The sequence below is a fragment of the Cyprinus carpio genome, chromosome A6 (assembly GCF_018340385.1).
Source record: "Cyprinus carpio isolate SPL01 chromosome A6, ASM1834038v1, whole genome shotgun sequence".
NCBI lineage: Eukaryota > Metazoa > Chordata > Actinopteri > Cypriniformes > Cyprinidae > Cyprinus > Cyprinus carpio.
The window spans coordinates 21,732,374-22,020,731 of NC_056577.1; the positions used below are offsets into that span (position 1 = coordinate 21,732,374).

Below are 288,358 nucleotides of genomic sequence, written 5' to 3' on the forward strand. Positions count from 1 at the left end.
CAGCTAATATTCCTTCAAATTTTGAGCAATAAAGATGAACAATATTTCAGTTAAACTGTTTATAGATTGTTCTCTAATTTTGATCTCCACTGTGCTTGTATTTTGTGTGTGTGTGTGTGTGTGTGTGTGTGTGTGTATAGCATTTTTTAAGGTACCGCAAATGGTTATTAATATTCCAGAAAATTACTGAAATCAGTACAGTCTCAGAAATTGTGTCCAGTGTGATTTAAAATCCAATGCTGATTTCTGTCTTCATGTATCACTTGTATATAAATTCAGACTAAGAAACTGTCTCCACTCCCTTGGCAGTGTGATCTATTACAGTGGATTTTTGAGTATATAATGGGTGTGACACAAAGTCAAAAGCACAGTTTAGCCAACAGCGGGTCACTGCGGTTAATTGCTTGTTAGAAACTCTGTCAGTCACTGTATTTCTCACACCACTCTGCTCCGCCTCTGTCTGGGAAACACTTAATAGATTCCATTTGTGCCACACAGTCGCCTGCAGCCGCTGGACCGTGAACCGACCAATCCGGCAAAGTCTTTTAATGTCACATGACTAAGTGGCTGGTGATGATATACTATGCATCACGATTGAGTGGCCAGGGCTGTCTAATAAGCTCATCTCTTGCTCTGTGAGCCTTATTAGTAATTGAGAGACAGCTGTAATAACACGGTGTCGCCATCATTCCTCTTACTCCATTATTCTTGCTGGATTCTAGAGGTTAATGTGACGGTTCGTGAGAGAGATGAGTGAGAAATGGTTGGAGGATGATGCAGGTATAAAACGAACTAAACTAAGTTTGACAGCTCCTACAAAAACACATGCATGATTGTATGCTGCTAAAAATGCCCATAAGGACTGGCACAGGACATGTTTATCTCTAAATGTCATATTGAAACATGCAAAATGCCCATAAGAGGTTTCACATTCTTAATGAGTGTAATGTGAAACACGTTAGCCTGCTATGTTCATGACAAGCTCCTCCTTTATTGCCTCACAGACAAATTCAAATCTTGCAGTGTGAACACACAGCCAGAAAGCCTCTGTGGGCAAACATATTTCAGAGAGTTGATGTTGATGTGTTTTTCATCAGCCAGTCCCTGAAGGGCCTTGACACAGAGAATTGGATTTAGAAACATTTGCTGACTGAAATGGTGTTACCAGTTGGACCCCATCGCACTAACCTAGCACTTTGAGAGCCTAAGGGAATAGAAGCATAAAATGATTGCCCAGGCTACCATGTGTATGATACATGTCCATAACCTTGAGTGCTTAGACTTGAGGTTTTGGATCAACACTTTAAGAGATTAAACTGTACTTTGTTGGTTTGAAAGCAGTGCAGATATATGTGGTTTTATACGTTTATAAAACTGTGCATTAAAACATGTTGACCTTCGAATTGGTGGTAGTGTGCAAGTCGGATTACATCAGTTTCTTGTGGCAACGAAAGAATCATATGATTCACCATCCTTCAAAGTGAAAAGTGCTTCAGGAGCTGTTGGTATGGTGTTGGCAACATGAATCTGACACTTTTGCAGGCCTGAGAGGCTTGATGACTCCATCAGAGTAAAAAGGTTGAACATTCCACAATACAAAAGTGCCCTCCAACACCTACCAGCCTGTGTGTCCTCAGAAAATGCCAGGGAAGTGGGGCAGAACAATCTGCCCACTGGCAGAGGTGCACAATTGTCTGTCTGAAGTTAAACGTCTATCAAAAGATGCACTCTCACTTCCATAAAAATGGATTTGTTGGTCTTCAAGAAGATATTAGAAAGCTGCTCTGTACTTTCTTTCGATTTTTGGAATTGAAAATCTCCTCTTCCGCCTCATTAAATGGGTCTATTGTGCTGTTGCCTGCAACATCATTTCATGTTCTTTGACATCTCATCCCCGAAAGTAATAAAAAAGCTGCCCAATAAAAGCTTGAGTTTTTGAAAGGGCTAGAGGTGTAGAACTATCAAAGTTTCTATGAGATATGACTTGATGGAAAAGTTAAGGTGATTCCTTTGAAGTGAAAAATTGGGAGGAACTGGTAATAAATGTCCCCAAGCCTATCACATCCCGCTATGACAAAATCATTGACTTGCACCTATTGATCACAGTCAAAAGTAATCTAATGCAGACGCCTGAAATGATGGCTTTCTTTGAGGGAAACCATCCTTCACTGTGATAGTAATTGAAGCTCCCTCTTTATTTGTTTTTAAAAAGTGTCGTCAATGCCAAAGACATCAGGGGTTGTATTTTCCAGCTGCTGAGAAGGTGTGATTTTTAATACAACGTCTATCATCTAAATTACATTTTTCAAAAGTAAATGGCATTTTTGTTTAAAAAATTAAACAAAAAAACTACAGTTCGAAAGATTGGGGCTGGTAATATATATTATATATATATATATATATATATATATATATATATATATATATATATATATATATATATATATATATATATATTATGTTTTTAAAATAAAAGTAGTCTGCAATGCTAACCAAGGCTGCATTTAATTGACCAAAAGTATAGTTAAAAACATAATATTGTGAAATATTTTCAGTTTAAAATAACTGTTTTCTACTTATTTATTATTATTTATTACTATTTATTTCTGTGATGTCAAGGCTTGAATTTTCAGCAGCCATTGCAGTCTTCAGTGTCATATGATGCTTCGGAAATGTATTTACTGCCACTTTTAAACAATTTAATGTATCCTTGCTGAATAGAAGTATGAATTTCTTTAAAAAAAAATCTTACTGACCTCAAACTTTTAAATGGTAGTGTATATATTTACAATTGTGTGTGTTTATTATATATATATATGTATGTGTGTGTGTGTGTGTGTGTGTGTGATAACTATAAATAAATAAATGTGCTATAGATTGAAATCTTAGATTGTTGCAATGCATCTTTCTCAAGAGAGCTGCATTTTTAAGATCCTGCAGTCCAAATTTCATAATGAGATGACTGCATTTTGGATGTTATGTTGACATTCCATGTGCAATGCATTCAATGTGATGCAAAAATGTCTAACATCAAAGATAAGGCACAAGAAAGTGTTTTGAGTGAATATCTCCTACTGTATGTCAGCATCAGAATTTGATTGAAAAATGGGACTGCAGGCCAGTTATTATGTTCAGTGAAATGGAAATAATCAACATACTGACTTCAGGAGCCACTTTTGCAAGTGTTTGTCTCAGTAGTATAAAGTAACTTTGAAGTGTCTTTATTGGGTGCTTTTCTCAGTAAATACTTGATGTGTTTAATGACAATTTAGTTGATTTATTAAACAGTATATCAAGTAAATAATTCTGCTGATCTGGAGTCTTACTTATTCACTCTACCCTTTTTTTCTTTATCACACAATCAGAATCAGATACTGACCACTTTTTCTTCTTACTTAAGCTTTTTCACTGCAGCATCTGCGGCTGCATTCTGCTCTTGCTCTCTCCTTCACTCTGATTCAAGTGCCAGCAGGGCAGATGGTGAGGGCAGCTTACAGATTGAGTTGGGGTTGATAATGGTTACTGGTTTATTTGATGGTTTCCTGATTGGTATTGAAGAGTTTTTGATGTCAGAATGAAAATATTATTCTGCAAAGACTGAAATAATGACCTGCTTCTCATTAACATTATTTAATGAGTCTGTCCAAATACTTTATTTTAAAACTATTAAAGTGATATTAAACTGACCCAAAAATTAAAATTCTGTCACAATTTACTCACCCTCATGTCGTTCCAAACCCATAAGACTTTGGTTAATCATTGGTTAATCACAAATTAAGATATTTCTAATGAAACCTGAGAGGTTTCTGTCCCTCAATTGAAAGTCCAAGTAACCAAAACCTGGTGTTGTAAAACAAATCCATATAATCTGAGTGTTTAAATGTGAATTAAAAACCTCAATTAGATCAGTTCCTCTTTTCCTCTCTCTTTATGTCTTCGCAAGACTTGGATTGAACTGCTTGATTCATATGGATCCGTTTTATTATGCCTTTATTATATTTTTGGATCTTCTATATGTTTCTTTTACCTGGACCTTCAGTGGAGGGACAAAAACCTCTCAGATTTGACTAAAATATCCTAATTTCCGTTTTGAAGATTAATCAAAGTCTTATGGGTTTTTGAATGGCATGTGGGTGAGTAAATGATGACAGAAATTTCATTTTGGGGTGAACTATGGCTTTAATACACAGTTGTGACTAGAATAAATTGGTCATATCTAACCACAATGTCATCATTGGCCCTTGAATTTTTTTCCAAGCTGTGCACCTCACCCATAATAAAAATAATAATTTGCATTAATAATGTTCATCAGAAAACAGTGGTGCTTTGATTATGGATGCAAAGCCTTAAACTGAACTTTATTTACATGTAAATGAAAGCATATAATGGAAAGATAAGTGCACACAGAAGAGGATGTCTCCGTTTATTATGAGATTTTTGTCTTCTGTTGTTTTCAGACTAGAACGAATGCTTATAGAAGTTGTTCATTGATTTTAAATGCCTAAAGCACCTGTATTGAAGAAACCGGGCAGACACCTGATGTTTATTACATTTGACAAGAGTAACAAATTATTCTGTAAGTCTGTTTGAGTTAAATGGTTTTGTGTCTTGCACTATTTTTTTTTTTTGCTCCATTCCAGTCTACTCATTTTTCAAACCAAATCCTTTTATATTTTGCCATGATATGATTTATTTCCTGCCTGTCATTCATCATAGATTTATTGTAGAATGTCTGAATAAATAATTTCTTCATTATATAATGTTCTCACTTTAATACACTTTCCCCTGAGAGACTGAACTTCATTTCAGGTTTTATTTGTTTATTTTTCACAAATGGAAATGCCACATCCTGTTTGTTTTCTCCAGGCATGAAATCATATTTCTAAAACTTTCTGTGTGAAAACTGAAAAAGTTAACCTTTTATAGCCATACCAGAGGGGAATGGTGGCGTTTGTAGCCTGTAACACAAAGCAAATCACTGTCACACAAGTGCTGCTGGAGGTAGGCCAGCTTCTATTTGTGGTAAGGCATTTGTGTGTGTGATTTGCATAAATGTCTGAAGGCAGATAAATGTCATAAGTTATGACATTCAGTGACATATCTTGTGTGACTTGCAAGTCAAAGTGACACAAGTTCTTCTTGTTTGCGTATAGTACTAACCAGAGTCCATTTGTGTGTGTGTGTACAGTTTTGGCTATACCTGTGAGGGCCACATTCTTAAATATGTCATCATAAATATAGTGAGACATGTCAAAAACTGGCTTCTGGGGACATTTGAATTTGCCTTTACCATTTGAAAGATTCTTAATTCAGCCAAATCCTGTTTAAGTCCACTTGTATATCAACAGGTTGTGAGCCAAATCCTGTTTAAGTATATATATATATATAGATATATATATATATATATATATATATATCTATATATATATATATATATATATACATATAAATTTAGATGTTTTAATTTATTATACCCCACATATGAAGTCTGTAAAACCCATCAAATACAATGTTGAATCTAGACAAACCACAGCAGGGGGAACTTTTTTTGTCAGTATCTTGCCTGTTTGCCACCCTCCTTCCTACAGGAATCAGTTATCTCCAACTGCCTCACATTTCCTACACCTGCAGGCTGAGCAGGCACAAATGTATGCAAATCAACAGTAAATGTTTCTAATTTTTCCTCATATGCTTTTATTTATATATATGCTGTCTAAAAACAAGATTTAACACTTAGTTCAGTTAGATTCACAATTTGACCGTTTTAATCAAATAAATGCATTTATGTTTTAGACAGAAATTCTTTGGAGGCTGTAATCATATTGGCCATAAAAATTTTGACTGCCAACCAAATACCGGTTAGACTACACTAATAAATCTTCATTGAACAGGGAACCTGGCCCGTCACCAAGCTGATTTGAATTTGGCCCCGGACAAGAAGTTGCCTATGGCTGTTTACCTCCCCACCTCACACACAGACAGACACACTGATGACCCACCAGCTACACACAGCGACTGTTTACTGGAGCCTGGCCAAACACATATGTCACATTTGTTTTCATTTGCAGTGACACTGACAGTCTAGGCAGTCTCTCTCCCTGACTTTTTTAATCCATCAAACCTATTATAGAGCGAGTTAAGCCAATGTATGAGTTTGACCTACTGATTATGACCTTCCGTAACAGGAAAATGGCACATTTCTAATTCATCTTGGTATTGCTGTTTCACTGCTGATAATAGCTTTCACCACAGAGATATCTATCATGATGCACTGTGATTTACTGAACTTTAGCTGCTTTTAGACTGTGCATGAAGTTGCACTGTTTAAAGAGGGAAAAAAATAGAAAAAGTACCTAATGAAAACTTTTTTTATTGAACTTGGCCTGTAACCTCATGCCTAGCCAAATGAACTTTAGCTGCTTTTAGAGGTTATTATAGCTTTCCTTGATGAAAACTTTTTTTATTGAACTTGGCCTGTAACCTCATGCCTAGCCATTGTTAGTATTTTTTTTTTCTAGGCATTTTCATGTATGATGTTTTATTAACAAGGTTTCGGGAGGAGCACGTCAGATACTAAGCGTAATCAACACCGGTGGAGCACAATCAAGTTAATCAACACCATAGTACAAATACATCTGACTTACCTCTATCCATTGACGCTTTATCAGCATCCCTCCTCCACCCCATCTTCTCACTTCAAGTTCATTTTACAATTATACGGGGAGGGGGGGGTACTCAGTTTGGGCCATTCCCGAGCTCGGAGCCTTCCCCGGACAGCACGCCAAATACGCATTATCATACTTCAGCTAATTATATGTAAGAGTGAACTCAGGAATTCTATAGGTTCGGGCCATTCCCGAGCTCGGCGCCCTCCCCAGACAGATGCAAATATATAGGTTCGGGCATTTTATTTATTTATTTATAAATGTAATGTTATTTATTTATTTTTATTTTAGTTTAGTTTATTTTGGGGTCATGAAATTAATTTTCTCCACTAAAAAAAAAAAATAAATTATTTCATTTGATGAGAATCTGATTTGTTACAACAGCATTCTTTATTTTGCACTATCCCGAAGGCCAGATCTCACTGACTGAAGAATTTCTAAACATTCTTTACATAGGAACAGCAGCATTTTATGTTTGCCAGAACAGACCAAAGTGTTGTGATGTATTCATCTGGCTATATTCACAACTATGTTGCACTACTCAAATTCTGTCTGTGTTCCACAGAAAAGCCGTAGAGAGATCACAGCTTTGCCGTTTGAAATGGAAATCGGGCCTTTTAAAAATGCACAGCAGATGTGGAGACGGACACCGGTCAGGTCAGCTCATCTGATGGAGGAACGGTTGCTAAATTTGGGGAATGTCAGGTTTACGTGTATAGAGAAGAAAGTCAGAAATGAGAACGTTGACCTTAATTAAGCCTGTAGTCTTTTTGGCCACAAATATTTGCTGCCTCTAATGTTGGCATTCATATTGAATGTGTATGTTGTGCTATTCAAATGAAAGGCTTTGGCACCTCTGCAAATTAATGCAAGGGAATGCATGGACAGATGGATCAAATCTGAAACCGTGGCCATGTGGTAGCTCCTGATGTTCAGAACAAGAACAGAGAGAGACAAGTGTTTAAACTGCTCCCTCTGAAGGTTTTTATTCAATTACATCGTAAATATGTGCATTTTTAAAAGTGTAAATCAGGTTAGTGCAAGGAGAGAACTGTCAGTCCATTCACTGTATAGAAAACAAGCAATTTATGTGAAGATGTATTCAGTAGTTGCAGTATATATATATGTACCCTGTTGCTCACAGATGGGAAAATCAGGAGCAACATCAAACAGAAAATGCACAAAAACAAAATATGCTCAGACATTGCAGTTACAGGAGATAGTAAACAAAACTGTCTGTGAACAATTTTGTTACTTCTAGCTAGAGCTGGAGTTGCTGTAGTTTCTCAAGGCAACTGGCAGAAATGATTCCCCACTTTCCAGTTTTAAGAGCAGTTTCTTTGTTGTTTTTTTATGGGTTTCTTAGTTGGAGTTTTGTGTGAGATTTTAATGAAATTCTTTGAAACAAAAATATTGCATCACCTCTACTTTCACTAGTTTATTATAGTTTTTTTTTTTTTTTTACACTCAGTGGTTCACCACCAGATCCATGTTTTTTTTTTTTTATGCTCAATAAGACTATATTTATTTGATCAGTAAATTCAATCAGTTTCTCTATTTTTTAAGATGAAGTTTTTTCTGTGATGGCAAAGCTGAATTTTTAGCAATTTTGATTTGGTTAAACATTTCTTATTATCATCAGTGTTAAAAACATGTTTATTATTTTTTTTGTGGATACTGGGTTTTTTTTTGGGTTTTTTTTTGTGTATAAAGAGAAAAAGAGAAGAGTTTTTTTAAAACAGAATTCTCTCATTTAACGTGTCTTTGCTGATCAAAAAATTTTTGTTTTTTTTGGCCTTGGATTAATGAGTTTTAAAATATTTTACCAATAAAAACATTTATTATTTGATATGCTATGAATTCCTCAAAAACCTGACCCTCTGTGTCATTTTTTTTTAATGAATAGGGCACCTGGAATATATAATATAATATAATATAATATAATATAATATAATATAATATAATATAATATAATATAATATAATATAATATAATATAATAATAAAACAAAATATTTGTGTCTCACTGAACAGCAAGTTGAGATAGCATGGTTACCCCTTTGTTGTTCATCACTGACAAGGTGAGGTCTTCCTCCAGGCAGATGCGTCAGGGTGTCTGCACTTCTCTTCTGAGTTCACGTTTCACTGCTAGGGAGCTTACTCACAAATAAACGTTAATTATAGCACAAAATATAATTTTGGGCAGAATCAGGTCACCTCAAATTCCCCAGCAGAGCATGTGAGGTTACTCTGATTTATGTAACGCAAACTCTAGGCTAAACTGCTGTTTAATAGGAGGATTACTGATGTCTTCGGAAGATTTAACAGCTACAATACTTCACATGAATGTTTACTCAGAATTAACTTGTAATTAATTTAGGTTAAATTAAGAATTCACAGGCATTCACAGCCTGAAAATGAGTGTTTTAAATAAAATAAAGGTACATTTATTTAATTTAAGGAATAACTAACATTACAATGCATACATTTACAAACCTACAGTAGTTAATCAAATCTTTTTAAATTAAATATTTGTGAAATGAAGGATACCTGTCACTCAAAACTAAAATGTGTTTGTGGTCTGTGACTGATGTCGGAAGTGTCAAGTGTCAAAACTTAATTTAACTTTGTATTTCCCTGCTTTGACATCCTCAAATCTACAAAACTGTCAATTCCCTTTTAAATAACTGTTTGTGAGTTTAACTGACACAGTTTGACAAGATTAGACATTCAATATTCTATTTGAAATCATTCAGAACCACATACAGTATATTTTCTCCCAATTAATGTTCTGCACATTTAAACTCTTGCATTAAGTGTGGGTCAAAGCATAATTCAGTATTATTTGTTTTGGTGAATTAAACATTACAGCCCTTGTGTTAACATACAGAGTGCTCAGTCGGTTTTAATAAGAACTTGGTGACAAACTAAGAACATGATTGTGTAAAATCATGCTAAGGTTATGCTGAAGCAAATTCTTTAAATGCTTGTTTTGTCAGTATTTTTGTTCTCCAGTGCAATATTTAAACATCCTGAAAACAACAAAAAATTTTTTATCTTTATTTTTTTCTCAGACACTACAGGCAAAAAATAAAAATAAAATAAAAGATAATAAGATAAAATAAAATAAAATGATAATAATATTTTTTTTTCAAGCACTGGCCAGTTTTGAGATTTTAGTCTACATTTTGCTTCCATAACTTGACTTACAGACTAGGGGAAAGAAGACATCCAACACATTTAAATGTTTATTTTATTATGTTATCTATTTGCACCAGTGGATTTTAAATGTGATTTTAATTTAATATTTTTAAAAGCCATTTTCTCATAATGAGAATGCACTGATCTTCTGAATGTTTTACAGAAGAGTTTCTTACCTTAAAACAATAAAAAATCTAAGATATTTTCTCTTAAAGTATCACTATTTAGTATACTATTTATTTTTATTGTTCTTATTGTTTTAAGAACAGTTTGTGCTTTAAAAAAACAGTGGCCTAAAGAATTATATAAGAATAATAAACTCAATATTCTATATAATTCAAAACGTAAGCCTTAAAATTATATGCAATTTTATTGTTGTTGTATTGGAACAAAAAGATACATTATTATTATTATTATTTTAAAAGCCATTTTCTCATAATGAGAATGCACTGATCTTCTGAATGTTTTACAGAAGAGTTTCTTAGCTATTACTATTACCATTTTCAGTTAAATGTACAGACAATGCAATGTGTAAGTGTGAAAAATTGTTTCATATTAGCACATTACATTGTGCATTATTTATATGGACTTTTCTTAAAGTGTAGCTAATAATCGGGCACTTCCGTCTCATTTGCTGTTTTTCTCATTCATAGAGTAATCTATGTGCTCTCTGTTGGCCTGTGTTTTACTCTTTTTCCTTCTCTCAGCACATGTTCACAGCTCCCCTCTTGAATGGGACTGTCGTGTCTGATCTGAGTGCTGATGGGGGAGGACGCTCTCTGTATCCCGGTGCAGCGTGGTGTCAGATGAGTTATTGATGACATCTCTCCGGTTGCGAGATGAACGAACCTCAGAGATCCTTTTCACTCATCCATTACTGTCAGCCCACCCCATCATCTGTCCTTTCTCTCTCCCTCTTTTCTTTTGAGTTATACCTCTTGATTGTACTTTCACTGGTCAAAGGTACAAAGGGTCCGGCCCCCTCCCTCAGCCCCTGCGCAGAAATCCCCCATAGAAATATGCTTTATAGCCATGTGGATGAGGATGACTTGTCAAATGACTGACAGTGAGAGAGTCTCAAAGGAGTATGGATCATATCTGAAGCCTCTCTCTTTGACAGCTCTTTTGGTCAGTGGATTTCATAAACTTGTAATTGTTGTCAAAAGTGTTGTGAGAAAATGTCAATGTTTGGTTGCCATTTATGAGTAATGTTTGAGCAGAATATTAAAAAGTAATAAAAACTTGGCCTGTTGTATGAGTTTTCTGCAAAAATCAATATTTTGTCTTGATTTCTATCTAAACGTCCTTACAACAAAATGTATTTACTTGAGAAGCAAAACTTCATACAAATATTAAGGCTGGTATATTATATCTTGAAAGTTTATTTTCTTACCACTTTGGACCTTTTTTTTATTAAAGCTTTTTATATTGAATTATATTTTGAATTGTTTAATTTTCTTACCACTTTTTAAAATTAAAGATTATATTTTGAATTATCACTTGAATTAAGTTTTTTTCTCATCCCATTCATCTCTATGAGTTTTTTTTTCCTGTTTTAAGCAAAATGTATCTTAAGCATTCTAAGTATCTTAAGCTTTTTTTCTCTCAAGTCAGTGTGGATATTAAAGTGGAAAACTAGACAAAATATGATTTATCATTTGCAGCATAGGATCTCTCACAAGACTCTTATAAAAGCCAAATTCATTGTAGATTGCTCATATGCAAATAGAATTTGTTTGACCAAGAGTACATTTATTTAGTTTAAGAAAGACATCTGACTCTGAGCACATATCTAGTGTTGCAGCTGCATTTCTGATTATTTATTTTCTCTGTTTCTCTCTTTTCCCATTAGTATTAAATTGGCTTGCCCTCTTAATGCTACAGGAAGAGTCTTATTCAGTTTTCTATTTCCATAATGCTGGTTAAGTGGTCTCCCGCTGACCTCTGAGCTCCAGTGGTGTTCACCTGTTTGAGAGTCTGTCTCCATTCAGTGGCCTCCACCTGACCTTGCATGCAGCAATGCATGTTTATGAATGAGAGAAGGTAAGATGCTGAAGCACATGTATCAATAAGTGCTCAGCTTGTCAGTGTGGGGGAAACTTTTATTTAGAACTTCATTTGTGGTTTTCATGCCAAGACTTTGTTTACATTTAGATACATAATGATTTTAGTATGGTGCAGGCACTTAATTATTCCAACACTGTGGAAATGTTCCCTTAATGTTTAATTAGCAGTTTTGATTGATATCTTCCCTGGTTTTACCTTATTGGTTCATAATAATTATAGCTTGCGTTTATACTAAAAGTTGTGTTTTGGATTGCAAGAACAGGAACTTATGTATGTGTGCTTTAAAAATCATAAAAATGGACTTTTTCTTGAATATAAACATACTACACTAGACGTAAGAACAATTTTTAGACCTACATAGCTAACTATCTGAAGCGGTAATCTAACTTTACATATACTATAAATAATTGACTATACAAACACATAACCTAAGACAGACTATACAAGTACTTTACATAATAACTGAGCATGATATTGTGCAAAAGAGGTATTAAAGGTTAAGAAGCAAGTAGTGCAGTATGATTCGTGGTGCATTCACAAGTAAACATTTGTGTTATCTAATTAAGTCCTTGTAACACGTAGTGTTTATAAGAAAGTGTCTGGTGCATATAGAGAGGAAAGAGTGTGTTTATCTACAGGTGGTTTGTTCAGCCCACTCACCTGTGTGTAGCACATTCAGAATTGCACAATGTTCTTGAGGTTTTCAACAGGTTTCATATGGTGTATGTGGTGTGGTGTGGTGGGATGGGGATGGGGGGAGAGAGGGCCCTGGTTCCGGGAGCTAGGTTTTTTTCATGAGGTTTCATGTCCAGAATGGAGAGGAGAGGGACAACGATGATCTTTGCAGCTGTGTTCACTGTCCGCTGTAGGGTCTTGCGGTCTGCTGTACTACAGTTTGGTTAGCAGTCAGTTTTGTTTTTTGTTGGGAGTACATTTTATTTTATGATTGTTGGAAGAGCTGGTTTTGTGGAGTTAGCCTTTCGACTAGCTCGTATGCTTCCATGCTTGCCGCGTTTGCATCCCCTCTCACACCGCTTGTGGTACCTCCTTGTGCGGGTAGCAGCAGTAGGCGAGTCCGCAGTCTCAGGGTCTGGCTTCTGCAGTAAACAAAGGCCTCTTAGTTTCTCAGTAGTCACTGGTGAAGGGTGACAGCTACATGCACTACCGATTTCCAGAAGATGCTGGTGATCGTAGACATGTTGCAGTTTAGTTTTCTGTTGTTTCTGTTGTTTTTCCTCTGGTTTTGAGGATGAGGAGACAAGACTAACTGACATTAAAACGCTGTTTTTAGGACCCGGAGCAGCCGCTGCGTCTGACCGAGCATGCCATCTTGGATCTTGGAGTCCAATTTCCTTTCCAGGGGGTACCAGGGGAATGGCAGAGCTTGGAGACGATGGAGCACTGTAGCTGAGGAGAATTGGGAGCAGATCACTGGACCAAACTGGCAGGTAGAAAAAAAAGATTGGGAGAATTGGGAGCAGAACACTGGACCAGACCAGACAATGGCCAATTACATGCAACCAAATAATCCATATGTAATCAGATTGACAGCTCAATCGGACTGAAAAGCCTTCATGTAAACACTTTAATCGATGCAACAGCTCGATCGGAATGAAATTTCCATTGGATTGAAGGGGGTGGTTTGTTCCTTTTCTAATACGATTGAGATTGCATGTAAACACTTGATCGGTTTGAACCCCAAAACTGAAAGGACTGCGCATGTGCAATAACGCAGAAATAGCATAATTACCTATGACATGCAGAATGCGTGGCTCTTCCTTTTGAATAATGTGTTGTATAAATGCATGTGCTGTCATAATAAAACTCTCCTTTCATTTGGCAACCGTGAAGTGGAGCAGGACGACCTCCCACTAGTCCTTGTTTTGGATTCTCATCCACAGGAGAAGGGCTTTTTGGCTTTGGTATTTTTTTTGGATTGTTATATACTATATGTTTTTTTTTTGTGGGAGTGTCGGGAGTTTTTACTGTGTGAAAATCCGATTTGAAGCTTGTGACATAAACATGCACATCAAACAGATCACTTTATTTAGCGTTCATGTAAACACTAGATTCAGATTCATCAGTCGGAATAAATTTAGTCCGATTGAACCAAAAATTGTGCATGTAAACATAGAGTGCAAGGATGTATGTAGGGTGAATGATTAGCGGTGGCAGAGTTTTTGTCTAGGTGTTGTTGTTATTGTACTGTGATGAGGTGGGAGGCTAATGAGGATAAAAGGAACACAGGTGAAAGGAATGACAATCAAACATGAGGGAAAACTAGGTCATGGAGCACATGGGGAAGGAAAACACAACAAAACAGGAACATAGAAGTCCATGGGCATGACAATTCACCCCCCTCCTTGAAGGCGCATCCTCACACAAACATATAAATCAACAAAAGGAGGTGGGAGGGTGGGTGTCTTGGAGGCCTCTCAGGGCAGGTTGGGAGGACTCCAGGGCGGTACTGGTTCCGGGGACCATGACGTAGCAGGCAGCTCGGGGAGCCATGGCGGGATGGCCTCCGTGGCCTTGGCCTCAGAACTCAGCCTGGTCCCTGCGACCTGAGTTTTTTGTTTTTTTTTTTTGAATAATCTAAAGTAACATTTTAATATCATCATATTTTTGTAAAACTGTAGCTCTGAAAATGAAAATAATAAAATTCACACTGGCATGCACTCAGGTAAGAGGAAACTACAAATAAAATGATAGAATATTTTAACTAAAATATTAACTGTGTACTGTGTAAAAAAAAATGTAATTTCACACAATTCAGGTTGGGAAAAGTTGTTGCATTTTTATTGGCGCAAATACCGGTTTTAATTGCCAAGAAATTATATTTGACATTACATTTCACATTTTGCTGTTTCATTAATTGTTATATAATTGTTGTACAGTTTAAAATTTTCTATAAAGCCTATAATAGACTGTTTAATGCAGGTTCTATTGTGATAACACGTCCCTATTTTCTCCTGGGGAATAACAGCAGAAATATTTAATATCTTTGTCTTTTTATATAATTTACCTATGCTTTCAAACATAAATCTAACCTGAGAAATATTTGCTTTTGTAAAAATTGTGACAGCTAGCCCTAGTCTCCCTTATTTATCATATTTTGATATTACTAGCTAGAAAAATGCCCCTATATTGCAGGAATAAAAGCATACTTGATGCTTACACTCCAACAAGTGTTGTAGGGCCTTCCATGTGGGGAATATTCTGATTGAAGAGCTCCTTCACTCCAGATCTTTGTCACCATGACAGCACTGTCCCATTCCAATTGGATTATTCCCCTCTGTGCCCAGCAAGTGGAATGAGTGCGGGTATGTCTTACCACTGATTGGCGCTTCGCTGTGTGTGTGTGGGCATGTGTGCCACGGTTTTAAGTCCACCTGAGCCTCTCTTCTAGTCTGTCTGAATTTGGAGGGTTCATTCTGTCTGCGCCATCTCATTCTGAACAATGCACTGCACAACACCTGAGAGGACTGATGCGTGATCTCTAAAGGCATAAAAGCACTTATTTACTTTCTCCCTCAGTTCATCTCTCCTGTCTACCTCTCTCTGACTCTTGGCAGAGTTTGTGTGTTTACCATATGCATGACGGATTGGCCATGCATCTAAAGAGAAAGAGGGAAGATAAACAAAGTCTTTGGGTTCTCAGCCTCTGGAGAAGTGAGAAACAAAAGCACACCAACCACATCCAAAAGCATCAGCAAATGAACCAAGGATTTCTTACTCCAAAATGTGTCATTGAATAATCATTGGGAGGTGTGGGCAGCCATTTCAAATAGTCAACAGCAGACAGACAGTTTTTATGTTTAGACAAGACAAAGGTAGGGCGACCCTCGAGTGTGCCTGCACTGTCAACAAGCTCTCAGCAGCATCGGGGGGACATCCAGCAATGTGCCAACTAGGAGAATGGTGTGTTGGGTCATCCATACAGACTCTTCCAATATGCAAATGTGGATGCATGTCAAAAGGCTACTTGTTAGTTGGACTTAAGCTACTGAGCTACAGTTAACCAATGGCAGTTTAATATTAAATATAGGGAGATATATGTGCCTGTGGCGACATTTTTGCAAAATGATACAACAGTGGTTCTTGCATATTTTGTGACAATTTCAAAGTGAAATGTCCAGCGAGTGTTGCTAAAACATATTCAGTTTTATCGGAAACAGATGAACATGAATCTGGCAGCATTTTTATCATGCTGGTTGTTAGCAACATATCATGGCAGTTTGGAAATAAAATGTTTGGTGAGTGGTACTAAAAGGTTAATGCTCTATTTTGTTTGAAAATGACATACCACCTACACTGAACCCTACCCTAAACATAACCAGTAGTGTTAACAAAAGCAAGGGTAAAAAAAATAAATGCTTTTGCTAAATCAATTTTGACATTTTAGCTTGCATCTATAAGTCTTTGAGCTTTTTACTGTAACTCTCTCTGATTTGCAAATAAATGCTTTTGCTAAATCAAGTTTACTGTGTCTGATGAAGCTGTTTATATGATGCAAATGTCAAAATATAGTAGTTTACACATCATGCACTATGGTAAAGTCTTTATTAATGGATGATCTGCCACTGTAATCATAATTTGTGTGGAAAGGAGTAAAAGTTGTGTTTTACTGCCATTAGTGATTAAATCAGCTGGAAACTGCAGGAAAATCTATCAATAAGCAAGACATTTTTAGGCTCAATAAAGGGAGTTCTTTCATCTGTTTTTGATCATTCAATGAAAATAGTTCCAAAGAAAGCAAAAGCTGAATACACTGTGTCTTCAAGCACCATGCAGTATTTTACAGGATGAATCTATGTTTATAAATGGATCGCATGACTGAATAATTCAATAACTCGATCATATGAGTGAGTGTTTTGTATAATTTGATGACTCATTTTGTTCCTCAATGAATCTGTATTTTTGATTTAATTGTGGAAAATGTTTAAATGATTCCATTGAATAGTCAAGGACTCATTTAGACAGTCATTTGTTTCTTTTCTGAAAGGGACCATGTTTTTAAATGAGTTGAATGAATGAATTTCTCTTAACTTATTGCCGTAATAGTGTAACCTGCAGAATGAGTTGCTGCAAAATCTCCACTAATGCATGGACTGCTGCTCATGTGTGAGCTGTCTCTGAACCGCATCGTAACATTTTCAGTTACAGCAGAACTTGGATCCAACATAAAGCCCATCATCTTTAAGCTGTTTATTGTAATCCTTTTTCCGTGCTTCCCCGGTAGATTTTTACTTTGTATCACCTTCCCGTCCTGCCCTTGGCCCCTGTCTAATCTTCTTTGTTTGTGTGCTATGCTCCCTCTCTCTCTTGAGAAGACCATTCTATCCACACACCAGAAACCTTTTTATGTTTGCTTGATGAAATCTCCTTAAATTTACCCAGAAACCTCACTTTCTTCAACCCTGCAGGTAGTGCTTATCCTCCTAATTCTTCTCCTTTTCCTTCTCTGCATTTCATGTGATTTTTGCAAACAATAACTTGTTCTTGAGGGGTGAGTGAGAGCATGGGAAAACTACGGTGATCACATACATGGTATGGAATAACGAAAGCTACGTTTTATTGTACAGTTGGACATTTTTGCCTAGTCACATTCCATTTCTAACCTTTGATATGTCAAAATCTGAACTATACGAGAGCATTATTTTTTCATCTGCCAACTGCAGCCTGCTGGTTTTATCCAAGTTCACTGGAGAGATTTCTCAGTAATTTCCTCCCCTCCATGTCATGTCTTTCCTATTAAGATGTTGCTTTTACAAATAGAGTGAAATAAGTTCTTCTTTGGAAATGCACTGTGAAGTCAGAGAGCTAGAAACATCTACTTTCAAATGTCTATCAACAAGTAGATGAGGATGGAGAGAGAAATTATGCATTCAAGAGTCAGATACTTGTGTCCTCATTTCTTAAATATGACCTGGAACTAAACACTTCAAATCTCATTTCCGCTGAATGTAAAACCGTGTTACAAAGCAAATTTGCAAGTACTATTATTTCTGCTAATGAAAGCTAATGGGAGATATTAGTGTGCATTGGAAAGATTTTGCTGTGTACAGTTGTACTGAATCTTAAATGTCTTTCCAAGTCTCTAGAGTTTCTTGGGATTGAAATGATTATGAATAAGTAATTATTTGTTCTACCATAGCCCATTAGCATTTTCCCATATTTTGTCCAGTCTTTTGATGTTAAATCTCTATTTGTTTGGCAGAAATGTCTTTGCACTTGAAACACGTTGAAATAATAGTTCATCAGTGCCTTTTTTGACATTTTTTCCTGTTGGTATGTAATGACCTGACATTATTAGAAGCATAATCCATTTGTTTTATGCACTGCTTCGAGTGTGATCCCCTTACACCAGCCCTTTGAATGGGGTTTAGACTGCAGGAAAACTCAATTCTTAATCAATATCTGTCTTGTTTTCCAATAAAAATATCTAACCATCCTTAAAACAAGATAAATTTAAGAAAACAAATTAAAAAACTGTATGAAATATTAACCTATTTTCAGAGAATGTGTCTTGAATAAGTTTATTTTGTCTTGTTCAGACTTGTTCTGGCAGATTGTGTACATGTTTTATTCATTAACCTGACAAAACGTATTTTTGCAAGCAAAGAAGACAAAGATACTGATTAAGAATAGAATTTTACACTGTGTATGTTGCACAGAAACTGTTGGGAGATCTGCTATTGTGATGTCTTGTTTGGATTTGGTAACGAGCAAAATGAGGACAATGACTGTATGAAACAAAAAACTTTATAAATTCTCTAAATTCCAAGTCAACAAAAGGATGTTGTTAGTTATCGCATATTTGCATTGCAGGGCAGGGAATTACTGAAGAAATAATATTAATTTTAGTAGCTCAAATGAGGGGGAAAACATTCCAATAATCAGAATGTAATGGTCAGATTTTTTTATTTTTAAAGGTCTAAAAACAAACTTACACAGAATATTCTCATGTATACACAGAATTAGTAATGTTTACAATGTTTTATCTCAAAGGATTTCATTTTTTGGCAAGCAGTTGTAGGCCTGAAATTAAGAGCAAATCAAAGGTTAGGATTATGGACTGGATGATAAATCCACACGTTGTAAGTTTATCCAGTGATCAGCCTGATGGCATTTATCTCCTGCTAGTGTAGAGTCAAATAGAGTTAATGTGAAACATCCATGCTATGTTTATAGGCTGTGTCAGCATTCTGAATGTTTGAATTCATTCACAGTAGCTCGTGCAGTTCAGGGGATATTGTTACACTCTTTATTATCTGACACACACACACACCTAAATTGAAAACAATTCCTCTCTGTCAGTATTTAATCTCCATTCCCTCATCAAGTCCTGCTCTTCTGCTCCTTGCTGGGCTTTCTGTTGATAATTCATGTGTAGGCTATAATTTCAGCTCTGCAGGATACTGTTTTCCTCTCACCGTTACGAGATGCTCTGCTATCATACTAGCACTTGGTTGTTTTCCCACTGAAATCTGAAGCCTGCATGTCCTCTCATCACACTAAGTCACAATTAAATGTCAAATCCAAACAATCTCAAATCTTATTTTTTTATTTTTTTTTATAGAGAGAATAATGTGAGGATGTTATACGCTGAGGAGATTAAGAAGTTTCTTTACATTATATAGCGACATAATGCTTTGCCAGCTGTTAGATCAAAACTCTAAAGTATGTGTACTTTCCTCCTCTATATATAGGGGGGGGGGAGAGGAGAGGGGATAGAATAGATGAGTTTAGTGTTTGTTTTTTAGATTTATTTTGTTGTGCAGCCAATGACACACTTTACGACACTGACAGTTTAATGAGAGATTATCCTACATTTGGAGGAAGAGGAACAGGATATCCTTTTTCCGTAGCCAGTCGTTACTCACCTGGTATCTAATCTACTAAATTGTTTCTTATTTTTGTTTGTCTAAATGATTCTAAGTGTGTTGCCATCTATTCATTTATCAAGCAATGAGTGAAAAATAGAGGAAGGCAGAACATATTCAGGTCACTTTCCTGTACTTACAGTCTCACAAGTTAACATAGAGCAATCCATCATATTTTTTGGTCATACAGTATGTAAAGTAACTTTTCTATTTTAATACATTCTTAATTTTGATTGATTGATTCAGTCACATGATTGTTCAGAAATCATTCTAATATGTTGATTTGGTGCTCAAGTAATATTTATCATTGTTATTACAATGATGAAGAACTTATGCATTTCTCATCACATTTTTCTAATATAGATTTTTTTCATAAATGATAATAATAATAATAAATAATATTGTTATAATCACACACACATACAGTATGTATGTGTGTGTGTGTGTGTGTGTGTGTTTATTTTTTTTATATATATATATATATATCTATATCTATAGACATATCCATATATATATATATTATATATATGTTTTTTTTTTTTTTTTTTTTTTTTTTTTTTTTTTTTTTTTTTCAAAATCTTATATTTTTTAGGTTTTTTTGTATTCTTTATTTTTTTGTATATTTTTTTTTTTTTTTTTATATTTTTCTGATGGTTGTCGCCCGTGACAGAAAGGTAAGCAGCTACTTGATGATACAAAGAGACAGTGTTGAGGCTCACTGGGATATGTAAAGCAAATAAAATCTTGTGGTTAGCATCAAGAAATACTCATAGGTCCTTTCTCATATCTGTGGTTACTGTCTCATTTTATCCCCTATGCAAGAGAGTGCTAAAGTGATGATGTATTTTTGTAGGCCAACCCAGAAGTTAGCATCACCCTGGTTCCATCAATTAAAAAAAAACAATTGGATTTTTCCATTGGGTTTTGGATTACTGCAGAAAATAGGCTCTGTGACCAACAACAGTGTATGATCCCTACACATTCTGTTCGTCATGATAATTATCACAAATTAACTTGGATTTTATTCATATTGAAGCCTAAATTAAGTCGATAGATTAGGTTAGTTTACCTGTTCGGCATGATGACATTTAATCTCCCCAACAACCTCTGTAGTCCCATTTAGCCAATTGTTAGCAACTGCCTGTTTCAAGACAATTAAAAGCTTTTAAAATCACAGGGAGTATTAATGATGTAATTTTATGTTGTGTTTTAATGATTTGTTATATCTTGAACATGCGTTAACAGGCATTCGGGCAAAAAAAAAAAAAAAAAAACATTGAAATGAATTAGCATTTTAACACTTCCGGGGCCCTCGTCCGGAAGTGCTAAAATGCTAACTCTTTTCCGAGTTTTGGCCTACAAAACTACATCTACAACTACAGTTTTTTTACAACATGACACGTGTGTTTTAAATCACTAGCGCATGCTGTTTCCAGGCTCTCAAGCTAGCCATGTTGTCACAGCAGGAGAAGCTAAAGCTTAGTTTACTATCAATTACTGATATGTTACACGGCATATGACTGTCTAAGGAAAGTGAAGGAGGGCAATCACTCACAGCATGGATGCGAACTCACACGAGTATATTTCATCACAGTCTTGGTTCAAGGCTATTAATACAGTAAGATACTGGCTTACCAGCATTTAGACATAAGCAGGAACTCGGTTATGTCTGTTTAAGATTGGTTTCAACAGATGTTTAAACATGGACTGAAAGAAATGTTTTAAACCTGGGCTGCATCTGAAAGCTCTAAAATGCTGCCTTTGGAGGACACATCCCTAGGTAGGAAGGCAATTCAAGGCATCAAGGCACATCCGAATCCAAAGTTAGCTTCACTGTCTCATGAGATTCCTTCATCTGATCGATTTTTGAATGCAGCATAGATGTATCCTTCGCTGCCTTTAATATCCCACAATCCTGTGCATTCCATTCCGTGATGGTTGGGATAAAAAAAATTAAGATTGCGTTTGGTGGTCAGTTTGTGTGTAAATGTATATTTCTGACTAACTTTTTGCACTTTTGATGTTAGTTCTAGTGAGAAATCAGTATTATATTAATTAAATATTTGTTTAGTTGTTACCAAAACTCGTTCTATTTTGTTTTAGATCATTAAACTTTTAGTTTTATTTTGTTTTAGATCATTAAACTTTTAGTTTTACATAGTTTTTTTTTAAACGCCTGCCTGCAAAGTCATTGCCTGATAGACACCTGATATATTGCCTGGTACACTGTAAAACAATATCCTGTTAAATTTATCTTATTAAAAAAACTGAACTGTGGTTGCTTCACTGTTTAGTTAAAAAAAAAACAACGTGACAGTGTTGGAGGTATAACAGGATGATATTTAGTGCCTCTATATTTTATATTTTATAACTTATAACTATACAGTATATTTCATTAGGTGATATAATCTCAATTTATCAGTCTACTTGAAACTACTTAATGGGTAACCCACAATGCAATAATAATAATAATAATGATGATGATGATGATGATGATGATGATGATGATGCAATAAACATTAACTAAGTAACAGAAAATGTAACACCAATTACTCTAATGTTAATCACTGATAACAAATGGAAGAAACAAAGTTATTTATTTAGAAATCATATGATTTTATCATTGTAAATTGTGAAAAAGCATAGTTTTTTTTTTTTAAACTATAAACTACATATAATGTATTTTTAGACCAGTTCATTTTTCTCAATGTATATGGTAATACATTAATAACAGGACATACATAAGACAAATCATGTAGCACAACAACAGAATTTATTAATGTTAGTAGCCTATGATAATGTAGCACAACAACAGAATTTATTAATGTTAGTAATAACCATAAATAACAATGTATCAAATCATGCCCTGTTGCAATAAATTTATGTCATACAGGAAGCTAAATATGTGAATTCTGGGAAACTCTTAATGTTAGTAGCCTATTATACTTTTCTTTTGATTTGAAATGTAATCTAAATATATGTGGGATTGTTTATAGTATTATATTTATAGTGGGATTTTTGAGGTTTACTTTATTTTTGTCTTGTTTTTGTAGGTTTATGATTGGGTTTCTATTAACTTGTCATTGTGAGATGTGAAGGCACACAAAGAAATTTTCTCTTGTAAACAACCGCTCTCATCTTGCTAAAGGTCTCTTTTAATACTCTTACATGTTGTTTACAAGCCTTGAGAAGTAATATCAGTGACAAGCCTCTCTTGACCCCAATTTCAGCATCTTGATCCCCATTTTGCACCACGTGTTAGCCATCTTAACATGGACATAAGGAGAAGCGCAGTGTGTAATTGACCCCATCTTTCACTTTCTACGCTGCGGTTTAATCCTTTCTGTTTGTGTGCATTACTACAGAATAGCTCTTAAAGATGGACTTGTGTGCATTACTACAGAATAGCTCTTAAAGATGTTCCTTCATTTGCTTTTTAGTGGAGTTTGGTGTGACAAGTATCAATAGTGTTGCTAATTTGAGCTAGTGATTTGAACAAACCCATAAGAAACATTACTACAGAATAGCTCTTAAAGATGGCCGTTTATGTTAGAGACATAATTTATTCCAAAAATAGTGTACCTATATTACATTTATGAATTTTGCCCGATGAATGATAAAACTAGTAAAACGTGTCCTGAGCCATATCTAGGAACTAGCTGGGGCCAAATTCACAAAAATCTTAAAGTTTGTCAGAATGAGTTCTTTAAAAACTCTAATATTTTCTCAGTAACTCAGAGACCATTTTTTTCACATTGTCTGTAGATTACCACAATAATAACAATCTTTTTGTCGCAACTGGCTTGATAGCTAGATCATGAACAGTGGGTACTGAGCCATTCTTGAATTTTAACTTTTTAGCAAAACATGCCTTGAATAGTCTCTCGTTCAGAAAGCAGTCTGGAGTAAAATGATTTGTGCAGACATAAACTAATTTAGGTGTATTTGGTGGCACATTACCATTAAAAAAAAAAAAAAAAAAATACCTAATGCACTGTGTCCTCAGTGGCTCTGATGTTGGGAAAAAAATACAACATCACTCTTATGTTCCCTTTTACATCCAACTACAAAACACCTACATTGCTGTTGTCACTACAGCTTCTCAAGCGTGGAGAAAATGTCAGACAGCGTACAACTGGCTGAGGGTGAAGATATGCTAATATGGAACAGTCCGCCTGCAGTCGTGGCTTGGCCTTGAACAATATGACATCATATTGCTCAGAAAATCAAAATGACGTGACATTGAAAAGTGATTTGCAGGGAGGGATCTTTTGTTTTCTTAGCTAGCTACCTTTTAGAATGTTTCTTGAATTAGGCCCCAGTAGACTTTTGGGGACAAGCTATTTGGGTGAGAAAACAATCACGTAGCAACACCCTGGCAACCATCCAGAACACAAAAGCAACTAAAAATACCTTTGAGAACACCTCACATGTCTGTGGAGTATAATTATTCAGCTTTTCTCTTTGTAGTCTCCTTTGTGAGCTTTTGTTTTACATTTGAGTCACCTTTCTGCCTGTGACTCTGAGTACATGGTGTGATGTCCACTAAACTGCCATTTCACCACCAAACATCCACCCATAACCTCTATTTCTTTCTCCACCTCTCCGTTCTAGACCTTCCTTTGCAGTTCAGATGTAATTTCAGTGAGACATCATTCATTCTTACAGAGAGTCAGCTCCTTTTTTTCCCGTTCTCTCTCTGTCCATTTTTTCACTGTTTGCCTTCTCATTCTTTCTCCTTTGTCAAGTTAGATTACTTCTCTTGGTGAAATTGTAAATGCATCATTACACATGAGTGAATATCTGGAGTCAGACAGGCCTCTTTGGCTCTATTACTTTGATTTCACATACTGTAAACCAAAATGACCATGCTTAAAAAAAAAAAAAAAAAAAAAAAAAAAAAAAACAAGATATGCAGTGCGGGGGGATTATTGATGTTTTTTTTTGGGGTGGTTGTTCAAAAAATGACTGTTCCATGTTGTTCAAAACCTGTATTATTTTGTTTCTTCAGCAGAACATAAATGAAGATATTTTGGAGAATGTTTCTACTTTTTTTCCCCATGCAATAATTGTCAGTAGGGACCAAAACAACATCAGACCCCATTGGCTTTCATTGTATGGACAATAAATGAAATATTTCACAAAATGTGAAAAGCAAACAATCAAATTTTAAAATCCTCCTAGTTTTAATGCCTTTGTTTCTCCTTACTAGTTTTGTAAAACTCCCACTTTGTTATAGAGGAACTGGTTGTAAATATTTTCTCTGGATGTTTTTTTTTTTCTTAAGATGAAAATACTCAGGTCTTGTCTCCTAAACAGTTAAACCTTGGGCAGTCAGAAGTATGATGGGGAATTATATCCCGTATGCTTCAAACATCATCAAAATATGTCTTATGATTTGCATTTAGACGAGGTGATTATTATTATGCACCCTTGTGATGTCAGAGCAGATATTGTAGAAAAAAAAGACAGCATACTCATGTTAAACAGTGTATGAAGAAGTGCATGTGTGAAAAAGATAACATGAATATGATATTTACTTTAGAAAAGAAGTGTCACATTGTGTCAGATTCAAGGAAATGAAAATGATGACAATGATTAATTGTTGATTTCATCTAAATCATTAATTTGGTTGAGATTTAAATTTAAATGTTTTTTTATCATTAAGTGAGGATGCAGATGTGATATAAAACCAACATCAGATTTCAACGTTGGTTTAAATTACATGTTAACGTTGACTGAACACTGTTGCACTGCTTGTTTGCTAGTTGGGATGAAAGTGTACACTGTTTTGACATAAAATGATTAATTATATAAGTTATGTACTACACTAATACAATACTGATGTATATCCATGTACTGTAAATATTTGCTCTGGCAAAGAATGTACTTGAACTTCGAACCTGAACTTGAATTCTGCCTTCTTGTTCTGCCAACCTTGATTTCTTGTCATTTCCTTACATGACTTTTAATATCAAAATTTCTGATGGGAATCTAACAAAACTCAGGTCTCATGAAAACCTGAGAACCATAAATCCTGGTTATACGTAACAGTCCATGGACGGCAACAGATACTATAAATGATTTAACTCAATAAACCAGCAGTAGAAAATAAAAGTCCTGTATGACTTGCCAATATCAGGGATTCAGCCACACCGCCTGTCACATTAACCAGGTCACTCTCACCTGCTTACTAATCACTGCCACCTGTCTCTGCCAATCAAGTTCCCTTTACCTCTGCATTCTCCCTCTTTGTCTCTGTCTGGTCTCGTAGCTTCTTTGCTGACTTTCCGGACTGCCTGTATGTTTACTAACCAGCAAGCTCCTACCAGGATCGCATCTCCTTTACCCAATGCTTTGAAGTTCTGTGGTTTCCCGTGGCTCATCAGAAGGAGGAAACTGGACATTATCCGATAAGCTAAGCCATTGAACTTACCTGCTACCATACACCTCCAGTGGGAATTGTTGACCAGATCTCTCCTGACTCCTTCATTAATAAACCTGTTGTTTGTCACGCATCCTTGTGTCTCCAGAGTGTTTGCTGACAGCCAACAGGCAACAAAGGTGTTTTTTTTTTTTTTGTGCAGTGTGGAAAGCAAGAGATTATCAGTATTGTAAGAACAAACCTTTAAAATGCCAGCACCCATCACAATTAATCTTGTGATGGGCATAGTAATACAGAAAAAGTATAGCTGCGTTTATCACTTGGGCACGGATAGAAAATGTGCAAGAAGTTTAATAAATCATAAAGGCCTTGTAATAGATTATTTTTATATTTAGATGGGTTATACTTAATTTTTAGGTCATGTAATTCTTTATATTTGTGCAGACCTGTCTTTTTTTTTCAGATTTTCTTTTGAGCCAAACACTTGTGACTAATTACTTTGGCTGATGGCACCACAAGAATGTTCACAGTTCCAAAACATTCATTAGCAACTACACTAATCTGTGACATCAAAGGCAGCAAATAGGAGAAAATTCAATTTCAAGGTTTTTAAAACCTCTACTATAATATACGGAAATATTACCAGATGGTGCAGTTCCAACATCTGCCAGAAGGGGTTAATGGTGTCATGTGAACCAGTTAAACTTTAAATGTTATTATTCCAGTTTCAATACAATATCAAATCTATTTGAAACCTGTGATAATGGACAGATGCAGTTGATTACCACAAAGCATTATATTGACTCATCGCTGAGGTTGAAAAAAAAAAACGCATTATATGCAGGTGTTCTCATATTGTTTCATACCTGTTTGATGTTCTTTCTTCTGTGGAAAACAACTGCAAATAATTATGAAGAACAGTACTCATTGTTTTCCATGCATTACAATAAATGGAGACTTCCAAACTTCAAAAAGTACTCAATGTGATGAAATCCATAAAAGGATCATAAAAATGCTCCATATGATGTGCTATTTTGGATATATTCCATATACAGTACATCTGTAAGTAACAGTATTTTCAGGGAATAACAAATAACTAATACATTTCAGTCTGTTCCTCACACAATTAAAACATATGGACCACATTTATGGTGCTATTATGTGTTCTTTAGTTCTTTACAGTTTCATCTGTTCTGTCCACACAGAAGAAAGAAGGTCTTGTGGATTTGGAATAACTATATCCCTTTACTTCTTACTTAGAATATCCCTTTAGGTTCTAAAGACTCACTATGATTCACTATGTCAGAAATAGCCATCCAGGGGCTTAAATTTCATCTAACAGTGCAACAAACATAAAATTTCTCAAGACCAATTTTTGAAGGGGGCACAAATAATACAGCTAAAATTGTACTACTACTAAAGCCTACTATTAGTGCAGCAAGGAAACGGTACCAAATTAGACAACTTCAAGCTTTTGTGGTCATGCAGTGACAGTGCTTGTGTCCGTTGTAGACATTACACAGTATTGCCAAGTCCGCGTTTTTTGTGTGGAATTGGGCTACTTTATCACTGTTGCCTATTATTGCTAACATAGCGGACTCATCAAAAAATCAGCCAGCAGCTTGGTAGGAAGGGGTTTCTGGCAGTTTAGGCAAGTTCTTCTACTGAAAGAGAGAATAAATGCTGATCAGCTGACCTCAGCTATTATGTTCTGATTCCCTCACATGATTTTTCTGTTTTGAATTCATCTTCCTCTTTTCTAGAAATGAATGTCAAAATGTCACTGACACCAAAAATTCAAATTCTGATGTTGGCAAAGATTTTTTTTATTATTACATTTAGAGTAAGACACTACAAATTAATAGGACAGATATCATCATTCATCATACTTCCTAAGTTCATTAATCACTGCATCAACACAATTGGCTTTTATTATTTATAAGTTTTCTGATATGGTTAAATATATAAATATTGCATTTTCTAATTAAATATGTTAACTTGCATACATTTAAAGAACAGAAATTTGAACACTGGATAAAGCTAGTTTTAAAATTCATGTTTCATTTTGTTGACCTATTGGAGTTTTTGCCAGAGGCAATTTTGCATATCACTATTTATTACTTTATAAATAAAAAAATACTTTCATCAACCAGAGAAAAAATAGAATGTATTTTGAATTAATTTTTTTTAGATATAATATTTCATAAACCAGGTGAATGATAAGTGAACAAAACATTTTGTTAAAATCATCAGAATATAAATAGGAATAAAAAAAAGTTTGGTGCATGTAAGTGCAATGTGGAAATTTCTGGCTCAGTGCATGAGAAAAACCTAATTTTGACAAAATAGCTTTTAAATACACAGAATGTATTTTAAGTGGAATCTACAGATGGAAATAGAGAAAAAGCAATAACATAAACATTTAAAAGTGTATTTGGATGTTTTCTTTCTGCTATTCTGAAACAACACATTACGAATCAAACTTTCCAGTTTTATTCCTATCTTGATTTTTATTTTTATTTTTTTTTATTGCTTAATGTACATAAGACAGGGAACAACCAACAATGTAAGACACTTCCATTGAGACAAACACAGAGTTTACATTAAAGAAGAAGAAATAAATAAATAAATAAACAAATAAATAAATACAAGGAGCAAGGATGAAAACAAAGATGTAGTCAAATGTAGACATTATAAAGAAAAAAAATACTAAAGTAATAAATATTTTGACAAAGAGAAGCATAACTTTTCAGATTTTCTATTATGTATTTTGAAGCATTTAAAGCTCTGAAACATTTTAGCAAACTCACATAAAAATATATTGAAGGAGGGCTTACATTTTTTTTTTTTCCATTTACAAGTATGGATATGATATTTACCCATCAACAAAACAAAATTTACAGCATCAGAGAATTCTATGTCTTCATAGGTTTTCACAGAGGCGTTTGTTCCTTATGTCATTTGACTGATTTTATTCCTAACATGGTATTTTTAATTTTTTTTCCTGGATGTTGACAGAAGTTTCTGATATATTTGATAATATGTAATATTTTTGTTAGTCACCCAACAGTTTGCGTAAATACGTAAGTAAATATTGAAGATTGGTCCTTGGTTTAAAAACTTGATCCCATGCACTTGGACCCTTCATTTACAGGAAATAAACCAGATTTGTGGAAGGAGTCAGTTTCATTCAGATAATCAGCTCGTTAGAGGTGAGCTCTGTGTATGAACTGTGTTCCGATTGACATGGTCACTACACAGTGTTCGTTGCTCCCTACTCCGTGAGCAGGGGAAATCTGTTGATGTTTACCTAGGGTGACCAAATGTGCCATTTTCCCAGGACATGTCCTGGCCAGGTCACCCTAGTTTACCTCACTTCGGAACATTCTTTCAGGGCTCTGTGCTGCACATCATCTTCACACACAGAAAAAGTGTGACATCATATACCTCTGTAAATAAATACAATTTAAATTCATGTCTCGCACACTTCAATGCACTTTGAATGGAACATATACGTTCGCTTCGAACTGGAATCATGGCGGAATATCCTGTGATGTCAACTTCGCGAGGCGCCTACGTTCGAATAGAACAAATGTCTGAAGCGATAAGAAAAAATGTGCAGAGCAGGGGGCGCGAGGACTGGAATTGAAAACTTTTTACTTATACTGTCTTTTTACATGTTGCGTTGCATCGCGCTGCATAAACATAAAACCATGTCTGCATTTGTGATTGGAGAAACGACAAACAACAAGCACTACACTACACTGCTTAAAATTCACGTTTGAATCGTCAGTGGCAAATCCTTTAAATATGTAAACGTACTTACAGACTGTGAGTCAGAACAGCCAGCATTATAGTCTTCTCTCCCAGAATCAGGAAACAGTCCTCCATAAAATGCACTGCACACATCTGAATATTTGGGTTGAACTGTTCTGGAACAGTTTTGTAAATACAACTTAACCACTGATTTCTAGTTGTATCCTCTTTTGGAAGACCAAACAAAGTAGTTTCGCTTTCACAAGGAAACACAGTGTCTCCACAACATGGCAGCGGCGGTGGCAGCAACAGTGAGAATAAAAGTTAGTCTTCTTTCTTTGCATGAACATTTCGTTATGCAAATCTTCCCATATCATGATGTAGACATGTTGACTCTTAACTTTTATAAAGAATATCTCTTGGGATTTGAAACTTTACTCTTTGCAACTTTACAGATCTTCTTTATGCACCAAGAGCTTGTAACACTCCAAGGAGAAAGGAAAAATTTAAATCGCATCATATGACCCCTTTAAGGAGTATCTTTCAACTTTGACTCCGCCCATACATACAAGTCATCAGACATGGCCCCGCCCAACATAGTTGGCGTCATCAATTCAAACTGGTATCGAAAGCAGAGTGGAGCTTGTGGCGAGTCAGAGCGCAGGCTGCACGGAGAAAGGAGGCACAGACTGTATTGCACGGCCTTTTTATATTTCGTATGAGCACAACAACACCTTGATTTGTGAAGATGTGGACGGCTATAGGGAAACTGCTGCTTTTACATATGATACTCGTGGGGTTTCTGCTGGTAAACGGTAAGTGTCTGTTTTACGCTGTCTTTCCGCTGTTATGTAAATGATGCTGTAAGAAACGTGCGTTTGCTTTCATTGACGAGACATTAATAGAGCGTATGTCATGTAAATCTCTTTAGGCAGCTTGTATTGTAAAGAATTGCAATCTGATCAAGTACATGTTGTTCTTGCCTTGCCGTTTTCATTGCGGGGTTTACAATAAGAAACCGATTTTTAATGTAATTACAGTAATTTGTTATTCAAGGTCTACGATAGTAGTACACAACTGAAAGTATGCACATATGCAATAGCGCAACTTTACTCTTACTGAATGTGTCTTGTGCATCATTCAGATCATTAATTGTTTGGGTATATGTGAAATTTCTCATAGACAACAGTTATAGTTTGTGACATCATTCTACAACCTGTCATTGCACACGTGCAATTCGATTTTACTGTGATAGTTAACAAAAATAGATGTTAACAAAACTATGTACGCAGTGACTTGTAAAACTGTCAACAATTGCTAAGAATGTGCTCAAATGTTTTTAGAATGTCTTTACATGACCCTTATTTTCAAACCTCTTTGAAGGTTTAAGTTTTTTAAGATTTCAACAGCTTTTATTGATGTACAATATGTGAATCTAAAATAAAATTATATGTAATATTGTGCTTTGTAAGTCACCAAACACTTTGCTTTGACATCCTTTGGGGATGTTAGGTTAAAAGTAACCAAATATTGAAGATTTGGTTTTGGTTTAAAAGTTTGATCCTCCCAAAATTTGGACACTGCATTTAACCAAAACATCTTGTATGACAGGAAAAAACCCGGACTGTGAAAGCGGTCAGTTTCAATGCAGGAATGGCAGGTGTATCCCGACTCCATGGAGATGTGATGATGATGATGATTGCTCAGACAACAGCGATGAGGAGGATTGCAGTGAGTAATCTGAACCTCTTTTTAACAGATGACTTATGTAGCCATGCTGGATTTACTTCCCATTTTCATATATTGTGAAGTATCATGTATTGGACTATGCACTTAATGTTTATCTTTTGCAAAGCTGCTTGTAATCACACATTATCATTGTAATTAAAGTCACATGTATAAAATGGACATTGTCATTTAAAGGGTGAGTGTGATCGTGCTCTGAGTTTGCATGGCATTTTAAGTGGGCATATTTTGAGCATATTATTAGACAGACATCCAGTTATAAGCTGTAAATGGAAGTAGGACTTTGCAGGAAGGTTGACAGTCAGGAATGATTTTTTTCAGTACCTGCTAATGAAAGACAAACATAAAAAATCATAATCAGCTAGTCAAAAGACTTAATTGAGATGTAGGCTACAGCAAGGGGGGGGGGGAAGGCGCAACTGGTACAAAATGTAATTATCCCGAAGTATTGGTCACAGTATTAACTGCAATGCAGTAATTATCATGGTTAGTTGATTAATATGGTAAAGTGGAGACACAGTGGAGAGAATGTTTTTTACTTTCAAAACTGATGGAATTAAAAGTCTTGAAGTTACATACGGTCATGCTATAAAGTAACAATCGCTCATATTGATCAATATGAAACCACCTGATCCGACTTAAGTTATTTTAATTTGTTCCAGTTTGATTTGACAAAAATAAATAAAACAATTATTACGCTCAGAATCTTCTGTGTCATTGCCAACTTTCATTCCCCCAGGTTCAGGTTTTTGTTGCATGCACCTGGTGTTTTCTTGGAGTCGGTTTTGCTTGTTTAAATGGATTCATGCTAAGGTCCCCAATTACACATGGTATCTCCAGCAGGCAGGGTATCTGTGGGGTTTCTCCCCAGGTAGAAGCACTCTCTTGGGCTGTCAGTTGGCTAAATGCTCCTCTCTCTCCTCTGGATGTTTTCCTGCGGACTTGGACAGACATTGAATTAGAATAACCTTAAGGATTGTGCTTTGCACTCCCCTCCCAGACACAACCTACTCACAGAATTGGCAGGATTCCTCTTTAGTTACCCATGGAGACGGTAATAGCAACACTTCACGACACATACTGCTCCCTCTCCCTCTCTTTCTGTGTCCCTTTTTTTCAGTACCAAATTCTAATCACAGAGCTTTGTGTCTGAAGATGAAGTGTGGTCTTCGGTAGAGACTGGCTTAGTGGCTATTTACGTGTGTCAGGATGGCCTTCAGTCTTAGATGAACGTCACATGGACGTTTATTGTTACAGCACAAATCAGCGTTTATGAAATGTGATAATACTTTTCAAAACAGCGGTAACTCAACAAAAATCCTAAACTGTGAAGTGTGTTTAGCAGTTTAAAAAAGAAAGATTGTTTTATAATTTGCTTGTGCACTACTTTTCAAAAGTTTTGTGTTTTAAATAACTTTAAAAGAAACCTCTTACGCTTATCAATGCTGCATTTATATAATTAAAGAAATATATTCTAGTATTATTCTGAAATATTATTACAATCAAAAAGAACAGTTTTCTGTTTTAATTTATTTTAAAACATAATTTATCCCTTTGATGGCAAAGCTGAATTTTCAGCAGCTATTTCTCCAGTCTTCAATGGCACACTTTCCTTTAGAAATCATTCTTTTGTAACATTATAAATGCCTTTGTTGTCACTTTTGATCAATTTAATGCATCTTTGCTGAATAAAAGATTTTTTTTTTTTTTTTTGACCCCAAGCTTTTGAACGGTAGTGTATTCTGTTCAGTAGATGTTTTGTGAAGCAGAAATGTGCCAAAGATATGTAATTTTGGAGTTTGTTATTTTAAAGAGAGAGAGAGAGAAAAAGATTCTGAATAGTGTTGACTTGGGTGTTTTTTTCTTGTTACCATTCCTTATTGTATATATTGTTTCACAGTGACTTTATTTTCTTTGAAGAAAGACATTATCACTAAAATAAACTGACAGAAGGGGACAGAGCTATTTTCCTCCTTTTTTTTTCTTTTTGGCTCAGATGCACGTATTATGTTGGAGTTGCCACTCTCAGACATCACAACAGATTCCATGGCTGTTTTTCAATAACCCATGTTTCACATACCTTTACCTCAAATATAATGAGGCGCCATCTCACTTGCACATACACAAATACACAAAATCATTTATTTTTCTCTCAGTCTCTTAAAAAGAAGTCAAAGAGGGCATATCATACGAGGTCACTGGTCAGAGACATAATCAGGTATCCCGTCGAATCTGTTGAGATAATGAACCTAACCTCCTGTATCACAGGCATGGGGTGTTTCAGAGACATGAGAGATGCCTGTAGAAATAATATCTCGTTTTTATATTAAATGACTGTGCAAGGTTACAACTAACAAATCTGGTCCGTGTTAGAAGGGTTATGTATTATGTGCAGCTATTAGACTGAGCTCTTGTATTATAAATGCACTTCTTTTTTATACAATGCACACACACATAGTACACACAGAGTGAAGCGGAGCCAAATGAGAGAGCAAACACTGCTTCTAGTATAATCATTTACTGGTACTGCTCTCCAGGTATTGCAGCACCTTGTGAGGAGGATCACATATGTTTACTTAGAGGCAGGAAGTCTTCCTTATATGGTAATATAAATGTTAACTATAAATGCAGGTTTTATCATGTCTGATAAAAATGAAACAAAAGTGCCTGTTAACAGGAAGAAAGGAGAGTTTTAGCAAAAAATCAATATTTTTATCATGTGTACATTCATGCTGTCATACTGAGTGATTCTCTATGTTCTGACCTGTGCAATTGCAGTGAAGATATCACTGTGCTGCACACTTTGTATCACTTTGATTTTCTTTTATTGCACCTTTTTTATATTTTTACTGTTATGTTCCTTTTCTGATGAATTGGTCATTTCTGGGAAAAAGGAAGCAAACTACAAGTTTTTAGGATATGTGTTTTCAAACAGGATCAGCAATTTATACTTCTTGCATTACCGCATTAAACAAACATTTGGTCATTTGGTCAGTGTTTACTCACTCTCATGTCATTTCATGACTTTCTTTCATTCGAAAACAGACTGAGAAATCTTCACGCAGTTACAATGAATGATTACTGAAGACTTCAGGCTTCCAAACAGATGCAAAAGCATCATAAAAAGTGTCATAAATTCATAATAAAATATCATAAAAGTTTTTTGAAGCCATATGATATCTCTGAAAGCTAACCAGACAGTTTGTGTCTGTGGGCTGTTAACTGTTGCACACTGGATCAGCTAAATTCCTGAATGAATCCTTCAGACGTTCTTTTTTTTAATTTATTTTTTATTCAAAAGATCAGAATGATTCATTCTCAAATTGGTGAGTGCTACTTGTACTTTTCTCATGAACTCTCAAATGCACCAATAGTGCAGATATTAAGATTTTAAGTGAATAACGATTTATAGCAAATTTGTCAAATAGACCATTTCTACCATTTTGTCATTTTGGACCCTGAGAGCCAAGTTCTAAGTATACTCTTTGTAAATTTGTCCCACAAACAAAAGAAAAAGCAAGTCATGAGTGAGAATGAATGAATTTTCATTCTTAGGTGGCCTTCTCTAGTGAACAATGTCACAATGCTCTTCCAAATTGCACTGGCAGAGAAATCTTGAGTGACTTTTTTTGTTTTAAATTGTAAAGCATATGTTGCATATTAAGGTGAGTTGTAAGCATGTGTGGGAACCAGTTACTGCTGTGAAAATTATTGCTGGCTTTTGTTATTGCCCAAGGGCTTTGGTTGTTCAGTTAATATGATCAGAAAACATGCATTAGTGCATTTGAGAGGCTGAGCATGTGTTTGTGATGGTGGGAGTGAAGTTATTGTGAAACAAAGACCCACGTGAACATGAACTGTCCATGTGCATACTATAAATCCAATTGGTGTCTCTCCACGTGCGGAGTGTGTGTGTGTGTGTGTGTGTGTAATAGAGAGTTCAAGGGAAAGAAGGTCCTGCTTGTGCAAAAACACAAACTCTTCAAAATACTAAAACAGACTCTGTTTTTTTTTTACCCAAGTAGCACTTCTGTCCAATTGATGTTGTCTTCTTTGAATGTGCGAACATTCATTAGCATGAAGCTTTCAGTCTGTGTCCTCTGAAAAACTGTCACGCTTTCAACACTCACTCACTCACTCACTCACTCACTCACTCACTCACACTCACACACACACACACACACACACACATATATATTATATATATCTATATATATATATATATATATATATATATATATATATATATTTCCTCTGTAATGCTGATATATTGTGAAAATGTATTAATTAAGGAAGTGTAATAGAGCCGAGGTGAGCGAGAGAGATGGAAACAAAGAGAGGTGACGTACGTGTTTCCGCCTGCATATTGTGGATACTGTGGATAAGCTTTTTGGGTGAGTTTCATCAGCTACTTACTGATATGAAATCTTGGGTGAGTGGGGGTGGGGAATGTGACAGACACATAAGGGGAGACAGAAACCGAATAAAGGGAGAGGTGAACAAAGACACTGCCTCCAGCACACTCCGTAGCTGTTGGTGAAGGGCAGCTGAAGTGGTAATAACACGCTTTTTGTTTCATTTATCTGTTTTTTTTTTTTTCCACATTGTATTCTTGTGGTTGATATGTTTCAGGTGGTTTCTGCTCATCAAGGTGTGCGATACAATCAGCCACAGGCCAGTGATTCGTTTGGCAGGCTGGTAGAAACGAAGAGAGGATGTAGAAAGAGTATAGAATTGCTGCTTCTCACACATGGTTCTTATTTTGGATTTTGGTTTTGCAGTGGGTGGCACTGAATAGGGTGCTGCAGTGATGACAGATTTTTGTAGGACAACCCACTAGTTAGCATCACCCTGGTGAAAAAAACCCAATAGGGATTATTGCAGGAAATAAACTAAGTGACCAACAAAATGTTAATTTCTGCAAGTTTTGTTCATCACGATAATTCTTACAAATTACAAATTTTGAACATTTTCCCAAAAATCTGAGTTAGAACAGTTTAATAGTTTTGAAAGACTGAGCCTGTCCCCCGAATGTTAGTGATCAACCTTAGCAGCTGCTGCTGTCTGCCACTTTTCTCAGACAAGCTTTAGCTCTTTCCTAATGTAACTGTATGTAGCTGTGCGTTTGGATCATTTTAAACCCCATTTTATGGAAAAATGCCTATTGTTACAAATAGATCTTGAGATTAATGCTGTGGATCAAACTATTGTCAGCACACATTCTCAAATAAACATATAACATAATGTATTTAAACATTCATTCAGGTCATTGTAGTGCTGATAATAAATACAGAGTTCCCAGTACCACTGTGAATGCATTGTAGAAACGTTGGGAACAGTTCTGTTCACTCATGTTATCACTTGTAAGGCTTTTTTCTTTTCAGGCAATGTGATAAGCGTTTCCTTTACAGTTTCAATCACATTACGTCAGATAAAAATGCTTTGCAATGTCACTGCCCATATATTAATGATATCCTTTCCATTTTACCCTTTTTTTTTTAGCACATTTGTCTTAAGATAACATAGAAACCTGAGTGTGATCAAGCAACAGTTAACCAGGGAAAGTGGAGCTTAGTGAATGGTCAGTATGTTCCTAGAATGATAAATTGCCATTTTTTAACACACATAACATGACAGTTCTTAAATTAGTGACGAGTGAATAATCTAAAATTATTCTATGAAGAATTGTCTGCCCAATTCAGTCTGTTGACCTCAGTGTTCTTTTCAGACTGATTTGCTCAATTGAAATGGTTCTTTTTAATGAATCATTTGAATCAATTGGCAAATTGTTTGTGAAGTGGACAGCATGTTGTGCTCTGTGTGTTTTAGCGAATAGTGGCAACACAACAGAAAGCATTCAGTCTTTATTTTTTTTCACATATAATGAGTGTGTGTATATTATGTATATATTATTTGTCATGGTGCTACAAACTCCCAAAATCCCAGGTCCTGTTTGATCGGTCCGTGTGTCTGACAGCATACTTAAGACCATCTAATTCCTGCCAAGATTAGTAGAATATTTCACCATGACTCGGCTTTATTTACATTTCTGTTATTCATGCTCTCGCTCGCTTGTCACTTTTCCAATTTTGGCCTGTAATGGAATCCAAAGAATATTTCAATACCTGTTATTCATGAATAAATCATTTGGCTAATACCCATCTGCGCAGTGACTGACGTTCTCCCAATGTGTGTAAGCCGTTCTCAGTGTTTGTGTGTGTGGTTTTGTGTCACACAGCTTCAGAGATTTATTATTCTTCTACAACTTGGCCAGAGTTTTCTCCTTAGTGTTTCCTGTACTGTGTCAGCTGTGGAAATCGAGCTGAAAAGTGTCCTAAATCACAGCAGTGCAGCAGGGAATGATATCTGCTCTAAGTAGCTATGATACTCCGTTGAGATGAGGATGTTAAATGACTTCCACAGTTGTATTTACGACATGGAGAGTTGGTATATTTTATGGCACTCTCCTAATTATTTTCATGTTATGACATGCCTAAAAATTAAAATCAGTCTTTTTAAATGCTACAAGTGAATTTAGGCATTACAACATTATAGTATAAACAATGTTAAGTAATAAAGATTTACTTTAAGTGAGATAATTTAAATGTAAAAATAGGTTAATATCGACTGATAACCAATATGGTACTAATATATGGTGTACCGCTATTTGTTTCTGTCAGTGATTTGAGTTTTACGAGGATGTTGCAATTTTCACTAGCTGTGTGTAGATTTCTGTCACTCGGTGAGATTTGTTTGTTTGTGTGCATGCATGTTTTATTCTGCCTTGTGTGGCACAGCGTGGAATCTTCTTTAATGGTGTTTCCTGATTGTCATTCAGTCGTAGGGGAGCAATTCAGCTTTCTCACACACCGACCACCTGGTCAGAAAATGTGGCAAAAGTTGCAGTGGTTTAAAGGAGATAAGATGGTGAACTGAGAAAGTCATGATGAAAGTGAAAAGGGATTGTAGTGAACTGAGGAAAAGGAAGATGTTGATGTTTTTATTCTTTTTTTGTAAATAAAACAAAACGTTTTTATTGCTACTTTTTAAATAATTAAAATGTTAAATTAAAATATTATAATTTAATGTGATATGACTAACATAGAATCTTATAATCAATGAAATAACTATTGTGTAAAGGAAGATTTTGCTGTAGGATAATTTATTTGTTTACTAAACAATATTTATTTAATCAGTTTCACTTATAAACATATATATATAACATCATTTTGCAATATTTATGCACACATAGACATAATATACTTTTTCAAAACATTTTAATATACTGTATGAAAATGTCACACAAATCATTGGATCAGATTTTAATCAATTCACAAATTGATTCACAAAACAGTCTAAGAGAAACTTGGGCAAATATAAAATACATAAAAACTTTGCAGTATTCACAGTGTTGGTTGTTTTATATAACTAGCTTTATTTTAATATAAGACTGTTCAAAGTCTCTTCGCCCTTTTTTTTTCTCCTCCTGTATCTTTCTCTCTTTACCCATCGTTCCATTTTCAAAGCCCTCAGTAGTTCCTCAATGTCTCTTTATCTCCTTGACTTGCCAGCACTTCCAGGAGTCTGTGCTCAATGCTTCCTATTCTTCCCACCTCTCTCTCCCTCTCTCTCTCTCTCACTCTCTCTCTCTCACTCTTCTTGCCAGTTGGTCTGTGGGACCCATCACCTCCTTTCCGCCTTTTCTTTATTTTCATGCCCGTGTAAGCGTTCCTTCTGTTTGCAAGCACCCTGACACTTCCCCAATAGGCCTGTCTCCATGCAAGATTAGTGTGAGGCCCCAAGTCTCCGGCACAGGGCACACCAGTAATAATGCTTATTTGGAGGGTGTTTTTTGTGTGTGTGTTTGCATGCTTAACACTGTTTATACTGTGTTACGTTTTCTGTTTAGTTTTGAATAATGTACCCACAAAGTGCGGGTGAATTTATTTTTTTATGGTGGAATATGCTTTCAAAAGCGAAGTGAAAGACTTACATAGTTGTTGATCAGATTAAACCGCAAAGTTATTTTCTTAAGATTCTTAAGCTAAGCATCCTGCTACAGTTTGACCAGGAACCGATTTTACAGAAGGATTTCAAACAGCATAAGTAGAGCTGAGCGATTACATTGAATGTTCATAGTAAATTTTTGATGATTTTATTCACAATGGTGGAAAAAAAAACTTAAGCAACAGTGAATATTGCAGTGATTTTAATGCACTTTTTATTTGGCCATTTAGTTTTCTGAAAACTCAATTTTCCTGTAGACTTGTAGACTCAACCTTTAGACTTTCAACTTAATCAACTTCTGTCAGTGTGAAATTTTTAACATGTTAAAATGTATTAGTATAATTGTGTGGAATGTATAAGTGTGCGTGTGTGTGTGTGTGTGTGTGTGTGTGTGTGTGTGTGTGTGTGTGTGTGTGTTTTAAATATAACCATAATGTAATATAACAATAAACAGGACTGTTTTTTAATATATTGGTGCATATTAGTGATGGTTCCTCTGATCATGTCAGGATACGTTAAATATTGTCCAAAAAACCGAAAACAATATTAAATAAAAGATAATAATAGTATAATATTTTTATTTAGCAATTTCCCCCATTTCCCATTCAGTATGGAAAAAAACAGCTCAGACATTCTGCAAAATAACACATACAGGATTGGAACAACATGAAGGTAAAAATTAACACTTTAATTGCATGTCCAGTCTAGTGAGCTTTGAGAGCAGAGCCCAGGTGGTGCTTAGCTGCTTTAATGAGTGCAGAGCAGGTCTGTCCACTCCAGCCGGACCTCTAAGCATGACTGCAAAACAAACTTCACAGCTACATAAAGTCAGTAATGTAGGCTGCACTGCTTCAGGCTGCTAGGTGGGTTTAAAGTTTAGAGAACAAACCATGTCTGTCAATTGATTAAACCTTTTTTTTAAAGAATTAATTACATGATATGCCTGTTAATTCATCAAATTAATTTCAATGAATTAGTGCATCAATGAATCACAAATATCTATTTTTGCTGAGAAAAGCCTGCAAATGCAACACATTTCATGTTATGTGTTGCTGTTTTTCGGTCTCGCACCACTTTTTTTTAAAATGCGGCAAATAAAAAAAAAAAAAACCTAAAGTCAGTCCAACGAAATATTAGAGTGTGAGACTTTTTTTTTGGACGGGCAGTGTATCAATATATCATTCATATAATATATATATATATATATATATATATATATATATATATATATATATATATATATATATATATATATATATAAAACTACCCGGTGTTTTGCTGAGTTTTTACTTCCAACTTTCCTCAACACACCTGCCTGTAAGTTTCAAGTATACCTTGTAAGACCTTGATTAGCTGGTTCACGTGTGTTTGATTTGGGTTGGAACGAAACTCTACAGAACACCGGCCCTCCAGGACTGAGTTTGGTGACCCCTGACATATACGGTGGGTATAGAAAGAATCAGAATAATCAAATTATTTGCTTTGAAGCCTGAAATGAAGATGGACAGCTTTTTATCCAGCTGTATTTACTCTCTCTCTTTCTTTCTCTCTCTTTCTCTCTCTCTCTCTCTCTCTCTCTGTTAATTTCTGTAAGAAATTGCTAAATTGACACCCCTAATATTAACAAATAAAAGCAGGCGGTGATATTAAGTGTTTGTCTTTTCCTCAGTGTAGCATATGCTGCATACCGGAGCATATAAACTAATCTTAGAGCACTTACTGTATTTCAGACCCTGCAGTGATGTGAATGTTAACAGAGATGGTTACATGCTGAGGTCTTGACTAATTGTCATTTTATTCACCATTTACATTTTTGTTCTTCCGTTTGGCAGAGATATGAACTTGAGCAAGAGATTCTGCTGTAATTAACATTCATCTCCATTACCCTGATTAATTATTTTCACTTTTACTTCCTCTGGCACTCATAAATATTAACCATTGCACAATATCTTCCTGTCAGTTACTGAAATGTTTAAGAATGAATTTTGTAAGGACCTGTGTTTCTGTTCTTTCTTGATTTGTAAGTTGCTGGTAACTTTCCCTAGAACTTGTATTGCCCTTTTGACAGTTATACTCACCTGCTATACTTTATATCATTTTCACAAATATCTCAGCAGCTTACTTTGTAGTTTCAGAAACGGGAGCGAGCAAAAGAAAAGAGCTTGAAGCTTAGGGCATGAAAAGAGAGCAAGGATGGTGTTTGGAAAGCAAATGGAATGGACAGAGGCAAGGCCTTCGTCTCTCTGCAGAAATGTGCCAAACGTCTGCTCTGTCTTCTTTGCAAAGTAACACTTATTTCAGAAAATGAGCTTAACTACCCTTCTAAAAGATTCTCTTTCATCTGTCCAGCAGAGGAGTCTATAATTGCAGGTTTATCATCCAGACTGTTTCACTTCGTTCCCCAGTGAATTTTGTACTGGTTTGGAGGGTGATGAAGCAAATGACAGATGAAACTGGCTGCAAATTGGCGCAAACGAGGTAAAATCTTGATTCGGTGTCATGGACTTTCAATTTGTATGTGTAATTGGGAAGTTATTGGGCTGGATTGGATGAAACCCAATTTATACAGAGGAGTGGAAAATAATGGGTAATTGTGGGAAGTGAGATTTAAATGAGAAATAAAGGCACACTGTGAGAGCTAAGTCACAGTTATGAGAAATAAAGTTGCAGTTGCGAGATAGAAAGTCACATGGGATACAAAGTAGCAGACAAAAAGTTGCAGTTGTGGGATATAAAGTCACATCACAAGATTTAGTCATGTTATGAGATATGAAGCAATTATTACATGAAACAAAGTAACTGTTATGCACAATATGAATTTGCATCTGTGCTCCTGTGGCTCAGTGGTAGAGCATTGTGTTAGCATCGCAAAAGGTTGTTGGTTCGATTCCCAGGGAACAAATTTTAGGTAAAAAATGTTAGCCTGAATGCACTGTAAGTCGCTTTGGAAAAAAGCGTCTGCTAAATGCATAAATGTAAATGTAAATGCATCGCAAGGTATAAAGTTACATCATAATGTAGCAGTCATAACACAGCAGTAACAACAAACAAAATTGCACTTGCACAGTATGAAGTCATATTTTGAGAGTAGCAAGTGCAAAAAGCAAAGCTGCAAAGTATCGCTGAATAGCTCAACACATATTCCCGTAGATACTTTAACCAGATGTTTCACTCAGATTTATTGTAGTATTGACCTACTGCTCAATACAGTTGTTTTAGTCATGGATCAGTGGCTTCCGCATCATAAAGAGATGCAGCGGAGCCAAAGCAATGGTTGATGGGTAATCCTTTCTCCCTGCAAAACAGGAGCAGAGATACCAAGAGACAAAATTGCCTAATTGAATTAAATTAATGCAGGGGCTTACAAACCACTTACTGAATTACTAACCGGAGAAGCCATACTCATGATGGCAGCTCTGCTGTCTCTGCCGTCAATGCTTTTCTAATGAGATTGATCTTGTTTACTATCTCCACCCAGATGGTAAACACTGGGACGGCTGAATGTGTGTTTAAGTGAACGTAAGCATTTATTTTCATGCGTCAAAGCAAATAGGATGTCAGTGAAACACTGGAATGAGTGATGGTTATAAAGATGGTAAATGATAATCTAGTTCACAAGTGCCACTGCTGATCAGCTGACATTCAACATTCAAATCATTAAATTGTTGCAGAAGGTACGTTTTTGGACATTGGAACAATGTTTTGGTTAAAAGAACTGTCAGATCACATGATTACTTTTTGTAATCATTTTTTTCAGGACATTTGGAAAAATAGTGAGAGAGAGGAAGGCTAAGAATTGTGGGAATAGCATTTTTTCAGGACACGAGAGTTTGAATGAATTTGCTTTGTGAGAAATCATGGTCGCAGGTCAGGTATGGCTCCTTCTTCTGACATATTAAAGTGTCAAAATGTGCCATTGGGTACAGGAGGCAGGGGCTTGTGCATTTGTGTGTGATTCATTTGTGTGTGTGCCGTGTGATTTAACAACCGAGTGAGTCAAATCTTCAGAGAGAAGAAAAGCCTAAAGTGTTCGAGAGCGAGACAAAGCACATCAGCGGCAGTAGCCGTGAGACAAAGTAAATTAGTGAGCGGCCTTTTAAGTGAAGAATACGATTCGGTTAACAACTTCTCAATTGTTCTCAGTGGCATTCTTAAAGGCAGTGACCTTCTGGACATAAACCCAGAGAGCCCTTTATTTCACAGCACTGCTTCAACACATCATTGATTACAGACTGTGGAAAGTCAGTCTGTAAGGGCTGTGATTGAGACTGTCACATATAGACTGACACAAAGCATGGCAGACTGAATGTCCTGTTCATTATCTCAGACCACCTGCCATGTGTAAACTCAACTCTTCCCCATACTGAGCTAGTAGCTAAAGGGTTTCGGCTGTGGTGATAATAGTGGCATTATTTGTGTTGCATGTTAGGGACCATCCCAAGAGTTCCTGCCTATGCAGAGCCTTTCAGTTCAGTCAAGATACCATTTAATTGCTATAAATCACTGCACTGTTTGATGCTATTCCTTCTCAGCTGAAGTATACAACTACATAATGCAGTACATAAACTGTGCTACATTGCTGTATCACACTAGCAGTTGCTGTCTCTTGAATTATTGCTGTGCATTTGCATATATCTTAACTCAGCTCAGCAGTTTCTGTTGCTCATTTCGCCTCTGATCACCAAAAAAAAGACATTTAGTTGCTTTATCTACAAATTTCTGTCAGTAGGCCTTTTGAAACTCATTATGCAATCACCTGCAATTATTTAAAATAACTGTAAATACTGTGCAATAAATTCCATCTAAATAAAGGAATTCTAGGTAAATATAAAAATAGCATGTTTTTTTTCTTCTAATACAAATCAGCAATTATGTGCTTCTTTGTTAGAGTGTGTGCTGTATGTCGGGTGTGTGTTTGTCTACTGTAACACTATATTTACGCTGTAAACTCAATGTTGATAAGCCCTGTGAGACACACCTCACTGGGGATAGATGGACCGAGGAAGAGATTTGAGAGGTTGTTAAAACAGGAGTCTTAAATGGAGGAGTAATGTGAAAATAATTTGATTCACTTTGCTAGATAGCAGTGTCAATATTCAAAGGATGAATAATACAGTGATATTTTGTGCTTACTCCTTTTGTCTGTACTTTCTGTCTTTCGCTCATCATAGTCATTTTCCCACAGACAAATCAGTGGCTTTAAAGAAATGAGAGGGACTGAAAAAAGAACAGAGAGTGAGAAGGAGCAAATGTGCAGGAGGAGGGTTGAGAGTGGAAATACATCAGGGCCGCTCGTGGGAGGTGCAGGTGCGTTTTTAAAGGAGAATGTTTTAAGTATGTTCATGTTTTCCAGCCAGAGCTATTTTAAATGTAGAGAGCTCTCAGGGCCTGTATGATGCATACTCACGCATCAACATAACACACTGCTACAGGCAGAGATGAAAGGAGAGGGATGTGAAGAGAGAATCGTGAAAGAAAGTGACAAGCAGAAGAAGATCTCTCTCTTCTTGGTTACCCTAATGTGTTTTTCCAGCCTGTTTCCTCCATGAATTTTTCTTCTTTTTCTCTCTCTTCATCACTTCCTCTCACTCCACCTGCCGTGCACGTCTGTCTCGTTCTTTGGTAACAGCTTACGCTGCATTCTGAGGGTAAGGGGCCAACATTCCGATGCTCCCGTCAAGAAAGGGAGTGTGTGAGAAAAAAACGACAGATTAAAGAAAGAGAGGGAAAAAGAAAAGGAACTCTTTTCTCTTTGCTGGTGGCAGACTTGGGATGCATGGCTTCTAGTGACCCAGATACACTCTCCCCATGCCACTATCCACCTGCCAAACACTGCAAGCTTTAGCCAATCAAAACAGAGGAAAAGATAGGATTTGAGTACTAGAAACAATAGTGTGCACAAATTAGTTTTTTTTTTTCTTGATTATTCCAACAGCTTTTAAACGTGTCATTGAAACTGTCAATTAAAATATTTTATAAATAACAAATATGATGCATACATTACCATTCAAGTTTGGGGCCGGTAAGATTATTATTATTTTTTTTAAGTGATTTGAAATAAATCTCTTATGCTCGCCAAGGCTGTATTTATTGGATAAAAAAAAAAAAAACTGTAATATTGTGAAATATTATAACAATTTGAATGATGTGTTATCTAGTATTTTAATATATCTTAAATTTGTAATTTATTCCTGTGATGACAAAGCTGAATTTTCAGCAGCCATTACTCCAGTCTTCAGTGTCACATGATCCTTCAGTAATCATTCTAATATGCTCATGTTGCTGCTTAATATTTTTGTGGGAACCGTAATACATTTTTTCAAGGTTTGATCAGGAGGAAGTTTAAAAGAACAGCATTGAACCTACTGTATCTCTGAGTGGAAATGACTAACCTTAGAAAAGTTTACGTGGTATTTTCTTTTCATCTTCCCTCTGAACGATGCATATTAAAGTAGTGTTTATAAGCACAGCTTTGCTTTGTTTACAGCAGTAACCCAGGAAACACTGTATCCTTGCTGTTCATAAGCACCACCTGCTGTCAGAGAGTGAATCTGCATCTCATTCAGCTCGTCTGCCATTTCGTTCAGATATGTTTTATGTAGTATAGTTTCACAAAACTAAAGTCAGACCATTCTGTTTTTGATTCTTTGATGAAATTATACAGTCTAATTTAGATTAAAATCTACTCATGTTGCATGTATGCTGCACCTTTGTTTGGATCATGATTAAAATCCAGTGGTTGCCTCTGTTTTAAATAGAAAGAGCACAGACAAAGCCTTAGTTGCATCATATTAAGAGATTTCTTTTATTTGTGTAACTTAGGCTACTTGTTTAAAATTTCTATATAGTTTTGTAATATTTCAATTTCACAAACAAACGTGCAGCAGTAGCCTAATTAAACAACACCTTTTCATTTACTGTATAATGTCTTTTAATCTTATTTTGTACAAAAAAAAAAGAAAAACGTGAGAAAATTGAATCGTGAAATCGTTACTACATCCCTAATTCTTACTGAATAAAAGTGTTAATTTCTTTATTCATTTCTTCTTTGGAAAAAAAACAAAAACAAAAAAACAAAACTTACACTACCGTTTAAAAGTTTACCCTTAACAGAAAATAAGCTTCAGCCTCTCATACATCTAGCTTCTAATAAACAGTGCATGAATAAATACATAAACTCTTTATTTCACATGTACTTATTCTGAAAAAGAAGTGGTCTGTTAGCAGAAGTGCCTGCTGTTGAGAGAATGCACTCTGCCAGCACAGCACAAAGGTCACAGGGACACAGATACTGGTTTGATATGTGACCAAGTTACCCTTCTAGGGAACTCGCACTGTGTCCTCTATCGGAAACTATGGGGACTGCCGCCAGCAGGACCGGTGTCTGAAGCATGTGTGAAACAACTCCAATCCTATTGGCCCATGTAGCCCGTGATGTCACAGGCAGGAGCCCGGAAGTATAAGAGGGTCTCTGCTTTCATGTCAATGGCTTGTGCCGCGTGAGGATGGTTTGTTGCAGTGTTGACCAAAGCACACGTGCACCGGAGTGCACAATTGGATGAGCTAGTTCGCACGCCATTGCCAAAGTTCAGAATAGTTAAACTTTCGCTGCTGCGCTCTGTGACAATTACCCGAGCGGCTCCGCCTACTTTGCTCTGGACAGCGTAGCGCAAATCACTTTGTGTCGGAAGGACTACGCTGAACCCAGCAGCTAGCACAGTGCAGCTGATTCAGCATCTTGTCTGAAAGGGCCGTAGCACTTAATGATTCACATGTGTTTCAGACATCAGTCCTGCTGGCAGCAGTCCCCATAGTGTTCGCTAGAGGATGCATCATCTCGTTCCTTCTCAGGGAACCGTGGCTACATGCGTAAACCGAGATATTCCTTGCAGTGCATCACATTTTCTTTCTACATTAAAAGCAGGTTCTCATCTTGGTGGGATTCATGACTAACAAGAATAAATATGTCAGTAAAAATTAAAAATCGCTGCATGTGACTGCACCTTCCATCACCTCAATGTCGCAGATCCACAGCACTGTCCAATGAATTCATTTCAGAGATCAACGTGGAAAGCCTTTCATTGTTGCCTTTGGTAGGCAAAGCTTGCAAAGGAAAATCAATATGCAATATTAGTGTTTTACTAGTCAACTAATTAGGTGCAGAACGAGCACTCATTTATTACTCAAGAATTTCCCTAGTGTATGTGCTTGTATGAAGCTCTGGACCAGACAAGAGGAAATTATTATTTTTTTTTCTGTACTTTGTGTGTGTGTGTGTGTGAGTGTGTCTGCTCATGCACAGCCACTTGCAAATGCTTGGAACATGGAAAAGCCTACTCTCATCCGTACCTTCTGTCTTTCCATCTGTTTGATTTCTGATGTGTGTGTGTGTAAGTATTTATCTTGGCTGTAAGTTTGTGTGTGTGTGTGTGTTGGAGCCAACATCAAGTATTTTACTTCTTTTCAGTTAATTATTTAAAATTATAGGCATTCCAATCACACATGTTCATAACTGATTATGTATGTTAATCTTGATATCTCACTAATTCAGAAACATTACCTAAATTGAAAATAATAGTTTGTTGTTGTTGTTAGCTAGACAAGTATTTTATTTCTTTCAGTTGATTATATGCAATATGTGTTATTTATTGATTGGTTTATGTTTGATAGCATACTTATTCATCAACATTACTTGACTGCTGTCACTGGAGTCATTATTATTTATAGGCTATTGTTATTATTATTATTATTAATTTGTCATTGGTAGGACTGCCTGTATTGTTTTCTCACATGGGTTCATCCATTCTGCTGTTTTATTCAGATCCCTAAGTCAATTAAGATAAAAGTATCTGCAAAATGAATAAATATAAATGTAAGTATAAATGATAGTGAGCTTACATGAAGACTGCTAACTGTAACCATTTAGGCTCCTTCTTTAGTTTTTTCTTTTTTTTAATGAAACAAAACTAAATAAAAGGAACATAATTCAGATACTGAAAGCACACTGTATTGGGATATTGGCTGATATAGTGTGTTTTTGGCAAGCTGTACTGAGACTTTTTCTCATGCACTGCCCACATCATATCCTCTTCCTTCTTTCCTCACTTGCCCATCTGTCATACTGTGAAGAAGAGGCAGAAACATTCCGATTCAGCACACAGTTGGTTTAATCAGCTATTTACCCATCTCAAGAGACTTGTGTTTGTGTGTGTGTGTGTGAGAGAGAGAGAGAGAGAGAGAGAGAGAGAGAGAGAGAGAGAGTGTGATTATGTGCGTTTGGCATCCTGTGTGATTAGAAAGCGTAGAGTTGCACTCATACATCTCAGGCCTGATGTCCTGCTGCTTTCAGTTGAGAGGTGCTGCACCGCTGACCACAGCAGAGAAATGTAGCATAGAATTACTGTTCAGGCTCATACTATTTGTTTTACCTTCACAAGCAAGGGCTGTAAGCATTAGGAAAGTAGAAAAAAAACAAGAGTTATTTAACAGTAGTTCTATTCTTTATAGTCATCATAGTGATGCAGGTGTATTTGGCTTTGTGGATTTCTGTGTACATCCATAACACACATACTAAGCAAAGGCTTGTGTCCAACACGTAATGCCTAGTAATCCTGGTTCCATAGTGATTAGTGGCCAATTACCCATTTATACCCTATGTCTCGTCTCTCTTGGATGATTGAGAGTATTAGCCGATCATTTAGCTGCTGTTTTCTGCTCTGGGTGGAGTCTGTAGACGAGTTAAAGGACAAGACTCTGGGTAGGTGCCCAGGGTTTAATTATTCATAAAGGAGGAGAATGCAAGTGATTAGTCTTCATTCCAATTTAATAGACATCCACTGACACTGATGGATCAGTGACTTGATTGATTCTCATTTTTTTGTCCTGTCTGTATATATATTTTTAAAATACAATTACAGTATAAAAATACAATAACTATCCTGGTATCACAATTTTTTTGGGGGGGTGGGGTACCTTTAGTATAAACATAATCTTCTATTATTATTTCTTAAAAATTATATTATATTAACCAAGCTGTGTCACTATTTATTAATATTATATTTTATGTATATTTTATTTATATCTAGTTAATATAGTTATATATAGTTAATATTATATATTATATCCATCCATCCATTCTTCAAACCAGTTGTCACGGGGTCACAGGAATTATTTTTATTTTATTTATTTTAAAATGTCATCACTGTTTATTCATGTTTTGAAAACTGCGAAATCACAGTCATTTGTAGAGCTGTGCTGTTAAATTGTCATTGTTTGTGCTGGACTGTCAGAAGGTGTGGTTGCCACATTTGCATGGGGCTCCTGTGCTCACCAGGGTCTTGATTTAATTTGCCTCACTAAAAGTTTTTCCCCACATTGCCAACTCTATAAATGTCAGTCTTATTGCCAGATCAGTTCCAATGGGTCTCTGTGGTCCAGTTTGCATTCAGACTCATACTCTCTCTACTCACTCATCCTCTCACCCTCTCGTTCCAGTACTTGGCAGATATAGGTGTGAACACTGCCAGACAAAACGGAGGCTGAACCTGTGGCTTTGTCGCTTAGAAGATTGTGTTTGACTCATCCATGCATGTCACCATAACCAGACAAGACAAACAGCCAACCTCCTGAACCACCTCGCCTGTTATCCTCCCTGGTCTGACTTTCCTTCCCTCTTTGTCTCTCTCAGTATGATCACTCACTCATTACGTTGTAATCTTGCAGAGGCTCCTTTGTGCCGTCCTTGCCTCATTCTGCTGGATCGATGTGTCACGAACGGCCTTATTATGTCTCCTCAGCCCCCATGTCATCAGCTGAATGAATCCTGAGTTAATGAACGTCCCAAGTCTTTAAGGTTAATTTATTTATACTGTGTGTCTGCATGTGATCAGTGTGACATTGAGGATTTGAGTTTAGTTTTAAATTGGCAAAGTCATTTCTTTGCTGCCTGTCTGTCTATCTTTGTATTGCTTGCTACTTTGTTTGTTCTGTCTTTCATTCTCTTTGTTGTTATTTCTTGCTGTCTGTTGTTTGATCAACCAATTGTTCACTGTCATTTTCATCTGTCTGTCATTCATTCTGTTGTTCTATCTACCTGTATACAGTCATGGGTAATGTTTTTAATTGTTATATTAATTTTGGAATTTGTATTAGTTTTTTTTTTTGTTTTTGTAATAGCAATTTGCATATACTCCAGAATGTTATGAAGAGTGATCAGATGAATTGCATAGTCCTTCTTTGCCATGAAAATTACCTTAATCCCAAAAAAAACCTTTCCACTGCATTTCATTGCTGTCATTAAAGGACCTGCTGAGATCATTTCAGTAATCATCTTGTTAACTCAGGTGAGAATGTTGACGAGCACAAGGCTGGAGATCATCATGTCAGGCTGATTGGGTTAGAATGGCAGACTTGACATGTTAAAAGGAGGGTGATGCTTGAAATCATTGTTGTTCTTCCATTGTTAACCATGGTGACCTGCAAAGAAACGCGTCCAGCCATCATTGCGTATAAAAATGGCTTCACAGGCAAGGATATTGTGGCTACTGAGATTGCACCTAAATCAACAATTTATAGGTTCATCAAGAACTTCAAGGAAAGAGGTTAAATTCTTGTAAAGAAGGCTTCAGGGCGTCCAAGAAAGTCCAGCAAGCACCAGGATCGTCTCCTAAAGAGGATTCAGCTGCGGGATCGGAGTGCCACCAGTGCAGAGCTTGCTCAGGAATGGCAGCAGGCAGGTGTGAGCGCGTCTGCACGCACAGTGAGGCGAAGACTTTTGGAAGATGGGCTGGTGTCAAGAAGGGCAGCAAAGAAGCCACTTCTCTCCAAAAAAAACATCAGGGACAGATTGATCTTCTGCAGAAAGTATAGTGAATGGACTGCAAAGTCATATTCTCCGATGAAGCCCCTTTCCGATTGTTTGGGGCATCTGGAAAAAGGCTTGTCCGGAGAAGAAAAGGTGAGCGCTACCATCAGTCCTGTGTCATGCCAACAGTAAAGCATCCTGACACCATTCATGTGTGGGGTTGCTTCTCATCCAAGGGAGTGGGCTCACTCACAATTCTGCCCAAAAACACAGCCATGAATAAAGAATGGTACCAAAACACCCTCCAACAGCAACTTCTTCCAACAACCCCAACAACAGTTTGGTGAAGAACAATGCATTTTCCAGCACGATGGAGCACCGTGCCATAAGGCAAAAGTGATAACTAACTAAGTGGCTCGGGGACCAGAATGTTGAAATTTTGGGTCCATGGCCTGGAAACTCCCCAGATCTTAATCCCATTGTGAACTTGTGGTCAATCCTCAAGAGGCGGGTGGACAAACAAAAACCCACTAATTCTGACAAACTCCAAGAAGTTATTATGAAAGAATGGGTTGCTATCAGTCAGGATTTTTGCCCAGAAGTTGATTGAGAGCATGCCCAGTCGGATTGCAGAGGTCCTGAAAAAGAAGGGCCAACACTGCAAATACTGACTCTTTGCATAAATGTCATGTAATTGTTGATAAAAGCCTTTGAAACTTATGAAGTGCTTGTAATTATATTTCAGTACATCACAGAAACAACTGAAAACAAAGATCTAAAAGCAGTTTAGCAGCAAACTTTTTGAAAACTAATATTTATGTAATTCTCAAAACTTTTGGCCACGACTGTATCTGTAATTCCATCATTTTTTCAGTCTGTCTTCCTTTCACTTTTTCATTTGTGGTTTGTCTGTTGTTTGTTTCACAGATTGTTCACTCTCATTTTGTATTTTCGTTGTTCTATCCTTTATTCTATAATTCATTGAATCTGTCTGTCTTTCAATTGTTTGTTCTGTCTGTCCACTGTTTGTTCGCTCTCTGTTATTGTCTGACATTTGTTTGTTTTTTCTATCTGTCTACTGTTTGTTCACTTTGTCTCTTGTCTCTGTTGTTTGTTCACTCTGTCTGTCTGTCTGGCTGTCTGTCTACCATTCATTTGTTTGGTCTGTCTGTTTATGTTTGCCTGTCTATCTGTTTATCTGCTGTTCCCTGTTTGGCGCTTTTCCACTGCATGGTACAGCTCGGTACGGTTGTTTTTTGGGGGTTTTCCACTGGGTACAGTATGTGGTACCTGGTACTTTTTTTAGTACCATCTCTGTTGAGGTTCCAAGTGAACCGTACCATTACCAAAATGTGATGTGTAAACCCTGCAGATCATGGATTGGCCGGAGAGAGAATCGTCGCTACCTGCGTCACTGAACTTGCAACACAAACAAAAGAACTGCTAGATGTAAATCAGCATAGCCAGCGTAGGATCGAACGCAACTATTCTGAATGAGCGCACCTTTTTTTAACAACCAAAAAATTTTATTTGTCTGTTGCGGAAGTACAGACATTCCTCTTGTTGATAGCAGAGAAGCGAATCCATTGAGAGCTTGACGGGGCGACGCGGAATGACAAAGTTTTTTTTCGACATGTGTATAATCCTACCCACTCTAAAGCGATACTAAACTGCAGTGGAAACGTGAGCCATGCCGAGCCGAGTCGTACCATGCAGTGAAAAAACGCCATTTTTTTTAGTCATTCTGTTTGTTTTGTCTCTCTGTCTGTGTTGTTTGTTTGTTTGTTTGTTTGTTTGCTTTGTCTATCTGTCTGTCTGTTCGTTCTCTGTGACTGTCTTAAGTATGTTTGTTCTGTCTGTTTGTTCTTACCATATGTTTTTTTGTTTTTGATTGTTTTCTGTTTTTTTTATGATCTGACTGTCCTGTCTGCTTTTCATTTGTGAGGTCTGTTATTTTGTCTACTTATCTTTCCATGTATCTGTCATAGCTGTGTTGTGTCATAGCTGCATACAGTAGGTGTGTGAGAGTTTTTCTGTTTGTTTGTGTGCATAGTGAAACATCATGTGAGGAAGGCTGGAATAATTAACTCTGCATTGCTTGAGGAGCACATTTAAACTGCGTCTTGAAAGTAAGCAGTGGCAGATCGGATGTGTTTTTGGCTCTGAGATGCCTGTATAGAACAGAACAGAAGGTGATGCTGTGTTCTCCCTCCAGTGCACATCCTGGTAAATGTTTCTCATGAGACATGTCCTGTACAGCCCCCCAAATTCCCAAAGTCAGGATGTCCTCATTCATAATGGATACTCAATGACTCTCTCTGCACTGACTGGTGCCACTGAGGTTCAAGCCTCTGGTTAAAAGTTTGTTGCAGATCATTAACAGACATTAATAAAGTCCATGCCTTCGGCTAGATCAGAGAAGTGTTAGCATGGTTAGCAAAGCACAGTTTTTATGCCAGTTGCGATAGAGGAGCTTTTTAGCACCGTTTAGCCCTCACCATTTACTCCCGAGGGCAGCAACTTTCAATTTCATGTTCTGTTATGGCACATTAATAAAGTACAGCAACTCTGCAATATATTTTTTTTGCATGACTAAGCCGAGAAAGGATAATGATAATGAAAAAAAAAAAAAACTAATGATACACCAGAGGATGACTTGGGGGTGAGGAATAATTTTTGTAACATTGTTTCACTTAAGATGTCTAACTAAAATACCTTTATTTGGAGAGCAGTGAATCTGTAAAGGCATTAAGGACTATCAGACTTATTTCTACATATTTTGTATTTCATTATTTGAATGTTTTCTCCAATGGTGTGGTCAGCACTTTTGTTACTATGTGGATAATTGTGAAATTATGTGATAAACCATTCTCTCTCATAAAGTTCTCATGATGATCAAACAGTAATTGTATTGGAAAATAGCACATTTTTAACATTTTGTCCTAAAAAAAATTAGACCATTGGGAAAGACAAAATTATGCTTTGTTATGTGTAATAGAGGTCAATTTTAGACATTCTTCTTTAAGTGTTTAAACTATGAAACAGGATGCCAGAATATTGCTAGCTTTCTGTTCACCACAAAGTTATTTTCATTTGAATTCTCAAAAAAAAAAAAAAAAAAAAAGCTTGTATAGAAAAGTGGGATTGGAAAAGTCTAAATAACTAGCAAATGACTGTTGTGAGCTGATTCTTTTAATGAAATAATTACTTTGGATAGCATACTATTTCTGCCATATTTTTATAGCCATTCAGTGTAGTTTGTTTCATGAACAGATAACTTTGATTTGATTCTTTTGAATGAATTATTCACAAAGAATCACAAATGAACACATCATTATGGACTGTCATAGCATTACAATAAGTTGATAGAACATTGATAATGATATCAGTATGGATCATCAAGATCATCAAGTTCATCTGAATCTTCAGTAGAAAATGAGGGGTATCCTGATTCAACACTAGAACCGCCAGTGGGTAAAGTTTACCCTTGCACATGACTACTGTTTTGATATGGCTAAAATAACATATTATTTCACTGTATTATTCCACTGTCTTCACAAAGAAGTCTCTAGAGTCATGAAATGATTATGTCTAGTCATAAACTATATTTTTGTCCTGTTGTTTTATGTTCAAGGCTTTTTTTATTTTTGTGCTGTTGTTTTATTTTTTAGTATTTTTTATTATGAGTTAAATTTTCATGAACTGACAATGATAATTAGAAGGAAGTAACATATTTGGGTGGTGAAAAATTATAATAAAATGTCATTTAATCAATATATTAAGATAACTAATGTTATTTAAATTACTAAAATAGCCTATAGACAATAATGAGCAATTATGATTCAGCTTCACCTAATTAATTAATAGTTTGTTTAGTTATGTAATTTATAATTTGAATAAGAGAACAACACCGATAAGCTTCAGGTAATATATATATATATATATAATTTTTTTTTTTTTTTTTTTTTTTTTTTTTTACATAATAGAAAACGGGCAGACTAGAATAAATAGCAACAGCAGTGAACAATAAACAATCGAAATGGCAAAACAAAAATAAAAATAGCCTAATGAATCCAAAGTTTGAACATCTTAGTAGGCTAAAACATCTAAATATGATATCTGGATCTCTGTCAGAAGAGCCATCAGATGCTGAGTCCCAGGACGCATAACTTATCATTCAGTGCTTCTAATACCTCTTCGGCATCCATAAATCGCCTTCTTTTACTCATTGTGACTTTATTTATGAAACTGATAACCGCTAATTCAGTGAGTGAAAGGCGTTGTCTATCAATGTACAATGTTAAAACTAAAGTGCCGCAAAAATGACAGAACGAAAATACAGGCATTATATAGTAGGTAAATTTGACCTGACCATTTTTTTTGATCTGGTTTTATCAAAATTTTTAACACCAGGGGATTGTAAATCACACAGTTTTATTAAAAGTCAATGACTGGGAGACTTGAATGTTTTATTGAAAATCTGTTATGTACATTTGAAAAACAGCCGGGGATGGGGGGACTATGATGTGCAGTATGCTTGGTTCTCTATCTGTGTATCACCCACTGAGTTTCCATTGTTGCACCACTGCACACCAATTTAGCCTGTGAAGCCCTAGATTTATGGCCAGGCTTTCTCATTATAGATAACTGATATCTGTAGCTTTGGGTGCTTGTGGAAAAAGGTCACAATCGTTTGAGCCAGTTTAACTCTTATGTGAGGCTGCAACCGTCTTATAAATTAGCAGGCTTTTTGTGCATCAGTTCTTTTTGAAACCCAAATAAAAACTTTTATTTTCTCCTTAAAAAGCATTTTCTACTCAAAGTGCTTGTGACCCAACATGAACAGATTTCTGAGTCTGAGATTAATACTTGCCAATGACTTCAGCTAAGCAGGCTTTATGAGGCATTGCATATTCTTTCCTTATCCTTTGACAATTTATCTATTCACATTACCCCGTGCCTTAGAAGTTTTCTGTGTGGTTTTTGATGAGCCCTATTTGTTTTTCCAGAAGAGTTACAGCCTTTTGTTGCTCCACTGAGGGTGATTATTCAAAGACCGAAGCGGTGCAGTTCCTCCTGCATCCTAATACACACACACACACACACAGACACAACAACATTAGGTCTCATTAGCCGTGGGCAACAGGACAGCAAATTATTAGAATCCATGAGGAATGAGTTGCAAATGAGAGACAGTGTTATTTCAGTGAGTACTTTAGTCTGTATGGGGAGTATATTCTCAAAAGCCGGAGTAAGAAGAATGACAAGAAAACAACTGCAGTTATACACTGAACAGACTCAGAGCGGTGGATCTTTTAATTAAGTCTGGATCATGTTTAAAGAAGTCTCTACATTAAAGGTTGAGTGTTTCTCTTTATGAAAGGTCTAGTACAAAGAAGCTACAGCAAAGAAAGACCAGCTCTAAAGCCTCTTACCTTTGTTGCTAATTTACATGCCAGTGTACACACGGTCAAGTGGAGGCCTTTATACACATTTGGCCAAAGTTCTCTGGGATTCGTACCGTAATCCTGGAAAATATGTGGTGCCTTTTTGAGGTAGTTTGATTAAACCTAATCACCTTAGGTGATTAGCTGAATTGTGAATTGTGTTGTAAACAATACATTTCATTACTGTTTCATATTGAAGTAATTCTGTGCACCAAGTCCGTCAAAAGCAAGTAAGTTTACTTGGTGGTCATCTTTGTAATGCCTCTGGCAGCTACTTACAATGTGGGTAATAGGTATGTAAGCACAGTTTCAGTGTACTTTAATGTCATACAGCTCAATTTAAAACACCTCAAAAAAAATTTTACAATAAAATGGTATCATAAATTTAGCTTCTTTCGCTCATAATATTGCTAAAATAAAAAGATTTTCCAGGCTAGTCCAGTTAAATTGGTAGTTCATCCAAAAATGAAAATTATTATCCTCATGTTAAGTCATCTTTATTTATAACAGTTCTATATAGTGGAAAATAACTGTTATTTTCAACCTGGTCTCATAAAAATACGTACCTCTGTGCACTTTTTGTGCAACACCATTTTTACATACCTTACTGTACGTTTCGCCATAGTTTCAAAGAGAAATGTCCACTGAGTGGCGCTAAAACAGTGGTTCAATTTGTGAACCCGGCACGTTTTTATTTAGTTGAAATAGGTACATATTGCTGTGTTTTTATTATGTTGCTTCTGGTATGTATTGTGGCGGTCCAGAATTCAAATATCCGGGGACTGTCGCTAAAAGTTAATGCTCTATCATGTTGGAAATATGCACTACACCAAACCCAACCCTAAACCGACCCGATAGTGTTAACGAATGCAAAACTGATATAAAAATGCATTTGTTGATGCAACCGTGCTATTTGAACTTCCTTATATGCAGATTTGAACTACTTTGTTGAACTATGGTTACACAGGATTCGAACCGGACGTACGTCTTCGTACTCCATGAGCTACCGAACAAACCTACCGCATATGAAAACCCAAAGATATGAAGCTGGATATGTGCGATGCTAACATTCAAAAGCATCAATTTTCAAATCTCCCAGCATATTAATATTGTTTTGAAGTCATACCATGATATTCCTCAAGTAATTGTGCGAAAATTAAGCTTTATTAATTGAAACTCTGTAAATTTGTGTGAAAAGGAATAAAAGGTGTCTGAGTTTTACTACCTCAATTATTTTTGAAACTGCAGTGATATATAGGCCTTCTTATTGGTACGTATTTTTGCGTCTCGCTAAAAAGTGCACCCATGAGACCAGGTAGGTTTTATTTTGTAAAATTAATCAATTATGAAAAACATTCAATTTCAGATGTAAAGCAGTTCTAAAGAATATATTAATATCATTATTCAGCTCAGCTTAGTTCAATGTTATTTTAGGTCGGTTCAATACTTGTCAATGTTGCTAAGTTAATCAATTTATGAAAGAAGTTAATTTTAGCTATGATCACCTTTAAAGAAGACAATAGTGTAATTTATTCAGCTCAAGTAATTTAAATGTTGATAAAATTCAGTTAAATAACAGTGTCAATATTTCAAACTTAGTGTCATTATTGAGCCCATTTTTTATAATAATAATAGTTGTTATTATTATTATTATTATTAATTATTTTATTTTTTTAATGTCTTCTTTTAGTGTTCCAAAGAAGATAGAAAGAACAGGTACAAATTGCCGCATAAATTTAAATTGTAGTTTTTGGTTGAACTATCCCTGATGATTTGATTTAGAGTATTTGAGCTTGGTGAATATTTCTGTCCCAGTTTGTAAATTATAAACAACACTTCAGATGTCTTGGTCAAAATGTAAATCTTTGTCTGGCTGTAGTTAGTGCAGTCTGGTGTAAAGAGAATGTAGTAGAGCTATGTGTCTTGGATTAGGTTGGCAGTCTTCTCTCTAGGGTCATATTGTGTGCTGAGCAGATTGTTGCATGTGGATGAGGTTGGCAGCCTGATAGCTTCCTATGTGCCTCCCAAGCTTCCTTGTGACCTCAGCATCTCACTTTCTATGGTGTCACTGCTGTCAAAATTTTATGAGATATGTGGGGGTTTTTAGAGGTGGATGGAGATGTGAAGGGTTTTGTGGGATGAGTAGACAGCCATTACAGCTTGTGGGGCTCACAGGAACATGCTGGAGTGACATTTGTCTCACTGTGGAAATGCCATTACATGGGACTTCACAAGCTGTCTCAATGTTATACCCCCCAACCAACCAACAGCCAACTGCAGCTGGCATACAACTGGCACTGCCAGCAGAAAATACACTAACTTTGACGTTTCACTCTTTTTGTGTTCATTTTGTGCAGATTTTTTTCTGTGTGTGTGTGTGTGTTTTTTGGACTTTGCTTTGCTTTTGTTTAAAGGCACAATATGTAAGTTTTCGCTGCTAGAGGGCGCGTATTCAAAACAAAGGCGTAGTTCGATGACACCGTGACTGAGTGTGGAATCATGGGAGTTGTCATCTTCATCGCAATCCGACGGTACTCGGGCAGAAATCATGTTCATGGTTGAGCTAATGATTTATTAACGTAGTAGAATGAAGCAGGGTGAGCCTGAAAGCCGTCGAAGCGAAACGAGGCCGCTGAACAAGTGCGACATACAGCTCGGAAGCAGTGGAGCTTTTATTATGCCACAGTCGACCGCTCCTTCCGGTCATGAGTATGTGTAAAGCAGAACTGTTTTATCATACTGGTCGTCACCTGTCTAATAAAACACATAACATTTTAAAGCGTCTTTGGTGTTTCCATATGTTTTCTACAAAACAAAACTGGAAATCAAGGGTGTGTGATGTCATTTGGCAGGCGACACAATGAAACTATGGACACGGTCCGTGTCACTAGTTATAATTGCTTATTTCTCTGGATTTAAACATTCTTCTAAACATTTGGGATAATGTAAGTACACAAGTCAGCAAAATATATAACACTTTTTTTGCCTATTTTAATAAAAAAAAATCGTACATATTGTGCCTTTACTGTAGTTGCTTTGTTGCCGACAACTGATTGCTGAATGGCTGATAGTTGTATACTAAGTTTTTTTGTCTTTGCTTAGTTTTATTGTGTTTTGTTTTTAAGTTCCCTTTTTGCTCTTGTACACTACTTAAAATTTAAAGTTCACTTGATTAGTTGTTCACATTAGTTTACAACCACGCTGTACAGATGGTAACAAAACTTGTAATATTAACTAGTGCAGTACATCAATGGTAGACCTCTGTGCAATTTACAAACAGTGATTTTGGGTAATTAAAGTCTAATGTATAAATGAGGCCAAAAACTAAACACATCACTTATTGGAGGCATGTTGTCCATTACCACTTGGCCAATTATCGCAATGAAGGAAGTCAAATGCAGGATGTTGGGTGGTTCAAGAACACTGTCCTTGAATAAAATCCCCAGTGGCACATCAAGAAAGTCAATGAAAACATCAATGAAAATTCTAAGAATAAACAATGTTGATCAAATGCTAGCAAAATACACCTAAACCAGAAAAATAAATGTATCTGGATTTAATTGACAATTATAAACATACTGGAAGGTAGATCAACTACATCTAGTTAATAATAGCTAGTTCTCGCTGTTATGATGAGTGAAAAGATGGTAATGTTCACAGACTGGGAAACATAGCTAACTGGTCTCAGCAATAGCAGCCATATTTATTTTTGTAACATGATTAACTTATGGTTAAGATTAAAGCAAATATGTTTACAGTTTAAGTCTCAAATAAAATAAGAAATAGCTAGGTTTCACCAGGAAATGGAGTTTTAGAAGATTATTTTTAGATCTTACAAATGAAATGTAAAAAAATAAGTCAATATCGCAATTATTATACCACAGGAAAATGTTTTTAATTAATTGTTATATTGGGAAACATTGGTAGCCTAGCGTGAGCACTGGCTGCGATTATCTTAATAAATAAGCAAACCGTTAAGAACAAACATATTCCATTCTTAAAAATCAAATAAATCAGCACCATGAAGAGAGACTCGTCTTTTGTTATTATCTACCAATCAGTCATTAGTTCCCTTTGTTGCCAGGTATAATTGCGGGCTCAGCCAATCACATCAAATAAAGACCAGAGTGAGCCGTCTTAATAAATTAGGATTTTGAGTTCACAACACTTGAAATTTTAAATTTACGTATTTTTTTTTTTTTAGGTAAATAAGTTAAATGAATTTTAGGTTTTTGATTTATGGGTCCAGTTGGCAAACTGACACAGGCAGAGACTGGATTTTTTCGATAAGGTAGGGTGCAAGTGATTTCAAAACATTTCAGCCGGTTTATATCGTGGATATATTATTTACCTGATAGGCCTATAAGGTGCATTTGGTTGAGTCAAGTGCTTCATTGTAGTACTACGGTGATTATCTCTTCAGGACAAACGATAATGCAGAATATTAATAACTATGACTGTCATACACATACCATTATAATGAGAACACCATTATAAGAAAATGCTGGGAATTTTTAGAGTTAAGCTGCAGTGTTTCTGCACATTGTTGCGTGAAGAACGCGTCCACAAAATGAGTTTAATCAGAGGCGCGTATATACGTTCATGTGCATTCGGGCCCTTTTTGCAGATAGCCTATAAGTCCTAATATTAACCTTATATTGTATAGATAACAAAGCGTATTCTATATGAAATGATGAGTTTAATCCCATTGATTAAAAATTTGCTATCAAATGCATCACTCTACTGGTCATCTTCAGTGCGCTTAGCTCAAAATAGAAATGCAGAACATTAATAACTACTGTCATAAAGGCTAACTGTCAGGGTTTTGCACTGTCACTGGGTTTTGTGTCTTGTTTCTTGTTTGTCTTGTGTCAGCACATGGCCTTGTTAATTTGTTTTCTCGGCCATGTGCTCCCTTAGTCCCTCCTCCTTGTTTCCTTTCTACGTCACCCTCTTGTTAGCCTTGTTAGTCTAATTGTTCTCACCTGTTCCTCATGTGTTTTCCTCCCTATTTATAGTGCTCCTTACCCTTTTGTGTTTGCTGGTTCGTGGTCATTTTCACACCCTGTGTCACCGTCTTTGTAGCTGTCTGTGGAGGTGGCTGAATATGTGCCCGTGTCTCCCTGTCTGGTTGGTCTTGTGCACTTGTTTTGTCTAGTCCTTGTAGTTCCATGTTCTTGTCTTGCTCCTTAGGTTAGTAATCTGTTTGTTCTTGCTTTTACTTGTAATATTTATTTAGTTTTTCTAGTCCTGATTCTTGGTTTTGTTTGATATTTTTTAAGTTTGTTAAATTTGTAATTATTTCTTATTGTTACTTTACTCTTTATTAGTTCATTGGTTTATATTTTCCCTTATCTTGGGTTTAATTTGTTTCTGTGGAGCTTTGTCCTGTCTGGTCTTTGGAGTTCCTGACCTGTTCCCGTGTGTCCTGCCCTGGTTCTACCTGCCTGGCACTTGGTCAGCTTCAGAGTCGGCGGTCACCAAATGTATGAGCTCTGCTCTGTGGTGCCTTGTGTGGTCTTCTCCATCAGCCTGGTCTTGCCGCCCCCTCTGTTGCCAATGTATTCTGTGAATTTCCTGAAGCTGACCCAGTGGCCTTCCCTAGCTGTTCCTGTTTACTGTGTTCCTGTTGTGGTATTTGTGCACTTCACTACCCTCTTGTATCAGTCTGTTTTGTCAATAAACCATTGTAAAACTCACTAACTCACTGCAATTGGGTCCTCCTTCTTAGAACCCTGACACTAACATTATAATGAAAGCACTACTACTAGCTTCGCTGATGTTTAGTGTTAACTATCTTTTAATCAAAACATAAAACATTATTTACCCCGTTTGTATCTGCGAGGTGTTTGTTACACATTTTCCGTGTTTACGTCAGAACAATGAGTGCGCACACCAGAAAATGCTCCTAGCAATTTAATGATAGCTCACCACGTGTAACGTTGTAATTATGACTGTCGAATGTCTGTCTTGACTCAATGTATTTTGCCCTGCCCCCAAACATATGATTCGACTATCAGTCAAAAAATCGAAAATTCCGGTTCGACTATGAAAATCCTTAGTCGGGGACACCCCTGTTTAGTCATGATTACTTAAATAATTAGGTAAAGGCAGTATTTGGTTTTACAGTGAGATTTTACATCCCTGATTTTTCCATTATGTTTCTCTTTCTATTGTGTTTAATGGATTGAAAATCAAGAATTATCTATGTTTATCTGTTTTTGTGACCACTGCCATTGTTGTAATTTCCTGTTATAATGTGTTCCATCACTAGTGGCGACCCAATGACTCTGTGACTGACCTGCATGAGCAGAAAAAAGCTCTTCTAGATGAGGGGTCTTGACAGAGCTAGTTTGGTAGAGCCAGCACTGTGAGTTTCAGCTTAAAAATATATCCATGAAACCCAGAATTAACTAGACATCCAGCTAGTGAGTGAACATGCTCCAAAGGATATATAGGTATACAGTAGCATTCTCTCAGTGTTGGTCACCTTAACTGGCAGCTCGCGAGCCGTGATGATCTCATCTACAAGCCCTGAATAGATCCATAATGAAAGCTATGCAGATTCTGACGATATGAGGGAAATACAAAACAGGTCAAATTAAGTGTCAAACTCCTATTCCTTCTCTTTCCGCTCCAATTATGGATGCACAGCCTGTCGTAATGTGTTATCGCCTATGAAATAAGGAGAAAGGGAAGGTGGGGGAGGGTTGAGGCGGTGAAGTGTGAATAAAAAGTGTTGTAGAGACCCCCCTCTGCTCCGTAATATTTGCTTTCTGTTAGATATCTCAAGTGGACCGCAGAACAAAAGAAAAGGCGAAATGTCGACACGTGACAGATGTTTGTCTGTCGCTCCAGTTTACCAGACATGGTTTCCCTGATCTGATCCAATTGCTGACTGCCTGGCTGCATTGGCCAATCCTGTTTGCCTTACTATCCTTGGCCCACAGGTCCTTGAACCCATCTTCAAGATGTGATCTCCTTAGCTGTCTCAGCTGAGCCCAATACGCCAACTTTGGCCTTCTGATCTGTGCTCAGGCACTTTAAACAGGCTTTCCAATCTATGTCATGCATCCTTAAACATCGGATGTTGTTGAAGCAGACAACCTAAGCCAGTTTCCACAACCACAGAATTAACCCAAGAGCTGCATAAACATCAAGGATTGGTGTTTAATTGAAATGTGAAAAGTTTCTTTTATAAGGAGCTGTAGATGTTTATTTTAGAATTCACTTTTTCGTCTGTCCTTTAAGGCCCTTGTCATCATTTTTAATGATCTCCTCTGGTTCATCAGGGACATATGGGCTGAGCAGCTCTTTGGGTTTATCATAATTCAATGAGGGATAATTAATCAAGGGGAATGCTTTATCTTTAGAGATAACAGGATTAGTTGTGTAGAGACTGCCAATTTACCTTAATGCTTGACCACCACGGAGTAAGTAACTAGGGTTTTGGGAATATTTGAGATGGAGGATCCAATTTTGAGGCATCTGAGCTCTTGAGTTTTAGTTTGACAGGTTGTTCATGTTAGTAGAAAGGATTGTAAGTGTAATAGTGTAGTCATTCCCAGTTTGTCAGTGTGATGGTCATTGTTTTTATATGTGTCTTATTATTAGCTATTTATGGTTTGCCTTAAGCTGTTGTACAGACAGTTTAATGCAACATATTAAAAGCATTTAAAAAAAAAAAAAAAAAAAAAAAAAAAAAAAACAGTTATAGAAAATCAAGAGACACAATTCTACAAATACTGTAGGAGTAGAATGGATGTAAAAAGTAAAAATAACTTTATATTCATCAAAGAACCCTAAAAAATGATCACCATTTCCACCAAAAAATTTTAAGCATCATAGGTTTTTTTGACATTGATAATATTTTTTCTTGAGTGCCAAATTAGCATATTAGAATGATTTCTTAAAGATCATGTGATACTGATGCTGAGTAATGCCTGCTAAAAAATCAGCTTTGCAGGAATAAATTCAATTTTAAAATATATTAAAATAGAAAAGTTATTTTAAATTGTAATAATATTTCACAATACTAATGTATGTAATAGCACAAGCTATTGTTCCTATAAAGCTAGAATGAACCTTTTTTCTTTAAAATAATCCTAGGGGATAAAAGAATGAAACCATTTGTGTGTATGGATGTAAAGAAATGAAGTGAAATAATAATCAACGAGTCAGTGACAAACATGCCTGTGCTGTTGTAATCTCCTCCTCACGTGGAATGTGGTGACAGTAACATTTCTTTCTCTCCGTTATATTGAAGGATTAGTTTAAGTTAGGTGAGCTTGATCTGCTTACCAGCATAATGTAATCCCAAATATTTCTCTCTTTTTTTTTTTAACGTCTATCATCATCTATCCAGATGGCATTTCTCTTGCAGTTTCTGGGTTGCACAGTATGCAAGAGACGTGTAGTTTATCTACAAATGCAAATCTATAACGTTTACCTAATACTTCAAGCAAAAGGAAACTTTAGTTATTTTAGTGGGATGCTGAAGTTGCTACCAAAGTTAATACTAAAGTTTCTCATCCACACTGAAACGTTGGAAAACATTAAATTCACCTTACTGTGCATGTGTAAAACCTCATAAAAGCTCACTGAGATTATGCAGACAGGACAGAACAGACATAATAAGTTTTTATGCAATTCTTCTGGCAGGATCATTTTATTTACGGAAATATCTCATCATTGTTTTGCTGCAGAACAGCAATTGTGAGTATTTTTTCTGTCATCTTTTTAGGACTGTAAAATGAAGAGTGTCCAAACTAAATATCTTTAGCAACAGTGTGAAAGTGAACAGCACATACTGTAACAGGCACAATACATAGATGTCTATTGGTACAATATGCATCACATGACTAAACCATCCTGCACTTTCACATGTCTGGTTTTTGAGACAGCTGGGGACAGTGTGACCTTCTGTGAACTCAAGATATCTTTGTGTAATTTTTAATAGAAGTTGCATAATCTAGTAATATTTGCTTGTAGAGATCTAATGCTGCATAAACCTGCTGATTGCAGAATCACTGTTGTTCTCTAATATTCTGATGACACTCCGGTTTTCGCTTTTGTTTTTCAAAGTAAAGGGTTTTATTTTGGTTAAATAGCCTAGAGAGGTTGAGGAAGGGTTTGTGTGTTCTTTTTGGAGATGGTCTTTTTTTTTTTTAGCTGGAGTGGTGAGTATGAGGTTGGCTCTGTGAAATTCTGTCAAATGGGGTTCACAGACTGCAGTGCGCTTCCTCTGAGCCTCCCCCTATCAGATGTTTGCCGTCTCCAAGGTTCCCAGACTACAGTGATGAAAGTTTGCTTTTAGGTTGGCTGCTGTGTGTTTGTGTGTGTGTGTGAGTGTGTGTGTGTGTGTGTGAAAGTGGGTTACTGAATAAGAAAGAAAAAGAATGAGAGTTGGATGGAATGGATGGATGGATATATTAGATTAGATTATATTGTATGACATGCTTATCAATTAATAACAGTATTTGCTGAGAAAATGACATTCAAAACTGTTTACATAACATATATACTAAATATACATATGTATATAGTACACATTTAATATTACAGGATTATATCTTTTTTTTTTTTTTGTGACACTCAGGGAACTGGAACAATGAGACACAGCTGATAAATTTCTATACGACTACAAAAAAATAAATAGAGATGGTTCACTGGAAAAATGCCCGCTTTTGCAATCTTCAGTTTGAATTCAGAAGATGTATATGAAAATGTGTAAAGAGCTGACAACTGTTACATCAAGGATTTACATAATTGGACAGAGGAATAATTTATTAATTTAAAATTATAATAGAGGAAATTTCTTGATGGGATGGTTGTCAGGGATGATGACATGTCTGTCTACAAGTGGTATGTGATATACATATTGTACAGAAGCAGTACTGGAATAAACTCAAAACTTTGACTGCTTAAAACTTTATTGACATGTATTAATACTGACAGAAGTGCAGTCCTACGTGGTGTAATGAGGAAATTATGTCTAGCATGTTAACAATTCCAGAATATGTGCCCAGTATATCATAATATCAGTTTCCATCATAATACTCCTTATGTTATTTTGAAATTGCTTTTTAGCAAGAAGAAGAAATTAATTTTTGTATTATGTGAAATAGAAAGTGAAAGCTGGCTTTATTCCAAGTCTAAGTGCCACAAGGGATATTGCATATATATATATTTCAAGAGTAACGTTGTCTGGAGAATTCCATAATTAATATCACAGTTATTACTGGTTCAGGAGCTGCAGGCCTAAGGATACAAATTCTAAACTTGCAATGAAATAAAAATACTAGCGCTACCTGATCACCGTCTTTCTTTCTGACTGACACAAACTACCTTTGTTTCTTCATCAGAAGAGATTTGGAGAAATGTAGCAGCATCACATCACTTGCTCACCCATGGATCCTCTGCAGTGAATGGGTGCCGTCAGAATGAGGGTTCTGCTGATAAAAACATCACAATAATCCATACAACTCCAGTCCATCAATTAACGTCTTGTAAAGTGAAAAGCTGCCTGATTGAAAGAAACAAATCCATCAAGACGTTTTAATTCAAACTGTTGCCTCTGGCCAAAATACCAGTCCATAATAATAAAAAAAAAGTCTGTTCAGTGTTGTCCTCTCACACCAAAAACCACAGACATATTTGTTTAAAACCATTTTAGACAGTTTTTTGTCTGTAAACAGAACCTGATCTTTGGGTATTTCTGTCCTGATTCAGATGAGGTAGCTGGGATTAACCAGGAAATTTTGACCTTTGCGACTTTCTGTGCTGTCAGACCTCCTTGGACTGATGGGCTTTTCTGTACTGTCAGACTAGGATAAACAAGAAGACTGTCCTTTGCCAGAAGGCCTTTATAGTACAAAGATCAGTCTTGGCTGAACAGCCTGGCTGGGCCACTCGGCTCCCTGCAGTTGTGTTTGCAGTTCTGACATTGCACATGTGGCCAGGCAGGAGACATGCTGCTAGCCAGGAGCATGAGGAGGCCAGCTGGAGCAAGTGCCAGGCTGGTGGAATGAAGCTGTGACGCAAGTAAGTCTCAACAAGTCTAAGAAATCTCAAATCTGTACAGCCAAACCATTGCAAAATTCTGCACTAAAGTGCACAGTGCTTCTTGGAATAAGCATAATAAAGTATTGTGGTAGTGAAGACAGTTGCATAATTCCAGTTTTGGAGCAGGATAATGGGTGGAATCTTTTCCCATTCCTGCCATTTGTATCATGTGCTGTGGCTTTATCCTCCATCAAATCCTTACCATCTTTCCTGCTACTTTCAATCAGCACCACATGACTCTGACTGCACTTAAAGGGTCCCATTAGTTTCCACCAGACCACCAACCATGTGCTCCTGAAGTCTGTGTCCTCAAAGCCCAGCTCAGTCATTGTTGCTTAGTTACTTTGGCTTAACTACTGGATCCAGCTTGGTTTAAATAAATTACCCACTATTCATACATCAGAGGCGGGGGGATTAACAGCCCACTGGAATACAGGAGCTTAGTGGGGCAATGCAATCCTCAAATATGGACAATCCGAGAGACTCATGGATGCAGATTAATGTCAGCCTGAATTTAGATGGAAAATATCCTCTGATATAAAACATCTACAATATCTGTCTGTCTACGATATCTAGAATATCTACACTCACCGGCCACTTTATTAAGTACACCTATTAGGCCTGGGACGGTATAGAATTTTTCTTACCGCTGTTGAAAAGCAATAAATTCCCGCGGTATTGCGGTAAACCGCATCCCGCATACCCCCCCCTCCCAACCAACCACCGTGATCGATGGACTTTCACTTTCGCGCACACACGGGAGGCAAACGAATATAAGGAACAGGTTTATTTCACTTTTTTTTTTAATTTAGAACATGAACATTTAGAACAGAAATGGAATGATGTCTGAAATAAAAATTCTGCAAAACGAAATAATAGGCGAGGTTACCCTAGCCTACATATATTTTTTGGGGGCGATATCAGATCTGATCGCAATTCATTTGAAGATCTGAAGATAGAGCATCATAAAGACAAACAAACACATTTTTATTTATCGTATTGATCAGTAATAGATATTAAATTTGCATGTTTATTTTCCATATTTTTACCTTCAGATTAGGCTACAGTCGTCGTCATCAAACAATCACTAAAACTATAACGACTTTTGCGCGCACAGAGGCTAAGCAATTGAGCATAAGGAACACGTTTATTTAACATTTATTATTTCACATTTAGAATAAGAACATTCATATTTTTTGCTAGAAAAACTAACAAGTTCACTTTGTCAGGTTTAAGGGAGGCCCTGAAAGACGTAACGACGTTACCTGCAGCACTGAACACACGTTCTGAGGGAATGCTTGTAGCGCAAATGGTCATATATTTTCGGGCTACTTTGGAAAGCAGAGGGAATCGGACACTATTGTCCCGCCACCAGACAAGAGGGTCTGCGTGGGAATCCAGGGCTTCCTCCTGCAAATACCTTCTGATCTCTGTGTCTACACGAATTCTATTGGGGGTCGGAGTAGATGTTTTTTCTTTTTTTTTCCCAAGTAAGTCAGCCAGATTCGTTTTTTTTATTACTTATATAATATATGAATTATATTTAATATGATTCATATTTTATATTACATATTTGTACATGTTTAGCTATATTAATATTTATATAGATATGTGCGCTTTTTTGTCTCAGGGGTTAATGAAGGCTATTTAACGAAGGCATATAGCCTAGAGTAATATAAATATGTAGACATATAGGCTAAATTAATATAAATATTTAAAAATCTATAATATATATAAATATTATTTATATTATATATTTTTACATAGGCTATTTATATTAACTTAGCCTATATCTCGTGTGCGCTTTGGTCTCAGTGTGGTTCAAGGCTATAATTTAACGAATGCTATTTAATTTAACAAAGTGTCGCTGCTCACAATATTGTGGTTGTTTTTACTTATAAATAAGATAAATATAAATAATATTTATAAATAAGATAAATATAAATAATATTTATAAGTTAAAAAAACAATGACGGTATTGTGAGCAGCGGCACTTTGTTAAATTAAATAGCATTCGTTAAATTATAGCCTTGAACCACACTGAGACCAAAGCGCACACGAGATATAGGCTAAGTTAATATAAATATGTAAAAATATATAATATAAATAATATTTATAGATTTTTAAATATTTATATTAATTTAGCCTATATGTCTACATATTTATATATTATACATATAAATGCCATGTTTCGATGAAATAGTAGCTTAAATGCGCAATTGTCGGCTGCGCAACCACGTGAGAGAATTGTGTTAAGCAGAATAAGCACGTGCAATTAAAAACTGAGGTCCTGCTTTTTTGGCTTTCTCATGAGTCATCCGCCTGTATTTTATGCTTTAGTAAAATGAAATGAAATTCAATATATAGGCTACAAGACATTACACAGGTACTCTAGGCCTAATAGTCAATACAAATTGAATGCTATTAGCCTATTAGAGGTGCAAAGATACATTTTTTAATCTAGATTAATCTCACTGTAATCTTGGAATTAATCTAGATTAAAATGGCTCATTTGAATTCTGCCGAAGGCAATCAGATGCGCAGGCGAATGTTTTTTTTTTTTTTTTTTTTTTTTTTTTTTTTTTTTTTTTGTGCGGTGATGACGGTTACAGGTTTAGACCCGCGGTAGGCGTCACGTGACCGCGGTATTGCGGTAATGCGGTAACCGTCCCAGGCCTAACACCTATTCAATTGCTTGGTAACACAAATTGCTAATCAGTCAATCACATGGCAGCAACTCAGTGCATTTAGGCATCTAGATGTGGTGAAGACGACTTGCTGAAGTTCAAACCGAGCATCAGAATGGGGAAGAAAGGGGAATTAAGTGACTTTGAGTGTGGAATGGTTATTGGTGCCAGAGGGGCTGGTCTGAGTATTTCAAAAACTGCTGATCTACTGGGATTTTCACGCGCAACCATCTCTAGGGTTTACAGAGAATGGTCCAAAAAAGAGAAAATATCCAGTGAGCGGCAGTTGCGTTGACGAAAATGCCTTGTTGATGTCAGAGGACAATGGGCAGACTGGTTGGAGATGATAGAAAGGCAACAGTAACTCAAATAACCACTCGTTACAACCAGGGTATGCAGAATACCATCTCTGAACGCACAACACGTTGAACCCTGAAGCAGATGGGCTACAGCAGCAGAAAACCACACCGGGTGTCACTCCTGTCAAGCTAAGAACAGGAAACGGAGGCTACAATTCACACAGGCTCACCAAAATTTGACAATAGAAGATTGGGAAAACGTTGCCTGCCCTGATGAGTCTCGATTTCTGCTGCGACATTCAGATGGTAGGGTCAGAATTTGGCATAAAGAAAATGAAAGCATGGATCCATCCTGCCTTGTCTCAACGGTTCAGGCTGGTGTTGGTGGTGTAATGGTGTGGGGGATATTTTCTTGGCACACTTTGGGCCCCTTAGTACCAATTGAGCATTGTTTAAATGCCTACCTGAGTATTGTTGCTGACCATGTCCAATCCCTACTGTGTACCGATCTTCTGATGGCTACTGTACTTCCAGCAGGATAATGCACCATGTCACAAAGCTCAAATCATCTCAGACTGGTTTCTTGAACATGACAATGAGTTCACTTTACTCAAATGGCCCTCACAGTCACCAGATCTCAATCCAATAGAGCAGCTTTGGGATGTGGTGGAATGGGAAATTTGCATCATGGATGTGCAGCCGACAAATCTGCAGCAACTCCGTTATGCTATCATGTCAGTATGGACCAAAATCTCTGAGGAATGTTTCCAGTACCATGTTGAATCTATGCCACAAAGAATTAAGGCAGTTCTGAAGGCAAAAGGGGGTCCAACCCGGTACTAGTGAGGTGTTCCTAATAAAGTGGCCACTGGCCAGTGAGTGTATATCATTCTGCCTGTCTATGATATCTAGAATACCTATATATTTCGGTCTGTCTACGATATCTAGAACACTTATATTTTTCTGTCTGTTTACGATATCTAGAAAATCTGTCATTCTGTCTTTCTACGTTATCTAAAATATATATAGTGTTCTGTCTATGTATGATATCTCAAATATCTGTATCGTTCTCTCTGTCTATGATATCTAGAATATCTATATCATTCTATCTATCCTTTTGTCTGTATGGTATATTGAATATCTATTGCTTTGTCTGTCTGTACAATATCTGGAATTTCTATTGTTCTGTCTGTTTTTTTTTTACCATATCCATAATGTCTGTCTATTGTTGTGTGTATCCATTTATCTATGTTCTTTCTATCGTTTTATTTTTCATTCTATATATAAGTCTATATAAAGCCTTTTACCTAGACTATGTTTGTTCTGTATATCCATACATGATATATCTATCTGTCATTTTATGTACAATAAAATTATTTTTCTTGTTTTATACATCATTCTATTTTATATCTATATATCATTCAAAATGTAATTCCTTATTCTGCATATTCTGTCATGTCTTTATTCTGTCATTCTGTCTATTTCTGTTGTTCTACATATCATTCTGTATACCATTTTTTCCTGTTGTTTACTCCAGTGAAAATGTTTTGTCATTTATAGGTGTTCGTTAATTGCAATCTTTATACCTTTCAAGTGAAACAAGGTGTATGTAATGCTTCATCTTTGATTTAGAACATGCAGAGCCCCATTGATGACATTAGTCTCTGAGCGTTGTTGCCAGAGATGTCCACCTGCCACCTGCTGAGTATGATGGGAGATGATAAGAGACGGATGGGCACGTGAATAGACTTAATTCCACCGGTGTCTTGTTTTTTGGCAGTGCCGAGATTTGTGCACAGATTGTTGTTCTCCACCTACCCTCCCCCACCAATGTAATCAGTGAGCAAATGGTAGACACCAGGAAGCCCACTCTCGTGGGGCACGCCTCGCCCACCTTTGCCACAAATATGGAGAGAAAAAATAAAATGTGTGCACAAGCAATTTGTTATTGGAAGGAGACACTCGATAACATCTTGCCTGTTCATTTCCTCCTGCCTCCCATAGCCACAATATGGCACTTATTGTGTGCTCTTTACATTCATGGAATAACTCATCTGCTAAATGAATAAATGTAAATTTGTGTTGAGGTACTATTGTCAAAGGCCAAAATTTCACAAGAACTCTCTGCAGATGAGTGGCACAGTTTTTGTTTGGCGAGGCAGTATGCATAATATCCTCATTAAAAAAAGAGAAATTAATTACTTTAGAGTGCCTTTGCTGTGCGTCTTAATGAGGTGATTAAATGGTTGCACACACCTATCATTTTCTTCAAAATTTGCAATGCATTTCTTCAGTATTGAAAATGCCCCAGATATTTGAAATATAGGGGCATACAATTATTTTCAGCTATTTTTGTTTATTGGTAACATTATTTTTCAGAGAATATATTACATATAATTAATGAAGAATTTTTGAATAAGTGGACACTGTGTGTGTGTGTGTGTTTTTCTTTTAGCTCATCAAGCCTGCATTTATTCAATCAAAAATACAGTAAAAAATCTAATATTGTTTAAATATTATTACAATTTAAAATAAAATAATTAGTTTTCTGTTTGGATATTTTTTAAAATGTACCTTATTCCTGTAATGTCAAAATTGTTAGCAGCAAAAATCATTCTAATATGATGAATTGGTGCTCAAAGCATGTATTTGTGAAAACCGTGATTTACAGTGACAGTAAAGACATTTATAATAATACAAAAAATAAATTTCAAATAAATGCTGTTCATTGAAAGAATCAAAGAATCCTGAAGACTGGAGTAATGGCTAATTAAAAGTTTGCTTTGCCATCACAGGTATAAATTACAAAAAAATAAAAAATAAAAATAAATACTTATATTAATGTATTGATTGATTACAAATACAGCCTTCGTGAGCGTAGAATGTTATGAGAATTGTATTGAAAAAAATGCACTTTATTTATTTTAAGGACCAATTCTCATTATTAACTAATAATTCATATTACTAGAATTGCCTGTTTATTAGTACTTATAAAGCAGTTATTAATGTCTTATTCTGCATGACCATATTTTAGATCCCTTTATTCCCCCGTGAACTTAACAACTACCTTACTAACTATTAATAAGCAACAAATTAGGAGTTTATTGAGGCAAAAGTTGTTAATAGTTAGTTAATAGTGAGAATTGGAACTTAAAATAAAGTTTGACCAAAAAAATTCTTATAAGCAAATATTGCCCCTTAATAAAATATTAATTTCTGACACTGATACATAAAGCATGGAGAAGGGCACAATACAAGCGTGCTAGGCATGAGCACAACCCCAGTGAGCTCACAAGAGAAGGTAAAACAAAGACATCGAAGGCACAATTACAAAGACCATTTCATGGCCATTAATAATATGAATGAGCTGTGTTAAAATGAAATCCACTGACAAGAGACTTGGTAAATCAACACACCACCACAAATGGCTTTCTGTCAATATGATTTTTGCCTGGCGGGCGATACAGTTCTGATGATGTAATGAGCAATTATTTTTTGAGTAATAGTGCCAGTTGTTCCTCCATCTAATTTAGCGACGCAGTTTTGTATTAGCGGCACTACGGGACTGAGAAGTTGAGACCCATTAATCTCCTTGCTGCTACTGTTGCTACTAAGGCTTATATTTATGCTGTAAGTTTAACTGAATAATGTAGTTAGGAAGCATCCTTGATGTATGCCTATTTTAAGAGGAAACAATAGAGTTGCAGCACAAATGGACAGAATAACCTGTTTGCTTTTTGATGCAGATGTTTAAGTCTCTCTTAAAACCCCTCTAGTCTGACTTTGCCTTAGCTAAAACTCACTTTGAACAACCCAGACTTTAAAGAGAGTGCCGTTTTTGTCTGGTTCCTTAAAGGCTCTCAAAGTAATCCCAAAATAAGATCTATGAGTGTTTTAAAGCAGTTTAAGGAGCCATATTGATCGACATCCTACAAAATGGACTGGAAGGAACAACTGTGTCTGCAGAGAGTTGCAGAAGTCCAGCTTGCCTGCCTCTCCGCTTAGCATAAAAGTGAAAAGTGTTTACGCAAGTATGCTCTCCGCTTAGCATCAGGGTTTACGCATCAATAAGCCATGTAGCACCCCGGAGCATGAGCACCATTTTATGCAGGCGGCGGCCGGGGGGAAGCTTGAGCACCCCAGTGTAGTGTGACCTTACAATTTCCCCCCGGTCGTCAACCCTTTGTTGGGAGTCCGATCTCTTATCATTAGGCCCCGCCTTTTAACGTCACCCTGGACAACCTTGCATAGGGTCTCAAAATTCTTATTCTCCTCCCTCTTATCTCCCCGCCTTTTAACGTCCACCTGGACAACCTGCATGGGTCTCAAAAGCCAAACCGCTCCCTGGAATGCATCATTGCCTTAGGCTTTGCTGCTTGGCCTAAAAATGGCATCTTTCCCCAGTGTCTTCATTCACCGTTTCTAACAATCAGAGGGACAGATCAATGAGGTAGAGCTGGGAGTGTTGTAAAGCACAGCTACAGGAGAAATGATGCAATTAAAACACGCCTCTGAAGACACGAAACAGGCGATGATTTAACTAAGTGACGCAAAGAGCGATTAGCTCAGCTAAACTGAGTTTACATGCGTTTGCAGCAAAGCCTTTGATCTGTAAAGTGCTCTGAAGTAGAACAACCCATAAGAATGAATTCATTTTTACCCTGTGGAAATCATTCTTGGGGTGGTCTGGGTTAAGACTTCCTTTGATTTGACAGTGCAGACAAATCTTTATCTGAGATATCAGGGTCGTTTTTAGTCCTTGAGCACTGATTTTGCTTTTGTAAACCGAATATAAAAGACTGTAATTTAATACTGTAGGTCTGGAACTGATTCTATTGTTGGTGATTTAAATGAGTTAATAATTCTTTTTGATTCCATTATTACAATGAGAAAGTTGTTTACAAGCGATTTGAGTCTACATATTTAAATATTCAGCTTAGTAACTGGAGCTATGAACCATCAAAGTCATGCTTTGTCTATATTCATAAATTATATAATGAAGCACAGCATTTTTAATTATGATGGCCAAATGACCGTGCTGATTTGACAAGTGACCAAAATCCTTTGAAAAATATTTCCAGCAAAAGATGAAGAAAAAAAAGTGTGTTTATCTTTATTTCTTTTTTTTTTTTTTTTTTTTTTTTTTTTTTTTACATTGAATGATATGATACATAGCTGGGCTTCGCCATAGGCCATGTTTGACTTCAAAGACCCAGTTGCCTCTTTTGAAAAGCCCTGTTGATATGTGACTGGAAGCATAGATTTGTAGATTTGAGTGCTCTTCATCAAAGCACCATGTTTCATCAGAAAAGGCTGAAAAAGCCCTAAAAACATGGTCAGTCAACTAATACATTTGGTCAAGCAATTCTTGTTATTTAAGTTTTTTTTTGTCCATGTAATTGCCTGACAGCACCCGATACCATGTGATTATCTTTGGATTGGGCTCATGTTTCATGGTCTGTTAGAAAAGATTTGTGTGTTTACAACTGTTACCTTTATTTCCCATTGGACATTTCAGTACTTTAGGTCTTGGTTCAGCCATGTAGCTCTTTCCTTCCCCACTGTTTGTCCTTTCCTTGCTTCCACAGTAAATCAGTATCATGTATTTAGAGGGCACCAGTGAGAGAGCAGTGTCCCGCTGCTTTTGTGGGGCTTAGATCCAGGTTGCCGGATCTGCCACCCTGCTTTTTGTCTCACCCAGCTGCCCCTTCACTGCTCTCATCCCCAGAACGATGATAATGAGACTCATGGAGATAACAGAGCATAATCACACTCATATTCTGGCAAAATTATGTTCTTGCATATTTATGTTTTAAAGGGTTACGGCTAAACTGCCATTAACACAGCAGAACAACATGTTGCAAATAATCTGCATGTTTAAATATGCTTGACGCATAGCAGCTTTTTGAGGCAGTCTACTGACCCATATAAAATTTGCCTTTCATGCTGCAAATTTTCGCACTTGTGTCCAGGGGAAGAATTAATTCATTTTTATATATTTCCATTGCATTTCAATAAATATTAAGGGAAAGTTTATCCAGAAATAAAAATTCTGTCTTCTTGTAGATCTTTTTTATATAACAACAATTCATAATGACCATGTCTATATCCAAAAATATATAATTGTATAACGATACATTAATTTCTTTGAGTATATGTTGTCTCTTTCATATTGTACATTTTAACATATACATCTAAATGTACTGAAATGCGTGTGTAAACATTACATAGAAATAGTTTATGAAATCAGGTTGATATATCAAGGTCTTTTGAAGTCATATGATTTCTTTGTGTGAGAAACAGACTGTGAAGTCTTAAAAGAATGATTTGTGCTCCGATTGAAAGGATCCTTCTGGAGTTCTCACTGACTCAGTGATCCAGTCACAGTGTATTTTGAGTTAATAACTGTAGTGAAATATATATTAGCTCACACAGCTATCACACTGATCCAGAAGATTACATTAGAGCACGAGTCAAATGACCAATATCATAATATTGTTATGGTGCCTTATTTTCTAAAATGGTCACTATAAACAGCTTGTGGAAAAGAACTGCACTTTCGACGTGATGTGACGTGTAGCCAAGTATGGTGTCCCATACTTGGAATTTCTGCTCTGCATTTAACCCATCCAAGTGCACACAGACAACAGTGAGTAGTGAAGATGCACCGTGAACACACAGTGGGCAGCCATTTTTGCTGCGGTGTCCGGAGAGCAGTTGGGTTACAAGTCCGACTCTCAGCATTTGGGTTTCCGGCAACCTTTGGGTTACAAGTCTGACTCTTTAACCATTAGTGATGCTTTTCACTCAGGGTGGGGTCTATGCTAAAAGGGCAGAGATCATCACAAATGGGCAGGACTTTTCCCTAGTATGACACCAGTTTAGGGAGAAATCTGTAACCACTTGTTGGAGAGACTGTTTATGATTTATTGGGATTATAAAAAAGTGAGTGGGTGGATTTTTACCATTATAGGCTGGTTGTTTTCATACACTGTGGCCACACAACTGTGTTCAAACACCTTATAAAAGTGATTTTTGCATAATAGGTCACCTTTAATTTCATGATAATTTCTCTATCTATTCTCTTTGAAAGTTGGTTGGCAAGTGTGAATTAGTCCATATGGACCAGTCCATAGAGAAGCCCATCTTAGCCTCAAGGAGAGCTCACTAATGAGCGAAGAGATTGGCAAACCATCAATAAATATTTATACCACTGTGAACAAGCATCAAACACTCACTCCAAAGACCAAAACCGGACTGGCATGAATTATACAACAGAAACACCTTTTCAAGAACAACATCTTCAAACGCATCCCCCTTGGGCTATTGTCTCTTTCATATGGGAGATGCTTTGAGGGTGAATGTTTATTCTTTGGTCCATGTTTACTTTTGACAATAGCTAAAGAAGTTCAAAGAACTCTTGTTTTCAGCACTGTTTTAAACTGTAATTATTTAAGCGAAGGCGTTTACATCAGAATTCGGAGGTTATAGTATGTAATTAAGTTTTTGTAGAAAGTTAAGCTCAACACACTCATCTAAGCACTTGATGTGATATTGACAGTGACTTTTGGAAAGATGCCCTTGTGTAGCTTGAGGAGAATCAGTAGCTGGGCTTCCATCACCCTGTTTTTATGTGCATTTTGAAGTATCGCATCAGAATCGAGTGAAGGAAATGCTGAATTTCGAATAAAAATGGCTTAATTCACAAAACCGATTTTTGCGCTCGCTTGAGGTGGTTTTTGACTTGTGTGAAAAAGGGTTAATGCGAATAATGGGAGATGGAAATGTAGTTTGTGAATAAATTCCTCCAAGCGCATCAAAAAAGTAATGTGACTTTGCGCTATGGGACGGTAAATCCTGACTAACCAGCGGACCAATCTTCCACAGCATCTGAAATGTTGTTATATGGTCATTCGGAAATGCCTGGGCAAAGTCTGTCATCAAAGTATTTCTGTATAATTGCCTCCCAGAACTGTTAAACGACTGCATTCCCAAACAGCAGCATCCACCTCCAAAAGCAATAACTGCATATATTCAGAACTTTTTAATGGTTTTGTTAGTGGTGTTTTTTGTGTTTTTTTTGGTAGGTGAATTATTTTGTTCTCTTTGACCCCTTGGATGGAAACGGTGCTTGTTCGCAAATGTTTTGTGTGTTATTCCAACTTTGCGCACAAGTTAAATTCGTAACTTCTGATGGAAACCCAGCTAGTGACTTTAATATCTATTGGGTGAATTTGGGGTGAAAGCGATGAAAGTCAGAGCTGTTTGGCAAAGGAAATATTGTATCCTTGGGCAACCGGCAGTCTGCTTCTTCAACCCTTATGTCACTGGAGCTCCACTGGTATTCCCCGAATTAAAATGCCTTCCCTAAACTAGCCACCCCCATCTGGCCCCTGCAATCTGCGTGTACAATAATCTCCAAATGCCTGCTTGAAAGAATTTGCTAGAAGCCTTTCGTCTCAGTTTGTTGTCACCTCGAAACTCACATAGTATTGTTATAATGAGCTTTACATTTAGGATCATTGCATAGAGTTGTTTCGTTGATGATGATAATCTACAAGGAAAGGAGAGTTCTCTTGGGGAATGGGAAGCCAATCACTGCTTGATTTCCCTTCAGGAGACATATATTTGTTGCAAATAAGATTCATTTCACAGGCTTATTGAGAGCTAATGAGACAATCTGTCTTGTGGTACAAGGGAAAGCTCTTTTTACTGGTCTTACCACCTTATCAATGAGTGAGGACTGCATTGTCATTAATATCTTTCCAAAGTACAAAAGTGCCCACTGACACTTTGTAAACTCTGTGTAAATAGAATTGTGTGTGTGTGCTTTGAAAATGATCTAGAAGTGAAGAGAGATTTCAGTTGGAATTTGAGTCTTGGTGTGAGTTTTTTTTGTTTGTTTGTTTGTTTGTTTTCTCACACCTACAGGCACCTTTCACATCTACAGGTGCATATTAGCTATGGAACTTATTTAACTGTTAACTGTTTTTTTTTTTTCATTTCCTTTTTTTTATGTTTTTTCAAAAAGTATTTTATGTTCACCAATGCTGCATTTATTTGATCAGTAAATAAAACAGTAATGTTTGGATATTTTACTTATTTATTTATTTTTATTGATGATGGCAAAGCTGATTTTTCAGGCACATGATCCTTCAAAAATCATTCTAATATGCTGATTTGGTGCTCAAGAAGCATTTCTTATAATCAATTTTGAAAACGGTAAATAACATTTTTTCAGGATTCTTTGATAAATAGTAAGTTCAGAAGAACAGCATTTATTTGACAGTAATCTTTTGTAACATAAATGCCTTTACTGTCACTTTTGATCAAACTATCAATCTTTTCTAAATAAAAGTACTCATTTCTTAAGTCTCTGTGACCTCAAAGTTTTGACAGTAGTGCATATTTAAAATGTATTTGGTATATATATTTGATATCTAATATAATTTATTATTTTTAATTTATCTAATTTTGCGTTGGTGATATCAGATGGTTAAACTGTATACCATGGTAAAGGATAATTACCATGGTATTCATATGGCACTGCAAAGTGTTTCAATTTTTTTTATACTGGAATAAAATAATTTGTTAAATAAAGTTAGTTAAAATTTGGTACACCCTACTTGTAACTATGCTTAATACTGTATCTTAGATATTTTTATTGAAGCGTAAACAACAATTATTTTTATGGTGAAATAAGATAGGAACTCACAGGTAAAATAATGGCATATTCTATGGTACATGCTGCACTACTCTGCTGTTGGCTCTTCTTGTGTACTCATCACCACAGACACCGAGTGCTGAACAGGGTTACTGCCTTTAGCACATTGGTGGAGTTGCCCATAGCCTGAGTAATGAGTGAATGCCATGCCAAAAACAAGAGAGGGAGGAAAGGCTGTTAGTTAAGTGAAGGGGAGGTCTTTATGGAGTGTGGGTTTGGTATTTAGACACTTGGAAGCATTAATCTTAGTTTTCGAGCCTATAGTTGTCACCTCTTTCCCTAAAAAGGCCAAAGGAGTCTTACACAACGGTCCCTTGCACAATGTGAAAGTGTTTCAATGGGGTGAGCAAGTTCACAATTGAGCCATGGTTAGTTAATGGAAGGGTTTACTTTTGTCCAGCATGCTAAATTCCTGTTCAAGTATTTCAGTTCATATATTTTGTCTGTTCACCTTCTCCTCTCTACTATTCCCCTTAAACACCATCTTGAGTTTTTTTTTTTTTTTTGTATCTGTTTTTTAATTTCTTAATTTACTGCTCTTCTGCTTAAGTTTTTCTCAACTTTCCTTAAATTAAAAAATGGCTTTATCAAATACATTTAATTCTTGTTTAATTCGAGTTAGATATGACTAGTTTACAAATCACAATGTATAGGTAAGTTAGTCAGATGTTCATTTAATAGTTGACTCAGAACATTCATCAAAGGATTTCTCAAACTGATTCAAAGGGAAAACTTGTGAGTTTTGAGTCTTTTGAATAATTCAAAGAACCAGTTCAAAAGCTAATTTGTTCATTTCAGACATCAAATTCACATAATAAAATATGATTTTTAATAAATTTTAAAGTACAGTTTATTCCTGTGATGGCAAAATATGAATTTTCTCCAGCCATTACCCTAATTCAAAGAACCAGCTCAAAAGAATGATTTGTTCAATTCAATTTCAAGCTCACATAATAAAGCATGATTTTTTTTTTCTTCTATGACTGTAGGTGTAGCAGTCTGTTGTCTACTTAAAGTAAGTCTTTAGGTTATCATTCACACCACCATTCATCACCAGGACCTTTTGTTTGCATTCACTTCTGTTTCATTCTTCAAGGTTCACGGGCTTAACGGACCAAGGGTAGATTCTCTAAGCTCAGAAATTATTTTAAAAAATAGAGAAAGGCAACATTGTTCAGTGTCCAGTGCACAGATTTTTCCCCCAGGTATTTAACTTTGGCCAGCGCTGATAAATTTCTCTGTAGTAGAAACGACATCAATTTTGTGACATTGATCTAGACTGGCCACAAAATTCAATCGAACTTGTCTTGTTTATTTAAAATGGTTCTATTGCTGGTTAGTTAAAACATATTTTGTCTCTTCTTTAACTCTCTTTTATTAATCTGCTTCAGACATTGGGCTTTCAGCAAGAGTATTTGACTGCATTAAAATGCATGCGTATATGTACCTAAGACTCATTATGATTAAACCAATCAAAATTCCATTCAGAGGTAGTCAGAAACGCATGTATATAATGTGCCCCGAACAGCGGCGAAGGACAAACACTGCACTAAAACATGGGTTTTAAACTTCATTTGTTATATGCTGATTTAAAGGCGGAGGATTATTGTTTATTTTTTAATAAGAAAATTATTGAACCACTACATAAAAATACATTTTAAAATGTATATTTTTTCACACCTATTGTATTTTTTTATTTAATCATTATTATTATTATTATTTAAAATATTTATTCATGTATTATTATTATTATTAATAATTTAAGTTCCCTCTCCATCATAACTGACCTTTTCCCTCTCTCCTCTCTGCGTAACAGGCATGATCCTCTTACCCACGCACTGGAATAATGTTCACTCTTAAAGCAAATTATCTCCAGAGAGCTTTGGGATTACAGTCTTTCATTAAATCTAAATTCCATTTCTATTCTGTTTTTTTCACCCCTCCTCTACACTCCCGCCATACGGATAAGAGTAATACAATTAAGATCCATAAATTTCAGCCCCAAATAAGGGGTGAGACAGGAAGGAATTGTTCCACGCCTCCCTAAGGGAGGGAAAGCCGTCTGCTCTTTGTTCCAAATTGGACATTGGGGGAATGTCAATGCACCAGACCCCTCGCCGTCCTCCAGTAAGCATTTACTGCATGCCTGGGTGCAGTTGGGAAGAAAGAGAGTGGCCACTTAAGGCCACACCTGTTATTCCTCAATAGGCTGAGTGTTTAACTGCAGTGTATGGTTTCTTTAAGTGATACTTAATATTCATTCCTTGGGAGCCAACTGGATATTAGTGAATTGGTTCAAAAACTTTGGTTGTTGTTTGTTATGCAGGCCTTGTTTCTATCCGTTTAGTTGTCACAATGAGCTCCCCCAACTGTGATAGCAGCATGAGGAGTGTGCATACAATAGCTCAAAGAACATGGCAAACATTTGAGCTATTAGAGAGCAAAGGTTTGTGTAATTGAAAAGAAATTAGGCTACTGTGAAGCCATGTTCATGAGACGGAGAGAGAAAGAAAAAACAGAGATGTGGAGGCCCTCAAAGCACCTGCCTCATTTGCATTGTAGCTCATTTTAAGGTCAGCAGAAACATGTTTCGGCCGCACCTCTTTATTTCCACTGAGAAAAAGAGTGATGAATCATAATAGCTCTAATCTTATACCACTGTAACGAAGCCCAGACTGAATGTTTTCCCCCCATAATAACTTAATTTGAATCGTATGGGAGTGTATCTTGAACCACCTGAAAGTCTAAAAAGAAAACATTTCATTTTTAGTGTAAATATGCATTTGGCTGATCAAAGTATAACAGCCATATAATTCTGTTTTTTATATTTTGCACATATTTTGGTTAATTTCTAGATATCATCCATCCTCTGTAATGATAGACATGAGGCCCTTATCACTGCACACAAACAAACAAACAAAAAATATTATTATTTGAGAAGCAAAAGTGCTCAAGATATTAATATTGCATAAGATTTAATCTTGGTTTCAGAGAATGGATACTGAATTACTGTTTTGTGAGGTTTATGCTTAAAGCAAGAACATATTTGTGTTTGGGTTATTAAAAAGTCTACTTCATTCAAAATAAATTCTCTGCAAACAAGTCTGAAAACAAGTTTTCTTGGAAAATAAAGAAGTAATTTAGTTAATCAGTATTTAGTTTTATTTCTCTATGTATTTATTTGCCTTAAGATAACAAATACATACATAACTCTTATTATTTGCAACAGCTCTTTTAGAACGATTTCACTGGTCTTCCATTTTAAATTTGCTTTCTATATAATTTAGATTCAGTGAACTTATTTGTGATGAAAATGTCTTATCTCTCTCTCTCTCTTGTTCTCCTTAATGTTCATCTCACAGATAATTGCTCCATGTGCTCATTTCCTTCTATTATTCATGTAAAGCTTTTATTTCCAATTTAATTATCTCTATTTTTCTTGCCCAATGCATAATCACTCTTTTCTTCTCTTTCCCTCTTTTCTTTGTCATGCTTTTGATTTCTCTAACAGATTAACTTTCTTCAGTGTTGAGTGGCTCAAAATATTTTATTTTCAGTTACATAATTTGGTCATTGAAACTGGGTTAGTAGTTTATTTGGCCAGGTACAACATTCATAGATTAAAATAAACCTAAGCCTAATATCAGCTCTGAACAGGCTATATTAAAGGCAATATTAAAGAAGAAATACCCTCACATCATAAAGAGAATTCATACATGGTCTGTTAATAAATGACTGAAAACCTTTTTAGTAAAATAAAAAAGAACTAAAACTAAATAAAATAAAATATTACTGAATTAGCTTTATCAAGGTTACATCAATTTTTCAGAGCAGGTAAAATCGTTTTCAGACCACAATTATTTTTCATGTTTTCTTATGCATTTGTTGTGCTTCTTACAATATAAATTATTTTTAATGAGTATCAAATCAGTGGGAAACATTATCCATCAGTTAAGGAAAAGAAAAACTGTGATAAACCGGCTGAACATTTAGCAAATGTGCCATTAACATCTTGCTCCACAATCCTTGTTCTTATTCAAAGAGTGTTGGAGCCAAGCACAGACACACTGTGTTCCCATGTAGAGGCTGGGACCGAGGCCCAGACTGACAGCATTGTTCAAGAGGGGTCTGCTCATCTCTGCTGTCTAATTTTCTCTCCTCTTCCCTTTAATTTTCTCCTTTCTTCCGTGGAGCTTCTCTGTTTCTCTTAATTTCCCTTTTTGGTACCTGTTGTTATCACTCAGTGGGACATCACTAACTACTCAGAGTATTTACTTCCAAAAATGAGGTTTAAGGAGATTTAGGCACATCTTTTTGCATACAACATTCAATTCACTCTGATCAAATATAAAAGGAATTAGCTTTCTTAAATGTAACTCTAAAGATCTTAAAGGTGTAAAGACAAAATGCTATGCTAAGCACTGATTTAATGAAGCAGTGGTACATTCATATCACAAGTGGAAGGTTTTGTGTACGCTCTTCTGAATGCCTCTAACCTTGCTCTGTAGGGCCCTCAGAGGGGAAACAGCATTAGCTCCAAGGAATACTAATGACACCAATATATGCTTTTAGATTTCCACATGAAACAATGAGAACTGTTAGGCTGAATGTGACGCTGCTGCATGTGTTGAGTGGGATGCTGCAGGTCATAGATTAGCATAGGAACCATGATTAGCGGTCACAGTGCTCACCTTACTGTGTTCAAGGAGGATATTAAATATTCCTCCCATCAACCTTAAATATATGATTAATGGCCAAAAATTAAGTGCATTTACCTGCACAACTAAACTAAATATTGAGAGTCAAAAATCAGCTCATGTTTTGACTGAAACCGTTTTATTTGATGCAAATCAATAACCAAAGCAAGTTTTTTTTTTTTTTTTTTTTGCCACCGTTTTCTTAATCATGTTTTGATTAAACAGTTTATAGCCTTCCTTGATAATAGAAAATGATCTTTCATTGCTGATTTATCAAACGTTCAATTAGTTTATTGGTATTAACAGAATATTGACAGAATCTTGAAAATGTTGACATTAGGTATGCAATATTATTACAGTTTAAAATAACTTTTCTATTTTGATTTATATATATAAAAAAAAATTCAGCAATAAGTTTCAGCAGTCATTACTCCAGTCTTCAGTGTCACATGATCCTTCAGAAATCATTCTAATGTGCTGATTTGGGCTCAGGAAACATTTCAATGTTGAAAACGGTTGTGCTTCTTAATATTTTTTTAGAAACCATGATACACTTGTTTTTTTTTCCAAGATTCTTTGATGAATAGTAAGTTCAAAAGAATCTTCTGTAACATTATAAATGCCTTTTAATGTCACTTTTGATTTTGATTTAATGCATCCTTGTTGAAAAAAGTATGAATTTCTATAAACAATAAAAAACTAAAAAAGCGCACTAACCGGACTTTTGAATGGTAGTGTACCTGTATTGGTTGCATCAAGGTGTGTACGTGGGAAATCGAAAACTTTGTTCTAGATAAAATCTTAAAAATATATCTGTTAAGGTATTTTATCTAATCAGAATATATACTGTATATCTGTAGCCTGCAGGTAGTCTGTTAACCTTAACTGCGATAGACTGTATGCATTCCGTGGGTTACTGGATTGCAGACACATCTGGCCTCTGCTAAGCAATCTCAACATAGTTGAGAGGATTAGACCGTTTAAATATTAAAGATGGCTCACCAGCCAGGGGCAGCCATTGATTAGAGAAGTTCCCTCCCCTTGCTGGACACCTTTGATATATCCTCAGTCCAATTGGGCAGGACTCATGCTGGTCCACAACATCAAAACACTCTCATACTCTCTGTCAGAAGATCAAAAGCCTGTGGGTTTGTGGATGCGCATTAATACATTTTTCGTTATTTACCCCAAATAGGATAGATTGGCCATTATTGAGCACTATACACATTTAATGTCTGTTTCATTCATACTGGAAGCCAAGGGTGCCCTTGCGCAGAAACTCCAAATATGCATCAGAGAATTAATAGAACTGATAATGTTCCAGGAAATCCCTGATATGGACAAAGGCACCCGGCTATCACTGTAACTGAGTAAAAACAAGTTTAGAAACATTCTGAATGATGAAACATGAAGACAATAAACACTTGACTGAGGGAATGTATAGTTTATCTGTGCCCTTCAAGCCATCTCTTGTATTTTTGTATTGCTATTCAACATACTTTTTTTTTTTTTTTTTTGAAGTATATAATATATTTTCTGCCTCATTCTGCAATAAAAAGACAAATCAGATCACAAAAGGAAGGATTTGATGTTTATAAGTAAAAACGTTATAAAGTTCTCTTTTGTTGGACAGCAGGTTTAGAAATGCTTAGCATTGCATGTCATGAATCTAAGTACATTTAATGTAGCTAGCTAACGGTAGGCTAAGTGTAATTGTTAAATTCATGCACTCCTCTGATTATCTCATTTCACGAGTAGTCTTTTTTAGTCGGAATGTGAAAACAACATGGACACCAGTGTTACTACAAAGATGTGTTGGATTTGTATTATCAGAGCTTTCCGACTTGGGTTCACGTGAATTTTTCTCAGTCTGGAAATTATTTTTCCAGTTATTCTGACCACACGAATGCAGTATAATTTAACTAGTGATCACGTGCAGTGAAGATGCTTCTTACGTCAGTTTTGGAGCAACAGAGTGCAAATATTTCAAGCAGCTCAGGCATTTAAGTGGCACCGAAATCTGTATTCTGATTCGGTCCAGTACATACTGTTCATAAAAAGTACTGGTGCCATATTAGCACCTGGTTTTGGTACCCAACCCTACGTGTGCATTTTCGCTTGTGTGCATGAATGTCATTGCCCTTTGGATTATGTTGAAGTTATTGTGTTTTTAGCTCTAAGAAAGTGTGAGATCACTAAGCAAACTTATTTTGCCCTCATTCACTGGTGATCAGCCGTGAAAACTCTCCGTACAATTCCGAAGTCTATGAAGAGATGTCTTTTGTTCCTGTCAAACCCCAGCCTCCACACTCACCCCACCGCAGGGCTGCGTTCTGCTCACTGCTCCTGTCATGTCAAAAGGGTTTCCCGCAGCTCACGCTTTCATAGCTCCCTACAGAATAAAACAGGGCAGAACACGTCTCCCTCTGTTCTCTCAGAAAACTGCACACATGGGCCTTTAGAACTTCGGCCCATCAGGAGTTCTCTCACACTGCTGCAGACCAGCACCATGTTTACCCCCATGTCAGTCGCCATGAAACCAGAGAAGTCGGTGGGTATAGGGAGGTGGGTGACATTGTGACAACCATGGAGGTCGGGCAGGGGATTCATTTATATTCTAATGGGGGGGAGGACGGGAGGGTAGCCCTGGATACGCTTAGGTGACTGGAAAACATTCAACAAGAGGAAGTGAGCAGACTTGGATTTGGAGGGTGAGTTTGTATAACTACGCGGATTGAAATCACTCTCACAATTGAAGGTAACTCTCGGTTATCCCCGTGGACACAGAAAAGGGGGCTGGACTTTTCAAAAGGCAAACATGTATATTTCCCATAGACTTTTTAAAGTCTTTGCTTTGTAGACTGGAATGAATTTGCTCACAGGCTCAGTGGAAAGCGATAATGTGCTCTGTGTGAGACTTGCAACAACAGGAAACACTCCAGACCTCACATATGCTGATATATCCATTCCTTTAGCATGCATGTAATAGATCAGAGCTGTTGGTTATTCACTACACATCAAAAAGTGGCTGATGGGATTACTCTGCTGAAAATAATAGAGTATTAAATTGAAACATGAGGTTCACTAGCTCCTAATTCCACACTATTGCTGTTTTCCCCGGAGCGCCATTTCCTTCATTAATAATTGATAAAGATTAAAGTGCTTTTGAATAGTTTAACATTAGATTTAGGCTACATATTCTGTCAGGTGTTTAAGCTAATTAATATTTTACTAAATTAGTACAATATGATTGTAGTATTAAAAAAAAAAACATAACTCTATTAAAATCTATTCTTGTGGGTTTAAAGTGGCATTATTTGACTGTGTATCTAAACGAGATCTGTGCTGAAAACTGATGAAATTGCAGTCAGCATTATGTAAATATATAATTTATATAAATATTATTTAATACTAAACATTATACTACAGTATATTTTAATGTTTGTAATAATATAATGCTCATATTGCTACAAATGTTAAATAAAAAATAGTGTTACAGTTGTGTATACTTTGTAAATAAAAGATTATTGGAATACATGTTCCAAGAAAATACTCTTTCAGCCTTGCTACTTCAAAATTTCACATTCAATTTAATTTTATTTGCCGTTTCTTTGTAATTGTTTGTGAAATTTACTGAGTTTTACCATTTCTGAGTGAAAATTGTTTCTCTACCAAATTTACTTCAGTGTAGTTGAAAACAGTTTTTTTTTTTTTTTTTTTAATTAAGTATATTAATTTACTTTTATCGGACATCGAAGGTGTGGCAGCTGCTATATGTAAGTCCTCTGGATGAAAAGTGCCAAAATATTTCATAGCCTTTGAAGAGGGACCCAATCCATATTGTGCCAGAACATCATAGTAGAGAGTTAGGGGTGGCCTTTTTGGATTAAGGCCAAATTAATCACCTTGAAACCTAGAACATCTTAGCAACAGCATAGCAACATGCTAATAGCCACAAAAACATCTTAGCAACTGCATAATAATGCTCCTGCAACAACCCACAACAATCTAGCATTGTTTCTGCAGATGTTTCATGTGCAAGAACCATTTGTCAGTCTTAGTTTGACGGTGCTCAATGTAGACTTGTACTCAACTGACGATCCAAGTCCTAATCATAAAGTCATTAATTCAGTGGTAAAATGTTGTGTTGTGAAAGTTGTTTGAACAGTGCTTTTAAAGACCTGTCAATATGAGCCGCGCCTGGTATTTTTCGCCTTCAGATGTTGATGCATCATACTGATTATTCGTGTGATTCAGAGGCGTCAGCAAAAAGCCATGTCAACCTTTCTGGGTTCTCAACTAATCAAGCTGGCTTGTAGTGCAACAGAGGAGCTTAGTCATTGTGCATGTCCCTCCTACACGCAATAATGATTTTCTAAAGAGATGTGATTATTATTGTGACAGTCATAAAATCCGAAAATCCATACATGTAAACTCTGAATCCGCTAGTAAAGGTGCTGATTATGTGCATCTTATGTGCCATGAATACTAATGAGTGAAGATAGATGCAGAATTTGAGGAGTGTTTGATTGGAGCACTTACTGTATGTATACTGGTGGGCTTCATTGAAGCCCGGTCCATTAACCCCCTTTGCTATGATGCTGGAGCCATATGCAGCTAATTGTGGCTCTAATGTGAGACACTAAATGTCAGTCTGGAGCGCTAGTGAGGAGATGATTGTTGGGTATAATGGCTTCTTCTTCTTTTTTTTTTTTTTTTTTACTTGCAATTTTGTGTATTGTGTGGAACAATGAATAGAATAACATTGACCTAGACTGTGCTTGATTATGGGGTTTTATAAATGAGTTGAGGCTGGACTGTATATATTAGGGATGTCCATTTTTTCTTCAGGAATTTCCATAATCAGTTGTCATTGAATGTTGAAAAAATTTTTAATGAAAATGTTAAAACTGCACAACGCATGTGCAGGAATCTGAATACCACATACACATAGCCACATGCGAATAAGACTAATTTTCAGTTTGATGTTTCTAGTTGTGGCCTAACAATAAGGATGCGATACTTCATGTCAGCACATCTACATGTCCTTCTGGTGAACACAGGGATGATACATCAGACTCTGTCAGGTAGATTATAGTGCTTGTTGTCATGTTTTATTTTAACTGACTATCATGGTATTTTTAGCGTATGGTTTTGTTCATATTCCAATAGTGCCACACCCGATTACACCGAGCCCCGCTTCATACACACACACACACACACACACACACACACACACACACACACACACACACACACACATATATATATATATATACATACAAATATATATATATATATATATATATATATATATATATATATATATATATATATATATATATATATATAACAAGTCGAGGGTGCATCATATGTATGGCATGCATGGATGCATGTAGGTGTCACAGATGTGATGTGAAGTGCAAGCTACAGTGAACCATGTTTTTCTGCATTGTGTGGAGGCATTTGCACCAACAATGATTAATAGACCAGACAGTCAATAAGCCTAATCCATTAAATTATTAATGACAATTAATTTCTCATTGACTAATTATTTAGATGGCTAGTGTGTGCATATATATATATATTTATATTTATATTTATATTTATATATTCACAGCATATATACACATTCACAGCAGGGAGCAGCTCTCCCCCAAAACAAACACCAATACACACAAACACACACACACACACACATGCACACACTGGCCAGCAATGAGTGATGGTGGGGCTACCACAATATTGCCGTCGCTGCAGAAAAGCTGGGCTGAGGCAGACACACTCAAAGGAATAAGTAACAAAGGAGGAGGGAGAGAGAGGCTGCATGCCAGTAGCATGAAGAAAATTAAATCATAAGAAATTTTGACCGGAACCTCCAGACACTGGCCATATTGGACTGAATGTCTTAATATTGTTTGATTTACATACTAATGGTCCAGAGAAAGAAAAAGCACATCTAAATGAAGTGTAAACCTATAATAATAACAAAGGAATTTTTTTGCTTAAAGAGAGAGAAAAAAAGATGTATATAGGGTCCAGTGTTTTTAGTGTTTGATGTAGCCTACATGAAGGAGATTATTTTATTCCATTTTATTTTGTTCCCTCAGATATTTTAATGTAAATTGTATTAATCAAATTCAATAATAGGCATTTTAAAATGAAGTGAAGTATTTCAAAATATTTTTTTCTCAATCTTGCATCCCTAAGTATATTGATAAATGAATAAGAAGTAGAAGTGTGTCTTGGAGGAACAAAGGTTGGATTTTCATTGCATCATGTTCTGTGAACGAACCATCGTGACGGAAAATCCTCTGTCACAAAGGAAATAATGTCACAGCATCATTAGGACAACATCCAAGCAAATCAAAGCAGCAGGTTGCTGTTTTTGTGTCTTGTTTGCTCGATGTACTGCACCCTTCTTCCTTTCCAACACTCCATTTGGTGGAGGGCTGTTGCTTTTCATCTTTGCCGAGCGGTGGAGGACATTTGTAATTGAAATGAATTCTTCCATGTCAGCAGGGCAGATTTGCCCACATCTTTTGTCTCAGGGCTTGCTGCTTTGTCAAGGCTCCCCCCTCGGTCCTCCAAAGGCAACCAGACTTACGTACATACATTTGTATTAATAAAGCAAAAGGCAGTGTGTTCACTGGCTGAGCACACACTGTGATGATAGGACATGACTGGGCACTGAACCAGATGAACCAGAGCAGAACTCACACACACACACACACACACACACACACACACACACACACACGAGAACAAATGCACATGGGTTTCACACTGAGATCGGATGTAGTTTATCAGCATGTCGTCTCAAGTATTATATTATTGCTGCCTTGTAAACCCCCGTCGAGAACATCATTCACAACAATTTTTTAATCATCTCTGGCACATTGTTATTGTTTTTTTTTTTTTTTTTTTTTTTTGCAGTTGCAGAAACAGAGTAATTTAGTGTTTGCTCTTTTTTCATTAAGCAAATATATAGAAGGGTTTTTGTTCCTGCTATTTGATATGTAAAAGTTATTGCTATTGTAAACTGTGTTAGTTGAGAAGAGGTTTGTTGACCACATAAAAACAGTAGTAAACAGAAATGACCGTAATCGTAAAACACTTCTCACCTCAAGGGCTCTATGTGTTGAAAGAATTGAGAATTGGATTTTTGTGGCTTTTCGTCTGTGTATTAGCTTTGAAACTATCTGTATGCTAGCATACTACTAAAAGTGAAATACTACTTTTCAAAATTTTGGTGTCAGTATGTTTTGTTTTTGTTTTGTTTTGTTTTGTTTTGTTTTTTAAATAAAGGAACTAGTACTTTTATATAGCAAGAATGCAATGAATTGGCCAAATGTGACTTTTACATTTGTTACAAAATATTTTTGTTTCTAACTAATTGTTCTTTAAAACTTTCTGTTCAGTAAAGAATCCAACATAATCATAACTGTTTCTTGAGCACCAAATCATAAATCAGAATGATCGTAATATTTTACATTGCTGTTTTTTCTGTATTTTTGATCAAATAAATGCAGCTTTCAGACTTCTTTCAAAAACATAAAAATTTTACTGACTGTAAACTTCTGAATAGTAGTGTTTACAGTCTCTTTCTGGAAAATGTATGTAACTACTTATTTTTTATAATTATTTAATCATTATTCTTTTAAATAATAATAATAAAATTCTGAGTATGGGTCACCATACTTGGCTGTATGTCACGTCACTTTCAAATGAAACAAGCTGGATATATATTCCATTCCATGCTGTATGCCATCACGCTATGATAATGTTTCATCTATATGCAGCAGTATGTGTAATATAGTTTTGTTTGTGTGCATATGGATACTGTAGTTGTGTGCAGTATGTGTCTGATGTGACTGTCTTAAGCTTCTCCTTACAGTAATAAGCTTGACTGTGGAGTAGACGAAAAGTAAACAGATCCAGTACTGACACCGAAATACTCTCCCCGTCAAAGAGCATCTCAGCTGGACACTTTAATTGCCACTTTCCCTGTCTACAAAGACAGTGAAATTTTATTACCTCTTCTCTTTTTCAGACTCTGTTTTTCTATTAGGCCTGCTCTGCGTTTTTAAACAGGGGCCTGTGATTTCTGTGATGAAGAAACACACGGACAGTATCACAGAATCCAGTCATGCTGTGGGCCATATTTTAACGATCTAAGCACATGGTCTTAAGTGCACGGCGCAAGTGCACTTAGGGCGTGTCAGAATCCACTTTTGCAAGTTTAACAACATGTAAAATAGTCAGCGCGCATGGTCTAAAAGGGTTGTCTCTATACTCTTAATGAGTCATGGGTGTATTTTGGGCGTAACATGCAATAAACCAATCAGAGTCTCATCTCCCATTCCCTCTAAAAGCCAGTTGCGCTCGCGCCATGGCGGATTTGCTATTTACATGGAGGAATTTGCAAGAGCAAAGACTGAACACTTCTCCAGAAAGGAAAGGTTCTGCTCGTGCGCAAGGAGACCATATACAGGGCACAATATTTGGCATGTTTGTGTGCTGCTCCGCATCCCTGTGTGTGTGTAATAAGCAGAGTGTACGCGTGTTGTTCACCTGCCTATAGGTGCATATTACTAACACGCTCTTTAAATAACAAGAAATATTGTTATTGTACTGTATTGTCACCATTGACTTTAGACCAGGATTCAGCTGGTCAATAGCGCAGCCTATTTCAGTTGCCTCAAAATAGCAACACGCCAACAATGAGCCTGAACACACCTCGTTTTCAGAGCAGCACGCCCATGGGCGCAAAATGGGCACAAATGCATTTGCTATCTAAAAAGCGTGGCGCAGGATGTGAAAATGCATTGCACTGGGTGTATTAATGTCACAAAATGGCCAAGAATGTCACAAAATTTGGCAAATTTAATCAATTTTTTAAATTGCGATATGGATTACTGGCTGTGATTAAAAAAAAACTGAAGGAATGGTTTTATTTTCATTTGTTTACACTGTTTTTTTATGATACATTTGTATTAAATCCTAAAGCATAGAATATATCAATTTAAATCAAACTTGTGAAAAAAATTAAATTAAATGAAAACTGTGGAAAAAATAAAGGCGATTTCATAGGACCCAATTACTGTTAAAATGGTAATAAATTGTTGAACTGTTAAAGTTTTGTGAATTCAGTTGATTACACATGCTTTTTGGTTGATTAAAAATTTATTAAACCATTAAAATGAAATTCAGAAAAGTTAATGGAAAACAGAATTTAAGAAAATATTAAATAGCATTTGGGAAAATAGTTTTTAAGTCATAGTATTGCTCAAGAGTTCTCAGTTAAAGTTTGCCAATCAAAATTTATACTTAGTTAAAAAAAGCTTTTATTGACACACCGTAAATGTATAGAACTATAATATTTATATTGATATCATAGTTCAGAAAAAATGGTCTTAGAAGTTGATGAGAAATGTTTAAATTCATGCTGAAATTATTATTGATCTAATTTCTCTTTAACAGAAACAATTGAGATATTGAATCATAATGGTAGATAGACTGTGAGGGGCAAAAGTGGCGAAGTGAAAGGGACAGAAAGACAGGGTGAGGAAAAATAGAAGGGTAACATGTTTTGACTTATAGACTGCTGGAGGGCTAGTCATTTCAATGGAGAAAAAGAACGAGAAGTAGAAGGAGCTGGAGAGTTTGATGGATGTGATTAGTACATTGACCTATCAAGGAGACTGAGACTCTGCGGGTGGGTAGCAAATGTGTTTAAATGTGTGTGTGAAGAATGACTTTACAAATAAGAGGAAAAGAGTGAGGAGAGTGCTCAGGGATGTCACTTAGCTCTGTGCGTGCATGTAGTCTCTAACGGGGTGTTTGGGATATACAGTGTATGGCCTCTAATTGATTTTCATCTACACAAATAATGTTCTCACACACCTGCTCCATTACGTGCTTAAACACCTGTGTGGCAATTTGATCATATGTTAAACAGACTTGTGCTGCATCACCAGTCTATTTTACTGCTGAAACATGACTGCATTACCTCAATAAAAAGTGACCAGCCTTTAAAACTAATTAGGCATTAAAAGCCTTAAAAGGCACTTTATTATCTGGTGGTTTCTAGTGATTTGTACACATGGCATTTTACATCATGCTGATATTTATACCAAGATGTTGGACCACATGAACTACAGTACACTCTAATTATCAGGGGAAACTCCACCCTGCAGCCGATTCTACAGAATTAATTGGACATGTCAGTCACAGTGCTGATTTCCTGCATAACACCGAGACAAATACTAACCCCTACCCCTAACCTTAAAATTAGTATAGCTTTGGTAGCACATCCTGATAGTTGGGGTTGTTGTTTGTCGGGATTGGATCCATCCATGATATTACAGAACTCTTAGCTGAATCCATGAAGTCTGACTGAGAGGTGACTGAGTAATTGATTTGACCGACCAATGAATTCAACTGCAGGGAGAGGGGTTTGTGGGAAAATTCACAAAGAGCACACAAGGGGAGGGTTTTCGAATTCTGAAGAAATCTGTGGGTCAGTTATTGATTACGATGTCTCCTGCTGCGCTTAAGGGGGTTTCTTCAACTATGGGAACGTTTGGTTCTGTGGACTTTTAGAAAGTCTTTTAAACACTTTTCACACTCTTACTAGCATTCTTACTAGCATTCTGTGGTGAAAATGGAAGTGTGGGAATTACATTTAGATAATTTTTGCATAATATAGCTGTCTCTTTTGTCTTGATAAGGCTTATTTCAAAGCTAGCATGTTCACTAAACAGTTGATACCTAAAGTTTTAATAAAAATGATCATGTGGGATTTAAAAGTCCCCAAAGTTGAGGAAAACCCTTAAAATGAAAATAAAGGTGTGGTTGTTTGCCATTGTTCAGTGAATTTTGCAATTGAAATTGAGTAATTCAGTAGGAATGAATGCGATCTGGAATTTCGGAAATTAGTCATTTTGACTGACAGAAAGCTGCTTGGTATGAAACTGACTTTTGTTTGAGCTATGCATGTTTATTTTTTTTTCCGCCCAAATTATGCCAATGTGAGCACACCTTAATCTTCTGGTCCAACCGAAAGAGTGCAAGAATTTTCACTTTACAGTACTGAAAGTTGAATTAGTGTTGCTCCATCATTTCTCTCTCATGCTGCCCCACACTGTGTTCCGTCACATGCATTCTCACAAAAAAGCATCTTTATTTGCCATTACTGAGAGCTCTCAATTGTAAAGTGCTTTTACTTTGACAGACTCTGACATGATCTGTTTGATTATGTTCAGCTTGCCTCAGTGCCGATAACAACAACTGTCTGTGTCTGCATCAATCATGTGCCTTTGGGCACTGCACTTCAAAGAAACCAAGAATGAAAATGGTTTTGGTGGCAAGAACGTAATCAATCACCACTCAATTCCTGTGATTCAGTTCTATAACAATATGAATGTCTGGTGACCGAGGGAATGAGAGGTTGAGAGTAAAAGAAAATCATGAAGTGATATTCAGAGTAAAAGGACCAATTCTTTGGCCAATATAAATATTTATGTATTAATGGTTACTGTGCGATTATGCTTGATATGCTCCTGTTTGTTTGAGGAGAAACATCAACACTCCAGAAATCAATGGAAATAAATGGAGCAGGAGAGAAGGAAAGGAGAGCTGGAGAGGAATAGACACACATAAAACAGGCTAATAGGAACTGCTTTCTCCTTCACCCATTCTTCTCCTTTGTATTTCTCATCAATAAGTCTATCACTTTTCTCTCAGGTCATAGTTGCACACTTTCCCTTGAGAATCCTCTAGGAATGGGAATCTTAAGGAATTTAATGATTTGGTTTTCGATGCTGGTTCTTTAATGATTCTTTTTAAAATACTAATAGAAAAGATTGAAAATAAAACGTAAAATTCTTATTGCATTCACTGCCCTTGAGTCTGTTGCCAAATGAGAAGATATTTTCACATTTCAGCAGAGCTGATATTATAAATCAGAAATAAATTTAATAGAGAAGTGTTAGCACATACTTTTAATGTGGCACAGAGGTCCAACAAATGCAATCTAATAATTGCTCCTAACTGTAAATTAAATAAAAACAAACGCTATACACTACCTTTTTTTCTTTCTCGTGAACTTTCTGTTCATTGAAGAATCATGAAAAAAAAGTATTAAGTAGCCTCAAAAATATTAAGTAGCACAACCATTTTCAACTATGATAGTAAGAAGAAATATTTCTTGATCACCAAATCAGCATGTTTGAATGAATGATTTCTAAAGGATCATGTGACACTGAAGACTGGAGTAATGAATGCTGAAAATTCAGCTTTGCATCACAGAAATAAAATGGAAAACATTTATTTAAACTGTAATGATATTTGACAATATTAAGATAGTAAAATATACTATATTTAACTTTATTCTTAATCAAATGAATGCAGCCTTGGTGAGCACAATAGACTTATTTCAAAAACTTTCAAAATCCTAAAAATTTCATCCCAATTATCGGTTTTCACCCCTACTCCACTTGTATATAATGTCGCTGGGCTGGTGGCTGACATTCTGAACTGCTGCTGTAAGGACCTAAGTCCAGGTTTGCATATTTCTGCATGGATTAGCTGCAGTTAGTTGTAAGAAGTTGGTCCTGGATCAGCACTTCAGGAAAACTTTTATTTCCAGCCAAGTTGCTGACAGCAGCAGTGGCACTACATCTTACCTCCAACTCCCTAATGCTCTATTCAGTGGGACGCCCCTGTGCCACTTGCTCTTTCAAATGGACCTAGTTTCACACTGCATTTATCTTTTTTCCTCTTTGAGAAGGCATTATGCAATTCCAGAACAAACTTCAACCAGACAAAATGCTCGACTTAAGCTTTTCACGTGTGGGAGTTTATTGACTCGGGAATGTTTGAGTGCGAGTGTGCCGTCAAAACTGCCTTGCTCTGTCTTACCTCTTTCACAGAGATACTCAAATTCCATGAAGTGTTAAATAAAAAGGCGAGAGAGGTGTCTGATGAAGGCACTTTCACACAATCTGCATACAGAAGCAGCGGAGGCAGATTAGTGTGTGGTATTGAGCTGTGAAGTGCCACTGTAAAGCTGTGCTCACAGGGCTTTATCTTCTCACTTCCTCAAAGGAGTTCAATTGTGCCCTTTGAAATTCACCTGGGTTTCAGCCTTAATCTTCTTGTTACCTTTGCAGGCTGTTTGCTTATTATTATTATTATTATTATTGAAAAAAAAAAATCCAACTTTGCACTCCCAGAGTTGATACCTGAGTTTCTAGGTCCAATCACTGGAGGTACGGGCAAAACCTGTAATATTTCAAAGTATTGCAATATTTTACTTCATGATACCGTGTTGATATTCTAACGGCAAGAATCAAGAATTGTAGTTAAATTTTTCCACATTTAATATCTATGGGAAAAAGAGATTGACCACCACTTATAGTATGCAAGAAGATGAAATGTACTGTGACATTAGGTTGCTAGCCTTGCTAGACTTTTACTTGTGGCAAAAGTCTAGGTAGGTTGCATCAGCCTTTCGTAAATTCAAACTGAAATTGGAATGTAAAGTCCACACCAGGGACTTAGTAACTACTAATTAGTAACTACTCAGCAAATAGTTTGTAAATAAATCTATACTTAATTTGGCTGCACTATATGTTTTTAAGGCAATACATAAATAATAGTAATAGTAATTACTAATCGTAAGCTCTATTAGTTCCTTAGTAACGTGTAGTCTACATAATAAAGCAGCTTTCAAGTCTGTAAGCAGTAGTTTAAAAAACTGTGAATTTCAGTTTGTCTTGTTAAGGAGTTTCATTTCAACTTAAGCTTAATGGTGCAAAATGTTCAGCAGTAGGCTCTAACTATATTATATAACTCACAGATGTATGGTGATATGTATGGTATGTAAAAAAAAAATGTTTTTGCAGGTAAATGGAAGCAATAATTAAAAATAAAAAAACTATATATATATATATATATATATATATATATATATATATATATATATATAAATGTATATATATTCTCACCTATATACAATTCAGGACAGTTCAGGGCAATTAATATGCAAAACTGACAGACCTAATAATATATGCATATTGCATGCAATTCTGTGGCCATCATTTTCCTTGGTGTTTTCTGGACTTGTTGGTTGGCATTTGATGTTCTATTCCGCGCGTGCGTGCGTTCGTGCGTTCGTGCGTGCGTGCGTGCGTGCGTGCGTGTGTGCGTGTGCGTGCGTGTGCGTGTGTGTGTGTGTGTGTGTGTGTGTGAAAGCCTTTTTTTCTATAGGGTGTCAGTCTTTCCTGTCTAGGTCTCCTCACATCTGTACAATTTGTAGTTCATTGGCAGCATGTGAACTGACCAATCAATGCACATATACCTTCACACATGTACTACATTACATATAATCAGGCGTTTTAACATAGTTGCATATGGGGTAGTGTTTTCTCTTACCTTGCCTATAGTTCTCAGTTAATGTATTGTTTCAATAGATTCCCTTGACATGCTTTATCCTCCTCTCTTTCTTTCTGACACATTCTCAGCAGAGACCTTCACCATGCTTTTCACCTTTCGCAGTTTGTGTGTGCTACATAAGTATGGGTCTCAGAAACAGTACTGTATAAAACAGACAGTGAATCTTACAGAACTAGGCTTTAGTGGGAGGCAGATTACTAGAGTATGAATTGCACGTAGTTCTGTGTAAGTAAATTAAATGCTTAGAAAATTAAAAATGTCTAGTAGCGAAATTGAACTACATTAATAATAATAATAATAATAATAATAATACACAGTTAAAAAAAATATTAGTCACATTTTGTAATAATCATATTATTATAGGAGGAATAATTTATTAATATTTATACCTTAGATTTGTTTATATTGTATTCTGTTGCAAACAAAATCCTCAACAATATATTCCAAACATTCGACATATCGCTTATCCTTCATGCCAGCATTGTGCTTAAAATGTTATATGATTTTAATAAAGAAATAAAGGGATCCCACCAGAAAAAGGTGACCCACTGAGGCGCCTCTCTTCACAGACTCCATTTCCGATTATGACCTGTCCATGTTTATAGCCCTGCTCAAGATGGCTCTGCGATTGCCTTATCCTATAATAGGTGGGCTCTCTTATCTCAAACGAGTACTCAGAACCACATAAACCACAGCCAGTCAATCACAGCACCTCCCCAAACAGCACGCTATAGATCTCTGATCTGATATCACTCATTTATTTCTTCCAGCTGCTTAGACTATTGAATTTTGCATCAAACTTAACAAGCATTAGATCAGCATAGAGTGCCTAGAATCTTATAAATGACTACTGCTTCAAAAAGCTGTTCACGTCTTAACCAGCTTCAGGCATTATTTTGTTAGCACAAAGTAAGCAATAAAGTGCATAGCTCATAGTGTTTAAGTAGCTCTTTAGAGCATTCTGAAGTAGATTGAATGACAGTTTCCCATCTGCTTCATTGCTTTTTAAAATTGCATTGGTAATTTGGCAGTTTTTTAAGAAGCTGAAGGTGTCAAGCTTGTTTAGACTGTAGTTCCCTGTGAAGTATTGGAGGAAATGGTTTGTGAATATTGAAGGATGCTGACCTTGAGCTGCAGTTGTGTCCCGTGCAGACTGCTCATTCTGTGGAACGCTGGCAGCGGACACAAAGAGGTCACCTACCGCTAACCATCACAGATCAGCAGTCCGTCAGTAATCAATCAGTGTGGTCTCTCAAGCATGGGACCTTGCGAATGTCATGGCTTTGCCTACTTTTGCAGAAAACTCACACACACACACATCTCTTGCTTTGTTTCGACACACTATTACACACTCAGTTCCTGGAAGTCCCAGGGAAATAGAGAAACATAACATTTGCACAGCGACAGGCCTGATGTTTATATATGACACGTGATGATTGTTGTATGTCAGGGCGTGTGCGCTTATTGTTTGCGCAGCCTTGTGCATGATTTATGATTTTTGTATGGCTCACAAATCAAGGCACTGTACATGCAATCTTTATGTATGTGTGCCTAGTGTGAAAATCTGCATAATGAAGTATTTGCTGCTTGTAATACATACCATCTTTTAATCAGCACATCCCATGAGTGGGTGCTTGAAGCTGCCTGCCTGCATTGGCAGTCCTACAGGAAAATTAGTAAAACCAACACTTGAGCTCGCCCGTGTTCTCAAACCAACGCAACATAACCCCCAATTTACACATCAGCTCCCTTCCACCCTCCAAATCAGCAACATCTGGCAGTACTTCAAGCAATGATTTTTGCTTCTGTGGATAATTTTAAGCATATTACAGTGAGCCAGTATATTCACTGAAAGCCAAAGTATAGGCTTACATTTTGTTATTGATTGAGGGATAGGAAGGAATGTTTCTTTTATATTATATATAGGGTTGCCGTAAATATGTGCGATACTGATGTTGTATCAAAACAATCGATCCTCGCATAAAATATATTTAACTAGTAATTTTCTTATTTATTGTGAACATTAATGTGCAGAATAAACTTATTGGGGTGAAATGATCTGACAGCTGTCATTCAAACAGAGAGAGCTGATACTGAAAGAGACAGAAACATCACTAAATTACAATATACACTATATAAAACACACTGTATCAAAGGCTTATAAATGTGACATTATAATAGGTTTATGTGAAGATTGTTTTTAGTTCATTAAATGAAATGCTTATATTTTTAATGTTCTATAATAAATGCTAACAATATGTTAACAAATGATGGCACAAATTTTACTGCAGTGTTGAATTGATATGATACAACACTTATTTTTTCCCCAGAAATTGATAAAAATCTAGTAAGAGATATCAGTTTCACTATTTTCTATCTGAGATATTTGCCTTCATTCATAGTGCTTAGCAAAAAGATGCCATTGAACAAATATTTGAAATATATTGTCTTTATGTTGTTTCTACATACATTTACAGGGGATGCAGTGTGAATATATATATTTTTTATTACAAATCTTAATGTTAGGTGCAATTAATTACTAGTAATTACAGTGTTTTATCTAATTACGACACTCTACAAGTACTGTATAATTCTTGGTGTTTGGTATTTTGTGGAATCAACCTACAAATGGCTTACTTTAACAATGAACAAAATTATACACTTTACCTTGAAGAAAATTAATATTATGTTCAGTTTGAAAGGAATGAAGGGTGTGACAAGGGCAAGCTTTGTCCTTGAGATAAGGCTAGTGAAGGATTTTTGGCAATTAAGCGCTGCTCAGAGCTCACTCACCCCCTCTCTCTGTAGTCTTTGGAGGTGCTCAACCCATAACATACTGCCTTTGGTTCCAGAGGAAGATAAGGGGCAGAGTAACATGGCCCCTATGATGTGCAAGTTGCTAAATCTCCAGGCTTGTTTCAGTGTAAGGTAGCTTGGCTGGGGAGATAGAGAAATCTTCTTGTTCTGATGGGAGGCAAGGGCCTGGGATTTGCTCACCGTTCCAAAGAAGAATTTCGCAGAATATCTCTTTCAGTCTGGTTTGTTAAAACTCGGTGACTGTTTGACTTATTCTGCTGTCTTTTGCTTGGTTTTCATGATTTTCACCTCTTATCTGTTTGATCTGCACATTTTCCACATTTTCATCAGGATGTAATAACTTGTTTAGCCTCTAATACAACTTATCTATTTTTTTCAGCTGATGATACAAATGCCTTCTGTCATCCAATCAGTTGCCAAAAGATTTATTCTGGTCTGGATGTTGTCCTATTTTCTCTCGAATTACATAAGATTATGGAAACAAAATGGGTTCAGAATGTTTCAGGTTTCATGTTACCTTTAGAAACTAATAAATAAATAAAAGTAAGTTGTTTCAGCTGATTGATTTACTATAGGCGTATCAATTGCGCAGGGAAAAAAGCAGAATTAATATTTGGCATTCGAGAATATCACACCCACCCAGACCAGGCACTGCTGTTAAATCACTGTGTCCTCTGTGACTGATAAAGCTCTTATTGGTATCCCTCCCAGAGAGCTGACAACATCATCAATTGCTCTCCCTTCAGGCTCTTTTACCCAGCTGCAAATTAACTAGACTTCATCCACACACATACACAAACAAAAGTAAGGGTTCACAAATTCACAGTGATGTGTACCTGGGCCTTTGTAATTGTTCCCACTGGAGCTGTGTGTTCAATTCATTCAAATTCTCTTCCCATATAAAAAACTATAAATGCAATACGAAGAAACGACAGAGACACATGGTGCACTTAGTCTCCTATCGCTTGCCGTTTGTTGTTTAAATCTAAAGCATGAGGCTTTTACTGCTCACGTTTTTCTCTATTTCTGCACCAGAACAGTTGTTTTCATGTGCAATTCTATCAGTGTTTCTCAAGTGATCTAATTTTGTCATGGCATCTCCTGCAGACTAGATTTAGTAGTGTGGTGTGTTTCACTGTTGTTGGAAAAAGTAATTTCTCCTTCTACTTAAGCTTGACAAGTGAAAAGGCTGGTACATCTGAACTGACCTTTGACCTTAAACAGACCTCTTGTGTAAATATAGCCTTAATGCATATGCCCTTATACTTACCTTTCTCTCTTTTCTTCAACAGCAAAAAAGACATGTGCCACAACAGACTTTGCATGTAAGAATGGGCAGTGTGTCCCGGCCCGATGGAGGTGTGATGGAGAACCAGAGTGTTCAGATGGTTCGGATGAAGCAGACTCCACCTGCAGTGAGTATGAGTGAGTGTATGAGTGTGTGTGTGTGTGTGTGTGTGTGTGTGTGTGTTTTATTCTGTTGACTGATTCTGATTGTTTTGTCCAAGTAAAAGCATAAAATTTAATTGTTAAAGTTACACTACTAAGTTTTTCAAGTTTTGTTTAGCAAGGCAGCATTAAATTGATCAAAATGGACAGTAAGGGCATTTATAATGTAATAAAATTGGAATGATTTCAAAGGGTCTATTAGGGTGCATTTGTACTGCAAAGCCCAGTAAACAGATCAGATATTTTGACACTTTGATTTAAATCAGAATGCTATCTTGATAAAGTAGCAGTAAATTCATATTTATAGCAGTTAAAATGTGTGTTTGTTGGCAGATAATGCTTCTGCATCCATTATTGCCCATTTATTTCATATTGTATTATTTTAATAACACCATTTGGAATTTACCCTATATGTTTCTACTTTCAAAGGCTGTGTAAATGCACAGATTACTGCATATTTATATATTTAGACTGTCTTCTCTGTTGTAGTAAACCTATTTGTCATGCACATAAACTATGTTAGTGGAGTTTTGACTTTTATTTGCATGCATCCAGTTCTTTTTACTTAGTTTTTCTATGAAAGATTGCCTGTGGCTGTTTGGCGATCTCCATAGTTGTTATTTTAAGATGTGGACTGAGTTTTTCTCACTGGTCATGTGATGTGATTTTGCCGTTGGCTGAATTAGGCTCCAGCTGCTAATTGGCAGCAGTAATGCTAATGCCCACTGGCATACTCACTCTCTTGTGTACTAGTAATTGATATTGTCCACTCAGATCATGTGCAAATCCCATTTTTACACATATTCTTTGTGCTCTGATTGGGTTGTTTACTTCACTTCTGAGCCAGGAGCAGTTCTGTCTCACTTTCTTTTGCTTCCTGACATCCGAAGGAAAGTGGAGCTTCCAGTTTAGTGATCGCAAGATCAAGTTGAAAACTTGATCAACTATGATTTGGGTGTGTTTTCTCTTCTGGCTACAGCATCCTAGCCAGGAAAGGATGAGGGAGACCTAGACTATGTTTGGAAAATGCATACTTCAGTGCTATATACTATAGTGTGCTCACTCTGAACAGTATGCAAATTTTCTGTATGCGTAGAATATCTGATTGACTTTCTACACTGTAAAAACGTTCAGTATACAACAGTGAGATTTTAACATCTGTCTTTTGATGTGTTTTTTTTTCACACAAAATTTAATTAACAACCATAAATAACAGTTTCTGTTTTGAAGATGGTTAAGTATGCACAAAATATAAATATCAAATTGGTTATTGGCTGAATTATTATTATTATTATTATTATTATTATTTTGGTATCGTTTACTATTGGATATTTAAATGTTCATGATAATTTTTCCCTGATTTTTACATGTATATAACCTTTGCCATCATATGTCGTTCACGTATAGTTAATCTTAAAAAACACCATAAATATAATAACACTGTTAAATGAAAAAAAAAAACAATATTTCACTCTACTTTGTGATGCCTAAATTCACTTGTAGCATTTAAAACAACTAATTTTTGATTTTAATATTTTTTATTTATTTATGATTATAGACCCCCCCCAAAAAAATAAATAAAAATAATAAAAAAAAAAAACACACATCTATATACAATTACTTTTTTTTTTTTTTTTTTTTGCTTTTGCAATTTTCATTATTTGATTAGATCCTTCCTGCTGCCCCTCTTCTTCAGTATGTACTTATTCTGCATGACTATAGAAATTAAATAGAATGTCAGTAACAACTGTGCCATAAACAGATGCAGGTTGTGCTAGTTTCAGAGCTCCCACCCACAGAGACGGTCACCATATGATGGACAAGTGTGAAATTCTGTGTGTTACTGCCATTTGTCTCAAGTATGATGTGGATTCCACCACCGAAATGTTCGTTACATAAAATTTTGCTTGATTTTTTGCGTGATTTACTTGTTAATGTCCATCCAAATCAGCCCACATGCATGTCTAAATGCTAATCAAATGCACTGAAATAAAGGCACTCGTAAAGCTTCTAGACATACAGTACACACACACACATACATACATGTATTCCTGATAGTCCAAGGTCAAAGCTTGCAATGGTATCCAGACACATTGTCCCAATATCCCTTTGTCTGTGTTAGATTTCTTTTCAAAATTGCTCTCAGCTTTGCTCTGATAGAAGGAGAACCTCTGTAGAGGCCTTTGAACACATGGATCATAGTTATTCACGGCTTCTTCACACAAACACCTCTTTGTGCCTCAGATAGGTCTAGATTCCCCAAACGTTAGCCTCCCTCTGGTAATGCAGAATATAAGTACTGGCATGTCATTACAGCAGACTATCATGTTGTGCTCAACCTGGTAATATTACGTCAGTAATATTGAAAAACAGCCCGGTGTCTGTGGTTTCTCAGTATGGGATCTTGATCAATGGGAACAGCGGGGCAGTCATTATGGTTGCATTAAAAAGTAATAAACAGGAGCGTGCGGACATGACCCAGGTGCTTGTTCAAAACCAAATCTGGAATCATATGCTGGCATGATTATGAAAAATGAGGTGAGTACCTTGCTGTGATTGGGTGGTAATTAATCAGCTTGATGAAGTGAGTGCTTGTGTGTATTTGAAAGGCACATTTACAGTGCTGTGTGTGTGTGTGTGTGTGTGTGTGTGTGTGTGTGTGTGTGTGTGTGTGTGTGTGTGTGTGTGTGTGTGTGTGTGTGTGTGTGTGTGTGTGTGTGTGTGTGTGTGTGTGTGTGTGTGAAAATTAGGATTGGTTGAAGGGTCATTTCTTGGTCCCTGCAGCTGTTGCAGGATAGATTTGAATATATGGATGGGTCTCTGGTCAAATTTTTTTATTGTTAAGCCTTTATTTCTTTATACAGACCTGGACAAGAAATCTTGTTATGGTGAATTATGATAGACTGTGAGGAGCTTAATTAGTGGTGCTTGCTAATGCAATAACTTTAAATATTTTAATTATTTTTTAAACCTTGTAAATGCCTTGTAAATGCAAAGTCAGTTTGCAGTAATTTACTGGATATTCATTTTTTGACATTATAGATTAGATTTACTTGCAATTGTTAGATGACATTCTAACAAGTTACACTTCGCATTCAGTGCTGCACACCTTTCTGTGTTGATTGAATCCAGAGAAACAAAGACAGACTGCCTACTGTACATTGGACTGTAATTGGCTACTAAGTGAGAAAATTAAAATATTTCTGTAAACTTTTTTTCAAGAAACACACAGTATAGAAAATATTCAACATGCTTGCAAGACCACTGCTTTTGAGAACAATGTCCTCAATCAATGTGTGGCAATGTTTCTCTTTATTTACACTCAAAGATGTAATCTTGTATTTCTGTGTATGTTATATATCATTTCCTGCTTTATTCTCAAATTCTGCTTTGGCTAATTTTTTAATTAACTTCTGTCCCTAATGTTGCTCTCAAAAATGTGTCCATCTCCAAGATTGATCTTGAGATCATGAGTCTGATTGGGTTCATTCATTAGAAATTGGTTGGTGCACCCCAACCAATTGAGTTGGTTTTATCACAAACCACTTCATGAGATAACAGAGGTCATTTGCTTTTAGCTTGTTCAGAGTAGTTTAATAAATGTAAAACATTTCACACTATTTATTAAACTCGATCGACTTTGTAAGTACAAAGTATGGTTGTTAAGACATAACATTTGTGGGAGATGAGTAAAGCCCTGAATAGATATTACAGTGGAATTAGATTCAGTGAACTCTTTTATTTTGTTATTTGTAAGGTTTTTGTCAGTTTGCATTATCATTGTGACATTTTCTCATTCACAAGACTGTGTTGATTTCATGTTGATAGGTGACAAGTTGAGCCGGGAGACAAAGGCCTGGGCATTTTATAACCTTGCACAGAGTTTTGCTACATAATTATTTAAAATATTATGGAGGGATCCAGTCAGGTGCACCGGATGTGTTCAATTTCATGCTTCAGGCAGCAGGTCCCTGAAGTAATTTCCCATGTGGCCACACTCCAAGATCACTGCTGCAGCCCAAGAGCAAGCCCCAGTCTCCCGGCCTCACGCTCCATTCCCGGCTGCCAGAGCGGGGCATCAGCGCAGCCTGGTTGCTCTTTAGTCACACGGTTTGTGCTTGCATTTTAATTTAGCACCCATCAGTGCTGACTCTTCTCACTATCAGAGTGAGCTCAAGCACTAGAAGAGAACACTATGGGATCAGGACGTTACACAGGCCAGAATCAAACTCCTATGAGCACAGCTCAGAGTTTTTGAGAACATGGGCAGGTCAAATAATAAGACTTGATCAAAAACGAATGTAGGTATTATACAGTGGAGATCAAAATTAGAGAACAACCTTCAATTTCAAAGTTACTGCTTAGTCCTATTTGAGGTTATTCTAACAGGAGTAGAAGGGCGGTTTTTTAAGCATATTTCAAAAATGAATTGTATTCTGAAGCACAGTAAAAAAAAAATAATAATAATAATTAAATAGATATTTGACAAAGAACTCTAATTAAAATTAGAGAACACTTACAGATACCTCCAAGTTAGTGGTGTTAATCTGGCACTCAGACTGCGGGCAGCTCTAAGGTGTCTGATACCCTGCAACAGGAGTTTGTCCAAATGAAGGCCAAAGGGATGACCCTTTCAGCCATTGGTTTTATGTCTGACGGTGTTGACTTGTAAGCTGACGCAGTTGACAAATGCTCACAAAACTCTTAATATAGTGATATAATATATTATATGTTTTGCATATGGGGAATTATTCTAATGTCGTTTCATTATTTTATTTACATACAGTACATATTTGGCTTGATTTACATGCCTTATTTATTTATGTATTTATTTTACAACCTGTCACTCACATGAGATCACAGCAATAGTAAATCCTGATGTAATGGACTTCATAGAGAGCGAACATGCTAGTTGCACACTGCTTTAGTTATGCAGATCAGGCACAAATACAGTTTCGTAACTGATGGGGTTTAAAGACAGCCTACAGATCCTTTGGATTCGTATTAGGAACATTTCTGTTGCTGCTACAGGGCAGCACATAATAATGCTGACCATTACACTGAACCGAACATAAACTTCTTGTATTTTGTGAGCTACTGAAGACTCAGATTGAGACATCCACTAGACAGATTATTGTATTCAATGAAATATCAGTTTAAAAATAAGATAGTTATTTTAATTTGTTGTCTTGCCAATCAGTTGTTGTTACCTCAGTTGAACCTTTGTCAACTCTGTCATTTTTGTCAACTATGTAATTTTTTAACACTGTCAGATCAAGGTTTCTGTTAATTTTGAATTCTTATTCTTTTTTCAATGTATTGTTTTAAAATAGTAAAACATGAACAGAACTACATGATAATATGTCTATGTTCTCAAAGAACATAGGTAATATATGTTTAATATTAAAAAGTATGGTGGAAAATTAAGAAATTTAGGAATTTGATTGTTTATAATAGTGTGAAAACAGGAAAAATACCATCACTTCAGCTCCTTTACTGAATACCATGATTACATAATCGCATACTTCACGCTGTTATTGGGTGGATCAAATTAAAATATTACGCTTATTAATATGTCTGACGGAGTTGACACAAAGCAAGTTATGAAGATTTCTGAAAAACCTGTTCCCTTACATGGTTCATTAGCTGAGACCTTTCTCTACAAATATATCAGTTTATAAATAATGTATCATTAAATAATAAAAAGTCACATTTTAAAACATGCTATGTCCCTTATATATATATGTAGGTATATAAATAAAAATATACAAATTTGTTTATAATTGGATTGTTTATTTATTATTAGATGTTAGATTAGAAATATTATGTATATTAATTAATTAATTCTATATATATATATATATATATATATATATATATAGTCCTTCTCAAAAAATTAGCATATTGTGAAAAAGTTCATTATTTTCCATAATGTAATGATAAAAATTAAACTTTCATATATTTTAGATTCATTGCACACCAACTGAAATATTTCAGGTCTTTTATTGTTTTAATACTGACGATTTTGGCATACAGCTCATGAAAACCCAAAATTCCTATCTCAAAAAATTAGCATATTTCATCCGACCAATAAAAGAAAAGTGTTTTTAATACAAAAAAAAGTCAACCTTCAAATAATTATGTTCAGTTATGCACTCAATACTTGGTCGGGAATCCTTTTGCAGAAATGACTGCTTCAATGCGGCGTGGCATGGAGGCAATCAGCCTGTGGCACTGCTGAGGTATTATGGAGGCCCAGGATGCTTCGATGGCGGCCTTAAGCTCATTCAGAGTCTTGGGTCTTGCGTCTCTCAACTTTCTCTTCACAATATCCCACAGATTCTCTATGGGGTTCAGGTCAGGAGAGTTGGCAGGCCAATTGAGCACAGTAATACCATGGTCAGTAAACCATTTACCAGTGGTTTTGGCACTGTGAGCAGGTGCCAGGTCGTGCTGAAAAACGAAATCTCCATAAAGCTTTTCAGAAGATGGAAGCATGAAGTGCTCCAAAATCTCCTGATAGCTAGCTGCATTGACCCTGCCCTTGATAAAACACAGTGGACCAACACCAGCAGCTGACATGGCACCCCAGACCATCACTGACTGTGGGTACTTGACACTGGACTTCAGGCATTTTGGCATTTCCTTCTCCCCAGTCTTCCTCCAGACTCTGGCACCTTGATTTCCGAATGACATGCAAAATTTTGCTTTCATCAGAAAAAAGTACTTTGGACCACTGAGCAACAGTCCAGTGCTGCTTCTCTGTGGGGAATGCGGCACCTGTAGCCCATTTCCTGCACACGCCTGTGCATGGTGCTCTGGATGTTTCTACTCCAGACTCAGTCCACTGCTTCCGCAGGTCCCCCAAGGTCTGGAATCGGTCCTTCTCCACAATCTTCCTCAGGGTCCGGTCACCTCTTCTCGTTGTGCAGCGGTTTTTTGCCACACTTTTTCCTTCACACAGACTTCCCCCTGAGGTGCCTTGATACAGCACTCTGGGAACAGCCTATTCGTTCAGAAATTTCTTTCTGTGTCTTACCCTCTCGCTTGAGGGTGTCAATGATGGCCTTCTGGGTTAACCTCTTACCCATGATTGCGGTTTTGAGGAATGAACCAGGCTGGGAGTTTTTAAAAGCCTCAGGAATCTTTTGCAGGTGTTTAGAGTTAATTAGTTGATTCAGATGATTAGGTTAATAGCTCGTTTAGAGAACCTTTTCATGATATGCTAATTTTTTGAGATAGGAATTTTGGGTTTTCATGAGCTGTATGCCAAAATCATCAGTATTAAAACAATAAAAGACCTGAAATATTTCAGTTTGTGTGCAATGAATCTAAAATATATGAAAGTTTAATTTTTATCATTACATTATGGAAAATAATGAACTTTTTCACAATATGCTAATTTTTTGAGAAGGACCTGTGTGTATATATATATATATATATATATATATACATATATATATATATTCATTACATTATGGATATATATATATATATATATATATATATATATAAAGTTTTTTTATTTTTTTGGAAGCTATATTCAAACTCCACTTGGCTTATAAATATGACAGGGTACATGAAAATTTGTATGGGCTTCTTATATAGAGTAATAAACCAATTCAGCAACCAATTTAGAATTCCACTTTGTCTAAAACAAAGACTCAATTACATATTAGAATAGCTCTTCGCACTCTCTTATATCTTATAAGAGCGTTGCTTTTGTTTGTTTTCCCAGACTGTCGGACTAATTAGTGTTGAACTAAACCTATCAAAGACTGAGGCTTCTCATGAGAGCAGGTCATGTCAAAGTGACATTAACTGGCTGTGAAGCACTCTGGGATTTTAAAGTGGGCTGCTCAGACTGTGCAAAGGACTGGTTGGATTGGGTCAAGAGGCTTTATTCCCTCCAGGCACATTTAATTGGTTGAAGACGTGGAAACATGGACATCAGGCCTGTACTTACTTGCATGGTCAGTTTGACAGGCATGAGTGCATTTGTGGGTGTGCATTGAGTTAAAATGTCCTTTGTATGCATGTATCTTCTTGTAGAGGAGGTCATAAATAAACATGACACCTTTACAAGTTTACAAAAGCCAACAGAGGTCAGAAGGAACAGGAAGCTGTCGACTTCCCTTGTAATCTCAAGAGATTTGCAGTGTTTGCCTCGACACCGATCACTCGTGAATTGATCAACATGATGAATGGATAGCATGCCTAATTGTGCCCCACTGGACACGATCTGCAGAAAAAGATCTGCTTTGGACATCTGCCTTACTAAAAATGCTCTCTGAACATCCTTTGTGTGATTCCGTCAATTTCATTTTTACTTGCACTTATTGACCCTTGATCTCACCAGTTCCCTACTGATCCTCCATCAGTGCTTTCAGCCTAGCGCCATATCACTATTTCAAGTCTCTTTAGGTCTTAATGACCGTCTTGCACAGGGTTGCCATTGAATCAGCACTATGGTGTGATGTCAGTTTGATGTGTGTGGCTGGATTTCTTTGTAGGAAAAATATCAGTGTATAATACTGTACTCATTGACTTGATATATGCAAACATTTCACATTACAAAACTGCTAACAGTCTAGAATAATGATGTTGCTGTTTAATGATGTAAGGTTATTGTTGAATGAAGTAGTTGCATTAGATTATTTTTCTCTCAAATGTTCTTATAAACCACATCATATTTATGTATACACAAAATCTTGTAAAATGATGCTTACAATATGAATGGATATGAGCACAATACCAATATTCACTCATTCTCACATCATACAGAAACAGAACAAGAATGAACACTGTGCTTACAGTATCACCTTATAGTGCAATTTTAATAATGCTATTTAACTAATAACAATCCTCAAACCTGGCATGTATTATAAAAACAATGTAAAATAAAAATAAAAAAGTATTTGATCTAGTATTTTAGGTAAATTGCCTGGAGGCAACACTGAGCAACAACAGAAAAAAATAATAAATAATAATAAAAGACTGCTAATGCCAGATTACTAAGAAGTAACTGCTTCATAACAGAATCTAATAAAATTGCCACATTGTCTTCTTTTTTTCTTTCTTTCTTTCTTTCTTTCTTTCTTTCTTTCTTTCTTTCTTTCTTTCTTTCTTTCTTTCTTTCTTTCTTTCTTTCTTTCTTTCTTTCTTTCTTTCGTTTCTTCTTTTTCATTTAACAAGTAAATATGAATGTGTTACACACTGATAATAGTTAATGCATGTCTTTTTCTTCATCCTTGTTTGTGAAAAAGCAGCTTTGTGTTGCGGGCGATCAGACCTTCATAAGCAGCAGCCACCTTCATTTGTAGTTTATGTCAGTATCAGTGTTGCAGAAGATCCTTTAATCTGGATGGCTCACCTGAGCGACCCAGGCAGACAAATGTTCCATAACGCATGTAGCAAATTAGCACTCTTAAAGAGGCAGCCGCTTTCATTAGTTCAGCCTTTGTTGTGTGTTGAGTCACCCACTTAAAGTTTCAAAAATGTCCGGAAAGAAGCTTAGATTTACCTTTATTTTTAAGAAAACCACACTTGTGGCTATATTTAATTGCACGTAATCGCATCCACACACACTTGTCATGTGAGTCACAAAACTTTATTTCATTTACTGAGCACTTTAAGATGAAGTGTATTTTTTTTTGTATATTTATATAGTAATGTATTTCTTAATATATATATATATATATATATATACATATATATATATATATATATATATATGAACGTAATTTCTCCTTCATTTTAATCTGCAGTGTCCTTCTAGAGTATTACAACTGTGGTTTTGTAATAAAACAATTGTTGTTTTATTGGTAATTAATTCTTGAGTAAATTGAGATTTGCCCATCTCATGCTCCACTGTCTACATCCTTGCATCTGCTGTCTTTAAATCCAAATTCATTGGAGATGTCCCAAATGTGGAATCCTATTTACATGCCCTCTGGCAAGGGACAACTAGGTTCATTTTGTGTGATTTTAATAGATGAAAATCATCTGTGTCTGGCTCGGTTCATAAAATGCTTTGATGCACACTGGGCATCAGAAAGCAACCCGCCGCTCTTGACCTGAGCATACAGCCAGAAGTGAGACTCCCCACAAACCTATATATTGGGGAACCATCATTATAAACCCAAGATGAGTGCCAAACATTTGAAGTGATGCCATTTGACTTTCAAAACTGGCCTGCAACATTAATGATTCATGGGAGTGTAGTATGAATCGCAGGCGTGACTGCAACAGAAGAAGGGTTGACTTGTTTTTCATGCATGTGGCTTGAAGTGTTTCTACATCACAATCAAAAACCGTAGAAAACAGCTTCTTCAGTTTGGAAGTCAAAAACAAGGACAACACAAATTTAACAAGCAGACATTTATTATACAAAGTTGATTGGTGATTCAAATATGTTTTTGTGCTCTCATGATGTTTTCAAAATAATTTGAGAATTAAGAAAGAAAAAACATTATTTTGGAAGACTATAGAGATTTGTATTCAGATCATCTTTATTTGCATGTTCGAATATATTAAATTGTTTTTGGTTTTGGTTTTGTCCTCTTGAAGCAATATTTAGTCATGAATTATTCAATACATCCATGGGGCACTGTGCTATTTCTTTTGCTAATTTTCCTCCAGTCTTGTTTTTTCCCTGACATTATGATTTCTAATTTCTTTTAAATGTGTTAAATATCAGCAGTTCAGAAACATCCCCACATGTGCAATGATCAACTGTATTTCCCCTCTCATTGTTAAGATTATACCTCCAGTGGGGCAAATCTGTAGAGACCCGCTTGAGAGCCAGAGAATGTGTAATTAAAGCAAGGCCGAGACTATCGATTTACAGCTTATAGGATTCCTGTCATGTGTTTGCCCTAGACATCAATTTAGGGCCGTGCTTGTGTGTGCACACAGACAAGGGTAGCCGATCACAAGGTGCTGTTTAGTTAGATTGCTGGCTAGTGTGTGTTAGTAGCTTAAGCCCTCCCAGTCTAAAATCTATTCTGTCCCAGACACATCCCGTGGTTTAGTAACCCGTTTTTCAATAAGGTGCGTGTTTGGAGAGAAGTGTGTCTTTAAATGTCTCACCACAGGCTAATGAAGCTGTAAATGTGGTTCTGCCTGTGTGTGTTTTAAACTGTTATTTGTGCTGGATCAGCACATCTGCTAACAGCAAAGATGTTATTAGTGGCATGTGATGCACTTCATTTGTCTGGACACACCCCTGCCCACCCGCTTTTTCATCAGCATCTTTCTTTGTTTTTCTGTTGCTTCTTTTATATAAAGTGCCGAGGTTGTACAATGGTACAGTCATGGTGTCAGATGGTAATACCATAGTTCTGTTTTCACAAAACTGTGGTATATTGTGACCTTTTACTCACTTATTTCTTATCTGCAGTTATCTGCAAGTGCATTCTTTATTTATAATTTTTATTACATTTATATTAATTTCTCACAGTCTTGCTCTTAATGCTCCTTTTGACTGAAACACTGAAAATGAAAGTGAAAAGTGAAAAAGTGAAAGTGACGTGACATTCAGCCAAGTATGGTGACCCATACTCAGAATTAGTGCTCTGCATTTAACCCATCCGAAGTGCACACACACAGAGCAGTGAACACACACACACACTGTGAACACACACCCGGAGCAGTGGGCAGCCATTTTTTATGCTGCGGCGCCCGGGGAGCAGTTGGGGGTTCGATGCCTTGCTCAAGGGCACCTAAGTCGTGGTATTGAAGGTGGAGAGAGAACTGTACATGCACTCCCCCCACCCACAATTCCTGCCGGCCCGAGACTCGAACTCACAACCCTTCGATTGGGAGTCCGACTCTCTAACCATTAGGCCACGACTCCCCAAATGAAAGTGAAAAGTGAAAAAGTGAAAGTGACGTGACATTCAGCCAAGTATGGTGACCCATACTCAGAATTCGTGCTCTGAATTTAACCCATCCGAAGTGCACACACACAGAGCAGTGAACACACACACACTGTGAACACACACCCGGAGCAGTGGGCAGCCATTTTATGCTGCGGCGCCCGGGGAGCAGTTGGGGGTTCGATGCCTTGCTCAAGGGCACCTAAGTCATGGTATTGAACAAGGCATCGAACCCATGAAAATAATAATTCTTGACATAAAAATATCAGTACATCAATACAATTGCAATATATTTGTATTTATTTTTTATTCATATACAATAGTGTTACAATTTTTGGGATAATTGTTTTATTTTTGAAAGTTTAATGCTTTTGTTTATCAAGTTTATATTAAAAATACAATAAAAACAGTAATGTTGCGAAATGGAGAGAGAAAGAGTCTGAATCTGTGTATGTAAATATATAGGCTTTTTTCAAAGAATGGTATGTATCCAAAAACATGGTAATACCATGTGTGATGAGTGGGGCGGGGCTGAGAGCCGTGGGAACAGAGCGAGGCCCCGCCCCACTCGTCACACCATGATACGTTTTTCTTTGAGTGAAAATAGTCTTTCAGTGTTAAAGTACCATCTGTTTATTACCTCCTCTTAGTGAGATTGTGTGGCTCAATATTGTTTCTGATACACTGTTGATTGTATTATACTGTATTGCCATCAAAATGTATATAACCTCCCCGTCAGCTGATTTTCCTGCTGTCATGAGTCTGTGGCGCTTACTCTCTCTTTCTTGTTGTCTTCATTTTCATCCCTTCATTCTGCCATATTTTTTTCATCTTCCCCCAATGCTCTGTTGATCTCTGTCCATTTCTATCCATATCACTCTGATTTGTATCAGATTTATTCCCCTGTGGGTTGAGTGGTGAAGTGACGTGGAGACACAGGAGAGTTTTATTGATATAAATGGAAGCTCTGTCTCCTCGTGCCTTACAGAGCAGCCGTCTCCTATGGAATATGAAACACTCACATGGTGGATTCGCCTTCCACTTTAATCTTCTTCCCCTGCCTGAATGAATGTAATTGTTGTAATTTTCTACCTCTCATCAATTGATTACTTTTATATCATTCTGGGTATAATTGATGTCATAATTTTAACCAACCTTATCACTTTGGGTCAAAAAAAGTAATTGAACGTTAAACTGTTTATTTGATTAAAATCACGCACTAACAATTTAAAGCCATTGAGAGTGTTATCAAAGTTTTGTTTTTTTTTTCTAAGGTTTTTCTGTCTAAGAAGGATCACTGCTTAGAATTGGTGCAAAGCACCATGCAAACGTTATTATAGCTTAGCTGTGAGTCCACACCAGTTTTCAGCTTGTCTTAATTATTTTCTCTCATTCTGCTGTACTGCTTAGGGGCATTATTAATTTATGAATAATGATTGCCCAGTAATTTGCTATGGAATGGAGCTCAAGATTTTAATTTGTTTTCAAGCTATATTATCACATATTCAAATACATTCAAGCTCATATTTAGATTGAAACCTGCTGCATTATGAGTCATTAGAACAGTCACATTTTTCCTCAATTGCAACAGTATTCCTTTGTGAATATGAACTCTGCTTAATTGTATTGAATGTGGACTTGTACTTTAAATCTTAAAGAGGTTGTGGACTGTGAATTCAAAATTCCCTTGATCTTTTGACATATAGAGCACAAAAACATATTTGAATCACCAATCAACTTTGTATAGTAAATGTCCTCTTGTTAAATTTGTGTTGTCATTGTACTATAAAAGATTCTATACATTTCAAAGGCTCAAAACGTTTTAGTTAGTCTAAAAACAGCTTATATTGAAGCCAATCTGCCAAAATGACAGGTTATGAAATGTGTCACTTTATGACATAATAATGTGGCTAAGAACCGCCTCCGCAGAAGAAGATCAACACCTACTTCTACATCACTGCCTGTTTAACCCCGCCCACCGATTTGAGCATATAGTGTAAATAACATGAGAGGTAAACGCAGGTCTATACTCAGAAACCAAATTACAAAAATGGCTCCGAAGACAAGATGCTGTGCAGTGCTGTGCAAGATGCAACAAGCTGCTGTGCAGTGCCAAGTTGTGAAAAAATACAGTCTTTGCACTGCCTTCCTTCTGATCCTTATATTAGGAAAAAGTTAATTAACTTTATTTGATTTTTGGGGTGAACTATCCCTTTAACGCGGTTAAAAACTAAACGGTGTTAAACAAATGTAAAGAAATCACATGTGCTAACATGCTAATATTGACAGTCACCAGCACGCACAGAGGTAAACAGAGGTGAGTGAACCCTCTCAATCAACAGTGCCACACACAAAGCCTGAATAACCCATCTGTGGGTAATCAGGATTGTTTTAACAGTCTCACTCCATTGATCCACTTGTCTTCATTTTATTGACACATTTGCCACTGAACAAGGGAACATAATTCTGATTTATGCTGCAAAAATGCACTTTAACAACTTGATGCAGGTGTGTATGTGTGTGTAGAAATATAGGTATAATGACCAGCTCAGTTTTGACCTGAATCCATCTAAAACCCAAATGCTTTGATCCCATTAGCAGGTATGCTGGGATCTCTTCAGCATTCTGTCCACGTTGCTCCTGTGGGGCTGGGCCACTATAATCTAAAGGTGCCTGTACTGTATGCTAATGTGATTTTGATTAACTGCCTTGCTAATGTCCCCTCACTGAGAGGGAGAGAAATGTAAGAGTTTATCATGGTAAAACCTCCCAGTCATATTTAGCTTTGTATGGGAGACCCTGATTAATTCTGATGTCCTAACCTGACGGGAAATTGCTATGCTAATCAATTTGACTGGTGACTCTTTAACATTTAAAGAGGGACTGAGTGGAGCTAAGGGGAGGTGCTACATTTCTCTTACATACTATACAAACTGTACATCATTGTCAGGTAGAAAGACGTAAGAAGATGAGCATGCATTGCAACATTGCATCCCTTGTGAAATAGGAGTTTCAGTTACTTACAGGCTGTGAGTCAGAAGTGCCCGACTGTCTTTGCAAAGTTGGAACTGCCCCACTTTATAGAACAACCTTTGAGCACAGACCCATTGTAGGCTATTCTGCAGGTCCAGGAAACAGTCCTTCATAAAATACGTCACACAGCGTCACACACTGTGGGCTTGAGTGCGGAGCGGCCAGCGGGCAACCAAATGTGACAACCCCGGGCTGGACTCCACTTCGTCCACGGTGAAAGCCGATCCGGCGATCCACAGCAGGAAGTTGATGTATTTCCTCAGCAACCAGCACAGATCAGCTCTAGTGATGACGATGTGGATATGGTCCTCTTTTGGAAGGCCAAACAAAGTAGTTTTGCTTTCACAATGAAACACACAGCGTCTCAACAACATGGCGGTGGTGGCAACAACAATACTACAGCGAGAATAAAAGTTACGCCTTGTTTCCTTGTTTGAACATCTGTGCGGTGTTATGCAAATCGTCCCACACAGTGACGTAGACATGTGGCGGTGTGTTTAAACGAACCATTTTAGGAGGGCGTGGACAAGTCTTAACTTTTATAAAGAATATCTCTTTGGATTTGAGACTTTAGTCTTTGCAACTTTACAGATCTTCTTTATGCACTAAGAGCTTGTAACACTCCAAAGAGAAAGGGCAAATTTAAATTGCATCATATGACCCCTTTAATGTAATTTCTGTTTTAAATGAATTTGTAATGATTTTGCATTTTAGGACATTTCAAATATATTAAAAATGTAATATTGAATATCAAATTACAGTTAAATTTATAATCAACTTTACATATGCTTTAGTATGTTAGGGTGTATTCACACCACGAAAGTCACTTGCTTTGCTCTGGACCAAATACAATTTAGATTTTTTTGTTTGGTGTAGTTCACTTTCACACTGCCCTTTTTGCAAGTAAACAAAACCACACTTGTGCTAAGGTCATCCATTCATTGGACAGAAATTCTCAAGTGTACCAGAGTTCGTTTGGAACTGGACCGAGACCACCTCTTCAGCTGGGTTTCGGAACGGTTGTTTAGTCCGGACCTGAGTGCGATTGCTGTATTCACACCTGCCCAAAAGATCTGCACCAAGGGGGGAAACGAACTTGAGTTTGATTCAGTCTAAACCAAACAAGAGAGGTGTGAATACACCCTTAGTTAACACATCAAATTAAGTGTACAGTACATCTTTAGAGCACAAAGAAATACTAATACATAATGATTTAGAATGTTCTTTAAAGTAAAATTTGACATTACAAAGTGCACTTTTATAAAAAGTGTACTTAAGTATGTTAAGTAACAGTGATAAAAGTATCTAAAACTAGCTTTACACTTAGGTGGCCTTTCATTTCATTAGCATCATATTCTTTAAAAAAGGCTTAAAGGGCTCATGAACTGCCTTTTTTATTATTTTGTACTGTTTTCTGAGGGCCACTTATAATGTTATTAAGATTTTTACATCAAAAAGCATCCTAATTTAGAAGCTATTTTCTGTCCTGTTCTGACCCCCCTCATCAGAACACTCTGTTTGGATAGGTTACTCCGAAATAAACAGCCATTGCTATTTGTTTGTTTGAAAGCCTACATCCTGCATAGATGGAAAATGCAGTGATTTAGGTTAAAACGCATAAATACTCAGTACATATCTAATGATCTGTAATAACAGAGCAATAGTGACCACATAATAAACACATACTCACATTTGTGTGGCGCAATATTACTGTTGGATTCAATATAGTCGGCACGTCTTTTAGTATCAATCTAAAAATCCTGCGTCAAATTGTGCTGTTTGTAAAGGAATCTGTGGAAAAATGACGTGAACTGAGTTCTTACTGATGCGGTCTTGATCTTCATTAAAACTTCAGCTTTGAAACAATTTTGTGTGATTTCTAAAAAGTGATCAGATTATTTGGTGCGGACAGAAACTGAGCTGTAGTTAATCAATTTGCATTCTTTGTATGGTGAAATCAAATCAAAAATAAAGAATGCCGAAATGCAAAATACTACCAAACTCCATCCGGACAGCCGAATCCCTCACAATCTTCAAGAAACTCATCTCTTCCATGAGCATCTAACTGCCTCCTAATTAAATAATTCATTAATTCTATGCCTTCACTTTTTCTATACTCTTAATACCCATAAAGTGTGAAAAAAGTTTTTTTTTTTTTTTTTTTTTAAGTTATTATTGAATATGCGTGCATGACCACTGCATGTTGAGGGAAACATTTATTTGTGTTGTTTTGTTTTGTTTTTGTTAGTGTTTTGTGTGATTGATATAACTGTTGCATAAATGTACACTACAAGTGTAATCCACACAAATTACTGAACCTAATAATTGTACAAAGGCCTAGTATTTTTATTTATTTTTAAAAGGAAGCTAACTGTAGTTAGCTGTTTACTATGCAAAATTGTGAGATTAATTGTAATGAATAATGGATGTTTGTCTTATATTGCTATACTTGTCTCTCTATATTAAGCTGAGCTATGAAAAAGTATTTAAGCATAAGAAAAAAACTGTGTACTTCAACTTCAACTTGAAACGCTGGGATTGTTGAGCAGAATGCTGCTGGCCTTGACTGTGCTGGACAGAGCTGTATCTGTGGATCAAAAGCGTTCTCCAGAAAGCTGTCGATAAGCACGTCAATAGAGCTGCCTCTTCTTGTTGGATGCATGTGAGTGTGCAGCCGTCAGCATTTGTGACAAAGGTATATCTATTGGAAGTCCTGGAGGCTCATACTGTGATTAAGATTGACCTTCCCAAGGACTAACACAACTTTTTATAGCTAACTTAACCCAAACTCTTCAACACCAGCCACACAGCTTAATAAGGTTTGATGCTATATTGGCTCAGAAAAGTTAAGTTCAGGCACATATGTGGCCTTGTAGTCAGCAGTCCAATTCATTCCCAAAAGTGTTTACCTGAGTTCAGGTAAGCAGGGTTGTGAGCTATTCAGAAGTGTATTAAGTGGCTTTTTTAATTCACACTAGTTCAAAAGTTTGAGGTCTGTAAGTTTTTTATTTATTTTTTTATGTTATTGAAGGAAGTCTCTTATGCTCACAAAGGCTGCATTTTGGTCACAAATAGAGTAAAAACAATGATATTGTGAAATATTATTACAATTTAAAATAACTATACTCTATTCTCTATATTTATTTAAAATGTAATCTATTCCTGTGATGGCGATGCTAAATTTTCAGCAGCCATTACTCAAGTGTTAATTTTCTTTTATGGAAAGTTGAAAAGAATAGCATTTATTTCAAATAGAAATAGACACAGGTTGTCAAGAAAAACCTTGAATGTTTGAAAATACTTTCAAAAGCATTTATGTTGAAGGTTTAAGGTCAGAATGAACAATAGTGACCTGTGCTGGCAAAATGAGTCACAATGAGCAAATTTTCAAAAATGAGTTATTTTTATGTTCACATTCTCCATTAAAAGACCTTCAGGGTGAAAAATGACTGAGCTACACCCGTTTGATGTCAACAGTCAGCAAAGTCAATTTTGAGAAAAATCGATTTAAAGTTTTCGGACTGTTCCAAAGCAAAATCACAGAGCAACGTTGCATCTTTTCCTCCAGTTCTTTTACTAATTATAATTACTATATTAGTAATCACAATATAGCTATTTTTTTATCTTTGTTATTATAAGAACAGATGCAAAAAAAAAACAAAAAAAAAACAGTAGAACAAATATAAGAAAGAAACAAATAATGCATTACCTTTTTCATGAGAAGTCAATGGAGAAAAGGTACTGCTCTCAGAAAACGTACAAATAAAGGTAATTAAACTTCTAAAATTATTATTTGGAGCATTGGGATCATTAGACATGGGCTTAATGAACTAATTTTTGTGAAAGCCTCAAAATCAAATTAAATCACAATTTTTTACTTTTTTTGCCTGTAGCTCAAAATTAGAACGTGTGCATTCCTACTCATTTGCCAGCATGGGTCACAATAGAACATTAGACAGACAGAGAGAGAGAGAGAAGACAGACTGCACTACACTTGATTATATAACCTTATTAGTAGGGATGCACCGATACCACTTTTTTGGAGTACGAGTACGAGTACGAGTACTTGCATTTCAGTACTCACCGATACCGATACCGAGTACTTAATAAAAAAAACATGATTTCAATTTACAGGTAACAGCTTTAGTCATATAAATTTAACAAAAAAAACAAAGGACTAGTTTGGAATTAAGAACATTTATTTAAAATGAAAAGCATGTTGTATGCAAAATATTACAGAATAAATAATTATAAAAAAAAATTAAACAGTGACAGTGCAACTCAAGTAATTTTTTCAGTTTGTTGTAAACTCTGCCGCTTTGGACAACACAAGGGGCATTAATAAACATCTTTGCTATTTAGTGCACAATATTTGAATAAACTAACAACATCCACCAACATAGACACTGCGGCAGATAGTGCAACTGAGGTAGGTATTAACATCAAGTCTAAGACGACTCACTTAATGGAGCCTATTTAGAAAAAGTGAGTGGCAGGTTTTTTTTTAAGAAAAGTAGCTTTTCTGCATTATCAGCAGTCAGCCTGTTTCTTTTTTCATCTATAATGTGTGACACTGAGCTAAAAAGCCTTTCACTTTCCACACTGCTACATGGGGCTGAGAGGTATTTCTGGGCCATTTTAGCCAAAGTGGGGAACCTAATTTTGTTGACACCCCAGTACTTCAGAGGACTGTCTTCACGAGGGCTTGGGGCCTCTCCGAGGTATGTGTCGAGCTCAATGGCAGCACCTGCTGCCAGCGGCTGTGCTGCCTGGGGCTGCTCCTTAGCGATTTCTTCAAATACAGTGTCCAGACTGCTGCTAGTGCTGGCCTGGGCCTTGAGGAACAGTTTAGCAGGAGGTTCTGCAGCTTCTGCCCGACTCTCCTCTGCCTCAGCTCTGGACATCATCTGCAGCTCCTGCTTCAGGTGCAGCTTGGCCTCCGGAGCAGTGTTGTTGTTGGAGAAGAAGCGATCTTTATACCTGAACAAAATTCATGAATGTATTAATATGTGGAAAAATAGGACAGATTTTAGTTTCCCCTAAACCACTGTCATAAATGCCAGCCATTTGGCTTTCTGGTAGTAATAAGGGAAATATATTTCATATTATATATATTGCATACATTTGTATTTGTGTATTTTAGTTGTATTTTTTTTTATTGTATATTTAGTACAAAAATATAATATAATATTTCAGATGGAAATTAATCTTACATTTAGTACTGTAGTTTATCATAATAGCACACAGACTTTACCTTGGGTCAAGTATGGTGGAGATGAAGTACAGTGGATTGGTCTCGACGTCACTGAAGCGCTTCTTGACAGCTTCCAGTAAGGTTGCTTTCATTGTCTTGACGCCGTGGTCCTCGTCTGTTTCTCTGTTTTAGAAGTCTCACTAGCACAGTCACAGCTGGGATGACATCAGAGGCTAGTGCGTCGTAGCTGCTCACTTTTTTTAGTTAGTTCCTCAAAAGGGGGCGAGGATGGCAACAGTCTTCTCCATAAGAGCCCATTGGTGAGCGGTGAGATAGCCAGGGAGTTCATGCTCGGACACATACACCCCAGCACTCGCTTTTGCTCAATGAGGGACTGGAGCATGTAATACGTGCTGTTCCAGCGTGTCTGTACGTCCTGCTGCAGTCTCTTTATTGGCTGGTTGAGCTGGTCCCTGAATGTCCTCGAGGCGGGAGTAGGCTAAGGCAGAATGTTTAAAAATGCCCAACTATTTTCCGCCCCACTGCTATAGCATCAGCTATGCTCCTCTGTGCTAATAAGCCCTCGTGAACAGCCAGTTGGAGCGTGTGCGCGACACACGGCAGACTTGGGAGCCCTGCGTCATTCATGGCTTTAATCATGTTTTTTGGCATTGTCACGAAGCACAACATGTACTGATGTTTTAGGTATACCCCATGTCTGGAGCATTTCCTCAAAACACATGCGCTATAGAGCGCTGGTGTGCGAGCCGCGGAATTGTTTCGCATGTAATATGGCTCGTTGCGGCGTGAAACTCTCGTCTATCCATTGGGAGGTTAGGCTAATTAGCGACACGGGGCTAAACACTGCTTGTCCAAATATCCGTGGTGAAACTAAACGCAGAGGAGGCTTGCAGTAGGCTGTGGATATGTTTTTTCACGGAGTCGTGTAGTTTAGGAAGCTCTGTGTCAGTCATGTAGCGGCGGCTTGGGACATCATATCTGGGCTCCAAAACATGGAGGAGACGCAGGAATCCCACATTTTCTACCTCCGAGAGTGGCTGGTCACTCAATGCAATGTACTCGATAATTGCCTGTGTTATTTTCACAGCACGTGGATTGTCTCTGGACATTTTCTCTCGTCTTGCAAGAGTTTGCTGCAGCGTGGGTTGTGTTGGTTTAGAAGCGTGGGGTAAACTCTTTGTACTCATTGTCATGTTGGGATTTTAGGTGCTTGATTAAATTACTTGTGTTAAATGCGCTACCTTTTGAGCCTCCTCTGGACAATTTCGCTGAGCACAATTTGCAGTCCGCCTTTGTTTTGTCGTCTTCATTCACTTTGAAATAGTTCCACACGGCTGACATGTTGTCTCGCCTCGCCTTCTCCCCGCTCTGAGCCGCAGCCGGGGCGGGGCCTGGGGGCGGGCACTCGGCGGCGTCGGCGCCTTTGATTAACCCCTTACAAGCCGCTCAAACATAGACATTTCTCAGACCGTGGTATCGGTCCCCGGGGTATCGGGGGACTTTTAACGAGTACGAGTACTTTAGAAAATGTGGGTATCGAGGCCGATACCAGATACCGGTATCGGTTCGAGGCCGATACTACTTATTAGTTATGGACATACTGTAGTCGGAATAGTCAAACCATTATTTGTGGGGTATCCAGGAATTTTTAGCCATTATAGGCTTATGCAAACTTCTCATGCATTTAGGTAAATGAGAAAGGAGTAATGGAAGATGCTTCAATGGCCACTTAGACACACATATTATTCTCACCACTCACAAGAATGCCTGAATTTAGTTGACTGTGAAACTCATCACTCGGACGTTATTGACTGAAACTGCCTCCCTAATATAATGTGGTTTGTGCAAAGCTAATGATTATTTCTTTGAGCGTACTGATGCGCATCTGAGAAATTTCATTTCCCCAGCTTAGATTAACAATGTCACACCCGCACCAAGAAAATCATTTACATTATTAGATAAATATGTTAATCTAATCTCACCCGTTCCCTGGGGTTCTTCCATAACTTCATTTTCCCAGGAGGAACTGCATTGCAGTCTGGTTGAGTTGAACCATGCACAGAGTACGAGTGGAGCTCTTTCTTATTTTGACTTCATAAAGAAATAAACATGAATTTGTGCTCAAATTAAGCTTGATGCTGACTGTGTGCATTTCTGCTTTGTTATTGTAGTTTATTCCACTGTCAGTCAGTTTCCTATCATTCTCAGAGCTTTGGGCCACAGGCCTTGCGTGGTTGTTTGAGAGTGTCTTTTATCGTCAGGGAGTGCATCAGTCTGAACTCACCATCTTTTGAGTCTGAGCTGACCTTTGGCTCATAGTGCCTGCGAGAAAGTGTTGAGTTCATCACTTTCTTACAGTTAAATCCACTGAACGTTCATCTGTCAGAGCAGTGTGGGTGTTATTCTGATGCCTCTTAGAATTATAGAACGATCAGAGAGGTCTTGAGGTATTATTTGCTGGTGGCAATTTTTTCTTTTTTTATTATAATAATATATTCGTTTTTTAATATTATATTCTTGAACTGAGGATTTATGCTGTCATTGTCTAAAACTCTCTGAAGACGCTGGTGATATTTTTTTTGCAAGATTACAAAGAATCTCTCTAAATTCATCTGCTCCACTGCTACAGCCATTAAGCACCACTTCTGTAACGAGTAATACTCTGAAATCATATTACAATTTAAAATAACCATTTTATGTTTTTATATTTTAAAATGTAATTTATTCCTGAAGCCTTTAGTGTCATGTGATCCTTCAGAGATCTTTAGAATATGCTGATTTGGTGCTCAAGAAACAGTTAATATTATTAGCATTGTTGAAAACATATAGAGCTCCTAACCGAAAGTTGTGCAGCTTAATATTCTGTGGAAATATGGGCAGTGAATGAAAATCCCTGTGGGCACAGTAGTCTTCAGGGGTAGTGAGGAGAGAGAGGAGATAAGACAGACTGAGTTACCCATGAGGCTTCGCGCTATCTCTAGCGGTCAGCCAGACAGTTAGAATGGGTCATTCAGTTTATTCAGACACGTGCTGACAAAGCCAGAAACACACCCTCTTGCACACGCACATGAAAAGCTATTCAAGACCCACTCTGTCACATAAATTTTCCTAGTTGTACACCAACAAGGCTTGCGGTGTTGGGTTTAGCTCAGGGCTTAAATAGTACTTTTTTTTCTCTGACACTCTTAGATCCAATATGGCTTCCACAGATGAGGACTAGGCCTCAATTTGCAGAGCCACAATGGCCGTGTGCTGATGAAGAGATATCTCAAATGAGATTCACAGCTGTCTTTTTCCCATTTCTTTAGAGAAGGCTGTATAATAGTGGAATCCAGCGAGAGACATGGCATTCATTTTTATGATTATAGATAGGGTTCAGACAACAATGGGCTGCAGACACAGATTCGAGGTGTCAGAGAAGGTGAGAAGGTCTTCATAAATCTTCTTTTATACACTTTAAATTACTCAAAAGACTGAAGAGTGGGAGAAAGAGAAATCAGTCTAGCTGCTATTGATTTGGAGTTGGGTTCCCAGACATGTAGAGATGTATAATTTATGGAGCTGTCTTGGGAATGCTGTGTGATCTGGGATGAAACTTAAAAATGTTTCAATGGCCTTCGGTTTTGGCTAAAAATATGGCCAGTAGAGATGTTATATTGAATACAGTGTGTTTGTGTGATGGTGCTTGTCAAGAAAAAATAATCTTCATTTAGACAGCTTCATTTTATAACAAAATGAAAAGAAGAACAAGCAAAAGTTTGACCTAAACTAAATGCATATATTTTATTTTATATTTATTCTGTATGAAATACGCATTGTTCCCTTCATTGTGCATGACAATTATAGCATTTGTTTGTCTTCTAATCATTTGGTTCTATTGTGATGGTTAAACATTAGTGCATGGTCCAACAATTAAAAAAAAAATCGAATCAAAATAATTCATATTAATTAATTCTTGTGTTATCAATTGTCTTTTGGGTTTTTTAGTGTTAGAAATGTCAAAGTACTTCTAGCGTCAGAGTTCAGAGAATACAATGTTCAATACAGTGTTCAAACGTACTTATAAGTGATTTCTCAGCATGTTGAAAAAGGTTATTATTGTACATTTAAATAGATTTTTTCCCCATATGGTTTATTTAAATGTCTCATTGGTGTTATATTGTTTAGTATTTGTGTAAAAGTTTAAAATCGAAAACAATTACAAATTACAAAAATGCTATCATTTATTGAGTCATAGATTTATTTTTTATTATTTACATTTTTTTTTTGAAAGAAAGAAAGAAATTACTTTTTATTCAGCAAGGATGTTACATTTATAAAAAAGTGACAATAAAGACATTTAAAGTGTTACAAAAAAAATCCTATTTTAAATAAATGCTCATTGGTTTCAAACTATAGCATTTAATTATAGTTTTATATAGTTAGTTATTGTAGTTTTCTAATAACTTTCTATTCACCAAATTCACCTAAAACAAAGTATAACCGTTTCTATAAAAACATTAATCAGCAAGTTATCAAGATTATTGATAATAAGAATTTTTTCTTGAGCGCCAAATCTGGTGTGATTTTTAAATGGTCATGTGACTCTGAAGACTAAAGTAAAGACTGTGGAAAATGTAGCACATCACATTTAAAATTATAATAGTATTTCACAATATTATTGTTTTTACTGTATTTTTGATCAGTAGCGAGCAGACTTCCAAAAACTTTATTAAAATTCTACAATTTTACAATCTTTTAATAGTATTGTATTTAGAGGTGATATTTACACTATCTTAGAAAAGTTGTGTTGTGTTTTTGAATTGGCTGAACACTGTATTGACCGATCAGCATTCAGGAATATGCCTTTTGGCATTAGTTGATATTTTATTCTTAAACATCTTTCTGTGTTGCTTTCACTCATAGGTCGACAGACGTGTCCACCAGAGAAGTTTGACTGTGGTGGCTCGACGAGCAAATGCGTGTCGTTGTCATGGCGCTGCGATGGTGAACAGGACTGTGAAAATGGAGCAGATGAGGAGCAGTGTGCTGCAGGTAAGGGAGAAAAGAGAAAGAAAGAGGAAATCATTAAAAATAGGTCCTGTCTGGATAAGGCACAGTCAGGCTTCGGTGTGGTGTGTGTGTGTGTGTGTGTGTGTGTGTGTGTGTGTGTGTGTGTGTGTGTGTGTGTGTGTGTGTGTGTGTGTGTGTGTGTGTGTGTGTGTGTTTGTTTGTGTGTGTGTTTGTGTGTGTTTGATGTTACTGAGCTGATGATACTTTCATCATGTCCTCATGATGTGAAGGGTAGATATTACAGAATGCTCTTGATTGGAAAAAAAGGTGGGCTGATTTTTGTTTTCAGACTGTTAGTTCATGCATTGATAAACTGTCACAGCGTGTGAGAATGAGTGTGTGTTATGATTATAAATAAAAAAGAAATTCTGCTTACACATGCACTTTCTCTCTCTCATTTCCTCTCTCTCACACACTAACATGCCCGCACACACACAGTAATCTGGCTGCCAAATACAGGTATTTCAATTTAGTATTAGATTATAAAACAATATTGATTTTACTTTGCTCTTTGACGTGCAACCTATACAAGCATTGATTCTCCAACTATCTCTTTTATGGAAATATTATGTATTATACATTTAGCCTTTTAAAGCCCTTCATGATCTTTATCATTATAAAAAAAAAATCCTAAATACTGCTGAAGGGGTCATGGATAAAAGCAAACTCAACATTTTAAATCCACGACAGAGCAGCTGAGAATTTGCTGGTTTGTTTAGTATGGCTATTTTCTTTACTGTAGACTAATGCACCTGTTGATTATTATTAATATTGCAGTGTTTATATTGCAGTTTTTTTCCCTTGTGATTCATGTCTTTGTTTATACTGTACGTGTGTGGCAAGCAAAGAGATCTAGTGTGTGTGTGTGTGTGTAATGGATTTAAGTATTAGTTAATGAAGTGTAAATGCACATACCTTTTTATGTTTGTTTGCATAAAACAATGTCAAGAATTCCAAAGAATAAACATTTGCATACACTACGTTTTTAAAGTTTGGGATCAGTAAGATTTTAAAATAATATTTTATTAATAATTTTATTCAGCAAGGATACATTAAATTGATCAAAACTTACAGTAAAAACATTTACAATGTTACAAAAAAAAAAAAAGTTTTGAAAAATGACGTTATCTGAGTGACCACTTTATTTATAAATTAATTCCAGGATTTTTAATACAAAATTCACTTGAAATTTTTATGTGAAAGAATTTAATTATCATCAGTCACACAGAACAAAATGATTGTAAGCTTTTAGTCTGACACATTTAAAGGTGTTAGACATTTAAAAACATCAGTTTCTGTAAAAGCAATTAAATCAATCAATGTATTGTACAGTTTAAATTTTCTTCATGAAATTCGATTTTCTTCTTGAAGATTTGTGCATATCTGTCTATAGGTTGGGGTTGTATTGTCAAATCAAATGTAAAAATTGTATGTGTTTTACTTTGTTTTTTAAAACCAAAATATACTGATGAGATGATGCTGGCAGGACGTAAAGAGATTATTGTGTTTCTCTGTTGGCCATTATAATGTCTACAAAATACATATATCACAATTGAATTGTTGTGTTCATAATATGTAAATTATCCTGCCTATTATCCAGCCTAGACACGTGCGCTTTTCATATCTCCAAACACAGCCGAGTGAAATCTCTTGTCCTTGTGTCACTATGGATTTATGCTTTCTCTTATACTTAATCATGTAATAATGAAATACAGGACACGTTTTTCAACTCTAGCTTGATTTTTTTTTATGGTTTTCCATTTTCTGACTATTAGCACTCTGATTAGCAGCGTGACAGAGTTTGTTTATCTCTGTGGATTTATAGCTGTGATTTGCGTGCCGTACAGTCCTGTGCTGAACTGGAAAATAAGAGCATTAACATCACTGTAATATTTCACTGTGCTGCTGATTATAATTGATTTCCTGCTTGATGTCTGGTCCTGAGACTTCTAGTTTTTATTATAGAATAACCTGCAGGACTGCTCCTTTTGATTTATAATTGAAGATGCTAAGGCACGATCTATGAATACATATTACTCTTAATGCTGTAAGGCACCTAACTTCTGAAGAATCACGTTTTACAAAAATCACATTTTCAAATCAGTCACCTCCTTGTGAACCAGAAGCTCATCATTCAGATGTGACATAGAAGAGAGAACAGTGACGATAGTAATTATTTTATTTATTATGAAACATGTTTAGCTTGAACCTTGGCTGTTTTGCATCAGCCATCTTTAAAATTATGTATTTGATTTATTGTAAATATACTACCATTTCTTATTTGTAGAGCAGATAGTTCTAGCCCTGGCTGAATGGCACTGGTTTGCATATGCATCTACTGTATGCTGCTCATTCCCTTTATCCCCTCTGTTACTGCCGTAGTGGTGGGTTCACACATTATCTTATGGCACATGGACATTAATTTTCTTCCCTTGCCTTATTTCTTCCCTTCGCATTATTTGCAATTATATACATACATTACCCTACTTGCTTACATACATTGCACCTGGGTTATGTTGAATTGTAATGCAAGATGTTTTTAAATGTATGCTTTACCCGTGTTATGCTGATACTGGTGTTATGTTGTTTGATTTGGTCCCGGGTCAGAGGAGGTGGTGACAAACCTGAGCACTGCTGGAGACAGACTTTTATGTAGAGTGAAAGTTGTTCTGAATTCTTAGTACCTTGTGGGCTGGTAAAATGTAATAGCTTTTTTTTACAGAGCATTATACATAATGCTACAAAACATAATACTGATTTAGTGCTTTCATTTGCTGAATGGGGAAACAGTGCACTTTTAATGGGTTTACCAGACTCCAAACATACACCTAAAACCTGCTGCACCCACAAAGCCCTTTGTAGTGTACTAAAGGTTGGTAGATATACATAAAACACATCTTGGGGAGTTCCAGACATGAATAATATACCTTCTAACATCGCTTTCCCATTTTTGTAGAAGAAAGGCACTATTTTCCCTCCAACTCAGCTGTGTCCTTTTGCTCTCTGCTCTCTCTCTCTCTCCCCTCTATTACCTTAATCTCCAGATACACTGCGAAGAAAGCTTTTAAGTATGAATTATTATCAGTAACCTGCATTAAAAATGCACAATCAAAGTGCCCTTTGCTCTTGTGGAAGCCCTATGAAGAAAATTTTAAAGGTTTTAATTTCTGAAACTGCATTTAGACAGAGCGAGGAACCCCTGCTGAGGCAGAGCTGTGGCGTTTAGCTCATTATGAGGGAGGAGTTCCTTGACATGAGGGGGAAAAGCATTGAAGCCTCAAACATGTGAAGTTAAATTGCTGGTTGCATATATTCTTAATAATAAATGCACATGTTTGTGTTGATAAGGTGCAGTGCCATATAAACACAAACATATACTTTTTTGACTTTAGTCATTCTTCATAATATTCACAGTTTTGCTTAAATTGAATTTGTTTGGTCAAACTGACAGCATTATTGTAGAAGCTGTGAAGGGACATTCTCACTGTGTATGGATTTATGTTGATTCAGTAATAATATGTACTGATTATTTGACAGAAATACCTTAAAACAGGCAATATATACTGTTCTATGCACAAATATCTTGCTGTGATGAATTAATGTTCTGCTAAGCAGCTCAAACAAATCTTAAATAAACTTGTTAATCTTAACGAGATTGTTCATTCAAAAATGAAAATTAATCATGTACTCACCCTTATTTCTTTTAAAAACTCTGGCCTTCTGTGGAGCAACAAAGATATTTTGAAAAGTGTTGTTGACCATTGACTTCTATTGTATGGACAAAAAGCAAAACAAAAGCAAAAAATACATACAGTATATTTTATAAACCAAAGAAGAAAGTCGTACAGTTATGGAACAACATCATTCTTTCAGTAAATGAATTTGAGTTTTTGTGTGTATTGAACAGACTTGTTCAAAGCAAGAATATTAACTATAACTATATTAGTATCCACACCAATGGAGCATTCTGTTTATTATAAGCGCACACTGCAGTTATGTCATCTGCCGCTTTAAATGTTTAAACTTGAATCTCAATTCTGATTGGCTGTTAGTGTTTTTGCTGTTCATCAGCTGGAAGAAAAATGTTCTGAATGTGATTCCAACAATATAGTTTTTTTTCTGTCATTACCGTTATAGCTGTGGCATGGAATTTGGTTTTCTCATAGAATTAGAAAAATTATGAAAACCTTTGGTTTGAACAGACCTTAATGCTCTCACTGAGTCACAATGTTTAAGGTCACCCCTAGAGCACAGGACTACTGGGAAAATCTGGTGTCAAAATATGCATCAATTAATTCAAGTCACATCCCTCAGTTGATTTGCTTGCACTGCACCTGGACAGGAAAAGCAGATATCTCACAAGCTGTCAGTTTTCAAAAGTGTCACTATATGTTCAGTTCGGTCCTGTACCGCAGCAAGTGAAGGTTCACAGGATGTGATTCACTCTTGTGAACAGCTGAACTCTGTGTGGACAGAACAAGATTAAGCTCTTAAACAGAAGAGTGACAATCAATTAAAAATTAATGACTTTCAGTCACTTTGTCACTGCAAATGTGTGAACATGTCTTTAAGGGAAGAAAAAAACAACAAAAAAAAAACATATATATAATATAGTAAGAATAAAGATAGTGTTTATTGGTTCCTCACAGCTCCTTTTATGCATATGAAATGCTGGAGTGTTTATGTTTTATGCTGTAATATAATTGGATTTTAATTATCACAGTTAGATTTGTGTTACGCTGTGGGTGATATTACCCTTGAGATCTCTGATGCTCTCTTTTTATCTCATTCTATGTCCCCACTTCTGCCTCTCAAAGTACCACACAGACACCCACTTGATTCCAGCAGACCCATCACAAACTAATTATGAGAAATACTAAAACAATAAAAAATAGATTACAATATGAAACTCTAGAGTATATAGACTTCTGTTTTGGAATTTTAACCATTATGAGAATTTTACATATCACTCCAAACTAATCAATGGTCTCCAAACAGGCTCTTAATTAAGCAAAATATTTCTAATTGTAATTCGTAATTAAGTACAGTACTGCATTCTCTTCATGTAACATATTAAAAGTCCACAGTGAAAGCTTAACTATTAAAAAAAGCATGTTTATTACTGAAGATCCTTTTTAATGCATTTCCTTAATTTCTGTAAAATACACTTCATATTCCAGTCCAGAGAATTTCTTTCACACATTATATTTTCTGAAGCTTTGCACGATGTGAGATGCTAATGTTAAATCTTCACCTGGCATGCGTTTGACTCAATATCTCTGCAAGCCCTTCTATTGCTCTTCGAACCCTTTGAACATTTGCCATCTCCAGGAAGAGATGAACTCCAGAGCTGGATGCAGAAATAGATTCCTATTCCCTCTCCTCTTCCTCTACCCAATCCACACCACTTCTTTGTCTTCTTTTGCTTCTTACTCTTTTCACCAGGGTCCTCATTATTTGTTTGCTCTAAATATATTCACATATGACTTTTATGTATAACAAAGTCATGATAGTTGTGTGGGAAATTTGGTAAATTGAATCTCCTGTGCTGTGTGTATCACTATCAATTTGGGTATATGGTGCTGTGTTTTGAGAACTTTACGATCTGTAGTAAAAGCAAACACTTTGGATCAGGGAACTTTGTGTATAGTATTTGAGCAAATGATGTATGAAATTTGATACAATCTAGAAAAATGTACAGTCCATTTAGGTCCATTTATACTATTTAAGTAAAAAGATTAACATGCAAAATCTATTAGGTGGAAAAACTGAACTAAATGCTGTTCTTTTGAACTTTCTATTCATCAAAAAAAAATCCTGTGGAAAAAACTGTTTTCAATGTCAGTAATAATAAGAAAGTTTCTTGTGCAGCAAATCAGCATATAAGAATGTTTTCTAAAGTATCATGTGACACTGAAGACTGGAGTAATGGCTGCCGAAAATTCTGCTTTGCCATCACAGGAATAAATTTCATTTAAAAATATATTTAAATAGAAAAGTTATTTTAAATTGTAATATAATTTCACAATAGTACACTTCTTACTATGTCTTACCGACCCTGAACTTTTAAACAGCTGTGTATGCTGGAACAGTAACTCAAATTTGAACTACATTCAATATTTATAATAGAATTGCTCATGAAAATCAAACATAAATGTGAAGATGCATTTGCAACTCACTCAGGGTCAGAGGAATGTCATGTGCATTGCTGCTAGCACTGAGATGTAAGCGTGTTTACTATGACAGGTACTGTGAGCTCATTCTCATGTAACTAGTTTGGCCACACACCAGAGCCTATTCAATCAATTAAGATCAAATGGAAATTGCAGGCAAGCACTGAGGCGTGTAATGTCGATCATTGCTTTGAGATGACTGTGAGATCAGATAAGAGAAGCGAGGGAAAACTGGTGACACCCAGTAGATCCTAATGTGGGAGGATTTGAAGTGCACAGATACAGATAAAAATATTGAAATGGAGGAATGAAATACCAGAAAAGATGGAAAAGACAAACACGTGAACCAGTCTGTTAGTGGTTAAAGAGGTTATGTATGTACTGTACAATATGCACAGAGTTTATGTGAGTGTGTTATTTTTGCTGTTCTTGGTTCTTGGAATCTATCTATCTATCTATCTATCTATCTATCTATCTATCTATCATCTATCTATCTATCTATCTATCTATCTATCTATCTATCTATCTTTTAATTCAATGTTACTTACAGTTTATTTGTAATTATTTGTACATTTGCTTAATATATACAGTTAATATACAGTTATCACTTATACTCACCAAGGCTTATTTGATCAAAAATACAATAAAAACTGTAATATTGTGAAAAAATATTATAATTTAATGTTAAAATGTATTTATTACAATTTATATAATTAATAATTATATAGTAATTTATTTCTGTAATGGCAAAGCTACAGTATATTTTGAAAAATAAATGTCATGGGACCGAGACATTGTGAATGAATTTATTTTTGATACTTTTGCAAGTGCTGATAGTGTGTGGGATTCCTTCGTTTTTGCTTTGATGTAACAATGTAAGAGAAAAAAAAAACTTGCTGACCCCAGCATTTTGATAGGTGATGTAAATATTTGATGAAATAATCTATTTCAATTAGAAAATTATTATTTTTTATTTATAAATATAATTGCAATGTATCATTATATTGTTTAATTTATTTTAAAAAATACTTTTAAAAATATAATTTAATATATTTAAAAATAAATTTGGCTTCTTGGATGATTTATCTATTCAAATTTTGCAGTAAATTTTGAGGTTGCATTGTCCATTAAGGATGTCTTTTTAGGCAGCTTGCTAGGATTTGGGACAGCAGGACAGATCTTCTGTCTTCCTCGCTTCTTTGCTTGTCTTTCCATTTCCATTCCCAGGTTTTAGCACTTCTCTGGGTGCTGTGAACATTCTCATCACTGAAAAACACAAACGATCACCACCTACAACACTCAGCCTCTGCTGTACCACTGAGGAGGGCCGTAATAATGAAGTATTACAGCATCTATTGAAGCATTTCCTCAAGGGAGATTCAGAGGGGCTAGATGCCACACAAGAATATCTATTCGTTTGATTATATCAGTATCCGCGGGATTATTACTGACAGCTAATGTGATTACAGCAAATATTAAAGCTCTTTTCATGCATCCATGTAAAATTCTAATTACAGCACTGGCAGAAAGTGTAAGCCGCACTGTGTTTTAGATATTTTTTGTATGATGATGTTCTTGGTGTTCATTTATTTCCTGGGTGACATTGAGGCTGATAAATTCTGAGATGTGCTGTCTGATATATGCTAGTCCCCTGACTGAGGACAACAGGAACTCAACCAGAGGTGGGTAGAGTACCCAAAAACTCTACTCAAGTAAAAGTACTTATAGAAATATTTCAGTATGTTGATTTATAACATATTGAAACAAATCATTCCAATATGTTGATTTACTATCAATGATGTTCTTTTTAGCTTTCCATTCATCAATGAATCCTTAACAAAATGTCACAGGTTCCAAAAAATAAGCCGCAAAACTGTATCCAGCACTGTTAATAAATCAATATATTATGATTTTTTTTTTTGAAGGATCATGACTCTGAAAACTGGAGTAACAGCTGATGAAAATTCTGATTTGCATCACTGAAATAAATTATATTTTAAAGTAGGTATTATATATGTATAAATAACCTCTGACACAGAGAAGAGTGAAAACTCCTCACACGACAGCTAGGTTACCGAACATCTGAACATCAGTTGCGACACAGCAGCCACAACAGTATATTGGCAAATTATTATTAAGCATTATTAATATTATTATTATAAATTATTATTATTATAAAAAAAAAAAAAATTCATTTTTATTAGAAACATTCCCAGACTTATGAACTATATCATGAAATATCTCGATTCTCACCTTCATAGATTATGTTAGATAATATGTGATGGTCAAAGTAGCCTAATAATGTAATCTATTAACCATGCATAAAAACCTGTCTGTTTACTTAAGTAATATGGGTGTCATGCCATAACATATTTTTAATACGACTGACTTTATATTACATGTGAATTTAACATTGAAAGTTAATGTGATATAAAAACGGCTACTAATCTTTCATTGTGCAGAAAGAGAGCAAATAACATTTACATTATCAAAGAACATTTTCACTGACAGTCTAGAGTTCAATCACTCTCAAAAACTCCCATTAAAATCACTGAAACTTCAAACACTGTGAAATCAATATCTTATTTACAGATTCGTACACACATCTGCACTTTGTTGTTTCTGACGAGAGAATTTGCCAGAAAGAGAGATTCAGTCAGCGGGCGAGTGAAGGAAGCACCGGTATTTTAGCGATGACTCATCGGAACACCTCTGATTGGCCATTGCATTCATAAGCTCAACAGAATCTTGTGTGATTGGTTATAATGCGCACTGCTGTAAAAACGCGTCTGTCTCTGGCTCAGCGTCAGCCAGCGAACGCAGATCTGAATTTATCAGCTGATGATGTGACTCGCTGAACGTTCTCACGCCGGTGTGATTGTATCAAATATAGAAAATATTAATCGGCTATTTTTTGTCTTTTGGAAGCTGCATTCAACTTGGCTCCCCTCTTTTATAAGTTACACATACAACCAACTAATGTCATAGTGGTATCGTGTATTGTAATCGAATGTAGCCTATAAGTTATACCTGTTGAACTGTAGACAGCACACACGGTGTTCATCTAATAAAGATCTTCTTCGCTAGCAAACAATATCCTTTGCAGATTTGCTTTCAATTCAGCGCAGATCCAAAGCCATGTCTTCAACGCTCTTGATGTTCTTAAACTTTCTGTTACAACTCTGAGTGAACCGCTTCAGACGATCAGCGCGCGCGGCGGGAACTGAACGAATCATTCAAACTGATTCACAAACCAATTCACTGGTTAGCCGACTGGCTTGATCAAGCCTCTGAACAGAATTGACTCAAAAGAATGAATCATTCGTGAATGGGCATCACTCATTGCCCAGAGAAAAGTAGACAGCGCGTTTGGAATAAACTGAAGCATTTATAATTTTTATTGCATTAAGATAAAGTAAGGCGAGGAGCGTCGCCCACAGTAACTAAGTAAAAGTACAGATTTTTCCCCCAAAATTTACTTACAGTATTAGTTACCCAAAAAAATGTACTCAAGTAAATGTAATGAAGTAAATGTAACTCGTTACTACCCACCTCTGAACTCAACATGATTCCCAGTGAAATTAATGATTCATCTGGTTTTTGATAATGCCAGAATGAATGTTTGGTTCATTTCATATCTACAAGTCTGATGTGTTTCTGACTATTTTGTGTGCTCAGTCTATGGCGTCTATACAGGGGAGCTTTTGCCCTTTTGTGCTTTATGTGGGTGAGAATGTTGGCTGTACTCAGCACACAGTTGCATGAGGTGTTTGCACCCGTGTAATGCCAGACATTATGCTGAACCTCCTCTATCCCCTGACAATAGCCTGATATTTCTCTTTCATCTGCGCTGCCATTTGCTAATCCACCCTGAGGTAATGCCCCTGTACCCCTGGTCAACATATAGCCGCACTTCAGCAGGTGTGAAAATGTCTTTCCTTTCACCGTAAACAGCTGAAGGCTTGGTGCAGAGAGGTTTGTCCAGAGAGCTCTGCTCTAAATGAATTTGTTGCACAGAGGGGTCAATCATTTTCCACAGTATAATAGAGATTCAGACCATTTTAACTGCTCTCTCAGTCATTTCTGCACTGTTAAAATGAACCTGAGGAGCTTTTTCTGGTTTTATAAGTCAGATCAGGTTATATGACCAATAAAATGACTTTTATTGGAATAAACCAAATTATACAGATTGATTCAGACTTAATTCATTTCTTTGAGTTGGTTGAAACTAGTTCATTCAGATGCTAACACATTAAGCACATTTTAGGTTAAATTAAAGTCAGTTAAAAGATCCTATGAAATTAGTAGTTTTTTGGCTTTTAGTTGATGTGTGTTATAACATTTAAATGCAAGTATACTCCTATTTGCTGACTAAATTCACTTTTAGCAGGTCAATTGCATTTCAGATTTGGCAGAAGCTATTTGCGTTAAATACCATTGCTATTGTGTAAATAGATGCCGAACGCCCTGTAAATGCTGTTAAACACTTTATCCCCACTATTAAATACCCATTGGGCAATTTATTGTTGCTTTTTCTTCATTATTTTAATTTAAAATAAACACATCTCCAAGTTGAAATGTGATTGAGAAATACAATGAAATGAAAGAAGAATGGAAACAGGCTAATTCAAACTAAGGTTGGTCACATCAAATGTTTAATGCACTGTCCTCATTCTTTACACCACTCTCCCTTCTTGGTTTATTTTGTAACTTTGTTTGACTCAATCAGACATTAATTAGCAGAGATGGTGTAATTAGACTTTTCTTGGAAAATGGAGCACAAATGACTTTGATGACTCATCCTGCACTGTACAGGTTTTTGTCCAATCAGATGCTCTCTAGAATGAGAATGTTCCTCCCACTAATGTCATCTGCAAGCTAGTGTGTAATAAAATGGGTCATGGCCGCGGCGTAATTATAAAGCTTATTGGCTATTTAAAAAAGGGACAATACCTTCAGTGTATCGAGTCAAAATTTTGGAAATGCATCAAAACTTTCATTTACAGTGTGATTTCACAGAGTTTCAGTGAAACAGTCGCTCACTGCTAGAGTTACATTACTGGTTTATTTTCTTCACACAAGAAGAGTTATAAACCAGAGTTGCCAAACAAAATGTTTTATTCCTTTTAAACTCATAACTGACTAATGAAACCACACTGAGGGCTTACAGAATTACCGGCCTGAACTAATTCCCTGTCCTCTTCAATTTTTCTTTCTTGCTAGTATATCCCCTTTTCCATATGCTGTGCCTGCAGGCACTGTTGTCAGCACTGGGAAAAGCTTCATGAGGCGGATCTCATCCAAAGCATTGCAGTCTTTAGCTGCCTCAGTATGTTTGTGGCACCTCTTTCCCTCAGCTCAGTGCATCATGGTTACAGTCTTTCTCCCCGGAGGAGGCTAGTCTTTCTCTCTGATACGGGATACTATAATAATACGGGCTGATGAAGGACAGTGGCGAGCGCACCATTAACTTAGTGCCTCGGGCCATTTGCTGAGTGTAGCATGAACCTCAGTGCTAAAGCTGCCCCCGGTGGCTTGTTCTCACAGATACAGTATGGGGTGGTCAGTATTGTGTTAAAAGTGTTCCAGTCTTCTTACACATTGCTTTTAAAAGGTGAAGTGTGTATTTTTATGCGTATGCATAAAATGCACAAATTTAAGGCAAATATATAGTAGTTAAGAGCATTTTTGATGAGCATTCACTGAAGTTATTCATTTTCAGTGAGACTTGGAGAGTTAGCATGATTGCAAGTATGATATTGCTTTCACACAACAGTTCAATAAATGATAAGTTAATATTGAGTAACCTACATTTAGACAGTTGCCATTGTCTATTTTTATTCTGCCAACGAAAAGAATTCCAAGCAAAGTCAGAATCAATTTTGTGCATCGCTGAGTAAACCCAGAGTAGTAAATCAGAATAAATAGTCTATTTGAACAAACTGACTGAATGAAGTAACTTGTTTCTTACTGAAAGAATCAGTGTTTTTAAAAGAATTGGTTGTATTGAATGATTCAGTGACTTGCATGTAAAAACAATCACTTGCTTTTACAATCACTTGTAAAAAATCTGTGTTTTAAACAAATTTGTTGAATGGTTCAATGACTCATAAAGACAGTCACTTGTCACTACCTGCAGGTGCATTTGTGTAATTTATAGAAAAAATTTGTTTTTTAGATATTGTGATGTTTTTTGGAGTTTTGATATATTGTGGTGTGTGATGTGTATAAACATATTTTTAAGTTTTTTTTTTTTTTTTTTTTCATTTGTGGTTGTGGCTTTTCTGTCCTTGTGTTGGTTGAGAGACAAATGTAATATTTGACAGGAACTAACTGTTGTATAGTATGTGATGCAACATATGTGTGATATAACAACAACATCATATAACAGCTGTATGTGTTTATGTTATATATTATACAACAGTTCCAGTCAAATATTCTGTGTAGTCTCTCAATTAACACAAGGACAGAAAAGCTGCATGCAATTCTTTCACATTCAGTTCTGCTATATATTTTTCAGCTCTCTGTTGTTTGCTTGTGTGGTTCAAGGCCACAGAGATCTTGTTAATGTAAAGCCCTATCTACTACCTGTCTGTTGTTGGCCCGGGGAATGAGTATTTGACATTGGTCAGTGGAATTCAGTTGACCTGCTTTGAGCTTTTCCTTTCCGTTCTTTTAAAATCCATTCACTGTTGTGCCTGACCTCTAAACCAGATAGCATCAAAATCCACACAGCAGAGATCTATCAGCAGCCTTTGAATGACATTTTTGGGTATTTGTTTGGTTCAAAGCATTAGTTAGTAGAAATGGCTCTGGTCCCTTCTTCAATGTAACACTTAGCAAGCACAGCTAATCAATGTTTAGTGTAGATTTATTTAGTATGTGAAAATATTTTATACATCCAATTCACACCTTCTACAAGTGTGTATAGAGCTGGGTGATTTGCTTTTCATTCCAGCTGGAATGTGACAGTGGTATATGATAAAGCTGTCCGTGTTTGTTCTGTTCCTCTCTGAAAGGATGTTGTTTTAGGCTGCTGTCTCCATCCCTCAAGAGAAGAGAAGGGTCAGCCAATCCAGTCTCCCCCTGCTTAGAGCAAACACAACCTTCCTTCCAATACACTGTACACACAAAAAAGATCCAATCACGTTCCTTTCTTTTAAGAACATGCTACATTTGCTGGCTGCCTTGACCTTGAGGGTGGAGAAATGTAGCAGCTAGACAATAGCTACATATTCCAGAAGATGTTATTCCACTTTTGCCCTCAGCTGTTCGATGGTCATTGAAGAAACCTTTGAGTGGTCGTCAGCAGATGCAGAGCTTGCTTTCCTAATAGACCTTTTTGATTAGTTTTTTTGTTTGTTTGTTTGTTTAGATGCTTGTTGGCTAATCAGCTTTGCAAAAATACAATTAGCATCATATCTCATTGAGCATTATTGTAATTGACTTCAAAAGCAACTAGCGTAAGGGCAGATATGTGAAATACAAATCAGCTAAAGTACAATAAACAACAGGAATGACCTTTCTGTGAGCTGCACAAATAACATTGATTTTAAATCCGGCAATACAATTTTGATAATGTCACCGTTTTGTTGGTAAAAGTGATTTATGAGCCCCAGCTGCTCTTTGCAAATAGTTTGCATATTTACAGGTTTATTGACACAAAGTCTCAAAAAGTCAGGATCGATTTCTCTCTTATCCCATCCACTCAAACATGCTCACACCCGATCACATGCTCGTAAGCCATTTCAAATCCTTTTACAAAACTAGCCTCCTTGAATGTAATACCCAGTCGCCTTACAGCTCTTCAGGACGGTTATTCCGGTGGGGTGGGTGACCCCATTAAAGAATGGACAGGCGTTTACTGCAGCACAGTTAAGCCCATTTAGTTAGTGTCTGCCGCCAGTGTGGGGCTGAAGTGTGAATCTCAGGTCATCTGTAGCACAGTTGAATCAGTGAGGTCACGGAGCTCACATCAGCACAGAATAGCTCTGTCTGAGCTCATGCTGCATTTGCCATAAATTTCCAGTGAGAAGTGTGCTTCACTCATTTTACTGTAATGGTACATCATTGGTTTGGTTATATGACATCATTAAACAGAAACCCAGAGTCATCTTTTTTCCCCAAACTGATTTAGAAGTTTGATTAGAGTTTTTTTTTTTTTTAATAATTGTAAAAAAAAATGTTTAATGTTCTATTGAATAAATAATTATAATTTCTCATAATTTTTATAAGGTAATTTAACATTACTAAATTATCATCATTTAAAAATGTTAAATTACATTATAAAATGTTATATTTTACTTTACATTTGAATATATATATTACAAATAAATTGGAGTTAGGGTTGCATGGTTTGACTGATTTATTTTGAAATTATAAGGCTATAAATCTACAAAGGCCTTAAAAAAGGAGAATTTGATATATTTTTACAAATATCCACTTTTCAATTATTAGTTGTTAATTATTCAAAATCGTGATATAAGAGTTCACATTATAAGATCACCGCCAACTGACAAATACAAAACATAAGGAAAAAAATATATTATAATAGGAGGCTTGTTTGTTTTTGTCCTTAATGATTTTACTTCCTGGATGATCAAAAAGTCATTATGATTCCCTTTTTTCAGTTCATTACAAAAAAGGGGAACATATGGGAACCGAGTTGATGCCTAACCTGATGACTTCAAGTTTTTCGATAATACATTTTAAAATAAAATCTATATGCGCAATGACAAGATAATAAGAAAAATTACAAAATGCTAGCTTTTCTCATAATTTTTTTGAAAAATTGTGCTTGTATAGCACAAAAAAGTTGGAAACACAGGAGACAAAATATGCTTGTGATGAATAATAAAAAAGAAAAAAAAAATTTTAGAAACACAGGAAACAAACAAAAAAAAGTTCTTACAGTATGTCTAAAAATGCCTATATTAACATGCAATAGTTAAAGGTTCAGCTATCAACTATTTATCGTTCAAGTCATTTTTTTACATACTGTATATGTATTTGAGGGACTTTAAGACTCTGTGTTAATAAAGTACATTCTTCATTTTTCCAGATGCTAAGGCTTGCCCTGCTAAAGAGTTCCAGTGCCGTAATCGTCTGTGTGTGGCCCCCACGTTTGTCTGCGATGGGGATGATGACTGCGGCGACGGCAGCGATGAGGAGAAGTGCACGGCAGCCACCGCCAGCACCTGCGGGCCGCATGAGTTTCGCTGTGACGACTCAGAGTGTATCCCAGCGCCATGGAGCTGCGACGGAGATCCCGACTGCAGAGACAAGTCTGACGAATCTCTGGAGCGTTGCAGCCGCAGGACGGAGCCTCAAAAACCCCACTGCACTGTGGGAGAGTTCCGGTGCAGGAGTGGAGAGTGTATTCACCTCAACTGGAAATGCGACGGAGATGTAGACTGCAAGGACAAGTCTGATGAGGCCAACTGTCGTAAGTGTATAAGAAGACTGATATTTTTAATATACTGATCAGAGTTAACATTTTCAAGCACATGTTTCCTAAGATATTTACTGTGTGGTGAATGAGTTAATTAATTGAATTAATAATCAGTTTTACCACTTGGCTGCATTACATGCTCTTTTTAATGCTGCATGCATGCTGTTCTTGTCATTATATTCATTCTAAATTACTGTCACGTCCAAGTAAAGCAGTAAAACACATGGTGTATTCTTGGAAAATGTTGTTCATTTAGAATCAGTCCCTTATTGTCTGTTCCTCCTAATTCTGTTAACACAAATGCATTGCACGCATGCCAACATAAATTAAAAGATTAAATAATAAAACATTCACAAAATACTCTAAATACAAAATATACTAAATTCTACTCCAATTCTATTAAAATTCATTTGAATTCCATCTGTTACAGTATATATAATTAGAGCTGTCTAATTTTGACATGTTAATTTAGTAATCGTAGTACCTAAGATTGGTACTATTTTGAACATTCTGCATTTTGTATTGACTTCTAATGCCAATGTCTACTTTGTCTGCCACAATTATTAATTATCTTCATTTTCAGCAAATATTGATTTATTTATGATTATTGCTTAATTAATTAGCATGTAATTTATAGTGATTTAATTGATTTATAAATAATATAATAGAATTAGAATCAGTGAACATGAATGTTTATTGACTTTACATTTCAAGGATTTGTTTCTCCATGAAGCATGAGGAAAAAAGCATGTTTGTTTGAGTAATCGTGAAAACACAAAACCTGCAGCTGAAAACTTTGTTTGCATGTGTGTTGTTGATACCGAGTGTGTGCACACACACACGTGTACAGTTTGTTCTAGCATGTATGTGTTTATTGAGATAATGGTGTTCTTTTTCCATGAGTTTATCACAAGTAAATCTCCACAAAGTGCTGTGGTACAAACATGGTAATGTGCTAGAGTCTTGTTGGTTGCCAGACAGAGTAAGCGCTCTGTGAGTGTTGTCTCAGTAATACTTTACTGTTCAGTTCCTATTTTGGTCATTTTGCATTATATTTTATTGGGTTTAAGTTAGATGTTTATTCTTTGTGGGTGGATACTGTTTTTATGCTGCCAGTGTTACTTTAGTCTTATTTATGTACTATTATAGTTTTTTGGTAATATTTTGAATCAGCTTTTATTTTTTTTTTATATGTTCAGTTTTCATTTTATTTTTACTTGCATTTTTAGTAATTTTGTTATGTGTTTTGTCATTTTTATTACTTTTTTAATATTTAAAAAGTTTCAATTTATTTTTTTCAACTTGACTTTTTTCAGTACTTCAGTTCAACCAACTTTTTTCAGTTAGTTGCAAAGGCAACATTTCAAATTTTCATGTGTTTTGAGTTTTTCCATCTAATATTTTATTTAAGCTCTATTTAAACTAACAATAATGTTTTTAACGGTTTTAGTTGTAGTTGACGATAACAACATTGACTGTGCTTATGACAGCAATGGCAATATGAATAAATGTTTCACTGTTTAATAAATAATTACATTTATGAATAATAGCAAACCATGTTTCCACTAAGTTACAGTTCAAAAGCCAAACTTGGGGTGATATCACAGATACAGTTGATGCATTCATATAGAATTCAATTAATTAATGTTATTAAACTGCTATTATACAGTATACAATTTTGTTTCTCAAGTGAATATATTTTGTTTTAGAGAGGGTTATTTATTTTAACTGGAAAACAGGGCAAAAATGTAGGTCAAACGTATTTTTAAGCAGTGAGAGCTGCCGTGAGATAAGTTGATGTGTTCTAGTGAAATTGATCACGGTGAATGTTCTCCCTCTGCAGCTCCTCCAAATTACACCGTATGAAATATTAAAGGGATTTTAAAAGATGAATGTGAAAAATTAAGACCTTTCTTTGTCGAACAGCACATTTTTCTTTCTTCAGTGTGTTTCCCTTATGCCCCAGAGTAAGTGACTGATTGTTTTTAATCTTCAGAGCTCTTTTTCTGAGGAAACTCTCTTGCAAATAAGCTATTACCTTGAGATCTGACACAACGTAAAAGCCAAAAGCATTTGCTGTTTTAGAACTAAAGCTCACAAACAGAGGTATAATGCGTGACTATTTTGAAAGTGTGATGGTGAGTGCTTTAGTGTGCATGTTTTTAACAGCTTTAACAACTCATGGCTTTATCTTAGTCATTTACTTGGCATATTTCTGCAAAACGACCAAATATTGATTATTTGGCAAGGATGATATATATAGCTACAGGAATGCTTGTCATATATAAACGTGTTTTTGTCCTGCAGCTGTGCTGACCTGTCGTCCTGATGAGTTCCAGTGTGGTGATGGCTCCTGCATTCACGGAACTAAACAATGTAACAAAGTGCACGACTGTCCAGATTTCAGCGACGAGGCTGGCTGCATTAACAAAAGTGAGTAACTTCAATATTCTCCTTTTTCCCATCTCTCTTTTGACTTTTTTTTTCTGTGAAACACAAAAACAGAAGTTTAGCAGAATGTGCTCAGTGCTCTTTCTCATACACATACACTGCTGTTCAAATGTATATTTTTATTCAGTAAACAAAGATGCATTAAAATGATTTAAAAAATGGCAGTCAAGACATTAATAATGTCAAAGAATCCTGAAAAAAGTATCATGGTTTCCACAAAAATATTAAGCTGCACAGCTGTTTTCAAGGTGGATAATAATAAGAAATCAGAAACTAAATGCAAAAAAAAAAAGCTACAAAATGTGAAAATTCCATCAAGTGTACCCTTTAAAATATATAAAAATTGAAAACTGTTCATTTTAAATTTCAATCATTTTTACAGTATTACTGCTTTATGGTATTTTGGACCATAAATGCAGTATTTTAAGAGATTTCTTTCAAAGATATTTAGACTTTAAAAGCAATGTCCTTTGAAACATACTGTGTCCTGGGGGGCTGTCAAGATCCAGAAAGGACCAAAAAAAAGCACCATTAAAGTACAAATAAGTAGTCCATATGACTCATGCACTATATTCCAGATCTTCTGAAGCCATATATTTCAGCCTGTTTCTCACACAGACCTATTTTATTGGCTTTACATGATTTGAAATATAGTATTAAATTCCACAGACTACTTTTATGGTGCTTTTATGTACTTGTTTTGCACTTGATGGCCTCTTGTCACTGTTTATTGTCATTGTAAGGCAAAGAGCAAAATGAAAATTCATGCAATGAGTGTCGTTTGAAAATGTGTTTTGTGTAATGGCAGTTCATGTTGTGCACTCTACATAATTTAGTTTTGTTTATGTGCTATGACTGAAATGCCAGAAGTGTAAGAACTCTTTATTGTGTCCTTGACAGCCACCAAATGTGAAGGTCCGCTGAAGTTCATATGTAAGAGCGGGGAATGTATCGATAGCAGTAAAGTGTGCGACAGTCTCAAGGACTGCAAGGACTGGTCTGATGAGCCTGTGAAGGAGTGCGGTGAGTTCAGGAACTTTTGCACAAATGCAGACATCCTCAGTAAGTTGTTTATTGGTATAATCATATATTTGGGACTTTATTTTTAAATGAAGTTTATATGCAAGTATTGTATACAAGATATTTTATATGATGACTTTAAGTGTAGGAAGTCAAAGATAGAATTATAAAATTGTTTCAGATGGTATGCCTGCAGCCAGTGATCTAGGGTCAGCTTTTCCTTTCTCACTAGTAGTGTTGGATTTGGAGAGGGAAAACGAATTCCAGACCAGCATTTAAGCTTATAGGCAGTGTTTGCTTATTAGGGGCTTCGCTTGATCAAGGGCCAACAACCCACAGAGCGATCATTAAGATCAAAGTGTGAGTCTTCCCTCGGGTGCTATCATACAAGGAGAACGTGCCCAGAATATACTGCTGCCCTCTAGAGAGAATGCAGGTTCCCATAGATCTGTTTTTTTTTCTCTCTCTCTCTGTTCTTGTCTTTCATCATTTTGGGGAACTGGACTTTTTCTTCTGCGATAAGCTAGAGCTGAAAATGCCATATTTTTTGGAGGAGTGTGAAATTTTTTTGATGTTAAAATACTTTCATCTTTCCAAAGTTCAATGTACAGAGACAACTGTAGTAAACCATTCATTGGTCAACTTCCTGAAGAGTGTAAACGCTTGTGGGGCTCTGTTTGTTTGAGCGGTTCAATATCTCAGCTTCTGGCTCAACCAGAAGTGTGGAATCGGAGCAGAACTGCATATTTTCCCAAGTAATGGCAGATGAAACATAAGGAGATAAACAAATCCTGTAAAAATCATTCCTTGTTGCCACTGCAACTATGAACACTAAATCACTAGGACTGGTGCTAGGGATTACGCTTCTACCATATCCACTAGTGCATCCTTTACTTGTCATACATGATTCATATGTGGCCTAGAGAAAATGCCATTTCTGGCTTGTTGGAGAGCATCTCTCACTCGCTTTTTGAGTGTGCATTTCTTTTAGTCACGGTCCAGGTGTTTGTCCTACCTCTTCTCTCAACCTGTCTCCTTTCATTTTACTTTGTCTTTTCTTTCCTCTGTTTCACTTGAACTTCGTGTGGTGCTTCTGTCCTCTGCATGACTCCTGCTGGCAGCTGTTAGTCAGCATTAGCATCAGCTATTCTTCTCTTTTTCCTATTCTCTTGCTGTCTGTTTTTTCTTCTGTCAGGCTGGTTTATGTCTTTTATGTTGTACTTGCACACCATGTCACACTGATATCCACAAAATGTATTTATTATTTGTTTTAAAGCAAAGTATTAATATTATTGTTGTTGGTTTTTAATAATAGCTTAGATTTTTAAATTAAATGTTTGCTTCTTTATATTTATATTGGTTTGTGTTATTATTAATATTAGTTTTTGCTTGCTAAATAAGTTTAGTTTAAAAAAAAAAAATTATAAACTTTATACATTTATAAATATTTCTTATTTATGTATTTATTCAGCTTTATAATTGACCCTTCGCCGGGAGTTTGATTGACAGGCGATCTGACCAATCATAACACCATTTTGTCAGACAAAAAAAAAACTGACAAGAGAGTAGATTAACGTCAGTGGATTTGAACTTGGTGTATATTGTAGTCTTTCCGCGGATGAAAAAAGATACATTCTGATGTTCATTCATGTTTATTTTGTGCTATAACTAGTAAAGAGGAAGAGATGATTGGTTCACATGCCACTTGAACTGAGACAGCGATCGGTCACGACACATTAAAGAGCCACAAAACGGTTTTTATTGTTTTAATTTCATTAAAAAAATGAAAAAATATGAAAGCTGAGACTTTGTTTCATACCAAAAGTATCCTGCATTATCTTGCCTGTCAGCAGTGTATGATGGAAGTCATCTGTAATGGAGGGAGCCAACAGCCAATGCCCAAATGCGTTTGCTCTCAGAGAAAAGTTATCGAATCATTCTAGTCACTCTCTCTCACAGCACCTCACGCACAAGCAGTTTCCACCTATTCACTGCATTTTTTTCAAGCATTTAAGGCAGGTCTTTCAGTTGAACTGCACTCATCTCATCACTTTCTTATAAAGTCATGACACAGACTTAAAGCTCAACCTAGAAAATGAGAAGAAAGCAGTCTATTGCCAGCTGTTGTCAGGTTGCAGTGGGCACTTACCATCCAGTTCCCCCCGGGCACGCTGACCTTCTTCTTTATTTTTATTTTTTTTTTACCTTTTTTTCTGTCATAGGTCTGAATGAATGTGCCATTACCAATGGAGGCTGCTCTCACATATGTAAGGACCGGCAGATTGGCTATGAGTGTGAATGTCCCTCGGGCTACAAGCTCCTGGACAAGAAGACTTGTGGAGGTAACAGATATATTATGTCAGATACCAACATTTTGATGCTGTGCAAGTCTACATTGTACGCATTTTCCCTGAAGCCCACTGTTGTACGTGTATTGTGAACATCTAGGATTTGTTTACTCTCAGTGTCTTTTCTTTTAAATTGATAGTAGAGAAATCCCCAGATGGTGTTTGCAAGCATCATTTATCTTGTCTGTGGACACTGCACTACAAAAGCCTCTGTTCTCTGTGTATCTCTGCTCTGTTACTAATGCTTTTCTGATGGTCCTCGCCAGACATAGACGAATGTGAGAACCCTGATGCCTGCAGTCAAATATGTATCAACCTCAAAGGCGACTACAAATGTGAATGCTATGAGGGTTACGAGATGGACCCGGTTACCAAGACATGTAAAGCAGTGGGTAAGATACTCCACACCAGCATCTACATCCATCACTGTTCTGGACCAGGATTAAAAAAAACAAAATTGTTGTACGTACTAATCAGGGGAGACATTTTACCAAGTTTTTTTTTTTTCATTATTTCATTAAAAACATGTATTTTTGTCCATATAATGATGAAGTTATTGAGAATTTTTATCTTTTTTTATGTGCCAAGCAGTATAGTTTATTGTGTCATTCCCAGCATATATGTATGGATACCCATGCACACACACAGTGGCAAAAAAATAGTAAAATAACTTTGAAAATATTAAAAATAATGTACTTAAAAAAAGAGAGAGAGAGAGATTTACAGATATTCAAAGTTGTCTGTAAATATATAATATGTTATATTATTAAATTATATTATTTATTTATTTATTTTTTGGTATCACATCACATTACATTGTGATGATGGAATTAAATTGCTATAAGCTGTTATGATTGCATCGTCTCTTCTGTTTATTCACTGGAGTGGCAGTGGTGTTTATTATTTTTCTTGAATATTCTTTGTATTTAAGTGAGGTAGACAGTTGGGTTTTGTTTTTGTTTTTTGTTTTTTGTTTTTTTGTGGCCACTTGTTTGTTTTATAAAGAAGATGGGATAGGTGCAGCACGGAATGCTTTAGAATTGTGAGGGTTTTGTGTACCTAATGTAGCTAATCTTTATTGTCCTTCTTTTGCATGACCAGCCTGCGTAAACTTCAATGCATTTCCAGCACTCCCGATAGGCTGAATGGCAGCTGGAGAAACACTGTCATTAATTGCAATGTGTAAAGCTGCCGAACAAAACTGTTCCCTCGGGCTAAAGAGCATACTGAAAACTTAGTGAAGTGATTTCACTCTTCACAAATTGCATTCAGTGGGTATTGTGTTCAGGTCTGATATATCAGTTCAACTTTGTGTGGCTAGTTTCATATATTATATATATATAGATGCGTGTGTGTGTGTGTGTGTGTGTGTGTGTGTGTGTGTGTGTGTGTGTGTGTGTGTGTGTGTGTGTGTTTAGGTCAAAAGAGTTTTTTGTTTTTTTAAAAAAGTAACATTTCAATCTTTATATGGTTCTTGCCACTAAAAATAGAGAATATGTACTGTAACTAATATGAGTTTTTATTCCTTTCTAGTCTGTCAAGATCGATTTGGACTTTGTTTGTTCTGTGAAATTAAGTGGAATTTTAGTTCTGTGTTCAAGATTACAGATGCAGATTCATATTAAAAGATTAGATATTTGACTTTTTTCAGTCATTCTAAATTCTCTTTTAAAGGGCTGCAGTGATTTATGTTTTTTCTTTATCGTTCCACCTTTTTGGTGTGCCTAAAAAAGCTATTAAATAATTTGAATAGCTTGATGTTTTTGTCACAGGTATATCTTTCAAAATGTAAAATTAATAACTTTTTTTGTTTCCTTTCATAAGCATATCAGACAGAGGCACATTAAAGATAAGAGAAAAGTGTGCTTTTATACACATGTTTTCTGGGCATAACAGCTATTTTTCAGACACAATAGTAACAGCAAACATGACCTTTGGGTGCCAATAAGAGCTATAATGAGTTGTGATATGAATAGAGAGTTCAGAGAGCATTCAGTGACCATGTTAGTAAAACAAAACATGACCAGACCAATTTCACAGACTTCACATTCAGAGTTTTTTATTTATTTATTTACGTTTTCTATTCTTTAAACTGCAGCCAAAAGCAAACAGAACAAAACAGACAGTGCCTTTCATATGTAATGCTGAAGAAATGAGAACCGTTGCTCAATACTGCCTGCAGTGTTTTAATTAAATATTCTGTTACATCTGAATTAACATAATCAGCTTGTTTAGATTTGAGGAGACAGATATTATAAATGAAAGCACAAGCCACTCATTTGTGTACATATTAGCCACAGCACCAAATAGAGTGCAAATCCCCTTAAAAATGATAGTTCACTCAAAACCACATTTCTTCTGTTATCTATTAATCATTTTCACATTTTGTACAATGTTAGTAAAAAAAAAAATAAATATATATATATATATACTGTACTGTATATATATATACATATATATACCACACACCTATATATATATATATATATATATATATATATATATACACACACATATATATATATATATATACACACATATATATATACATACATATATATATACATATATATGTGTGTGTGTGTGTATGTGTGTGTGTATACATATATATATATATATATATATATATATGTATGTATGTATGTATAAAATATATTTATTACAGTATTTATTAATCTTTGTTAATGTTAGTTCATGAAAATATAGTTGTTTATTGTTAGTTCACGTTAATTCATGGTGCATTAACTAATGTTAACAACTACAACTTTTGATTTTAATAATGCATTAGTAAATGTTGAAATTAACATGAACTAAGATTAATAAATGCTGTAGAAGTATTATTCATTCTTAGTTCGTTAACTAAAGTAGTTAGCTATTGTTAACTAATGAACCATATTGTAAAGTCTTGCCAAAGTATCTTCTGTTATATTTCAATGAAGAAAAAAAAAGCAATAAGGTTTTGAACGAGGGTGAGTAAATGATAACACAATTTTCATGTTTTTGAGTGAACTATTCCTTTGGTAAAATTACTGTAGTGCACAGGCTCATTTATTTATTTATTTATTTATTTTATAAATCTGGCAACAGCAAATTCAGTAAAAGATACAAATATTCAGTATATTATTGATAATAATCAAAATAATTATTTTAATTGATATAATTAATTTGCATAACTGTATGATGGTATAGTTATCAAGTAATGCAGCAACTTGGCAAATTGATAAAAAATGTAATTGATGTGCAATCACTTTTACAGTGCCTTTTATTTTGGGTTGTCCTATCAAATATTAGTCTTAAAATAAAAAAATGCTTGTGATAAGCGTTTGCAGATCCTCCAAAAGGCATGGAAATAAATGAAATCTTAAAAAGTCAAGAAAATGACTAGAGTAAATAGCTTTTTTCCAGCTATACGCAGCTCTAAAATATTGGACAGAGATTGTTTGTTGTGAATGCTTTTTTAAAATCCTTATCTCGACAATTTGAAGGACAGGAGAAGTCATGGAGATCGTGTGGTGAAAGGGTGTGGGATTATACTATAGAACAACATGTGTGTCATGTGCTTCCAGCTCTCTGATAGGCCTGTCACATACTGTCATTATAATTGTGAGGTCACTCACCTGTTGAGAGTGATTCCGAGCCGTGTAATTTGCCCTCAATGTGAGACTCAGCTGAGTGACATAATCATGTCTGTCTCCATCTCTTTTCATTGTCAGTCAAGGTGTTACACCCCCACATGCATCATTTTATCTTCATGCTTTCACTCCCACCTACTTTGTCACCCCACTTACTAAATATGACTCTAGAAATTGATGAAACTATGTCACGCTGTATGTGGTCTACACACTGGGTGTCAGCCAATAGGATGATGACTGTCTGCGGTGTGGAACAGCTTGTGGAGGAAATCAAATGTGTGTTTTGATGTGTCGTGTTGTCTTTGGGACTGATGCCTCACGTTTATTCTGTGAGCTGCCGTTGCAAGGGATATTATTGGATGAAATGGTTGCAGAAGTGAAGCACAGTGGAGAATTGCAGTGGACTTTGAGAGGGAAGCTCAAAGACACAGGTGACTGTCTAGACTGTCTTGAAAACAGAGCACAGTGTGTGTGTGAAGGACTGAAACAAGCAGTTCATCAGCATTAATGATATGATGGAAGATCGTAACAGAATGATGGTGGATCTCCAATTAGTGTGAACCATAAACTGGACAATCCACTGTGACATTGAGAAAAAACTTTTACCATAGGTTATTGCGGATCTTTTTTTTATTTTTTTATTACCATCCCAATTTACTAAAAACATTGCGGGAAACTCCTTGCTTAGCACCTCTGCCAGTAGCTACAGAATGGTGTATTGAAAAGAGTTTGACCAGTATCATTTTTTATGACTGATGGCAATGCAGATACAGTACTGATAAGTGATATTAAGAACTTATTTTCTTTTTCTGCATTTTTACACAATATTAAAAAACATTGGATTATTTCATTATTAGCAACAATTAAAAAGCAGTGTGTGTTTTGAATATTTATTGTTAATAATAATAATAATAGTTATTGTTATTATTAACAACAAAAAATACAATTAATATGCATAATGCTTACAATATTGAATGATAATAATAATTTGTATTATTATTATTATTTAGAAGAATTAAATAACAGATACATACAGTATGCATAATGTTAATAGTTATTGTTAATTATATATATATATTATATATATATATATATATATATATATATATATATATATATATATATATATATATATATATATATATATATATAATTTTATTTTTTAATGAAAATATATTGTGCTTTTGTTAATAACAACAAAAACATTTGTCAATTCCTTCCCTGTTTGCAACCACCTTCTCTCATTTACTTTTAAATAAAATCTCAAAGGATTCTGTTATTTTGGTAGTTTTTATATAAAAAATTAATGAATTGGGTAAAAATGCTAAATTAAGTAATTTAAGAAGTTAGGTTGCATAATATACTTTATTCTTGACACTTCAGCATGTTTTAAGGGTTAAAATAACAAGTTTTATTAAGTCCTTTGTAATACAGGATCAAGGCTCTTTAAGAGTTCATGGCCTTTAGCTTAAAAAAACCTTTTAGTCAGCGGCGTTTCATCTTCAGAATGAAGATGCTTAGAGCACATATGGCCATCTGAGAAAGTGCTGATTTATGTGTTTCTCAAAATTATTTGTCATGACACCAAAGATGATCAGCATGTTACTTTATGTAAATGTAATGCAGCTCAGCTGAAGCAGGAAGTAACATTGCTTTCTCTCTCTCTCTCGGTTTCTTTTTCTCTCTTTCTCACCCTCGCGTTCTAAGATTGATAATTCCAGCAGATGGGTAAGAATGATTGAATCCTGACTCTTGTTGAAAATGAAAATATTTGCTGACGATACAGTGGTCCATGAGGGCTTTCTGAAGTGCAGCAGGAAATGCGCTTTCTCCAACACAATCTGGACGGGCTTTCCATCCGGCTGTCCAACTCACAAGTACTGCTCAGCGCCTCAGCAAAAGCGGTGTTTGGCTTAGACCAGATCAAGTATGAAAGAGTGAGAGATGGGTGGTGAGAGAATAAGGGAGGCAGGGAGGAGACATGAGATCTCATCCTCATCCCCATCCACTACATCACTGCCAAACCTGAGTGCTGTTCCTGCACTCTCACAGTGACATCTGGCCACGCAGCACCTGCTGCTCATTATGTTCACTCACTGTCTCCCTCTCCTTCACCCCCTGCACTATTCCCTTTTTTGTGCTCTGTTTGTCTTTTATTTGTTTATAACATGTGGCCATAAGGCATCTGTGGATCATACAGTCTTGTGAGGGAAGCTTTTGCTGATAGGACAGTAAAAAAAAAATGAAAAATTCCCCAAAACTCTTCTCAGATTTTAAATGGAGATAGAAAAACATCAAGGTACTGTATATGTGAATCTAATGTTTGGTGAGTGGTTGAAATCAGTCATTTAGTTAGTGTTTTTTTTTCTAATACACTTACTGTTCAAAATTTTGAGGTCTGTATTTTTTTTTTTTTTTTCACTTTAATTCAGCCAGGACACATTAAATTGATTGAAAGTGACAGTAATGTAAAATAATAATAATAATAATAATAATTCTATTTTATATAAATGCTGTTCTTTTTGAAAATATCCTGAAACTTTTAACATTGATAATAAGAAGACATTTTTCTTGATATTTTAATGTTTTCTAGAGAATCGTGTGACAAGACTGGCGTAATGGCTGCTGAAAATTCAGCTTTGCCATCAGAGGAATTAATACAATTTTAAAAAATTAAATAGAAAACTCTTACTTTGAATTGTAATAATATTTCACAATATTAATGTTTAAATGTATTTTGATAAAAAAAAAATGCAGCCCTTTTTTTGCTGACTTTTAAAAAATTTAGAAACTTAAAAAAATGTTACTGACCCCAAATGTATTAATTTATTTTACATTACATTAACAGGTGGTCGTTAAAAACCATATTATATCCTCTTGTATCCTCTACAGCAGTGGTTCTCAACCACATTCCTGGAGGACCACCAACACTGCACATTTTGCATGTCTCCTTTGTCTGACACACCCATTACAAGTCTGTGAGTTTCTACTAATGAGAAGGTGACCTGAATCAGGTGTGTTTGATTAAGGAGACATGCAAAATGTGCAGTGTTGGTGGTCCTCCAGGAATGTGGTTGAGAACCACTGCTCTACAGTAATACAAATCGTGAGATATCTGAATGCAATGAGCTTATTAGAGATGAAAAGCTGAATGAAAGTATAATAAAGGGCACAGGAAGGGTACAGTGAGGGTTGGGAGAACAGATTTTTCCTCAGGAACGTAGGTTTTTTTTTTTTTTTTGTGGTGACAGGATGAAAATGAATTACACCCATTACAAGTAGGTTCTGGGGGGAGTGGAAGCCTCCCTTGCTGCTACATAGAGGATAAACTAATAGAATCAGTGATATTCTGTGTTGGCATGACTGAGCACCAAAACACAGTGACTAATCTCCCCAGCAGCACACGCACACACACACTCATCTGCATACACACCACAGTGCAGGGTAATATCCTGGAAACTGTCAGAACCATTTTGGCCACATGTCAGTAACCTGAAAACCTGAATCATGGTCTGCAGGTGCACTGCAGACTCACACAGCATTCATGAATAAACTAATGCTGCAGTTTACATTTTAGAAACATACACACGCTTATGTTTACTCTGCAAATGAAATAAGCAATCAAAAATTTCAGTCAGTGATTTTACACACACAAATGGCTGCACTTGTGCGAGTCATATTGTTATATTTTTACTTTCCATAAGTTTGCCTTTCTAATTAATAAATAGTATGAGTGCAAATCAGCCACTGTGCTTGTTTAAATATAATATGCCCTAGTGTGTTTACCCATCTGAGAAAAATGCAGTCGTATGTTGGTAGATTTTGGAGTGAAATTATTAATAATTTATTTAATCCTCAACCTTGTCCCAGAGATTAATTCTAAAAATTCCTTAGGAAAAAAATAAATAGACAATTTAAACAATTGGTAGAATACAGTAAGACTAAAGGGCTATAAAATGAATATGAATGGCATAGTCCAGATAATTTAGTTTTACAAGAGTGAGAGAAGCATTTTTTGTTTTTTATTATTATTATTATTAATTGGAATTATTTTTATTTGCATAATTGCACAATTGTGATAATTAACAACAATACAGGGCAAGAAGAGACACTAAAAGTTTATATTTTTCATTTTTCTAAAAAGCCAGGTCTACTTTTTATGACTTTGCAGAATTTGGTATCTTACATTTATCATAAATGTGATCTTGACATTATGATCTCTTCTCAAATAAAAGGGGATACATGTGAGAATTCCAGTCTCTTTTTTCTATAATAAGCAAAAGTCTCAGTTTGTCAAGGTGAATTGAAACAATTGAGAAGTTAAAGAAATCTCATTTGGACTTCTGTGTCCTATTTTTAATGATTTTGCTGATGTTGATAGTCTCAAAATGGCCTAATATTGATTGGTTTATCAGTTCAGTCATCTATTAGGAGGATCCTAAGATAACAAGTGAGCTGATGAAACTTTTTCTGTCCCCCTCACAGGTAAGAGCCCATATCTTATGTTTACTAACCGCCATGAGATCAGGCGCATTGACCTGCTGAAGAAGGACTATACGCAAGTAGTGCCAACCCTGAAGAACGCTGTGGCCCTAGATGTGGACGTGACCACCAACAAGATGTACTGGTGTGACCTCTACCATCGCAAGATCTTCAGGTATACACAACATTAGGGCATGTTTCATTTATCAACTTGACAGCTGTTTAATCTTTATTTAAAAAGGATAATTGCAATTAGTGTTCAATGCTCCAGTAGGAGGAGAAGGTGCCATGTTGAAACCCTCTTTTGAGAACCTCTTCCCGCCTCCTCTCAGCTGGCAGATATTTAAATGCATGAGAACAGCTGCCATAGACTTGCTGGAAATTTTCTTACAGCAACCAGAATCATGGATTGAGAGCTGCAAAGGAAATTACTTGCATGCACAATTCACATACTTTTTCTTGGGTCTACCAGAGTTGTGTTAGGGGTGATTGACTGACATAAACATTCTCAAAACAAGATAAACTTATTTGGAAAACATGTAAAAAATTGATAAGACTTCTTTTTAGAGAATATATCTTCTATCTTCTATCTCATTAACTCTTTTGTTTGTTCTTCTTGTATTATGCATGAACCACACTAAATTGTAGATTTGAAATAAGAAAAATAAACATTAAAAAAAAAACCTTGAAGCACATTTTCAGATTGATGAATTCATTTAATAAATTATTTATTATTTACTTTTTTAATTTTTGTGTCATTATTTTGAATATATTCATTTTTTTTATAACATAAATGATGGCAATGTACCCTACTACAATGTTACAAATTATTTCTGTCTCAAATAAATTCTGTTTTAACTTCTTTCAAAACCATTTAAAACTTTTTAATGATTGTTAATATTGTATCAAATTCTGATTTTCTGAAAATACTATAATACATCGTTCCTTTAATTTCCTATCCCTGTCACTCCATGCCTAACAAAACACTTTTCTCAGAAATTTTTGTCTTCATGGAAGGACATTTCAGTTCCTCACTACCGACCGTTTAACAAAGTCATCTTATCAGTCAGACAGTAGCCTGTCACAGCCTGCCTGTGCTACAATAGCTGCTGGAAAACTTGACCAGGGTTTGTCCTTTACTGTCCCAATGTGCATGTTGGCCCGTCATGCTCGGGTCTCCACCTCACTTCCTGAATCACTCTGATTCACATCAGCCTCTAGGACCATCTCTAAATAATTTCAACCGCACCATATGCTTCCCTTAATTTCCCTCCCACAATAATGCATCCCATTACTCATCCCCACTCTCAGGAGGGCTTGTGTTAGAACGACGTACGACAGTTCATTATCACTTTATAAACCCCCTCAGAAGAGCACTGGAAATACTTCTGCTTGTCTGCAGGGAGTTTAATTTATGTATGTGGTCCCTGACAGAGAGAGTGGCTTGAATTGATGGTTACGGTGAAGACTCAGCAGTGTAGATGTCAGTTGACAGCTCAAACCTCAAATGAGGCATATCTATTTTAAGGGCTATTGTTGGGGCCATTAACCAATTGTTACTTAGGTTCACTTGGAACCGGCATGTGGTTATTGATCTGACCGGTGCTGTCAGTATGAAGTTGTTTTTTTACATAGTGGTTCTCCAGCATGAGAACTCAAAACCACTCTTTCAGCATAAGGGTTGATAGATTAATGTTGAGTTTATTGCTTTGATTAATTCCAATTAACATCATTTTGGGTTAATGTGATGCAAGGCTTCTGCTGGAACCCAAACCCTGTCTTGCTGATCAAATACATCATTGTTTGATCCTGGAGTGAACGCAAAACACCCAGTGGTTTTGGCTTTGATAGATGTTTGACTCACTTTAACATGTTACACTGTGTTGTAAACCAGGCGTGATACAGCAAGTGATAAGTGACAGTTTTGTCAATATTATTACATATTATTATTTTTGTCACATTGTTCTGAGAAGCCCTGCCTACAGTGAAATTAAGTCAGTGAATGGCAGTGATTGTGTCACATTGTTCAGCACTTTTACTGAAATATTTGCTAAAATTTAAGGATGTCATGATGTTAATAATGTCATGTAGCTGATAAATTTGGTCCATAACTGACTGTAGTGATTTATATATATATATATATATATATATATATATATATATATATATATATATATATATATATATATATATATAATCTTGTATCACTAATTACTATCAGTATAATGAATATATAAAGAACTGCCATTGAGCGGTTGACGTCACATCATATTGACCATCTTATCATGTTTAGTCACTATTGTTTAAATGCAGAGCTCTTTATTTTTTATTCTTGTTTTGTCTCATTTGCAAATCATCTGTGTTTGAAAGGAGCCAGGATACCTGTTCCTATTAATAGAGCTCTTAGTCAGACCACAAGAGAAATGTTCTCTGACTGCTATTGCCTCTGTCCCTTTGATTCACTTAAGATCCACTCTGGAAAGAGCATCTCAAAGCCCTGCGGCCTTATAAAGGGAGATGGGCCCATTTTGATGGCTGTTGAAGTAGCATCTGTTAAAGGCAGTAGGTGACTTCAAATGGAAAATGATCAGGTTATAACAGAAACCACCTCCTCACTGTCACTATTAAAACGTGTGCCTTTTCCCATTTAAAATCAAAAACACATACTTAGTAGACTTAAAGTAAGTGTTTCAAAATGTTAAAAATTCTCTTGGACAAATCCACAAGATTTTAATGCTGGTATTCTGCCAATAACCAGTTTTAAATTTTCTACCGATGTGATAAAAGTTGACAGGATTTATCCCTTACTGATCCCTTAACAAAATATTTCAGTAAGGATCAGTAAGGGATAAAGTTTTATCACATCGGTAGAAAATTGAAAACTGGTTATTGGCAGAATACCAGCATTAAAATCTTTTAGATTTGTCCAAGAGAATTTTTAAAAATTTTGAAACACTTACTATAAGTCTAACTCAAAGATAAAATGGCGTACAATAAGCTAACAGCATTTATTTATTTTAATTTTTTTTTTCATTATTTGGTCAAAAAATAAATTTGAACAGGATTAATGGACAACTGTTTTGTATTAATAAATCTTTTTAATAATGCATGGTCACTTAAATAAAAATACATTACTGTTACACTACTGATTTTTTAAAATGTTTTTTAAAGAAGTCTTGGTATGTTCACCAAAGCTGCATTTATTTGATCAAAAATATCGTAAAAACAGTAAAATTGTGAAAAATTACTATGTGAAATATTTTATATTTAGATATATTTTAAAATGTTATTTATTCCTATAATAGCGAAGCTGAATTTTCTGCAGCCATTACTCCAATCTTCAGTGTCACATGATCCTTTAGAAACCATTCAAATTTGCTGCTTTGTTGTTCAAGAAACATTTCTTATTGTTAGCAGTGTTGAAAACAGTTGTGCTGCTTAATATTTTTGTAACCGTGATACATTTTTTTGTTCATTCTTTGATGAATAGAAAAGAACAGCATTTATTTGAAATAGACATTAGGAATGATTTACAGTCATTTTTAATAAATTTAATATATCATTTATGAATAAAAGTATTAATTTCTTTTATTATTATTATTATTATTATTATTATTATTTATTGACCCCAAATGGTAGTGTATACAAAGATTACAGACACAATGTTAACTTTTATTTCCATATTGTGTTTTCATGAAAATATGTTAATTAGTAAGAAACACCTGGGTGGAGACAAGCCAAAAACATTAAATGTTACTGGAATTTTGTTTGGGTTTCCATCAATGTTTGTGGCAACACTTTTGGCAATAGCTACTCAAGTTATTGTTAGCACATGCATATGGCGTATTCAAATGGAATCCCTTTTGTTGAATAACCAAGGTAGCATCAAAGTGATAATGGCACTTTCTAATGAGTGCTAGATCGTAAGATCAGTCACAGTCACTTCATATTTCACCATGCTTCAAAGGGCAATCAAACTGGCTTCACTGTAAGTCACTGTAACTTTCAGAGACAGGAAAAGTCACAGCCATTTTGTCCTACAATTGTTCTTTTAGAAACATGCAGATGTTGTTTCACCTAGCTGCCTATATGTAGATAAACAACAGCTGGGAGTGTCAGCTATTTATGTCGTGCTTATTCACCATGAGTCTTGTGGATGCATCTAGTATCTTGTGATTGTTCATGAATAGATAGATACATCTGCTTAAATGCTTTGGATGTAGATTAACAGTGTGCTTGTTCCTCTTCAGCGCATACATCAACAAAGCCAGCGATGCTTCTCAGCAGATCACGCTCATAGACACTGCGCTACATTCCCCAGAGGGCTTAGCAATGGACTGGGTCCATAAGAACATCTACTGGACCGACTCTGGACACAAAACTATCTCTGTGGCGACTGGCGATGGCAAGAAGAGGAAGGTGTTGATCGACACGGAGCTTGGGGAACCACGTGCCATCGCCGTTGACCCAAGACAAGGGTAACGATATAATGTTTTTAATGTACAAATCAGCTGATTTGAAAATGTGCATGTTCTCAACACCCTAAAGAAAAGCCTCCTCCCGCCAATTTTTTTTAACCCTCTGTTGCATTAAATAATAATGAATAATTTAAATATGGTGTACATTGCATGATCTGTGTTAACACATGAAGATTTTTGAAAGCCTTGTCAAAGGTTCCTTCACTTCGTATGTGTCATTTTCTTTTACTGCCGTTCATCCTGATGAATCTTACCCCTCAGGGGTCTTTTCACCATATTACAGAAGTAGAAGAGCATGAAAAACATGCAAATGAGTCTAAAGCTGGTGGGAATATCAACTAATTGTTGCCTGTGGGTAGAGTGCCCACTTCACTCTTATAAGGCCGGAGCTATACACTGGCTCTTTTTAATATACTCTCATACTCTCACCTATTCATCTTGATTTCTGACAGGTGATAAGCGTAGAAGTATCAAGGCCATTGGAGCTCCCTAATTTTCCCACTTAACTCCATCTTGTTTATTTGATAACATGAAGCATTTGCGGCCCCAACAAAGGCAACTCATCCAAAAGCTCCGCAAATTTTTGCAGAATTGTAACAAAATGTAATATATGCATTTTACTCATTTTCATGTATAAATCTATTATGCAGTATTCCACAGAAAAAAAAATTACTTCCAAGAACCACAAAAAAAACAACAACTTCCAATTGAGACTTAAGATAATTTAAAATGAATTCAAATTAAGACAAAGCTAGCATTAAAATAAGCTAAAACAACTAAAAATCCAGATATGTCTTATTTTAATTCCACATTTTTTTCTCTCTATAAATAACCAGAGATTTTGGATTTATGAGGTAGCTTAATTTTACAAGTGTGATTTTTAGACCTGGAAAGGTCATGAAAATGAATGAAATCGTAGAACTCCATGGGCATTTTTATGATGAATATACATTTTTGTGGTTATGCCAAGCTTTGAAATATTTTATTGGGTAGAAATTGTGTAAAAAATAAAATTTTTAGAACCCTTATTCTTAATCCTTATCCGGTAAATAACAAACTGGAAAAATCATGGTGCCTTCAAATATTGACAATGGAGACCAAAAAGGTTGAGAACCACTGTTCTGATCTCTCCATGATTCTGATCGTTTTGTTTGTTTTGACCCCCTCAGGTTCATGTACTGGTCAGACTGGGGAATGCAGGCGAAGATCGAGAAAGCCGGAATGAACGGGGTGGATCGGCAGGTTCTGGTTTCAGAGAGGATCGAGTGGCCCAATGGGATTGCGCTCGGTAAAACACCATTTGAAAGTTTTGCAATTCATTTTTTCATTCAAATCAAAAAGTATTCACATCTTCAAATATAGTCAAAATAGAGAACACACTGGAGAATAGCAGAAAAGACAACAAAAGATAAAAGAAAAACAGCAGAGAGCAAAACAAAGCATATCATACCAAAAAGCAAGACACGAGAGAGCTGTGTTTGCCATCTTTACAAGAGACAAATACATCAACCAAAATACTAGAGGAGAAAAAAAAAACATTAGGATTGAGAAAGACCAAACAAACCCAGAAAGAGTGAGGCAGAAGGAGAATAAATAGTATTAATAATGAAGAGCGGCCTCCTGTGGCCAACAGGGCTTTGAATCATTCACCTTCATTGTTTCTCATCAATCACCCGTCAGTTTGGGAAAAACTAAATGGAATTGCTCAAGCAACGCTGTCAATATCGCCATCATTTCTCTGGCTCGCTTAACATGAAAGCCATTTAAAAAAGAGCATTTATGGTAGAAGAATAGAAAAAAAGATATTGACAAAAAAGATGGAATTGAGAATTTAGAAAAAATGTTATAATGAAAAATCATAGAATATGAACTGAAATATGAATTATGCCTTCAGGTATTACCCACTATTCTACGTTTGTTTTGACCACTCATGTTAAATTAAAAGCATTTGTTGTATTATTGACATGCTACTTATAGGTTCCATTAAATGTTCTTTCCTCTTCCAGATCTGTCTAGTAGACGACTCTACTGGGTGGATTCCAAGCTTCATCTGATCTCCAGTGTGGACCTGAATGGAGACAACCGTAGAGTTTTGCTGTCCTCCATGGATCATCTCGGACATCCCTTTGCCCTGACTCTTTTTGAGGTAAACAAATTGATCAAATAATTTACCGAGGTACTTATTCATGCAGGTACAATGGAGCTCTATTGGCAAGAACAGGCCTTAAAGGGTTAGTTCACCCAAAAATGAAAATTAGGCTGTGTTTTACTCACCCCCGTGGCATCCTAGGTGTATATGACTTTATTGTTTCAGGCGACAAAATTTTCTTTGATCTTTCAAGCTGTTTAATGGCACTCAGCGGGTGTTGCATGCATCAGTCCAAAAGAAGTTAAATAAAAAGTGCCCATCCATAAAAAAAGTGTCTCACATGGCTCCAGGGGGTGAACAAAGGCCAACTGTGGTGAATCATTGTATTTTTGTAAGAAAAATATCCATATTCAAAATGTAATAATCACTTTAATCTAGCTTGCGCTCACTGTTGTAAACGGAAGCAGTTCTGGGCAGATGACATATGAGTTTGGCCTTGTGCATGCGCCACTCAGAAGTGACGCACACAGAAACGCAGCAGAGAGATCAAAACAAAACAACGGTCATTAATTCGAAGTACAAAATGAGGATTTGTAAAAAAGAATGTCAGAGGATTTCGATATAAGCCAAGAGGAGACTGGTTTTCCTTTGCTAAGGTAAGGAAACTTTGATTCCTTAGATCCTGTAAACAAACGTTGGTTTTCACGAGACTCACCGGCACATTCGCAATGCTGACCCCATACGTCATCTGCTCGGGTCTGTTTCTGTGTAAAACTGTTGGCACAAGCTACATTAAAGTGATTATTACATTTGAATATGGATATTTTTCTAAAAAAACACACTGACACCCCCCGGAGCCGTGTGAGACACTTTTTTTATGGATGGGCGCTTTTTATTTAACTTCTTTTGGACTGATGCATGCAACACCAGCTGAGTGGCATTAAACAGCTTGAAAGATCAAATACAATTTTTAATATAACTCTGACTGGATTTGTCTAAAAGAAGAAAGTCATATACACCTAGGATGCCTCTGTGGTGAGTAAAACACTGCCTAATTTTCATTTTTGGGTAAACTAACCCTTTAAGATGCTTCTACGCTCACTTTGGCTTTATAATGCACACATAAACATGTTTCTGCTCATAGAGTGTAGTTGGAGAACAGGGTTCTCACTGTGAGACAGTAACACTTGCCAGGAGATGTATGGCTTTGTGTGGCTGGCACCTGCCAAAGAAACAAACCAAATTAAAAAGCCTTTATACTTTGGCGGATTCTACAGTGCCTGAAGGCAGGACCCAGCCCAAACAATAGATCACCTAATGCCCTTCATCAGGCCGGTCGATGAGCTAGCTCAGTAAGAGGCCAACCCGGGGCCAAACCCTAGAAAAAAGGAAACAATGTGTTTTCTTCATTCTTTTACTTTTGTCGAGGGCACATGTGAAATGAACCTCTACTTTGCTGCAGTATTCTTGAGGCTGGTCCTAAAGTATTCCTAAAGTTCTCCACTTGGCTGTTGAAGTTGCAGTAAGAGACAACTGCAGCCAAAAACTGCCCTCTAACTTTTGGGGTGTTTTGTAAATGTGCTTACAGGAGCATACAAATTTTTTGTGTATGAAACATTTGTGCAGTCTTTGGTGCCGGAGTCAATTCCAGTAAGATCATTATTTTGGTTCATTATTTTTAATTGCATAATTTCTCATTCCTCTCAAAAAAAAAATATTTTTTTTTTCTTCAAGTACACATTTCCTTTTGACAGTTGACAGCTTAAAAGTAAACAAAAAAGCATACATTTTTTTATTCGAAGCTTTTTCCCATTTCGCTTTTTTCGGGGTTTTTTTACCCCATCATTTTACTCACCTTTATGTCACTAAAAACCTGTATGGCATTCATTATTTTTCTGTGAAACACCATGAAAGTCATCAGTATAACTTGTGCCCCATATTCCATGTCTTCAGGGGATATACAGTAGCTTTATGTGAAGAACCGAAAGTTAACGAGATAATAATATTAATATAATAATTTAATTGAATATTATTCATTTGTTATTTTATTTATTTAGGATCAGTAAGATTTTATAATAGTTAATAAATAATATATAAATTTTATTCAGCAAGGTCACATTAAATTGTTTAAAAGTGACTACAAAAACTTTAAAATTGTTTAAAAAAATTAATGCTGTTCTTTTGAACTTTCAGTTCATTATGAAAAACATGTACCATGGCTTCCACAAAATATAAAGCAGCACAACTGTTTTCATAATTGCTAATAATAAGAAATGTTTATTGCGCATCAAATCAGCATATTAGAATGATTTCTGAAGGATCATGTGACACTGAATACTGGAGTAATGGCTGCTGAAAATTCAGCTTTGCAATCACAAGAATAAATTACATTTTAAAGTATATTAAAATAGAACACAGTTATTTTGAATTGTAATAATATTTTACAACATTACAATTTTTACTGTAAATTAATGTGCTATTGCAGAGGGCTTTAGTGAACTAAGGGAATTATTGTAGTGTCTTAAAGAATACAGTTCTGTACACCACATGTTGGCTTCCAACACAGCAGACCTCAAATTACATATTAGAAATTTACTCCCCTTTTTCCTGTCACCTTTTCAGACGATGTGTGACCTTTACATTGCCCTGTCTCATAACAGACCAATATCTCCACATCAGCTTTCACATTATTTTATTGGTTAGTGGGAAGCATTGAAAATGTCAAGAGCCATTCAGTTCCACAGGGATAGTTGCTCCTTTCCAAATGAAGCGAAGACTTTGATGAAAGGTTTTAATAAAGCTGCTCCCCTCGCTCAAGGAGTACCAATTTCAGACCTGGATGTTAGAAGCCAGCCTTTTGTGTCATAGATTAAAGCAGTTATCTATATCAGATATGTGCCTTTGTGGCCCGTGCGTTAGATGAGAGCTGCAATGCGTCAGAATTTGAATGCTGTCTAGTGCAGGTTAAGGAGTCCTACTGAAGAACCCCCACCAGCAGGGACACCTGACGGAGCTCCACTGGGATCCAGCAGCCTGACCTTTCCAAAAAAGCATGGCTCTGTAAACATCCTCTAATACTCGAAGCTAGTCGCCCACTTGGGCATTAGTGCTCTGGATCTTTTTTTTTTTTTTGGCACCCTCCCCCTTGTAATTTTCTTTTGTTACCCCCAAAACACCCCCTCCCGAACTTCCTCATCTATTTTTTGTTTATCGGATTTGTTTGGAAGGTGGATGTTTGTTTGTTTTTGTTGGTGACAGTCTATCTATGCATGTTTGTTTTATTTCTGTAGCGGCTGATAAGGACTGATCAGAGGAGGGAGGCAGATGGTTGAAAGTGGTATTGTCAGACAGTGGAGTGTGTGCTTTCAGGCTCATGTAGGTGAAGATACAAAGGAGAGATAGAGCTGTGAGCTTTAATTAGTCTGATGAAAAACCTTTGTGTTCCAAAAGACACAGAAGCCTTTATCTTCATTGTCATTTCCTCTCTTTTCTTTCCTTTTTCGGTGTCTTGCATCATACATAGAAAAAAAAAAACATTTTTCTGTCCAAGAATCTTTTGTGTCCTGTGTATTGTTATCCATCTTTTACTGATTCACAATAAAATACCCAAAAACAATGTGAATGATAGCCACTTGATACCCTAGGTAAGACAAGATGTGACTAAATTATAAAAAATATTATTGTTGATGTTACGGAGCCCAGACTTTTGAACAGTAGTGTAAACTGGGCATAAAACTAACATGTCACTTGTTACAATTTGCATTTATTCTTGTTTCCACTCTTTTATACAAAGCAGCTTCTATTCAAGATATACATATACATATTATCAGTTCATGTATTAGTTCATTGTTAGTGCTATGTGGTAATTGTTGAACCACAGAAATGCATTAGCTCCTGCTTGTGCATAATTCACATTCTGTGTGTTTGTACAGGACCGGGTTTACTGGACAGACTTGAAGGATGAGGCCATCTACAGTGTAAACCGGCTGACAGGGCATGATGTGGCAATGCTGGCTCAACATCTCAACAACCCACTGGATGTGGTGGTGTTCCACGAGCTCCGGCAGCCTCAAGGTGACAAACAAGTGAAATACGCTTTACATCACTTTTGATGTGTCTGACTAATCTGGCCATTGTCAGAGAATAACTAGTTAAATGTAGTTTACTTAAAGGTGGGGTAAGTGATTTCTGGTAGCCACTGTTGATATTTAAAATCACCAAAACAAACATGCCCCTATCCCAGGGTCTCGCCCCTATTTTGATAGCTCTGCCCCACACATACGTACGCAACCCAGGCAACGATTATGGCTGAATCTGCTGTATTATTATCTAATGTATTAAACATATTATCTTACTTTTCGAACACACTTTGGGAGCTGACGCTTGAAACAGACAGTGGAGGAGGTTTAGACGCTCCAGGCTTGTAGGTGTGGAAATGAATGTGTCTAATCATAGCTGAAGGGAACGACAATATGATTGCAGATTAACAAACAAGCAAACGAGCATATTCAAGCAAAAGCCAGTGTATATTAGTTCTGTGAAACAAAGCAAGACCAATGTTACTCACCTATCAAGAAAAAAACAAAGCAATCTTGGCATCCAATCGCAGGCCTTGAGTTCTCTCTAGCGCTGGAAAGCTGATCCGAAATTTACACGGTCCCTACTTCTTACCTTATCGTAAGCCTTCTTTCGTTCTGCAGACAGTTTCCTCTTTTGTTTTTTATCCGCCATCTCCATCTTTCTTTCGTCGCTCGGCTAATGTCCATCCTGTGCACTGAGCACTCTCTCCTCCACATCATGAGTAGACACGCCCCTTACTGCTGATTGGCTACAAGTTTGTTTTGGTACTCCAAAACCCCAACTCAGTTTTCTAAAGCATTTTTAAAAATATATATACCCCACTTTTAACTACATTTTCATTAGTGAATTTAAAAATAGGGTAGTTTTTCCAATAAAGAGCATTTTGTTTTGTTTTTTTGTCCTCCTACACCAACATTCAAAAGTCTTATGCTCACCATAGCTGTATTTATTAAATTAAAACGAAAATACAGGAAAGACTGTGAAATTATAGTGAAATACTATTGCAATTTAAAATAACTACTATTTTTATATATTTATACATTTATATGCTATTTTAATGTGTTTATACATTTATTCGTGTGATGGCAAAGCTGTATTTGTTGAAAATATTTTTCAATGTAATATATAAAAAAAAATACATTCTTAACATTTTTGTGGAGACCATAATATGAGTTCAAAAGAACAATATTTGAAATAGAATTTTTTTGTAACAATGTAGTGTAATTACTGTGCCTTTTGATGAATAAAATAATTCATTTCTTAAAAATGTTACTGACATCAAACTTTTTGAAAAGTAATATGTCTTTCAGTCTGTTTTATCTATTGAACTCAACAGCCAGTGATAGATGTTATAATGCATTAGAGGACTCATATCATGAGGAATCCAGTTTTTCCTGATCTGATCTTTTGAGATAAAAGACTTTGATGTGCTGTGAAAACACTGAGAACTCAACTTCCTCCCCAGACCAAAAAGACAATTTAGTGAAACTAAAAAAAAACTTTGTTGTTCATTTCATATGGGAAGCGTACATTTCATAAAGGTACAGCAGCAATGAAAAAATGCCTGTTTAATAGTTCTGCCTTTCAGGAGCTAATAGAAACATTGCTTGAACAGTATTATTTTCACAGTGTCACCTCTTTAGCATTGTTATACTAATGAGAGGAAAATCTTTGCTGACTCTCAGTTTTTTCCCCAGTAATAGCAGTCCTGTTATTGAATAGCATATTTATGGTGAATTTATATTCTGGAGACAGGCAGAGAAAGTGAAAGAAGCAGTGTGCGTGCATGTGTGCTGATTTTGATTCTTTGTTTTCATCCTTTTATCACAAATAGACCACGCGCAGCATGCCAACAGAAGAACCAATTTACAGCCTCCTTACATTAATAAATGAGAAGTGCTATTTAAATCTAAATCAAAGAATTAAACGTTGCTCTGAAAGTGCAAATGAAAGCAGAAAAACACTTATGCTGAACGAGAAATTATGAGAATGGAATCCAACCGCTTTTTGTATCTCAAGAGTAAAATATAAATCAGTTATGCATCCCTGCAAAACATGATTTTATGAGAATGTGCAAAAAAGGGCTACACATAACATATTATTCCGTTAAAAAAAAACACGATTCACACATGCGTAAACAATTTCACATGCATGAAACCTAATTCACGTACACACAAAAAAAAATTCACGTGCATGAAAAAAAATATATATTCACAAAAAGCAATTCACATGCGCAAAATAAAATTATATATTCATAAAATACATTTCACAAATGAAAAACACAATTCGTAGATATACAACTGTGCACAAAAACCTTTGAATGTTTAAAATGTACGAGTGTCTGAATGTACAAATCGTCATTTACTACGAATCCACTCAGATTTGTGTGTGTGTTTTTTTGAGACTTTCCTGGCAGAGCTCTCTTCCCACGTGGGTCTGTCGTACTCTTTAGCCAATCAGATGCGAGCTTACCATTCAACCAATCATATCATAAGCCACTTAATAAAAAATACAGTAAAAACAATAATATTTTGATAATAATATTAATAATATTATTACAATTTAAAATACCTGTTATCTATTTTAATATATTTTATAGAAGCCATTACTAAAGTCTTCAGTATCACATGCTCCTTCAGAATTCATTCTAATAAGCTGATTTGTAACTTTTTTTATTATTTTTAACCCTAAAAATAATGGCTAAAATTTTTGTGGAAATTGTGATGCATTTAATTTTTTCCAGAAAGTTGAAAATTAAAAGCTTTAATATGAAATAGACATTTTTTGTAGCATAAATGTCTTTTCTGTCACTTTTGATCAATTCAATGGATCCTTACTGAATAAAAGTAATCAAAAAATCAAATTGAGCCCAAACTTTTAAACAATAAAGTATATTTAAATGTATATAATTTGTCATACTCAAACTACATAAATTAAAGTGATGAATGATTGTTGCGATATTTATTATAAAAATGAATGGTTTCAGTTAATTTATATGAATGTGGCTTCTTAACTAGTTGATATCTCATGCACTTTATACATAGAAACCAATTTTGAGGTGAATTAGGCTGAATAAAAATGCTGGACCTTTTATTTCCAAACCTCATGTAGTACAGCTTTAATTAAAAATGTATGATCTCCAGTGTTAGGTCTCTCTCAGTGTGAATGCATCTTAATAGTTCAGCTGCTATGTTAATATTTTAATTTATGATCTCATATATACTACTATGCAACAAACCAGAGGTTAATTGATATGAATTAAAATGTGTTTTTCCCTATAGCTCCAGATACATGTAACATGGGGAGTTTGCCCAATGGAGGCTGTGAGTACCTGTGCCTCAGAGCTCCTCAGATTACAGACCACTCGCCCAAGTACACGTGTGCCTGTCCCGACAACATGGAACTGGGCCCAGACATGCGCCGCTGTGTGACAGGTAACAAAATACAGAGCGCTAGATCAAGCTTACTACTCAATTTAAAGAAACATATGTCACCTGATTCATGTTTGGGAGTTAAAAGTTGTCTGTTAGGCAAACAGAAGGGTTTACAGGAAGTTTCAACTTCAGTTATAGTTCTAGGAAGCATATGTCTCCATATATCTGTTTTGTTTGTTGTAGTCAAACCCAAGACAACAACTTCTGCCAGTACAACCACTACTACGACACCAGAACCTTCTACTACTGTGACTCCTACAACCACCACTCCAGCTACAAACACCGATACACCTACAACAACCAGTACAATCTCCACAACTACACCTACAGCTACAGTATCAAGTACAACCACCATCAGCCCTAGCACAACCACTCATTCCAGCTCACATCATTCCACCACCACACACTCCACAGCCACTTCAACCCTACAGACCACTCAGTCTAGAACTACATCGCCATGGAAACAGCCAACCTCCACCCAGACGACAGCAGATCACAGACAGACGTCTACAACCATCACCCACGGCAACAGCATACAAGGTGCCAATGGCAATCTCTCTCATCGCGGTGAGTTTCCGTTTCTCTTTTTGTGTTATGCATCAGTGACATCATGATCTTTTTTGTCTGCTTCCGTTTTATTCAAAATGATATTACAATTAGTGATTAGTCAATCACACATTTTTTCCTAAAAAATTGATTGTAATTACTGACACCTAGAATTAAAGTTTTTAAACATACTTTTATATTTCAGTAATTTCACACGCAATCTTCAAATTAATATAAAAGAACATAAAGACAGTATTTATTTATTTTTTTTATATTTGTTTAGTGGCATCTTTTTTATGACCGAAGGCCAGTATCACTGATACCAATACTAATACTGATGTCTCTATAAAATATTTTTCCCCCAAATATTTAACCATTGACTATAGCCATTCACATAAACCCATTATAATAAGCTACCTGTGTCTTTCAGCAAGTAGGCAATATTCGGAAATTGAATAAAGTTACCAAACACTAAGTTCTAAAATAAACATAGAGGAATCCTTATAGCTACAAAAGTTATTGATTACCTCTTTTTTTTTTTCTTTTGTTCTTTGATTAATAGACATCACAGCAGCTGGGTTATTAGGTTATTTTGGCTGTTATTACTTTATAAGAGCTGCCGCTGCTGAACATGATGCAGATCTGACATGAATCGTATTTTATCACAACTCTTTACCTTTTCTGACCCACTTCAGGTCTTAAAGCCTGTACTAATGGGCTGACGAGTTGAATCGGATATGTTACAGTAGATGAGGGAGACAGTGCTGGGCTGCTCCAGGGCAGTTTTGAAAACCACTGCATTTCAAAGACATGTTCTTAAATGTGACTCATATATAACAAATACTTAAATGCATGCACAGTTTTAAGGCAGCTTTAATCGCTTTTTCTGGTAATTTCATGACTTGGTTGACGACATAATTATGACTTTGCATGCTTGTAGTTTCTTTAATATGAAATTTGTGCATACAATTGAAGAGCACGTGCTACAATCACAGTATAACAGATTTCAGGACAGGAAAATTTGTTTTTACTGACATATAGCCTGACAACATCTTGTCGGATTGCAGTTCACTGTTTTTCTATTGAAGCTCCCTCGTCACCTGTACCTTTTTTTCATGCTGCTTCTAAATAAACACAATTCTTGTCAAGAGGCAGAAGCAAGTGAGTGGGGTGGCCAATTCTAGCTCCGCCCATGCATTAATTCCATTAAATATTTTTAACACTGTTAAACTGAAAGCATTAATCAAATGCTTTCAATTAAACTAAATGCTTTCGAGCATAGAAAACTTCTTTCAAAAGATTTTAAGAATCTTACCAACCACAAACATTTGACGAGTATTTGAAGTCATTGACCTTTATTTAAATATTCTTTGGACTATTGTATAAGAACGATATCATGTGATGTTGTGTTGATTTACTTGTGTTGAACTTGTTTTCCATCACGGCTAAAATTCATCTGAAGGCATGAAGCTTATATAAATGCTCTCATACAGTACTCGTACAATAGTCCTCAGAGTCTGAAAAAGTTAATGCGTGGTGGAATTTGCTTGCTGAGCATTGCTGGGCCACTTGAGAGTGATAGATGAGGCAGCAGTGGTCGCCCAGGGTCCCAGTGTGTGTCTGTGCTGAATTAGAGCAGCCAGTGAAGAGAGCCGAGCAGCCAGACCTGACTGATGAACATTGCCCTCAGCCTTGTTCCTCTCCACAGTCAGTGTTTCACTCTCACCCCCCACAGCCTCTGGGCTTTGTGTGGTGATGCTAAGGTACACAGCCACCTGGACACAGCAGGAAAAAAGGCATTAGTGAATTCAGTAATAGGAACTACATCCATGATATCCCTCTGAAAGTCTTTGAAAGGTTGTCTGTCGAGACTAGAAATATGGGAAAACAACATTTTAGTAGCCTTGTCACCTCTCAGCCCATAACTAAAGCGCAGAAGAGCTCATTCTTGATGTTAACCATAAATCTGGGCTCTTGAATATTTTATGACTACCAGCATATAGTACGCGGTAGACATGTGAAACTCTCCATTAGATAAAACCTGTAAATTGTTGCACTGAGGTTAGTGATGAATTACGTTAGCATCCTTTCTGCCTTTTATGGCTGCTTGCTAATAAAGACAAAGACTTGCCTGTAGATTTTGAGAGAATTCTACAAATATGACCCTGTTATTTTAAACTGTTATCAAATTTCACAATATTATAATTTGTACTGTATTTTGATCAAATAAACATAGCCTTGGTCAGTATCTCATTAACACTTAAAACATTTAAAATGATTCCAACCCCAAACTTTTGAATGGTGGTAAATGCAGCTTCAAACAGCAAGTGCCAAGCACACCAGTTATGTATGTACCTTTAGTAGCTTTGTAAAATATATATCATATATTGTGCAAAATGAAAAATAAAACCATGGGTTGTGAATTTATGAAGCGTGTGTTAACAGTATTCAGTGCTCATAATGGAGTTTGTCAGCATCACCTGTTACAGGCCAGTTGTTTGTCCTAAAAGCATATCCACATTATTGAGTTTGGATACACTGCTGTGTCTTTTCACAGCCATATGGCTCTTTGAATGATTTTATGGATGTGATTAATCATTTAGCATGAAGAGAAATGCAGTGCTTTTTTAAGAGAAGCTTTAAAAACCCATTTAAACAGGAACTATATAGCCTACTATATAAAAACAGAAGCAGATGATGCAAATGAAGCGTTGCCATGGAAACCCAGATGTCACTGGTCTCACACAAATAACACACTCACTGTATCTTTAGGAGGATCCCCTTTCTGACAATGTTTTCTTGATTACCTTTCCCCTTATGTGTGGTTGTTACTGTATACACTGCATTTCTTTTGTTTCCTACCGATTTTCCAAGCCCTAGGCTGTCTTGTCTGTATCTGTATGCCAATGATGTACCATCTAGTCCTCTTAATCTCCCGGCTCAGACTCCATTATCAGACACTAATTATGCTGTAGCTAATGGAGGGCCACGTGCTAATTGTGAAATTGAGGTGGGATTTATTTGGTGGAAACAACTGCTCAGCAGAAACCTTTAAAAGGGGATGCAACAGCACAAAGCAAAGTGCTGTATGAATAGCAATATATGGCCTTGGGCAAGATAGCAATGTAAATGGACACTATACAAACTGGAGAAGATTCATTTAAATGAAAATGGCAGTGAAAACATACCTGTTACATGCTGCATCCGCAGTCAGTATTTTATTTTGATGCTGTTTTAAAGAAATAGTTCACTTAAGGAAAAACCTGTCATCATTTGCTCACTCTCGATAATTGTGGACAATACAATGCTGTTTACTAAACTGCCGATTACAGGGTCTCTTATGATCTTGTGATTAAATAGAAAGTTAATACAGTCTTCTTTGTTTTCCCTCATTGTTGCCTGTCTTTCTTTCTTTTATTTGTCTTTTTCGCTCATCTTTCTGTTTCAGCTGGCAGTGGAAATGACCACTTCCTTCTTGGTAGCAATATAACCGTTGCGGTTCTGGGTATAGTCATTCCAATAGGTGAGTATTAATCCTAACTAAGCATTTTATCCTGCCTTTTTTTTTGATTGTGTGTTGTTCAAGTAGTTGATGAGCTTTTTTTGTTGTTGTTTTTTTTGTGTTCTTGCTTTTTTGGAGATGATGGTGGTGGTAATTAGTAGTTTTTTATATTCTTATTATCTGCTGCTTCATTTAGCCTAATATTCCAGGTTAAATACAGCTTAAGTGCTATTGACGGCATGCTAATTATTCCAGAAATAATTTCAACTCAATTCTGAGTTTGCTATCTGATGTTACTGTCCCTCTGTGCAACAAATCCATTTCTTCACTTTGCAAACACATGATGCATAAAACAGAAGTTATTAATAAATATTTATTTTTAGAGATTACTTGGAATAAAGCAGTAAAAGCTTTTTTAAGGTCACATTACATCCCAGTGGTCAGTCATATCTGTTCATTCTTATCCCGGCAATGTGGAGGACACACTTTTTGCTCTTGAAACTTCTCTCATAAACATTTTTAGTGATTTTTCATCAACCAAAGTAAATACCTTACATTTAGATTGGAATTATTTGTATGAATTTGAATTAAAGCATGAATTTTCTTGTTGCCTAGAAACAACATTGTGCAGTGAAATGGATATTGGATGTAGCAGTTATTTCTGTGGGTGGATTTTGCTCTATTAAAAGGGGCAATTATATTTATACATTCATATTTAATTACATTTATAAAATTACATTTTCATTATATTTATATATTTTTTTACTGACAAGGTTAAAAAATGCTTCAAATTAGTCTAAATATGGTTATACTTTGGTGACAGTGTGACATTTCCATATTTTAATTTTTAATTTTTTTGTATGAAGAGAATTACATTATCCATAGATCATCCACAGATGCTGTCGATTGAGCTTGAATTGTATTTAATCCAGAATATTCTTTCTAAATTAAAGTATCTATTTCAAAAATGTATAATACAGTGGCCTACAACATGTGTTTTTAAATATGTTGTGCTCATTATGAAATTAGTGCTTTATAAATGGTTATTTTTGATCCTGCAAGAAGTGTCACTCATGCATTTTGATTTTGTGATCATTCTCTCAGTATCTATACATCATCCTTTTGACTGTTTGAGCAAACTAAATAACAGTACATGTATGTATAAAGTAAAGTAATGTATACAATTCTGCAAAAAGTCTCTGTCAAAAGGACCTGATGGGCATCACAGCTGTGTCTGGCGGGTGGCTTAGTGGGATTGAAATTACCTTGTCTGTGCTCATATTCAAATGAAAGACATTAAGTGAAATACCTTTCCTCTAAAAAACTCTTTGCAAGTGCAGTCCCTCTATGGCCATCCCTTAAAATTATAACATTTTTCTAAATGCTTTCTTTTATTGTAGTTTGATTAAAAAACCGAATGTAATTCATAGACAAAATTCATTCCAAGTGTTTATAGCGAGACAATAGAACCTGAGTGATGGAGGAAAACACATCATGAGGAGGTCTCTGAGGCCCCCCAGACAAAAGAGCAATTAGAGAGAAATTCCAGGGGAACAGAGAAGCCAGGGCTGATCTTTTAAAATAGGGAATGGGTTAGCCAGCCACTGCAGGAAAGCCACACATGGTTAACAATTCACCCAGAATAGCAATGTGCTCCCCCCAACCATTCACATGTAGGCTTGTGTGAGCATACACACAGTCCGGTTCGATTTCCCCTGGTCCCCTTAGACCCCTGCTCTCTCACAGAGCAGCATGTGAGCACCCCCTTCACATATTCCACTAAGCCACTGCACGCATATGTGTGTGTGAGAGAGTGGGAAAGGTGCGTTTTGGCAGCCCTAGTTTTAAAATATACATATGTGCTATTTTGGGGGATTAAGACCTGCTTTTTAAGTAGTCCTTTTGGTAGTGATGTGATCCGACTCTTCTTAAATTATGTACATTACCATTCAAAAGATTGAGGACAGTAAGATTTTTGAATGTTTTTAGAAGACATCTCTTATGTTCACCAATGCTGCATTTGTTTGATCAAATATATAGTAGAACAGTAATATTGTGAAATTATTACTATTTAAAAAAGGGTTTTCTATCATATTTTAAAATGTATTTTATTCTTGTGTTGGCAAGGCTGAATTTTCAGCAGTCTTTACTCCAGTTTTCTGTGTCCTTCAGAAATCATCCTAATATGCTGATTTGCTGCTCAAGTAAAATTCTTATTATTATCAGTTTTGAAATCAGTTGTGCTGCTTAATATTTTTTTTTTAAGGTTTATAATTTTTTTTTTTAGTTGATGAAGTTGTATGCTTGTATGGATGTGGAAACCATGATAATTTTTTTTTTTGATTATGTAGACAGGTTTGTTTGTTTTTCCTTTTTATAAATTGCACTTGTATAACCTATACAATTTTGTAGATTTTATTTAATGTTTATTGGTATAAAATGACACAAATAAGGGTTTTAAATTCTATTTAAATATGTACTGGATTTTGGTAAGAGAGTTGCAAAAATAGCTTGCATTGAATGAAAGAAAAAGATTAAATATTTTGCATTTTAATAATTAGTTAGATGGTCTTCCATGCATACAGAAAATGCAAATACTCCACACATTATGCATACTGCTGATATATTACAAGTAGGACAGAAACCTGCTGTTCTAAACATAGTGTAGTTGTTACACCAGTGTTATCATCTGAGGATTCCATGGAATACAATAAGATTTGCTTTGATACGTAATGTCATTCACCAAATTTCTTGTTTTATAAACCATTTTAATAAAACCATTTGACCCTGGTCTGCCATGATGCACCTTAAGGTTTGAGTGTGTGAGCTTGAATATATATTGTGTGCGTGTATGTGTCATTATGCGCCGCTCTGTGTCCCCTGGCTGTGTTAACGCCCCCGCCGTATGTGTTAACTGTGTGTTAAACGCATGCAGTTCCTATCCTTGCCACAGTGGTCATCGGCCTGATGTGTACCGGAGGCTACCTGGTGTGGCGCAACTGGAGGAGACGGAACACCAAGAGCATGAACTTCGACAACCCCGTTTACCGCAAGACCACAGAGGACGACGACGACGAAATCCACATCGGCCGCAATGAGGAGATTGGCCACGTCTACCCTGCAGTGAGTGGCAGTGCCAGACAGCCATACCTAGCACTGCCACTGGGGGGCAGTATCCCAGACCCGGCAGCTCACTGGTACTCAGGGGCACCTATGCTGTCCAGCGCAAAGTGAACAAACAGAGGAAGACAATCGGATAGTGATAAAATGTAGGAGGGGCTAAGACAGCGTTCCCTAAGAGAGGACATTATGCTACCTCTTTCGTCACACGTATTTATACTCATAATTCACCACACATTTTCATTCAAACGTATGTTTAATTAGTGTACGGATTTCCATGGGAGGTTTCATTAGTCTGTATGCGTTTCCCAGAGGCTCCATAGTAAAGAGTCAAGTTGATGTGAAAATAGTATGTCATCCAGGAACTTTTCGCCTATTGCTTTAAGACTACTATGAAGTCGTACATACTTCTCTTTTCTTATATATTTTTTTTCTTACTATATACTAGGGAAGTATGCGATTTTGGATGCAGCCATGGACTTTGGTTTCTCATGTTGTGTGTGTGTAAAGCTTTAAATGCTTTCCACGTTTGAAAGCTTTGAAATTGTGCTCTCCCTTTATCCAATAATTGTTGCTGGTTTTTTTTTTTTATTAATTCAGTATAACTACATTAGGGATGAGCAACGAGCACCTTAAATGACTGGACAATCTTTTAATATATTGTAATTTATTTATTAATTTAGGTGTCTTGCTGGTAATTTATTTGGGTGGTGTAATGATTTATTCATATATTTGCATAACTGTCGGCCTGGGCTAAAATACTGTAGTTAACATGGCACTGTTGAGAGCTGTTAGTCAGATGGTGTGATTTGAACTTCCTGTGCTACAGTCAGCATGTCAAGCACAAGCAAAGATAAAGACATCAGTCGCGCACCAGAAACGGGGCGGGCCGCCCCAGTGGCATAACAAGATTCTCTCCAGCGCCCCACACATTGCGCTCTTCACAGTGTGTGTGTGTGGGGGTGGGGGGGGGTCTGCATATTGGATGTTTCTGTAGCCATCTCCTTCTCCATGGGCCTTCTCATTCTTTCCTATGTGTTTATTTCTCACCCTTTCTTTCAACGCATGTAACTGTTTTTTATCTGCTCTCCGCAGCGCGTGGCGCTCAGTCCGGACGATGACGGATTCCCCTGAGGGGATTCTTGTACTTGCACTCTCCTTCTCCATCCCTGAATCCATGCGTCCTTTAGTCCTCATCTCTCCTTCCATCGAGGAGGTCGCACGAGACAACGCAGCAAGGCGCAGAGAGCCAAAAGGACACAAGAGCACTTGCTCTCCACAGCCGAGGGCTACAAACTGGGTTTGTTTTCTCGTAGTGTCTTTTCCAGCCCATAAACCCTCAGTCGGGCAATAATCACTAGTTCTAAAATTAAACTACTAGCATCATTCTTGCTCTGTGTCAGTAGTCGTAGGTAGTGCTGTCTAATGATGACTAACTTCACCACGTCAGTAGTCGCTAACACTCAGTGGCTCTCCTGCTGCGCTCGTGCTGTAGTTTTTTTTTTCTTTTGTTTTTTATTAGAAATAGTTTTAATATTACTGGTTAAGCTGGTTTGAGCTGAGCTATGGCCATTTTGTCTGGCAAAACTTGTTGGGAGAGAATTGTGGGAAATCCATGCTGTTAGCATAAGAGATGCATAGAAGGAAAATATGAAATAAGATGGAGATAGGATGTGGAAAATTCATATTTGCATACTGAACAGAAATTCCACCATGTGGCTGTTATGCATTCATATAATCTCACAAGCAAATAATATACCATAAAAAATAAGATTTACCTGTAAATAAGTCAGAATCTGTAATTTTCTGTCCTCCTGCTTACATACTTCCAATGCCAAGACTAGTGTTCCATAGTCTTCCATAGTCACTCGAGTCAGATTGGACCCTTCTAAAAGATCTGCAGCCACTATCTGGAGATGAAGGGTTTCACCTCCCAGCTTTGAGAGGTAATATATTTTTTCCATTTTTATTTATTTCACCAGCACTGGGTCTTCCATTTTTCTCAAGTTTCTAGGACCAACTAAAATCTTCCTGCCCAGGCACATTTATAACCCCAAAACTTTAGCTCAGGATGTCAGTTTTTCTAAAATAATACCAGTTATCGCTATAATCCGTGTGGTTTGTTATCACAAACACGCTAATAGATACGGTAGCCAGGGTTTGATAATGGCTAAAATGCTGTTTGTTCATATCTATAGTCTAGATCACTCCCTCTCAGACATGCAGAAACATACATAAATGTGTCTTTTCCGCCTCTACATTCGTCATGCCTTGGAGAAAACTCTTTAGCATTTAGCATGCTGACGAAGAAGACACCGCCTGCCATATTGGGTGACTTAATGCCGTGATAAATCCAAGTCGTAGATCAAAGCTTTGCTCCTTTGAACAGTCATCTGTTCAACACGTGGCACAGGAAATGAGGAGTGCCTGAATATAGGCTTCCTGTACATGTCAACTCTCCAACTCTCTCTGTGTGATGAATGAGCGCTGGGTTATTTCTGTATCACTGTCAGAGAGACACTGACTGATTGGACAATGTTTTTTTTTTTGCTGGTTTTAGTTAGGCTAGCCTGAATTTATGGTTTAAAGGGGTTTAATGGATTTAGAACTCTGGTTATCAACCTTTTTCTCCCCCTTTGTCCAAGACTAACTGAAAATAACAAAACACAACAAATGTAATTAGGGGCCCCCTGATAGTTTGCCATTTGCCCTGGTTGAGAACCACTGATTTATAGATCTTCGAGGCCATCTAAGCTTCATCTAAACCAGCTTAAACCAGCAAAAAAAAAAAAAAAAAACTTAGGCTGGGTTAAGACTTTCTAGCAGGGATTAAATCTTGACATGTGACGGTATGTTTCTTTGTACTGGGTTGTGATGTTAGATCAGATGGTTTTGAAGTACTAGTGAGTTGCCCTTTGTTGGAGTCTACCGAAAGTCTCTCAGACACGTATGTTTGGTTTTGGTCCACATGTGGCTGGTCTCGCATCTGAAGTGGTTCTTTGTTCCTGCCACCTTTGCTCTTTGTTGTGATGAGGCATCTTGTGTGCGGCTCTTGTAAAACATTCTTCCACATTTCAAAGGATCCTCCATTAAGTCACTGTTTGTTTTCTGTTAGGAAGAGAGACAGTGTGGGAGTTTCGTTGCTCAGGCTTTTGTCTGTGAGGATTAAAGAAGCTACAGTTTGTAGTTGGTTTTCTGATCAGATGGGCTTGAGATTTCTTCACTGAAGACATGTTTTGGAGATAACAGACCTTATGTCATCGATATTATAGTTTGTTCATTCATCCTTTCTCGTATAATTGATAAATTTTTGGAAGCAGTAACAGTTTAGGTGCTTTGAGTACTGAAAATATTGGTACTGAAAATGCGAAACTTTAGTTTTTGATTTAAGAATCTCAGACTAGCAATACAGGGTAATCAAACTGCTTAATGTGCTTTTTCAGAACAGTCATGTCATAAATTATTGTTTAATCATTATAAATTTGGTTTCTTCAGAAGCGCCTTACTTGGACTTGTTTGCTGGTCTTATTAGGTCTGGTTTGCTGGTCTTTTGGGCACATATCAGCTTGTTTAGAATGGAAGACCTGCTTTCTTGACCACCTAAACCAACTGGACACCAGGCTAGGAGACCAACTAAAATGAGAAAAAAAAAACAGCCTAAACTGGTTTTAGATGGAATTTGGACACTTATCAGCTGGTTTAGACTGTAAGACAAGCTTGCTGTCCAGCTAAACCATCTGGACACCAAACTAGGTGACAAACTAAGACCAGAAACTGGTTTTAAATGGATTTTAGGCACTTGCCAGTTGGTCAGGCTGGAAGACCAGCTTGCTGACCAGCTAAACCAACTGAAAATCAGCATAGCCAGACTGGAAGACCAGTTAAGACCAGCAAATAAGCTTAGGCTGGTTTAATCAGTGTTTTTTTTTTTTTTTTTTTTTTTTCAATAGGAGCATCATGCATGTTTCTTTTTCCTGACCCCAAACTCATCATTGTTTTGAGGTGCTGCTTATGGGTTTTTATGGGAAACTTTGTTACATTTAGCTCTCTAGCTGTCAAGGTTTCATCAGACAGATCACTTAGTGTATTATAATTTATAAACACATGTACGATCTGGTCGCAGAAGGTTCTAGAACAGGCTTTTAGACCTTGGATTTTCAGCCTCTCTGTACAGTAGATAACAAGCAGTACTTTGTGACCGTTGTCCATCATTCTTACTCTATGCATATGTAACGGCGAGTCCTGCCTTCCTTTAGCACTGCAGGGACTCGCCACGCTGCTCCTTCACCCCACTCCACTGTGACTAACATTCGTAATATCCGTAACTCCTCCTCATCACTGTCTACCTGCCATCCACATCAGCCCAACATTGCTTTTGAAAGGGCTACCAGTCTTTTAAAATGGACGATACACTGGACGATATGCTGGAACCTCTCCTGGAACAGTGCTGTTTAGTTTGGTGGACTTGTAGAGCTGAAACACTGAAGAGTCGGGTCCTCCACACCCATGGTAACATTCCCGTCTGTTCTCTTTGTGACCCGTGGGGGGAAAAAAATGACCTATGTTTTGGTTTGCCCCTATGAGATCATGTTGACATGATGTATATTACTTGAAGAGCTGTTCAAATTTTGTATGGTTTGTAGGGGGAGGGAGGAGGGCCTGTCATTCCTGTCATTTGAGGAAACATGCGTCCCGGTCATTCCATAGCTGTATGGAAACATTTTGTACGCTGTTTGTTGCACAAACTTTTTCAAGAAGCCTTCTGCACTGTATAAATGATTACATAGGATGGGGGGGAGGGTAGCCGTTGCAGTCCAATGAGTCTGAATCATGATTTGTAAATATGTTTTCATACAGCAAAACTTTTGATAAGGTTTTAAACATTTCTTGTAAAATGAAGATGTGTATATTAGTCTCCTGGAAAAAAAAAAAAAAAAGAGTGTAGACCATACATGGATTTATTTGTACTTGAGAGCACTGGATTTCTTTACTACTTGATTGTAACTAAAAATTAATAATCTGCCAAAGTGTTTGTATTTATTTTTCTTCCTCCTGGTCTTAATTTTATTTTTGCTTTTTAACCGTAAACATTGCAGAAATAGTGTTTAATTTGTATTTGTACATTTATTTAATAGATAAATTAAATTGTAATTCTATTTTATAGATTACACTCAGTGTTGAAAGAGAGGGTTACAGTTTAATTTATTGGTGCCTTGTATGTGTTCATGTATATTTTCCAATAATGTTATGTTTTGTTTGCTTTTCTGGTGTCTGTGTCAGTGGGTCGGAGGTGGTGGGAATTGGGAGGGGGTTTTAACATTAGCAAAACTGTACTTACATGGAATATCTGTACTGTATGCCAAAATGGTCTCACTCACGTTTCTATGAAATTCAAGTTGTTGATAAATATCTATATATTGATATATTAAATTGTAAAAAAAAAAAAATCTTGTCGCTCTTTGTCTCCTTGTTATTCTTAAACATTGCATTCTGTTAAATCAGAACAGTTGTCAGTTGTTTGTGGTATTGATGAAATGATTTAAAGTTCTTTGTTATCTTTTGTACCCCTGCATAAATTTGCAGGCCCTTTCTTGTGTACCATTTTACAATTGTTGTCAGTATGCTGATATTGCGGTTAAGTCTGGCTCTCCAGAGGAGACGGTGGCTCTGTGCCTGGTAATGGAAAGAGGAACTCCCCTGCCAGGTGTCACTGTGATTTTGCTAATGTCTGCGGTGAGTATTAAACTCCAGGGAGACCTAAATAAAATGGGGAAACTGCTTGAACTCCCAGCGGCTACCCCTGACAGTGGGTCATGGTGCTCACCCGAAAATCTCAATTCTGTTACCATTTATACACCCTAATGTGGTTCCAAGCCTGTATGACTTTATTTTCTCTGCAGAACACAAAAGAAGATATTTTGAAGAATGTCATTCAAAAAGAAATACATGTTTGGAACCACACATGGGTAAGAAATTCATATATTTTTGTTGCTCAACTCTTCATTCAAAAGCAGAACATGACCTTGCTATAAAGTGCAATAGTCCAGGTTCTGGAAATAAATATTCAATCTGTAAATGTGAATTGATTCTTTTGATGAAGCACATTGTTTGAAAATATTTTTAAACAATCATTTAACAGCAGAATCGCTAGTGAAAAGCTCCACCAATCAGAGAATCATGGAGAGCAAATCACACCAAAACAGGTCTGAAACTCTCACTCCCATAAAGCACCGCAAATGACTTTTGTGTGTGTGTGTTTGTGTTTATATGATTGTCATTCACAATGCTTCATGGGATTGTAGTTCTTTCCCTCAATAAAGCTGTTCAAAACAGTCTTGTACCTTTATCTTATCCGATTTTCAAATACTTGATTCAAATTAAAGTGTATGATGTTGTGATTCACCTCATAGCTAGTTGATTTGGTTTAAAAATGAAAGGGAAATATACTTCCTTGAACCAAGGCTGCTTAAAAGGTGGACAGGCACTAATGCACTTTATTGTTGCTCTCTGTGTAAGATGGATGGTATTGAAAAATGCTGTTTTTTTTAAAGCAGTTTAATCTATTTTTAATGGTATGCTCACAAATGGTTTGCGCAATGAGCTCTCTTAAAGCTTAAATGTTATGTAATCATGTTTTACTGTGTCTTTGGAAGGCTTTTGTCTTTCAAATGCATTAAAATGCACAAAATCACGCTATTTCTTCAGGGATTCCCAAACATTTGTATCACATTTGCATGCTCACGGTTCTCTGACGTTGCTAATGGTCACGTGACATGCAGGTAAACAAATAAATAATTTCATTTTGTAAGTAAGTGTTTTAATTTTCTTTTATTTTTACATTTTTATGATTTAATTAATTATTAGCTTTTCATTAAACTCAGTTCCTTTACTAACCCTAGTTTAGGAAAGCTTGATATAATGTTTTTTAATGTTTAATGCACCTTATGTTGTTAATTACAATGAATGGAATATATTTTCTTACTCTTTGTATTTTTGCATCAATACGGTACAAGATTATCCTATTTAAATCAACATGATAAACAAGTTAGCTCAAAAGTAATCTGATTATATTACCTAAAATGTGTAATGTAATGGATTACATTACTAACTATAATTTTTGCGATGTAATTTGGAATCAGTAACGGATTACAATTTGTAAGTAATCTACCCAGCTCTGAATATTCTCTTTGTTGGTTCGGTTACTTTGCCCATTGTAAATAGTCCTCAAAGAGAACTTAATCTTGTTATCCTCATCTAAGAAAGATGAATATTCCCAATCCCTAATAGCTGCTGTCCCTCAAGAAAAAAAAAAAAAAGATATTTTCAAAAGTACAGTTATTTCCTCTTCTTCTTTTTCCAGCTTTATTTTAGCAGGACGAATGACATTTAGAGAACCCTACTACTGTGCATACACCCAATTATTATGCAGCCGGTCTGACTGTGGCAAAGGGAGCTGGGTGTCTGTGTCATCTGTCTAAGTGAAAGGGGGACAGAGCATTTGCTAAAAGCTATTAAGACTTAATTCCTGCTAAAAATTGCTTTGTGGTACCAGAGAGTGTGTTGTTCACAAATAAACAAGGATCTGCAAAAAGGGCATGGAAAGCATGAAGGTCATACTGATTGGGATGGGGAAATGGAAAGTAGCATTTGGGATTAAAACCCAATATGCTGCTGTTCCTGTTTCCATCCTTCCTGCTTTTTTGTTAAAGGGATAGTGCTCCCAAAAATTAACATGGCCCAATGTCATTCCAAACCTGTAAGAAATGCTACTATGCAGTTACTAGGATTTTGGAGCTTTTTTGGTTCAAATCTGACTGAATTTGGTCCAAAACACAAAATTTGAATTATTCAAATGTATGGGTAGGGTGGTCTTCTTTTGAGTTTACACTTTCATGACGTAATGCCACTTTGACTGTTGGGTAGAAGTCGCCTCAGTGCAAGCTCGGTAGAAGTTTGCATGGACGGCATATAGCGGCAACAAAGGAGCACCCTTCTGAAAGCTAAAATGAATGGGACACCTTAAGCTCTTGTGAACTTACACACGTGACAGCCATTGTAAGACCACAAGTGCACATGAAGTGTGGCATTTGGGACAGGGCCTTAGATTACAAAATGCCATAGAACTGTGCATAAGCGAATTAGGACACACCTTTAGTTTATTTATGAACATGATTTTCTTAGTGACAGAAATAGCGGTCAAATTTGTGAATAAATCATTCTTTTGAGTTCTTTCCTTTCTAATCTTTTCACTGTATATTTGTAAAATCACTACATATTGCTAAATCAGTCTGAATTTGTCAGTATGATTTGATTTGAATCAATAGAATTAGTGTCACACACAAGTATTGCATGGCTTCACAAGACTTGTAATGTAGACAAGTTGTTATCATATTTCCTAACTTTACCTGCGGGTGTCGCTGTTGGACAGTGTTACTTTAGAAAAACTAGTGATTTGTACACTTTTTAATGTTATACTTTGTATTATACTACAGGCCGTTGAATGCTTGAATCTGATTGGCTGACAAACATTCTGAGGTGTGCAATTATTTTCAGGGAAACGCACGGCGAACGTAGTTCCAGGCAGCTCTCTTGACCACATTACAGTTCCATATCACTTCACATAGTTATCTGTAATAACGGACATTAGCATACAGTACCTATACAGGTGCATCTCAAAAAATTAAAATACCATGGAAAAGTTTTTTGTAATTTAATTAAAAAAAAAAAAACTTTGTATTATAAAATATTTCAAGAGTTTTTTTGTTTTAATTCTGATGGTTATGACTTACAACTTAGGAAAACTAAAAATTCAGTATCTCAAAAAATGTGAATATTTTCTCAAAGATCAATAATAAAAAAATATATATATATATTTACAAAACAGAAATGTTCAAGATCTCCAAAAAAGGTTTAATTATCCACTCAATACTTGGTTGGGACTCCTTTTACACGAATTACTGCTTCAATACGGCATGGCATGGAGAGGCCTGTGGCACTGCTGAGGCGATACTGAAGCCCAGGTTGCTTTGATAGCGGCCTTCAGCTCCTCTGTATTGTTTTTCAGATGTAACTTATCATCTTCTTCACAATACCCCATAGATTCTCTGTGAGGTTCAGGTCAGGTGAGTTGGCTGGCCAATCAAGCTCAGTCATATCATGGTCATTAAACCACTTAGAAGTGGTTTTGGCACTGTGGGTAGGTGCTAAAGTCCTGCTGCAAAATGAAATCAGTATCTCCATGAAGCTTGTCAGCAGATGGAAGCATAAAGTGCTCCAAAATCTCCTGGTAGATGGCTGCATTGACTTTGGACTTGATAAAACCAGAGGGCAAGGAAGTCGACCGGAAGTTGAAGTCGGCCGCGTGCCGCCATCTTGTAGCAGAACTTTAGTTATAACCACATCCCATTGACTCCCATTCATTTTTGCGTCACTTTGACAGCGAATAACTTTACATCTGAGGCGTTTAAAGACTCCATTTGTCCATTATTTATTTCTAAAGATACACGACAATGATAAAGGGCTCCATTACCTTCTATGTTACATTATGGCCCCGTAGAAACAGTTTTTGTAAAAATAGGCTAACGATTGCGTCATAACCCACTCGACTCTCTGTCGCACAGTAGAGAAATTACCGTACAGACAGGAGGAGAAGCTCGCAGGCAATCGGGGAGACGTCAAGAGATATGGCGTACTGGCGTTACATTTTAAAATACTATACAAAATAATTAATCAGAATACTTACTCCTGCTCACTCAGGCCAAAGAACTCCCCGCTCAAGCTCGCCGTCTCTGCAAGATTAACGATGGCAGTTTGCACGCACATCTACTAGAAGATTTACATCTGTCAGACAGGTTGCTGACGTCATCAAGCTTAGTTTGAGTCTGCGCGTCAGAAACGGAAGTGCTAAAAATCGCTAAAAATGGGCTTCACTTGTCTCAATTGAGTTCCAATTGGGTCGCTGTGTCCATTTCTTTTACTGTCTATGGATAAAACACAGGCTGTTTCTCAATATGCGTTCTTTAGCGATCTTGCGTCCTTGTGTTCTCGCTATACGTCATCATTAACCGTCGAAGTTCAATTCCAATTCTCAAGAACGCAAGTACAGAGGACGCATGGAAGTGCCCGGATGTGTTCTTGATATCGAGGATGCATCGAGTGCAGACTTGATAGAATCGAGCCGTTAGAAATCACAGAAGACGTTGCGCGCGGCCGGTGTACGGAAGCCTGTAAGCTTTAAACTCGCTCTCGCAAATGCTTGATGGCTCTTAAAAATAAACATTTATCGTTTTGTTTTACTTAATTTTAATAAAGATATGAGACCTGGAGAAAGTCTGCAGTATTTTTTATTGGCACAATAAAATGAATCTTAACATAGTCATAGTTAAACAAATAACACTGTAAAATAAAACGTTATACAATTATATGTAAATAATATCTATAATAGTATAAATGTTTTAATAAGTTATGAAATTTGTTTGTAATGTTATGTTATATTTATGGTTCATTGGCCGCTGCTTATGCTGTGATTATGCGGTCCGTTAAGCAAGAACGCAGCACATCTCAATACTCGTAATGGTGTGTTCTCGCGTCCTTCCGAGTTCGTTCTTCCAAGGAAGCTTAGCAAGACCGGTCTCCACGAGAACGCAAGTCCGTTCTTTGCGTTCTTGGAATTGAGAAACAGCCACAATGAACCAATACCAACAGATGTCACGGCACCCCAAATCATCTCTGACTTCAGAAACTTGGACTTTGGATTCTGTGCCTCTCCAGCCTACCTCCAGACTCTGCGCTTGATTTCCAAATGAAATGCAAAATTTACTTTCATCTGAAAAGAGGACTTTGGACCACTGAGCAACAGTCCAGTTCTTTTCTCCTCACCCCAGGTGAGATGCTTCTGACGTTTTTTTTTTTTTTTTTTTCTGGTTCAGGAGTGGCTTGGTTCTAGGAATGTGACAGCTGTAGCTCTTTTCCTGAAGACGTCTGAGCATGGTGACTCTTGATGCGCTGACTCTGGCTTCAGTCCACTCCTTGTGAAGCTCTCCCAAGTTCTTGAATCGGCTTCTCCTGACAGTCTTCCCAAGGCTGTGGTCATCCCTGTTGCTTTTGCACCATTTCCTACCACACTTTTTCCTTCCAGTCAACTTCCTATGAATATATTTTGATACAGCACTCTGTGAACAGCCAGCCCTTTCAGCAATGACCTTCTGTGGCTTACCCTCCTTGTGGAGGGTGTCGATGATCGTCTTCTGGACAACTGTCAAGTCAGTAGTCTTTCCCATAATTGTGGTTGCATGTTCTCAAAATTAATCAAACTAATCAAGCTCAAAATGGAATATTCTAATAAGTCGTAACCATCAGAATTAAAACAAAACAAAAAAAAACGCTTGAAATATTTCACTTTGTGTGCAATGAATCTAGAATATAAGAAAGTTTGCTTTTTTTAAATTAAATTACAAAAAATAAAGACCTTTTCCATGATATCATAATTTTTTGAGATGCACCTGTACAGCACTCCGGACTAACAAAAACAACAACATGACAGACGATTTTCCGAAAGTAAATACACTAAATACTAAATATTATTAGAAAAATAATGCACACCTTAGGTGTAACGGCCACTAATCACCACCTCGGGTGTGCATTATTTTTCTAATAATTAAACGGCCCGTCGTCAATTATTCCTTACATATGGGCGTTTTTTTATTTTTGTACCCATCCAATATTTTGAGGAGACAAGTAGCCTACTGCCTCCCTTGCCTCCCTGTTTATGTAAATTCAATAAATATATAAAAGTCAGTATACTTGATCCGTACTGGTCCAACATGTACATTTCATATTGACATCTCGTATTGTCTCGAAATGTTCCATTGTCACTTCTTCCATGTTTATGTTCATTTGCACTTCTCATCTTCACATCTGTGTCATGTGTTGGCTCTCCAGTTTTATTCTATTCTATTGTGAACTACACTCTTCCACTGTGAATGGAGCCAGCAGCTGAGGGGTCTCCAACAACAAGTGTTCCCCAGAGAGCTGCGAACAGATACATCTGTAGAACAAAGCCGCAATGCTTTTGTGAAGCCAAACGGTACACTCTATGTTTAGTATTCCTGGAACATTTCAGCAGCGGTCGGGTCATGTTCCGCTTTTGATATATAGACTTCGGTCCTAAGCTGCACATCTTGATATGTGGCATTGGTTTTCTCCTGTGGCTCACTCAGAAAAATAAAATAAATTAAAAATAAAAAGCAGATAATTTCTCTAGCTTATTATAAAGTATGCAATCGGTTCTTTAAAAAAAAGAGGCATTGTAGTAAGTCTGGTGCAATTAGTGTTCATTGTGTATTCAGCCTTCAAATAGTTTGGGGACCTCGTGAGGCGAGTAAATGACCATTTTCATTTTTTATTTACTTTGCAATCTTAGCATTACCATCCAAAGACGGTAAATATGAGTTGTATGTGGTCCTCATGGATTACCATTTAGCCCTTTGGGCATTTAAGCCCATGTTACCCCATTCTGTGAAATAATGTGCTTAGGATAAAACAAGAAATGAATGTGATTCTTTTTTTTTTCCAGCTATATTAAGAGCAACACTGACACCTGCTGTTCAGGTATGTGAATGGTCAACAAACAAACAAAGGCTCTTTGACCATATGACCAATTCAACATTTAAAAGGTCAATTTGCTTGGCATCTAGTCAGACCTTATAAAATACAGGATGACAGATAAAAACAAACCACTAGAAAAGATAGATTCTCTAAAATAAGAACTGCGTAATAGCTTTATTCAGCATACAATCCCCTCCACTAAAATGTGGTAATGAGGTGACACTTAAGTAATCACAAAAGACTATATGGATTTAGGTAAACAGTCTGAGTTTATGAATGAGTAGTTCACTAATTGAAACTGACAACTATTTGGCACGCTATAATGCTTCTGTACTGATTTTCCTGAGCTATGCAGACATGGATGACAACCAATTCATGGAAACTGTAGATTCCACTTTCCTCTACCATTTCTGACAAGAATAACAGAGGTCCTAGAAAAACGTAAAAAAAAAAAAAAAAAAAATTATCTTAAGTATGGGTTGACATTATCAGTGAGAAAATGAATAAATAGCACCCATCATTTCTGCTTTGCCTTTTAAATTAAACACTACAGGCTCCGGCTTATACAAATATACTCTATATACTGGCCTCATGCGTCACCAATATCTGATTAAAAAAAATAAATAGCTATCAAATACAAAAATAAGACCGTTTTTCATATAAAGAGAAAATATCTTCTAAAAATACTTTGTTAAAAGACCAAAATCAACCATTCACTTTGGTTAAGTAGGAAATTCCGAAATGAAAAGGATGGAATGTTGCAGTGTTAGAAATTACATTTTTACAACTGCCTGAATTATTCAAAATGTTCCATACACAAAAGTGTATTTTTTATAATACTTTTAGATTTCAAATATTTACAGTATTATACTTCTTATAAAATCAAGAGGGCTTTTCCATAGCGTTCATTTACAGCTAGAGCAATGTTATGCACACCAAATGACAGAAGCCTCACAATAAAATACAGTCAGCTGTTCCTTTCAAACAACCTAGAGAAAACACAATAACATTGATCATCTTAATAAATAGTGCTGCAGAGTTGACTGTCTGACATGACAGTCTTTCAAGAGTGTTTGCGATATGAACTGAGCTCAGCGACGGTATTGTGAAAGGACAGAAATGTTCTTCATTTGCATCTCTGAAATTCCCACACACAGCTACCTTCACGCTAAAAACAGGGCCTGTATCAACCCCTCAGGAGTTCCTTGTCTTTTTTTCTAAGTTTCTGCTGGTGAGTCAGACGATTTCTGTTTTGTTGTGGGTGACAGACCCTTCACTGCTGGGGTCTGTGTCAGTCCTAAGCCTTTTGAGAGGTCGTTCACAGTGTTCATCTTCCTCTTCCTGTTTGACTGTGATCTCCATGACTTGTGTGCTCAGGCTGCTGGCGTCAGGGTTAGAGCAGGGTGGTGACTTTGCTGAGGAAATATCTGGACACGTGGCAGAGCCGTTTGTCTGAGAGGTCTCATCTGTGACACAGAGAAGGGGCTCAGAGGAATGGCTCCCTACACCTGTGAAATCAACAAAATTACATTTAAAATTGTGTTGTTAAAAACACACAATACATTTAACATTTAATATTAAATCTTTTTTTTTTTTTTGATTAACTCACTTAATGAAGAAAAAAAAACACTGTCTATATATATATATATATATATCTATATATATATATATATATCTATAGATATATCTATATATATATATATATATATATATATATATATATATATATATATATATATATATATATATATATCTATAGATATATATATCTATATATATATAGTTAATTTTTTTTTTTTTTAAGAGTCTGATGAGCCTGACCGTTCTGTGCATTTGAGTCGCTCTCAGGCTCTGATGGGTGTTTGCTCTTGCTGGAAGAGGTGGGAAGTGAAGATGAAGATCCACTGGACTCAGAGCTCTCCCTCGCATCCAAAATACACTCCACATAATCCCTGTAATGCCAAACAAACACCAGGCAGGATATGACCTTACACAATCTGATTCTATATACACAGAGTTTAATTAGAGGAATTAGACTTGTGACCTTTAAGGCCCCGGTATACTTCAAACAAAAAGAAGTTCGAAAAAGCTGAGTGACGGTATACTGTTTTCGAACATTCCGACACCCCCGCGCTGCTGGAGGTGGGGTGTAAATTAATCTAAACATGCTTTGCGATGCTCAAGTGTATGCCCTAAACCCAACAACGATGAAATTATGAAGTGTAGGCAATCTAGTTGTGAGACGGGCCCAAATGGTCAGAATATTATAGACAAAAGAATAATGATTAGCCGCAGTTCAGAGTCAAGTATCATGTTTGCAATACAAAAGAACCATAATCAGTCCTTTATAAAAAGTGTGAATGTCTCAAAGTCTGTAAAACTTTAGCATGATAAATATTGGAGTCATTCTTTTACTTTATTTTATTAGTGTTCATTTATTATATTCAATTGGGTAAATTGTTACACCTTTTTATATGTTATGTTAAGACAAAGGTTTATTGTTGTATGTTCGTTTGGCATTTCATTTATTGTATACCCTTTATATTCGCTTACTGAAAGAACAACAGCAGCAGCAGTATGGTGTAAAATTTATTTGAAACGCTTGTATTTGGTACTTGCTACCTTATATCTTTACTCTTTCCTTTAACTCTTTTCATGGCTTTGGAAAACTTCTCGGATTTTTCTCTACGTCGCTTTTTGCATATCTCCGGGTCGTTGGTTCCAAGCTTTGTTGCAATTTTTTCTAGGAATTAAATGCTTTCTCTGAATCTTTAAAGTCTCTCCGCGAGTGATCGTACAAGTGCAGATATATTTGTGCCAGCTCAGCTATTCGACACTCCAGTGTTCATGTTGCTAGTGACTAGGCCGGAGATATTGTACTCTCTTGCCTGACCTCCATTGAATGAGAAATGAGAAAAAAAAGACGTCAAAGAAGGTGGAGTTTCAGAACACACCCACCGATTGCTTAACTGCCACGGACCAATAGAAACTTAAAGGTGTTTAGGAGCTGAAACAAATTCCCCAGTATTCCCCCCCATATATCGGGGCCTTTAATGTGCCACACAGTGCTGATGAGAGACTTACAAAACTCCAGGACGAAGACTGTATTTTCTTTTTCCAAGCTTGGTTTGCTGTGCAAAGAAATCATAACGCTCAGATTTCTTCCACATGTAATAAAAGGCCACACATTCCCCTACAGATCTAGTTCTCACCTGGAAAAGTTTAATTAAGTAACAATTACCTAAGTGAACAATAAAAAACAGCCAAGTTCACCAAATGATTACTCTAAATTATTCAATAATCGAACGGTAAAAATTGTATAACAATTCGATCCTATCAGGTTTTGGAATGGGGAATGTCACTAAACACTAACCTTATTTGCTTGTATTGAGCTAAAATCTTTTCCGTAAGCGTTGAGTCCTTGCTCAAAACCTCGACACTCCTCTTCCATCCAAACTGACATTTCCTCTGAGGGAGAGAGAGACTTTAGTTAAGGTGACACATTGAGAGAATGTTGACTGACGTGCCGAGAGCTCCTTGGAGCATTTTACACTTCCCAAAATAACATTCTGAAGCTGTTAAAACATTCAAATATTTTTAATCTGATTAAATGTATGTTGGTTAATCATACCAATATTTGATGCACGTTAAGATAATTCAAGGAAAGATAATTCAGGAACATTATTGTGGCACAAGAGTATTGCACTGAATATACAGTACATTATAAAAAATGACTGTAGAAGTTAATATATTGTTTGTTCTATTTCCATTTCATTTTGCAATATGTTCTAGAGAACACACAATGAGTAGTATTGGCATCACTTTGATGTTTGAAAATACAACTTTTAACCAATCTCCATTACTTTTTGATTTATTTTACAAAATACTTCAGTTTGTTTTAAGCATAAACTCACAGATTTTTGTTTACTTTTTCAAGACTTTAAATGTGCATCTCAAGTAAATATATCTTGATTTAAGGATGTCTACATATCTGTATTGGAAAAAAAAGAGGTAGATATTCATTTTCTGTAATGCACTCAATTTGTGGATGGCTGAATTAAGAAACCCTATAACATTAACTAACATCATCTTTTACACACACTCACCTTTGGCAGACTTCACATTAAATTTCAGTCTTCTTAAAGCTTCTTCTGCATTAAAATTGCATTTAAACAATTCATAAAGAGCCTGAAATTTAAGCAAAGAGATTGCTATTACAACATGATCTCAAAAGGGAATCGTTGATATGATTTAAGTAAATATGTCATTGGATGGTGACCTGCCTGTTCATTGTCTTTGATGTGAGATCCTTCAGGAATTGCATGGACACCAGTCTCTTCTCCGCTGCATTTAGAAGCCTTGGATAAAAACTCTACAACCTTTTCTTCTGGAATTAACTCCGGATTCCACAAAAGCTGATCATCATTCTCGTACACTACATTTATAGGAGACAAGCAGAAGAACAAAAATGTGTATGTATAACATATGTATTAAATATATACACATCACATCTAAATAAGTATATCATTCAGTTTTGTCACCTTTTTCGTTGTCCTTATATCTGCAAAGGCCAACAGGAGTCTGTGCTTGATACATTGAACCGACCATTATCTCCTGTGAATGACAAGAAAAAAAATTCATGTTTGAAACCTTAAAAAAAAAAGGGTGAAAAAAACATGAGAGAAAATAATCTAAAATCTACCTTCTTCCAATCTTCAGATGGAATATAATCATCATCTTCTGATTCTTCCTCATCCCCTATAAAACAAAAAGTCACATGGAGCCTGATCTAGTTAGACACCATCTGCTGGTCCTACGAGACATGTACTACATGAAAAACTATTTATTTATTTATTTTTTTTTGTAAAATGAACAATCTGATGTGTATGGAAGCCTGTTTCTGCCATGGTCTGCATGGGATATTTTTTTTTTTTTTTTTAAAGTAATTGATAAAAAGGTATTTTTTTTAAGGTATTAATTTTATTTCATTTATTTTTATTTTTTTTGGAGTTTATATCACGCAATCCTGACTTTTTCCTCCACATTCTACGTTTAGATTTCTGACTTTTTTCTGCTAAATTTTACGTTTACAAAATTGTTTTTTGCCTTCACCACAATATACAATATTAAGTGAAAGTCGTGACATTTGTCAAGTATGGTGACCCATACTCGAAATTGGTGCTCTGCATTTAACCCATCCAAGTGCACACACACAGCAGTGAGAAGTGAACACACCGTGAACACACACCCGGAGCAGTGGGCAGCTATATCCAGCGCCCGGGGAGCAACTGGGGGTTCAGTGCCTTGCTCAAGGGCACTTCAGCCATGGGTACTGAGGGTGGAAGAGAGCGCTGTTCATTCACTCCCTCCCACCTACAACTCCTGCCAGCACCGAGACTCGAACCTGCGACCTTCTGGTTACAAGTCCAAATCTCTAACCATTAGGCCACAGCTGCCCCCTAAAAACAAGGATTCATAGAGGAAACAAGCTTTCATATATATGTAACATGCTATAGTGTTCTTATGATCATACCTTTACAGTAATTGGATGGCCGAGGGTAGAGGAGTTGAGCTGTGCTGTGAGAAACACTGCAGGACAGAGGCTCCTCACCAGGCGACTGCACATCCTCATCCTCTTGATCAGAAAGCTCCTGACAGCCACAAAAATGATTGGTTGATTTTACTATGCTAATGCATACAAAAACATACAGATTCATTGTTTTTCATGTAGATCTTTACTTTGAGTTTACTATGGCTGCTGCAATTATTCTCTGAAGAATCCTCCTCTTGAACGTCTCCATCTTCCTCCTCTGGAGACCCACCAGTGCTGTAGCCATACAGTTTCAGAAGCTCCTCAATGGGCATCTCACCCTCCTACCAAACCAGAGAGCAGTAAAGTCATGAATCAACACCTGTGAAGGTTATTTAATGAGCCTCTTCATATCATCATAAACGTATGTATTAAAATAATAATATAAAAAAAATCTGATGGTCCATACTCGAGTGAGGTCATCAATTTCAGCACTGAAGTTGGTCTCTCCCTCCAGTCTTTCCTCTTCTTCCAATGTCCGCTCATCATCAAAGTCATGTACGAGCATGTCTGCTGAAGGATCAAAGTCTCGGTCCTCATGCTGGACCACTCCATGTGCTCCTATTTAACAGACATTTCTTATTTTTATTAATATAATTATCTATTCTATACACAGAGAGAGATACACACTAATAATATCTACACACACTATATTAAATATACACAAATTATACTACACATTAATTTAATGCGAGCTTTGATGCAGCCTACATTAATTTTGTTTTTGCTAGTAACATAAAAATAACTGAAATATTTACCGCCAGAGCCTGGACCACTTAAGGAGGGCTGGAAAGAAAATAATACATTTTAATTATATGAACAAAAACCATAAGAGAAAACATGATAAGTTACATGACCTGAATCTGACTATGAATTATCATCTACAGTCAGAGGTAAAGCACGTATAACCTCATGTTAAGGTATGAGACTAGAAATAACAGGGTGCAGTGGGTTATAATTTATTAGGCACTGTTGTTTTTTCTTAATAAAAGCAGACTAGGAATATACTGGATGTGAGTTTGGCGCTCAGGCAACAAGTTAGCTGCTAGCTGCTAACACATTCAAATTGGGCGCCCTAAGTATTTAGGGCTGAACGTTAAGAAACACGTCATCGTTGAAATATTTAAAATTAGAAATTAAGTTCAATTTAATTAGAAGGTTGCACTGACTGCGCAAGTGCGTTATTTGCTGCAATTTGTAATGTTTCTCTTAACGTTACCTCCGCCATAGTTGTTGTAGGTTCTGTGAAGCCAGCGATAATAAATGTGTTGAAAATTAGTTGAGCCACACTACTGTGGTGAATACTACAAAATAAAAGTCCTGTCACCACCCAAACACTGCGCAAAGCTGGCCAGTTACTGTCAGTATAATATCTGGAAAACGTAACGGTTAAAGTGTATTTCAAAATTCGCCTTCCCTCTCATTACAATATACAACGCATTTTATGATTGTTATTTAAACATGTTAGCAAAATTGAGTAAATGTTATAGCTTTTTTGTACATAGTTTTTTTCTTTTGAGAATCTACCTATTACATTAGAGCTTAAGACTCACTAAGCCAGTTTCAGCAGTCAAAAAAATATTCCCTCATTAATTAGGTTTTACCCATAAAGAAATGAATAGTATGCTAGAATTCAAAAAAAAAAAAAAAAAAAAAAATTTTAAATCATGTACACTCACATTAGAAACACTGGCGTATGTTTTATTTTACATGGAGCAGTCACGTCATGTGTGCTTGCTTCTAGACATCCCATAAGCAGCCAAATAGAATATGGTATGTTTTGTAGAATTAAAACCTAGATGAGATGGCTTTATGTAACAAATAACATATAAACAACCCTAGAGAAAGCATTACGCTATTTATTGCCACAGAAGCAATAGACAACATGAAAAATGAAAAAGGTTTGTACTTTGGTCAACATTAGAAAATGACATAATACATATTATTTGAGCTGAGGTATTTTAAATGTTATACACATCCCGTTTCTCACTGATACGATCACAGAGAATTTACAGATATGAAACTGACAAGTTGAACACATAAAATACTTCTGCAGCAACAATATATCATCGGTGCTGTAAAATAAAGCACAGATCATCCATAAAATTAAAATCTCTGGACAAAGTGTTCCAAAAAGTGGTATACATAAATGAAAACAGACATTCATTCGGTAACCACAGAATGCATCAGCTTTTCCAGATGTACAAGTATAGCACAAGAAATAACTGAGAAATGTATGATAATTTCAGACTAGCATTTCGGATTCTATTAAAAATACATCAGACATAAATGTACAGTCATGGCCAAAAGTTTTGGCAGTGATATAAATTGTGTTTTGCAAAGTTTGCTGCTTAAAACTGCTGTGGTGCTCAGTCACATTGTTTCTAGATTATCTATCATAGAGTGATCAGATGCCTTTTAAATAATTGCTAAAAGCTTAATTGGCCAAAAATGTACTTTTCACAAAAAAAAACATATTTAACTGTTTTTTGATCCTGGAACAAAAGACCAGTTAACATTAATCGACTAATCATATCAGTAGCACATGTGAAAGTGTGAATGAGTACTAGTTAAGTGAAATCACTATCAAACTAATTAGATTGTAAGAGCAGACTGATTGCTATAAAAGGAGGGTAGAAGCGCTTCCAATCATTGTGTTCTTGTTAGCAAAGGTTACCTCCAAAAAACACATGCTGCCATCATCGCTTTGCATCAAAATGGCCTCACATGCAAGGAAATTGCTACAAAGAATATTGCACCTGAAATAACCATTTAACGGATCATCTAGAAGTTCAAGGAGAGAGGTTCTGCTGCAGTGAAGAAGTCTTCATGATGTTCCAGAGTGTCCAGTAAACACCAGGACCGTCTCCTCCTGAGGAGTCAGCTCGAGTCACCAGCAGTGCAGAACTTGCTCAGGAATGGGAGCAGGTTGGTGTGAGAGCATCTGCACACACAGCGAGGCCGAGACTTGAAGCAAAGAAGCCACTTCTCTCCAAGAAAAACATCAAGGACAAACTAAAATTCTGCAGGAAGTACAAGGATTGGACAGCAGAAGACTGGTGCAAAGTTATTTTCTCTGATGAAGCTCCCTTCAGACTGTTTGGGACATCTGGAAAATTGATTGTTCGGAGAAGAAAAGGTGAACGCTACCATGAGTCCTGTGTTGTGCCAACAGCGAAGCATCCTGAGAGCATCCATGTGTGGGTTTCGTTTAAACCAAGGGAGTGTGCTTTCTCATAATTCTGCCCCCCAAAAAAACACTGCCATGAATAAAGAATGGTATCAGAACGTCCTGCAAGAGTGACTTCTTCCAACGAACCATGAGCAATTTGGAGATGATCCGTGCATTTTCCAGCATGATGGAGCACCATGTCACAAAGCTAAAGAAGTTAGATAAAGAAGTGGCTCGAAGATCATTACATTGAAATTTTGGATACTTTGGATGTCAGTCCCATAGAGAACCTGTGGTCAGTCCTCAAAAGACAAGTGGACAAGCAGAAGCCCAAAAATTGTGATCAACTCTGAGAACTAATAATGCAAAAATGGAGTCATCAGTCAGGATTTGGCCCAGAAGCTAATATCCAGTATGCCAGAGCGAAATGACAAGGTTATGAAAAACAAGGATCAACACTGTAAATATTGATTCATTTATTTGGCAATAAAATCCTTTAAAACTGATATGCTTATCATCGTTTTTCAGTATACCATAGAAACGTGGAAAAATAAATCTACAAATACTGAAGCAGCAAACTTTGCAAAACACAAAATTTGTCACTGCCAAAACTTTTGGCCATGACTGTAGGAGACATTCTCATTTTCTTATTTGCCCAAAGGCAGCAACATTAAACAAGACAGATCAACATACTGAAATGTTTGTGTATACTGTATTACAATGTTCCTGCAAAAACTAATCCATTTTAAATCACTGACAAATGAGAAAACCTGTAAACTGTTCAAGTGCAATTACTACACCATTTGCGTTTATAATAATGCTTCCATCAGTACAAAACAGTTACTGCATCCCATTCCCAAATACAAAAAAATACAAAAGCCATTTTAAGAATTTGTCCAGTTGAACACCGTGTACCACTGAGAACACTTAACACAAAATACTGCTCTTTAAAGCTTGTTATCAAAAGACTTATATCAAACATCTACTTAAGCTGCACACATATACCTTGTTTTACACATTCAAACACTCGCTTTCCATTCATCACTCAGGTTTTGAAGGAACATTCCTGTAAATCTCAAGTTGTGTACAGGGTATGAGAACTGTCACAAGACTATTTAATCAAATGTATCTAAACTCCCTTTTTATAGCTAGAATAAACACTTTACAAACAATACAATCCAATTCACAAACCTAGCAATAAAAAATAAAATAAAATAAAAAACAACTCATGAAAATTAACAGCCTTACTGACTAAAACCCATCTTAAAAAGAGCTCTTTAATAGACAATACAAAAGGTGTTTCAACACTTATGACAGTCCTCATTCCCAATTTGTGGCAAGTGTCCAACATTGCAGGACACAAACCATCAGTGTAACACAGACACCACTTCTTAACAGAAGTGAAAACTAACAGGCAAATATTTACTTTGGAATAACACATTCCAGTATATCTGAAACTTGACTGAATCTTTCATTTGAGACGATGTCCTAACAGCACCTGCAGTATCTTTTTCAGTCAATATCTTCTTATAACTAAAAAAAAAAAAAAAAAAAAAACACATCATCTCAGGAGTGACTTCTTACAAAAACGCATAGTTACAGCCTTGTGCATTATATACGTCAAACAAACTGGTCATACAGACACTTTCCCTTTGACCTCTAGTTTGTTGGTATTCTCGCTCTGTTTGGTGGTCTGCTCCTCTGTAAAGGTAATGTAGGAATACACCAGACTGCCAGCAATACTGAGAAGACAAGTACAGGCAATCAGATCATCAGCGTCACACTAAATCCATGCATCCCATCTGTCCCCTTCTGGGAAAAGCTCACTTCTTACCTGATGTTCAGACCAATGAAGTTAGTCCATGAGAAAATGTAATCTCCTCCAAACACCATTCCAATATATGTCACTAATATATTCTGTAGAGACACAAAAGTTGTTAATATAATAAAAAGCAGGACAAACTGTATCTTTGCAGGTTTAAGAAAGAAACCCTTACTTTTAGGCAGCCGACAATGGTAGTAGTTAGCGCAGAGTTATACTGAGTGCAAAGTACGGTGGAGTACATTAAAATGAACCTGCAAATGTAAAAACAGAAGATGTTTTGTTTAGGAAATCTCTAATGCCTGAAGTCATAAACCTACACTGTGTGTAAAAAAAAAAAAAAAAAAAAAAAAAAAAAAGGTAGCAAAATATTATTTTTATTTTTAATGATTAAGCTTAAACTTATATATAAAAAAGTGACAAAAATAAATAAACATTTTATTGACTGGTGTAATGTTACAACCCCAAATCAGAATTAGTAAACAATGTTTTGTAAAATGCAATGAAATAAATAAATACAAATAAAAAATAAATGTATTTATTACATTTATTATTAACTGATATCATTTTATCACCCCAAATCAGAAAAAGGAAGGATGTTTTGTAAGAATGCAATGAAAACAAGAATCTGTGATTTGTTAATTCTCTTAATCTTTTATTTAATTGACAAAAGTACAAAAAAAAAAAAAAGATTTCCAATGTTTTCACTGACCAACTTAAATGCATTCTGTAAATATAAAAAAATGTTTGATTTTGAAGGCTGCAACACACTCCAGAAAAGTTGGGACAGAGGCAAAATAAAAGTCAAAAGGTTATAGAATGTCCAAAAAAACTGTTTTGAAACGGTTCACAGTAAGAAGGTGAATTGGTAATAGATGAGGGTATCATGTTTGGGTATAAAAGCATAGGAGCATCTCACTCTTTACAAGCAAAGCTGGATCATGGCTCATTACTTTGTGACAAATTTCATGAGAGAAGTGTCAAACAAATCAAAAATCACATTTCTCAATGCAAAATCGCAAAGAATATAGGTCTGCTTGCAGTCCAGATCTTACTCCTATCAAAAATGTTTGACCAGACATGAAAAGGAGAACCAGACAATGACGAACACGGACTGTTGAGCAGCTGAAGTCTTGCATCAAGCGAGAACATTTTTTGCAAAACTTTAACAATTAGTATCTTCAATTCCCAAACGATTAAACATTGTAATTAAAAGGAAAGTTGATGAGACACAGTGTTAAACATGCCTTAGTCCCAACTTTTTTGGAGTGTGTTACAGCCATCAAAATTAAAATTTGTTTATATTTATAAAATATATATTTTTTTTTGGTCAGTGAAAACATTAGATATCTTTTCTTTGTCAATTAAATAAAAGGTTAAAGAGAATGAAATAATCACAGATTCTTGTTTGTATTGCATTTTACAAAACGTCCCCACTTTTTCCTGATTTGGGGTTGTGATATTACCAACTTACTAAAGTATTAAAATGTATTTTGCATTTTCTTTATAATACAGTGACAACCACCAAAAACCCAGATGGCATTAAGAAAGCCACGTGTAAAACCAAAGTTCGGCACACAGCTTTACCCTTCCAAGCTGAGGTAAATACTGTTACACAGAAGGTGTGTGGTGTCATAAAGCATCATGGTAACACACAACACTAAAATAATGCAATAAACAATTTAACAACATAATATATAACCTAAAATGGTGATGTACATAACTGATAAGAAAGCTAAAAAGAAACATACTTCAATGAAAAACAAATCAAAACAATCAAATGTGAAGTGTCACAGGAAATTCTGTGAAATTTCCCTTATGTTTTATTAATTTTTCACCATAAATAGTTAGGGAATTTACTATTAACCAGTTATCACTCTTTAACCATAGCATTTTTATAGTCTTTTAACATTAAAAATGGTTCCTTTTTTTGTTGTGTAAGGGTGGCATCACATTGGCAAAATTTCCAGCAAAATTTTGGACTGTAATTGACTTTCTGTTAGTCAGTGTGGTGAATTCGCACAAACAGCTTAAACATAAGCAAAATCTGCATGGGCAACTTTTCTGGATTTTGTCAGTCAGTGGTAAATGTGACTGCAACTTCTTCATATCATTATACAAGAGGAAACAATCCACAAAAAAAAAAAACATTAACATTAGCTTGTTGTGCATTTACTAGGGCTGTTAGTCAATCAATATCTAATCAGGGGATCAAGGTACTTCTGCAATAAAATAATTTTCCTCAGCACTTAACAAATGTGATCTTACATCTGTACAGAGCACAGGCACTGGCTGGTGTTTGCATTTCTATGATTGATGGAGTTTAATGTGTTGGTGATGTATCATTTGAGCTTTTATGACAATTACATTAGAGTAAAAATTACTTTTAATGATGATTAGTTTTTAATAAATCATACAAACTAAAACACACGAATGCTACTTAATGTATTTAAATCACACAATTAACACATTAACTTTGACAGCCCTAGCATTTACCAAATATAAAGTTCCTATTTTAACTTACCCCATTATACAAGAGAGAATGAATTGACTTATAAAAAGCACATCTGACCAGCCTTCATAATCAAAAGCCTAGGGGGAAAAACAAGACATTTATTGATGCATGGAAGAACACACTAAAAGGAAATAATTGCCTAGAGATCCTTCAATAACACAAACAGAGTGATAACACTAATTAGCCATTCAATTTTAAAATTAGGGAGCTGTTTGTAAGTGAATTTGTAGGTCAAGGTCTTGCATGGTAAAATGTCATAACACAGAGGAGTTTCCACTTTTTTTTCTTCATAGGCTATAATAGTTGAAACTGTAGAGAATGTATTGACATGGTGAGTAAAAAAAAAACAACAGATCCACTCAACCAGTGTAAAAAGAGGTGAAGAACTCACCTAAAAGGAATATACCTAACAAATAACTTCATAAACTACTACATTCACTATGCTAGTTACACTGACTGGTATAATGGTGGCTTTGTGCAAGAAACACACTGCCTCCTGTCTTCTCTCTCCCTCCTGAAGCAGCGTCTGCCAAATAAACTGGGGCCTCCCAATAAACACACTAAGCTAAATAAAATGAGCCATTCATGGAGCAGGGCCCTGTCATCCTAGCCTCCCAAACAACTGAGCCTTGTACTCACATCGCTTTCTCGAAAAGACCAGGATGTAGGACGCTTACGGAAAATACAGTTATTTGCATTCAGGCAGAAATAGATGTGCTGAAATTTATGTCATTCAGCTTGCTATGATTTCAAGAGAATTTATGACAAGCGTGCAATCATTCCAGTTGGCTAATTGTGTGTGTTCTCTGGCAATATGAGCTCACTGCAGCTGAGCAGATGGTGTGTTCGTGGTTGCCAGATCATCTGTGGGTATGAGGTCTTGTTGAGAGATGGACTCTTAGAAATGACTAGAGTCCTGGAGGTTATTTAAGGTGTGGTATGTGAACACAATATATTATATATAAGTGAACATTACCAAACTATCTGCTGTATGTGTACTTCTATTTTTATTCAACACTTTTTTATTAATGAGCCAATATCCATTGCTAGAGAAAACTATACATAAAATTCAAAAATGTTTAAAAATAAGTACAATACAATAAAATAATAATAATAAATGAACTTACCTTATCCATATCCCCTGTGACATGTGCTAATAGCAGTGTTGGAAGAATCATAAATAAGGCATTGTAATAAAGCAGGCCATACTTTCCGAGCTCCTACAGGATAAAAAAATAAATAAATAAAAAAAAGGGGGCGACAAATTAAGGTACAGTAATGCCAAATCAGGATTCCCTCTTCTCTTGCTCCCTCTACACTAGCTGCTCTTTTCTCACAGAGAAAAATCTGAAATGAACCAAAGGTCTTTCTTCAGGAACTGAGCACAAGTTATAACAGGTTGCTAAATTTTGACTTCCGTATTCAAGTTATCAGTGCTTTGGATAAATCTGTATTTCCACATAATCCACATTCTTCAATGAAAACTGTAAACAGTTATAAAACTACTTTCTCTGGAGGCCTCAAATTGAACACACATGACTTCTTTTTTCAGTACAAGCCAGTGGGGAAATGCAATAAACACTGCTCATCATGGTGCCAGCCATCTCCGTTTCATCAAACACAAGAATAGGCATATCTTCTAAATACATTGAAATTGAATCCGTGCTTGAAATGTTAGAACATGCATATGTGAACAAGTTTTTCTCAGACTCGCTACAGTAAAAATGAAAATGTGAAAGCCCTAAAACCAAAGGTTTTTGGCTGTGTTCTGATAGAACTGCGAGTAGGATAGCAAGATGAATAGACTTATATCTCAGAAAAGTGTGGACAAAATGCTACCTAAATCCGTTGTCAAATTTAACGATGCATAGGGAAATAACATTTGTTGTGAATTATTTCATGACATTTTCATTAAACAAACAACATAACTAGCAATTCACAAAAACTGGTGATCCATGAGGAGTTGCTTCATTTTCTGCATGCATAGGAAAGCAGTATATCTCAATTAATGACTGCAGAGAACAGCTGTTGCTTAACTGAGCACTCAAGGTATCTGAGTAACCTCTATCATGAATGTGTTGCTTTCCTTACCTTAGAGTCAAGTTTCTGTTTCACAAAAGCTCCATTGGCAGCAGTTAAGACATCGTTCATTAAAATGAACACGTACCCTTGCAGGTCAAAAGCCAAGTCAGTACTGCACAAGAAATATAAGGGCACTCATCAAACACTGTAAAAAACATATGTGATTAAATGTTTGCAGACTTGGTTGGAATCTTTTCCTCATTCACAATACGACAGTGATGTATAATTAACTTATGTTGCAACACAGTCTAACAAACAATAACTTGAACAATTTGCATGTTTTTCAAACAAACAGCGTCCAAGATAAGGCTGAATTCTATCAAACAATGAGTCACTGGCAACTTTTACCTTGCAGCTACAAAGGCCCCTAGAATCATAGTAAATACTGTCAGCTGAACTGGCAAGGAGAATTTCTTCCTGTAATGACGGACATAATCAGTGATATTTTTATCATCATAATATTAATTAATTAGATATAAGCTATCAGAAACATTAACATAGTAACTGGAGAACTGTCACTTACTTTAACAAGAACCCCTCTGCCAGCATTGTAAAGAGAATAGAAAACCTCCTCAACACTGTAAACATTGGCAGGCTGAAGGAAAGAAAAAAATTAATTTGATACCAATGCATAAAATACAAAACAATAAGGCCGAAGTGTGTAAAGCTGTTAGGTACTGTATCATACTTAAGTCTTTTTGTCCCAAAGAGTCCTGTTATTTGATTCCCTACATACAGAAGAGGTAGCGGAAATGTCTGCAATTGTAAAATAGATAGATATTAAGAAGGCATACAAGAAAGTTGTGAGCAACACTTACAAAGCAACATTTTTTTGGCAGCCCCACAAGCGTATCTTTTCCCATGTCAACAAAAAAAGACTTGCAACACTGTTCTAGAATAAACGTGTTCTTGGGGAAAGCACACGTGACAACACGCACATGTTTAAAGAGCCAGCATTCCTCACCTTTCTAGGTATGCTACCATCAAACTCAGGGAAGGTGATCACCCGGAGGGCCTTTCCCACCCGTAACACAACAACTGTTGCCAGCATCTGCAGAGGAAAGTCACAATATGTACATGACGCTCTGCTCTGTAACGTAATGTGTAAAGCTCAAAATATGGAGAGTGAGAAAAACTTTTATCTGACGAAAGAAAACCCACCTGACCAATGCCAACACATATCGAAGAGGGGAACCTGTTCACAAAAGATTGCTTTTTAGCAAAGTCTAAAAGCACAAATTTTATATTTACGTTTCTTTTCATTATCATAACTGTTGATTGCTATTATAAAATGAACCATCATATGCAATGTAGTGTTTATTGTGAGATTTTTTTATATTATTAATCTACATCCCTGCCTCACTTTAGTCCATACAAAACATTTCTCTTATTTTACAATTAGACTATATATTTACACAGTTTCAGGCTTCTTGCATTTAAAAGGAAAAACAAAACAAAACAAATAATCATCATCATTTTAAATACTTTAAACCAGGTAGTAGCTCACTATGCGTACAAAAATGGGATGTGGTGGTAATGTTACAAAAGTAAAGAGATTGTGCAAGACGGTAATAGCATTCTTGATATAAACCGTTACTGAATGAGTACCATTTGTGGTATTAACATGGTATTATAATAATATTTCTGTATTAACATGGTACTCCTTAAAGAATACTATAGTATCATAATGGTACATGTGCACTTTTTGGTTTAAAAAAAAAAACAGCATCAGTATTACTCTGGATGTTCAAAGCAACCCACTGATTTCAACGGCCTTCTGTAGCACACTGATACTGCTGCAATAATTAAGTTGCCAACTATCCCAAGTATTCTGCATCTAGAGACAGTGAAGCATACAGAGTATGTAACTCCAGTAAAGAGTATTCTTACCTGTAATTTGTCAGGACGCTCTTGTTCACTATAACTATAAGGAAAGAGCTGATTCCATAAAAGCCCGCAACTAAAAGTTTGAAGAGTACCGTCAACTTTGGGTCCGCCATCCCATCCACTTCATTCCTTGGCTCATATTGCTTCATTCTGAACGCAGCGCCTTTCTTCCTCCCCACGTTGACGCCTCTGAACTTCCGCCATGTTTACAGAGCTACGTACGTATACTGTGACGACAACATTCTAATTTACATACGTAAGCGCGGTGCTCTGTCGCCGCCCTGCGGCAGCGGACTGCAAGAGATTTACCCACAAACTAGCGACATAACTCAAGTACACCCATAGACAGAGTACACCCCATGAGTACACCCGGCTGCAGCCTGCAGATCGAGGCGGGGCTGCACGTGTCGCCCCGCCCCATACCTACTCTGATTGGTTCGATCGCCTTTCATAGACATACATGATAGGAAATGTGTGCGTGGTTGGTGTAGGACAGAGTATGTTGTTTAAAAAGCTAAAAACGCTGTGCAGTTTACAAAGCCTTCATTATAATGCACAGTTGTTTATTGTAAACTTGACTCACTATGTCTGATTTATTGAATCACGAGATGTTAGCTGCTGCAAGTTTAATCTTCTGGACCAGTCGAATACACAAATTAATCATTGGGTCATTCTAAAGCGCTTAATGTGAAAGTACGTGGCTTTATGCATTAAAACAGTGTTTTAAGACCAAACTCAGTAAACAAATGTTTAATTACGTGTTAAGCATTTTCCTCCTATAACCTGCTTGTCTGTAAATAGAATGCTTTATTAAAAATGTTTACTGAGTTTGTTGTTTTTAAAACACGTTTTAATGCATTACGCCACGTTAAGCGTTTTCCTTTTAGTCTAATGGTTTTCTATGGGAGGAAAATGCTTAACACGTAATTAAACGCATTGCATTCTTATTCTGGACTTATCTGCTTGTCTGTGAATAGAATACTCTATTAGTAATGTGTTAACAGAGTTTGGTCTTAAAAAAAATAAAAAAAACGTTTTAATGCATTAAGCCACGTTAAGCATTCCAGCTGAATGAAAAGAATCGGCTCAATAATGGTCACAAAATTGGTATCGGAGAAGATACCAATTTAATATATTAATTTAATATAAATAGATGATACTTTATGAAGTTTATCTCAATATTTGACCGCAGTGGCTGTGAGACAACTGCACTAAAATACTACTATAGCAACAGATTACAGGTATGTCCTTTCAGAATCATCACTGGCCGGTAGAAATAAACGTTTCTCGATTTCTTCACTTTAAAATAATGTGCAGCATATTTTCCTGAAATAAAGGGGAGGAAAAGTCTATGCTTTGCAATGTAGTAAAGAAAATTAAAGTTTCATAAAAATTGAAATGGCACACAGCAGACATATTAGACTGTTGCAGATAATTATACGTAACAATAATTGTCTTGTCATGCTATATAAATTAAAACAATACTTTCTCATACTCTGATGATATGAAAATCTAATTTACAAAAATTATTTAATTCATAATTCATTCTTCTATCTGAAGACCTGATCCTCCCACTGTGATAATGAACCCAATTCATTTATTAAATGTAGTTGGTTGTTCGTCTGTTAGCCTAAAGATAATTTAATTTAACAAAACAATCATTTCAGGGACATGGCGAGTTACAGGCTAATGTTTTTTTTTTTCTTCTTCTGTGCATTATAATGAAGGCTTTATAAAACTGCACAGCGTTTTTAGCTTTTTAAACAACATACTCCGTCCTACACCAACTACACACACATTTCCTATCATGTATGTCTATGAAAGACGATCGAACCAATCACAGTAGGTATGGGGCGGGGCGACACGTGCAGCCCCGCCCCAGGTGCAGCCCCGCCTCAATCTGCAGGCTGCAGCCGGGTGCTTCTCACATAACTTTCATACAGGATCATTTTTACCTCAAATTCTTAGACTTTTTTTTTTTTATTTAACAGTTTAAAATTGTCCGTTAGCATATAAAAACAGATTATAATTTTGTATAAAGTAGCACAAAATGTTTTCAGATAACCAAGATATTCAACTAAAAATCACACTAATATCAAACTAACATTAACTTTGAGGTAGACATAGTATTTTAAATAGCATATCAAATCCAGTGAAACATTTTTTTTCTGTTTTGAAGAACATGCAGTGCTCCCAGCATGCATAGGTGCTTTTTTCAGGCTCCTGGAGGGTAAGGGTGCTCTCTGGATGAAAGAGATGCGCTCCCTCAGTGCACGGGTGCATGTCTCAGTAAACTCAAGAGTTTGAGTTTTAATTGTGCATGAGCGGCGCGCGTTCACCAGTGCCCACGATAAGTGTGGTGAGATCTGAGCGAGGCGAGCCATTCCTATGTCAGGCTGATGGTAAAATTTGCGATCAATTTAAAATTTGTTGAGAAATTGCCAATTTAAAATGCTGTAATGAACCTTATTGAAATCTATTTCCATCAAAATAGAACTCCACAACCAGTCGTTGCAGCTACCAAAGAAAAGAACACTTCCTTTATTACAATTGGAATAAATAAAGCTTATTAAAAAAAAGGCACAGGTGCGGGTATGAGGACAGAAGAAAAAGGCACGGGACAACACACAATCCCCCCCACGTCAATTCATACACACACACACACACACACACACACACACACAGTGAGTCTTCAAATTCAATACATTAAAACAGTGGTGACCCCTGTTGAAAACACATCAACCTACATTGCACACGTAAGGCGTGTTGCTCCGTTCTCTCCCTCTTACACCAATCGCCCTTCACACACCCACCCCATTCATTCATCCACACATAAGTACAGAAATAATTTAAAACACTTCCCTCTCCCCCTGCTCGCAGGGCCCAACCGTGGGGTGAAGAGCGTCCACAACAAACAGTCAGGAGAGAAACACCCGATAAAAAGGCGGAGGTGAAGTTCACAATTCTTTCACAAGTCCATGCGCATTCGGAAATGGGGAAAGCACTCCAATCCAATGGTGAAGAATTATGGGATGAAATTACTCAAAATGATTAATAGATGCACGCAAAATTATCCATATACTGCATAAATTTTATACATGTATCTTACGAACCACAAACAAATGTCTTTCAATTTGATTCGGATTAATGATTGTGCAGCGATTTGTACAAATGCAGACATGTTTTCGAATAAAAATGTTCTGTTCTGCATTAATATATCATAAATTGCTCATACAAAAAGGAATCCATGCATATGTGGATCGGGTGACGTCTAGTTCGAGTCGATCTTGTTCGGCTCATTTGGATTTTGAGACTTCATTTTCGCAGTTTTCAGCATTTCACGTCCCACACACACACAAATACTAACGAACCAGGCCCAGTGCAATCCATTAACGTGTACACGATTTGAAAAATTTGCGAATGTGCGTCACTACACTGAAACAAATGCTTTTCAACCGGTGTCTGCAGAGTTAAGAATTACATTAATGTGCAACATTGTTCAAATAGCGACAACACAAACTATAACATTTGTATACAAGTTATCATAATTTGTGCATGTAGGGATTAAAATGTGCATTTGTGGATCAGGCGACGCGCGTGCATTCATTCTCGTCTCTTCTGAGTCGATTCTATTTGATTCATTTGAATTATGAGACTTTCGTTCCGCCCTTTAAGCCTTGCCCATGCCCAATCCACACACACAGTTTGCGATCCACGCGCAGCTGAGCCAAAGAAAAACAGCGACCACTAGATGGCACTACAGCCCCACTCACGTGCGCATTCCATTGTGTACAGATTTGTGAATGTTACATTGTTTTTTCTTTGTTTCTTTTTGGTTTGGCTATTCTCCTCTGCCCGTAGAAATACAATAAAAATGTTTTATTGAACTTGTTCTAACTTAACTTGTCTTAAGACACAGAAAAGCTTAGCCTATATTAATTTTGCCAAACAAGAACTTCGTGACAATAGCCTACCGTGTTTTTTTTTTTTTTTTCTGTAATTCAACGGTACGTTGTCAGTTATTCCTTCCTTGTAGGCTATTATTATTATTATTATTATTATTATTATTAATGTGACTGGTGACTTTAATAGTTAACAGCCCCCTCCTAACTCAACTCTGACTAACTCTCCATCTTCATCTCCGGAGGGCCTGTTGCCCCCGAGAGACAGCAAAACCTAACCCCACAAGTCACCCACCCCGAAGAGATTGCTTCGTGTCACACACCTCTTTTTAAAGAGTCCTTTGATGTTGTGTCCACAGGTGAATACAATCAGAACAATCACATGATCACCTGATAACAACATTCTACAATTCTATGGAAAAAGTCGAATATTGTCTAAAAAAGGCACATAAACTAAAAAGACATAAACTAAAAAAACTAAAAAGTTTCAAGTAACATAATCCTGCACCAGCACTTACATATATTAAAATCTTTTTAAACTACTCATGACCACCTTTACTAGAAATTATCACGTTTTATTGTAGGCTTATTCATTGTGGTAGAATTTCTAATAGATAAGGGAATAGATTTTCCCCTATAGATTTGGGCTATATAACACATGTGGCATGCTGTTTTTAAATGTGCAGGACAAGCTGTTGTTTTTCATTACAAATGCTATATAGATTAATAAAAAAAAGTCATCATTGGCCTGGTAATGAATAGGCTAGCCTTATTATAACAAATGCTACGATTAAAAACTATGGTAAATTTTCATAAGAGCAAGTACAATCAGAATCGGCAGCCATGTGTGAAATAAGTTCTAATGATGAGTGATGGAAAAACCTGGCCTTCACATATTCCAATGAATAGCATTAAATCCTTAAGAGCTGGATGAACTGTTACGGAATACGAAATAAACAATATCTATATAAGATAATGTTAAATTAGACTGACTACCCATAGCATGTTGAATTAGAACATTGTGTACAAACCTATTCCAAAAAAGTTGGGACACTGTATAAATTGTGAGTAAAAAAGGAATGGAATAATTTACAAATCTTAACAAATTTTATTCACAATAGAATATAGATAACATATCAAATGTTGAAAGTGAGACATTTTGAAATGTCATGCCAAATATTGGCTCATTTTGGATTTCATATGCTACACATTCCAAAAAAGTTGGGACAGGTAGCAATAATAGGCCGGAAAAGTTAAATGTACATATAAGGAACAGCTGGAGGACCAATTTGAAACTCATTAGGTCAATTGGCAACATGATTGGGTATAAAAAGAGCCTCTCAGAGTGGCAGTGTCTCTCACAAGTCAAGATGGGCAGAGGATCACCGATTCCCCCAATGCTGCGGCGAAAAATAGTGGAGCAATATCAGAAAGGAGTTTCTCAGATAAAAATTGCAAAGAGTTTGAAGTTATCATCATCTACAGTGCAGGATATCATCCAAAGATTCAGAGAATCTGGAACAATCTCTGTGCGTAAGGGCCAAGGCCGGAAAACCACACTGGATGCCTGTGATCTTCGGGCCCTTAGACGGCACTGCATCACATACAGGAATGCCACTGTAATGGAAATCACAACATAGGCTCAAGAATACTTCCAGAAAACATTGTCGGTGAACACAATCCACCGTGCCATTCGCCGTTGCCGGCTTAAACTCTATAGGTCAAAAAAGAAGCCATATCTAAATGTGATCCAGAAGTGCAGGCATTTTCTCTGGGCCAAGGCTCATTTAAAATGGATTGTGGCAAAGTGGAAAACTGTTCTGTGGTCAGACGAATCAAAATTTGAAGCTCTTTTTCGAAAACTGGGACGCCATGACATCCGGACTAAAGAGGACAAGGACAACCCAAGTTGTTATCAGCACTCAGTTCAGAAGCCTGCATCTCTGATGGTATGGGGTTGCATGAGTGCGTGTGGCATGGGCAGCTTACACATCTGGAAAGGCACCATCAATGCTGAAAGGTATATCCAAGTTCTAGAACAACATATGCTCCCATCTAGACGTCGGCTCTTTCAGAGAAGACCTTGCATTTTCCAACATGACAACACCAGACCACACACTGCATCAATTACAACATCATGGCTGCGTAGAAGGGTCCGGGTACTGAAATGGCCAGCCTGCAGTCCAGATCTTTCACCCATAGAAAACATTTGGCTCATCATAAAGAGGAAGATGCGACAAAGACCTAAGACAGTTGAACAACTAGAAACCTGTATTAGACAAGAATGGGACAACATTCCTATTCCTAAACTTGAGCAACTTGTCTCCTCAGTCCCCAGACATTTGCAGACTGTTATAAAAAGAAGAGGGGATGTCACACAGTGGTAAACATTGCCTTTTCCCAACTTTTTTGAGATGTGTTGATGCCATGAAAATTAAAATCAACTTATTTTTTCCATTAAAATGATACATTTTCTCAGTTTAAACATTTGATATGTCATCTATGTTGTATTCTGAATAAAATATTGAAATTTGAAACTTCCACATCATTGCATTCTGTTTTTATTCACAATTTGTACAGTGTCCCAACTTTTTTTGGAATCGGGTTTGTACAACTATAGCCTATAAGTGCCTAAATAATATAAAATACATATGTAAACAAATAAGTAATTGTTAAAGGGGTCATATTATGCTCTTTTACAAAGTACTGATTTTGTTTTGGGAGTGTACTAGAACAGGCTCTCACACTAGATTGTTTGGAAAACACATGTTTCTCATATTTTACATTATTACAACACATCTCACCCCAGTCTGGCATGAACGGCTCGAATAGTTCCTGTATCAAAAGAAGGCCCACCTTCTGAAATACGAAATGTGCTGTGATTGGTTAGCTGGGCCAGTGTGTGTTGTGATTGGCTCCACTTGGCGCCTGGTCAGGAAATGTCATGCCCCTTATAGCCGCCTGCAAGCTTTAGTGTAAATACTGTGTCAAAATCAAATCAATTGGAGCGCAATTGAAACCCGGATGATTGTAACCACTCTGAGTTTGTCTGCCTTGGGAAAGCTAGCATGTCTCTGACATAGTGATAACACTCGTTGCCTTCTCTAATGCAGCTCATCCAGGTCTCGTCCCATTTGTCTGTATTTGTGATGTCACAAATCCCGGAAAATATGTGTGTAGTCCAAACGAGTCGTTCATTGTAATTTTTGAAAGTGATTTCTGTTAAATAAAATATCTCCTTTTGAAGTGGACTTCGAGCTTTGTAACTTTGCAGATCTTTTTATGCTTAAACAGCAACATTACAGACTAAGTTGAAAAAGTGAAAAAGCATAATAAGACCCCTTTAACTAGGCTATTACTTTATTGCAGTTATGTTATCGACCAACTTTGCATGTGTGGATGGCACAAAAGACCATTTTATAAAAAATAAACATCTAAGCAAACAATCAAATAAATAAACCTTTTGAGGGAGCATGACCCGGGACTCTGATCTCTCATTTGATGACCAGAACTAACTGTTGATTGATATAGCAACATAGGACCTTGGAGGACCACGCCCCCTTTCAGACTCAAAGACGCAAGTTATGCATTGCTATATACTTTATTATTTTTTAGTTATTATGTTTATAATGCTATTATTACATTCATTTGATTTTGTTTTGTGTAGTGTGCAAATTAAATAAAAACAACAATAACAATGACAACACACATAAAAAAAAATATATATTAAAGACATAGTTTCATTATAACTGTGCAACCTAAAATGATTATTAGCCCACATTTTATATCACCATGCAATTAATAATTTTAAACAACTTCCATTTTCTAGGTAGATTAACAGTTCAAAGAAGCAGGTGCTGTTTTTTCTAAAAAATGAATTGAGGTCAAAAGACCACATTCTGTGCACGCTGGATGTTTTTATGTTACAAAATGAGGACAGACGTATGATTAAGTTTTTTTTTTTAACTCTCTCTCTTTGATGCTATTTAATGTGATATCTGATCTGATATCTAATAAATCATCCATTTAATAAATATGTATATTATAGGTATATGAATCTTTCTCATCACTTCAAATGATCCTAAAGTAATCGAACAGAGGTTCTTTAAAGATAGATGACTCCTGAGAAAAAGTCAAAAGGTCAGCAACTGTCTAATCAAATGCTTTGAAGTGACAAAGGATATGAGTAACTATTTGGGGAGTTTTTTGTGATTAACACAAAAAAGTTTGCATATTTTAATATGTCTCTATTCATGTTCACAAAAGAAAAAGTTATTAAGGTAAATTTATTAAGTTTAACATACAAAACAATGAGATATTTTATCTCTTTCTTTCTTTCTTTCTTTCTTTCTTTCTTTCTTTCTTTCTTTCCTCCTTTCTTTAAGACTTGTGGTCTGTCTTTGTGGTTTAGACGTGACAGTTTCACACAAACTGTAATTGTGGGACTGACACTAACCTCATTGTTTTCTTTTGTTTTGTTCATTTTTCAGTTTCCACACCTTTACAGTAAATAACTTGATCCCACTGTTTATGGAGAGTTTATCATTCTTATTATTTATCATTCTTCTTATTATTATTATTAAAAATGCCTCTTCTTATAACTATTAATCTACTGTTATTAGTGCATTCTTTGTATTACTCTGTATTTAGATTCTTATCTATGTCAGTTGGTTTTCCCCAGAAACACTTTGAAGATTAAGATGGAAAGTAAGGTTTAAAGAGATCAAAAATCTGGGGCAGGCAGGAAGGCTGTTCTGTGGTGTTATATTCACATGCTGAGCACATGTGAGAGGGAACATGTGAGGAGATCATGGGTAATTCAGTCTTATTTCGTTGTTTTTGTCTTTAGTGTGTATAAGTATATTTTTGCTATCAACAGAGTTTGTGTGTATAATGTATGTTTAATGAGAGTCATTACATCAGGCTTCATGAGGAAGCTTAACTGAATTAATGAGTATTGTTCTCTTCCTCCACTGGTTTTCACATCCTCATAACATCAAATGTGCCTTTGTTATGTTAAGTTGTCAGCCCTGTGGATCAAGCTAGTGAACATCTGTGATGGAAACAGCAGAGGAGCCCAAACTGAGGAGAAATCACTCTTGTAAGTGCATTAGAAAAGGTTTGTTTGGTTTTCACTTTTTCAGTATATCTATTACATATTCCCTTCATCTACTACCATTTGATGTATCACATCTTACTGAAATACATATTTTTCAGTTTTAGATTTGAATTAACATGATTCTTTATTGCATGACTTTAAAGGTAAAGTTAATGTAACATCAGCATATTTCATTTCATGTATGCTGTACAGTAGATTAACTGTTTGATAGCAGTTAATGATCTGTGATGACTAAAAAGGTGGTTTAATAAGTAGGATGCATAACTGTTGAAACACACGCTTCGGAGTTTCAGAGCAGGCATAAATACCACAAATCTAGGTCATTGGCCCTTAAAAGAGCAAGACAACTCTGAGAAAACCAGGCTGACATAAAAAAGATTAGGCTTGTAACATTAAGTATCTCTCACGAGAACGCAGACTAGATCACAAGCTTACCATTTTCTGTTAACATTCGACCTTGGTGGTTTTTTAATGCCTTTGATATACTCGTATGCACATATGTGACCTGTTTTACGTGACATCTTTAGAAAGGAATGATGATACCGAAGGCAACCCAATTTTTTTTTTTTCTGACTACATGCTGATTTGCTTCATGCAAATGCATTTGAGAGAACAGAGAGGACAGGAGAAGAAGCATAGAAGAAGGACTAGGCATGAAGTGTGGGAAAAAATATTTGAATCAATATTCAATGATCAACACTGAGGCCCAGAACAAGAAAGGCATGAAATGGATTTTTTCATCAGAGTCTGGCAGGTGGTCTTTTTTCTCCTTTTCAGCAGCAAATTCAGTGGTGAGTAAAGTGATTGCATTTGTATTACATTTGAATATGTTTCATGAACAAGCTTGTAACTGAATAGGGTTTTCTGTCTCTGCTTAGACTGCTACAGAGTCAGTTGCGTTGGAAAGTTGATAGTAGATTCAGATGTCGTCCACCTGGGCTCCAACTTGACTGTAGGTTGCCAGTCAAACACTGAGCACTGTGGCAGACACTTTGCCATAGTCTTCAATGGACAGACCATTTTCGAAACAATTAATTGCTCTGTAATAAAAACACAAATAGTCATCAATCAGCCCAGTTTCTGGCTACTCTGCAAGGTGAAGGAGAGAAACACATGGCACACTGTTTGCGGTCAAGACTTCAAGGCTGGCTGTAAGTTCATATGTTATGTGTATTCACACACTCTGCACCATAGATGCAATAATATCTTCAATAACTGGCTTATTCAGGTCAAAATATTATTTAATATGACTGAATCAAACTGACTAAATCAATTTAAATGATTTGAAGGGTTAAATATAGCTTAAGGAGTTTCAGAGACACCTGCACATTTGTTAATGATCAATAAATCATGTACATGAAATATAAATATATATAAAAATATATGAACGACATTCACCAATCATTAATTACTTAAAATGCTAGTTTATTTTTGACCAGATTTTGATTACGAATAATGCAGTTATCATTCATTTTCTGCTTTAGACCCTCCAGGTAAACCGAAATTCAGCTGTTTCACATACCAAAATTCAGAGTATGTTAACTGCTCTCTGATGGTCACAACTGAGACATATTTATTTACAGATTTCACAGTGACATTTCAGTAAGTATTTCTTATTCAAATTTTATTATTTAAAAATTTTGATTACATAAAGATGGTATTGTACGCTTAACATATAAGAATGTGTCGGGAAGTAGAAACTTTTCTCAAATATAGAGTCAAAAATAGAAAACAATGTTTCTTGTGCTTTATGTTTCTTATGACTTTATTCCATGCAAAGCAACAGAACTTCCCAGTTCTTCCAGTATGTGATGAACAAAGATGGTCATGTCTCAATTCCACGATCACTGTTTGTTGAGAACATGACATATAAAGTCCATGTAAGAGGTCACAATGCATTAGGAGAGTCACACTCTACTTTTAACTTCTCGATCTGGGACATTGGTAAGAGAATAAATTACACACACTTACTAATTTCTGAAGCACTTTCTCATTTTGATCATATAATGGTTTCTTGATCGTCTTCTTTCACTCAGTAAAAGTGCTATAGAATATATTTTGACATCCCAAGATATAGATTTGTTTAGCCTGAATCATATGTTGATTTTATGTTCAGTGATTCCAGGCACTCCAAAGATAGCAAGAGTTGCGTTTGAAAATGGCACTCTTTCTCCTGCAATATACTGGAATGGCTCAGAAGATAAACTGAAACCAATTTTGAGGTTCAGAGAAGCACATGATGACCAGGACTGGGTGAGGGTCAAATGCTCATTTCTCATATTAAACAAGTTCATAATAGTTCATAATAGGAATAGTTCATCCAAAAATGAAAATTTGCTGAGAATTTGCTCACCCTTGGGCCATCCAAGATGTAGATGAGTTTTTTTCTTCATAGGAACAGATTTGGAAAAGTTTAACACTACATAAATTGACTTGCCACTGGATCCTCTGCAGTAAATGGGTGCCGTCAGAATGAGAGTTCATATTCTGAGCCAGAAGCAATGGTTTAAAGTTAAAAATGTCTTAAAGATGGATTTGTTTCTTACAAACACACAGTTTTTTTCTTCACAATATGTTAACTGATGGACTGGAGCTGTGTCAATTACTTTGGATTATGTGATGTTTTTATCAGCTATTTGAACGCTCATTCTGACGGCACCCATTCACTGCAGAGGATAAATTGAGCAAATCTGTTCTGATGAAGAAGCAAACTCTTCAACATCTTGGATGGCCAGAGGGTGAAGTAAATTTTCATTTTTGGGTCAACTATTCCTTTTAAAAGCAAGCCATCCATTAGCTGTCTTAGAGATTTTTGCTATCTTATTTGATTAGAGCCTGGGAAGTGTGAAGGAGGTCCAAGATGGATGTATTCTGATGCAGGAAGCCTTAAAACCATTGATACCCTATCAGTTTGAGCTGAGAGTGTGCGCTACTTCAACAAACTGCAGCATGTGGAGTCATCCCTTCAATATAACCAGCCCAGGAATTGGTAATTCCTTTATAGTCACATTAGGTTAGTCGATGTATTTTACCTGCATATTGTTTTGACAATAATTTTGTTTTAATATGTTCTAGCACCCTCACACAAACCTGATGTGTGGAGAGTCATCAACAGGCCCAGTACTCATGGACCTCTGAATGTCACAGTGTTGTGGAAGGTAACAGCACCACCTACTGGACAGATAAATTATAAAATGAAATTAGGTTGTTGATTTCAAACAAAGGATACATTATATATAACATAAATTACTTTCAAACGGTTTTGGATTGGTAAGGGTTTTTATGTTTATAAACAAATATAAGTAATTTGTCACTCAAGCAACATTGCTTCTTATTATTATCATCATATAAAAACAGTTTTGTTTTCTTTTCTTTTGTGGAAACCATAATACTTTTTTCAAGACTCTTTAAAGAATAAAAAATTCAAAAGAACAACATTTGTTTTAAATTTATTTGAAATATTTAAGTAAAGTAAAAAATAAATTAAGTCTTTGCTGTCACTTTTGATCAATTAAATGCATCTTTCCTGAATAAAACTATTCATTTCTTTAAAAACAAAAATCTATCTGTTCTCAAAAACTTTTGAAAGTTAATTCACATTATACAGCAATACATTATATTTAAATATAAAACTCCTTTTGAAAATGTCAGCATCTCTATTTGTGCAAAAGAGTTTACATGCATGGTCAATGTCACATATTTTCTTAGTGAATTCCAGATTGTCAATGTGGTCTCAGATGTTTGAACCCCACTGCATATTTTTTTTTTAACGAAAAACATGTTACATACAGATCTAAGTGTCATTCTCAGAAGCAGCTTTCTTTAAATCAATCTGAACTGAACAGAACTGATTACTAAATTGTTGTTTGGGGAACTTAAAACAGTTCTTCTATGGTACTGCGTCGAAAACCCCTCTTTGGAACCATGATTTTTAAAAGTGCTCATGACCTTCTTTCTGTGGAATAAAAAAAAAAAGAAAAGAAAAAGATATTAGTCTGTACACTGTATTCCTGGTATTTTGAAGACACACTTTAGCTTTATGTGAGGAACAGACTGAAAATTAAAGGGCTACTCTAACCAAACCAAATTATCCAATTATCCATTACTGTGAGTTCATAATATGCAAAGAGTCATAGTTGGTGCTTAAAAAAACATGCAAAGCAAATATGACGGTAATCTGTAAGACTACAGTTGATGAATCAGTGTTTTCTGAAGTGAACTGATAGTTGTAAGAAAAAAAATTATAACTATATAAATATAAATGACATTTTTTTACTATTAACCATAATGAGAGAATTTTTGGGTGGACCATGCCTTTATTTCTCCATCCCACTCAAGAAGCGAGTTTGTGAACTGGAGCAGTCCAGTTTGAGAATGAATCATTCATTCTCAGTCAGGCAGCTCATTGAAAGAACTGACTAAAAAGAACAATTTTTAATCTCACAGGCCTTTGCCCTCAACATGAACTCACTTGTTGACTATTTATTTCTCCTTTTTACAGCACTATAAACCAGAATATTACAGTGGAGATTTGTTAAATTACAAGTTATCTTATAAAGAAGAAGGCAAGATCCATGAAGTGTATTGCTCAGCTCATGTCACTCATCAGACTCTTTCAGCTGAACACAGCTGAGGTTAATGTCAGTGCTGTTACAGCAGCTGGGGTCCTCCCGCCTGCACCTGTAAGCTTGAAGTATACAGGTGAGAACCTGGTTATTTATTTATTAAGTTTTGTAGGACTCACAGAAAGTGATAGTACTCATTTGCATGTGTGTCCCAGGTAAACCAGCCCCCATGATAACACATTTAGTTCCAGCAGCAGGGGGCAGTGTGCGTCTAGCATGGGATGTGTCTCAGTACAGTGAGGAGCTGAAGGGCATCCTGGGTTTTGTTGTGCAGTGGCAACAGAGCCCAGTGCACTTAGAATGGAAGAGATTAGGAAAAAAATATAATTTTACATTCCTAAAAGGTAAGAGTTTTGCTATTGATCATAACATCTAAGGTTTAAAATAATTAAAATGGTTAAAAACACAGTATATTATGTTTTGTAGATTAATGTAGTTCATATAATAATATTCATTATTAAAGTTTCATCATAAAGTCCTTAAACAATTCTGAACTTGTTCTTGCAGGTATGCAAGCCGGAGTCCTGTATAACATTTCATTATATACTGAAGAAGCCAGTGGAGTTTCAGACCCTGCATTTGTTCAGGTTTATGCAAAGGAAGAGAGTAAGTACATGATTACTATATTTGCAGTTTTTCTCTCTTTCTTTCAACCTCTGTGAGAGCTTTATGTTGTTGCTTATATGCTATTATTATTATTATTATTATTATTATTGCTAGGAAACTACTGACAAAAGCACACCTGTTCTGGTTTTGTGTAAAAATTTAGTAGGTGAGATAATTCTTACTCAAATGTAATACTAGTAATAACTTAAAGCTCAGTACAGTCATATGTTCAATGTTTTTAAAAGAAGTCTCTTTTGCTCACCTAAAGGCATTTATTAGATTTTTTTAATGGTACATTTTTTAGGATGTTTATTTATTTTTTATTTTTTGGTTAATAGAAAATTCAAAATAATAGCATTTATTTGAAATAAAAAATATTTTGTAATATTTAAATGTATTTTTTAATGTGTTGATTTAATCTTTGCTTAACAAAAGTATCAATTATAAAAAGCACTGAAACCTAAACTTTTCAACCACAGTATATATAAACATTTTCCATAACTGTTCATGTTTATGTTACACTTAAAGTCTGGATGAGGTTTTATCCTAACTTTACATTTTAAAGATTTTTTTTTAATATTGATAACACACATAACTACGTTTAACTATATCTGACTCAATTAAGTTATACATTTGATTAACATTATTACAGTTACTAATATGTCAAAGATGTTTTAGAGAATGTTTCAAAAAAAGTGTTGCAAGAACCCCTGCTCTCCCTCTAAATAGCCACAAGAGGGCGATGACAGTGAATTTGCAAAAAGAAGTCAGTTTATGAGTTTATTAAAAACAGTAGCATTTAAAAAGGTTAAATGTTAGTTTTTATTATTTTTGAAACATTTTCCTGCTCAGAGATTGAAGTGTCACTTAATCTCTTAATTCACCCTGTTGTTTCTTTTTCAGAGCCTCTAGCTGGTCCAGATGTATCAATAACCAATATAGGGGAAAAACTGATTTTGATCCAGTGGGAAGAACTCAACCGTGAAAACCAAAGGGGATTCATCAGAAACTACACCATTTACTTCCAGAGAAATGTTGACAAGAGACTTCTTCAGAACCGTGAGTATAACAACTGTGTAAGTGTGTTAGGCTGTGGTTTGTGTCAGTGTGCCTGCAGGGAGAAGTCACATGGTTTGTACAAACAGAATCAGAACTTTTGTTTGTTTGTTAATGCTGTCTCAATATAAAAAACAATGTTTTTTTTTGTTGTTGTTGTTTTTGTCTTTTTCTCAACACCTTTGGTGTCTTTAACCTCACTCCACAAGTGATGCAGTGCACCTTTGTGCATTTAGCAGAGTGGAAAGACTTTACCTGTGTTTGGTTTGAGACTCATCACTGTCACACCCACAGTTTGACAGCAGGGTTTTCCACCATTTACTGAAAGAGTTCACATCCTCTTCCAGTAACCCCACTCCCCCTACACTTCTACACTCCTGGTCTAAAACTGATGTTCTGTGTGTTGCTGAACTATGATTGCAAACAATTTAGTGTAAATAAGTTAATGATTTTATGAGCAACTAACACGGTTATAATATATATATATATATATATATATATATATATATATATATATATATATATATATATATCCATGCTTATAAAAAATACATTTAAAAAAATCTATACCAGCATAAGACTAAGCTGCTGGTTTTAGCTGGACTTCCAGCCTGGCAAAGCTTGGGTTTAACTGGTTTAGCTGGGAGGCCAACTGATCTACTACTTACCAGCTGAAAAGTGCCAAAAAAAAAAAAAAAAAACACCACCTTATAAAGCCTACAGTCTAGCAGGACCCAGTCTTCAGACCAGCTCAAACCGGCTTAGAATCTTTTTTACTTTATTTTTTTTTTAGTCATACCCTGATGCAACAAAATATGAAATTGAGTATGAAACAAGCTTCACTGGAAATCTTAAATAACCAACAAACCAGCTGACCAGTTTAGGGTCTGTAAGATTGTTTAAAGTCTCACTCACCATAGCTGCATTTATTTGATCAAAAAACAGTAAAAGGTATTAACTATTTTTTAATAACTGTTTTATATTTTATTATAATTTAAAATGTAATTTATTCATGTAATGGGAAAGTTGATTTTTTTTTTAGCAGTCATTACTCCAGTCTTCACTGTCACATGATAATTCAGAAATCATTCTAATATGTTGATTTGGTGCACAAGAAAAAAAAAATATTATTATCAATATTTAAAATATTGTGCTGCTTCAACTATAAACCAGAATATTACAGTGGAGATTTTGTTAAATTACAAGTTATCTTATAAAGAAGAAGGCAAGATCCATGAAGTGTATTGCTCAGCTCATGTCACTCATCAGACTCTTCAGCTGAACACAGCTGAGGTTAATGTCAGTGCTGTTACAGCAGCTGGGTCCTCCCCGCCTGCACCTGTAAGCTTGAAGTATACAGGTGAGAACCTGGTTATTTATTTATTAAGTTTTGTAGGACTCACAGAAAGTGATAGTACTCATTTGCATGTGTGTCCCAGGTAAACCAGCCCCCATGATAACACATTTAGTTCCAGCAGCAGGGGGCAGTGTGCGTCTAGCATGGGATGTGTCTCAGTACAGTGAGGAGCTGAAGGGCATTCCTGGGTTTGTTGTGCAGTGGCAACAGAGCCCAGTGCACTTAGAATGGAAGAGATTAGGAAAAAAATATAATTTTACATTCCTAAAAGGTAAGAGTTTTTGCTATTGATCATAACATCTAAGGTTTAAATAATTAAAATGGTTTAAAAACACAGTAAATATATTATGTTTTGTAGATTAATGTAGTTCATATAATAATATTCATTATTAAAGTTTCATCATAAAGTCCTTAAACAATTCTGAACTTGTTCTTGCAGGTATGCAGCCGGAGTCCTGTATAAACATTTCATTATATACTGAAGAAGCCAGTGGAGTTTCAGACCCTGCATTTGTTCAGGTTTATGCAAAGGAAGAGAGGTAAGTACATGATTACTATATTTGCAGTTTTTCTCTCTTTCTTTCAACCTCTGTGAGAGCTTTATGTTGTTGCTTATATGCTATATTATTATTATTATTATTATTATTATTGCTAGGAAACTACTGACAAAAGCACACCTGTTTCTGGTTTTGTGTAAAAATTTAGTAGGTGAGATAATTATTACTAAAATGTACTACTAGTAATAACTTAAAGCTCAGTACAGTCATATGTTTCAATGTTTTTAAAAGAAGTCTCTTTTGCTCACCTAAAGGCATTTATTAGATTTTTTTAATGGTACATTTTTTAGGATGTTTATTTATTTTTTATTTTTTGGTGAATAGAAAATTCAAAATAATAGCATTTATTTGAAATAAAAAATATTTTGTAATATTTAAATGTATTTTTTAATGTGTTGATTTAATCTTTGCTTAACAAAAGTATCAATTATAAAAAGCACTGAACCTAAACTTTTCAACCACAGTATATATAAACATTTTCCATAACTGTTCATGTTTATGTTACACTTAAAGTCTGGATGAGGTTTTATCCTAACTTTACATTTTAAAGATTTTTTTTTCATATTGATAACACATAACTACGTTTAACTATATCTGACTCAATTAAGTTATACATTTGATTAACATTATTACAGTTACTAATATGTCAAAGATGTTTTAGAGAATGTTTCAAAAAAAGTGTTGCAAGAACCCCTGCTCTCCCTCTAAATAGCCACAAGAGGGCGATGACAGTGAATTTGCAAAAAGAAGTCAGTTATATGAGTTTATTAAAAACAGTAGCATTTAAAAAGGTTAAATGTTAGTTTTTATTATTTTTGAAACATTTTCCTGCTCAGAGATTGAAGTGTCACTTAATCTCTTAATTCACCCTGTTGTTTCTTTTTCAGAGCCTCTAGCTGGTCCAGATGTATCAATAACCAATATAGGGGAAAAACTGATTTTGATCCAGTGGGAAGAACTCAACCGTGAAAACCAAAGGGGATTCATCAGAAACTACACCATTTACTTCCAGAGAAATGTTGACAAGAGACTTCTTCAGAACCGTGAGTATAACAACTGTGTAAGTGTGTTAGGCTGTGGTTTGTGTCAGTGTGCCTGCAGGGAGAAGTCACATGGTTTGTACAAACAGAATCAGAACTTTTTGTTTGTTTGTTAATGCTGTCTCAATATAAAAAAACTGTTTTTTTTTTTTGTTGTTGTTGTTTTTGTCTTTTTCTCAACACCTTTGGTGTCTTTAACCTCACTCCACAAGTGATGCAGTGCACCTTTGTGCATTTAGCAGAGTGGAAAGACTTTACCTGTGTTTGGTTTGAGACTCATCACTGTCACACCCACAGTTTGACAGCAGGGTTTTCCACCATTTACTGAAAGAGTTCACATCCTCTTCCAGTAACCCCACTCCCCTACACTTCTACACTACTGGTCTAAAACTGATGTTCTGTGTGTTGCTGAACTATGATTGCAAACAATTTAGTGTAAATAAGTTAATGATTTTATGAGCAACTAACACGGTTATAATATATATATATATATATATATATATATATATATATATATATATATATATATATATATATCCATGCTTATAAAAAAATACATTTAAAAAAATCTATACCAGCATAAGACTAAGCTGCTGGTTTTAGCTGGACTTCCAGCCTGGCAAAGCTTGGGTTTTAACTGGTTTAGCTGGGAGGCCAACTGATCTACTACTTACCAGCTGAAAAGTGCCAAAAAAAAAAAAAAAAACACCTTATAAAGCCTACAGTCTAGCAGGACCAGTCTTCAGACCAGCTCAAACCGGCTTAGAATCTTTTTTACTTTATTTTTTTTTTAGTCATACCCTGATGCAACAAAATATGAAATTGAGTATGAAACAAGCTTCACTGGAATCTTAAATAACCAACAAACCAGCTGACCAGTTTAGGGTCTGTAAGATTGTTTAAAGTCTCACTCACCATAGCTGCATTTATTTGATCAAAAAACAGTAAAAGTATTAACTATTTTTTAATAACTGTTTTATATTTTATTATAATTTAAAATGTAATTTATTCATGTAATGGGAAAGTTGATTTTTTTTTTAGCAGTCATTACTCCAGTCTTCACTGTCACATGATAATTCAGAAATCATTCTAATATGTTGATTTGGTGCACAAGAAAAAAAAAATATTATTATCAATATTTAAAATATTGTGCTGCTTAATATTATTGGGGAAACTGTGATAGATTTTTTTTTCAGGATTCCTTGATTAATAGAAAGTTCAAATGAACGGCATTTATTGGATACACACACACACACACACACACACACACACACACACACACACACACACACACACACATATATATATATATATATATATATATATATATATATTCTAAAATTTTTATCAGGATTCTATGTTTAGGTTCAGTAATTTTACTTTGATGGCAATGTAAAAGTCATTTTCTACGGAGCCCCACACATGACATGAAAGAAAAAAAAAAATCGTGTGCTCAATTTATTAATTCATTCCCTCAGTGGACTAAAACATGCACATGGTTACTATTTCGTTCCTTCGATTTGCTAAATCGTGCACACAATTTACTAATTCATTCTCTCGATTTATAAATCGTGTGCACGATTTAGCAAATCAGGGAACAAATTAGTAAATCATGCAAACAATTTATAAATCGAGGGAACAAAATAGTAAATCGTGCGCACAGTTTTGCATGCTATTTTTTCCTGCATACCATTTGAAAGTGACGTGACATACAGTCAAGTATGGTGACCCATACTCAGAATTCGTGCTCTGCATTTAACCCATCCAAAGTGCACACACACAGCAGTGAACGCACACACACCGTGAACACACACCCGGAGCAGTGGCAGCCATTTATGCTGCGGCACCCGGGGAGCAGTTGGGGGTTCGGTGCCTTGCTCAAGGGCACCTCAGTCATGGTATTGCCAGCCCGAGACTTGAACCCACAACCTTAGGGTTGTCAAACTCTCTAACCATTAGGCCACAACTACCCCACACCATGTCATGCCATGTGTGGGGCTCCATACTTTTCCATGCCATTAAAGTGAAATAAATAAACATAAATATTGGAGCCTGATAAAATGCTTATTTTAGATGAAAATTTCAGATGTCACTTAAAGGCTTTTGCATCTGTACACTTCATATATATATATATATATAATATATATATATAGATATATATATATATATATATATATATATAATATATATATATATATATATATATATATATATATATATATATATATATATATATATATATATATATATATTTGTGACAATGTAAAAGACTTATGTCATTTTAATCAATTTAACACATGCTTGCTTAATAAAATTAATTCTTTAAACAAAGAAATCTTACTGACCCAAAACCTTTAAACAGTATTGTAGTTCTACCAGTTCAACTATATTTTAATACAGGGCTGTTTTTCTGTTTTGAAAATCCAGCTGAACTTGATCTACAGTCTAAGATTGTTGTTGTTATTTATCATAGTGTTGAGGTAATATTTTACTACTGCAAAAAAAAAAAAAAAAAAAAAATGTAGAGGTGTTGGAAAAAAAGATGTCACTCTCAAAGGGACAGGCCCACATGTCAGATTGAACTGAAACTGAAAACTATTCACAGATGGGTTTTACATGCTTAAAACTGTAGCATGTGACTTTCAATTTCTAACATTATTAAATACTTGTGGTCACACAAAATTATTAGAGCATAACCTGTGATTTATATGTTAGTGGGCGTTTATATGTCCTGTCTGATCCTGCTGGGCATCAGTGTATTCACGGATTCTCTAGAGTCTCACTAGAATCTCTTGAGGACCTCCGTCTTCTGTGTCATTTTGTGTCTTTAAAGTTACAGCTCCGGCTGGCACAAATGAGACTCAGCAGCTATTCTTAACATGTGGCTTCAGGGCATGACAGGAAGTAGAGACAACAGCGGAAAGCATGTGGCTGTGTGCAAATGTTTCTGTCTCCAACATAAGCTACTCCAACCAAGCTGTTAAACAGACATCAGTAACTAAAAATGTCTGTTATTATCCAGTGGCATAACGGTATTGTCAAAAAACGCAGAACAGACAGAAAAGTACATAACAGCTTTCTGTCAGTGTTAAATATCTCCACCCTGCTGAACAGTTACATGAGCATTTTAACTTTCATGCTTCATTCTACAGAGTTACTGTAAGATCTTTGACCCTTAACCATAAAACCTGGTTCAAAGACAAACTGTCAATCAGCTAACTACTCATTGCTAAAGTAGAGTGTGAGTGATGCAAAACAATGTTTAATTCTTTTTCTGCTGAAAGAAACATCCTGGAAGAAACCCTCTTCATCTCATCATGTTCTATGTGTTTTTGCAGAAACTGTGCCTTATGCATTTCCTAGATCTTTGAGCTGGGAGCTGCGAGGCCAACAGGAGTGTTACGATATCCTGGTCTCTGCATGGAATTCTGCGGGTGAAGGGCCCAAAGGAAAACCTGCCACTTGCTGTTGTCCCAGCAGATTATTATATCAAACTGGTTCATACAAGACAAGAGGTGCCTTTCCTTATGAAATAGATGAGAAAGATCAAAGATCTTTGCAATAAAGGAGTGTTGGATTATGTATGTATAGAAACTTTGACTAGCTTCTGCAGAAGATGTGCAGATGTGATGTTGCTATATAAAAAAATAGAAATCTTAAATAGACTCATCCTTATGTCATTCCAAAACTGTACAACTTTCTTTCGTCTGTGGAACACAAAAGAAGATATTTTGAAGACTGTTTTTGTCCATAGAGTGAAATTCATTGAGATCCAAAGCAGCACTGGACCAGATTGACTTTCACTGTATGAACAAAAAATGTTCAGCATTTTTTTTGTGTGTGTGTTTTACTGATGAAAGAAAGTCATACTGTCCCTTTAAGAACATCAGCATGAGGTTCAGTGCACATTCAGACTACAATATTATTCATTGTCTAGGGTAAGGGTTAGAATTGCATACTGTGCATACAAAAGACACTGAATAATATTCATGCATTATTCATAGAGTATGCACTTATAAAGTAATTTCAAAAATATTAGGAACAGTTAATGTAGATTTGTTCCAACAATAGAATGTCATTTGTGTATCCTAATGTGCTTAATGTGATTCTAGGTGGAATGATAGCTGGAATTTGTTTTGCTGCTGCTGTTCCTATGGTGATCCTGGCCAACCTGATGTACATGAAATGTGTGCGGCAAAGGTTACGTGCTGAACTAGGGGTTTTGATTTTACTAGTGTCTGCACTTTCATTTGTGCAAGTAGTTTCACAATGTAACTCATGTCTGCAGTATTTCATAATGTTACAGTCACAGCCAGTGTGAGTGTAAGTTGTGTGTGTGTGTTTAATTGTTATTTTATTTCTCAAAAAAACTCTCTTTACAGAATGATGAAAATGTGCATGTCCATTGGAGTCTCTTGGATTTTCGAAAATCTACCGAAATTTGATAACAGCAATGCTATAAAACTGCTAAAGGTAATAATGTTTATTTATACATTTATATATTTTAGTTAAATGTAATAATCATATTGCAGTATTATGAGTTTGGAGGCCTTCTTTAAAACAAATACAACACAAGTAATCTTGTGATGTGGGTTTAGTTGGTAGCTCATAAGCCTGGATGGGGTTACCTTACAATTCAAAGGTCAGGCACATTGTGTTCAAATAGAAGTACTCTATTTTCACACTTCTGAAGCATACTGAACTTCAGGAGGTCACGGAACCTCAACATAACAGCTAAGTATCTGCTGGCATCAATTGTATTATAGAAAAGCAGCATTCACAAATCCACTGGACGAGAAAAATGATTCGGTATCCTGTTTGGCATGTGGACAGCCTGAAAATGAAACCTTTCAAAAATACAAAACATTTCATATTTTTTTGAAAATTTTCCACCAGAATTTCCCCCACTATGAAACACAGTAGCAGAAATGTCATATACATGACCTCAGTATCCGTCAACAATTAAAGGAATAAACTGAACTTTAATTATACGAAACTGTAAAATAAGATTTAACACAATAACAGAGTTCTGAAGTGGTTCTCAACCTTTCTGAGGCCTTATCCCATGTTTATGCCTGTTATATATAGAGATTTGATTGCTAAATCTATTAGCTGTTGTCAGTATATAGGTAACTGGTGGCTATACACCATGCTTTTAATTGTAAAGATGGTTGTAAAAAAAAATAGTTAAGGACAAAGTGAAAAAAGCAGACCACACATCCTAAAGCTATCATTGTCTTGATTTACAAATGCAGAGAATATATATTATTATGCATTAAAATAATGATACAATATTGCACCTGTTTTTGCAAAAAATAATGTCATAGGTTGACATTGTTTTGATACCGCATCTCTAAACTTGACAATTCCACTTTTTTTTTTTTTTTTTGCTCTCAGGACGACCGCTATGGCCCTTGGGGATCTCTTCCTGGAGACAGTGATCCTCCTTTAACTCCCATTGAGGAAGTCAGTCTGTCTTTGGAGAGGCAAGACTCTTATCCAACTGTGCTTCATGGCACAGAAATGCCAACGACAGACCAGTTTTGCATTGATTCTCCTTATAAACCTCAGCTATTGACAGCTTCACAAAGAAATGAAGACTTCTCTGAGACTACAGAGGAAGAGCTAAAGGAGGAGGACCAGTTCCCTTTGTTGGATTCTCCATCACATCATGACTTCAACTGGGATTTAACCTGTATTCCCGTGATACATGGGCGTCTTAATAGCTTCTTAGCTATGGATGGAGCACTAGGATCTTTGGGCATTCTTGAAGATCTCCTCGCTCCCCCTCAGACAGCCTCCAGTAAGGATGGAGGAATGGAAGAGAATGAGAGGACTGTGGAAACAGGAGATGTAAATCAGAGCACTTTCACAAGTCAAACTGTACTTCCCAATGGCCTGGAGAGCTGCCTCAGAGGGCCTGTCTTTGATTCCAGCCCATACTCCCCACAAGGGCTTTGCCAGAGTTTTTCAGTTCCAGAAGAGGGTTAGGCACTCTTTAGAACACATTTTTAAGAAATATCATTTGGCAAGATTACTTCTGAACTATATGTGCATGGATGTGATTTGGCCATAAACACAAGCATATACAGGATCTTGTATGACATCATCTTGTACATAAAGCATTAAGGTATTTTTTTTTTTTCAAATATTTTACAGTGATGATACTCTATTTTCTCTGTATTGTCTACATCTTGTCTGCTATTTTGTGGCTTTAGTCAGATACCTCTAAATCACATTGTGGTTTCCGCTCACTCTGCGGATAGTATCTAAAGTAAGTTTGTACTGTATGTTGCTGATCAATTTATTCATAGTAACGTCTTCCTCTTGAATACTGTATTGATACAAAAGAAAAGATACATGACTGACACACTGCACTTTTTTCTGCTTAATTGTACTGAATGTGCACTTGTGGTGTATTTCAAATCTATATACATATATATATATATATATATATATATATATATATATATATATATATGTGTGTGTGTATATATATATATACACACACTCGCCGGCCACTTTATTAGGTACACCTTGCTAGTACCGGGTTGGACCCCCTTTTGCCTTCAGAACTGCCTTAATTCTTCGTGGCATAGATTCAGCATGGTGTTGGAAACATTACTCAGAGATTTTGGTGCATACTAACATGATAGCATCACGGAGTTGCTGCAGATTTGTCGGCTGCACATCCATGATGCGAATTTCCCATTCCACCATATATATAATATTAACTAAATAAAAAGCCACTGTCTGTAGTATTTGCTCCACTGGTCTCACCTAGCGTAATCCCAAATATAAAGCATATTTTTGCACAACTTTTAAAAAAAATCCCCTTAAGATTATCCTTACAGTATCTTCTTTGTTATCTGGGGCTTGAAAGTAAAGAGTTAACATGTTGCAAAAACATTTTACCTTACCTGTCAAGAAGAATTTCAGTAAGTTCAGCATTTCAATGTAAAGTAGTCAATGAATCATAAACTTGGTTAAGAGAATATATTTTGACAAAAAAAAAACCCTTTGAGTGTACTTAAACACTTTCATGATTATGTTTAACACACTTAAGTACAGTTAAAACAAGTACAAATTACAATAAAAAAGTGCATAAAATGACCTACTTAAGTAGGTCCAAAAATTATGTTCAACTAATTGCATTAAATATAAATGTAAACTATAATACGATTTAATTGTAATTAACATGCAATTAAGTGTCCAAAATGTAATTAACATGCAATTAAGTGTCCAAAATGTAATTAAAATGCAATTAAGTGTCCAGCAATCTCTCTCACATTCAGTACCATGACTGAGGTGCCCTTAAGCAAGGCACCGAACCCCCAACTGCTCCCCGGGCACCGCAGCAAAAAAATGGCTGCCCACTGCTCCGGGTGCACCTGTATATATATATATATATATATATATATATATATATATATATATATATATATATATATATATATTCCTGCAGAGGCTAGTAGATTTTCCTCAAGAATTTGACGGTATTTTGCCTCATCTATTTTTCCTTCTATCCTGACAAGTGCTCCAGTCCCTGCTGCAGAGAAACACCCTCATAACAGGATATTACCACCTCTGTGTTTTACTGTAATGCTGTTTTTTGGATGTTGAACTGTATTGTATTTCCACCAGACATATTGTTTGGTGTTAAGGCCAAATAATTAAATTTTAGTTGCATCTGCCTCAGAATCTTCAAGGTATGTTTTGGCAAAGCTCAGTCATGACTGCATGTGGCCTTTCTTGAGAAGTGGCTTTTTTATTGCAACCCTCCCATACAAGCCACATTTATGGAGAATTTGTGATATTGTTGTCACATGCACACAATGACCACTCTTTGTCATAAATTCCCACAGCTGCTTCAGAGTTGCTAAAGGCCTCTTGGTAGCCTATTTGACCAGTTTCCTCCTGGCTCTTTCATCCAGTTTGGAGGGACATCCTGATCCAGGGAGGGTTTGCATTGTACCAAATACCTTCCACTTCTTAATAATAGACTTCACTGTGCTTCTAGGCATTGATAAACCTTTGAATTTTTTTTTTTGCATCCATCTCCTGACTTGTGCCTGTCCACAACTTATCCCAGAGATCTTTTGACAGTGCCTTGCCACCCATAGTTTAGCACTTTTCATGTTGAGTCAAAAATGATACAGCTGATCACAGTTGAAAGTCAAATGGCTTTGTGTGCCATTGAGAAGGTGATTAGCTACATCTGATTGAGTTTACAAGTCATTTTTAGGAGGGGGGTGATTCTTTTTCCAACTCAGTGATTCTAGTTTTTTATTTATTTATTTTTCTGACATATTGGTGTTATACCTTTCACTTGGATGGTTGAAAGTTGCACTGAGTAAATACAGCTGGATAAAACAAAAACTGTGTCCATCTTCATTTCAGGCTGTAAAGCAACAAAATGTGATTATTTAAAAGGGGGGATTCTTTTCTATACCCACTGTATATACACTGAATAAAATTATAAATGCAACTCTTTTGTTTTTTCCCCAATTTTTCATGAGCTGAACTCAAAGATCGAAGACTTTTTCTATGGACACAAAAGGCCTGTTTCTCTTAAATATTGTTCACAAATCTGTCTAAATCTGTGTTAGTGAGCACTTCTTTGCTGAGATAATCCATCCACCTCACAGGTGTGGCATATCAAGATGCTGATTAGACAGCATGATTATTACACAGGTGTGCCTTAGGCTGGCCACAATAGAAGGCCACTCTAAAATGTGCAGTTTTACTGTATTGGGGGGTCCTGGGGGGGGGGTGAATGGCACAACAATGGACCTCAGGATCTCGTCACTGTATCTCTGTGCATTCAAAATGCCATCAATAAAATGCACCTGTGTTCATTGTCCATAACATACACCTGCCTATACCATAACCCCACCTCCACCATGGGCCACTCGATCCACAACGTTGACATCAGCAAACTGCTCACCCACACGACGCCATACATGCTGTCTGCCGTCTGCCCTGTACAGTGAAAACCAGGATTTATCCGTAAAAAAGAACACCTCTCCAAAGTGCCAGATGCCATCGAATGTGAGCATTTGCCCACTCAAGTCGGTTACGACGATGAACTGCAGTCAGGTCTAGACCCCGATGAGGATGACGAGCATGCAGATGAGCTTCCCTGAGACCGTTTCTGACAGTTTGTGCAGAAATTCTTTGGTTATGCAAACTGATTGTTGCAGCAGCTGTCCGGGTGGCTGGTCTCAGACAATCTTGGAGGTGAAGATACTAGATGTGGAGGTCCTGGGCTGGTGTGATTACACGTGGTCTGTGGTTGTGAGGCCGGTTGGATGTACTGCCAAATTCTCTGAAACACATTTAGAGGCGGCTTATGGTAGAAAAATAAACATTCAATTCACGGGAAACAGCTCTGGTGGACATTCCTGCAGTCAGCATGCCAATTGCACACTCCCTCAAAAATTGCAACATCTGTGGCATTGTACTGTGTGATAAAACTGCACATTTTTAGAGTGGCCTTTTATTGTGTCCAGCCTAAGGCACACCTGTGCAATAATCATGCTGTCTAATCAGCATCTTGATATGCTACACCTGTGAGGTGGATGGATTATCTCGGCAAAGGAGAAGTGCTCACTAACACATTTTTAGACAGATTTGTGAACATTATTTGAGAGAAATAGGCCTTTTGTAAACATAGAAAAAGTCTTAGATCTTTGAGCTCAGCTCATGAAAAATGGGGGCAAAAACAAAAGTGTTGCGTTTATAATTTTGTTCAGTGTATGTATGTATGTGTTTGTTTTTTTTTTTTTTTTTTTTTTTTTTTTTTTGTGTGTGTGTGTTTTTGTGTGTGTGTGTGTGTGTGTGTGTGTGTGTGTGTGTGTGTGTGTGTGTGTGTGTGTGTGTGTGTGTGTGTGTGTGTGTGTGTGTGTGTGTGTGTGTGTGTGTGTGTGACATTCCGCTCATACTAACAAAGGACTTCCTGAATGTATGCTGGCCCACTAAATATAGATTTCAGTAGAAAAGTAAGCATGATATTTTAAAGGAACTAATACATTTCTTGTTCCACAGCTGCAGGTGTTTCAAAGCTCAGTGAGCAGGAACCACACCTTTATATTTCAGTGCTAGTTTACAGGAGTGGTGGTACATTTCAAGTGTATATACATTCAAGAGCTATGATTTTCTTGTGTAAAATACAAATCACTTTACAAATCGCTTTATGAATGTTTTAACCAATCAATGAATAAAATCTGATGTATTACATTCTTGCAGTGGGAATATAACTGCATATAATCTTTGACACAATCAGATGGTGGATAGAACATATTAAAAACCTGCAAAGCTGCAATTGACACGCTGCTTTTGACATGTATAACCTTGTTAACCTGACATGTTATTTATACCATTGTGAGTCTCAAGTGGATCATTTTTGTTCTCAGTTACACACCATCCTGCAGAGACACCTGCACCGCAAAGCTGTTTTTAAAACTTCCTGAGAAAGTAGCTACTCATGTCACCCTTCAGAATACAGTTCATCATCTCACACGTGAGGAGATATCATCAACTCATGTGTAACACTTCTCTGCATAAACATTCCACTCTATTATTGTGATAATGGATGAAACCTTTCAAGATGATGTATGGGAACTTTAAGAGTGGGCATTCTGACCTTACAAAAGCACTTATTTTGTCCCTTTATGATTATAACCATGCATGTAAAGTGAAATAATGTAGAGCTGCCATATGTTGAACTTGGGAGCAGAGAAAATGCTTTGGAGAAAACATGCAACATCTTATGCAAGCCTGAGAAAGGCGTTTTTAGTTTTTTCAGCCTCTTCAACCTTTTTGGAACCTTTATTAGGAAAAAATATTCTTCATGTTCTGTTGTAATTAACTAATGTTTTTGTGTAGGGTCCCAGGGACCCCATTAACAGGTTTCTAATACTATGTGAAAAATAGCTAATAAAGTGCTATTAAAGGAGTCATATGATGTGATTTCAAATTTTCCTTTCTCTGTGGAGTGTAACAAGCTCTTGGTGAATAAAGAAGATCTGTAAAGTTGCAAAGACTAAAGTCTCAAATGCAAAGGGATATTCTTTATAAAAGTTGAGACTTGTCCACGCCCCCCTGAAACGGTTCGTTCTAACACGCCCCAACATATCTACGTCAGTATGTGGGAAGATTTGCATAATGCCGCCCAGATGTTCACACAATGAAATAAGGCGTTACTTTTATTCTCGTTGAAGTATTGTTGTTGCCACCGCCATAGACGCTGGGCTTTTCACTGTGAAAGCGAAACTACTTTGTTTGGCCTTCCAGAAGAGGACGATATCCGCTTCTTCATGCCTGGAGCTGGTCCGTGCTGGTCGCTGAGGAAATACATCAACTTTGCACTGTGGATCGCAGAATGGGCTTTCACCGTGGAGGAAGCAGAGTCCAGCCCGGGGTCGTCACATGTGGTTGCCGCACGCACAAGGTACGCTCCTTCATAAAATCTGCCTCAACCCGCCAGCCTCTGCTCACTCAAGCCGGCCGCGGCTCACAATCTAGACCGCGGCTCACTCTAGGCCTCCGGGCTCTGCTCACTCAAGGCCGCGGTGTGTGACGCTGTTTTGTTGAGAAAGCTAAACTACTTAGTTTTGCCTTCCAAAAGAAGACACAACTAGAAATCATGTTTATATCACGTTTATAATGGGTTTTATGTTAATGTCTCGTCACTCATCACAATATGTTAAGAGGCGTAACATTTCCGTCACACGCTTGAGGCATTCGGCCAATCACAATGCGCTGGATAGCTGGCTAATCACAGCACACCTCGCTTTCCAGAGCAATGAGCCTTGTGAAAATCCATGCGTTTCAGAAGGCGGGGAATAGAGGAGAACAAAAATGTACAGTATGTGGAAAATAATATGTTTTTTTTTTTTTTTTACCTTAAACCGCATAAACCCATTTCATTACACCAAATACACAAAATGATGTTCTTTTTAGCAGCATCATATGACCCCTTTAAATTTCTCAGACCTCAAATTGAACATAACCACACACACATACACACACACACACACACACACACACACACACACACACACACACACACACACACACACACACACACACACACACACACATATATATATGTGTGTGTGTGTGTGTGTGTGTGTGTGTGTGTGTGTGTGTGTGTGTGTTTGTGTGTCCTCTATTATAGATGAGTGGGAAACCTAATATCAAGGCAAAAACATATATTTAAATAACAATAAATTATATGAAAATATAAAAAACTATATTTCAGGTATAGATTATTGTTATCCCTGATATATGTTATTGCACTGATGAAACGGTTTTTTTGTACATTGCTTTAGATGTTATGTTAATTTAACTTAAAAAATATCATTAGTTATTGGTGCGCGAGTGGTTGTTATTTGGTTTGTTATTTTGCACTGCAGCACTTTTTGAATCATTCCTGTTATGCAGTAGGCTACATTTTTGTTCCCATCATTTATGCATTAGGCTAATTGGATAAAACATTAAACATGCCATTTTCAAACATCTGCAAACATCCATGTTCTTGCATGAAAACTGACTAATTTATTAAAAAAATTCTACAGTTTTATTCAGTTTTTTCCCCTCTAATTGAAATGTTTCATAAATATTTTCATGTTAATCAATCTGATAAACCTTTTTTTTAATGGTTACACTAATAGGAAAATTATTTTTCAATTATATCAGGTTCAATTCTGTTAATGATTAAATTATTAAGTTATGATTAACAAAGTTTAAGCGTATAGCTTTACTAGTACTACAGGATTTTTTTTGGTTTTTATATTCTCACCTTGCTAAAAAAGAAAGAAAGAAAAAACAGACCTCAAAATGCAATGCATGACTGTATAATGACCGTTATGATTAGTGCTTTATCTGCACTTCACAATACAGACACGAACAAAAACATTCCTGACTAAGTGTATCCTACAGTACACGGAGTGTAGAAGTTACTGATGTCACTGGCGCTCGTTCGTTACAAATCACACAGGACGTCGCGCGCTCTCTGTTCTTCAACAGGAGAGGGAGGAGATGCGCTTGACGGCTCAACTGCCACATTACAACTCACAATCAGCACCAATGACCAAACCGAACAGTTCTGTCCCATGGGCAGGGGTAAGTATACAGCTATGTTATATACCATCAAATCTTGAAAAGTGTTAAAAGTGTTATCTCAACTGATGAACCGTTCTGGTCTTCAAGTCTCAAAATTACGCGACATTGACGCGACGTGACAAACGCCCTTCTATCGTAATATAATACGTGTATACTGCTGAACTATACAGCTTCGTTTGTTGTAGAGCACGTTATTTTCCACCTGTCTAGCTAAATGATAAAAGAGTGACTTGAATTTCTCAGTAAGGAAGTAAAATGGGAAGGTAACGCTTAAAATCTCATGAATGGTTGTTCACAGAGGGTCTTGTGAGTTTGTGTGGTCTTCAGCACTGAGCTCGATGTCTTCTGAATGTACGTGGTCGGTCCTTGTAATGTTGTGCTTCATCCTGGCTACAGGTGCACATGGAGGTATGACATAATTATTTTCAATTTAACGGGATTTTCTTTAGATTTCAGTTCAGCTTTTAGATTTAGTTTGACTTATATTCCAACAAACCACTTTTTTCCCCATTAGCCTATTTGAAGCTCTTGGAAACTGTATCATGTTTTCTACGTTCGTTCTTGCTACTTCTCAAAAAGCATGAAAATAAAATTTTGTTAATATTATTTGATGCTAGCTACAGGCTCAGCGACATTAAGGCCTTTAAAAAAAAAAAAACATCTAAAGTCATGTGCATCATTCTCATTTCTAGCATAGAATGTTATTAAAGAAAAAAGTACATCCTTTCGTGTTGTGGTGGAAATGACACTGTGGCTTGACACCATGACTTTTAAAAGAATTTGCAGATTTGGTGATGCATGTTTGTTGACTGTTGGATGTTATTATCAAAATAAATGACAAAGAGAGTCCTTAAGACTAAAATTGTCTAAAGTTTAAGAAACACAAATACATGAGATTTTATTTGGTCTAAATATCAAAACATATATTTTAGAACAGCGTCATCAGTGAGAATGTGATGCATTGAGAATGTGGAATTGAAATAAGACATGCTAAATTTGGCTTCTGTGTTCAGATTTGTATTTGAATTTATCATAGTTTTAATTAAGTTATTATACAAAACACTTTTAAAACTTAAGTATGTGAATACATATTTGGGATTGTGGTGGACAAAATGTAATAATTTAAGAATTAACTATTAATAAGTGCATATGACTGTTGTAAATAATGGGGAGTGCAGAGGAATGTCTATGATGGTTACAACCCTGGTGCAAATATCCTGCGCTTTCCTGTGATAAAACAAAATTTATGCTTCCTCTGTGTTTATGCTTCTTGCAGGAGCTGTGTGCACTGTGAGATCAAGCAAAGGTGAAGAAGTCCTCTTAGGATCCAGCTTCACCTTCTCCTGTATCTTTAACAAGCAATGCACCAAACTAATTTTTCGGAATGGGACGCAAATTAAATATATAAAAAAAAACATTTCAAAAGAGCTGTCTGTGAACATTGAGAATATAACAGAGTTTAACACTTTGAGCTGCAGGTGTGAGGGGAACCCAGAACCATGTGGAATCGACATCAAACCAGGATGTAAGTTTGTAACTTTATATAACATGTCTTTATTTCAGGGTTTCCACACACATGGAAAGTCTGGATCACTAAATTTCTATAGTGACTATGCATTTTCCAAGTTATTCTCAGTGCAGTCTTTATATAACGATTTTATCCTAATCTTAAATTATTGGAAAAGTCTTGGAGGTCCACTGGTTCAGAGGTGTGGTAACCCTGTCTTATATCATGCCACATTAGTCAACTTTGCTAGAAATATGTTTTTTTAGAGATGCAAAATAAAGACACCTACTCTTAGTGACAAATTATGTGCACAGAAAAAAAAGTGCTTGTAAAGTGTTGAAACTTATTACTGAAACAAAATTAGTGGGAAAAGTCGACAAGTATGATTTGTTCCACCCAGGGCTGTCGCAGGGGGGGTGTGAGGCCCAATTGTGTGTGTGGGGGTGGGGGCTGCTATAGAATAGAATGCAACTTTAACATCTGATTGATTGTGATGCCGTGCTCACTGACATGCTTGCGCACGAATCCTGATCATGCACACGCTCATAAGAATTGTAAGATCTACTGCATAATAATTATAATAATAATAATAATAAAGCAATTAAAGGATTAAAAGTGAAGGGAATTAGTAAATAAGAATGCTAAAATAAGTTCCAAGTTTTTTTGTACTTATGAAGTAGTTATCAATTTACACTATTTGAAAATAATATTTTATTTTAAAATGTGCACATTCACTCTTATTTGTATGTCTAATAGTCAAACACGCAAACGTCTTTTGTCACGTTCATTTATGATTTAATCATGATCACATATTTTCAAATCAAAACTCACTAAAGAAAAATCACTAGATAGTCTATTACTGTCGGTCGCCGAACATTTCTATCGTAAAACAGTTTTCTAATACAGTACTACTTACATTTTTCCACGAACTCTCGTTGCATTGTGACAGTGACAGTAAGACCCACCTTCTTTGATTTAATTGGATCTCGATCATTCTGACACTGACGAGCGCTGATGGACCACTGAGGCAGACCAGCCTAAAAGTTTCACTTTTGAACCTTTTTGTCATCCTAACCACAAACAGCTTTACTCAGTCTTATACTGTCTATCAGCTGTGACTATTTTAGTCTTTTGAAGGACAAAATAGGTGGAAAAACAGATATAAAAATTAGACATAAACAACTTAAAATATAGGCCGAGAGCGAGGTCCTCTAGAGGCGCATGGCCCTGTGGGGTCGCACACTTCGCACAGCCCTTGCGATGGTACTGGTTCCACCCTTGGCCAAGGGTGGAGACTCTGAAACTTTGAAGTTCTGAAACTTTCACAGTCATGTGCTTCTTTTTCAGACCCTCCAGACATTCCACAAAATCTCACCTGTGTTCAAAATATGAATTCTCACAATGTCAGTTGCATTTGGACAACAGGAAGAGGTACCATAATCGACACCACATGTCAGTTAAGGTTAGTAAAAAGAGTCAAATCAGCTTTACAAGGAGGATCTTTAGGTTTACAGATCATATGATACAACCAAAAGCAGAGACACAAGTAAAAGTCTCATTAATTATGTTACTTGATGTTTTCCCTGTGCTTTTTCAGGGTTCATGGTGACCTGCACCTTGGCTATAGGAGTATTATGAACTCTACAGGATTTTGTCACTCCACGTTCCCCATCAAAAGCTCAGTAATGTCACAGCTCGTCGTGTGGCTCAATGTCTCTAATACCCTGGGCATAAAAACCTCAGGTCCTCACACCATCAACCTCATAAATATAGGTAAAGAAATTCCCAAACACATAATTTCAAACAACAAAAAGAGTGAAACCATTCAGTTGAATTCACTGTTTAGGATTATGTTTAATATGGATGATGGAATTTATTAACTTTTGACAGTTCTCCAAAGTCTTTTAACTACACCCTGCATTTGTTGCATCCTTAAAAAAAAAAAAAAAAAATAGACAAAGTTTTTCTGTGCACACCGAAAGCAGAAATGCTGCATGATGCATATCACAGCCAGTCAGTACAGTGTGTGGATGAGATTTTTGTTTGCTACTTGTAAAATACTAAAGCAGTGGTTCTCAACCATTTTATTCAAAGGCCATTCTCAGTCTTATTATTTACAATACAATATTAATATTAATATTTACAATATTAAAATGTGCAGATTTTTTTTGATATTTTATTCATAATTTCTACCTGATTAAATATTTTAGAGTTTGGCATAATTAAAAAATTCTATTCATTATAAAAATGTTGATGGATTTTTTATGATTTTACTCTTTTTACCTGTCTTTCTTGGTCTGGAGATATCACACTTTTAAAATGAGGCTGCCTCATATATCCAGGTTTTCTAATACCATGGAAAAACTTTCTTAATTAGTTTAGATTTTTAGTTGTTTTAGATTGTGTGCTTGCTTGTTTTGTCTTATTAAAAAAAAGAACTCGTCTTGAGAGCCACTGCATTAAAACTAGAACAAAAACTTCTCAGTTTCTCACCTAAGACTGTCCATGTCGTAAAAAAAAACAAAAACAAAAAAACAGAAAAAAACAAACCAAGAACAGACAAATTGTTGGCTATTTATGACACAAATGATCTGCATTGAAGCTTTTATTGCTTGTCATTTTGTCATGTTGTTTCTGGTTAGCAAGAAGTGTTGGGGGATTCCAAAAAATAAAAATTGGGTCAGTTTTATTGAATTGATTGTTTTTACACCAACCCACTAGTTGAGTTTATTATTTCAGATGACTGCAGCAAAAGATCTTATCTTGACTTCATCTAAAACCAAAAAGAATTGGACTGCATTTCAGCTGTAGACTGAAAATGATGCAATGTTTCTCTGTTTATTTACAGTAAAACCCTCAATGCCTGAAATCCTTAATGTGAGCTGCTCCTCCCGATGGTGCAGCCTACACATAGACAATCACAGCATGAACTTGGTTGAAATCCAGTACAGTGCTGTAAATGTGATCTGGGACACCTTCCAGGTAAAGCTTCTGATTCTAAAATGTGGTTTAATTGTTCAGCATCTTCATTTAGAATCAGATTGAAGTGGTATTCAGAGTCAAAGCCTTTGTACCTGCACACCCCTCCGTCGTCTATCTTGGAAAAGCTGATAAATAAAAATGCAGAGTTGCAAAGATCGATTCATAATGACACAAACAAAACCCACAAAACCTCACCGATTAGTTTGGTCGTCAAACCACAAGCCCTCCATGATGACTCAAAACTGGAATAAGAAATGTCAAGAAAGGGGTTTTTCACAACCCTTATCATTAGGAAACTGAACCGCTGACTGTTGCTCATCCCACAACATAAGTCTTGATGTCTCGTTATCAATGAAATTATTTCAGTAACTATTCCATACAGTATAGGTCAGCCAGCTTTGCAGGAATACAAAACGTTTTGATTATGATGAAGAAATATGTTTGGAGATCCAGAGATGGTTTCATTGATTCTAAACCTAAAGATGCTTTCCACTGGTGCTTAAAGGGATGGTTCAGCCAAAATGAATGTTTGTCATTTATTCACCCTCATTTCCTTGGAACACAAACGGGGAAATTATGAATCAGTGTATTGGCATTAGTGACATCAAACAGTGTGTGATTCATTCATAGATGCCATGTTGTATTTAACTGTGAATGAAGATATATATATATATATATCTAATGAATATATATATATATATATATATATATTATTTATATATATATATATATATATATATATATATATATATATATATATATTTATGTATATATATAAAATGAACAGCAAATAAATGGTATTCTTTTAAACTTTTGATTCATCAAAGGATTATGAGAAATGTATCACAGTTTCTATAAAAATATTAAGCTGCACAATGGTTTTAACTCCATCTACATTTGTTTCATGCAAAAAAAGATGCAAACATTTTTAAAAGAAGCATTCAGACATTCTTGACAGACATTTTAACAGTAAAACAGAGAAATCTTCCTATTTAAGAGATCACATCTGGTGAGATAACACATTTGATTATGTTGTCTCCGCAGAATAATGATAAGAGCAGACTGAACATATCCTCACTGCATCCGGATACCATGTACAATTTCCAGATTAGGAGGAAAATAAACCATACAGTAGGACTGTGGAGTGACTGGAGTCAACCAAAGCGAAAAAAAACAAAAGAAGAAGGTAAGTTATGAAATATATGACTTGTAAGGACCTTCATTAAGTCACATTTTGTATTTATAGAATTTTGAAGGCAGCTTAGTTTGTATAGTTATTTTGAGCTGCTCTCTCTTTTAAAGTCATCAGAAAGCAGAAGGGATCAAATGAATGTAGTTAGTTGCGCGTGTTCTGGTAAGAACGCTTCAGAAGTATGATGGTGTTAGATAAGTTGATTGTACTAACGTGGGATAGTCACTACTTGTATGTCTCAGGTGCTTGAGAAAATGGGGCAAAACTAGCTAAAGCAAACTTGAGTGGTGACTGATTCAATTAACTTTTTAGTGTTGCTAGACTTAGTTGAAAAGTGATTGAAGAGAAGACTTTCAAATTTGACGGAACTGCACTGACTTTTGGTTTAACTTAAAAAAAAAAAAAAAAAAAAACGTGTAGAAATTCTTTTAGAGAAATACATCCCACAATATATTGATTATCAACAATTTACATGCCAAGTGAAAGAAAAAGAGCATGACCGATTGTAACGGAACTGTTTTTATTCTTCTCTCTCTCTTTAGCTCCTGATAAGGCGCTTGATGTATGGTACCTCCAAGAACTGAAACCCCCAGAATCTAAAAGCAAGTGTTTCCGCATATTTTGGAAGGCACGTAACCCTCCACCAACCTATTTTCTATTAATGTTTTATTTAGCGGTGTACATGCTACGGACAGGTCCCTACACAATCCCCTCCCACTTTACTTTACTTTTCACACAGGCCCTTAAAGGTCAAACCACCACTAAGCAATGGCTTGCTTGTGTGAATTGCATCTTCCCAAACACACTGTTAGTCTGAAACCAAAAGTTAGTCGACAGTTAGTTTCAGTTTACAAAAACTGAGTAGGGGCTTAGAGGAAATGATGGATTTGAGAATTCTCTCTTTTAGAGTCATGTTTGTGCCTCATGTCATTAATGGCTGACTCTATCACAGGTCAGATGCATGCATTCAGACAAACTGAACTGCACAATAAAGATTGCCTTAATATTCATATTTATTATGTTTTAGGAACTGAATATATCAGATGCCAAGGGGAAAATTCAGAGGTATAATATAAGTGTCCTGGAGCAAAAGGGAAAGAGTAACTCTATCATTGCAGTTCCACCCAGCAGAAATCAGAGCATATGCTGCTATAATTGTTCTGTGTCAGTGTCCGCAGTTAACTCAGAGGGTCAATCTCCTGTCAAAATCATTCAGCTGCGTCTTCCAGGTAAGCCTTTGGTTTCTGAAGTTTTTGCAATGCTGAGCCAAATAACTGTGGTTTAGTCCAACTTTAAAATAATAAAAAGATGCTAAATGCTTGTGGTCAATATGCAAAGTTAAGCCGTGCTTATTGTGTTCACAGGTCTGCATACAGGTTTACTGTCACACAAGCCATTGAATAATCATAGCATTGCCCTCTTCTGGCCCAAGTTTGACATTGCAGGCACTGAGTATGTGGTGCATTGGTATCCAGTTGGAAACATAGAGGGGATTCAGTGGATCAGAGTGGTGGATACCACAGCTCACATTACAGGCAGGTTTAATTGGATGGTATGAGTTAAGACCAGTCAAAATAAGTTGGTTGATTTCCAGACTGTAATAGAAGTACCTTTTATTCTGTTGTCTGTCCAGGTCTGCAGCCTCAAGAATGCTATCAGGGTGCAGTTACCGCTCTGCGATCATCTGGTCCAAAAATGGCAACCATTAAAGGCATCTCCTCATGGCAATCAGGTTAATTCCTAATGCTTATTCTGTATAAATATTCATCAAAGTGGATTAAATAAACACATACACAGTTCAATGCACATTCAAAAGTTTGGAGTCAGTAAGATTTTGAATGTGTCCAACTAGGACACATTAAATTGATTGAAAGTGACTAAAGATTTTTTTTTTCAGCAATGGATCCTGAATAAATAATGGTTACCACAAAAATATTAAACTGATATATTTTCAACATTGACAATAATTAGAAGTGTTTCTTGAGCACAAAATCAGCATATTAGAATGCTTTCTGAAGGGTCATGTGACACTATAGACTGGCGTAATGGCTACTGAGAATTCAGCTTTTCCATCACAGGAATAAATTGCATTTTAAAATGCAGTAAAATATAAAACAGAAATATGTATATAACACAAACACTACTATTATTTTGACTGTATTTGTAATAAAATAAATGTAGCCCTGGTGAGAATATACATAAAAATGCACGACTCTCCTTATCATAATCACTGTTTCATCTTGGAATTCACAGCTCCAGAACAGGGTCCAGATCCTGAACTTCACTGGAAGAAGACAGAGAGCTCGGGCGTGGCCTGGTCTGAAATCCCTCAAAAGAAGAGAAGAGGCTGTTTGAAAAAATACACTGTCTACTTGATGGACAACTTGAAGGGAGATATTCACAATTTCAGTAAGATTTATCTTATTTAAAGTGAGTTCAACAAGCATTAATTGGGGATAAATGTTAAAATGTATAACATTGATACAATATTTTCTGTTGGCTCCCAAGATTTCTTTTATTAAGCAACATAAAAAGACTGCTCGCTTGGGATGTTCATCAATTACAGTGCTAAATCAAGATATTAGTTTTCTGATGTGGTGCTACACTTTGGCGTTAGGTGTAGACCATCCAAAGAGACAGTATGTCATCAGTGGTCTGTCACCAAGACAGTGTTACAATCTGTGGGTCACTGCCTGGACTGATGCAGGGGAGGGACCCAGAGGAAGTGTTCTCCCATTCTGCACACCATTAGACTGTATGTATTTATGTAGTTTATAGCACTTCAACATCATATACTGGGTTTAAAAATGCTTTTGTGAAAAAAGATGTTGGTAAGAGTGACCTATGTCATCCTCTTTCAGCTGAGAAAATGCTGTCCCTCGTGATCCTGGCTGGTGGAGCTGTACTTTTGGCGTGTCTAATCCTCCTGTGCATCTGTCAATTCTCTTCTGTCCACAGAAGGTAAGAATCAGCAGAATGCCTTTAATTAAAAAAAAAAAAAAAATTGCTGTTTTTTGTGATTTTAAACACTGCCATGTCTGTTCTGCTCGATAGATTCTTATGCTGTTGCCAGTGTCTGCTGCCTATTATTCCAGATCCAGCAAACAGCAAATGTGCAAAGACGTACGCTGATGACCAGGTAAATGTATGGAAATGCCCACGCAGGCTGCAAGAGTTTTGGGGCCAGTTGCATGAACTTCCTAGACTAGTCTTACAAGTTGGTCATCTAAGTTTTTTTTTTTTTTTTTTTTTTTTTTTAAGACTGGTTATAATTTTAAGTTAGTTACATAAAAATGTCTAATTTGAGAACAAAATGTAATTACTTCTTAAATGTATTACCCCTTGACTAATTGCTAGTTGGTAAGTTAGTTTTTAAGACATATTCTTCAGGGTTGGTCACAGTAGACTACAATAAATTTCTGTGGGCACTTTTCTTTTATAAAAATATTAATTCAACAAATAATAATAAATAAATAAATAAATAAATAAAATACCCTCACATCCACTTTCCTGCACTGCCACAAACCTGCAGTTTTAAAGCTTGTTCTTTTAAGAGGTCATACTATGATGTATCAATCTTCTATTGTTCACACATGATACTAATTTGCAAGCCACCCAACCTGTACTTTGGAAAGCTTTGAAATGCAAAACTTCTTTGCATAAGCTTGTGTCTCCAGAATTCTCATACATACGAATGGAAGTGAATGGCACGAAAAGTATAGTGTGACCGACTGAAAAGCTTAACATAATGGCTGTTTATGCAGCTAGCCCCTGATATACAGTACAATAGCACAGGGACTTTTCATTCTTTGTATGAGCCCAATGGCATGCAGAGTTGGGTATTAACTGATTACATTTAATCTGGATACATAATTAAGTAACACATTTGCATGCTCAGTTATCTGAGCTTGATCACATGACATACTGGTAAACAAATTATTATTATTATTTTTTTTGTCGTTTTATTTTGATTCATGTTATTTAAAAATGATTTATTTTAATTTTAATTTTTAAGATGTAATTAATTATTAGCTTTTTATTGAACTCACAAAACCCCTTGCAGTTCCTTCCAAAAACCTGCTTGATAAAACTTGATGTAATGCAATGTTTAATGCACTTTATGTTGTTAGTAACAATGAATGGAATATATTTTCTTTGCATTTTTATATCAATATGGTACAAGATTATTCTGTTTAAATCAATGTGATAAACGAGTTAGATCAAAAGTAATCTAAAGTAGTCTGATTAAATGACCTAAAATGTGTAATGTAATGGATTACGTTACTAACTACAATGTTTGTCATGTAATTTGGAATCAACACTTTTCACATACTGTTTTTTGCCTCCCACATAGTAGGGAGGAAGGCATATTATTATAGCCTTTTCCCAAACCTATTGCAGTATTGTTATTTTGTTTAAACATGGAATTGGATTTGTTGACTAAAATTGTGTAAATGTGAACTATAAATGTAATTCATTCACCAGTTCACACCTGTTCCCCTTCCCACAGAGTGAAATTAAATTCTATCTAGACCAGTGGGATTCCAGTGTGAATGAAGAGCCTGATAATGTGGAGGTTGAGGAAGTTCCGTATCCCTCCATCTGCACCTACATCAAAAGTTTCTCTCAGGAGTCCAGCTCCTCTGACGCCACCCAATTCACCAGGATCACAGACATCATGGAGGACTACATCTCCACTCATGGGGCAATAAGTGGAGGAGAGGAGGAAGATGAATATGAAAAAGGAGAGAGGAGTTTGGATGAATTTGAATTCTTCCCAAGCACTCACAGCCCTTTCCTGGAGCCCCTGGTTTTAACTGGAGGAAAGCTGACACTGGATGTAGTGAAAATAGACTGCAGTGAATTTCTGGATTGCACATGATTCTCAAGAGGCATTAAAATTAGACCCGACTGTGACTGTACTATGGATGCTGAAAAATAACCATGGACATCCCAAGAATAATTTGTCAGTCAGAAGGACAAACTTTTTCGTCTTTCTCATATCTGGGCATCTCAAGCTAATGTTAGTCCTTTTAAAGTCGTAATGAAACAGAAGTAGCGACAGATACTGTGATGAACATCCAAATGAAATGTATCAAATGTATGGCAGGGACTTGCTTATTTCTATCTGTTGTTGATTGGATGGAAGTAGATCTGAATGCAAGCTTGCAGTTGATTTTAAGGAAGGGGTTAGTTTAAGTGGATCACATGTTTGGAGAAGCCTGGCATAGAAGTCTGTTGCTTCACCGGAAGATTGAATTCTATTTTAATAATAAAAAAAAAAAAAAAAAAAAAAAAAAAAAAAAAAATGATGTCATAAAAAAAATGCATGGATGAATTAAGAAATAAGAAAATGTATTAATTTTAATTTCATGCCAATTCTAAAAAGCTTATATGGCTGTGTTTGAGGAATGTGATAACGGGTGGCAAATGGTTGAAACAAAAAGGTTTACTTCTCATATCCTTTTAAGCACACATGGCCTGCCTCAGCTACTTATCTCTGAAATGCAGATGATCTAACACTGGTAACAGCCGATCAGGAGTATGGATACTTAATGAATGTAACTTGAAAAGGTTTAAGGCCATATTCAACACAGTTGTTCTTTCCACTAAAACACTCAGCAGCTGTCCAACACTAACTTTAACACTGTAACTTTTGAACTCTTTCACAACAATCAAGAAAAAAATTGCACAAGTTTCAATATCAAGGCAGACTCGGTACTCATATCTTCTCTCAATGCAAGATGTTTGACAGAAATACATTTGTCATAATCACATCTGTTTTTCATCAGCTTAGCTGAATACTGTCTTAATGTAAAGTTTGTATTTGCATGTAAACATGTTAAATCGGGAAGTCGTGCCTAATGGTTAGAGTTTGACTCCTAACCCTAAGGTTGTGGGTACCACGACTGAGGTGCCAATGAGCAAGGCACCGAACCCCCGGGCACTGCAGCATAAATGACTGCCCACTGCTCCAGGTGTGTGTGTGTTCACTGCTGTGTGTGTGCACTTTGGATGGGTTAAATGCAGAGTACGAATTCTGAGTATGGGTCACCATACTTGGCTGTATGTCACTTCTCACTCACTTAAAGTCAAAGCATCAAAATAAATATGTTCTCGGTTTTGGATATGTGTGTGGTTTACTGTCACTTCAACTTTAAAATTATATGGTAAAACTGTTTGTGGACAGATGGCAACACATGATTTTAGTCTATAGATAGACATTTTACCAGTCAGCCATAAATAGTTGTTCCTGTGTATTGCACAAACTAAACCTCAATAATAAACTAAATTGCAACATTTCTAAAGGAAATGGGAATAGCCAGCAACAGCATACAGAAATACTGACAGCTGGCAAATGCTTTTGCAAAATACACTTGCAAGTGTAAGTCCACTCCAAATGCCAACTAACCGGTGCCGGGAATCACTATATGAGCAACTGGTTATTTCAGTTACAATAAATATACAATATTTCATTTACAATAAGGTCCCACTTGCTAACATGAATACGCTGAATAATATTTCTACAGCATATGTTAATTTTAGTTTCAAAATGTAACATTTTTAAAATCAAAACTTGAATCTGTTAAAGGATTAGTTCACTTCCAGAATGAAAATTCTGTTATCATTTACTTACCCTCCACTTGCTCCAAACCGCTTTAAAAATAAATATTTAGTCGATGAGTAACATTGACTTCCATAGTATTTTTTTTTTTCCTAATATGAAAGTCAATGGTGCTTATCAACTGTTCACCAATATTTTTCAGAAAAACTCCTATAGGTTTGGAACAAGTAGAGGGTGAGTAAAAGATGACCATTTTCATTCTGAAAGTGAACTAATCCTTTAACATCAATGCATCATGTACTAACATGAGCGAACACTGAACAATTGCATTTTATCAACTTTAACCAAGATTAATAATAAAGGCTGAAAAAAAAAAAAAATCTCATTGTTCATGTTAACTAATGCATTAACTTAATGTTAAAAACTGGGACCTCTTTGTTATTTACAAGCCAAACTCCATCTCACAGACCATTTCAACCAATACTACACCATAGCGTAAGACATCCTATACTGCTACTAACAAGACCAGTATCCCTATTTTTTTTTTTTTTAAAGAAACTCAAGACTTTAAAATGTAACAGACAAGCATCAGACAAGACCAAGTCTGAAGCAGTTTCATCTTTGAAGTTAAATTCCACACAACTCTGTATGAAACGACAATTCTTTTAATTATTGACAGAGGTCTAATAGCAGGGTACGAATTCACACATTATCATAGCACTCAGCTGTTCCACACTCAACAGGATGGGGTTTCTTTAAGATCAGTTACGCAGTAAAGCGGTTGTAAAAGCAATGGGGAAGAAAGAAAATGTCATTTCTAACAGGATTAATTCATAACCTAGCTCTCCTTTTTCAGTAAACAGGATTGTGGTGTGTAAACTTGCTTCTTATTTCTTATTCTTATTTACACTGGAACTTTTCGTAACAAGTATGATACTATCCTGAGTTAAGAGTTGATGGTATAAAGATACCATTTAGAACTTTACAGTGGTCATTTGATAAAAGACACTTTTTGTGGCGAATGCAATTGAATCATCTGAACTATATCTTGGATAAGTTATGAATCATAAATTGTATAATAATTGAAATGATTTCAGATTGTTTTAAGGCCTGGTTTCCATGAATCAAGATGTTTAATAACAGAGCAGTACCAAAATGCTCTGTAACTTCCCCTAGAGACGCAGTAACCTCTACAAATTGAAAGACTTAACTTGTAGATCTTATTCCTGAAATGGCTGCCTTCTTTTGAGGCGTGTGTGTAAAAAGCTAGCTAGCTATGGGACACCTTAAGATAAACTGGTTTTTGGAAACGCATATTTTCAAGCAACAGTACAAAAAGTATCCATGAACAATGCATAATTTCTCTCTCGAAAAAAACAACAAAAGAAACGCTGTATGAAAACATCCCTGCTACCTTGTTTCTAAATACAAAACCTCGACCAATAATTTGCTTCAGAATAGCAAGAAGTCCGTCCTTTGTTTTTTGTTTGTTTTTTATTTTCCATCTTTTTTTTCTAAAACAAGTAAAATCAGTCCTCAGGGGTGAATGGCATGGATGACAGTCTTCCATCATTTCATCTGCTGAAGGATCCATTTGCATGCAAGCCTTGTAGACAGGGACCCGTTGAGGAGTTATCCTCCTGGGTGAGCAGAGCGCTGTCTGGGCAGCTTAAGCCAGGGCTGGGAAAGCCTCTGGGTCGTCCACATTAGGGACAGACACTCCACCGACCTAAAAGATGCAGATACAAGAAAAGCAGCCCATTTGAGTCAAATGACGGACTTTAAGAGTTTTGGTTAATCTTTGAGATTATCTAGCAATATTACTCTACATGTACTTCATGTTTTTTCCCAAGCAGCCATGAACATCATGGTAAAAAAGTTTTTGAATGAGGTCTTGATTTGCTCACTATGGCTACATTTATTTGAACAGCTGGGCTGCATAACATCTTTATTTGTGAAAACTGATGCATTATTCAGAATTTTTATGGAACAGCTTTTAAAATATCTACTTTTTTTGTAACAATGCAAATGTCTTCACTGTCACTTTTGATAAATTTAATGTGTCCTTGCTGAATAATCAATTTCTTAATTTTTTTCCTGACCCCAAACTTTTCAACAATGTGTGACTGCCAAATGTTTACAACCAATTAGAAATCATGATCGAATCAGGTGTACGTAATTCTTTAAATAAGGTTGTGATGACAAGATCCATCTTTGGGCAGATGTGCGAACTCTTCCACAGTCATACAAATATAGATGCATACCTGCAGATCAAATACACAAAGAGACTGTACCTTGTCTGGCCTGCGTTCGCGAGGTGGCCTGGTAGCAGGTGCCCCACGGCCTCCCCTGCCACCTCTTGGTCCTCCACGACCACGTCCTGGGCGGCCCAGGTCACCAAAATTAATCTCCAGCTGGGATGTAATGTCATTCGCTAGCTTGCGGAAGTGGTGATCCCCAGAGGCATCATCAACAGAGGACTGCAGGAAAGTGAACATGTATATGATATAATACTGTCCTTTTCTATGAAACTTAAATTTTAGTTCAACATCCAAACTACTCAAACTGTTCATTTCTCAATTGGGTTGAAAAAGACTGAAGCAACAAAAGGAGACAATGAATGTAATGACATGACTTCTCAATAATGCAGCCTGAAGACTTGTGTGTTTTTAAAAAACACTGGGGTTGTGCGTTTAGAGTAATGATGTCATATGAAATGGACATAATTTAATTAAACATAACTTGTCTCGGGAAATGGTAGGGATGCAGCACAGTTTTACATTTAGCATGAAACAAAAAATGGACACTATGAAACACAAAGCTCAAACGCTGTCATTCTACTTACATCCTCAGCCTTTGACTTGTGCAGAACGTATCCTTTGTTCCAATCAGCTCCCTCGTTGGCCTTACGGATGTTGAATTCCACTTTGGCTCTCTCTTTACTCTGCTGGGCTCTCCATTCATCCAGAGTCATTTCCTTAGGACCTTCTTCTTTAGCGTCCTCAACCTCATTCTCTCTGTGGAAACATCAACATCACAACTGACCTAAAAGTGCTGCATCTAGTTAGTTAACGCATGGAAAAATCCCAATTAATCAAATTAGTAGTACTTGTCCTTTCAATAACTGTTTAAGATTGTAAACGTGCTGTGCTTTTAATACAGCCATCATGCTTGAATCAAGCCTAATGTTACACACATTGTTACACACTTTTTTGTTTTAAATTATAGGCGGCAACATATGCTAACAGTGCTGGCAGCAAATGGCAAAGAATGACTCAGCAGTGCTAATTTAGAGCTGAAGTGTACACACTTGTTCTCTGAGTCATTAGGCGGGTGCTCCTCTCCTTCAGGGGTGTCCTCAGTGACATTTGACTGGTCAAGCTCGCTGTAAAAAGAAATGTATCCAATTTCACAAAACATAATGAACCACAACGCCTCCAACTGACCAGTATGTGAATCAAACTCATCTGCATTTTCAAGATTTTGGCAGACAAAGCATCTGTTGCTCCACTGACCTCAACTCATCCTTAACAGTGCCCCAGTTATGAGATCCACTCCCTCCACGTTTTTCCTCGGCTTTCAGGCTGCTGAAACAAAAAATAACATTTAGCTTTGATGTGTCACATGGGCAGCATTACAGTTGGAGTCAACATGTGGATGCAAATGACTTACGATCGGTCGCTGCCACTGTGTCGGTCAAATTCGCGTTTGCCGCGTGAGTCAAAGCCGTCCGTCCTGCCAACACCTCTGCCCCGGCCTCCGCGCCCTCCTCTGGCACCTCCACGACCCCGGAACGGCCTGTCACCGACAGACCTGAAGAGGAGAGATAATACAGCAGTTAGATGTCAGCCATTTCTGCTGAACTTACCTAAATTTGGATCTTGCTACAGGGGAGGTAGTGGCCTAGTGGTTAGAGAGTTTGACTCCTAACCCTAAGGTTGTGGGTTCGAGTCTCGGGCCGGCAATACCACGACTGAGGTGCCCTTGAGCAAGGCACTGAACCCCCAACTGTTCCCCGGGCGTCGCAGCATAAATGGCTGCCCACTGCTCCGGGTGTGTGTTCACGGTGTGTGTGTGTGCACCTTGGATGGGTTAAATGCAGAGCATGAATTCTGAGTATGGGTCACCATATTTGGCTGTATGTCACTTCACTTTCACTTAATTACTGTAGAATTTTATGCAGTTAAAAAAATGCATTAAATTCCTTGAAAGGTTTAAGCGGATTACCAAAGAGAAGTCAGGTGTTTTCACTAAGAGTTTATGAAATTTTGATTAAACTACGAGTTCAAAAAATTATTTTCAAAATGAAACATACACACAGATTAATTGTTTACAATAAGATCTAAAACATGGATTTGGAAAACAGACACATTGAATTTTCACTTCACGCCAACTTCAAATTATCAGAAATAAACATAAAAAGCAGATAAATAAACCATTAAAAACAAAAGCATACTTCAGCTGGAATTAAATGTTTTTTCTTTTTTTTATATATATATAAAATTATTTGTTTTTTTTTTTTTTATTAACATACAAACAAAGGTCAATTGACTCACTTCTCCACCGAGAATTCTCCACCCTCAGCAGGTTTTTCATCAGCAGGTTTGTCAAAGCGTCGTTCACGTGGTGGTCTCCTCTCAGGCCGCCTGTCTGCTGGTGGACGACCCTCCCCCTGACCTCCCTGCTGCTGGAATCCTGTCTGACCCTGCTGCTCCGGCCGGCGGCCCATCTTCTTCATGCCTGCAAAATAGACACACAAAGGTTTCAACTACACTGATACCAACAAGTATCATAGAAAAGAATGATGATGATAAAATAAAATAAAAATAAAAAAGGCGGTGTCTTGATCTAATTATAAAATTCACTTCAATTAATGTCAATACTTGCTCACCCTTAAAAATTTCATTAGTGTAACTCTAAAGGCTAAATTACAGCATCTTTCAATAATCAATTATTAAAATAAGATTATAAAAAAAGTTGGGGAATTTCATTCTGCAAAACATATTCTGTATATCAAAAGTTTAAAACATGAGGAGATTAATAAATTTAATTTATGACAAACTATCCTTTTAAATATATAAATAAAAAATGGACACTACTAAAATTATCTTAAAGGGAAGAACGATGTAAATACACATTATGATATATTGCGTCTGTTTATCTAATTTACTTGCACAGGGGAGGTCTGTGTTTTTCTTAGTTTGCACACTAGCAAACCAATACACTCCGCGTCGAGGGGCCCGATAATAATGTTTTGCGCCTCTTGACTGATCCCACCCTCCACCTACCGAAATAGACGCTCTCGCGCGGCCCAACAGCTGATCACGCGCCCATCGTCCCGCCCGCGCGTGCGCGCACCTGTTCACGAGCCCGCTACCTCCTCTTATCCAGATCAGTGAGGGCCAATGACACCCGAAAAAAAAAAACTTTGACAACCCTACTTTCAGCACTGTTCCGGCTGGCGCAATTTTAAAGCACGCAATGAAGTTTAAAACCGGCGTCAAGCAAATAACAACATGAGGCTTTTCAATGGGAGTGTCATGTCTGAGAGGAGCGACTGTTGCCTCAAACACGAGGTTGGAACTGCACTGCAGCTCGAGCGCTAATAAAAAGCCATGAAATAACGGAGTGCACATTCGGAGACCATCAATACGCAGTTCTTTTTAGTACCGAATGAGATATTTTTACTAGCACGTAGAGTTAAATGCACAAATATACCAGACATTTAACAAACAAACCGATGGTTACCAATAGGCCTGCAGTTCATTAAGAACCTAGAAAATAATGATAGCAACAGGTTCAACTGCGTGCGTCACATAGAAACAATGTATGGCGCGAAAAACACTTTTGCTGAAAGAACTGGAAGTTTTTGAGATGTCAGGCAGTTCATCAACAAAAGTGTTGTGCGTGACCTCATGGGCTTTAGTAACGTTAGCGTCTTTTGCAGACTGCTCACTTAGGGAAAGTGTGACCAAATGGCGAGTTGAACGCAAGCGATATTTACCATCTTTCTTAAGAGGAACGGGAGCTTGTGTCTCTTCCTTCTCTGATACTTGGATTTTTCTTTCTTTCTGTGATTCCTTTTTGGGCTGCTTTGTAACCTGCGCGGCGGTCTTGGCGGCACCAGGAGCGGTCGCGTCCATCTTCTTCTTTTCTGCCTGCTTCAAAACATCAAACGGATCGTCTTCATCATCAAATAGCTGGTCGAACCGATTGGTTACGACACAGCCGAAACCTTCTTGCAGATGTCCGGGCATGATGGCCCCCTTTCAGCAGGATTCTCCTCCGATTCTACGGGGCCTGAGCGAGCACTTCGCTGCTAGATGCCACAAGATGGCTGGAAAAGACTCGAGCTTCTCTTCCGGCGTAAAAGACATCCGGGACTCTGACCGCAAAGTCGTGTGGGACATGTAGTCACACAACATACTCCAGAAAGAGAGAGAGAGTGAATTATTAGATGCAAAGCTTGAATTCTCTGGACGTTTTTTATTTATAGATCTTCAGAAATGTCTGAATAGGGTAGGCTTAAGTAGGGTAGATTGATGATGTTATTGTTATAGGATTTGTCGACCAGGTGAACAATGTAATTATATGATCACATAAAAATTATCTTGTAAACTTTTTTTTATTACTTTCATCTTTTATTTACTACTTTCAAATTATTTTTATGTAGCCTGTGCAGTTTTATTGTTTCACCCTTTTCCCCAGACCCAGACTGTTAATCTTAAAATAGTTCACCCAAAACTATTTTTTTATTTTTTTTATTTTATTTTATTTTTTTAAACCTGTCATCATTTACTCACCTTTATGTCATTATAAACCTGTCAAACAGTTTTGGCTACCATTGACTTCCATTGTATGGGGACATTTTTCTTAGAATTCTTTTACACAGGAGTCATACAGGTTTGGGTGGGTTGTGTAAGGGTGTGTTCACACTTGGCAAGTTTGGTTCGATTTAAACATTGGTGCGATTACTCTGTTGGAGCGGTTTATTTTTAATAAGTGCGCACCTAACAAGCATCCAAATTAACTTTTGATTCGGTTTGACAGAAATAAGAGAACACAGACCAAAAACCAATAATGAACAATTTGTCTCTAAACCCCTGATGTGTGGAGAAAAAATCTAAGTAGCTAATTATAACTTGTGAACAGAGTAATTCATTGTGTGTCATGCAAGATATTCAAAAAGTATTTACAAGTTAATTAATTTACTTAGTTTAGCTCTGAAATCATCCTTATAGCAAGCAAAACAACAAAGTCAATTGATAAAATAGGCCTAACAGTTACACCAATAACTAGAGCCCGACCGATATGGATTTTTGGGGGCCGATGCCGATGCCGATATTAACTCGAAAAGAGCCGATTTATAAGCCGATATTTTGATTTTGAAAATAAACTGGATATTAGACCCATTTCCTATAAACTACACTTACACAACATTCAATAGCAAAATATCTGCCTGTTCTATGTATGTGGGCTGTATAAACCATTTTCCAGAAGGGGATTATGTTAAAAAAAAGCCTTAGATTACAGTCTCAATGACTAAACAATTGCACATCTAAAGTATATATTTTTTAATGATCAAAAGAACACTGCATTAGAGGAATCTTTGCAGAAGTAGTCCCACACTTTGCTGCTACAGCGTTCACCTTTTTCAGTCATCTGTAGGGCAGAAAGAGAGACAGAGAAAGAATAAGCATGTGTATTAATAATATCACCATGTATCATTACTCATGTCATCATTAGAATTATAATAATAATAAACAGGGATCTCCTACATAGGCAAAAATGAGAAATATAGAGAAATATATATATATATTTTTTTTTATTATTATTTTTTTTATTTGTCAAGCAATAGGTATTACCTATTACCTACTTATATTTAACTATATTATTACAACATTTTCCTGTTATGTCTGTAAAGCTGCTTTGAAACAATCTGTAAAAAAGAAAAAAAAGCGCTTGTTCAGCTCACATTTATTTACATGTCCCCTCTCTCATTTCTGACGCACCTACTGTAGTTACTGTAACTACACTATATTTGCTCTCACAGACACATTCACAACGGACCCGTATATCTTCTCCTCTTCTCTTTGTGCAGTCTGAATCAAAACATCGTCATGCGCTGGTGAACGTAAAGTTAGCCTACTGTTACCGGAAGATTACGGAATCAATTCGAATTGAATGGTTAACGTTAACGTAAACCGCTGTCAATTTTGAGAAGAACCACCTTCAAACAAGTTAATAGCAAGCATTTAAGGGGCCTGCTAAAAAGGAAGCTATGTTAGCGTTAGAATAACGTAACAGTTGTTGTTTTTTCGAGGCACGCTGTACATAACTTCTAGTCATTGACTACACGCACCCCCCTGCCACAGTTACGCGGTCATTATGTGGGAAACACTGCAGATATATTTAGAATAAGTTAAACGCTAACGTTATAGTTTGACCTCTTATTAATGTTCGCGCTCTTCCACTGATAAACATGGTATTAGCTTTGTGGCTAATCTAATATAGCAATGCATTAGCGGCTGTAAGTGATGTTACAGAATATTTAGAAGTGATAATGATAGGACCGTTAGCTAGAAACTACCACACTGTTTTTATATACAGTGTATGAACTAAATCTACAATCATTTCACATGACGAACGACAGACTCACCGTCAAAAGAGTACATCTCTGTGGCTCGGCTGATAGCTTTCTTCTGTAGTGGATTTCTGGCGCTGTTGTCAACTGGGGAGCTGCAGAGCTCCCTCTGGTGGGCAAACTATGCAACACTCATAACATGAGTGAAGCATGAGACTCTGTTTCTCATGTTTCATCGGCCGTTATAAATGCCGATGCCGATTTAAATGCAATTAGCTCATATCGGCCGATAATATCGGCCGGCCGATATATCGGTCGGGCTCTACCAATAACCATCATTCTGAGACTGTTAATGTTCACATTTTATGACAGTGAAGTATGCCTATATTATTGTTAGCGGTCAAATTAGACTATTTTTAAAAGAGTTTTTAAAACAGTTAATTTTCTCTACAGAGCCAAATGTGCCATCCCGTTAAAACCAGGGTACAATCTTTAAATACTTATTTCCTCTGGTCCCAGACATAGCCTATTTCTTTTTTTTTTTTTTTTCTAAATATTGACAATGCTTCATGGGGAAGTGCGGAACTTGAACTGTCATAATGAAGGCATGAGCAATTGTGATGCCCAAGAGCACAGGTACAGAGGACAGAAGACGACTGTGATTCAGGGACAATCAGCTAAACCGACTTATGTAGCGAGAAAGCGTTGTTCCGCGCGCGAGGATGCCGAATGTGGTGACGGAGGCGATGATAGAGTCTTATGCGCTCATGTTGTTGGTGATGTCAGCGTTTTTTGTGTACTTTTGTGGCATGGTTTGGGCATTCTGCAACCCTAAGATCGGTGGCCATGCTGAAGAAACAGAGTGCGACACGAGCAGTTTTTCACAAGTCTCTCTGCAACAAATCTTTGCGGATCCTGAAGATGTGGAAACAACTCAGCCGGCACATACACATTTAACCAGAGCCGAATGTCTGGATCAACCAACATACAGTTACATCGCTTCATCCTATATTGTGGACTAACATTGTTAAGTATAAATAAAACATCACGAAATATGCTCCAGCTTCATTCATAGTTATTTACCCGAACATCTGCCAGCGCACAGTAACCAGAAGACACCAGCGTCAAGACAAAGGTAAGATTGACGAGTCTGTCGTCGTATTAACTATGCCTAGAAATCTATAAACTTATTTGCAAAACATTTAAAGGCAAGTTGGTTTCAGCGTGAACGTTTCTTTATTAACACAGGCAAGTGCATCTTTATGATCTTCGTCACCATAGCGACCCATCAATCTCTGCAATCTCCTTACAACTGCCAGCTCTCATCCAGGAAATTATAATGGCTAGTTTCTGATATGTATATTAATGCTGTGTTGTTCAATAAATTGTTACAACGGCATTTGCATTTGCTTTGTCCTTTGAGAGCTAACACAGAAAAAAAGTCTCAGTTGCACATCCATAGGCCAGAACATGTACTGTGACAGTGTATCAGCTGAATGACTGAATGAAAGAGGATCAGATCTGTAAAAGACTGTCACTATAAACAGTTCATACATTTTTGGTGAATTATTAATCATAAAATGTACACATACACTGTTATTCACTGGAAGAGCAGATTCACTGTCTCTCTTCATAGCTTGTGCTGATTTTGACCCAATTCCGTCAGAACTGACACCATACTATTTTAATAAAAAAAAAAAAAAAATCTTATTAATTAAAACATTTTGGAAGAATCCCATTTGGCAGCATAATAAAATGGACATTAAAAACAGCTAAAATATACATGACAGATTTGTGGTCCCATTATCATCAGCGTCAGAGATTGCTGACTGTTCGCAGTAATTATTTGGTAAAAACCATTTACCGTGGAATGCACTGCAACAAAACCAATATAAATTGCGCAATAATTATAAGTAGCTCAAACAGTAGAGCATGGTGATAGCAAAGCCAGGGTCACAGGTCCAATGGACCTCTTTCAAATTTCTGTATTTCTCAGCAGCGGAGGTCATCATAGTTGGGTAAACTTCTATAGAAGTGAATGGGAGATTTAAAAAAAAAAAAAAAACAGAGAGAGACTGATAATGGCAGTCATAAGAGAGAAGATGTCAAATTTACCGTCACTCCCATAGACACTGTATTAGAAACACCCTCGCATTAGCGTTAACTATTTTTCTGTAATTTGATGCAAAGGTAGTATAATACAAAGTGTAGTGTTATTCATGTACATACATCATAGTCTTGTGAAAAGGGTCTATTGCATAAAAGTACTTTTTGTAAATAAAAAGCTAAAATCATAAGTGAAGAACATGATGTGGTTTATAGCAATGCTAGATTATCATAATCGTTTCATATAAAGTGTTTCTAAAGATCTTCATGAGGTGTTTATCTATTCCATAGATAACATTTCAAGATGGAAATGTGTTATAAGGCAATAGAATGCATGAGGTTTGGTGTCCATATTTAGTTTTTTGTTTTGATATCTAGATCCTCATCTCTCAGTTTCTTCCGCACTGTATCCTCAAGTTCTAATAACTTCACATAGAGGGCCTCTGACATATTTTCATCAATATCCATCTGAAAACACACAAAAAGCAGTTAAACTATGGTGAGTATCAGTAATGAATAGTTCAACAGCTGAGAAACATTAAAGTCCATGCATTCCCTTGCAGAACTAACCAAATCACAAAGCATATAAACCCTACAGACTATAATCTGCTATATAAAATTGGATTTAAAATAGACTAAGACAGGCATGAAAAATAGATGAGTGAGGGAACCTGACTGTCAGTTCTGACCTTGTGTGGCTGAGTGTAATTGTTTCCAAGCCCAGAGGTCAAACTGTGGTATTTGGCCATCGGGTCCAGTGACTCAGGTTTCTGCATGAACAGCCAAAACTGGGTAATAAAAAAACAATAGATGAAAACTGAGACTAGGAGAAATCAATGAGGCCCAGTCATTTCTCCAAATGACATGCAATACTAAGCTTCAAAAGCTATTAGAATCAAAGCGGTTTCACATCTTGACTTAATTTTTCCATTCCTTGTACTAAGAAACATTTACTGTTTCACTATCAAACAATTCAGTAGTTCTGCGAAGTGATTCAATAAACTGTAATAATTATTCATGGTTAAACTTGATGATGCTATGAACATTTGTGGTAGTGATGGTACTTACCAAAGCTTCTGCTCCATTGTAAGGTGAGAGGGTAAAAGTGTTGGTGAATATCCTTCTCTGATGATATAGGACAGGACATTAACACAATGTTAGATTTGGGTGACTTTCCTATTATTGTGTTGATATACAAAAAGTAAAGTAAATTGAGGACCTACAAGCCACATTACTGGCAAGATGAGAGCCAAGAAGAATGATGGTAGAATGCCATAGGTGAGGTTAGTCATGACCAGACCAGGACAGATCACTGATGAAAACAAACCCTGTTAACAGATGACTAGTATCCATGACAAATTCACAATTATGATAATCATAATAATTATGGTATAAAACAAGTCATGCAGTAACCATTTTCTCTAGGGAACTGTGAACTCACCCGGTTGTTGTAGTGACGGTTTAGGGCTAAGCTCAGTAGATCAGATGCATATTTCGAGGAGCTATAGGGCTCACGGCCTTTCTGATGCTGTATGTCATCTAGACTAAAAGCAGATCGCTGGGCTTTATTGGAGGATCTCCAGATCACTAGAGAATTGTGGTCTATCTGACACAGTAAGGGCTCCAGTTCTTTCACCTGTCGCAGAAGCAAAAAAATGCAGTTAGATCCAGGAATACACCGCCTAATTTCTGCACCATTTAAAGTGCTAAAAAGAATTACAAAAATACTGTTTCCGTCTACCATTGTTTGGCTACACTGGTAATCCTGCCCTAAACTATCACTATTAGTTCAGCCATAAAAAATGACAACACGACAAGGAACAACACTCTGGGAACATAGCGGACAAACGAAACTGGCTAAAAAAATATATAAATTATGAATAGGTAAATTTATCATTCAAAATTTTGGGGTCGGGAAGTTTTTTGTGACATTTTATCACAATTTAAAATAACTGTTTTCTGTATTAATATATTTTAAAGTGTAATTTATATCAGGTTGAATTTTCAGCAGCCATTACTCCAGACAGTCACATGATTCTTCAGAAATCATTCAGAAAATATTCTGATTTGATGATCAAGAAACATAATCATTTTATTATCAATGCTGAAAACAGTTGTGTCACTTATGTATTTATTTATTTATTTATTATTTTGGAAAATGTGATTATGTTTTTTCTGGATTCTTTGATGTATAGAAAGTTCAAAAGAATTGTATTTTCTGAACAACATAGCATTATAATTATCCAAATAAACCATAAATAAACCAATCCAAACTATCACCAACCAATCCAAACCCCCCCACCAAAAAAAAAAATCTTACATTTTAATAAAAATAATTTAAGTGTGTGGTGTGAGAGAGAAGCAGAGGACAACTTGACTAGAAATACAAGCCTCTCTCCTCCTCACTCGGTGCTGTCCCAACAGAAAATCGATAAGTCTCATCTGGTCAACTAACTTTAATGTCTGAGCCACTTGAGCCACAATAACATGACTGTATAAAGAAGCATCAGGAAAGAACAGTGCTGCCCGACTTCCAGCACTGATGACCAAATGCCTTAGTGCAAAAGAATGAGCTCTTCAATAAGCAAACGGCAACACTTTACAAAGAAGCACAGGGCTGCAATTTGAGGACTCAAAATAACTTCAGCACTACAGACTTTCAGATGAATTATTGATTGAGACAGCTGCCAGAGAGCAAGTAGTTGACAACAGTGAAATGAATCCTGTGGCATTTATGGGTGAAATACTGTTCTAGGAGATCTTTTTGAGGAAGATGATTTTTTTGATAGTGTTGCATGAAAACGATAGAAATACTGTCAAAATGTAATGTGTTCTACCACAGCTACGTAAATAACTGGATATAAATAACAGTAAAAAACACTAGTTTGTTATTAAGTTGTTGTTTATTTTTATGTGTGGTCACAGAAACACATTTGTTATTTCTAATCCATCAACTTACCAGAAGGAAATGACCAAAAAGATTAGTGGAAAACACTTCCTGCAAACCAATGGGTGTGACCTTATCTCCCTGGGTCAGAATACCCTCCCCCGTGGCAAACATGCAAACCACATTACTGATGGGTAAAAAAATATAGAACAATGAATTATAATCGAATCACTATATTCTATGCTATACTATACATGTGTGTGTATATACATACATATAAAACCATATATGCTGATTAGGTGCACAAGAAACATTTCTTATTATCATCAATGTTGAAAACAGTTGTACTGGGTAATATTTTTTTTTTGGGATACTTTAATGAATATAATGTTCAAAAGACCAGGATTCAACTGACACAGTAACATTATATATGTCTCTACTGTCATTTTTGATTAATTTAATGCATCTTTGCTGAATAAATTCATTAATATTTAAAAACTTTTAAACATGCAGTGTATACAGAAAGAAATACTGTACCTAGAAAACAGGCCTTTATAAAAGGCTTTGTGATCTACTCTGGGATTAGGCATGATTCCAGCATTGAGATACAGATAGTCCAATCTGTTGTACCTGTTCAAAAAAAAAAAGTTTTTACAAATGTGCAAGTTAAATCACTTTTTAATGTTCATTCAACATTATATTACATACAATGTTTATTTAGCATTATACTTTAAACAGATCTGGGGCTTTAAATGTGCCGGTCACATCAAACCAAGTTCACAGTGTCTAGTGACTCCTAATCTGCTCCTAACTTTCTATAAATACATGAAAGGAATTCAAAAGTACTCACATTATTCATTACATATAAGTGCAGTTTCCAGGTTCTGGCATGGATACTACAGAAGTGAAAGTTCTACAGCCCATGCTTACTAACTGTGGTGGTGTACTAATTTTTAATATGCCCAATTAGATTTCAGAAAAAAATTGATTTCAGAACTACAGTGAAGTGCAGGATTTTTTTTTGTCAACAGCAACTTACATTTTAGTCTGTTCCTCACATAAAACTATGATATGGCTTCAAAAGATTTGGAATATAGTGTAGAGTCATGTGGATTACTTTTATGGTGCTTTTTAGAGCTTGACATCTCACTGCAACTACATGAAAGGCATAAAGTCCACTAAAATTAGTGTATTTTGGTAAACAGGGACTGGGATGTCTTACATCTGCTTGAACTCCTCAGCAGCTCTGAGCACAGAGCGCATGTTGCCCACATCTAAGTGCAGCAGAGTAGCTTGAGCTGTTGGGTGAGACACTAGAAGAGCCTGTCGGGCAGCCTCAGCTCTCTGCATGTTCCTGCAGGCCAGACAGAGCTGCAGCTGGGCATCCTGGCTTACACAGGGCAAGGCCAATACCACTGAATGCGCAATACACACACACGCATGCAAACAGGGTTATATGGAGTGAGCATTAACATGCAGAGAAAAAGAGACATTGTGCAGCATGTTTTCTCTACTAACTTACTGGTTAAGAACGCATTTGAAGAATACATAATATAAACAAATTAATCCTAATTTCTTTCTTTCTAAGATGTATTTTTGTTGTTTTAAAACAAAAACATTATTGAAAAATAATCTAAAAGTTGTCACTACGATGATAACAGAATGACGTTTAAAACAGTGATGTCTAACGTTAGCTATAACAGTGACGCGAAACTACAAAGACTACAATTAGACACACAGTTTGGTTACCTGTTTGCACCGGTTACCAACACTACTTTCTTCATCCTATCTTTACATTCATGCAATATATGATATGCTACCTGTGATACTGTATTTTTCCTTCGCAACCGTTTCTAACGTGGTATTTCACCAGTGTCTGGAGTTTGTACAGCCGCCATATTGTGATTGGAGGTCACGCTTCTATCGGCCAATCAGCTGTTTCCTTTCTGTGACGTGACATAAAAAAAGTAAAAAAATATAAAGTCATGCAATAGTAGAAAATTATTGTCAGAAACCCATTTTTAAGATTCAGTTCATATTTATTCGACAGAAAACCAATGCACAATGAAAAGAACGATTTAAAAAGCAAATATTAGAGTACACACGTTAAAATGAATGTCTTGATACATTCTAAGCTGTACACAAATGTCCAATTCACTTATGAATTCAAACAACAAACACACGTTTTATTACTGTGTAAGTATGAAATCCGTAGTTTTGTTATTATAAAATGTCTAGACAACAAGTTTAAAGGTTCATCAATTTATTATTTTATGTACAGTTTCCTAACATAGCTATACAATAGGCTGATAATGGAAAATTAGGACTTATTAAAAATACAGCACGAAGCTTAGGTTAGAAAGGATAAGCATGACTTTAAGGAAATTTTGCTATGAATAAAAAAAAAATCCAGTTTTTCCATGCATTGTGATATGCCATTTTCAATGTACAGAATATGAAAACTGTTCATCACAAAGATGTTTTATGAAGTGGAATGTTTTTGTAAACAAACTCAAAGCCTCAGAAAGGGCTGTTCCTGTTTTATATCGTTTATGGTTTGAAGAAGGAACATTTAATGTAACAGTGCAGAATATAAAGCAACTTCATCAGTCATGTCAAGAATGCTAAAAATAATTTATACTTATAGCTAAAATACTTTCAAACCCACAACCAAAACACTTCTTATAGACTGTTAAAAATCTTAACCAACCCCGAAAGGTGCACACATTTTCAAAAATATGGTCATATTAATCACAAAACAGATTTCCGAGCCTCCCATTTGCAGCACTTTTCACATGCCAAAACATATCACGACTTACTGTAAACCATCATAGTGCATCTGTTCAATACAAATCCAGTATTTATCCCACACTTTAGCAATTCGGCACCACCTAGAATATACTGTACTCTGACATAAAAGAAAAACAAATAGCTTTAAAATACGCTTATTTCAATATTTTCTACAAATAAACAAAATTAGCTGGTGAAAACAAATGTACTTACTACCCCATTCAGCCTAATTTGAGATAAGATGAAAACATAGGACAAATGCAATGAAAACGTGAAATTAGCATTTAGTAACATATCTGATTTCATCCAACTTCATGCAAATATTGTAAGACGCTTCTGTAAAAGAATTATGGCTTTTCATAGCTCATTATGCTGAAATGTCTGTTTCTTGATGCAAAAGTTGTTTTAAGCAGAAGAAAAATAAGAGCACAAATGAAATGGACTTAAATAACCATTATCACCATACCAAGATTCTTCAAACAATATAACATAAAGAAAAGCAAAACACTTACATAATGCAGTACGCTTAAATATAAACACAATATATAGGTAGTTGCAGGAAAACACTAATATATGTTTTTACATTTACAATTTTAAGTACATTTTTCTGATTTTGAATTTGAAATTCTGTGACAACCAGATAAATTGGCTTTCTGTTAATCCTCTTGTTTGAAAGTGGTCTTTGCAGTTTACTACAAAGAAAAAATTAAATATGTCAAATAACAAAATACTTTAGCATTTTCGATAAATGAGATGAAATTATACACAAACGTCAAGAGACATCAAGATAAAACCAAAGGTGAATCTGAATGTCAATTAATGATTCTTATTTACATTCAAGCTGTCTTCGGCCTCAAAATACTGAAAACAACATTAAATTGGACATAATTAAAGGCGCATTAGTAGCCAATACCTTGTTTTTTGGCATTTCCTCTTTCTATTCAGAAATATTCTTATAGATATTTTAGAATATTTAGAGTTATTTGAAGAAAAAACACAGTGTGTAAAATACAATTATTCTGTGTTAAAGGTGCCTAAATTCATTGCTACATTTTCTTTGGCCTAGTGCTGCCCAGGTATTGTAAGACAGCCGAAGGCACTTAGTTAGGGGGCGTTATTCAATCATACAATATATATCAGTTTGCCTTTGCACACTCACAGTGAAAATTGCTACAGAAAAATGATAGACTCTGATCTCACTTATATACGAGAACATATAAGTGCGTGTTGCGGTGTGTAGTTGACTGGAGTCCTGTGGGCACACTGAAATGTCTCTGGGAGTGGACACTATACAAGTGGACACTATGGCTTGCAATCCAGTAATGTGTGATGAATCTCCTGGAAGGATGGACGCTCTTTGGTGTTCCTGTGCCAGCAGCTCAACATGAGCTTGTAGACGGGGTCTGGACACATTGGCGGCTGAGGCAGGTATATCTGAGAATAAGAATATACTGTTAGATATGGTACACTCTTATATAAATAAAGGTTCCAAAAGGGTGTTTTCGCAGCGATGCCATAGAAGAACTATTTTGGTTTCCCCAAAGAACCTTTCAGTGAACAGTTCTTAAAACCCCACCTGCTGTGTTGGGGTCAGTTTGACCCACACTCGATTTTCAAACTATTTCAGACTGGGTGAACTATTCATTTCTTATGGAAACTATGTGAAATATTTCTCATTTAGGGTCATGAATGTGCATTCAAAGATTCACACATAGATGTGTTTAGTAAAGGCTGTACTAATTTTATTATGACTTTTGTGTTGGGGTCATATTGTTGGTTTACATGCAATTTGCCAGAAATCAACATTTTGTAAAAAAAAAAAAAAAAAAAAAAAAAAAAACCCACCTTTATTGTAGCTTGTCAAACACTAAAATGTTACCATGGACAAAAAAAAACAGTCATAAGGGTCAACTTTTCAAAGTTGGGATTTATACATAATCGGAAAGCTGAATAAATAAGCTTTCCATTGATGTATGGTTTGGACAATATTTGGCTGAGATACAACTACCTGAAAATCTGGACTCAACAACAAAAAAAAAAAATACAATACTGAGAATATCGTTTTTATGGTGGTAGTGGTGTTGTTATTACTGCATATTGCTAATCAAAAATAAAATTTTAATATATTTACAGTAGGAAATTTACAAAATATCTTAATGGAACATGATCTTTAGTCAATATCCTAATGATTTTTGGCATAAAAAAAAAAATCAATAATTTTGACCCATACAATGTATTTTTGGATATTGCTACAAATATATCCCAGCGACTTAAGACTGGTTTTGTGGTCCAGGGTCACAAATATGAAATACATGAGGACTTCTGAAATTTAAGGCTCAAAAATTACTTGAAATTAAGACTAGTCATCTGAATCATCCATAGACTGAATCTTATAAAGGTTGTTTTTGGATCTAAATTACTAGACTGTTACAGCACTGAAAAACATGAGATATTTATTTTACCCTGAAAAGGGTTTGAGAAAACGACAACAAAAAGGCAGAATAAGTACAAATAGCAATAAATACTACAAATAGTACAAATAATGTTGGATACTATTTATACTTGTAGCTATTCACAACTCAGTTTTATTTTATTTTATTTATTTTTTTGTGCCTTACAGCTAATTTTGAACATAACAATATGTGGGTCAAACTGACCCCTAACACAATGAAAATTACACAATAAAAATAGATTGGACTTATTACATTTCTCACATATTTTAGAGTTTTCGTCCCTGCCAAACTACAATAGAGGTTTTCTGTTTTTATATATATTCTATGTTTTTCATTTGTATTTTTCATATTATTGATTTTTGGCAAACTGCACGGAGGTTCCACCCCCAATTCCATTTCCAGCCGCAACACAAAATTGTACCCAGTTGTTATTCTTAGTGTGAAAACATTTTAAAAATCTAAAGAATCTAAAATCTAAAAGTAATTAAAAGGTTCAATGGATGTTAAAGGTTCTTCATAGAACCATATATGTCAATACAGAACCTTTATGGATAAATAGGATCAGTTTAATCAGATCTCACCCACCTCTCTAAAAAAACAGAGAAGTGTACCAGTACCTGTCTCCTTTGATCCCGAAAGAACTCTCCTGTGTTTTCAATGACCTGCTCATCTGACAGCTGTGAGTAAGGCTGCTCTTTGCAGAAGGTAAGCATCTCCCAAAGGGTCACGCCAAAAGCCCACACATCACTGGATGTGGTGAATTTCCCCTGTAGAGGACAAAAATCATCCTGTGTCACTAGTGATTTATTAGAAGCCAAAAAACACAAAAATTGTTCTTCTATGAGACTTTTGAGAGTACGATTTAGTGTTTTTCTAGACTGTGTGTGTGTGTGTCTGACCAGAAGAATGCTCTCCCATGACATCCAGCGGATAGGCAGCACCGCTCTGCCCTGGATACGGTAGTAGTCTCCGCTATACAGGTTCCTACTCATTCCGAAGTCTGCAATCTTGATGGTGAAGTTCTTCCCTACTAGGCAGTTGCGGGTGGCCAAGTCTCGATGCACAAAGTTGAGTGATGATAGATACTTCATGCCTGAAGCAATCTGTGTGGCCATGTGGTGTAGGTTACTGTAACTGAAACAGTTAAAACAGAATGTCATAACCTTGTGTGCTTAAGATCATTACCTAAAAATTCTGTTTAGCAATAAGATGTTGCTTGTTGATTTCTGCAATTCCAGACACTTCCTTTGTAATAATGTGTCCATCTTTCATAGGGATTTAAAGTCACAGTCCACCATTGTAATTGCACTTCCAGTTTCCATTGCCATACTTTTGGTATCTACCTGACTGTGGGAGCGTTGCTGAGGAGAGCGATCATGCCCTCGGGCTCATGGCGAGACAGGAACTGATTAAGGTCTCCATTCTCCATGTACTCGGTGATCATACACAAAGGGTCAGAGCTCATACACACCGCCAGCAGCCTGATAATGTTGGGGTCTTTCAATCGTGACATGATCTTTATCTCCTTCAAGAAATCATTCCTGTAAAGTATTAGAAGAAGGAGCTATGGCAATTTGACTGAGGCATGTTGTAGCATTTTGTGAGGTGACAGAAAAAGGACTAATGTATGAATTAGAACAAATATTCATGAGTATTAAAGCAACAGCATGCATTTGATGTTCATTAGGATGCAGTTTCAGTGTTTTGCTTTAATTTATGGAAGTCATGATTGTGACATTTGGGCTTGCAAACCTGGCATTTTTATTTGCATCCGTTCTAAGCATTTTAACAGCTACAAGCACTGTTTGGTTTTCAATGACATCGAAGGAGAAGTCCTCATCCATGAAATCTTGAATGCCTTCTGCTTCACACAAATGCACCTAGCAACACATGAAAACAGCCATTTAGCATATTCAGATATCATTTAAATATTTGCTTTAAAATCAATGAACATACAATATTCAAAAGTTTGGGGTCAGTATGATTTTTTATTCAGCATGGACACATTACATCAATCAAAGGTGGCAGTAAAGACATTTATAATGTTGCAGCTCAACTGTTTTCAACAAATATTGACACTAAAAACTGGAGTAATGGCTGCTGAAAATTCAGCTATGACCATCACAGGAATAAATAACATTTAAAAAATTTGAATAGTAGATAAAAAAGAAAACAGGACATTTTTCATAAATGGAGACTGTTATTTTTTATTTGAGAACTGACCTCTCCAAACTGCCCTTCTCCCAACTTTTCTTTAAAGGTAAGCAGTTTTCGAGGAAATTCTTCCACAGCGACATCCTTCCCTGACAGCAGGTCCATGGTGAGGGCGGGCACTGCGTAGGTATTGCCCCCAGTTACACCCTGCAGGTTGACGATATCTGCCTCTGCATAATGTGGGACCCCCTCTTGTACACTGACTGGAGGGGACTTGGAAGATGTATTTGTTGAAGCTGCAGAAAAATAAACAAAATATACATGAATTGTATATATGATATTGCATATATATTCCATACACCGCATCTGGAGCTCACCGGTATCCTCTGAGGTCTGGGAAAACTCTGGCAGTTTCCGAACCAGGCGAGAGGGCTCTTGGTAGTCGGGTCCCAGAGGGAAGATGCGCTCATAGGTGGAGCTAGACTCCTGCTCACTGGGCACTGAAGAGGGGCTGTTGTTGTTATAGGTGAAGGTCTCACTCTGTATTGACAAACTAGCAGTTAATTCATCATCCAGCATCCTCCGAGACACCTGCAATGAAGGATGATTTGTGAGGAAGGCTAAAATATAATCTAGCAGTTTGTTGTATTATGCATCTATGAAATTATATTCACAATCCACTGACAGTTTTTTTTTTCATTGATATGAACACTACACAAATAGCATCATTCTAATATGCTGATTTGGTGCTCAAGAAACCATGATTAATTTTTTTCACCATTCTTTAAAGAATAGAAAGTTCAAAAGAAAAGCATTTATTTGACAAAAATATTTTGCAACATTATAAATATCTTCACTATCACTTTCGATCAATTTATTAAGTCTTTGCTAAATAAATAAATTAATTTTGTTGAAAAAGCTAAAAAATGTTAAACATTTTAAAGCTATGTAAGCTTCTGCCTGACACAGATTCTGAATACATAGAAGAATATACATGATCATAAGAATCTGTCCTAAATTGATTTATTTAAGTGTATCTCACCTTCTCAAGCATCTTCTGCCACACTTGTCTCCATAGTATAATAACAATAATGGCTACTAAAATGAAGATGATGGCAACCAAACAGCCAATCAGGATCCGGGTGTTGCTGTCATCTACTTTGTGGGTGGGGTCATCCCCTAAGAAGGGGATAAAGAGAAAGATAACCTGTTGATGAAATGACACTTGTGAAAAGATGACTGAAGTTTATTCAAATGGATTATAACACAGAAACTGCTGGTTCTCAACATATGACTAGTTCAGGAGCAGTGGGAAATCTGACCTGGCTGAATGCTGATAGGAGGACCAGTCTTGGGGGGAGACAGAGTTGTGTTGTACATGGCTGTATCTGAAATTAGGGAGTCAAAACAGTCATTATATGTGTAGAAAATTAGCTCAAAAGGGATATGTATATAAATAATTACAATAAATTATAATTAATTACAATTATTTACATCAGCTGCCAGAAGTAACTGGAGCAGAGTAAATATTACCATCAACTAAATTGTTCGTCCAGCGAACATGCAATGTAATATCATATCAACTCTAAGAAATGTTATTTTTCTGGCCACAGGAAATAACTATCTTAAAGTACTAATCATAGACTGTATAAAAAGGTACTAATGCATTAGAGCTTGTAGCAAGAGGGGCTCGTTAAACTGACTTTGTTTACAAGCAGTGACAGAACCAAAAATTGTGTAATTGTGCTCAACATTTTTATTAACTTAAATGGGTCCTAGAACTAGAATGGGCTCTCATACTAGGCTGTTCGAAAAACACATTATTTTTCACATATTTTACATTATTTTATTATTAAATAAACACCTCTCTCCCTAGTCTGGCATGAACGGCTCAAAGAGTTCATGTATCAAATGAAGGCCCGCCTTCTGAAATACGAAATGTGCTGTGATTGGTTAGCTGGGCCAGTGTGTGTTGTGATTGGCAGCACTCGGCGCCTGGTCGGGAAATGTCATGCCCCTAACCATAGCCGCCTGCGAGCTTTAGTGTGAATATTGAATTCAAATCAATTTAAGTGTGATTTAAACCCGGATGATTGTAACCACTCTAAGTTCGTCTGCCTTGGGAAAGCTAGCGTGTCTCCGACATAGTGATAACACTCGTTGCCTTCTCTAGTGCAGCTCAACCAGGTCTTGTCCCATTCGTCGATCTTTGTGATATCACAAATCCTGGAAAATATGTGTTGGAGTCCAAACAAGTCGTTCGTTGTAGATTTTAAAATGTGATTTCTGTTAAATTAAATATCTCATTTTGAAGTGGACTTTGAGCTTTGTAACTTTGCAGATCTTTTTCATGCTCAAACAGCAACATAACAGATTTAAACACTAACACATAACTAGTCTTACAAACCTATACACACACTTAATGCATATATACATGGGGAGAAAGGGGAGCAAAAGTGAATGAATGAAACGAACCACTAGCGCCTTTGTGACAAAGGGTTCTACCGTTTATACTAAACCTCTGTTTCGTTTGATTGAATATATGATACTTGGATTGCCTTGGCCTTTGAACAAGCTTCCAGATGCAGTCTCAGATGAAAGTGTTGATGGTTCAACAGTTTGATGGCGTTGAAGTTGCAATCGAGTTCTTGCGGGCTTAAGAGCGACAAACTCCAAAGATGTTATTCTGATTTGGTGGTGGTCCTGAGAGTGGGGGAGGTGACGAGCCTCCTGAAAACTGGTGATTTTCTTCTGTTGCTCCACTCTGTCAGGGTCCTTGTATGTTCTGTTTCTTCCCTCGAGGGTGTGGGCCAAGGAGAAGATCATGCTGTTGCCGTCTCATTGTTCCATTCTCATTGTTCACTCCCTCCAACCCCTGGTTAGCCGATGTCCTCCACGAGCATCAGACTAAACTCAGGGCAGTGGAGAGAAAATGGCAGAAATCAAAAGATTCAGCGGGTATCAGTCAGCAGTGATGAAAAAATCTTCATTTTCCACCAAAGTTCACACTGCCAAAACTACCTCCTTCCATAACAAGATCAACAGTGCATCAGACACATACAAACTCTTCAAAACATTCAATACTTTCCTTTGTCCCTCTCTGTCACCTCCCATCACCTCTTTAACTGCTGACGATTTTACTAATTACTTCACAAACAAAACCACATCCATCAGCAGTCAGTTCTCGGCTCCACTCACCCAGGAACCCACAGCAAACACTCACACAGCTTACCATCTTCTCTCCTCCTTCTCTCCTCTTACAGAAGATCAAGTCTCTAAACTTATTCTCTCCAGCCACCCCACCACCTGCCCTCTAGACCCAATCCCCTCACATCTCCTACAAGCTATTTCCACTGCACTTCTGCCTTCACTCACAGACATCATCAACACATCTCTTTTCTCAGGCATTTTTCCCAAACACATTCAAGCAGGCTCAGGTAACCCCACTGCTTAAAAAACGTACACTAGACACCTCACTTGTTAAAAGCTACAGGCCCATGTCTCTCCTCCCTTTCATAGCAAAATAACTTGAACACATTGTTTTCAACCATTTTTTGTTGTTATTGTGGCAAAACAACCAGCTGGACAATAACCAATCTGGATTTAAAAGTGGTCATTCAACTGAAACTGCCTTGCTGTTAGTCACTGAAGTGCTACGAAGTGCAAGAGCTGAGTCCAAATCTTCAGTTCTCATTCTTCTATATCAATCTGCTGCATTAAACACTGTTAATCATCCAATCCTTCTGTCCACCCTCTCATTGCTGGGCATCAGCGGAACTACACTTCACTGGTTTGAGTCTTACTTCACAGGTACGTCCTTCAGGGTGGCTTAGAGGGGAGAGGTATCCAAATCACATCAACTGGTCACTGGGGTTCCTCAAGGATCAGTTCTTGGGCCACTCCTCTTCTCTATATACACAACATCACTGGGACACATCTTTCAGGTGCATGGTTTTTCCTATCATTGCTATGCTGATGACAGGCAGCTCTACCTCTCATTTCAACCAGATGATTCAACGGTACCTGCTCGGATCTCAGACTGCCTGACGGAGATCTAGCCATGGATAAAAAAGCATCACCTGCTGCTGATATGATCGGTCAGATTGCCTGTCAATCAAACTCCCTGTGAAGGGTCAATAAAGCTATCTTATATGGATATGGTGTCCTTGCTGCCATGGTAACCACTAACCAGTGGCCTGGGGGTTGTTCACAGACATTCAGGCACCCAGTCTAGTTACTGGGTGAGGGGTCTGTTGGATTATTTGTTAAATACAACAAATAATAATATGATTTGTCCAGCCGTTACATATGAATTTGCCATTATGAAACAATATGGACAGAGTTGATGTCTTTGCATGGCCATTTACTAACCTGACTGGAAGGTGATTTCACTGAACATCATCCAGATGTCAGAAAAGTAGTACTGGCACTTAATAGCACTGGCCATGTGATTGTAGAGTGAGACGGTGACAAAGCGGGCACTGGGATTGACATCATCCATCACGGGGCTGAATGATATGGGAGTAGCTTCCCAGTCCGACTCTGAGCGGAAATAACACACCACCTTCTGAAAGGTCTTTACCCTTCGGGAGAACATGTTGTTGCAGTGCACCTGAATCATTTGAGATTAAAAGGGAGAGAGAATACAAAGCATTATAATGGGCGTAAATTAGGGAGAGTTTGGTCATTTAAACCTTTAAATGACACAACCATTTCAAACCCGTAATCATGTAGTTCCAGCAATTAGACTGCAATTTTAACAACACACCCGTAAACTTGCTTTCCTAGAAAGTTTATATGATTGAAGAGAAGAGTTAGTGGTGTAAGACATGAAAGATATTTCTACCTTCATGGTGGTGAAGTTGCGGGTGCGGTCAAACTCAAACATGATCTCAACATAACCATTGGAAAAGCTCTCGTTGGTCCAGCCAACATAGTCATAACCAGGCCATACATTGTAGACATGACTGTGTGTGAAGTCATCGAGGCCACACATGCCATCCGTCAGTTGTCCAAGTCCTTCTGTCATACTACAGGGGAAAATAGAGCCAGAAAGTATATTTTTGTATGTATATATATATATATATATATATATATATATATATATATATATATATATATATATATATATATATATATATATATATATATATATATGCAGGTCCTCAAGCTTATATTTATTTATTTATATATAAAACTTAAAAAGTTTGCGGACAGTAAAATATTTCTTTTTTAAGAATTTAATAAAAAAAAAATTCAGCAAGGATGCATTAATAATAAGGACGCATAAATAAAATAAAACTACAAAAAATGATTGATTGTTTTTATTATCAAGTCTCTCACAGTGCATTATTTAATAGCCTTACTACTTAAAACTTTATGATCTGTTTATACCAAATGACCACTAGATGGCGGCACTATATAAACCTTTATCTGATTTTTCCCAGCAATGACACTGGTCTTTCTTGTGATAGTTTAATCTTTAATGACTATGAATGTGTGGATTTTAACTGTGCGGTTTTCTGCCAGCTCTGTCAAGAAAGCAAACACGCTTTGCACTGTGTCATGGAAGGTATTGTTCAGGAAGCAATGAGTCAAGTTCTCCTGTGAACATAGTGAAACCACTGTGACTCTTTCCCCTCCTGGCGCCTGTCGTCATAGCAACAAGGCAATAATAGACTGGCTATAGTTAGCCTGTCCGTTTTGTGAAGCTGATCTGGGATCAGTTTTTCCATTTGCCAGACATCAGGTAAACTGGTCAGTTCAAACAATACTAACTCTGAATCAGTCATCGTCTTTACTACACACTCAAACTTGGATTGGTGTATTGGTGTACTCTATATCTTCCTAATTTATTCTCAAGCTTATGAAAAGTGTACTGACCTGTTACTCATGGCTCCATCATACACAGAGTCATTGAGATAAATATACTGTCCATTGAGAGTCATCTGCTGGCCAACTGGAGAATTATATGAAACCAAGCCATCTAGAAACAGACACAGGAGAATTTTTTTTTTTTTTTTTTTTGTCAGGTTTTCAATATCTGAACTGTTAGAGGAGGTAATGCTGAATCATCCCACTGAAAGACATTGAATCTGTCATTAAATAAAAAAATTAAAATCTCATCTGCATTTACAATCTCTCTATTATAGCATGTAACATATCACTGCAATTATGTCTTCATAAATATAATTAAATATAGCAGCTAAAATAAAAATGTTGTGAGACATTTTGTGAGTACTGGCCCAAGTATAACCTTGTAAGCAAAATATTAATTAAATAATTAAAAGTGAAAAAATAAAAACATATTAATATATGTACTATAAAATAATGTAACTTTTATGCAAATATAAATTCCATTGGTTTACATTCTGATAATTGACCACTAAAGTTCCAACAACTGTGATTTGATCTGATATGATGAATATTATATCAAAATGTTGATTTAAAAATTAATAATATATCAAATGATATCAAAATATTATATCAAAATTATCAGCGTTTAGCAGCAGCTCATTTCAGATGCTGATAGGACAGCAAATGTATCTCGCTCAACATTTCAACAAAGCTGAATAATTCATACTGAATGTGACAAACATATAACAAAGGGATTTTTGAGAGTTGTCAAAGATCTCATGAAATAGTGAAACATTTTGAAACTGTGTTTCTTTCAGTCCATGCATGTATCTTTGAGGGCATCTACATGCTAGTGTTCTCAAACACACTGACTCAATTCATTTTTAGCAGATTCAAAATGTAAAATTTACAGTTGTTCTCCTATGGGAAAATGGACAAAAAAATTATTTCTCATGTTGCACCACTGAGATTTCTGGTTTCTAGGGCTGCCCCCTAATAGTCAACTAACCGTTAGTCAATGAGCAGAGGCTTAGTTGATCAAAATTTTATTAATCTCCGAAAAAAAAAATCCACAAGAAATGGTGGTCAGTCAGTGACGGACAGATTATTATGGTAATTACAGTACATCGGACATCCAAATGTTTGTTTCGTTTATCGACCTCAAATGTGGCCTATCATCGGAAGCATGTAAGTAGTAGCTACATTACATGGCCACTCACTTTAACATTAACCTAGAACAATTTGTGCTATTTACTTTTATTTGTGTGCACAAACAATAACAACAAAACGTTGTGCTTTTGTAAAATAATGAAAGCAAACAGGGTGCACTTTCTGCCGTCTAGGTCTCTGTGAACTTGAGCATGTCAAAAAAAAGTAACGAAAACTCTGTGCTTGCCTCACAGACATGAAAAATAAATCTATCGAAAGCGAAATGTCTACTTTTAAATGAACCAATTCAAATGGAAAAGTAACAGAATTTTCAGATTATGTAATCCGTATGAAACATGCATGTCTGCTGTGGAGATGTCAGTGTCGTCGACTTCACCACTGCAGCCGAAAATACAGGAAACATGAGTTTATCAATTAATTATTATAATGTTAAGGCAGTCTTCTTGCTGTTTTTTCCCTGATGCATTCATTATCATTACTTCTGCCAGTGTGCTGTGGCAAGTTGATTACTAATCGACTAGAAAAATCTTTAGTTGAGGGCAGCCCTACTGGTTTCATTATGAAATATGTCAACAAAAGACAGAAAATAGCGTCATGTGATTTCATTGGCCTTTATTTAAACAGCATCCTTAAAGGGATAGTTCATCCAAAAAAGAACCTGTATGAATTTCTTTCTTCTGTGGAACATCAAAGAAGACATTTTGATGAACACTGGGGGCCGAACACATTTGATTTTCCTTTGACTATCATTTTACAAAACAAAAAATATATCTGAAATATATCTGAAGCCAGACTTACCCAGCCACTCACAGCCGTACAGTTCCACACGCATACAAACATTCATGGAGTGATCAATGACGGGCATGAAGCGGATGAAACGTGCAATAATGGGTGGCTCCAAGTCCTTCAACACAATGTCATAGGCATTCCTGTTTGCCTCAATGACCTTCACAACAGAAAAAACAAACAAACTTACATTTAGATTTTCCACACTTGTGACATACACTCTGCCAAAAGTATGTGGACACCTAAACTGCAAACTCACTTTTGCTTTTTGAACAGTTAGCATTTCATTTCAAAATCATTCGCATCTAGTCCTCTCTAGTTGCAAATCTGGAACTCTTTTGGGAAAGCTTTGCTGGGATTTGCTCTCATTCAGACACATAAGTGTCAGTGAAGTCAGGCACAGATGTTAGATGATGGGGTCTCGCTCGCAGTTGGTTTTCCAATTAATCCCAGAAATGTTTAATTTAGTTCAGATCTGCACACCAGATTCAGTAAACCATTTTTTCTGGACTTCGCTATGCACAGAGGCACTCATGCTGGAACAGGAAAGTTACATCCCATCCCGAAAAGGTTTGTCTACAGAGATTGCATGTGTGTACACTTGATTTTATGCACCTGTTAGTAATGAGTGTAGGTGAAATAGTCAAAGACGTTGAGGAGTGTCCACATACTTTTGTGACCATGTAATGTATGACTGTTACATTAAATTCACTACTAATAAAACAATAATTAATAATTGATTAATTTAATAAGATGACACGTGCAGCAAATATTGAGTTCTCTATGACAGCACAGACATCTATGTTGCAGAGTGTACCTCTTTGCCCTGCCTGTTGCGCCAGGAGATCCAGCGGCTGCCATCACGGCTGTATTTGATCTTGTATGTCTGGGCAAATTCATTACCAATGCCCCCCGCGTGACGTCCCTGAGTGCCCACCAGAGTGATGAAGTGCAGAGAACGAAGGTCTATCTGCAGGAACTCGTTTATATTCTCAGGTTCTCCTGCTATCTCAGGACACCACGCACCATCTCCTTCCTCACAGTCCAACCTAAGACACAAAGAAAGTTCAGAACAGAATAAAACATACGCAAACACCCGTTTCATTTATAGTAATCGCTCTGGGTCTCTTGCCTCTGGGCTGCACCACAGACCTTAGTCGGGATAGACTATTGAATTTAACATCGACGAAAACAAGGCTGTAATTTTCACAACTTACAGCTTTCAAAACTGTTTTATGGACTTTTTGTCTACTAAAGTTTTTTTTTTTCTTTATTTAATATGACACTACCCTGATTAATGTCTGTAAACTAGTCTCAAATGGTTCATTTTGGTGAAGAAGAATGTGCTGGGAACCATTAGAATCAGTGAAAATGCAGAAGTAATATATGGAAGAAGCGTAATTACATCATTTTAGTAAGGCATTTCCCCAGATGTGGTTTGCTCCCACCAAGATAACCTGCACACTACAGCTCTTGGAAAATACTGTGTGTGTGTATGTGTGTGTGTGCTCATACCTGCCATATTTTGCTGCTGTGGAATCAGACCACTGACTGGACGCTGAAATATCTTCATCTAAGATCTGGCCTCTGGACATTCCCAATGGGGACCGACACACACCTAAAAAAAAAAAAGTGCTAGTGTTTATATGACTACCAACTTTTATTTGCAAATAACACTGTAACTTATAAACATGCATGCAATACTTAATATTAACATTTAATTACATTTTTTTCCTATTTCCTATGCATTTCAGTGGCTTCCCTTATTTGTCTGCATGAACAATAGAGACACTAAAATTTTAATAATTGTTAGCACCTGACTTTTATAAATAATATTTCATATTACAAATCGATTCATAATTCCATTAGAGAAATACACAACACTGAATTGCAATAGGTTTGGTTGAGGTATAAGATGTTTTAGTAAAAAAAAAAGTGCAGATAAATATTTTCTTTTATTATAATATACCATAATTAGAAATGATAAAAAATATATATTATTCTTAAACTTTTGATTTGTGTTAATTTCATTAAAAACAGCATTTAAAACATGTCTATATTGTTTTTATTGCTATATTTTTCATTTTACTTCTTGAATGTAATCTTTTGAATCTACAGTACTTGGCAACAGTGGTTGTAATGATTTTGGTTGTTGAAAAAAAAAGAGTTTAAATCAGAAGGTGGACAAGAATAAATTAAGTTGATTTCCAAACAGGCAAAAATTGACTGATTAATTTGGCCTTTGAGAGAGGATGGGTCTCTGAGAACCCTTGTGTACACAGAAGAATATATGGCTTTATAACACCATACCACCTGCTATATATATATATATATATATATATATATATATATATATATATATATATATGATTGAACAGTACATTTTAGAAACATTATTTTATATTTTGATTGTAATATCACATAATACTGTCAGAACAAGAGAGGATATTTATATAAACTCTCTTAATATCTTAATATATTAAGTGTCCTTGTGAATATCCGGACATGAAAAAAAAAAAAGAGTGTACAAGGACACTCCTTTTCCAAGTGGCCCCTACATTTCAACAAAATAGCCTTTGTGATCCTGCCAGCAATAGCAAGGATAGTGAAGGAGTTTTTGTCTCTCTTTTCATATTTTTTTTCTGTCTCTCCTCCAAATGTTTGCTTAAAAGTCAAGATGGGGGAAACCTCAGAGGCTTGGTTTTGGCAATGACAAGCTGATATAATCCAAAACGAGCTGAATCCCCCAACAAAAAGCTCTTCCAGATGTAATAAAACGACATCCTCCTTTTGCTTCACTCACTCTCTCTCACTAGCTGTTTCCTTAACACACATATGTACTCATGCTTAAATATAGACAAATACATTTATAAAAGCTCCAAGACTGGGCAATGTTTTGAATACTCACAATATATTCACAATGATTTTTCAGGCGATATCAAATTATGCAATTAAATGCTAACATGAAAGTAATAAACAGTAGTTTTCATGTATTAAAATTTTATTTGAAATGTTATATAAGTAAAATAATAATTATATGTAAGTAAATGTTGCTTTTTATTTTGATAAATATTTATAAACTATAACTAGTATAGCTAATATCAAAAACAAAACATTCATTTTTTTAAAACCATTCTTTAAATAACTATTAAATATATGGCAGTATATACTGTATATATAATAGTATTTATATATACTATATAGTATTTATAATAGTATCTATCTATCTATCTATAGGGGTTTTTGAGCATCCAAACAATAAAAGTTTAATGCAGCTTTAATTTTTTTCATAAATTTGAATTTCATGTTTAACTTTTTTTGAGCAGATCATGATTTACTGAAAATTTTTTATTGTGGAACAATAGTTTATATACAAAATACTAATAAATTGTCATTAACTGTCATTTTAAATCTTTTAAAACTTATCCTTCAAATCACCAGGTTTGAATTGTATTAAATTGTATAGTATGATCACTTATTCCTTTATATATTTTATTGAGTACAGGTCAGAATAAGTATGTAAGTGTTCATTGTTACATAAATATATCTGTTATGCTTACTGAAGATGGAACATTATTTGACCCATAATTTAACATTTTGTTTTCACAAAAATTATTTAAAATATTTTAGACACTTTACTTGCATTTAATATGCTTTCTGTACATATAGAATCACTTTGTTTTATTTTATTTGATGTGGACACCAACATAAAAGGTCTCACTCTAATATTCATCACAATATTCATCAGCTCCAATATTCACACACAAGAGAAAATGTACGTAAGTTTGTAATTCAGGGCAGAGTTTTCATAGCTTCGTGAATCCAGGCAAAGCAGTGTTAGAAAACTGACACAAGAGCACCACAGATAAAATGTCTTGCAAATAACCAGGACTGTTTGGCTGCAGACACAAGGCCTACTGTGGTCTCACAAAGCCAAAAAAAATAAAATAAAAATAAAAAGCCAATCCCATATTTGATGTTGACCTTATAAAAATAATTAAAAGGGTAGTAAAATAATATATATATATAATAAAATGTACAGAACCAAAGTGCTTGAGTGAATGTACAGGGTCTGATCTGAAAATATGGCCCATAAGAGATCTGTGGAGAGTTTGTACATTCACATTGTGTATTTGCTCTGTTTTTTTCTACTCTCCAAGAGTGGATGGTTACAGCCTCAGTATCAAATGGAGCAGGGGTCGGCAACCTACGGCACGCGTGCCAACAGTGGCACGCAGAGGGATAATCGTGGCCACGCGAGCAATAGGGAAAACTGCATACTGACGTACATTTTGAAGTAATAACTTCTCATAGTCACACAGCCTGTTATGAGCTATAAATACTATTAAAGTGTGAGAATTAACTTGGGCTAGTCTACGAATGCACGCGGGCCCCCGCTGCACATACTGGCGCTTCAGATCAAAGCCTCAGCGGTCTAACAGCGCTCGTCAAGGTCAAAATGACTGAGATGGCCAATCAAATGAAAGTAGGCGGGGTTTACTGTTGACAAACAGGGGGGGTGTTGGCACAGTGGTTAACCAGAAAAATAAAAAATGGCACGTCATGCCGAAAAGGTTGCCGACCCCTGAAAACATTCAGTACCTGAGTCTAAAAATATCTCTCACTTTAGAAAGGTGGTATAGTGATTGTTTAAATGTTTTGTTTGTTAATTGTTGCTTTTGCTGTTTCCTCTCTTTCTCTCTTATGGGCCAAACTGGTCTTGTGCAGTAATTCATTGGTCCGAGTGGCGCTTATTTCCCCCTCCTGCCAACCAGTTTTTTCCATCTTTAAACCTGGTGAATGGCACATTTGTTCCACCATGTCAAGATCCAAAACCTTGCAAGCACACATATATACTAATATACTGTACATACACTTTTAATCACATGTAAACTGCTAGAAGAGGCACTTGCAGTAGAAAAAAGTAAGAGTCTATTACTCAAAAGTGGAAAAAAGAAGAGAGTAGGATGGTATAACTACAGTCTTTGGGAATTTTAAACAGAGGAAAGTTGGCAGAGTAGATCTCATAACTACTGAGTTCGGCAACACACTTTTCCAGAAGTAGGAAAAAAATGCTGCTTTTTTTCCAGCGGAAATATGAAGGAGCAAAACTGATATTTAAAGAGGTTACAGCATCTCTGTCCTGGAAAGAATGGAAATTCACCACCTTTATGGAAGCGACCATTTATACAATTTATCTGAAACACTGTCATTAACTTCTCACTCTCATTAATAACACTAAGGTCAACAACTTGAATACCAAAATGGTAAAAATGTAAATGTGAGAAAGACTGCTGCTGTGACATATGAGCTACTGAACAACATAAAAAAAAAACACACAAAAAACCCCCCCACAAAGCCTCTGACGCAAGAAGAAGAAGAAGAAGAAAGAAATAGAAGCTGTTTCAATATACTTTCCTGTTGTCAAAATGTCTGGTATGTATAAGCCACAGACTCCAGTCTGATTGTTGAATCCATTGTAAACAATCGTGCTTGCGCTCCTGCTACATTCAATAATAAACTCAAAGCAAGGTCACATCCTCACACAGAGCTCACATGCAGTTCAATGAGGTTTGAGTGATGGACTCTATCCCATTACATTTCACCACTTCTTTAGCATGGTGTTCTTTCCTTTGTAACCACCAGCCTGTAAAAAATGATATATTGCTAAGGCAGTGTTTCAAAGTACTCTAGTGTATTGATCCAAACTGTAAAGCAAAGCAAGGATGGGGGGGGGGGGGGGGGGGGTTAATGAAACTTGTCATTTCTCACAAACATTTTGTCATATGTAGATTCCTTGTGCTTGCCTTTGGACTTCTATTGTGAAGTGTGTTCCTTGTCCTTATTGTTCCTTGTGTTCAGAGATTGTTTTAATTGCCCTGTCCCAAATGGCGCACTTCATGTGGACTTTCGGTCTCGTGGACTTAAATTGCGCGTGCTCGCAGAGTCTAAAAGTCCGTAGGCTGTGCCATTCAGCATTTTAATGCTCTGAAGTGTGCTCAGCAGTGCTCCCTTTGTACCCTTGAAGCGGTTTTCCATGAAGCCCGCATAGATGCAGGCTCCGCACACTTTAACTTCCCAGGAATCCTTGCGAAATGCCAATCAGACAACGGATGGG

General features: G+C 36.2%; 7 protein-coding genes and 1 pseudogene across 21 annotated transcripts in view; 3 read left to right on the top strand and 5 right to left on the bottom strand.

Annotated features, from left to right (window-relative positions):
* Window positions 1–30,577: 30,577 nt before the first annotated feature.
* LOC109049272 (low-density lipoprotein receptor-related protein 8-like) lies at window positions 30,578–185,088 on the top strand. 6 transcript variants are annotated; one of them, XM_042758439.1, is made up of 19 exons: window positions 30,578–30,774; window positions 31,571–31,690; window positions 104,003–104,125; window positions 129,192–129,320; window positions 144,573–144,956; window positions 147,270–147,395; window positions 148,314–148,436; window positions 150,656–150,775; window positions 151,048–151,173; window positions 158,899–159,070; window positions 163,146–163,373; window positions 164,543–164,661; window positions 165,380–165,519; window positions 169,395–169,536; window positions 172,824–172,976; window positions 173,160–173,543; window positions 176,971–177,045; window positions 179,960–180,147; window positions 181,240–185,088. In XM_042758439.1, the coding sequence occupies exons 1-19, from the start codon at window positions 30,708–30,710 to the stop codon at window positions 181,276–181,278; spliced, it is 2,958 nt and encodes a 985-aa protein (XP_042614373.1). In that variant the 5' UTR covers window positions 30,578–30,707; the 3' UTR covers window positions 181,279–185,088. The 6 variants fall into 6 exon arrangements, with proteins under 6 accessions (XP_042614373.1, XP_042614375.1, XP_042614370.1 ...); XM_042758441.1 differs by having other exon boundaries at window positions 179,978–180,147; XM_042758436.1 differs by having other exon boundaries at window positions 179,960–185,088.
* Window positions 185,089–192,701: 7,613 nt separating this feature from the next.
* On the bottom strand, window positions 192,702–199,707 carry LOC109091400 (mesoderm induction early response protein 1-like). 3 transcript variants are annotated; one of them, XM_019105156.2, is made up of 13 exons: window positions 199,560–199,707; window positions 199,099–199,126; window positions 198,750–198,901; window positions 198,490–198,624; window positions 198,284–198,401; window positions 197,453–197,508; window positions 197,292–197,364; window positions 197,034–197,185; window positions 196,857–196,938; window positions 196,124–196,218; window positions 195,835–195,962; window positions 194,572–194,702; window positions 192,702–194,258 (listed from the first exon to the last, which is right to left on the bottom strand). In XM_019105156.2, the coding sequence occupies exons 1-13, from the start codon at window positions 199,566–199,568 to the stop codon at window positions 193,987–193,989; spliced, it is 1,431 nt and encodes a 476-aa protein (XP_018960701.2). In that variant the 5' UTR covers window positions 199,569–199,707; the 3' UTR covers window positions 192,702–193,986. The 3 variants fall into 3 exon arrangements, with proteins under 3 accessions (XP_018960701.2, XP_042614376.1, XP_042614377.1); XM_042758442.1 differs by lacking the exon at window positions 199,560–199,707 and adding an exon at window positions 199,198–199,540; XM_042758443.1 differs by lacking the exon at window positions 199,560–199,707 and adding an exon at window positions 199,198–199,538 and having other exon boundaries at window positions 195,835–195,881.
* Window positions 199,708–201,971: 2,264 nt separating this feature from the next.
* On the bottom strand, window positions 201,972–210,102 carry LOC109091398 (UDP-N-acetylglucosamine/UDP-glucose/GDP-mannose transporter-like). 2 transcript variants are annotated; one of them, XM_042758444.1, is made up of 12 exons: window positions 209,822–210,102; window positions 209,093–209,126; window positions 208,896–208,982; window positions 208,620–208,687; window positions 208,455–208,526; window positions 208,280–208,348; window positions 207,941–208,043; window positions 206,977–207,069; window positions 205,859–205,926; window positions 203,510–203,588; window positions 203,347–203,429; window positions 201,972–203,254 (listed from the first exon to the last, which is right to left on the bottom strand). In XM_042758444.1, the coding sequence occupies exons 1-12, from the start codon at window positions 209,965–209,967 to the stop codon at window positions 203,146–203,148; spliced, it is 1,011 nt and encodes a 336-aa protein (XP_042614378.1). In that variant the 5' UTR covers window positions 209,968–210,102; the 3' UTR covers window positions 201,972–203,145. The 2 variants fall into 2 exon arrangements, with proteins under 2 accessions (XP_042614378.1, XP_042614379.1); XM_042758445.1 differs by having other exon boundaries at window positions 209,911–210,043.
* Window positions 210,103–218,835: 8,733 nt separating this feature from the next.
* LOC109091397 (interleukin-12 receptor subunit beta-2-like) lies at window positions 218,836–234,501 on the top strand. Its single transcript, XM_042758446.1, is given in 16 exon segments — window positions 218,836–219,630; window positions 219,718–219,990; window positions 220,324–220,441; window positions 220,620–220,783; window positions 220,956–221,092; window positions 221,672–221,828; window positions 221,915–221,997; window positions 223,341–223,454; window positions 223,456–223,540; window positions 223,620–223,808; window positions 223,972–224,070; window positions 224,974–225,129; window positions 231,419–231,595; window positions 232,193–232,280; window positions 232,463–232,553; window positions 233,478–234,501. Coding segments are annotated over 16 exon segments (2,589 nt in total). The 5' UTR covers window positions 218,836–219,566; the 3' UTR covers window positions 234,072–234,501.
* A 6,540-nt stretch (window positions 234,502–241,041) lies between these two features.
* LOC109055180 (interleukin-12 receptor subunit beta-2-like) lies at window positions 241,042–253,017 on the top strand. 2 transcript variants are annotated; one of them, XM_042758448.1, is made up of 16 exons: window positions 241,070–241,208; window positions 241,507–241,616; window positions 242,485–242,733; window positions 244,063–244,177; window positions 244,313–244,488; window positions 245,564–245,697; window positions 246,742–246,883; window positions 247,432–247,517; window positions 247,917–248,118; window positions 248,254–248,424; window positions 248,523–248,621; window positions 249,143–249,298; window positions 249,507–249,644; window positions 249,751–249,850; window positions 249,944–250,028; window positions 251,400–253,017. In XM_042758448.1, exons 2-16 carry the CDS (start codon window positions 241,547–241,549, stop codon window positions 251,769–251,771), a joined length of 2,295 nt encoding a protein of 764 aa, XP_042614382.1. In that variant the 5' UTR covers window positions 241,070–241,208; window positions 241,507–241,546; the 3' UTR covers window positions 251,772–253,017. The 2 variants fall into 2 exon arrangements, with proteins under 2 accessions (XP_042614381.1, XP_042614382.1); XM_042758447.1 differs by lacking the exon at window positions 241,507–241,616 and having other exon boundaries at window positions 241,042–241,208.
* Window positions 253,018–254,101: 1,084 nt separating this feature from the next.
* LOC109091395 (plasminogen activator inhibitor 1 RNA-binding protein-like) lies at window positions 254,102–259,823 on the bottom strand. 2 transcript variants are annotated; one of them, XM_042758450.1, is made up of 8 exons: window positions 259,459–259,823; window positions 258,011–258,194; window positions 257,127–257,267; window positions 256,970–257,038; window positions 256,765–256,839; window positions 256,300–256,471; window positions 255,749–255,934; window positions 254,102–255,183 (listed from the first exon to the last, which is right to left on the bottom strand). In XM_042758450.1, the coding sequence occupies exons 1-8, from the start codon at window positions 259,709–259,711 to the stop codon at window positions 255,124–255,126; spliced, it is 1,140 nt and encodes a 379-aa protein (XP_042614384.1). In that variant the 5' UTR covers window positions 259,712–259,823; the 3' UTR covers window positions 254,102–255,123. The 2 variants fall into 2 exon arrangements, with proteins under 2 accessions (XP_042614384.1, XP_042614383.1); XM_042758449.1 differs by having other exon boundaries at window positions 256,970–257,041.
* A 3,669-nt stretch (window positions 259,824–263,492) lies between these two features.
* LOC109091396 lies at window positions 263,493–268,943 on the bottom strand (annotated as a pseudogene).
* A 106-nt stretch (window positions 268,944–269,049) lies between these two features.
* Window positions 269,050–288,358, bottom strand: part of LOC109091394 (discoidin domain-containing receptor 2-like) — a 37,698-nt gene continuing 18,389 nt past the window's right edge. For 2 of the 5 annotated variants that reach the window (XM_042758455.1, XM_042758451.1), the window contains 15 exons: window positions 283,756–283,858; window positions 283,058–283,289; window positions 282,253–282,400; window positions 280,312–280,414; window positions 279,275–279,458; window positions 278,800–279,040; window positions 275,751–275,816; window positions 275,471–275,607; window positions 274,806–275,019; window positions 274,498–274,724; window positions 274,027–274,154; window positions 273,618–273,815; window positions 273,174–273,408; window positions 272,892–273,041; window positions 269,050–271,255 (listed from right to left, as the gene is read on the bottom strand). In XM_042758455.1, coding sequence (XP_042614389.1) covers window positions 271,124–271,255; window positions 272,892–273,041; window positions 273,174–273,408; window positions 273,618–273,815; window positions 274,027–274,154; window positions 274,498–274,724; window positions 274,806–275,019; window positions 275,471–275,607; window positions 275,751–275,816; window positions 278,800–279,040; window positions 279,275–279,458; window positions 280,312–280,414; window positions 282,253–282,400; window positions 283,058–283,289; window positions 283,756–283,858 — 2,498 coding nt within the window. In that variant the 3' untranslated portion in view covers window positions 269,050–271,123. The remainder of the gene's footprint in view (window positions 271,256–272,891; window positions 273,042–273,173; window positions 273,409–273,617; window positions 273,816–274,026; window positions 274,155–274,497; window positions 274,725–274,805; window positions 275,020–275,470; window positions 275,608–275,750; window positions 275,817–278,799; window positions 279,041–279,274; window positions 279,459–280,311; window positions 280,415–282,252; window positions 282,401–283,057; window positions 283,290–283,755; window positions 283,859–288,358) is intronic. The other 3 variants (XM_042758454.1, XM_042758452.1, XM_042758453.1) reach the window with 3 other exon arrangements.

What these genes read in the sequence shown, in the direction of transcription:
- LOC109091398 (XM_042758444.1), bottom strand. Translation starts at nt 209,967, where the DNA reads ATGAAGCAATATGAGCCAAGGAATGAAGTGGATGGGATGGCGGACCCA. An exon ending in GCAGAGGGGTTCTTGTTAAA is followed by an intron (nt 208,349 to 208,454) that starts GTAAGTGACAGT and finishes CCGTCATTACAG; the next exon opens with GAAGAAATTCTCCTTGCCAG. An exon ending in CCATTGTCGGCTGCCTAAAA is followed by an intron (nt 203,430 to 203,509) that starts GTAAGGGTTTCT and finishes GTGTCTCTACAG; the next exon opens with AATATATTAGTGACATATAT.
- LOC109091395 (XM_042758449.1), bottom strand. Translation starts at nt 259,711, where the DNA reads ATGCCCGGACATCTGCAAGAAGGTTTCGGCTGTGTCGTAACCAATCGG. An exon ending in CACAGTGGCAGCGACCGATC is followed by an intron (nt 257,042 to 257,126) that starts GTAAGTCATTTG and finishes TTTTTGTTTCAG; the next exon opens with CAGCCTGAAAGCCGAGGAAA. An exon ending in ACTGTTAAGGATGAGTTGAG is followed by an intron (nt 256,840 to 256,969) that starts GTCAGTGGAGCA and finishes TTCTTTTTACAG; the next exon opens with CGAGCTTGACCAGTCAAATG.
- LOC109091400 (XM_042758442.1), bottom strand. Translation starts at nt 199,221, where the DNA reads ATGATAATTCATAGTCAGATTCAG. An exon ending in TAATTCATAGTCAGATTCAG is followed by an intron (nt 199,127 to 199,197) that starts GTCATGTAACTT and finishes TTTTCTTTCCAG; the next exon opens with CCCTCCTTAAGTGGTCCAGG. An exon ending in GCCATCCAATTACTGTAAAG is followed by an intron (nt 197,509 to 198,283) that starts GTATGATCATAA and finishes TTTGTTTTATAG; the next exon opens with GGGATGAGGAAGAATCAGAA.
- LOC109049272 (XM_042758436.1), top strand. Translation starts at nt 30,708, where the DNA reads ATGTGGACGGCTATAGGGAAACTGCTGCTTTTACATATGATACTCGTG. An exon ending in GTCTGATGAGGCCAACTGTC is followed by an intron (nt 144,957 to 147,269) that starts GTAAGTGTATAA and finishes TTTGTCCTGCAG; the next exon opens with CTGTGCTGACCTGTCGTCCT. An exon ending in TGGCAATCTCTCTCATCGCG is followed by an intron (nt 173,544 to 176,970) that starts GTGAGTTTCCGT and finishes TTTCTGTTTCAG; the next exon opens with CTGGCAGTGGAAATGACCAC.
- LOC109055180 (XM_042758447.1), top strand. Translation starts at nt 241,049, where the DNA reads ATGTCACTGGCGCTCGTTCGTTACAAATCACACAGGACGTCGCGCGCT. An exon ending in GGGAGATATTCACAATTTCA is followed by an intron (nt 249,299 to 249,506) that starts GTAAGATTTATC and finishes CTTTGGCGTTAG; the next exon opens with GTGTAGACCATCCAAAGAGA. An exon ending in AGACGTACGCTGATGACCAG is followed by an intron (nt 250,029 to 251,399) that starts GTAAATGTATGG and finishes CCCTTCCCACAG; the next exon opens with AGTGAAATTAAATTCTATCT.